This window comes from Ammospiza caudacuta, chromosome 2, assembly GCF_027887145.1.
Source record: "Ammospiza caudacuta isolate bAmmCau1 chromosome 2, bAmmCau1.pri, whole genome shotgun sequence".
Lineage (NCBI taxonomy): Eukaryota > Metazoa > Chordata > Aves > Passeriformes > Passerellidae > Ammospiza > Ammospiza caudacuta.
Window position 1 is genome coordinate 52,867,320 of NC_080594.1, and position 215,852 is coordinate 53,083,171.

The 215,852-nt window shown below is 38.4% G+C and overlaps 4 protein-coding genes across 6 annotated transcripts; 2 read left to right on the forward strand and 2 right to left on the reverse strand.

The window, feature by feature from the left end:
* The first annotated feature begins 282 nt into the window (after nt 1–282).
* FRY (FRY microtubule binding protein) lies at nt 283–157,693 on the forward strand. 3 transcript variants are annotated; one of them, XM_058800482.1, is made up of 62 exons: nt 283–390; nt 29,617–29,816; nt 45,018–45,071; nt 52,462–52,601; nt 54,518–54,608; nt 54,976–55,055; nt 55,172–55,252; nt 56,809–56,977; nt 59,290–59,382; nt 59,478–59,576; nt 62,017–62,118; nt 64,775–64,878; nt 65,329–65,437; nt 66,369–66,455; nt 68,235–68,406; nt 69,376–69,508; nt 73,673–73,780; nt 77,863–78,118; nt 79,209–79,391; nt 80,279–80,365; nt 81,897–82,156; nt 82,504–82,693; nt 83,462–83,586; nt 83,778–83,835; nt 86,426–86,517; nt 86,719–86,891; nt 87,968–88,128; nt 88,965–89,075; nt 90,282–90,436; nt 92,495–92,594; nt 92,896–93,067; nt 94,790–95,046; nt 95,424–95,570; nt 98,922–99,090; nt 99,848–99,938; nt 102,232–102,314; nt 105,519–105,669; nt 106,231–106,334; nt 109,535–109,720; nt 111,675–111,873; nt 112,463–112,584; nt 113,416–113,603; nt 114,539–114,633; nt 116,304–116,905; nt 118,483–118,580; nt 118,673–118,843; nt 124,019–124,159; nt 124,913–125,092; nt 125,773–125,934; nt 126,738–126,812; nt 127,873–128,043; nt 133,842–134,042; nt 134,552–134,713; nt 138,130–138,293; nt 139,055–139,244; nt 143,454–143,603; nt 145,122–145,220; nt 145,665–145,748; nt 150,572–150,589; nt 153,634–153,744; nt 155,169–155,362; nt 155,917–157,693. In XM_058800482.1, exons 1-62 carry the CDS (start codon nt 321–323, stop codon nt 156,173–156,175), a joined length of 9,039 nt encoding a protein of 3,012 aa, XP_058656465.1. In that variant the 5' UTR covers nt 283–320; the 3' UTR covers nt 156,176–157,693. The 3 variants fall into 3 exon arrangements, with proteins under 3 accessions (XP_058656465.1, XP_058656466.1, XP_058656467.1); XM_058800483.1 differs by lacking the exon at nt 150,572–150,589; XM_058800484.1 differs by lacking the exons at nt 133,842–134,042; nt 134,552–134,713; nt 138,130–138,293; ... (6 more) ...; nt 155,169–155,362; nt 155,917–157,693 and adding an exon at nt 130,170–130,368.
* On the reverse strand, nt 156,942–160,034 carry ZAR1L (zygote arrest 1 like). The gene is made up of 4 exons (XM_058800485.1): nt 159,433–160,034; nt 158,933–159,025; nt 158,718–158,792; nt 156,942–158,345 (listed from the first exon to the last, which is right to left on the reverse strand). The coding sequence occupies exons 1-4, from the start codon at nt 160,027–160,029 to the stop codon at nt 158,202–158,204; spliced, it is 909 nt and encodes a 302-aa protein (XP_058656468.1). The 5' UTR covers nt 160,030–160,034; the 3' UTR covers nt 156,942–158,201.
* Nucleotides 160,035–162,542: 2,508 nt separating this feature from the next.
* Nucleotides 162,543–196,010, forward strand: BRCA2 (BRCA2 DNA repair associated). The gene is made up of 27 exons (XM_058823455.1): nt 162,543–162,682; nt 163,019–163,122; nt 163,733–163,981; nt 165,881–165,986; nt 166,775–166,827; nt 166,933–166,973; nt 167,072–167,183; nt 168,757–168,812; nt 169,730–169,844; nt 172,526–173,704; nt 174,354–179,135; nt 179,863–179,955; nt 180,872–180,941; nt 181,274–181,695; nt 182,690–182,880; nt 183,454–183,641; nt 183,991–184,161; nt 184,472–184,823; nt 185,513–185,668; nt 187,661–187,805; nt 190,558–190,679; nt 191,725–191,926; nt 192,153–192,319; nt 192,403–192,538; nt 193,174–193,430; nt 193,894–194,037; nt 195,332–196,010. Coding segments are annotated over exons 1-27 (10,161 nt in total). The 5' UTR covers nt 162,543–162,680; the 3' UTR covers nt 195,878–196,010.
* On the reverse strand, nt 196,010–207,997 carry N4BP2L1 (NEDD4 binding protein 2 like 1; the record flags this gene model as incomplete). Its single annotated transcript, XM_058825581.1, has 5 exons — nt 196,010–197,516; nt 199,271–199,347; nt 199,747–199,835; nt 200,570–200,694; nt 207,864–207,997. Coding segments are annotated over 5 exons (651 nt in total), but the record flags the coding sequence as incomplete, so codon positions are not given.
* Nucleotides 207,998–215,852: the final 7,855 nt, after the last annotated feature.

Consider the following 215,852-nt stretch of genomic DNA (forward strand, 5'->3'; position numbering starts at 1 on the left):
TTGTGGAATGGAATAAATGAAAATACTGAGTGCTGAGGGGGCGAGGGAATTAAATACTCTTCAGCTAGAATTAAGAACAAGCCCCGAAGGAAGAGCAAAGGACAAAAATCTCATGGTGTGTTGTTGTCGTTGTTGAGGCTTTTTTTATTTTTTTTTAATGAGCTTACCTACCATGAACGGAAGAAGTGGATCTGCGGAGACTTCATTTCCTCCTCTGACCCCTCGTTTACATCACTGACTGGTGACAGTCACATCTACATACATAGTACCTGCCACTTCAGCTGCTCAGAATTATAGAAGCCTCTTTGTATGCAGCAGACATGGCTAGCCAGCAGGATTCAGGCTTCTTTGAAATCAGTATCAAATATTTACTGAAATCCTGGAGCAATAGTGAGTAGCAGAAGAGTAATCTTTTCATATTATGCGTTGCTTGGTAAATAGCTAGGGCAACCTGAAGGATAGAATTTTACCTTTCTGTATGTTTGTGTTGTGTAAACCAAGTAATTCTTGCTTTTTTCAGCTCTAAAAATCAAAATGTCAGAGATTTAAGTAGGTTTCATTAACTGTAAGGGCTGTAATGAGATTATACTAGATTTTACTTGATTGAATTCTGAAGTTAGGCTGCTTTCTGGGTCTAACAGTACATTGCAGGGAGTGCATTCCAAACAACATTTCCTGCCTACATGTTTGTTTTATTTGTTCAGACTTTATCTAAATATTTTTTTAAATGATGTTTAATCACAAGGGTGTGGCATTGCTCAGAAGTTGGTTTTTATTAATTGTGCACTGAGGACAAAATATAATTATTCTACTTCAGGTCTGAAAGTCATTTTGATGTGACAGGAAGCAAAACATCAATTGCTTATAGCTGCACTTCCCACCCTCTATGCTTAATTTGAGAATCTTATGCAATATTTCTAGCCAGAAAGAATCCATCTGTTTATCTGATCCAGGCTGGGTTTTGCAGAATGTAAACAAATAGCATTTTAGTCTGCCTTAGTCTTTTTAGTACTGCTGTTCCTGATTTCCATTGCTTTTTTAATCAATTACTCTATAGATGATTTGGCAATATTATGTAATGAAGATGTCTGAATAAAATTTAGTGCTTGCAAATATATTCAGATGAGGTAAGGTGATGAGATAACACTGGCAGAAATTTGCTTTTTAAGTTAAAGTACATGAACAGTATATTCCTCCTCTATATACGCTTTTATTAACAGTGCTAAATCTCCATATTTAACTGGTTTTAAAAGATAGAACACAATGTCTCTGGAAAAATCCAGCTTGGCTACGTGTGAAATAAGGTTCTGATCATCCTGCTATCTATAATTTAAAAATGTCTGCATAAAAGTCTAGCATTTAAAAATTCTGTGGTATAAAAGAATTGCAAGATCTGCTCAATACAAGGAGAGTACCTTATACCTGCAAAGAAATAAACAAAACACTATGTTAGATGTGTGACATGCAAGTCTTGTATTCATTAAATTACATCCATAGAAACTGTATTTTTCCAGGTCATTTGTAACCTCAGTAACACTGTAGTGCTTGTTTGAATCTGTTTTTCTACCACAAGTGTGAAGCCACCAGGGAATAATAGTATTACCTAAACAGCATTGCTTATCTGCCCTCCTACAAAAATATTTAGTGCATATTCATTCAAATGAGTGATCCCACAAGGACTAGGAGAGAATTTTATGATTCAGTTACCTTGGACTAATATTAATCTAATACTGAGAACATAAGTGTGTATTGTGACAGCACATATTTTATAACAAGCTAGGCACAGCTTATGACAGAAGAAAAACAAGGCGTTTTATGGTGCAGAAATCAAATCAGTTATGGCATTAATTTTGTAATAGCCTACTGTAACTTGAAGTAAAACCAGCACTTAAGAATATAAAACCAACTACATTATAGGATTAAAGTGCTGCTTTTTTCTTTTTCCTTTTTCTTGAAGTACACACTAAGTATTTCAATATAGAAAAGGTATTTCTAGTCTGAAATTAGAAGTCCCGAAGTTCTAGTTTAGGGAAATGGAAACAGTATATGAATAACAGATATTTCTGACATTCTTTTAGTGAATAAACACCCTTTCTACTGTATCTGAAGAAACAGTAGGAGGAAATAGGGTAAATGAACCCAGGTTGCCTTAAACTTGTTGTCAATTGGAGGTTTTTGCTTTTGTACTGGAAGGGTATGTTCATAAATCTGGTATGTTCATGAATCTGAATGTGTGTTTTCTAGCTGAAAAACAAACTATTTGATAAGAAGACAGTAGGGAGTTAAAAAAAAAAACAACCTAGGGCTTTCTTCAGCTCTGCTATGTGATGGGTGGAGCAGAGGAAAACACTTCCCTTGCTTGAGAAACTGCTGGGAAGCCTGCACATGCATGCATGGGAGCATGTTTTTCTGAGAATAGGTGCTGTGTCTGCACACCCAAGAGCAGAAGTAAGCCATGAATTATGATGTGCCATTTACATAGCAGCCAGAGGTCAAACATACAGTTTAAAAAAAAAAAAACTTTGGTTCCTACAGTATATATTTTGCTGCAGTGTTAACAGTGCAGAGGTGTTGTCCATGTATGTTTCTGCAAACTGGCACTTCGAAACATCAGTTTAAACAGCATTTATCCTTCCCAGGCTTTTTAGTCCCACCAAAACCAGATCTTTCCATTGATTTGTGTTTTGGCTTACACAGAACATTAGCATTTTCTAGCAGATTGCCATCCATGTCTGTTGCCCATACCATGAAATATACTCAGTTATTCTACTTGGAATGACACTTTCCCCTGATTTTGCTATCTAAGGAGTTTAACAAACTAGCCTTCTTGACATGCCAGGCAGGATTTCAGTTCAGTGTCACACAGCACTTGCTGAGGTGTTCACCAAGCATGCTGCTTGCATTTGCATGTTCATCACCCAGCTGAGGAGGCAGGTAATTTATGGACCGTGGGGTTAATTCACTTTAACTGTTGCAGTCAGGATAGCACAGTGTGATACAGTCTCTGGGGTGTTCTCAGAGAGCCTGCACCCTTCTTCCTGGGGGATAAAAAAAGCTAAGTCACAGTCTGGCCTTCAAACCATCCCATCAAACTGAGAGATCTCAAAATACTCCTTTGTGCAGTTCCCAAGACAGACTTTTGCTCTGCATGTGTCCATAAGGTACTGTGCATGTCGTGCTGTCTGGAAAATATTCCTGCATTGTGTTGGAGATGGAATCAGAATGGGGGGGTTCTCTGGTTGGAAAATAAGAATAATCTAAGGGGCCTTTTTACCCATCTCATGTGTTCTTATATTTTCTTAAATATTTGAGCATTTTTCATCAGTGCTGCATTAGTCAACAACTGCATTAATCATTTGCATTACTTCTTTTTTGAAAGTACTGCTAAAATAGCTATGTCAGCACAAGATGAGTGGTACTTACTTGGCCCATTGAGGTCAATAAGCTGACAAGAATAAAATAGGACTTACCAAAACTAGAACAATCAAGAGTCTTCCTCAGATTTGTTGTGGAAATAGTGCAAAATGCATTTTATAAATAAACATTTGTAATTTATTCAAAGCATAATACATTAATACAAATGTTAAGAATTTGAAGCCTGATCTTTCCTTTATTTTTTTTTACTTTTTTGAATGAACAAGGTAGATTTATTCTGTATTTAATTTCCAAATGTCTTTTGCAAAGTCACAGTTCAAAAAAAAAATTTGAACAGAAATTTTGAAATCTAGCTACAAGAACTTAAAGTACCATCATTATAAACTGCAGAAGAGTCTATAATAAATCCTGCCTTTTGCAGTTCCTAGATCTGATCAGCAATTAAGTGTATTGGAGGAAAGGATTCTGTAGAAGGATCTAAATGGCACAGGTAGATGGCTCACTCGTGCTCTCACAAACCAGCTCCTGTGTGGGCTTGTAGAAGCTGCATTTCTTTGTCTCACAGTTACTAGAGATAGGTTTTAAGGTTTCTTTCTGTGTAACAAAGTGAAATTGCATATTCTACATAGGGAATATTATATTTGGCACTTCTTATAGAACAGGGCCTGATTTTGAGGATTGCAATGCTTGTTTATCTGCCTTTGAATAGAAAGGGGGTTTTCTGCAGACTTGTGTTCAATGCAGACTCAGCATAAGGACTCTTCTAATATCAGGACTTCAGGTCTCTTTTCCACGGCCAGACTTCTTTGCCTTCTTCCACAGTAGCCAACATCCACATCAAAATCCTCACGCCATCATCCTCTTCCCCTCTGTGCTGTCCAAAGCCCTCTGCTCAGTCCTCCTGCTGCACCGTGTGCTCCTTCTGTGTGCCCTGTGTGCCCAGTCCTGTGGCAGTTGTCAAAAGCTCCTTCTTCTTTACAAGTGCTGGTGACATCAGGGACAGCCCAGGCCTGGGACCACCCAGACACCCACATCAGCTCACATCCCACAGTGCTCCCAGCAGGATCTCTGGCTCCTCCACAGCTTGCTGGTCACACACCGAGCTGAACACAGGGCTGGCATCCAAACAGGTTCTGTGGTCAAAAGAGCATCAGGCAGCAGAGACTTCCCAGTGGATGATGTGAAACCTGGGGGGTTGCTAACTGCCACATGGTGAGGCATGTTCTGTCCTTCTCTTAAGATATGTTCCTACCATGTCAGGAAAAGAAATTAGTAAGGAACATTTCATTAAATGAATGTAATGCGCAAGGCTGATGAAAGTCAGCCTTTTTTACAGGAATGTTCATGAAGTCCTGTGTCGATGAGCAAGAGAAAAGGGAAAGGCACAGACACTTTCTTAACTGAAAGTCTTTGTTATGTCCAAGTCTGTGATGCATTTCTTTGATCTTCTAGTAAGATTTTAATGTGCATAAGTGTGATAACAACTATTTTGGTAGGTTCCCTTTTCTACCGTCAAACACAGCCTGTTTAAGGCTGAATACTCTGAGCACACCATGCTATCAGACTTGGAGATTTATAGCAAGATACCAATCAAGGGAAGAGGCTCCTTCCTGTTTCCTACTGCCCACTTAGGCAAACACATTCACTGAACAAGGAGAACCTTCCCCCCTCTCTTGCTCTGGCATCCATACTCTTGCAGGCCCAAATAACCTGATTCCAGAAGCTGATGTGCTGCAAGCTCACCCTGCATGGAGAGGAGCAGTTCTTGCCTGAAGCAGCTGGGGAAGGGACTGGGCCAGTGGCTGCAGTGAGCAGATGGAGAAGCTGGGACCCGTGTGTCCTGCTGGCTCCAGAGGTGTCACCCTGACTCACCTGCAGAGAGCTGGCCCTTGCACTGCCGCTGCCTCTGGGGAGCCCTGGGCACGAAGGTGTAGCATCTGCTGTGTCTTGGCAGCTGAGTCTGCCTGGAACAAGGCATGCCACTAATTCAAGCTGTTGTGCTAGGTGAAGGGGATTGATTGCTCTGTCCATTGAGCCTGAAGGGAGGGTACATAGTGGATTCTTCAGCTCTAAGTAGTCTGTGACTGTCAGCAGTAAAGTGTCTTGCTTGATAATGGTGACTGTTATCGCCCAGGAACTCTCTTTGTATTTGGTTTGATCCAAAGGGAAAGGTAGCAAACCACAATGTTTAGGCTCTTCATGTTCTGACCCATTTTAGAACTTGCATTTTGACATGGTTCTTCTCAGAAGTAAGGGAAAGTGAAAGTTTTACTACCTTGGAAACATGAGAACTCTTTTAAAATTTTTTTTTTTTTTAATTTTGATGTTTGCTACTCTATTGAGGACATTCCAGAAGCGTTTCTACCATACTTGGAGGGAAAAAAGGATGAGAAAATCATAAATGCTTTATTGCAAGATTCAATTGATTTGTAGAATGAGTTTCCTTGTCATTAAAAAGTTTGAATTGCTGCAGTAAAAATCTACAAATGCTTTGACTGCAATATAGTGCATAAGTTTTTCTGGTCAAACTTCAAAACACCAAAATATTAGATGACCTGGAAACTAGGCTTTGTTAGTTACTGGTAGATATTCCATGAAGGCTCTAATTATTTTACTTGTGGTGAAAACAAAACTATTCTGTTATACTATATGTATTCACTATGAGTGATTAATTTGTGATATCCTTGTTATCAAAATACCAGCATCTTGGTTTTTTCTAGTATTGCTAGTTGTTATTCAAAAGGATCAGGAAAAGAACTAACAATTCTTATGTTTCCTCTATTCATATAACATACCACTGAATAAGCTGTGGTACCTTTTATTTTTATATGTCTATATAAATATAAAAACTATAATTATGAAAAATGGAGTATATATAGGTATAAGGAAAGTGATAAACAGGATACCTTAGGAGTATAAAATGTACAATAGTGTTTCAAATGTAATACTGGTGAATATAAGTTGTTATATTAATATGTTATATTAAATTGCTACTTAACAATGCTTTTCTATTTTCTCCGCTTTTGATACACTCATTGCATTAGTAGCTTAACTCTTTTCTGTGTATTGACTTGGAGTCAGTAGGAAGCAGGCTCTAGACCTACAGTGGAGAACTACAGTGGCACGTGCTTCTCCAACTTTATTTTCTGTTTTCATTCCTAAGTTTCTAAACAGTCAGAAACTACAGACCCTTGCTGTGAGTTGGTAGCCCTAGAGACTGAATTCCTGAGGGTGTTGGAACCATGAATGGCACATATGGCATTGCAGTAGCTGTGACTGGGAGGGACAGTCTCACCCCAGTGTCTTACTCCTCTCGCCATTCTCCTACCCCTTCTCTGCCACCCTCATTACCCACAGAGTTAGTATCCTGAAAGCTAAACTTTCTAAAATGGTGTGGATGCTGGTGTCAGCATGAGAAAGGGGATGAGGGTACACTACTAGGAGTGGGAGGCAGTTTTGGCTGATTCCTGCTATTAGGCTGCTGGAACTGTGTGGTAAATCATCTTTACTTTAATGGTGACTCCTGTACCTATGCCTGCTTATAAATAATAGTTCTTTCTCCAGGAGGGAGACAAATCTAGCTTTTGCATCCCTCTTTTCAGAGCATCAGCAGTGAAGTTGTTGCCATTGTTTCCGTGATAAATTTGGAGTGCAGAATAATTTCACAGAGATAAGTAGCTGAGTTATTTGTAAGTCAGTAATTTTTCAGTCACTGCAGTTACCTAAACTAGATTAGAATCAATTGTTCACAGAAATAAAATTGCTTCTCCTCAAATTTTCTTTCTTCTGAATCCTTTGTCTATTGCATCTAGCTAAAAGGAATAGTAAACATAATGTTCAAACTTGGCAATAGCTCTATCAGGAAGATATTTTAAGTTCTTGAATGGTTTATATTTTTAAGAATGCAAATAGAAGGATATTCACTAGTTTGACAAAGCAGTAGAAAACATCTGCTGACTGGCTCATCATCCTGCTGACAGCTGGAAACTACAGGTGCCAGTGGAGGGGGATTATGACCCATAGTTCAGTTAGGTGACAGTGAACAGGAGTGGAAAGCAAAGGATGTAGGGCAAAGGGAATAAGAGAAACATATTAAACTGTAGAACAGGGTGGAGAGACAGTCTTTTATATGTTGTATGCATACATTAAATGTATGTATACAAATTCATGCATTCTGGAAAACACTAAGGAGGAAGCCAAGTGCTACATGCAGTCACAAGTTACAATGTCACACCAGCAGCAAGCTGGGCGCTAACAGCTCACTCTGTTGGAATGCCGTGATGGATGGATCCTTAGAAGCTCTTGAGGACCTGCACGGAAATAGGGAGTGGAAGTTGCTGCCTTTGTGAAGGAACTCCTTACGGATCTGGAGCTCTTCTGGGGGATGGAAGTGTGCTGGATGTGTGACAGTGTGCTGGAGAGTTTGTGGGTCAGGAAAAGAACAGATGACTTGGAGTGTTACAGGGTGATGGTGGGAATATGTTACAGGGCATTGATCAGGGTGAGGAAGTGTAGAAACAACTTTGAACAACTTGAGGAAGTTCATGAATTGTTGTTGTTGGTTCACATGAGAGACTTGAACTTCCTGATGTCTGCTGCAAGTGCAAAATAGTAGGTTGCAAGCAGTCAAGATTTCTTGAAAATGTTGGAAGTAACTTCTTGAATTGCAATATACCAAATTGGTGAAGTGCAACTGGGTCTGTTACCCATTAACATGGAAGACATGACTGAAGATCCAAATCCTGAGGAGAGTAGGGAAAGGGTGGCTGTGTAGAGACCCTGGACTTAAGGAGAGTAGATTTCAGTTTTTGAGATTTCAGAAACTATAGTGGGGATCTCATGAAGGACAGCTCTAAAAGGCAAAGAAACTTAGGAAAGCTGACAGGTCTTTGAGGTCAGCATCTTCCAAGAACAAGAATGGATGAGAAAGGAAGCAAGCAGGAGTATGAGGCGACTGGCTTGGCTTATCAGGGACCTCTTGGCTGAGCTCCACTCTGAAAAAGGTGATATATCTGAGGCAGAATTGTGATTTGGCTGCAAAGAAGGAATTTATAGCCATTGCCTGAGCATGCAGGGACAGTGTTTGGAAATTCAAAATGCAACTGGAGGTGGGCCTTGCAAGGAATATCAAAGTCAAGAAGGAGAGTTACTCTTGCTTCCTTAGTGGTAAAAGACTGAACAAGGGCAATGTGGACCCATCACTGAATGCGGCAGGGAATTTAGTGATAGTGGATCGAAGTACTGAGCGGCACTTCTGCCTCTTTCTTGAAGAGCAAGATGGTCTCTCTGGCCTCTGTCTGCCAGGTTCTGGAGTTCCCCTTGATATGGCACGTCTCAAAGGGAGGAATGTGGACCTTCAAGGTCAGAGTTCAGAAGCGCAGACTCTCTTCTTCACAGGAACTACAGAGAAGCCTGGCAATTCCTTACATATTTATGGTCTTCTATATATTGCCAATTATAGTCACATTCAAAACTGAGGGATCGAGAGTTTTTCTTTTCACAGCAGACAGCAGAGCTTGCTAAAACAAGCCACTGAATCAAACACATCTGAGAAACACTGACTTCCTAATTTGCTCGCAGCCAAGTAGCAGTAGTTTCACTTAGTTGCTGAATCCACTTGCTGCCTTATCTGTGTGAATGAGAGATCACAAATATAGAGACGCTCCCCAAAATATTGATGTTTGTGCATAATATAAGATCTGACACAACTGGTATTAGAGGTGCCTAAGAGATTCATCTTTGTCATGTCTCAGAAGAGAGAATTTGGGGCTTTTTTCAGGACATTGGTTTGAAGAGAAATCTGAGTGCTGTTTTGTAAATACTGTGGGATCACTATGGTGACAGTATCATGTTTCTCTAGGGGAATACATTGCTGATAAAGAGCTTAATTAGGTGATTGGAGCCTTAGGAGAGAAGTTTCACACATTAAAAAAAAAGGGAGGCCCTTTTGAGAGACATGCTGTACAGTCTTTATCCTGGATACTTTCTATTCTTTCAGAAATTTGCAGTCATCACATGTAGTGCTAATGCCTACGAGTTGAGAGACTGCTGTGGTTTTTCACTAGTCAGTGAGGGGGTGAGAAATCACAGTTTGTGTACGGCCAAAATGTGAAGACGTTAGATGGATTAGTATCAGACAAGAGATGATCGAGAGAATGCATCAGATTTTGATTTTATTTATAATCATGAAGTTGCAGGTGGTTTTAGTTCTATTTTGAAAAGCTTGACTTTGGGAGACTAATGAATTCCCTTGAATTCTTAACTAGTACGTGGCTCATCTGTCAGACTCACAGAAGTCTGACAGATCCTGGTTCGAAGGAATTCTCCCATAATGGAGAGATTATGGTCATTATGGTAACAGTTTTTCCTGATCTCAGTCTATCTCTTCTCTCTCTGTAACTTTGAAGAGTCTCAAATTAAACTTCGAAGGATGTCAATTTCTAAATCGGTTTGTTTTGATACTGTTTTCCTTGAACAAGTTTTGTTGAATACAATATACAGAATTACCTTTCTTACTGCATTTCTGATTATTATTTATGAATGCTTTTAAATGCATGGAGTAATTTGGATTTTTAGTCAGAAGGCTACCTGGGTAGAGTTCTTGTCGAAGTTCTCCCTTGAGAAGTTTGCAGGGCGGGTTTCTACATATACTTACAGCAATGCATTGTTGTGTGTTTTCATAATGAGGTTTATTCTTTGCACATTACTGAGATACCAAGTGCTGAAAGTAGTCATTCCCTGGTAACTGGAATTGTTTTAGATAGCTTTCCTGTGGAAGCAAAACTATTCAGTCTGTCTGCCTGCCTGCCTTTTTTTGGACAGGTTAACCACATTCAGAACAATTCAGAGCAGGGTATAATTCTTAAAGATGCTTATGTTTCTATTAATTTGCAAATTGAGGCTGCTTGACAGTGAAGAGGGAATCTCAGATGTTGAAAAATGGCTGCATGAGCCTCCTGCCTTCTTAGATGCTGGGAAATCCTTTCTCTGGCAGCCTTCATAAATACCCCAGCTGTGAAACCAGCTTCAGTCACACCTCTGAGAGGATTGCACACAAAACTCCTTGTTGCCTATTTTAAACTACATTCACCAGATGCAAATTGACATTCATTAATTCAGGGAAAGTGCAGGGAAACCACTGCAAATAACTTGGTTGCAATGGTCTCCATTATAATAATATTCATACAGTGCTTCCCATCTGGAAGCTTTACAGATTGGAAATTTTCCAGCATTATTACCTGAATATGAAGGATTGCTTTATTGCTATTCCTGGGCAAATCAAAACAGAGAAATTAACTGAGAAACACGTGTCCTGTGTTAGATCTGGAAATGAAGCCCTGTCTTCTATTTTTGTACTGGAAGAACCTTTTTTCCTTCACTCTCTTGGTAGCCAAGTGACATGTAAATCATGACTTAGCCAGTTAATATATATAAGGAGATTTTTAATTGACAGTAAGTATTAATTTTCATATGGAAATGTCATTGGATTGTTTTAAAATTCCACAGCATGCATATTTATTGCTACTGATGTCTTAAATGAGGAGAAAATTACTTAGATGTATTTTTTTTCTATAAAGGCAGATGTTTGAAACAAATAAGCTCACCCCACCCTTTATCTGTGTGCCATCTGATCCAAAGCTAGGTGGTTATTTTGATTTTTGTTCTATTGTTCATAGGCAGGAAAATGGGACAGAACAGTGTATGTATTCTTTACTGGGATGAGAGTTTGATCAAGAGAATTTCTGATTTTCTGGGAATCAGAAGTTGAAATGTATCACTTTTTGAAATACAGAAGTCATCAGGGTTTGTAGTAAATTAAGCAAAGTCTCAGTGTGTCCCTGGTGAATCTTTAAGAAATATGTAATGGAAGATTAAAATATTTTCAAAGGGAATGTGAAGTTAAAAATGTTGATTGTTTTTACTCATTTGTCTGTCACATATTCAAGCAGTAAGGGATAGGACAGGTAGAAGTGAGTGTTACAGGAACCTGCAGACCTCCACAGCAACTGAAATGACTGAAATAATTTGAATTATTGTTTTCATGAACTTTTAAAAACTGATAACATAAAGAGGTTGGAATATTATTTTTTAAAAATTAAACAAAATTAGTGATTGTGTTTATATTGCTCTGCCTACTTTTTTAATGTAAATCCCCTCTTTTCCTGAGCTCTGCAGTTTGGGCTGAAGCACTTCTAAACTTAATGTCCCTGAAGGTGAATTTTAGAATTTTCTGCTGAAATGGTTCTACCTGCTCTAATAATGAGAAAATGCCAAATAAACCCTGTTGTTTGTACATGTTAAAAATTATCTTGTTGGGAATGGGTGGGGGACAGAGACCTTACAGCCAACTGCCTCTGTACAGTGACTGCACAAAGAAAGTGAGGACACAAGGGGGTGAATCTGCAATAAAAGCCCAGCAAAGAGCCTGTGGGAATGAAAGGAGAAGGGGCAGGGGGGTCATGGGGCAGGAATCAGAAGTAGAGGAACTGATAATTCCTAGATGGTGGGAGTGGAAATTGAGAGTGCCTGGTATGAGATGGAACCAAGGGGATGCTGGAGTGGGGTGGGTGAAGGGATAGGGATGGGAGGAGGAATAGGATGGAGTTAAGAGGGCTGGAAGGGTGAGATGAGCAATGTTTAGATGGGAGAACAGTTCATGGGAGTCCGGAACTGGAATAGGGAGCCTGAAGTGAGGAAGACGCAGCCATGAGGAGACAGCAGATTGTAGGGATGGAGTAAGAAGGGAGCAGCTGGGGAGATGGGGAGGTGATAGACAGAGAAATCCCCTCCCAAGAGCAGAATGCAGTGCATGAGAACTGATTTCCATCCTACATCCTTGCTTTATAGCACATCATTCCAGCATACAGGGTATACCATGCTTTACCTTAGTGCTCAGGTGGAAAGTGTTAAATGCTATCAGGTGAGGAGAACAGCAAGTGCCTAGTGCATGCTGTTAAGGTAACTGGGTCAACAGTTGGTTCATTTGGCATCAGATTAATCATACATCCTCTCTATTACCTAACTTCTGAAAGCCTGGGTCCAGTGAGGTAATGCAGCACAGTGGAAAGCACACAGATGTACAAAGAAATGTCCTCTCAGCTTATTATTCCATTTATTATTTCTTGTAATACAGTAGCAGGTAACTTCCTAATGGACTTCTCCAGTACAGGAGGTAATGTCTAACCTTATAATAAAAACTAGTCTGTAGTAGCATCTCCCAGGGGAGGGTGTCAGACAGATCTGGGCACTTTTGACAATTCTCAGCTGAATGAAGAAACAAACTATATGTTTGGGCATTAGGGAATGTTTGAGTGTCACTCAGCATACATTCAAGCATAATAGTCTTAAAAGCAATGTGTTAAAAACTGGCATGAGGCACTGTAGATATTAAAAGTATCCTTGTGGATGGTTTATTATCACATTAGATTGAGCTACACAGTTGTGTAGGGATGGACTCTCGGCTTTACTTTATCTCATCAGGGCTTTGAAAGAAGATAAATAGCATGTTGTGACATTTAGGTATATGTACACACATTGAAGTATATAAGTATTAGTAATGAGAAAGAGAAAAAAAATTCAAGTGAAATAAGGGATTATTTAGAGTAAAAATCTGGAAACTTCTTTACCATGTGAATCTGCAAATGTCTTTTAAGATAAACTTTGTTTTTAAAACATGAAAAAACAAGACCAGCTACATCCTTAAACTGCAGTGTGAGGGCCAGCTCTTCACTGGAAGGGGAGAAACAGGATTTCTCACTGCAGCTGCAGTGACAGAAGGTCCATGTATATGCATAGCTGCTCCTGGGCTAATTCCCAGCTCTGTTTTGCCCAAAGTGAGAATTTCAGGTGACTTACTGCTACAGTGGAGCTCTGAGAATGGCATTTACAAGTAAGCGTTTTTCATTTATTTGAGGACAAGCAGTAGTCCTTTAAGGAGTAAAATGGAAGCATCACACTGCTGTCAAGTTAGATATTTATTTGAATTAATAATGTGCTTTGATATTAATAGATACTTAGAAGGACTATCTGCCTAATATTAATACCATTGTTTCTAGATCACCATAAATTCTGTTACTAATTTCAGCAGTAATTTCCTAGTTGCATAAAAGAATCTATCCCTGCAAGGTAATGAGCAAGTTTTTTCAAACTTGCTACCACTGACTTTAATCAAGCATTTTTCTCAATTAAGTACAAAGAGGCGCATAATTTTCAGAACCTCTTGCACAAGTAGCACACTTACTTTACAAATTTCAACCAAATTGGTAAACTTCCCTAAAGCCTGAGATGTCATGCATTTTAAAAATTCCATTTGTATTATGACAATATCCTTGGGGCGTGACTTTTTGTTAAAATTTTTTCATTTTTATAATATTAAATCCAGAAAAGACATGTCAAGTTGGTATTGTTTACATTTATTGGGTTGGATGTGTTTGTCTGCTTTATAATGAGCAGAGCTTTAAACATGTGGCTAGAAGGTTCAAATCTCTACATTACTGTGTATGTGTAAATATAAATAACAAATTGTGTCTTTCTCATTAATACAGAAAATGGTCTTCAGTCATTAAACTTCCTAAACACAAGTGACCAGTGAACATTAAATGTCATCATACACAAGTGATCAGTGTGCTCAATGGCAATCTTTTTCAGTTTCTTTTTTCTGTTTTGAATCATGCAGTCATATGCATTTTGGATTCAAATGATAGCTATGATTTTCTGTAAACTGTAGAAGAACTGGCATGGTGTCCTGAAAATGTAATAAGTATCTGCACTCATAATTTAAGTAAGATATACTGAATAGCATTTTTAGAAAGCTGAATATTGTCCTAAGGGCTTCATGGGAAACTAGAGAGTATTTAATTTTTTACATCAGTGGAATTGGAACTAGATTGAGTTCAATAAAACAAAACAAAACAAAACCACCCCAAACGTAATTTTAAAATTACTGTATTAGTTATTCTAGATGAAGTTATTTTAAAGGTCAAAGGTGATATTTCAAAACCTTGAAGTTTAATTAAGCATTTAACCCCAAACTATCACATTCGGGGTGAATTTTTTAGCCATTAAGCTGTTACATAAGCAATTACAGCCAAACTGAAAGGGAGAGGAGCTGTTTCTCTGTTCTGCTTTGAACATTCGAAGTGGCCCAACAATGTGAGAGGCTGCTGTGGGGATATATCTAAGGCAGTGTTGGCTGTTGTGGATCCTGTTCTGAGATCATGCTTTACCCAGTAAATTGACCAGCAAATTTTACCCAGATTTATTCAAGTGATTTATCATTTGGGTAAGTTTTTATGGTTTCTGTTCCACAGGCTGATTTTAAGCATTCAGCTTCCTAATTGGTAAGCCCTTAGCAGAAGTGTCCTGGAAGTGCCATGTCCCCACAAAGGCAATGATTGGCTGACAACATGGGGAAAATTCCTTTGTAAATACGGAAAGAAATGTCAATGCTGGTGTTTAAATTCTTAATATGTTACCAGCCTTCTGTACCATTTCAGGTGCCTGAGGTTCATGCTTTGTATAGTTTTGTACATGCTTTCTTCCTGACAAAGGCATTCATTATCATTGGGTTGCCATGGAGTACTGATCACATGGATCTGGGAATAATAACCCATTATGCTAATATAGCTTGTCATTGTTTTTGATGTAAGGCTGTGTCCCCTAACAACATCTTGTTGTTGTAACTAATGGAATTTATGGTAAGATCACAGGTCATGGAAGAGTGTTGGCAAAATTGCCTGTACTCTTCACTTTGAGCTCTCTGATTACATACCTATAGCAAAACCATTTGGGCATCTTGAGGTCAGTATTCTTCTGGTTTTAATGTCTTTCTGCAGTGAGAATCAGAGGTTTCTAACAGAGCAGTTCAGGCCTGTTTGCTTAGTGCTAGAAATGTGTGTTTTTCTTCTGAGCTCTTATGCCCCTTTAGGAGCCACAACTTTGATACTCTGATTATACGATTGCTATTTGTACCTGGATGTACAAAGAGAAATCAAGTACTGATACTTGATATCAAGTACTAATAGGAATTCAGACTTCTGCTTCTTGGTATTATCATGATTAGAGATATTGTTGTAAGAATCCTTCTTACAACATCTGTATCCTAGCTTTGCCAATGAGAGATTGTTCTCAGAACTATGTTTTCTACTAATATATTCAACAAGTCATAAATTATACAACCAGAAAAAACATTGTGTCATCCAATCTGTGCTGCACATAGAACAGGCTTTATGGCTTCTCTGAATTAATTTCTGTTTGAGACAAAGCACATCTTGAAAAAAAAATCTTAATTTAAAATTCCCAGAAATGGAATAATCAGCACCAGACTTAATAGCATTCTGACAGTTAATTTTCCTTCCTTTATGTTTAACTTCTTTAATGCATTTGTCTACTCGAAAATTCTAGACATTGGATGTTGCTGGACAAAAATCTGTCTCTTAGCAAATTTGTATTCCTGATATTCCTGCTTAATGGGCATGGAAGTTATCTCACTCAACTTTCAGGCATCCTTAGCAAGGCATATTTTACATCTTACACAATCAAGCCTGATTTTCCTGATAACCAGTGAAGAGGTACAGGGGTACAGTTAAGATGAGCTGCTTTAGACATGTTTATTGTAATGAATCACATTTTGGATTTGCCTGAGTGCCTGGGCTGTCTAAAAAAGGTGTTTGGGGATAAGAGGTTCCAGGGAATACCTTTTGCAAGCAGGTGCCATTGAAGAAGCAATAAGTGCAAATTTCTGCCATTAGATATGATGGTATAACTTTTTCATGATCAAATTAAACTGAACTTCAAGGCAACTTTTGCAGTCATGGGTTATTTCTCACCTTTCCCAAATGTTCCCTAGTTCTCCAGTGTCTTTTCTCAAGCTGCAGATACCAGAACCGGACTGAGCATCCAGCAGTGGCTGCAGAGCCACTGACAATGAAGCAGTAGGGCTTCCTGCTTTTGCTTTTTTACATACCGCTTGAAAAGGCTCTCCATAGCTCTTCAGGTCACAAGAATAGCAGCCTGTTTCCAGCACATTAGTCATCCTGGTCTCAGGCCTTTTTTCATCATCAGTGTTTCCCAGGAAGAGAAAGCTGCCTTCTGTCTGTGTGGCCTGGTTTCTGGCTATGCAATCTCCCATAGGTTAGAATTAGTATCTCATGTATTATTTGCTTGCATTAATGTTTCAAATGCTATTCAAACAGAGTAGAAGGGCCTTTTTCTGCTATTTTTTCTGTCACCCTTAATTGGTTTTTTGCCTGTAAACTTTGTAGAAAAGTTTTTCTTTCATGTCATTACCAGTAATGATAAATAGTACAGAACCAAGAACTGGTCTCTGTACCTCCACTAGAAGTACATTCATTACAGTATGATTCTTCTTTAATTCATAGATGTTACCTATCTTTTAATCTATATTGGTTGTGAATGTAGATTTTACAGTTTGGTAAAATACCAGTCCAATTGCCAAGCAAAAATGCAAGACTACACTTTCAGCCTTGCTAACCAAATTTATAATCTCATAAAAAGATGTGGTTAATTTAATAAAATTTGCTTTCCATGAACCTATGATTATGGCATTGTATTATCATACTTTGCTTCTTTATTAATCAAATGCCGCCACTCCAGGATGAATATCAGGCCAGCTCTGCCGTGGTTGCCTGGATTGCCCTTGCTGACACTTGAGAAAATCTGATACAACATTAGTTTTATCCCAACCCTCAGGAATACTGAATTTCCCTTTGAATATACTATAAAAAGCATATTTTTATTATTTTCAGATTTGATTAGGCTCTTTGGTTTTTCTAATGAGTTGCTCTGTTTTTGCAGGGTTTAAGCTGTTTATTTGAAACATCCATTGTGAACCCTAGGATTCTTTCTTTATTTTCATAATTAAATTACACAGAGTTCATTTCTGTAGGTGCCTGTTCCTCTCCAAATTTAGCAACATATTTCTGGCATTCCAACACATTTAGATATTTCAATGCATGGAAAGATTTTTCTGTCATGGCCCACTGACCAGCATGAGAGCAATGTCCTGTCCATGTTGTATTGGGTATTTGCAGCTGACTGGTCATGCAGAAGGTCCCTTGGACAGCAGCTAAATTCCATGCACTCCACTTACCTGTTCAAGTGAAAGTTTCTCAGTGGGCAGCTGCACTCAAGCCAAACTTTCAGAAACCTTCACTGAGCTCATGTAGATGGTAAAATACATTATCTTGTATTTCAGACACCACAAAAAGTATTTATATCCTGGAGCCACAGCCTACCAAAGCAGCAAACATTTGCATTTAGGTTAGTGGCTGAGAAGCAAATGAACCCACTTTCAAAGAATTGTTAATGTAACGTAATAAAGGGTTAGTAGGTACAATAGCATCATAATGGTCTGTGGCTAAGAAAAGATGTCTGTAAGCAGAGGCCAGAAAGCATTGAATATGGAAGATAGACAATGTTATGAGTGTGCTGCTGCTGCTGTCAGTATTAAGTAATGACATTAGTGATTCAATCAGACATAGTGTAGGGGATTGATAATGAATATTAATCCAGATTTTGGCTGCAAAATTTTTTCCTTCATTTTTCTTTGTGTAGATGTTACTTTGTGTGTTCCACTGTAGAGGAAACATGAATTGATGTCTTTCTCATGTTAGTCTTTATTCAGAGAAATCCCTCCTGTGGTGTCATCACAGAAAGCTTTACAGAATTTCGTGAAAGTCTTCTTGGTTTGTGATAGTTTCACTTGCCAGTCCACAGATCCAGCTTGTGGCTTGGTTTACTGCTGGTGTTGAGCCATTTTCCACCCACATAAGCAAGGCCAAGAATTTGAGCCAGCAGCAGCTAAAATGCACCACAGTGCAGTTTAATCCATACAAGGTGCTCTTGAAGAGTCTACAGATTTAAGAGTGAGAGTCATCACTAATAAGTTTGGGTATCTTTGTTGTCAGTTCTCTTTCAGTAATCACTGAATGAGTTATAGGCACCTCTAGAAAGTGATTTATTCTATCTTAAGATAAGAATCTAAGAAGGATTTGATGGATCACCTAGAAATGTCGGTCTCAATTTTCCCAGAGCCTGGATAGCTAGATTAAGTTTGATATTTGGATGGTAGGTGGCTAAATTTATAACTTTCCCTAAAAGGCACCCATATAGTAGATCAAGTGCACCAGAAAGCAAGAAAGCAAGTACAGTTTTAAAGATTTTCCTTTGTAGTACCACACTTTGAAACATAACTAGACATGACATCTATAATATGGCATGAAATAAACAAAGCTGTACAAAACCAACTCTTAGTTGGTTGAACAGTGTTATGTCAGGAGAACTAGAAGCTGTTTCTTTTTATACATTGGTAATAAAGTATTGCTTGTTTGTGCAAGTGCATCACAACACACTCAGGTTTTCATACATATGTGTACATTGCACAGAAGACACATCATCCACATCATCCAGCAATATGCTGTTTCCATTCCAGTGAAAGGAGGTTTTAACAGCATGATCCAACATGTCAATAGTTTGGAAGAGCAAGTGTGAACAAACAGACAGCAAAAATTCAGGGACAGTTCCAGTTCTGACATCTGAGGTAGCTGTTGAAATTGGAATAGGACTGAGATGCAAGCATTTAATGTCTCTCTCTGGTAAAAAATAAGCAGTTTAAATATATGTTCAAAATTCCATCTTATCCAGACTTACAGTTGTATTGCAGAACATTTAAGTAGAAAAGAAAAAGTATATTGTCCCAAAGAGAAAATGTATAGATGTCATGGTTTAAACCCAGCTGCAACTAAGCACCACAAGGCCACTTGCTCACTCCTGTGTGCAGGCAGGTAGGTGTTCAGCCGTCCCCAGGAAAGCTGGCTCTCCATTACAGCTTACAGTAGCTTCGGAATAAAGATACTGTAACTCTTAATAAACCCACTTCCTCCTTTTCCCCCAGATTTATACACTGAGCATGGCACCACATGGTCTGGGATGTCCCCTTGGTGATCTGGGGTCAGCTGTCCCCACCGTGTCCCTTCCCAGCTCCATGTGCACCCCAGACCACTTGCTGGTCTGAGAAGCAGTGAAGCCCTTTGGCTCTGTGTAAGCCCTGCTCAGCAGTAACTGGAAAATCCCTGGGTTATCAATGCTGTTTCCAGCACAAATCCATAACACAGCCCCACACCAACTACTGTGGAGAAAATTAACTCTACCCCATCCAAAATCAGCGCATTAGGGAAGGAAGATATCAGTCACATCCTCCCTGCTTACTAGTCAGTCCCTCTTCTGGAAGTAACCATTCCTTCTCTTTTGGACTCTTTTAGCCTTGTACTTCCTCGGCCCCTTTCCAAATTCCCTAAAAATAATTCTTCTGCTAACACCCATGAACCACAAAATTACAGGAATATTTTCATCTCCCTGTCTCTGAAAAGGAAAGCAAATGCAACAAAATGTCTGTCTAAAAATCTTATAGGAACCTATTTTCTGATCCAACAAAACCAAAGAGGAGCTTAGCCTTTTTGCCCTAGTACCTGAAAAAAGTGTAAAAGAAGAGTATGAATGTCTTTATTCAAAATCAAATTATTTTTAAGCTCTATTTGAGCCCAAAAAAATCCTGATATCATTTCAGAAATAAACCTTGTCTCTGCTTTAATTTTTTTAGGAAAAAACCCAACAATTACTCTTCTGAAAATATCTTTTCATCCTTTTTTGGAGTTTTTTCTTTTGGAATAACTGGAAAGGTAAAAAAAAAACCTTGTGAAGTTATGCAGAAAAGATGCTAAGATTTTGAAATCTTTTGGAAGTATATTGTTAATCTCAAGTTAGCCTTCAAAGAGGCAGCATGTCATTACCATATAAAACACAGAAACTGAGAAGTATTTTGGTTTGATTTGGAACGCATCAGAGGCAACAAAGATAATTCCTTTAGTGAGAAGTCACTCCTAAATAAAACACTCCAATGTGAAAATTGTAGATTTTCCACAAGATTTTCCGTCGTTTAGCACTTTCAGTCTTTAATCTCATAAAAAACCAAGCAATTTCTAGAATTGGTGCAATTAAAATCTTTATGTTATGTGCATATATTCCCACTTATCTTCAGCACAGTGGTATATGTAAACAAGAAAGTAATGATTTAGAGGAAAAGGAGCAGAAAAATAGGTAAGTGAGCAAAGAGAATGAGAGGGAAGGAGAATTGCTTTCCTGCCTCACTCACATGTCTTGCAAGGATCTGAGATAAGAACCTAGGGAACACTTGTATGCTGCTCAACCCCTGACCTGCCAGTTAGGAGAAAGAGAGAGGGAAAGTCTGTCTTACAGGATGCTTAGCCAAGTCCGTGAAAAGGCCCTTAAAAAGTCAATGGACACATATGACAGGATTTCCTGTTTGTTTATTTGTTTTGGCAGTTATCATTCTTGAATCCTCTGCATATGCAAGGGGAGAAAATATGTTCCACTCACTGCTTTCATCTACAGGCTCTCACATCAATTACCCCTCTCTTGCAGAGAATTGCAGTACTCCTCTGAGGATAACAAAGCTTAACACTTTTCTACCATCAGCTGGGATGTGAGGGCCAGAAGATTGCTAGTTGGCTAATAAAGCCAAACAAACAGTTTTATTCTTTCCAGGGCTCAAGGTTAAACAAGAACCTTTGGCTTCGAAGTTAACAGGCATTTCACCACATCAATCTCAAATAAGACCTATCTATATGTTACAGTCATGTAAGGGCTGTTCTAATGTTTCCCTGAGTTAGAGCAAAGATACTTGTATTAAACTGATTGTTTTCTGGTGGGGTGCATCACAGAAAATGGCTGCTTCATAGACATCTCTGAGTGGAATGAACATATGAACTCTTTGTAGATGTGCAGAGAAGAGCATTCCCCACAAGTGCTGTTTCAGCATCCATAAGGCCTACTGAGTGACCATATATTTATTTCTAGGTTTTGTTTCTATCCTGCAGAGGATTGGATCTGATTGTTACAAAAATACCTATGTTCTTAGGCTCTGTTCTGCTAATCATTGGCCACCCTTGGGTTAAGGGGAGGGCTGAATGAGTTTGTAGCAAGAAATTAGCCTTATGTCCCTGAATCCTCAGTCTCACTAAGAATACCACATGGTCTGTTTTAGGCTTGTTTTTTTATAAGATGCTGAAAATAAATTCAAGAATTGAAAGTATGTGCATACACATGCACACACAGAATGTTCAAGCCTCCTTTTCTTTGGGTAAAGTAGTTGGGTTGGCCAAAGCTTACACTTTATTGGCAATTCTGCCACTACTTAGTGAATGTACTAGTTAATTTGTCTCCTGTTTTCTGTCCTTGCTGTTCCTTGAGTTCGCATGAAATTTGTATTTTCCTATTATGGTAAAATGAATAGGAAGTTTGGACGAGATTTGCCAAACCAAGTCTACAGGATTTGGAACTGTCTTTTGTAGCTCCACAAGTACTGTGAAAAGAGTGGAATAAATTTATCTAAACCTGGCAACAACATTTTTTCACTAAGTATTCAGACAGAAATAATTTAAAATATTGGTCTTATCTTGGGTAAATTGGTAACTAAGTCCTGGAGTGCCTTTATCATGGAAGATATCTTCTTCCTTTCTCTTCCCCATGCCAATTTACACAACTTAATCTCCCGAGACATGTCTCTTTAAAGAAAGTAAGGAATCTGAAATGTATAAATTAGCCTTTTCTCCCTTTTAGTTTCCGAATAATCAGAATAATCAAATATTTGAAGATACCCATTTTGGAGAGCTGAGGTCATCTCAGCACTTTATTGGATATCCTCCCAAATCTGTTCCCTTTAGACTTGTTTTCTAAATGAACTGCTTTGCTCCAGAATCTTGAACTTCTGTTGTACTTTTGCCCACTGACCCTACTGTCTCTTCTCTATTTTATCTTCTAGACTAGATAGTATTTCCTCTGGCATAAGGATTTCCAGACTTTTGTTTTGCATGTAATTGTTTAAGTTTATCTTTGGTGCATTGCAGGCCATCTATCTAATTGGTCAACCAAAGAAGCTTTTCCTAAAGAATCCTGTATTTGGATTAAATAGTCTTTTGAAAGTCAGGATGAGTTGGGATAGTTTTATGTCATGTTCTTGTGTCAAGACAGCTGCACAAAATGACTGATTGTCTTCTCCAATAGTTGCCTGAACAGTTTTAGGCAGTCTTTAGAGTCTGGAGTTTTCAAATACATGTTTACTGAGATTTCACAGGGTCACAGAATTAACTAGGTTGGAAAAGACCTTTAAGATCATCTAATCCAACCTGTGATCCAACACCTCCTCATCAGCTAAACCATGGCACTAAATGCCACGTCCAGTCCTTTTTTAAACACCTCTGGGGACGGTGACTCCAGCACCTCCCTGGGCCAACAATTCCATTGCCCAGTCACTCTTTCAGTGAAGAATTTCTTTCTAACATCCAACCTATATTCCCCTTGGTGCAGCTTCAGACTGTGTCCTCTTGTTCTCTAAGTTGTTGTCTGGGAGAATAGGTACAACCTCCACCTGACTACGGCCACCTTTCAGGTAGCTCTAGAGTGATACAGTCACCTCTGAGTCTCCTTTTCTCCAGGCTAAACACCCCCGGCTCCTTCAGCAGGGCTTGTATTCCAAGTTCACCAGCCTTGTTGTCCTCCTGTGGACACGTTCAAGAATCTCAATGTCCTTCCTAAACTGAGGGGCCCAGAACTGAATGCATGCAAATTAATTATGAAAATAATGCTTACATTAAAATCGTGCTATTTGTGCTATTAGTACATCTTACTAATAGACTGGAACAACATTTTCCTTGGGAATCTTACAGTTTATTTCACCAAGTTAAAAATGGATCTGGTAGACCTTTAATTTGTTTCTTTCAGCAAAAGTTTCCTTTTTTTAATTCTCTGTCTATCAAGCTTGAATTAATTGGGAACATTCTCCTTCAAAAGCTGAAAAAGCTACCTTTTGTGGCACGTTGACCATATCCTTATAAATTAAATTCTTCATGCTTTATTAAATAATGTGTTTTCTTTTTAATATTATAATTGCCATTCTAAAACAAAGCAAATTTTCTCAAGAGTTACTGCAGCAGATGTACCATTATTCTTAAGGATATGTGGTTTCTCACTGATTCTTGGCATGGGAAAAGAAGAGATACTGGGTTGGCTTTATTGAAAGGAATTTAGACTGTATGTACTTTTGGCCAAAAGACTTTAGTTACAAAACAAAACCCACCCTGTGTTGTCACTGTGCTTTGCATTTCTATACTAATTGCTTTCAGCTTGGATTGTATGATAATACATGTGTTTGATATGTGTGGTTTGTTTTTGTCGAACTCCATTATCCTGCCTCATGTTCTTGGAGTGCCTGAAGTAGTTTCACTAATCTGTCAGCATAGTATGTACTCGTGGATAAATATAGACGCGCAGCCACTCTGTGAGTGGTCATCATCATATGCTGAAGCTAAAAATTACCCCTTTGGTTATGGAAAGGCTGAGCTGATCTGCAGGCCTGCTCTAGCTCAGACATTGCAGGTCTTCAGCATTTATCTATTGAGAAACAATAACAAGAAACCGAAGGAAATGTCTTCCTCACAAGCAGTGAGGAAGTGTGAAACAGGATTATGAAACAACTAATTTATTTTTCTATTTTAGTTAGAAAAGGATTCTAACTTTTCTAACTGAAGGAGTGGAACATTTCAGGTATTCACAGGCTCATGGATATTACAGTAGCATGTTGGAGAAAATCCAGCGTGATCGGCTTTATAAAGGGGCTCGGTAGGTATGAAAATACTGCAAGTTGATGTTTGCGTTTGTCTTACTAGTTTGTTCATTGCTGCTAAAGTGTAAATTTGACACAGTTTACTAAAAAAATGCAACCTCTGCTTTTCTGCTTAAAGATACTGAAAATTCAGTAACTGTAAGGCTGAAGTTATATCCAGTGTAGCACAGATTCTTGCTTGTGTATTATGATCGTTCAGTTGTTTTGATTCCTCTTACAGCTCTAAGAAAAATAGTGCAGATCACAGCAGGGACTCTCTTATGATAATTTCATTTGGTACTTATCCCCAGTATCAGCTTTTGACAGTTGCACTAAAACAACTGTGCTTTTTTACAGCTGTTTTTCTGATCAGGGAATTGATCAATGCATGGAAAAATCTAGCAGTGATTTTATGTCAGGAGGCCTTTCTGTTGCAATAGTATATGGTTGTGATGACAACCATGTGTGATATTACACTAATATTGCCATATTTATTCCTTGTCTTTCATTTTATAAAAATACATAAAATTGAGAAAATTATGTGCTTATAGCCTGCAGTAAATGAAAATGCTCTGTAGGATAAGAGTACAATTTGAAATACATCTTATTGCACATTTACTAGAAAAATAAGAGACTGTGTTGGAAATAAGAAAAGGTGCTTCAGACAGAATTACACCTACAAATAGTACAGGCATTTTATAGTTGATCGAGCATGGTTAAACTTCATTACAGATTTTCGTAGGATAGGAGCTTTAAATATGTATACAACTTTCTAAACTTGATGTGTACATTCTCTGCTATTGCAGAGTCCTTGGGCATCAGGGTTACCATGGTATCCTCCATGTACATCACCATTCATTCTCCTGGGGGATGAACTACTTTCCTCTAAGTCAAGGGTTTAGCTTAATGCAGTACTTATGTGGTGACCAATACCCTGCAATATGTAGACATTCAAACTAAATGCTTCTGTGATCTGTTCTGGTACTTCTCTTCGTATAAAATTTATTATTTTGAAATCAGGCAGTAAAAACTAAATTTGTCAAGGAAATTAGTACCTCAAATTAAGTATAACTCCTTCCTTCCACCCACCTCCTTTTATGTATCTTCAGCATGCACCCACACAAACTCTACATGGTGATTTCTCATGTTAAAATTATGCATTTTATTTAATGGGGCAGTGTTTCATTGGGGTAGATGGCGAAACTGAGCCCATCCCTTTTACTGCTACTTCTAAGGCTCACATTATAATGTGTCAACATAAAGGAACCAACCAGTAATTCAGCTACTTCTTTGAGTCCTTGATTTCTAATTTGATGTCTCAGAGGCTACTTTTTTTAAGTGAGTTTTATAGGGCTCTCGGTCTAGGCACAAAAGCTATATTCTGTTAAAGCTCATACATTATCAGTATAGATATCAGTGATAGTCTTGTCACTGGGCCAGATTTTTTCAATGCAAATAGCAAGCATATGCAAATACTGGAGATAATGAAGCTGAAAAGATGCCTTAGAAAGCCAGACCTATATATATAATAGTTCATGACCAACTCATGATCAACTCCAGACCCTCAGAGTGTTGGCAATGTTAGCTTTCATACTAAAGATGCTTAAATGAAGTTAACAGCTACAAAATGGTCTTTTAAAAACTTGAACTAAATCAATGTCATATGTCACTCATTTCTCTAAACTGCTGTAATTGCTGTAGTAATGGTAGATGTTAGCCCCCAGGACGTGTTTTTTCAGTATTTGGGGAAAAGTTGTGAAGTTATTTATTTCTGAGAAGAACTAGAATAAAAATTCTTGGTGCATGGCAAATCTCACAAATAATTGCATTCCTCTATTAGAGTGTGCAAATAAGTGATTTTTTGGTTAGATGTCTGGGGAAAAAAATGAAATCCTCCTGTGTCACAAACCTAACTGAATCATTGTTAAAAGGTTTTGTGAAAAACGCCAATCACTTGTGTTTTAAATTTTAAAAGTTTAATAGTAGTAAAATAGTTATTAAAATAGTAATAAAATTAGAGTAATAATAATTTGAATAATTTGAATTAGGACAATATGAGACATAGAGACAAAGAGTTACAGGCTTCAGGGTGCCTTTTTCTGGGCAGCAAGGGCTGAAAAAGGACACCTGTTAACAGAGGATTAACCCTTAAAAACAATAGCCTGTTGCATATTCACTTCATACATGATGCATAAATTCCATTCAAACACAGGATTCTGTCTGGTCATCGTCAGCTTCTTCCTCTGAATCCTAACAGCGCCTTCGAGGCGGGAAGAAGTTCGTTTCTTCTGATAAGAGGGCAATAAATTCTTTTTCTCTGAAAGATTCAGGTGTCCTGTGGCTGCTATCTCGCTGCAAGTCCTTTCTTTAAAAATGTATCTTACATAGCATAGTTTCTGTTTTAACATTTTTTTATAACCTAAAACTATATTTAACACACTACTTGAGAGAATTCATACAGCATTACTTTCTAACACAACACATATAATATTCATTTTAATATTTACAAAAAGCCAATCATAAAATAGGCATTTTTCACAAGCTTCCTACTAACAGTGACTCTGTGGATTTAAATTCCAGTCTCAGAACCCTGGCTGAATGCTCCGATGATGGAAGATTAGGGCGGCAGCTCCCAGGTAGCATGGCTAAGGTTTGGCCGCGATGTGCAGCGTGCCTGCTCTCACACAATGCCTTCCTGCCTGCCTTGAGTCCCCCCCAATGTCCTGAGCTTAGCGGCCAGGTTTGCAGCAGAATTGCCGAGGAACAGAAGGCGGGTTTGTGTTCGATCCGATTGCTCCGAGAGGCAGCCCGGGCCGGCTGCCGGGCCCAGCGCGGGGTGTTGTGCTTGGCAGGGCCGTGCTGGCGAGCGGCCTGCCCGGGCCGGGCACGGCGCTGGGAGCGGCGCGGGCAGCCCGGCCTGCCCGCCCTGCCAGGCACGGGGCCTGCGCCGCGCTAGGGACTCGCATCCCTGAGAAAATTGGTTTCATGGCTCACCAAAGAATTCTCCTGACCCAGCACTTGGAGATCGAGCTGATTTTCATGGGTAGATGTGAGCCGCTCGAAACCACACATTTGGCAAATAAATTCCTGATTGTAAAAATGTTGTGTGACTCCATCCTGAAGCTATCTGTGGAGAAATTTCCATTGCCTAGTGTATTTGATAGTCCATAAAAATTTGCATCTGATCCTTTGCATCCCACTGTCTTCAGGCTCAAGAGAGCCTTCTGCCTTTGCGTCCCACTGTCTTCAGGTTTAAGTTTTAAGAGAACTTAGGTGATTACAGAGGAACAGTAGCACTTACCCTCTTCTCTGGTGGCCCTGCATTTTATTCAGTACTTTGAAGTAGATTATTATTGAAAACAACAGTGTATTTTTAGAACAAGTCCCGTGTAGTATAAATGTAGGAGTTTTATGCGCTTCGTTTTTTGCCAAGAGTCATAATGCCAGGAAGATTCTATGATAATGCTTTTGCCTTCAAAAGTCAAGTGAAACTTTGCAGGAAACAAATCTAGCAGGAAACATCTGTCACAGTGGGAGAAGTGCTGCTGCTGTGCTGAAGAGTGATGCTGTACCTCGTCAGTGAGGGGTTATTTTCAGTGAAGAAAATAAAAGTATAGATGTGTTACACTTGCAGAATAATAGCTACATGAAGAGAAACATTTCTGTCTTCTATTATAGCCATATAGAAACTTCTAAACTGATTTTTCTAAAGGAAGACATGTTCTCTTTTCTCTAGGGGATGCTTTTTTATTTTTCAGTGTAATTTTGGGTTTTATTTTAAAACTCTGAAACTAAAAAGTTTCTTCTTTTAATTTTTTTTTTTCATTTTTGTTCAACAATGGAATGTTCAAATTCATAGGAAAGATCAAAAATCTAATTTATTGTTAAAACAATCATATGTCCCTAATAATTACAATTAATTTCAGTAACACTTATAATTCTGTACCTCAGAGCAAAAGTGATACTAAAGGTATTAGATGTGAGGCAACCATCATTGTAGTTCATTCTTCTTTCTCTCTTTCTTTGCAACTTGGATGCAAATGTAACCCTCTGGATGCAGTGCTGTGGGGAAGTGCTGTAATGGTTTTAGTTCACAATATTTCCATGGTTTGTATTGCATTAAAGCATCTCTGTCCCAATCACCAGTAGAGCTCGTGGGCATTGTGACACTTTTATTACGGTCAGAGTGGATAATGGCTGGTCTTGCCAGTGTTACTTAATTTGCTACTTTAAAAGTCTGGCAAAACAGAGAGAGAGTGCTCCCAGTATCTGCCTGCGCACCAAACATGACTTTTATTGCCAATAAGAGCTGACCCCTGAGGATTTTGGGTTGTAAATTTTATGTGTAGGATGGTAACAGTGCTTCTTTTTATTTTTCCTTCATTCACAGGAGAACAGCAAGTAGAGCTCAGTCTAGTATACAATATCTTGATACTCATAATGGGGAATTCAGTCACAGGATAATTTAGATTGGAAGGTGTCCCTCGTGGATGATAACCTAGGGAAGGTTTCTCAGGATCTTGTCTGGTCAACTTTCAAGTGTCTCCAAAAAGTGAAGTTTCTGCTGTATCTCTTGGCAACATGTAACAGTGTTTGATCACCTCCTCACAGTGGAAATTATTTCCATTCATCTAATAGAAATTTATCACATTCAAACTAGTGTCTGTTGCCTCTTGTCCTGTCGTTCTCAGCTCAAAGCAGACTCTAGTTCCTTGGCATCTTTGCTATACTTCATTAGGTAGCTAAAGAGTCCACTAAGATTCTCTTCTCAAGGTTAAATTAAAGGTCCAGCACTCTCAGCCTTTACTAACCTAGCAAGCCCCTGAACATCTTTGTAGTCCTCTCTTGGCCTTGCTTCAGAATGGCAATGTCATTTTTGTATGGGAGAGCACAAATCTGAGCAAAATACACCAGGTGTAATCTCAAAAGTGCCAGATGGAACTGTAGGGTTTGGTGCTTTCAGGAAAGCTAATGCATAATTAATACTTTTTGACCATGGAAAACATTCCATCTCTGACTCTTCATAAGATTTATACTGGTAACATGTATGTTGTTTTTTGAGTCATTCTTACTGACCTCAGTATAGATTACAGGAGAATAAGATCCTTTACAACTCACCATAGTCAAAAGACCAGACTCAAGGCTAAACCAGTTTGAATAGCAATAAAGAATAAATTTTTGTTAGTTGACAACTGAGTTACAGGTCTGACTTGAATGCAAAAGATAAAAAAATGAGAATGTTTTTCAGATAGGTATCAGCAAGTCTGACCATGGGAAAAAAAAAAGAGGACTGAGTATGCGCTGCATAATAAACACCACTCAATTTTTACATAAAATATTTCATCTTTGATTTCTTCTTCCAGTTAGATAATGTGTATTTCACCTATGGCACCATGGAAGTTTTATTGATGCGTTGTGTATTTCTTTGGTTAGCAGCTAGTCTCCAGTTTTGCTTTGACTGTGTAGTGAGCTGTTGAGGTGCTCTGTGACAGTTAAACCATGTTGAATTACCCTGAAGTAAATGTGTCTTTTCTACATTTCAGCTTCTCCAGTTGGTAACGGATATATCAAGCCACCTGTCCCTCCTGTTTCTGGTACACAGAGAGAAAGAGGGCCCCCAGCCATGCTGCCCATCAGCATTGACCCGGACAGCAAACCTGGGGAATATGTCCTGAAGAGCTTGTTTGTTAACTTCACTACCCTGGCCGAACGCAAGATTCGCATCATCATGGCAGAACCTCTTGTGAGTAAAAAGAAACTCCATGTATATATGTATATATATATATATATATATATAATTTTTTTTTTTTTTTTTTTTTGTGCTTTGAATTTGTTTTAAAAGCAGGCTTGCTTGCTGTGCAATGAAGAATATTTTGCTTGCAATCTGCGTTGGAGTTTGATAGTGTTTCCCAAACTGTGAGATCTGCTGCTACGGCAGTTAGAATGTTGTGGGAGAGGGTAGAGGTATGCAAGATATGCCATAGGGGTGACATGAAAAGGAATTGATATTTAGTTTCTGTTTGCTGTGTGGGCATACGCTGATGGGATTGAGAGGCAGAAGGGGTGTCAGCCAGCATAGATTTCACAGCTGGGAGAGCAGTCACTTGAGTCAAAATAGATTAGAAAAGGCTGAAATATGATAAAAGCAGTATTTCTGAACATCACAGGTTTTCAGCTAAAACATGAAAATGGCTACCACTTTTAGTTCTGACAGTAGTAGATAACACAATCTAGCAGAGGACTATAGCACCTATTTTCCAGATATGAAAAAGCATGCAGCACTTGAGAAAGGCATTACAATACAAGGTCTTGCACAGTGAGAGAGCCATTGTTATTTGTATTTTTAGGCAAATTTAACACGCGAGTATGTCTGTTACAATTTGTCTTATGTAACTGAACTTCTGCTCATTTAACTTGAGATTACATTTTATATACATTCTTGTTATTTTGATTAAGGAAGAATATTTCTGTAATTTATATTTTAGTTCTGATGAGGTAAAAAAAGCCAGGACCTAAAAATAACCAGAAATCTCTACTTCTGTACTAAAAGGGAATTTTAATTAAGTCTTAGAATGTTTTTGTTATAAAGTCCAATGTAGAATACTTAGCTCAGTTCCCCATTTTCAGGATATTTTGAAGGGCAAAATTAAAATTTTCTTTATTCTGATGGCATCTGTTTAGCTTTGATTTAGATTCAGAAGCATTTGATGCTTGGAAGGTTTTAGCAGGCTTTCTTCTGAAACATTAGCTAGATGCAAGATGACAGAACTATCTTATGTAATTTGGAAATAACACCAAAAAAAACTTAAAGTAAAGAATATTATGAAAAAAATCAATTTTTTCTTCTTTGATGTGTTCCCTCCAAATCACGAGAAGTAGAATAAACTGACAGTCATAGTGTAGGTCCTTCTAAAAAATAAAATACCAGCAGCTATTTATTACCATCCAGTCTTCATGTAATGGCCAGAGAACATCTTTAAAATTTTAAAACAAAATGTCTGTAAAATTATTTGACAAGATCAGGAAAACAGCAAGAAGACCAGTACTGAGGACATAATTTCCTTGCAGCACCTTTGTTACTCTTAAACATGAACCTCTGCATTTTCATGTAAGATTTCAGGCATGGATTTATTCCCATTTCACCTTGTGTTAAGATGGTTTTGAGTTGATGTGTGGTAATATGTTGTTTTTTTCACTTTGAGAAACTATTATTATCTGAATGTTGATCTTATTCTAGAGGTTATTCAATGGAATTTTATTTGGTAAATTCAGTGTAGAATGTAGAAATATTACAAGAGACTGGAATGTCACCTTCCTGTCATCATTTTCAGAATGTATTTTTTACAGGAATCTGACCATGAGACACTAACAATAATTCAATTACATACTCACATCTCATTAGTACTAATAAAACTTACAAGCCATGGCATGCTGCTGTTTGAGGTTGGCTGTGACCAATGAGTAAACAGGATTCTGTAGGCATTCAGTCAAAATGATCTTGAAGTAATTAGGTTGTAACGAAAGAAGTGACAAGGGAAAATGGCAAAAATTATTCTCAAATAATAGCTAAGAATATAAGTCTGCCCTTTTGGCGAGGTAGCTGTTGGATGTTTAGCAGCTTTGTTCCCACATTTTAATCTACTGATTAGAATTGTGACCAGGAGGTCCCAGGGGTTTGGGAGACGAAGTTTATAAATTGATGGTGAAAAGCTACCTTTTGGCCTTTTTTCACAATAGGTAGTCAGATGCTGAACTCTTTGAAGTTTATGTTCTAATTAAACTCAAGTGTACTTCAAAGGAAGTCAAACATGCACAGTGCTCAACGCTGAGATATTTCTAATTTGATTTCTCCAAGTCATTACAAGATATGACAGTTTAATTTTATGAGTGATGAATACTTAGGATATCTTCTAGAGAAGATAAAATGATCTGTTTATAATATTGTTGCCATTGCAACTCTTTTATCACCAAGTCTAACTCACATTAAAGCTCTGAAGTTACTATGGTTAAATTAAATATTTATTGATACCTTTTTTACCTCGATCATTCTTTTGATACACATATTCTGCCTGTTTATACTTTCTGATTATCATTACTGTTGTTTTTATGAATTTTTCTTGCAGTTTCTTTGGGTTCTATATGCCCATGTGATATATCAAGCTCTTTCTTTTGTTGTGCACACAGAGATGAAGTGTAAATTGCGGTGTTCTGACAGCTGTGTTGGAAAACCATGTTTGTGTCACACCATGAGTTGCAGATGCTAGAAAGGCACTAGAAAGCTTTGTTATTTTTTAGGGCATCAGTGAAGGGCACAGCAAATCCCACCTCTTCCTGCAGCCCCATGAAGTCTCATTTGGAATAGCAATATTCCAATGGGAAAGAAAACAGAGAGCAATGTCACCCACTCATCCTGCTGCCCTCGCTGGCAAGCAAGTATCATTTGACATTTTGGTAACTGGATCTGGCAGTGATCATCATAAAAAACACACTCCCCAGTTAATCTATTTTCTAGACACGAATATAATGTCAACTATCCACTGCTAAGTTAAAATGGAAAATTTTTGTTTCTAGATTTGACATTTTTTAACTTTGTCTGCAGAATATTTTATTCAGAATTTCAGGTCTATTTTTCCCCTTTTTACGATCTTTAATATATAAAAAAACAATTCAGTAATTAAAAGTTCACAGTCATGTGGCTAATTTTTAATGGTTTACTGCTGTACCCAGATTGTCAAGTTATATTATTTCAAATTAAAAGTGTTTGGCATCAGACTTGATTAAAGTGGATTGTCCAGTTTAAAAAATAAAATTCCCATAAATTAAATGTAAATAATATTTTCTTGATAATCTTTAATAATTTCCTGGTTCTTTTCTGTAGGTAATTATTTTTAACAAATACTAAGATTTTATTCTGCAGACATTTTTTCACAGTTGATTTAATTAATATTTATTTTTTATCAATTTTTATTCTAAATCTTCTCTGCTTTGCTTCACTTATGAACACAATCTGATATTTTATTGCTGCTGATTTTTTCTTTTTTCAAGCAGTGGTGACCTTGAAATGACGCTAGAAAGAGGAAGCCAGGAAAACATTCTTGCCGGTTCAAATGAAAGAATATGTATCATAGCTCTGTAAGGAGAAAACCCAGAAAACAGTTTCCTTTTTAGGACTGTTGATTATCACTTTGGGTAATAATTCATCCTGTGCATACAGAGCAGGCTAATCTTTAAATACGGCTTTCAGCAGTACTTACACACAGCTGTAGACATTGATAAAACATAGGGAGCTACAGGCATTGACAGTTGTTAATGGTTAATTTGGCTGTTGGTAAACTTTCATTATGCTTTTCTCCTGCAAGCATCTTCTTTTACTGAGCTTGTCTAAATTCAGGATCTCTCTGAATACAGAACTCAGGAACAGAATTTACTCATTATAGGATTGGAACTATAAGCATATTCATGTATTCTGCGTGTAACTTAGGCAGGTTTCATCTCACCATTAGGAAAAACCCTGAAAGGAGTGATGTGGTTGATACTAGTGTCTTTTTTACTCCCATTTCCTTAGGATCTTGAAGACATTAAAATAGAGATCTATTTTAAGACAGGCCTAGTGATAATAACCTAGCAGATGGTTCAGAAGACTTTGAAAAAAATGAAAGAATAATGCAAATTGCGGAGACTGACCAACCAATATGTATAATGGGACTCATTTCTGATTAGCTTCCGTCTAGGCTTCACTTTCTCTAGGCGGAGAATAGGCTAAGAACAGACTTGGGAGAAAAAGAAATAGGTTTTTGTTTTCTGAGGACTGGGCTGTGATAACTAGGAACCTTTATGTAGGCTATGACAATACCAAGCAGTTTTATCCCACAGCTGTAATGTAGAATTTTCTGGTTTGCATGGACTAAAACTCCAGCTGCATCACACCAGGTGACAACTCCCTGGTTGTCACCTGTAATGAGACATATTACTGGTACACACATTTTACATTTGAAGTCCTCATTAATAGTTTGGCATGTACAAGGACTTTGACCCCCTGTTTGTTCACAGGGAATAGATAGTAGTTACTGTAAGGAACAAGTAATTTCCTGGAAAAGAGGAAAGGCAAGCTGCCTTGCTCTGTTCTAGCTATTCACTCAGGATATGTATGCCCAGACAAACTGACAATTGTACAACTTTATTTGAATACCTTTATGCAAATACATATTGAAAATTTTGTTCTCTTTTCTCATACAAAACCTATCTAGGGCCTTTCCTCTATAAATGCTACGAGCATGCTGCCTTCCCATTGTCATATGTCCCTCTCCACCTCTGTGTCACTGAGGGATTAGGCCACTGATCATTAATCTAATTATTTTATTCCATGACTGTTTGTGCTAGTCAAAACTTTGTAGCAGTCAATCCCAGCTCTAAGGACCTCAAAATTCGTAATACCATACCTCAGTATCTAATGTCTCATCATTCTTTATTTCTACTGTATTATTTATTTAGCATTTAAATTATATCAATAAATATTATTATAGTAGCTTCTTTAGACCTAGTTGCAACAAATAATGTAGAGATAATTAAGAATAATTATTCTTAATTATTCTTTAAAGAATTGTCTCTGAAGTACTTAAGATGCTTCTTTATGAAATTCTGCCTCACTTTATTATACTGTGCTGGGGACTGTTCTTTCGCCTCCCCATAAGAAAGTGAAAGCATCTGCACAGCATATTACTTTAGGTACTCAATATGTAACCTGAACATGTATGATCTTTCCATTGCATGGAGCCCCACAGATCTATTACAGTGGATGTGGTAACTGAATGTGCAAATCTGTCTCAGTCAGTCATAGGACAGCCTGGAGGACCAAGAACAGTCATTCCCCTCAGGAGAGGGTCTGTCTCCTAGTCCTTCCAGAAAGTGTCAGCTCAGCAGAGTTCCTTTCCTGCAAGTCATTGACTGGATCCTGGGTCAAGTTTTTAGACTAGTAGTTGGTCTCAGGATTTTATTCAACTTGTAGCCATACCTAAGGATTTCTCATCGCCCAGAGGAGCTTTAAGTGCCCAATCCCTGGAAGTATTCAAGACCAGAATAGAGCAATCTATCTAGTGGGAGTTGTCCCTGCCCATGCCAGTAGGGTTGGAGTTTGATGATCTTTAAGGTCCTTCTAACCCAAACTACTCCATGATTCTATGATTCTGAGTTTAATTTCTGTGTGGACTGTCTCTACAGTTCTGTTTCCTTTCACTCAGACTTTCCAGCAGCTAACTGCTCTGTTTCAAGAAATCAATTAAACCAAACAATGGTTCAGTCATCACTCTTCCCTCCTTCACTAATCAGTTTTCCTTGGGAGCTCACTGGCTTTCCAAATATATTCCAGTCCGCTGGTGATAAAGAAGCCCAAGCTGGGCCAGATCAGTGTGCTCTTTTCTCCAGCAGAAGGAAAGGCAGCTAAGCCTGGGAGATCTCTTCCATGAAATAAGCAGACTCTACTCAAGAACTCAAAGGATGTGAAGGCAGAAAATAATGGGAAAGATTGGCCTTTTGTACAAAAGGTCGAGAGCAATCAAATATAACAAAGACAAGTCCAATGGCATAAAGATCTTTCACTTCCCCTTCCACTTACCACCTCAGATATAGTATCTCTCTCCAGTTATCTCAGTCTGTATCTCAGGTTGAGATCTGTAGCAGAAGCCAGGCACTGAACAGCATAGAGCTAGGGTAGGTAATTGTCTTCTAGGACAAGGTGGGTAATTATCTCAGGACAGTTATCTTCCAGAATAATTCTTTTCCAATTATCTTCCAGAAAGATCTAGAAAGGGTTGCATGAGTGAAGCAATGATCATAGATCAGCTATCTTCTGTGTAGTTCAGGGGGACACACTGCAGCATTGAAACATAGAAGTTGAGGAAGAAGAGTATGAAGGATGCAGCTGGGGAAAAAAGAGATAGAGGAAGAGACAAATGCAGGGTTTCAGAAATAATCGCGGGGAGTGCAGGAGAACACAGAGAGCATCCAGTATGGTCTGATTCCAACACCCATATAAGACTGAGGGGAAAACGTTATGCCATTTAGCTAGTCAAGACTGAAACAGACACGCTTTTGCATAGACATTGGCATTGTCATTTGCACTTCAATACAGGTCTATAAAACTTTCACACATTTCAGAGTCAGATGGTGTCAATGGGCACTTTCTCAGTGCTCTCAGGGTTTCCATGGCTGAGTGAGCATGCAGAATGCTGCTTGGGACATGAGCAGAGCTCATTCCAATGGTCAGGCTCTGCAGGAAGCTCGCTGTCCCTCGGCCTCATTACTGCATGGATACAGTTGGAGGATAGTGAATGGTTCAAATCGCTACGGGAATTTAACATTGCAAGTCAGATTCAATCCAAGGTCACTGAGGCAGTCACACTGCATCACATGTTGGCCAATGCTTGCAAATATAGCAGAGAACCTACCACATGCCCTTAATCACATTATGGTGTCATTTAAGGAGATGGCTATTGCCACTCTCCAGAAAATGGAAGTCTTACTACAGTAATTTCAGGCCAATCTTATCACTGAAGCCATCATGAAGGACAGAAAAAAATCAAGTGTACACTTCAGTAGCATTGTTGGCAGATAAGCAGCAATTCATTAAAGAGGTATCTTCCCATAGCTTCACAACTGCTTCATCCTTTGCATGCTTTCAGTCACATTTCAAGTCATTGAGGTATTACTTAATTTATGTGGTCTTTTCTGGGCCTGAATCTGGCATGGCACAGTTTATACATCAGACAGCTTGAATTGTACCATATTTGACCCTGCAAATGTGGTGGCATAACAAATATGAGAAAACTTGAAATACTTCATGTAGCTACCTTCCCAAATTGGAGGCTCACCCAATAAGGTCTTGTTTCACTAGCTGAGCATGCAACAAGTGTGGAAGCTACAGCTTTTAGGGCCAACAGACTTGTAGCAAAAGAACAGTGAAGGCTTACATTAGCTCTGCAAAGGCATCTGGCATCCTCCTTGAAAGTCTGTCAAATCAGTACCAGTAACCAGAAGGAGAAGGCTTCAGATCAAATCATCTTGGGACACCTCTGATGTGGTACATTTACAGCCTTTGAAATAAACACATAACCAATACAGGTCCAAGTAACAGAATTTTAAAGAAAACTACTGGCAGTAATTCTCAAGTTCACTTTAGAAATACACTTTCCTCATCTCTTTTTCTGTTCTGTGAAAACAGGTGCACGGTTGGTGACAATAAGTATCTGATCTTAAAGCAGTAATGGACATCAGACAGCAGACCATGGCCAGGGTCATTTGCTGTCCTTTATTGCCCCTGGCTGTCTGGGTCTTGAGAGAATGTGATTCCTGTTTGCAGAGATCCCTGCTGTGCTTGGAGCAGCCCTGCAATTACAAGCCTAAATTTATTCAAATCAAGTGATAAGGGCTTCCTATAGGCTTTATTAAATTAGGTCACATTATTCTGAGTGGGTAACCAGTGGTCAGGGCCCTCAGGCACTAATAAGCCTTAATGGCCTCCTCTGAGTCTCTCCCACACCTGCCCACAGGCCAGGACCCATTCCCAGGTTTGGGAGCCATTAGTCCCTGCTGCAACAGCCACAGCAGTCTCCTGCTCCCACAGCCCTGCCCCCTCCCTGTCAGGGGCCTTGCTGAGCCAGGTCACATAGCTGAAAACCCTTAATAAACCATAATAAACAGTTGAAACAGTGTCTTGAATAGCAGTTTCATGAAAAGGTCTTAATGTAGACTTGGAAATTTTGATCTCCATCGTCATTATTGTTCTTTTTGCTACATGGAAATCACTTATCAAACATTTTTTTAGAGCATCATGCTTATTCCAGTCCAACAGGCTGATAAAGATCTTGGGCTCTCATACTGCACCCTATGACACCACAGTCAACCACTGTTGACTGAGGCCTTATACATTCCCTACCCTAGTAAATTAGATTTCAATCAACAAAATTTTATCTTCTATATTGGAATTTTTAGGTTAGAATCACACAAGGCTGTGATGGAACTGTGCTGTCAACAATAAATGCCCACACTTTGTCTCCAGATGATCTTTTTAAATTTATCATACTTACATATTGTAAAATCTACCTCTTTCTGTACACTGTAGTATTGCAATAAATAAAATCAGAGAAAGCCAAGGGAAAATGTTGTAATGCTAACCAGGAGGATCCTTATAGACATAGGATTTTGATGTGTTCATTAAGTTACAATTTTGAAAAGGCATTCCTAGTAAAACAAACTCTGAAAACAAACAGCCCTGAAAATTTCCTTTCTCACTTGTGCTAGAGTGTACCAGCAATCTCAGTAAAGTTATCATTAGTACTCTTTTCAACTTACAGGTTTCACAAAAGCGTGTATTGAAATATTTCTTTAAGGTTTCACAAAAGCATGTCTTTAAAATATTTCTTTCAGAGCTGGTCCACTAGTAGTTATCTGCTTTTTTGGGGCTTAAAATATTGTAGTAAAAGAAATGTTTTACTTCCTGTGTACAATAAAGCATCTTACTTTGCAATGGAAAATAGAAATGCTGAGAGTAGTAGGTTTGTTGTTTGGATTTGTTGGGGTTTTTTTGGGGGTTTTTTTTGTTGGTTTTTGTTTTGTGTTGGGAGTTTTTTTTTACGTTCTGTGTCATGTTGGGAAAGTAGCAGTAATTTTTGTACTTTGCATTGAATAGCAATCTATAGTTCAGTGGGTTTGCTTCTTTATTCAGGATGCCTGAAATTTACCTTTGTAGAGTAGCACTTCTGAAAATCAATTTGGTGGATTTTTGGCCTGTATGGCCATTTTTTTTCTGACATATCAGTTACTTTAGACTAAACATTCACATGACCAAAATTTATGTGTCCATGTTTTAGTTTTCTTGGTAGACAGTCTAGGTAAAAGATGCCTTTTGCAGAAAATGTGGTAATTAAACCAAATTAGCCTGCAATACCTGATGTGATGACATAGTCTGTCATTGAATCAGAACAGTGCATGATGATGCCAAAGAGTCAAAGCCAGGGAGTGAGAACCTGTATTTGAAGCTGAACTGATGTTTTCCTGAATTTTTATATTCAGCAGTACAGGCACATCCTTTTCCACATGAACAAAACAGAAGAGCTGTTACAAAAAAAAAAACCCAAAGCAATTACATGGAGAAAGAATAGACTCAGTAATACTGAGTTTGTCTTTTAAACATTCACCTTTCATTATTTTTGTGCATTAACTGTAATGACGAGTAGGTTTTTGACTTGAGCTTGTTAAATAATATTTTTTTTAAATGTAGCACATTTTTACATATATTTCATGGCCACTTGAACTATGCTTATTTAAACCACATGAAGTACCATGCACAATTAGTATTGCTTTTTTACTCAATTTTCAACAGTTAAATGATATCCATCACAGTTTTTGTTAATATTTTGTGCATCTGTAATTTTGTCTTATGCAAAGTTCTGATGTTTCCTTGAAGCTGTATTATCTTATCTTTTTTATTATGTTTTCCTTTAGAATTTCCAGATGCTGTATCCTTAGGATTTCAAAGGTTAATGAGGGAAATCTCCTTTATTTTACTCTCTGTGTACCGTGTCACTGACACAGTTTCTTAAAAGAAGTGTCTAGCAGCTAACTGATGCTAAGAGAAGTCAAAGATTGTGTTGTCATCCACTGAACAGGCAGTTTAGATGTTTATGCATGAGGACCTGCTGACTTGCGAAGAATGGTTAATGAAAACAGGACACTAATTTGCCTGTTTCATTGAATTTGCAGGTGGGAGACAGTTGGGAGGCTATCAGAGTAAACAGATCATCCTTTTCAGTCAAAAAGCTTGGCTCTCTTAATTGCTTAGGTATAAATTGATTAAACTCTTTGGGGTGGTGGTGGGAATTTCCAAATAGTAAAAAGGTATATAAATGAAAAAATTACTTCCTGAGAAGTTCAGAGCTATTTTCTGTACTAGAGCTTTTTGTGTGTGACCACAGACTGTTCCATATCCAATTTTGAAAGGGCCAAGCAGAAGTAAATACTCACAAGTCCAGCTTCATGGACCTGCTCAGTGCAGGATCAGCACAGATCCATTCTGGGAGGGGGAAGGCAGGAGCACACAGCTGGAGTGCAGGACATGGGTTACCCATCACATGAGTACGGGACTGACAGTGATGCTTTTTCCTGGTTTTGTATGCACAAAATAATCAATGCAAAAAAAACTTTGCATGTTTGAGAGCAGACCTTTTCCTACAAACAACAATTCTCTTTCCTGCTGAAAGGTGTATAAGACAGAGATGTTCATTTGGGGAAGAGGGGGCCAATGGGGTGATTCATCATGAGAAGAAAGAATCACACTTGGGGATTTTTGGGCTCTTAAGATTGTTCTTACATGCATTTTACATATGTTGTAGCTGTAGTAGTTGAATGTGTTAAGTGTCTACTCCATTTTGTGTGAAAAGGTCCATTCTTCTTTCTATTTGGTGTGTCTTCCACCCCAGAAGAGCTCTCAGTAGAGTATGTCTGTCTGCTTTTTAGTGTGCAGTGCAGAAGTTAAAATTAGTGTAAAAATATCCTTTCACCATGCTTTTAGGCAGAAAAAAAAAAGAGGTTTTATCTCAATCTGTAACACAGTAGCCTATCATATTTCAGTAGGAAAAACAGGCCTAATGGTTGCTGAGATTAGAAATAGCTTTAAGGGGCGTTATATGTCATTATAACATGGTGACATAGTGAAGCTTAATAGGCACTACAACATCCTTTTGTTTTTATGTTTCCCTGAACACTCAGTTCTGTGACAGGTGGCTATTCCTGTGTAAATTAACCCAATTATATTTGTGTAGCAGCCCTGAAAAAGCCTTAATATATTAACCATTAAAAGTCACTGACAGTCTTTGGAGAAATGTTTTTGTGTGTCTGTGTGAATGGAGGGTTTGAATGATATGTTGTTTTTTAGGTAATTTGTAAATATTATATTTAGTTGATGCATGCAAATATGATAATATATATATTTCCCATTGTATAGTTAACATATTCTGTTTTATTATATTCTATTTGTGTTTTCCCAAGAGCAATGAGAGAGAGGAAGGAAGTTAAGTTTTAGTTGAGCATTTTGTTTTGTAGGCATAAGCGACACAAACCATTTAGATGTTTTTATTGAGAAACAATGGTTTCAAATATTAAATTCCTTTGCTATTTATCTCTAACATGTTTATATCATGGGAGTTACCAGCATATTCATATTTTGTTGTTGCAGGCTTTGGCTCCAAATTCAGCCAAACTATTCATCTAAGATTGGGAAGACATTTTTCTAGAATGTGTATCAACAGAGACTCAAATAAGTCAACTTATATTTTAAAAAAGCCCCTTTGCCATTCCTGGGTTGGGTGGGCAAGAAAATCATTTGAAGTAAAATTGTACCATGAGGGTAGAAAACAGTTTTAGGATTTTTTGAAAACTAATTAAGTGTACCTCCAGGTTAAATAGACCTGTGGAATCTATTGCCTAGAGACAGTTTCATATTATTACTCATTTTAACCTTTCTTGGCAAGTCCCGAACCTGTGGTATGCAGTAAAAACACCTACCATGAGTATAAATGTATTTTGTGTAGTATCTGCCATAGCAACACTATTGAAAAAAAATACTGCATAAAACGAAAAGGTGAGATTTGTAAGGATATTTGAACTAAGCAAATAGAATAGGCAAGTGGTTTACAGTAGATGAAAAGAAATTTTCTGTTGCATAAAGGAAAATTGCTGTTTTCAAAGGACACTTGAAGTACCTGCATATAATAGAGTTGCCTTTGAATTTACTCAGTAATGTCTCCCTGACATGGTCAGTTGTTACCCTTATCATGAATGTATTCGTACTTTTATATTTTAGGACTGCTTAGACAACAAAACCCCAAGCACATTTCTATCTAGCCCTTCGTCTTTATTCAGTTTTTTATCTATTCAGCACTCAGGATTAGTAATAAGTAGTAATAAGTTCTACGCTGAGTTCTCTCAAACCTCCAAACCCCACATGCAATCTGATATGGCTGTTGCCATTCACTGCAGGGAGACGACGACGGCCTCTGGTGTGGGCACCCCGCTCCCAGAAGTGGGAAGGTGTGTGCAAACACTCTTTTCTCCATGGGTCAGGTTGGGTCCTGCAGTGGCTGCAGGGAGCACCGGTGGCAGAACTGTCCAGGGAAGGAGTCAAGGGAGAAGCAGCAGCAGCAATCCAAACAGGGGCATGAAGAGGCAGAGACAGCTGCAGCAGCAGCTGCTGCCTGGCAAAAGTGTGAGGGGAAGGGAGCAGCAGAAGCAGCAGTAGGTGCAGGATGGGATGAAGGGAGGAAAAAGGCCTCAACTGAAGCCCTAAACCAGAGACATTGAGAAGTTAGGGCAGCAGAAGGCTTCCTGGCTTTTGGCAGTTCTCCATGCCATCTGCCTTCTGCTGCAACCAAGGCTGCTGCATGGCCTAGGAATGGTTTCTTTGGGCCAGTGCACCAAGCCCTGGTGTAGCACCTGTAGGAGGGCACATGATGGCTTGTATTGCATTGTCAAATGGAGGAGTCTTCTTCAACCCAGGCCTGCATCCCCTAGGGAGTGTCATCATCAGAAACTCAGCTATCTGGGAGGTGTATGTGCTTCCCCAGATAGGTTACAAGTGATGAGGACATTTTCAGGATTGCAGTTCCTATCTCAGGTTTCCAGAGCATGGTTTGTCTTATTTAATTGTGTCCCCCTTAGAGACAGCATGTGATGAGGAATCCCACACCTCATTTCTCCCTGAAACTCTGCTCTCTGAAAGCCAAGTACTGCAGTGTTGGCCATGGAATCACAAAGCTTCTGCATGCTGAAGCACTTTTTGTTGAAATAGATGTTTATCTATGGTAACACAAGTCTTCTGAACAGGATCAGAAATTTCTTGATTAAAAAGACAAAAAAAGAGGGTGTTGATTTTTTTTTTTCCCCCCAAACAGCAGTAAATTCTTAGTATGCTGAATTGTCCAGGACCCATGAAAACAAGAATCCTTTTCCTTTCAAATAAGTTGAACACTACTTTTGAAAGTTTATCTGCTGTCCTTTTCAGTGAAAAGCAATAGACAAAAGAAGCATTGTCCTCCTGTGAGACACAATTAGGCAGGGTAGAACCGACTTACTGATTGAGGAGGAGGAGGGCTGTGGGTGGGGTGGTATCCTGTGTTTTCTCAGGGTTACAAGGTTTTTTAATGCAGATGTTCATCACCAATAATCTGTCATAAAGTTGTAATTAATAGCTGTTGTGCCCATAATGTAACCTGGAGGATTCACTTGAGATACTGGATAAAACTATGAAAAATATTGATGGCTGTTCTGGGTAAATCAGTGACTCAGTAGAAAACATTTTGTTGATTTTTGTATTTGCTAGGTAGTCAGGGGATACTGCAGTCACCCCACAGCTGGCCTCCTTGCCAGCTGGCATTACAAGTGGATCAGCATAATTAATTTCAAAATCAGTCAGCAGATTATACCAGGCAACATTTGGTTCTGAAAGAAACATGAAATAATAGAAATCTTTGGTCCAACTCAAGACTCTCCATTTCCTTATCTCATCAGCTTTACAGATTTCTTTATTTTATATCTATTATCCCCTGGCAGGGATGGTATTTTGCCTGGTACATTAACAGAAGCTGATGAGTGTAATAGTTTGTTGAAAGCTGAACACAAAATCTCATTCTGAGCTGGTGGGAGAGTCCCAGTCTTGCAGCTGTAGGAGAAGAAAGAGTCATGATTTATAGAAGAATAAGGCACTGGCACATTGCAGACACCAGAAACAGTAGTGTAATTCACAGCAGAATTGTGATGATGACAAGTGATGTGTTTTTCAGAATGTCATCTGTCCTCATGTGTTGTTTATTTTCACTGTGGTGTAGGAGATTCATGTTTTGTGTACTGTTGCATGCATCTAGAATATTGGCCTGTGTACTTCTCCATGTCTCAGTAGTTCAGCGTGCTTGACAAAGAAGCCATGCAGGTGAATGGATGTTCACACATGGTTTCTCTGAGTTGGACAGTTCTCCTTGGCTTTTCCAGTTACTCTGAGAATATGACCTGAAAATTTGCTTCCATTCTGAAAATACCTTTTTAAATTCTTTTAGTGATAATTTTCCCCACTACTGTCTTCCTTTAAAAATTAACTCTATGGTCTTTGATTCTTCTAAGACCCCTTTTCTTTCAGTATGCCCTGCATGATACATTATATCTTTGGTCATGTTTGCATTGCCTGGAAGTTTTATAACAAGAAGGGACATCATGTAACAGAATCACAGAATCACAAGGTTGGAAGAGATCTTCAAAATCATCAAGTCCAACCCATGTCCTAACACCTCAACTAAACCACGGCACTGAGTGCCACATCCAGTCTTTTTTTAAACACATCCAGGGATGGTGACTCCACCACCTCCCTGGGCAGACCATTCCGGTACTTCATCATCTTTCCATAAAAACCTTTTTCCTGATGTCCAACCTATATTTCCCTTGGCACAGCTTGAGGCTGTATCCTCTGGTTCTGTCATCTGCTGCCTGGTGAAAGAGATCAACCCCCACCTGACTACAGCCACCTTTCAGGGAGATGTGGAGAGTGATAAGGTCGCCTCTGAGTCTCCTTGTCTCCTAAATAGAGCCCCTTGGTTATGTATTAGAGGAAACAGTAGGTGATTTTTAGGATGTTGCAAGAATTTATCACTGATGTGAACACAAGCTCAGATGCAATGAATGGCCAATCCTTCTCTTTCATGAAAAGACATTAAATCACTCAAGACAGTCCATCAGTATTGGCTGATACATATGCAGAGGCCTCCTTTGCATATGCAGCAATTGTCCTGGTATCTTCAGGATCAGATCAGGAGGCACATTATGTGAGTAAAAAATCTAACAGAAAAATAATAGTAAAATATGATAGCATTGATCTTAAGTAATGCATATTTAATATATTTTCTTTCAGGAGAAGCCACTGACCAAATCTCTGCAACGAGGAGAAGATCCCCAGTTTGATCAAGTAAGACACTTGAAATTACATTATTTCCATTCCTCAGGCTAAAAGAGGAGTGCATTGGGAGGCATTCTAGAGTCCTTTCACTGTTGTTGCATACTGCAGAAGTAAAATTTCTTTATGTTCTTTGGGTAGATAAATGATAAATACTTGCCTAACCATTCTTGGATATAAATTGGAAGAATTTTTCCTCTGTTTCCAAGGTCAATATTTTTCTGCCATAGAACTTGTTCCTTTTATAGTGTATTAGGCACATACATTGTTTCTTGTCTGTTTCTCCTGATGGGGATCTTGAAGCCAAATTTGTATCTTTTCAAATCATGTAGTTTTTGAAACAGGCGTGTGGCTCCCAATCTTTCTTTTATGAGGGTTCTTTTATAGTTAATAAGAGGGCCTGTAGAATCATGGCTGTTGAAATCAGTCTCATCAGTCTGAGTAGCTGTGACTCAGCATGACTTATGTGTGTGCTGCCCTTCAAATAGGCTGAGCCAACCTGTTGTGTTTAAAATTACATATAAGTTCAATTGTCAGAATTAATTTTATATACATATTATTTTCCTTCCTGTGGGAAGAATGTTACACTCAAATGGGAAGTAAAACAAATTAAGCCATCCAGATGCAAACCTTGTGATACTGTTCCTGCAGTACATTAAACAAACTCATAATGGGTGACGGTGATTTGATTAAATATTTATGGTTTAGCAAATTTTGGCCCTTTAAAATGAAGAATTGGAAGACTGATACTTCTCCTAGTAATTGGTAAATAGAAAGAAAATTGAGTAATTAAGTCAAGATCATTTAATGAGAACAGCAAAAGCTTCCTGGAGTGAAACAACTGTGTGTTTACTGCTGTAGCAATTTACTCTGAATTCAGGGAGGAAAAAAACCAAAACAGATGCGGATCAAACACCAAGGTTAATTTTATTATATATGACATTCATATATCTTTCTATCCACATATCTGAAGTCCTACCTATATGCAGAGTTGGTAGAAAAGCATAGTGGTGAGATTGACTTAGATATCTTGTCAGAAAGCCTGCTTTCAGGTGCTTGAAATTTTTAAAACTAACTATTTAAGCTGAAATTTTCAGAGTTTGTCAGCCTCAGGCCAGGTTGATGGCAACGTTTCTCTTTGCAGCTTTCACATTGTTTTCTACTTAAATAGTATTTTCATTTTGAGATGTTCTGGTGCTTGTGGAATTGATGCAGGCCTGTGATCAGTAGGTGGGACCTGAACTTGGCTTATGAGCCCATTTTCAAGAACATGGTTCATATTTACTAAAATGATTTTAGTTCAGCTAAATGCATACAGTCAAAGAATGGTTTTAATTGTATTCAGAGAGTTTGCATTCAAAATTTTGTAGTGCACAATATAGATTTGGTAAAACTGAGCTAGAGTAGAGACAGGAAGACAGAGCAAAAAGTCTTTTTTTACCTGGCATGTTTCACCCACTAGATTATGTGAGTACATTGTATTATAAGCTATTTTTCAAATGATAATGTGTCGGTATTATAAAGTTGTCATGAAAGTATGGATAATAAAATGAAGGTGTGGTCTGCCTGGGAAGCTCTTGCTATGATGTGGTACCACAACCCAAGTAAGAAGGCATGTGCTTTTAAGTGAAACCACTCAAGTTTTATTTTTGAAGTTAACTCAAGTATTTAAAGCATTTATAGGATGAGGAAAGACCAGGTTGGTAATCCCTTACTTCCCTTTTCCAGTTAAGGTGCAGAAAGCTTTGGTGTTTATTTCAGAAACCCAGTCATCCAGCAAAAACAAAAAATGCCAGCCATGACATTCCTGATATTTTTACTACAGAAATTAAGAGGGAGAAGAGGGACAATCTCTATGAACAAACTTCTTCAAGGAGTGTCTAATAATTTTTACTTTCAGTTTTAGGGCATTTAAGTGACAGACAGTCAAAGGAATCTAATTTTATTTCTTTTGACGTTATCAAAACTATCTCTATTCAATTAAGGTGAAATTGATAAGTAATGCTGAAGTGAGTAGGTCACTAGCTACGTTAAAATGTCTGAGCTCAGTCTTCTAAGGATAAATTAAAAAACAACAAAAATAAGGCATGACCTGATTTAAAACTTGTTTTTTTGCAAGCCAGCTTCAGAGGTAGGAAAAAAAAAAGCCCAAAAATTAACTTAACAATGAGCAAAATGGCACTTTGGCTCCTCAAAGTAACCAGCATCAAGTTTAACACTGAAACCCCCAAACCATTTGAGATGGCTATGAAACATTCCCTACTACCCCTGAATAGTTCTGTCTCTGTCTCCCTGAGAACCAGCAATTTTTTCCTGCCCATCCTTAGGCACTGTTTTAGGAACACTGGTTTTGATGGTGGTGATGGATCCAACGTCTGGAAACCTGACTGGGCCAGGGCTGTGTCTCTCCACACAGGTGTAGTCAGTGTGTCCTGTTAGGCAGACAGCATGTTTAGCTGCCAATTGCATCACCCTCCTCAAAAGAATAATAGGATCTTGAGCAATGTATGAAGTGATGATACTTATCCCAACTTGCTGAATGCCTCACCATTGGCCAGCAGACTGCATTCCTTACACTGACTGTGTTTTCCTTTCTAGGTGTGCATGTGTATAAAGAAAATATATACAGGAAATTATGTAGGTTTTTTTCATATGGTTTTAAATAGTTTCATAGTATATTTAAAGTCATGTTTTGAAAGTCCTTGATTAGGCAACTCTAGCTGCCTATTGGCAAAGAGCATTACAGCTCCAGCATTAGCATGCTCTGTGCCCCCAGTTACAGAGATGTTATTAAACATTGTACTAGTGAACTATGACTTAAACTTCCTATTACAGGAAACCATAAAGTTGCAGTACATGAAAAGATCAAAAGCCAGCAAAGACCGATAATTCTCCAAGAGGGTGATCCTCACCTAAGGAAACATTTTTATTACTCTTTTCTCAGCCTCTACTAATGTATCATTTGTTCTTACCACGGTGTATAAATGTTCCATGAACTGACAACACTGGAGGCAGAAGAAGGGCACTGTGTAATCTTGGACTGAGCTACAAACTGCTTTCCATATAAAAACACAAAATGAATGTAATGTTTTGGCCATGAAAGTAAACTTTAACAGGAGGGCTTAGTTTTCATATGAGGCTATCTGTCGGAGCAGCCTGTTGCAGAAGTTTCAGCGTAAACTGCACAAAAGCTTATTCTTGTTACAGTTTTACTGCTCTCTTCTTTGAAGTGCACTTCTTGGTGACTACAAATTGCAAAGCAAAAACATTTTAGGAGAGGAAACAAAAAAAAAAATCAGCCTTGGTAAAGAAAGGAAGGAAACGAAAATAAATAACAATAATAAAAAAGTGGAAAATGCAATAAATAGATAAGGCACTAAGCAGCATACTATGATAAAGTGTCCTTTTTCATAACAACCTAAACATGATTGATGATGCGCTGATAATGATTCTTATCCAATATTGTTTTTAGATGTAGTTAGTGAACACTGATATCATTGTCATTGCAGCAGCACTGCAATTGGCTGCTTTTGTGTTTTCCCTTTCCCTGAGTTTTACACATTGTCCTTCATCACCAGAAAAAGGCACAGGGTAGTGAAAGTATGAGAAATGATAGTCATGGGATCATAAAATAACCTTTGGCTCCTGGTCAGAAATTTGGGTTCAAGCAGTGTGTAAAGAAGTACATCTGAAGGCAAAATTGAAGGAAACACCTTCAGAACCAAACTTGCTGTCTACTAAAAGTAAATGGGTTTTCATGTAAACTGTTAAAGGCAAAATTGAAGGTAACACCTTCAGAACCAAACTTGCTGTCTACTAAAAGTAAATGGGTTTTCATGTAAACTGTTATGCTGGCAGTAAAATAGCCATAAACATTGGTAGTGTATAAGCATGCTAGCTGAAATTACCCATCCATAAAATTATGATAATAAAAAGTCCTTGTTTCTTTTTTTGCCTCACAAAGCCAAGGCCATTAATGAAAACGACTGAGTGCAGCTTGAATAGTTATCAGTTTTAACCATTTTCAGGTTAAAACTTCATAACATGGTCCAAAAAAAAGCTGAGAACAAAGATGTGAATGAAGGAAGATCTCCACAATCACAAATGCATTCAGCAGTGTTGATAGAAAGTGTAAAACCTTACTTGTGCTTGTCCATCATTTAGAATCTGCACAACAGCAATTTGAAGATAAAATGTGCAGACACTCTGGGAAAAATAGTCAAAAGAAATAAACCAAGACTGTGCAAAAATGAAGTATTGCAATTCTGCATTATTTAAATGGCAATAAGATGCCCATTCAACATATATATTGATTGATATATGTGGTATAGAAAAAGAATGCCAAAAAAATTAATGATACTGCTGGGAACTAGGTGCAGTTTTGAATATATTTGGTGTTAAAGCACATAAAAATTCATTAGTGAAATGAAAAAAGTAATCATATCAATTTGCTGTTAGTGGAAACCTTTTGTGTATTTGAATTTTGATGATATATTAAGACTTTTATGAAAGTATATAAATTGTAGTGAGCTGTCTGAGCAGAATTTCATTAAATTTACTCTTGCATTTTAATCCAAAATAAATATTAATCATTTACATAAAGTATATTTAATGCTCTGTGAACACGGGTTTCAAACAGCTCCCTGCTTGTGCAGCTTTCTTATCCTTAAGCTGTACAGTAGGTAGTTCATTTATGACGGAAGAATATGATCACTTGTCCAACAAGGACATATTTGTACATCTGTGCACTCCCTTTCAGGAGCAGCACAGAGCTAGAATTCATCTCACTCCTGGACTTACTTCCAGTAAATGAAAGGGTTGAGTAACCGGCATGCTGGCTAGACTTCCCTCCCTTCCTGTTCCCTGAGAGCCAGGTCTTTTCCCAGTCCACCCTTCCTTCCTGTCTTAAAAGTGCAATGACAGAAAGATTAAAAAAAAAAAAAAAAAGGAAGGAAAAAATAAAAAGCTATATTGACCTTTTATCCCAAATGAAGACAGACACTGTAAATTCAACAGAGAAAGTATGGCATGAGAAGATTTAACAGGAATCACTTTGACTTTTTCTGGTGACATTTTTTAGGTGGGATTTAGAGATCAACTGTGATAAGTATGTCAGTGAACATGCAGGAAGATCTGATTGAAACAACTTTTCATTTATAGTTAGCTACTGTGATTTCTGAAAAGATATTTAGGTCTGTTTGAGGACAGACTTTTTAATAGGGGCAGTGGACATAGGACAAAGACTAAGGGTTTTAAGTTAAAAGAGGGTAATTTTTTACTAACTAGAAGGAGGATATTTTTTACTGTGAGGCTGAAGCAGCTTGTTTGGAGAAGGTGTAGATGCCCCATCCCTGGAAGTGTTCAAAGCCAGGTTGGCTGGGCTTTGATCACCCTTGTCTAGTGGAAGGTGTCCCAGCCAATATTAGGGAGGTTGGAACTAGATGACCTTTGAGGTCTCTTCCAACCCAAACTATTCTGTGAGTCCATGATTTTATGGTTCTTTTCTAGTCTTCCCTAGGAAATCCATTTTCATTGTATTTTGTCATTAACAAGCAGTGTTGTGCTAACTTCATAAAAAGTTTTGTAAAACCAGTAGAGAAGTTAGTCGGTAGTGTATAGTTTACCTCGACACCAGGTGACTGATTTTTTCTGAGTATTTATCTGAAGGCTTAACACTAGAAGGCTTTGGTATATTTGAGCCTGAAGTCCTATAGTAATTCTTTATGAAAGGCCTCCTGTCACTGCTGCAAGCATTTGCTTCATTATGTCTTCCACAGCAATATGTTTCATATTTCAGGTAAAAAAATCTATTGCAGACTAGATGAAAGTTTTCCAATAATATTACTTTTATGGAAACTTTTAATTTAGCAGGGGCAGTTATTATATCTTTCTAATGCAGCATGTTTAATTTTAGGCCATAATACCTGAATAATAATATTTCATCCTCAAAGTGTCTCATTGACTTTAATCCGCAATGTCATTGAGAATTAGTTAAATTAGTTGAGGCTGAAAAACTACAAAAGAGATTCAGAGCTATTCATCAAGACTAAGTGTCATCCACAAAAGTTCTCAGTTAAGGTTATAGTAGTATTTGGGAATGCTTGCTCTGCCAGTTTTGTTCTGGTCTTATTCACACAGCACTCACACAAGTTTGGTGTTACATGAGACATTAAACTCTATTGTTTTTCCACAAGAATTTGGTTTAAGTTTAAGCAGGTAGGTGAACCTGACAGTTAATTACATAATCAGTGTACTTAGCATGTAGTGCACACTTCAGCTCTTCACTCCTGATACTCAGTTCTTTGCAAGATCAAGGCCTGCATGATGTGTCAAAGGTGTCAAAAATCTCCAGATCACTAATTTCTTCCCTATTTTAAACAGTTGTTTCTTATTTTCTTAGACTGTGCACAAATACTGTAGCTGTGAACGTTCAGTTGCAATACATGTATTATCCTCTTGTATAATAAGGCTGGGGGGAGGGTTCACCCTGCTTGTTGATCTTTTCATGTTTTGTAGCTTTATGGTTTCTTGTAGTAGAATGTTTAAGTCACAGTTCAGGCCAAGATGCTCAGTTACATTTTTGTAATTGGTGACACAGTTAATACTGAGTGAGCAGTAATCTTCTTATCCAGTATGCCACTAGAGCTGTTTAATCAGCGACCTTTAAGGAATAATTCTAAACTATGTTTTGTTTATTTGTGCCCACATTGACGCAAGAAACTCTAAAACTTTTTCTATATATAGAAGAGTAGTTTTCAGGTTTTTTCTTAAGTTTTCAGATGTGGGAGCCTATGAGTAAGATACATCCATCTGCATGGTCAGTTGATTAAAATGATTGCAGAACTTCTGGTGTTTCCTGATATATTTGGAGTTTCAATGGGGGCATCCAGCCGTTGTATATAACCCCTGGAGACAGTACCTCTAATTCATTACTTTTTCTTTTCTTACAATCAGTTTGAACTCAAATCAACATTGTGTAACAAATCAAAATAACCTGCTTGAAGAACTAGATGATTTTCTGGTAGGTTGAAAGATGTTAAACACAATTTTAATGCATTTTAATATCATCAATATAAAGACTTTATCAACATGCACTCTGGTGTTGCATTTTTGTTTATGTTTTATAGAATCACAGATTCATTTAGGTTGGAAAATACTTTTGATATCATCAAGTTCAACCACAAACCCAACACTGTCAAGTCTAAACACTAAACCATGTTCCTACATGCCATGTCTACACTTCTTTTAAAGATAGGAAATGCAGAACATTAAGCCACTGCTTGTACCATAGTTCTCAAAAATGGATGAAAATAAGAATGAACCATTGAATTAGTACTCTTTTTAAGGAGGAGAGAAAACCTGGACAGCATTTTACTTGTTATTTATTGTGTTTTCCTGATAGGTTATAAGCTCAATGAGCTCACTTTCAGAATATTGTCTGCCCTCTATCCTGCGCACTTTGTTTGATTGGTATAAAAGGCAGAACGGTATAGAAGATGAATCTCATGAGTACAGACCAAGAACAAGCACTAAATCCAAAAGGTATGTTTTTGAACATGTGTAATTGATAAATTCCAAGGTTAAGTGTGTTACAGTTCACCCATCAACTTTTGTGAGGTAACAGTTGCTTGATAATTGTGTTGTTTTTCTGCTTGTTCCTGGAAATCTTCTCTCAGCTTCTTGATGGATGGAATAATTGTGTCTTTCACCTTATGCTCCTCATAGTTCAAACATAACTGTTACATGCTGTTGTAATTGCCTTACAGATATTTTGGATGCTTTCATATTTAAATACCAGTTTGTATAAACTGTATTTACTCAAGTGATCGAGCAATAATTCTGTGCCACTTGGAAGAATTTTTCTTATATAGCTTTCTGTTTACACATAAAAAAATACACATATACCTACCCTCAATCTGAAAACCTGAGAATCAGTCAGGGAGATTTAGCAGCATACCTCTTAAAAGTAACAAGCATGCAAAAATAATGATGTCCATAGTTCCTCAGTGATAAGGCAGCAAAGTAGTCTTAGTTATATTGAGGTCTGGCAATGTGGTTCAATACTCTTCAAACTTTAAGTTTTTCTGAATACTTCAGTACTACTTTTACATGCTTCAATGAAACAGCAGGAGAATGAACTGTCAAAGCTGGTGTTCAGAAATGTTAAGGAATTCTTCACATTGGGATTATATTATAACCCAGTAACTACAAAAGGCGGTGGTTGCTGGAGCAAGGAGTTGGTGGCTAGGTTTAGATACCAAGGTAAAAATGAACCTGAATTAGACTCTTTATGTCAATAGAAGTGGGCAGTATGAAGACACAGTTCATTAATTAGATGTCTGCTTTTGGGTGAGATGAATCCTTGCCTTGAATTGCTTCTTTCTCCCAACTTGTTCCACGACTACCTGCTCATAAATATCTGTCTTCAGGAACTCCACCCAAAATTTCGTTGAAGGTCAGTTTAGCAGTGAAACAAGACCACTCTGTCAATGGGTGGTGTTACAGAAGGAATGTATAACGAGTTATACAGTTATTTCTCCAGTTAATGTAAAACCAAAGGAAACCAAAATGCAAATAACTTGCTTCAACACTCATCAAGTTGTACTCTCAAATGCCTGTTTTATTACAAACACATAAGTACAATTGAAATCACTAAAACTGTCAATGTTAATAAGAATCGTGCCAAATTTAAACAAAAATCTCACTGGAATCATGTTAAATGCTTCAAGTGGACTGCAGAACTGTTTCTTTAATGTTTATTTTACAAAAAAAATACTGTATATTTCATGTTATCTTTTCAGTACACTTTGAAACTTTAATCAGTTGATTGAAATGGGTATTTTTTGGTATTTCTATTGGAAGCTGTTCACCTCAGACTTTTATTCCTCTGTGTTGTTCTGTACAAAAAATGTGTTAAAAGTTTGACAAGTGTTGCCAAAGCTAAAAAGTTAACACTGGAACTTTTTTTAAGAGATAATACAATTTGATTGTGAATTCTCCACTGGTACTTTTAAGGAATTTGCCAAAATTCATAACAAGTCTAAATATGAATTTGATAGCACAGTTACATTTGCTTCTAAAATGTAATTAAGAATGGTCTAAATGGTGTCATCAGCAATAAATTTAAATTAAATTGATTTGTTAGAATATAGAATCCACAAGTCGCCTTGGTTTTGGGGGTTTTTTAAATTGTTTTGGATCTTTAACTGTTAGAAAAAGAAGGAGGAAATGGATAGGTGATATATAAGCAATTGAAAGAACATCACAGTAACAAATTAGATTTGGTCTGCTTATCTCAGATTTTAAGAGCATAATATTACATTACTTACTGAAATGCTAGACTGCAGTTTAAAAGGTAGAACACAATTCCCTGTTATCTGTATTTATGCAATTGAAGAAGGCATATAATATGAATTATGACACCTCCAAATACTGTGTTTCTTGGTTTGATTTTGCAGTGATGAACAGCAGAGGGACTATTTAATGGAGAGAAGAGATCTGGCTATTGATTTTATTTTTTCTTTAGTATTAATAGAAGTTTTGAAACAGGTAGGAGTTCTCAAATTGTCCATTAACTAATAAATTATGGAAATTAGCAATGCAAGTGAATTTTGGGATTCTTCTTTCTGTTTGCATCTTTAAAATAAATTCATGAAATATATCCTGCATGCTTCTTCATTGCTGTCTTTCTTGCACCTGTATGATACATAGCATTCTGTGCTCATACTGACCTTAATTTGCCAAGTCTTTGGAGCTAAAGTATTCATCTTCAAAACTAAATAAACATAGAATGACTGTCTCATTTTAGCTATTTTGTTAGCTACATGCTATTTTAACTGATATATTTCTGAATGGATGATATCCCTCAGTAATACTAGCATATGTGTACTTGTTATATTTTATTTTATGTTTCCAGATTCCACTTCATCCTGTAATAGACAGTTTGGTAAATGATGTTATTAACTTGGCTTTCAAGCACTTTAAGTACAAAGAAGGGTAAGGCTATTTTTCATGCAAAAATTCTATGAAAAAGATACTTTCTTATTTTTGTAACAGTTGTGGTTTTAAAAGTATGTTTTCTCAGCTGAGAATTCTTTCTTGTGTCTTGCTAGGTACCTTGGTCCTAACACTGGGAATATGCACATTGTTGCGGATTTGTATGCAGAAGTAATAGGTGTTCTAGCTCAAGCAAAGTAAGAAAAATTCAATATATTATTTCCTTCATAAATATGACAAAATCTGCTTGCTTAGCATGTGAATATTCTGATTTTCTCACTTTCTTTAATTATTCTGTAGGAATAAGTTATTTCAGTTCATTGGCCTTCTATTTATCCAGATGTTCTAGAACATAGGCCTCTAGGGAATCACAGGCTTTCTGCATCTAGTCCAGTGATACTGAATAAATTCAACTCAACTGCAGCAGCATTATTTTTCCTATCTCAGCAATGACGTCTGTAGAAAGCCCAAAGGGCTGAAGAGAGCTATTTTAACTAGCTTTTTTGTAGATGCTATTTTTTCTTTAGCTGGGCAAACCTATAAATGGCTATCCTCCTGCATAGCAATAATGTTAAGGCTCTCTGCAGCAATTTCAGCTCAGAACTTAATGCATCTGCTTCTGAACCCTTCGTCCTTCTTAGAACAGATGACATAAAACATTTTGTGGGTCAGATCTTAAATTTTGAATTTGTAAACAGTCAAACTCAGGATCTCATGTAGCCAATATAGCTTTTTATTGTTCACTTAAACCACAAACTAGGTAGAGATGAATTTTACTGCCCTGATGTAATGCTATTTGTCTCCTGACACTTCGGTGTTGCTGAGGCTGAGTCTCAGCTCTACAAAGCAAGTCAGTTTGGCTTGATGTGGCTAAAACAGTTTGAAATTCTGGAAATCATATAAATTCAGCTAAGGTCTTACCTGGGCCTCTGAATTGGCTGGGTCAAATGCAAAGGGAGAAGTTGCATCTGGATCCAAAGCTTCACGTTGACTGTCAACGTTCTGAAGGGCCTTGTTAAGATGTTTCTGTAACTGAAGGGCTTCTTCCTGCTAACCTATTTCTTTCAATTCACATGGGTTGTCTATCAAAGCGGATAACAAGAGGTTGTTACATGGTACACCCACCAAGACAATTACAGTCTTTCCATTTTGTCTCAGAAAGGGCAGGAGGTCCTGTTGGATGCCCTTTCCATATGTAATTTTTATGGACAATATGTCTCCAAAGACATAGATCTGTGGGGGAGAACAAAAATGATCACAGAGCCCTCTACCGCAAGTTATTGTAGTTTGTTAATGCTTAAGTGTTACTGTAATGGCTATTAGGGGAAAAAACTGAAGGGGCAAACTGCCTATATGAATATTTTTCAGGGTTATAGTATAAACATTTTCTTTTGAAAATATTACACGTACTTGCAAGATAGCTATGCTTCATCATGGGTTTTTGAAAAATGTTTGAAGGGGTTATTTAAATGATATTGTTAGCTCTTATGTAAAAGAGGTGCATGGTAATAAAATAATTTCAAATATGTGGTTATCTAAAGGGACTAAGATCAGGCTGTATGCTTCCTTTTCTCAGTTTATTACAAGTGAAAGAAAGCTAAACAAAAAAAAATCTATTAAAGTACTGAGTGAAATGGTACTTTTATACAACCTAAGTTTTATCTTCTTTAGGTTTTTCCCAATCTGTATACCTTCCAGTACATTTCAAATATTGATTTTGAACTTTTTGAAACTAACCAATCTGAATTCATAGATTTCCTGCTGTAAAGAAGAAATTTATGGCAGAGCTAAAAGAGTTGCGGCATAAAGAACAAAGCCCGTATGTAGTTCAAAGCATCATCAGCCTTATAATGGGAATGAAATTCTTTCGCATTAAGATGTATCCTGTGGAGGACTTTGAAGCTTCTCTTCAGTTTATGCAGGTAAAATTCTTAAGGACATAGCTGTGGTTTCCCAGACCTTTCTGAATGGACTAGCCTTCACTTTCCATGTAATATTCTAGGAGATTTTCCATATGTCATTTCCACATAAACCTACATGCAGCTAAAGCTTTCTGCTTGTTCTGAACCCCATACCAGCTTTTCATCAGTTATATACCTCTAGTCCCTAGAGCTCGCCCTTCAGCTAGAAGAGGTTTTGTTCTGTAGCCCCCAGCCCTTCCACCCCACTATCCCACAGCTGTCCCTTGCCCTGTGTCTGTGCCTAGCTGTGTCTCCCTAGCTGTTCACTGCCTCCAAAGTGAATCTTCTAGTACTCACACAGTTGCCAGAAAAGAGAGGAATTTCTAATGGAGGAAGACACTGAGGAAGAGACAGAGAATTGAGGCAAAAGCTGGATGGACTTTCCTTTGCACGTGTTGTCTCCTTCTACCACACCTTCCCCCTGCTTGCTGTAGAGTGCATTCTGTACACTCCTGGTTTAAAAGTCACTAGTACACAACATAGTTCTACTACAATGAATGCTTTAAATTAATAGATTACATAATTTTGTAAAAGGCAAGCAATTACTTAATGTTTCAGAGTTCTTGCTGATAATGTTCAATTGGTTTTGTTCCCACCAGCCGGTTTCTTTAGCTTAATCTTTCTATTGCCCTTTTTTTTCTTGGGCTCATCCACATGGTTACATGCTTTGCACCCACTCATCCAGTTAAACAAATATTTTATATAAACCTCCATGTAAAGTTTAGTGTATCAATGGTGTAAATGGAGGAAAAAAAAATCAATGTTAGATGCCCACAAGTAAGGGTTTGGCATTGGAATACAAATATACATGCATACAGACACAGTGAGCTTTTTCTTTTAAGTCCTGAACAGGAAGCACATTCTATTTCAGCTTTACAATATCATCTAAACCATATTTAATTGCATATTTAAGACATTTAACAGCACAGAAAGAGGTAATTTTTTTCCTACCTTACTCTTAATTGTGTAGACACATACTAGCATGTGTCAACTTAGTTTAAGTTATCAAGAGCTGGCAAAATACCAAAGTAATATGTGTTCACTTGACTTGATGAGTGAATGAGGTTATGGCTCAGCTTTATCCAGTGTTCACTACTATTAAAATCTGTGGTAAAAATCCTTCCAGTAAAAGTGAAATTTGGATCTCTGCCTTCCCCTGCTACAATCTCTAAGTACTAAATGAATTCTTACATTTACTACTCTGCATTATAAGATGCACTTGTGCATGTGGGGAAACCTTGTTTTCTCAGTTTGGTGAAGTACATTTCAACTCTTAGGGCAGTTTGTCTGTTTGAGTATCTCCATGCAGTGTTTCACCTAAAACCTCTGTCACATAGTGCTGCTGTAGTAGAGAGAGATGCTTTCCAAGGGTCAGCTGATTTCAGGAGTGAGCTCCAGAAGAGCCTATCTTGCCCCAAAGAGTGCAGAAGCACCTCAGGAAGGCTGGCTGGACTGACTGAAGCCATGTGTTGTATAATCCTGTTAGCACACAGGCAAAAAGTATGCATGATCTGAGATTTAAACTGCTCTGCATGACTGTGAAGGAAAAATGGTCAGTGGGGACCTTCCTCCTACATTCAGGGGCTGTTTGGGCCTTGAACCCAGAGAAAAAGTAACTGGGGCAATAGGATTTGTCATCCTCAGAGAAGTTGTACACACAAGTGGGTGGATGCTTATCTCCCCTCCCTCACTTCCTGAGCAACACAGCTGTCTGGAGAGTAGTTCACTGCATGTTTTGGACAAAGTCTGTTTTTATTTTTTTCTTAATCCCCAGATGCAGGCTGGAAATTGTCCTCACATAGCACAATTCCATATTGACCCACAATATGCAACGAATCCTAGCAATGAAATTCATCCAAAAATATTTACAATAAGATTGTTCATTGCCCTGTGTGTTTTAACCAGAGGATTACATTCCTTTTCTGGCTTCTCAAAGCATTGTGTGAAGCACTCCATGTTGACTATTAGTTTTGCTCCTGAAGATACACACAGGGCATGAGGTCAACTCAATTTCCAGTCCAAAACACCACCAGGCACAGCTGGAGTCAGTGGAGACTTTCTGGATTAGAGCAACAGCTCCTTGATCTTGACTTATGTCCTGCTTTCTGCTTGCTGCAAAATGCAGATTTGGAAGTTAAGAGGCAAATGTTTTCAGTGGGATTTGCAGGATAAAATTAGTCACTGGCACGTGATTCACATTCAGCAAACATTCAGGGGTCTTTATTCCAGCTGATATGCAATTTATGTTTCTTGTATTTTTTTTTTTACTTTAGGAATGTGCACATTATTTCCTTGAAGTTAAAGACAAAGATATCAAGCATGCACTGGCAGGACTGTTTGTTGAAATTCTTGTCCCCGTAGCTGCTGTAAGTTTATTTTTGATGTTGTTTGCATAATATTTTAAATTTAGATAAAACAGTTTTTGAAATAGTTTTTTTACTGACATGAAATTTTATTTCAGGCTGTTAAAAATGAAGTGAATGTCCCCTGTCTGAGGAACTTTGTTGAAAGCCTGTATGATACAACGCTTGAACTTTCATCACGAAAGAAACACTCATTGGTTAGTAACTCTAAGAAGCAGAGGTTAAAATTTATTGTCACAAATATTTCTGAGCAAGACCCTTGGAAAATTGCAAAATGTTTTATTTGCATTTGGCTATAACCAATACATTTCTATTTGCAGGGAAGATTACTGTGTTTCCAGAAAATAACTATAATTATTTTACTCATAATATAAGCTAAATTAGTCTGAATCAAATATGTTTTCAGCTTCTGGTTTTGTGATTATTAAATGGTTATGTTTTCTCGTAGTTGTTATGTGTAAACATTAGGAGAAGAGGAGAAAGAATAGAGTTCACTTCTTGTCAAGCGAGAACAAATGAGGCATGTGGGAGCATCTCTTTAACGGGGCTTAAATAATACATTGTAGGAAGGAAAAAAATTATAACACATGCCCTTTTAAATCCATAACTTGGCAACTATGTAGCTCCCTATTTCATTTTTTTTCATGTGAGATGAAGAGTGGCACTGCAGTGTATTTTTGGAATCATGAGTTGATCTGAATTAAATGAGGATCTGAGTCAGTTTGATGCTGGCTGCCTTAAGCAGTCTGTCTCTCCAACTGGGTCAGCGCCTGTCAGCAGTGTGGCATTAGCTAATCCATTTTGAAGTCTTGGGCCTTTTAAGTAAAGAAAGTTTGTCATTTGTCCTCCCTCATTCTAGGGGAAAGTCAAAAAGACTTCCCTGTTTCCAGTTCTTTCGGCAAATGCTGGTCACTGGCGCTAGCGAAACTGCTGGGAGGACTGCAGGAGTGTGCTGGAGCTCTCTGCCTGTTACAGCATTCCCAGGGGACATTCAGAGCATCCTCTGGGCTGCAGTCCTGATCCAGTTTGAATTAGTGGGAGGCTTGAGATGGATTTCTGATTTCACTCTGTTTGTGTTTGTGTGGCTCTGTTCCACTCTATTGAGTTAATAAAACATTGTTGGAACTGCAGCAGGGTAGAGCTTTTTTGTACAGTTTTTACATTAAATAGAACTTCCTAAACTGTGGCTATACTTGCCAAAGTCAATACTACATTCTTGAGAAAGGATTGCACAGCTGGGCCTTTGCATTTGATTGCTTGTCTACACATACCACACTGGAGGCTACATAGTTAAAAATGACAAAGTAGAATAGATTCTTGTGAGGGTGTGATTAGAAATACAAACATTGCGAGGAGGAGGAGGGGAAAGGCAAACAGTTGACAGAAATAGCTGCAGTGCATATTTCCAGACTTCCAGGAAGAAAGCACACTCCTTAAAGTCTGAACTGGACCAAGATCAGTGTTAGGTGAATCCATGCACTCACTGTACAGACAGGATGGGGGAACTCATCTTGCTTCATTTTCTATCTAAAATTACCTCGTATGAGCTAGTCATTAAGGTTCCTTGGTAGTGAATGGAGAGAATTAGGAAATTCCAGGAGAAGGTTTATCTTCCCTCCTAGGGATCTTCCTTAGGATGGGCTGTAACACTCTTGGAATGTTACTAAACTCTGTGATCCAGTCAAGTACTCAATTGTATAGTAAGAAAGTCTTCTGTGAGAAGATTTCAGGTATCCTGTCCCATATGTATTTTGGACATGATTGTAAAAATTAAAATTAATGTACATTTGCTCAAGAAATTAGCCTAGATATGGACAGTTTATGTTATGTCTTAGTGGAACAGAAACTGAGATTTAGAATGTGCTTATACTTTGAGCTGTGACTGAAGTTAGAATTTAGAGATAATTTTTAAAATAATTCATCTTAAAGTGAATGTTACCTTGTTTTTTACTAACACCTTTTGTGTCCTGACTGGATTTATTAACATTACAACTGAAACCTTAGTCTTCTTGAAATAGCTGAGTCAGTTTCCAAATCATTAGGTGCATTTTAGCTTATTTTTTAGTGTATTGTTTACAAGTGTTAAAGTAAGTGTTGACAAAGAGACTGGGTTACAGTATTTCAACTTCTGTGTTCTTTGCTTCCTTTTTTTTTCACTTCACAAGCTGTAACTCCCAGCAAATCCAGGCATTCCCTGTGTTTTAACACAATTCTTTGTCGTGTCTCGTGGTAAATATTGTGACTGCAGATTTTGAGGAGTAATAGCCATCTGATTCACAAGTTCCAACAATCTCTGTGGGTCCTGTTGTTATAATAATAAAGTTTAGTTATTTCCATGCTTTTATTTCTCAATAAACTGGCAGAACTTAGCCCTGGGAATCTGTAAAATTGTGCCCTGTCTTACACTCCTATGAGTACACACGTGGTTGGTTTTAGTTCATCCTTGAAATGTATTTGTAACAGCTTTAGAGAAGGCTCCTTTTAAATACTAATGCTTACTAATGTGTTTGTGTTGGCTAACTTGTATTGCACAAAATGGAGGGATTAGAACTTCAAGTTTACAGTAGCTCTATTAAATTAGTTTTGTGTGCTGTAGACATGCAAATAACACTTTATTGACATCCATTTCCTGTTTAGGCTTTGTACCCCTTGGTAACATGCCTGCTTTGTGTCAGTCAGAAGCAGTTCTTTTTAAACAGATGGCATGTTTTCCTCAACAACTGCCTTTCCAATCTCAAGGTTAGTATCTCTTGGTTTTAATATTGTATTCAGAGTTCAGTATGCACTGTAGATGTGTTGCATAGCCTTTTTAGGTAAATGCGCTGAGTTATTGCTATCATCTGATTCCATACATAACTTTATTCCTGACAGTACAGGTTCTTTAGCTGTGCAGGTTTTTTCAATGGCAAAAAAATATTCTTAGGTCTAGTTTGAATTTCTACTGTTCCTCTAACTCAAAGCAAGACTGAGTCAAACACCTGTGAAACAGAAAAAAATGCTGATGGAAGTTAATAAGTTGAGTGACATACCGAAACTAGTAGTAACTTGAGCTAGTAGTAACTTGCTATTTTCACATAAGCATTGGAAACAAAGAACTTGTTACTGCTTTTTCAAAATGGAACTACTTGTAGGACACTGATTCCATTGCTTATTTCACTCATGTTAACTGTTTGCATTACAAAAACCTTAAACTGTTTCAAGTTTTTTCCTCCATGTCTCCCTTCTTATTCCCTTACCATATGTTAGATCTTTGAGGTTTAAGGTTAGTTTTCCCCTGCAGTCTGCTGTGGTTCCCAGGCTGCACGTAGTGTTCAATGCACATGTGCTAGTTATCATTGCTGCTCCTCCACGTGCCTTTTACTTTTGCAATAACTCATGTCCCATGCCATGCTAAAACTGCAGCCCTGTGAAAGGATGCTCCTGTGCCCACCTGAAAAGGGCAATATAAGAAATACGGTGAAGTGATTAGAGCAAATGAAGGGCCTCCCTACTGTGTCTTGATGAACCAGTGGTTTGGAGGCTTCTGCTAACAGCACGCTTCAAACTTCACACAAACTTCACATTTCAGCCACTTTCTCAGCTAAGAGGCAAATATCTGCTCCCCAAAAGTTGAGTTCTCAAGCTTATAAAAAAGGTACATATTACATCCTTTTTTATGGTTGCTTTCTGGCCATATTTCCTCTCTGTCTCAGTGAAACAATTTGTATTGGCTCTCTTCATATGGATCCAACTATTAGAATGGCTCTTCAGAATGTTCAGTCTGCCTAAAGATTTCTTTCTGCCAGTACTTGAATACCTAACCTTCAGTGAAGATGCATTAGAATCTTACTTGCAAAGAGATTCAGAAAACCTTGTTGTTATTGAATCTAATTTTATGGGTTTTTATGCAATTCTACAAGCTTCAGAAAAGGCAAAGCCAGATGCAGCTTACTGATCTGACAAAAAACTGGTCTACTATTTTTTGAAAACTCCAATGATACTGGTCTCAGCTCTTTTCTCCTCCCTCTTTCTCAATGGCTCTCACAGCTAAGTACCTCACCACTGGGCTATTTGGACATTTGCTGACAGATAGCTTCCTCCTCTGCTACACAGCCTCTTGTTACCTTAACTCAGCCACAGCCTGCTGTTTTCCTGAAAGCTTTGGAATAAGAATAAATTTTGATAAACATACTTCATCACTTGTTGAAGAAATAAAATTCTCAGGTCTGAATTGTACAAGGACTGACATGATTATACCTGATGAAAAATAGATTGCAAGTAAACAGGTTAATAAACAAATTGATTGTAATTGATTTTATTATTTTAAAATCCTGCAGAGATTAATATGCCAAGTAAACTTTGGCATTCCTTTTACTACTTATTCCAAATATGTGTGACAACCATTGTATGCTGCTATAATAAATAAGAAAATTTTATTCAGTTTTCCGTCCATATAAAATTTTATTGCATAAAATGTGTTGTCAAGGAGTTTAATGGAAATTGGGGCCCAAAACCAGTGTTTCCATTCCTAAGCTTGTGGTAGATGCCACATTGAAAGTTGAAGTCATCTCCCATATCAAATTGTCTGCCCTCATTTTGCAGGACCCAGACCCGTACACATTCAGGAATTTCTGATGGCATCAGTTGCAGTTCCTTTGATCAAACCGCAGTCTTTGATCTGTGGCTCAACATTTGTCTGCCAAAAATATCTCAGATTTTTGCCATGGCGATTTGCCCTGTGGGCCAGGCAAACCTTATCTCAGGTCAACGTGTACTGGACTCCTGCAAAGTTCAACCCAGCAGATGGCTCAACATGTGGGAGACCATCTGATTGGACTGCACTTACTTGTTTCTTACAACTGCCACAGAAACAGAAAACTGCATATGACTGAGCAGACCCAAAGGCAATCCTGCACTAGTTTCTAAAAATAAACAGCAATCCAGACAGATAAACCAATTCAGTCCAGCTGATCACAGATGCCATGTTAATTAGGCCTGCCTAAACATCCACTGATTTTTGTCCTTTCACTTTTGAGTATGTGTGGTACATTCTTTTACCTGTTCTTAGTACCAAGCCTCCACCATAGTGCAACAACTTTTAAATTCATGTAATCCACTGAATAGGAGTTTTTATTTTCATAGTCAAATTGTGGGGGTTTTCAAACAGAGATTTTAAATTTTAACATGTATCTTATTTAACTAACTTGATACTTGGGTTTTTCAACAACTTTAGTAGTAACAGAAGCAGGTTGGATGCACGAGCATCCTACAGCTACAGAAATGGAGCTTTGAGCAGTGATGAGGCTCTTTTTTTTGTAGCTTCATCATCAAAATGCTGAATGTTGGCATCCTTTAAGTATAAAACTTCCTTGCTAATTTGTACCTGAAGTTTTTCCTATGTGATATGTCTCTCTAGAATAAGGACCCAAAAATGGCTCGAGTTGCACTGGAATCTCTGTACAGACTACTGTGGGTTTACATGATCAGAATTAAATGTGAAAGCAACACAGCTACCCAAAGGTAAAGTGTATTTATTCGTAATGAAAATCCTTTGTAGAGTGGATGTTTCAAGTGAAGAGGTTTTATAGTTCTCCTGAATTCCTTGAAACTGTACCTATTTTTGTTGCAAAATAAGAAATGCGACTGTACACAACAAAATATTCCCTCTTGTGGCACTGTCCATTACAGAATGAAAATTGTTGTATAAACTGTTTCTGCTTTTGGAAAAATTAGAAGCAACTCCTTGTTCAGTGTAAGTTAAAAATACATTCATAGTGGCTATTGACTGGTTAATTTACTTGTAATGTAGTAATGAAATAAAATAATTACACTGAATTTGTAGCAATGGATCAGAAAAAGACACCCCATTACATTTTCACTTCAAAAGAAGTTTTTTCTGGTCTTTCTAGATGGAGTGTCATGAAGATCTGCAAGGTCCAAAAATGTCTAATGTTCATTTTTCTTTTGCAGTCGACTTATTACTATTGTCACAACCCTTTTCCCAAAAGGGTCCCGTGGTGTTGTGCCAAGAGATATGCCTCTAAACATCTTTGTGAAGATAATACAGTTTATTGCACAGGTATGGGAGAGCCATGAGTAAATCTTTCCATAGAATGAACAACTTATTTTCCCAATAACAAATTAACAAATACGTAAACTTCTAATGACTGAATTTTTTACCACCCTGCTGACATTATCTTTCATCCAGGGAATTATGAAAATATATACACTGAGCTGGGGCAAACGTGTTTTGAACAACAGGTTTTGATTAACCTCATTCCATTGAAAATAGATTAAAATGTGTTCACTCACAAGTAATTTTTGTCAGTTTTTAAAATTTCCAGCAAGTCAAAAAATGCATTTGTTGACACACTCTGACTGTCAATAATGTTCAAAATAATAGGCCATGTTTCATCCTGATACTGATTCATCCCTGGTGTATAGGACAGTAAGTTGCGCTGCTTTTAAAGTAAGTCAGATGTCAACCAAGTTCAGCATGGAGCTGACACATGTTGTTTTCATCAGTTCAAATGGGAACTGCTAAAATAGACTAACCTGCAGTACTGGAAGTTTCATCTCTTTTATGACTTAAATTCAGAAAATTTTCCCATTGAGCTAAGCACTTAAGCACGTACTTAAAATCTCTGAATAGGAATGAAGCAAGCAGATGCTTAAAATCTTCCCTTAACTGTGCCATCTGTGAACAAGCTCTTTTTATGTAAAATACTGTGTTAGTGCCATAATTACTGCAGTTTAAATGAAATAATTAAAAGCTTTATTTCCAAAATGGATCATTTTCTATTTAAATGCTATACAGTTTGGATTTTGTCAACATAAAGCATTGTTAAAAGCTTACATCTGATAACATGTTCTACATACTTCTGAAAATCTGTTTTTCCATATATTTAAATAAACCCTGATTAAACTGGTGTTCAGCATTCTGTAGCCTTAATGAAAATAACTAACAGAAGTGAGCAGCTTACTGATTTGCAGTATTTTTGCTATTTTAGGAACGTTTAGATTTTGCAATGAAAGAAATTATCTTTGACTTCCTTTGTGTTGGAAAACCTGCAAAAGCTTTCAGTCTCAACCCTGAGGTATGATGTACATCTGTGCTTTTTTACTTCTCTTTTTTCTTTTTTTTTTCTTTTTTTTTTGCATTGTGCTACATTTACTTCCTGGTTACATTCTAAGCACGCTTTCACCTTTGTCCTGTTTTCAGGCAAAATCTTGATTCTGATTTATTAGTAAAATACATCTGTGAATTTCTAACTGTAAAATGTCACATTGTTCATGCCTTTCTGATGTTTTCTCAGTGAATAATATCAAATGTGAACTTGTGCAAATTTATAAAACAAAAAGAAAAATATAAATAAAACTATTGGTAGCAGTCTGTTCTTAGCAGCAGTATGTCTGCTGTTCTTACATGCAATGCCTTAAACTTTATTTTAATAAAACAATAATTTTTCTGTAACAATGTCAATGTTTTTCAAAATAGTTTTGCTGAGTACATAATGCAAGAAAGCTAGAAAAAGAAAACACTCTAATAAAATTATACCACTCTGACCAGCAAAACTCCACTGGTGTTGGTGTCATGAATCAGCTTCCTAGTGCTTTACCTAGAGAAAACAATCAGAAATTTGAAAAACTTTAAATAAATCAAAATATAAATAAGTATTAAGAGAATAAAAAAATTCTTTTAAGAATATACAATTCATTAAAATTTTGAAAATATTTTCCTTTGCAAATTAAAAAAAATTCTAAAAAATTACTGATCTCTCATAAAACAGGTCTGTATTGATCTTGCAGAATTAAACAGTTGTATCTATTCACTAAGATGTTAAAATAGAGTGATTGCCTTTCACAAATTATATTTGCTAGAAAAATGTGAAAAAGTAGATTAAACTTTCTAAAACTTTCTACTGTCAAAAGCAGGGAAAATGAAAGGCAAGCTTTACTTTGAACACAGCTTTCATCTTTCTGTAGCAGAGTAAAAAAGAATGAAACAGTATTTTTGAGCGGGCAGTCCTCACCATGCTCTGGGTCAGCCACCTGCAGCATTGACTGAGAAAGGTCCTACAAAGGACATTTTGTGTTAGCCCAGCCGAGAGGGGGTGGACATAGTCCTTAGCTTCTTGTTGAATCAGCATCTGAAGTTTTACTGTTTCTCAACAGCATTGTAAGTCTGAAAAGAAGGACATTATAGTGCCACTTTTTTATGTACGTGGACTTTAGCATTCTGAAAAAAAGAATCCCTATAATCTGTGTAAATGCATCTCTGGGAGACTGTCAGTCGGACAGCCTCTTAGTTTTTGGAACACATTCCAGAGAAATTGAAAACATTCTAGTCTTTCAATCACTGCAATGACAATCCTGCAAATTTTCCTCTGGTGCATTCCCAGAAGGCATTCAGATCACTTAGATTCAGCTTCCTGATATTTTCACATTGTAGTTTTGGCATTGAACATCATTCCAGAATTTTCTCTCAGTATGATTAACCCTGGGGCTTTTCAAGACAGTTATTGATCTTTTTTTTCATAACAGATGTAGGTCATTTATGTTTAGCTAAAGGTCCATTTAAGATGCATTGCTACGCTACGGATCATATCCAGGTGTTTTATCCTGAAGATAAAAAGATAATGTGCTAATGCAAATACTTAAAATTCTGAGAGGGGAGAGCACTGCTCACAGTGGAGATAAGAATTCACTATTTATTTCATGGGTAGTTTTTGTGAAATATATCAGACTAGTTAATCTAGTGAAGATGCAGAAAAAAATGCCAGCAAGTGCATTCTCACCATTTCAAAGCGAATGAAGAATATGAGTAGAATATGATTATTTGATTATGGAACTCATCCGTCTTCTAAACTTCACAGAGAATGAATATTGGCCTGAGAGCTTTCTTGGTAATTGCTGATAGCTTGCAGCAAAAAGATGGTGAACCACCAATGCCTGTGACTGGAGCTGTCCTTCCCTCGGGAAACACTCTCAGAGTGAAGAAAACGTATTTGAGCAAAACTCTTACAGAGGAGGAAGCTAAAATGATAGGTCAGTAAGAGAATGGACAATACAGAAACTTGTGTGAGAATGGCTGTTTTCAGCACTTGATCAGAAGAAAAGTTTATTATTGTTAAGTATTTGATTTATTTTTGTATTGTAAGTATTTAATTTATTGTGTGTTCTAATGAAATTTGTGGTTCAGTTTGACAAATGCCACTTTTTGTAGATTATTCTGAAAAGTCCTCAGTCGTGCTTCACAAGAGGTAGCAACCCTGTAATCTGGGAGAGGTTAAAGGCACAGGTAATCCTTAATCTTTCAGTGCTGATAGCTGTGTTTATCAAAGATGCCATAGATAGTCTCATTTTAATAGCAATATCTTCAACTTTCAAAATGGTAAAACTTTTAAATGTAAAATAATGTTGTACTGAAGTGCCTAAGTTAACAGCACTGCTGTCTTGGGCTTCAGTGTAGAGCAAGAATCCTGTGCTGTTGAAGAGCCTCTCTATCATGCCCTGAAGGTGCCTGGTTTTGTTGGCAAAAAAAAAAAAAAAAAAAAAAATTTGATTGCTCCTCTTCACACTTCAGTAAGTCCCTAAAGTTGTGTGAATTAAATGAAGTCTAGTGGCAAAGACCTGTGTTGTACTCTGCTAGATCATTGTAGTAATATCAAGAAAATAAGCAGTGTAAGACCCACTGCTGTTGAAGTATTTGAAGTATTTGGAGATAGTATTCAATAACAAATGTTTGCACTATTAAATTCTTGCATTAGCCATTTCATTGTGATTTTATGATCCAGTATTCCAGTTTCCCTGTATAATATATAAGTGTTCCTTTTGGAGCAGGCAACATATTCTGGTTTTGGATCGGGATATCATTAGTAGTGGAATATACTATCTCATGAGGAAAGCATTTTTCTTACTTCATGCACCACAGCATGAGTAAGAAACTTTCTTTTTCAGAATATATATATATATATATAAATATCCCCAATTATACAAAACCACATATTTTTGCAGGTATGTCATTATATTATTCTCAAGTAAGGAAAGCTGTGGACAACATACTCAGACACCTGGACAAGGAAGTGGGTCGGTGCATGATGCTTACCAACATACAGATGCTTAACAAAGAACCTGAAGACATGATTACGTGAGTGCTAAACACTAATTCCCATGAAACATGCAGATGTAATTTTGGAACTTTTTCTCTATTTCTGTCTATCATGAGTCATCAGAGAAACAGCCAGAAACAGGAACATTTAGCTTAATTAGTGTATACTTAGAAAAAATGTTTCTGACAAGTTGATTGTGCTTCTTTGAATGCTGCAGTGTTTGAGTGTTTGGAACTGAAGATGTTCTTTATGTAGGTAAAGTCATGTGTGAATCCTGTGGTTTAGATGGTAGAAGTAGAATGCTAAAGTAGAAAACCTGGCAGCCTGTGCTCAGAACCGTATCTCAGGGTATATTTGCATCACTAAACTTCAAAATGAATGCAGTGAATTCTGTAAATCCCTATTAATAATAATATTCAAAAATTCCCTTCGGTTTTCTTGCCTGTAATCAAAATCAAATCTTAATTAAAAACCCAAGTAATCTTTTGATAAGGTTTGGATTTAAGCAGTATCCCACTGGAACAGAATCAAACCAGTGTGCTTCAAGCTGTGTTGAACAGCATCATTTTTCACTTTCATCCAGAATTATTAGTGAGGGATGTTTTGTGGAAAGAGAGAGCTGGTGAGGTGAACATCAAGTAGAGGTTAGAGACACAGACATCATCTTATACATGCAGAGCACAGATTGTAGAGATCTCAGCTGTAAGGAGACCTTGCATATCTTTCCTGTTAGAGCAGTAGACATGGTCATTATTCTAGAAAAAAAACAACCCCTGGAAAAAAGTTTGAGATGTAATGAAAAGGACACTGCTCTCTTTGAGATTTTTTTTATTACTGCCCAAAAAAAGTCAGCTTGCTGGGACTACTGTGAGTGATAGACTGACTACCTGGTACAACTGATACAATCTTCATGTTTAGTTCCTCTGGCCTTATTTGTTGCAGTGCCTCTAGGTGAGACTGTAAGCTGTGTCACCAGCATTGTCTTACTTTTTTTATATTCATAGCTATTATTACTATCCAATAATATATTTTTCTTGTAGTCTTACCCCACATCCTGTTCAGTTCTCACCCCCAGTTTTCATAACCATTTTGGGTATTCAGGCTTTTGCGGTAAGGAAAGCAAGTTTTAAAACTCACGTTTTGTTCCCAGAGATAATTGCACAGTGAAACCTTGGGCACTAAGATTAAAAGTGTACTTAATCTTTGCTGTGAATATCCTTTGGATGGTTTTTCAGCATCACTAAAATTTTGTGTATTTTTAGAGTCAGTGAACAAATAGACTCAAAAGAGTTTTAAGTTTCAGGATGTCTTAAGATTTGGTAGTAATTTTTGTTATAAACATGAAGATTGGAATATTTAGACATGTAAGTTACTGCCCTTTGTCTTGTATTTTATATCCAGATGATCTCTAATTTAATATATACACTTGAAAGGCCAACAACATTATAACACATTTTAACTTGTTCTTTCAAGGGAAAAATATCTGGGATGCTTAATTATCAGTTGATCTAAAATCATGTGAACTCACAATGTGAACATCAGTAGCTGTTACTATCAGGATTGAAAATGAACCTTTCAAAAAGTGCATTGTGGATATCTGGAAAAACCAACATTGTTTTTATGCAATTGCTTCCCTTTTGTTTACAGAACTCTATGCTTCACTGGAGTTACATATTTATTTTGAATTCTTATGGGCTTTTATTGGTAGATATCACACTGTATTTATGTACATTTTGAAGTTATTGCTTTTGTCATAGTTACATAAAGTTTATGTGTAAACTGTATAAAATTAATACCACAGTGGTATTTTTATTAACAAATAAAATAAGAATCTGAGAGAAGTACCTAGGCAGTGAGCAGACATAACATTGCAGATTCTGGAATTTTCTTTGGCAGTACTGGCTTCTAGACAATATTTAATTACTGGTCCTTTAAGCATTTATTGTTGAAGTAATAATTGCCAGTATGGAGAATCTTATTAAAATCCTGAGTAAGAAGCATCCTTTGCATCCTGCACTGGGATATGAATTTCAATACTGGCTATAATTACTTTCCAACATTTGGTTAGAAGACAGCATGCATTTTTCTAAAATACAAACCTGTCCTTGCAAGTACTTCAAAGGCTCCCCTTGCCTCCCTCGCGTGCTGCGCCTGGTAGCTCAGATGTTAAGTTGGGAACTTGAGCCTGAGGTTTGGATCTTCTCCTGCTACTCTTCTGACCAGCTGATAAGCCACAGAACACCCACAGATTTTATATTTATAAATAATTACTCATTTGGCTTCAGAAGAGTTTCCTCTCAAACTATTAATTTACAAGTCTCCATTTGAAATGCACAAACTTTGCCCTTGCTAGGGTCTGAGCATAAGGAAACTCTGCAAAGTTCCTTTTCCGTTTCAAGTCATGAAAGAAGACTTGGTTTGCCTGCACATGAAATTCCCAATGGCACTTTAATGTTTACAACTATAAAAATATAGATTTTGCACTAGTTATTAATTCAGCTACTATTATTTGCTTTAGTGATAATAGGTGAAAGGGGTTTGTTTATAATTCTCAGTGAGTTGTTGCATTTTTCTCCTTTTCCATTCAGTTGCTGACACCTTTCAAGTTCTATCTGTTAGAATACAGCCGTAGTGAGACAGAGGTAATTAATCATGAATATAGTTTCTCCTAACTGTACCCTTAAGACAGTTAATTAGAAAGACGTCAACATTTTATTCATGTAATATATATCCAAGCTGATAAGGAGGGTGTTAAGAGACAGTATGGTAGTCACTACAAAACTGTCTTTAATCTTAGAATTAAATAAGTCTAATATCAGTTTATGCCTTTTCTGTATGCACTGAACCCTTCTCAGTGTTACTCTCTGAAATAATGAGTACAGAATATCTTCTTTCAGCCTGCATTGCATCCAGGCTTTCTCTGTGACTGAGCACAAAAGTAAGATACCCAAATGCAATGTCCTCTGTTGCGTGGAAAGACAGAGTAATGTTGTAACCAGGGCAATGGACCAGGGTGCAGGAAAACTAAGTTCATTTTTTGTTTTGTCACTCCATTTCAGTGTGGTGTTACATAGCTTACAATGTCTCTTTTTCCCCCCCTCATTCTTTTCTAGTTCTATTGGAAGCATATTAAAAGACGAACAATTTTTCTCTGCATGTTTATAATATCTAAATAGGACTTTACTTTTTTGATCCTTCTAAAATATATTCCAGGCTAATAATTAATAATATTGTGGGAAAGACTGCACAGTTTGAAATGCTGTTATGCTTTGGTAATTTCCCCTACGCTCCATCGTCAGATAATAGATGATTGAGATAAAAATGAGCAAATAAAAAAAAACCCCACACTTTGGAGTCTATCTGAAGGACTTATTTAATCTGCAGACTTATCAAAAATGTTGAAAACAAGTCAGAAAACAACTGCATCTGTTTTGAAAATAATCAACAGCTGAAACTTGAGCTACTTTTAGAAGATTCATGGACTTCCAACCTACTGTTTGGTTCATGCTGAACTTTGTGCTTAATGATTTTCACAGGCTGTTAGGGAACAGTTGTGCCATTCCACAGATTAGAACAGCCTTAGGGCTGCTAAAACATGTTCTAGCTGATAAGAGTTGCCAAAATGCTGTTATCTCCAACAGTGATCAACAGAAACTCTCTGACCATACCTACCTCTAAATTGCACACTTTTTTCAGTATTAAAATGTATCATGATGGTTTTCCATAGGCTTGTCCTCTGTTGGGGACAAATCTCTGTATCTTCAGTCGTGTTATTTGCACTTGTTACCCATCTGCTATTTTCTTTTTACAACTGGTGAAATATAGCTGCACCATGATGGAGAACACCCCAACTCTTTCCTCACTGCCTCGTCCAAAACTTACATCATATAAATGCTGATTTTGATGGAGGAATCCTCCTACATTTTCCCTCCTTTTTTATGTATATGCCAGTTCCTCTCAGAGAGAAGCAAATGAATCATTAATAACTGATTTTCCTAGTAATGTATAGATATGATGCATGAAAAATCTCAAAATCAATACCATTTATTCAATGGAAAAATGTATTCATGTTTCCTTCTTACTTTATTATAGTGCCTAGCTGTCCCTCCTGATGTTTTCAGTAGGCCCCTGGCACTTTAGAGGTGGATCATTTAACACAGTTCCTTCTTAAGTTTAGTCAAAATTTTCTTCTAATTTTTCAGTGGTGAAAGAAAACCAAAAATTGATCTGTTCAGAACATGTGTTGCTGCTATTCCTCGATTACTTCCTGATGGAATGTCAAAACTTGAGTTGATCGACTTGCTGGCAAGGTAAGTTGTACAAACATTGACTGCTCCAGGAGAACAGTGTGAAAAGCTGAGCCACAGAATTAGATAGAGATGTCCTAGCCCCTTTTTACAGTTTCTATGGTTTTATTATGGTTCATAATTTTGTTAAAAAGTTGGTATGTCCTCCAGAACTCATTCCCATCAGTATGTAGGTTACATAATATTCACTGTTGTTCAAGAAAGTCACAACATGTTACTTTTCTAACCATCACAGCAGTCTGGTTAACAGGAGAAAACATCTTTTCTGTGTAGTGAAAAAACAAGGAGATACCGGTTTAGTTTTGATTTATGATTCCCATATGTCTCTTTGTTAAAACAGAATGTGCTAGATGTGGTATATTATAAAATCCTTTTTACATTATTATTAGCATAAAATTTAAAAAATATCAGTTTAAAAAATATTATATCCCTCAATTTAATTTGTCTGAGTAGACTTCACTCAACAAGGTAGTCTGCCACATGGCTTCTACACCACTTAGGTTTCAGGACTTGTGGCAAATAATTGTGATAACAGGTGCCGGTCAATATAGACAAGTCTGTTATATTTCAGTTCCACTATCCAAGACCAAGGTTCCAGCTTGTGTTCTTTATGTAAGTGGATTATGGTATTAAATTGAACCAAGAAGGCTTTGCAGTATATTGCTCTCAGGTAACTGTGGCAAAGCCACCCTGTTCTTGCTTCTCAAACATCACAAATGTGAGAATGGCAGATGTGGGAGCCAGAAGGCAAGATACATAACCAGTTTTTTCTGCTCCATGAACAACTAACTCCCAGTGATGTGCTGAAACAATTGATTCTGGTAGTAGTGGAGAGTGCAGACAGCCAAACAAGACAGATTATCAGCCAGCAGTAGGTGTGCTGTAGTGCATGGCCAGCTTGATTTCTTTGGCGCACGTTGTCTGCTATAAATCTCTTGTAGGTTGTTTTAAATCATTGCATTATTAAATTATACAGATACCTTATTAAACAGTTGCATCAGTTCTGCTTAAGGGAAATTTAAAAGGACATGTTTTCCTTTAATCCAATATTTTAACTAGAGTTCTATCCTGATTAATGGCCTTAACTGAACTGGTATAAAGCACGTATCTATTCAGGTCACAGCTCTTCAGTCACAGGATTGTCCAGGTCAGATCTGTCACTACTTTTGAGAAAATTTGAACACCAGTGTGAATTTCTTTATAGATTAATGCTATCCTCCTTAAGTCTCACAACTGTCAATATAACCACTGGTCTATCTTTATTCTATCATCAAACTTCATTCAGAAAAGGTCAGCTGTGATTCTAAATGTCTCTTGGGTAATTGCCCTGCTGGGACAATGCAGCTGTAAGTTTGCTGAGTTATCTGACTCTGACTTTGCAAAGAAGTGAGATGTCAAGAGGAGCTGGGGGAAGCTTCTCTAGAGCAATTTCAGAAGCAATTACATGCTCAGGCTTTCTCCAAGAAGGGAAACTTTGGAAATCTGTTCTCCTCTCCTCCGTGTTCTCATGCTACAGTATCTTTTAGGCATTGGCAATGTTTTAAGTCATATTCCTAAGTATGAGCAAGGGAATCACAAATTAGGTAAAATAGGTAGGTACATCATAGGTTGGAAAGTGATTAACAAACAGTTTATGGTTCAGAAGACTGGTGCTGAAACAACTGGATAGGGTCTCAGTATTGCAAAGCAGGATCACAAACTGAACAGATACAAAGAAGTGATGTTCCTATGAAAAGACCAACCTTATTCACATGTATAGGTCTAGAAGGTTTTCAAAAATTTCTTCTGGTCTAATCAATATCAAGGATGCCTGATTTGGAGAACAGCATGAAAGCTGGAGCACTGTAGTTGAAGAAGAAACTGATCAGAGAACAAGGGGGGGAAATGATAAGTGAATTGAAAAAATTAGGTCTGTTTAGCCTAGGACAGCATGAACTGAAAACTGTCTTCAAAAATATACCCTCAGGGAAGAAAGTAATAAACTGTTTAAATAATTAATACCTGGCCAAGACTTCATGTAAATCACCAGAATGCCTCAGCACCAGAGCTGTTTCTACATTCTGTATGCTGTCCCATAAAAATACTGTTTATTTGAGACCAGGCTGACTACTTCTCCCAGTTTTGAAAGTGTAAGCCCAGAAGGTAAGCATCTGCAGTTCTAGAGAACACTGCATTACAATATTGTGTGTTCTGCATCAGAAACTAGACTCAATACAGGGATAAGAAACTAAGAGGTGAGATTTCAGTTTTTCCCTGTTTTTTAAAAGAGCCCTAGAAGGTGTTCTGCCAGGGATTTCTGGGAGCCTGTGCTGTTGAGATGGAAAGCTGTTAAATATTTTCTTTTCACAAGAGATAAAGCTACATCTTTGAGTTAATTGGTTCTTGTATTCACAGTTTGGTTAGAGTTTTTCATGCTCAAAACAGATCTGTCTTTTGGTGGTTTTCAGAAGCAGTCTGTAAGTCAGCAGCTAGACTTTTTTTTCAGGACAGCTGCATTCAAATTATAAACCATGAAGCAGATGTCAAGTGTATACTGTACCTTTTGGCCTTTCTCTGCCCACTGCAACCATTCATTACAAATTCCCGAGCAGGTCTTAAATTTAACTGACTCAAGTGCAAACAAACTTGTACTTGCTTCTTGCACTGCCTGTCATAGAGTGGTAGTACATAGATGCATTCTTAAGCTCAATTTGAATTTCATTTTGTTAGATAGTGCCACTGGGCAGTAACTTGGGCTTAGGAGATGGCTTTTGTATCCTCTTCTCTGTTATTGCTTTGTGTCATTGTGAATGTCATTTCATGGGTGACTTAATTGTGGTCTCAAAAGGTTTTGCTTGTTTATCTGGTTTTGGCATTCCGAAAGGGAGACAAAAATTATTATTTCTTATCCCAACAAAATACTGTGTTTCTAAATAAATATAGAAGGTCACATGCTTATTAAAGCATAACAGTTATTTTTGGAGTCATACTCACCAGGGGTGAATTTTCATGGCAGTTGTTTTCTTTTCACTTAAATAAAATGTCCCCTGCCTCCAAATTAGGCAGCTATAATGAACCAGATTTTTTATGAACTACATCTCATCATACGCTTCCAACTGAATGGACTTTGGTTCCACTCCATTTGCTATTTTGGGTTTTTTTCTCCTAGCTTTCTGTCCATTTCATTATAATGAGTCCTCCTTTTCAACTGTGTAGATTAAATGTAGATAAAATACTTTGAAAATGAGTTCTAACACACTACAGAAAATTACAGTCTCATGGGTAATTAAAACAAAATACATCATAAAGGCAATGAACCAAAAATTGCAGAACACACTAATCTGAATTTACTTTATTCTGCCAACTTCTAACACAGAAGTGGTTTGATGATTTCTGAGTCAAAAGAAAGTATAATTTTTTTTTTTATGTTGAGAAGGACTTCAACATGATGCAAATAAAGAAGAAAATAAAATTTGAAAATGGGATCTGAAATGTCACTGTCTTTCAGAAGGACTTTGAGGGTGTTCAATGTGTTTCTAAAAGTATAGAAAGTCCTGAGGCTGTTTTCTGCATTTCCTCATCCTAAGTTATTTAAAACATAAAGCAGTTTTTAATTCAAATGCCTAATTCTAATTCTTTTGAAGATTTGCTTTCATTAATTGTGAGTTGATCTTGGCTAAAGATTTGTTTTAACTGTTAGCTGACCTGTTGTGACTCTTTTATTTTTATATTTTATGTTAAAAAATAAATACATGAATTCTGAAATTATGTATTTATTTCTAAGCCTTTTATTATCATACCTACATGGAAGTTAGTGAGTTATGAATAAATAAAATATATATTTAGTTTGAGAAAAGTTGCCAAATTATGTACTTTAGAGATACCCTGTTTTAGGAGGGGAGCACACTTCTTTTTGATCCATGAATATCTTCTGCTGTGTCAAGAATTACAATATAGAAAACAGGTCAAGGATGTTTATTTAGGTCAGCAATAATGAAACCACGATAGCCTCGTCCACCATTGTGAGTGGGAATTTTCCATCACTTTCATGTAGTGACAAACATTCCTCATATCTTTTATTATCTGACATTTACTTTTACTTGCAGGCTGTCCATCCATATGGATGATGAACTTCGACACATTGCACAGAATTCTCTCCAGGGCCTACTTGTTGACTTTGTTGACTGGCGGGAGGATGTACTCTTTGGTTTCACTAATTTTCTGCTACGTGAAGTGAATGATATGCATCATACCCTTCTTGATACTTCACTGAAGTTGCTGCTACAATTGCTTACACAATGGAAGCTTGTCATACACACTCCAGGAAAAGCTTCTGAGCAGGCTAAAACCAGATCTGCAGAGGTATGCAATCAAGAGATGTGTGTCCTAACATTTTTGCTAATTGAAGGCAGAAATTATGTTCCTTGATAATGCTGTGGTTTGTGTGTTTTGTATTTACTCACCTGAGAAGTATTCACTGTGCAAAATTTTTTTTAGGTAATTAGTTCACGTGTCTTTTGAGGACAGCCATGTCCTTGTGTAATACAGCAGATGTTGTTGTTGAGCAACATAAGAGAATGCATGTCAAACTGAAATATGCACATCAACAAAAGCATATAAAGGGAAGTATGTGTATGTAGATGTGGCAGAAGGACATTTTCCCAGGGCTGAAACAGATTGATAATGCTAGTGGGAACGCTGTGAAGAGTGAAGTGGATCTTCTTTTCCCTTGGTTGATTCAGAAACATCAAAGAACCTGATTGTTACCTTAGCTTGCTGTCTCCATGTGTTACAAACATATCTGGGAACTGAACAGCTTTTCTCCTGCTTCTCCCATCTGCACTGTCCCACAGATATTTTCATTATAAGAACTGATTTTTAGGCTTCTTATCTTGTCAACTAATCACACGGAGTATGTTTTCCTTTGGGCAAACAAGATGTGTGTTTTATATCACAGAGGAACATTAATTAATAGGTAATAACAGGAGTACATACAAATGTAGAAAAGAGAATTCTCACATACTTTTTGTTACATATATTGTTATACTTTACTAGTGGGGTTGGGTTCTAGAGGCCACCTACCTAAGGTGTTGGCTGCTGCAGGACCAAAGGAGGACCTGAGGACATGCTATCTGGAGTAGAAAAAGTGTGGTGTTCACCATCTGACTGATTCATTCATTCATTTTTTAGTGGAGGGTGGAAAAAAGTGGGTAGATTAATTGAAAATTAGAGGAAAGGATTTGTCCAAAGGACTCTGCTCATACATTACTTTTGTGGAACCAAAAAGCTACGAAATTTGATTGTTTGAGAGAATATGTCAAGTTTCCCCATCTGGCATCCTCATGGCCTCTGCATTTTGAATCTTTATATGTCCTAGTTAATAGAATATTTCTTGGAGACCTGGTTTGCAAACACCACTTCTCCATTTCCCCCCCCTTGAACTGTTCTACAGTTGATACCAAACGGATCCAGCCACAGGATGCAGTCTGAAAGGAGCCCCTATTCCAATGTCCTGCATGCAGTTGAAGGATTCGCTCTGGTTCTGCTGTGCAGTTTCCAGGTGGCGACACGGAAATTGGCTGTTCTAATCCTCCGAGAAATCCGTTCCTTATTCTTGGCCCTTGGCCAGGCAGAGGTAGGATTTTTCTCTTCTGGAGCTTTGAGTTGAAATTTCCTGAAGATAAAGCTCAGAACTGCTATTACCGTTGCTTTTAGTGTAATTGCTGCAGTGTAGCAGGTATGCGCTCAGTTTATAGAAACGCATTTGATCTCAGCTTACTGTTTCTATTTGCCTTAACTCTGCAAACCTTTCTGTGGACTCAACAAGGTAACATGAATGGCAAATGCCTTGTATAAGAATATGAAGGGAAATGTACAGCAGCTTCTATTTTCTCTTGGAATTATGTGAATGTAAAATACACTGTAAAACCTTTTCTATAGCATGGGCCTTTTTTGTATTGTCAAGATTATAAATTTATATTGGAAATGAAACCCATTCCTGTGCCATCCCTTTGTGAGTGAAAAAACCCACAGCATAAGACACCTTTCAGATCATTCACATATATTTTCCTTCTATAGTAAAGACCTCTAAGTCTTTTTTATGGGTACAGAAATATGGAGAGTCACGTTGTGTACTGGCGGTCACAGCTCAGTGAGCCATCTAAATGCCTAAGAACACAAATATGTGTTTTCATGGCAAAGGAATGCTTCAATAAACAGTAAGCTAATTTTTCAGTCTTTTGATACTAGCTATCCAAAGTCATTTGGGATTTTCTGATATGTGCTTTTGTTCTCTAAGCAGTGAGCTATAGCCACAAATTAACTTCATTTCAAACCACAGCTTGGATCTGGTTCTGAGATTAATTTGGAAAAGACAAAATGTACCCATCGTTAACAATGAACATTTTTAGCTACTTCAGAATCATGTCATAATTTTTAGATGTTTCTGTTGCATATCCCAGAAACATAAGAAGGGAAATAATTTGGTCAGAAGAGTAAACTTGTATTCTCTGTGTTATTCAGGATGATGACAGACCTATGATTGATGTCATGGATCAGTTGAGTTCTTCTATTCTTGAAAGCTTTATTCATGTGGCTGTTTCAGACTCAGTAAGTACTACTTTACTGTTACTGCTTATGTTTGCATAACAAATATTAGACATGAAATACTAAAAATTATACTACTAAAAAAATCAAAGAAATCATAGAACTTTACTGCTCCAGCCATCTACCCAAGAGCTCCAAGGCTCCACAATGTCCCAGACAATCTGTTCCATGAAAGTAATGATACTATGGATATGGAAGATACTGCATACAGAAAAAAGAACAGTTGGGAAAGTCATATTGCTAGCACCACCTAATGCTGGAGGCAGTCATTGCTATCATCTGTTTGAGAAGGGAATCAGCTTCAGCCCCCTTGTGTCCTCAGGAAGTGGCCCTGCCTGCACACCTGAGCATAAGCTCCAGAGTAATTCACAGCAGGGGTGAAGCTCTCCTTTTGCTCTCTCATGGGTCTGATGTGTCTGACATGCATCAGAGGAAGCAGAGATTGAGCATTTTAAATAAAAAAGTGTCAGTAGAAGAACTGATACATAAGACGACTCATTTTGCATGCCGTCCTAGAGATTAGTGAAAAGCCCATTTCCAGAGGGCAGGAACAATCAGTTTGGGGCACTTTTCAGCCTGATTGAGTTTAAAGCAACAAATGATCCTGTCCACATTGAGTGCCCTTTCCAGGGCACTTTTGGATTTGTGGATTTGAGCCACATGTTTTGTACTCAAAAAAGTAACTCCAGCCAACAGCTAAGCCTCACACAACTGCTCACTCACTTCCCCCAGTGGGATTGGGGAGACAATCAGAAGGGTCAAAGCTGGAGAACTCCTGGGTTGATATGCAGACAGTTTAACTGGGAAAGCAAAAGCCATGCACACAAGCAAAGCAAAACAAGCAATTAATTCACCCGTTCCCATGGGCAGGCAGGTGTTCAGCCATCTCCAGGAGAGCAGGGCCCCATCACATATATCGGTGTCTCGGGAAGGCAAATGTCTTCACTCCAAACGTCCCTCTTCCTTCTTCTTCCCCCACTTTATACACTGAGCATGATGTCATATGGTATGGAATCTCCCTTTGGTCAGGTGGGGTCACCTGTCCTGGCTGTGTCTCCCCCCAGCCTCCCAAGCACCCCCAGCATCCTCACCAGCATGGCAGTACAAGAAGCAGAAAAGGCCTTGGCTCTGTGCAAGTCCTGCTCAGCAACAACAAAAACATCTCTGTATTATCAACCATGTGTTCAGCACAAATCAAAACACAGCCCCATACCAGTCACTGTGAAGAAAATAAACTACCCCAGCCAAAACCAGCAGAGAAGGGGACATTAAACTGGTGGGGAGTTGGGTCCCTGTGCATCTGGGAACAGAAACTGAACAAGAAAGAGACATTCTGACTTCATAATACAGGAATAAGGAAATTTGTCTGAAAGAACAGAACCTGGGTTTGGGTGTTGCAGTTTTTGGAGGCCAAGGTTTGAATTTTGTGCTTTCATTCTGTTCATTAATAATAAAGCAAAGCAAATGTGTTGCCTCTGTGCCTGGTTTCTGAGTAGCACAGCAAGGAGTGTTAATTTATCTTTTCTCTCCACAGACAACAATTCCATTAACACACAGCGTGGATTTGCAGTGGCTGGTGGAGTGGAATGCTGTCCTAGTGAATAGCCATTATGATGTGAAAAGTCCTTCCCATGTCTGGATTTTTGCACAGTCCGTTAAAGACCCATGGGTTCTCTGCCTTTTCAGTTTTCTGAGGCAGGAGAATCTCCCAAAGCATTGTCCTACAGCACTCAGCTATGCTTGGCCATACGCCTTCACGAGGCTACAGCTGATAATGCCTCTTGTGGATCCAAAGTAAGTGGCAATCTGAATTTCACTTTCTTTTGTATGGGCTGTGTGATTTTAATGTAAACTTTTCTTTGGTCTTGTGTTTGAGTATCAGTCCACTCATCCTGCAAGGTGTCACACAGAAATTGGTGCTACACAGGTTTGAGTTTTGTAATTGTAGCTTGTATGGTGGAAAGCTCCCATTTTCTACCTTTGTTTCCTGTGTCTTATGTCATGTTGAATTGCAGCTGATAGATACATAGCATGATTTATTCCCTCTTAAAATGTTTTAAAATATTTTAATTAAGACTTTGGTACTTGTAATTAAGACTGGAAAATTGTTTTAAGAATTATAATTAATTTTTAAATTCTAGTATTCCTGTTAATGCAAAGAAAACAAGCACAGCAAGCAGTGGAGACAACTATGTTACTTTGTGGAGGAACTACCTTATTCTGTGTTTTGGAGTAGCAAAGCCCAGTATTATGAGCCCAGGACACCTGCGTGCTTCAACACCCGAGATCATGGCTACCACTCCTGATGGAACCATGAACTACGATAACAAGGTGATGCAACCTGCTACAAGTAAACTATTCCTTTAGGAGAATTTAAAGCTGCATCTGCATGCAAAACCCTATCCTGATGAAAGTATTTCAGTTAGGGAATGTTTTGATATATGCAAACTACATAACAAATATAATTAACAACTAAAACATCTGTATGATATGATGTGTTGATAAATATTTGGCAAGAGTCATGGTGCTTTCAATATTTTTTTTTTTTTTTTTGCATTCTGGGTGATGTGCATTCAAAATATAGAAGGTCTGAACATGTGTTTTGAAGTTAACTTTCATTTGTCATCTCCTTTCTTTCTTTCTTTGTAGAGCACTCCAATTCGTAAATTTAAAACATTAGGAAATAAAGCAGATTTCAAATGCAAATTGTATTCCTGTTGGATGTATGCCTGTCAGAAGCAATAATATATAAAATATACTTCCAAGTAGTAGCAACCTGAGAGGAGCAGTAGCTTCACAAATGCAATTACTGGAATATTTAATGAAGCAACAAATAAAATAAAAAACAAATAAAATAAATTGCAATAATTTGTACTAAAGCAAAGAGATTTCCCAGATGTATTTACTTGTTAGATATTATTGAGATGATTGTCAGGTAGCAGACATCCAGTTAGACTGGTCGATTGATATCTGTAATTGTAAAATCATTCCAGCATGTTTTAAAAATATGTATTGATTCTCAGACAATGTTTGTAAAAAAAATGTGTTTACTTTATATTGATATCCTGAGAAATTCAACAATATTTTAATATATTTTAGGCTATTGGAACTCCATCTGTTGGAGTCTTACTAAAACAGCTAGTTCCTTTGATGAGACTTGAAAGCATAGAAATAACAGAATCACTTGTATTAGGATTTGGAAGAACAAATTCGCTTGTTTTCAGGTACTTCTCCACTTACCATATTCTCAGTTATTTACCTATAATACAAGTGTTTTATTTTTGTTGTAACTTAAATATATATTTAAAATTTTATTTGCACTTTAGAGCTTCATTTTTATATGTTGGTTAAAATATTTATGCTTTTCAAAGGACATTAGATTTTTTTAATAAGTATTTATGGTTTTTTGATTTAGGGAATTAGTGGAAGAGCTCCACCCACTAATGAAGGAAGCCCTAGAAAGAAGACCAGAGGTTAGTTGCAAAAATCAAATGTACTAGTTTTTTTAAATGAAAAATTATTTTTAAAATAGTAATTCTGTCTGTTTGAAATACAAATATATTCTTTTGTACTAACTGGAAAATTAATTCTGTTTCCAACAAGAATTTTATTAATTGCATAATTTAAAATAATTCCATTAAAACCTAGTTTAATTTAAATTCTCTCAGTGATCTGAAATGTAGAATATAGAATTCCATTCTGAGGAAAAATTTCCCATCCAATATGGAACCTCCTGATACAGAAATTGCATATATTGGAAATTCACTTAAAGTATCTGAAAAAAAAAAAAAAAGCTTTAACACAGCTGGGCTACAAGCACATTTTGTAGCAGCTTTTAGATGTGCTTTTATTTTCAGGGCAGGCAGGGTTACCTATTTCAACTTCATGGAATCACAGAATCACAGCATGGCTGGAAAGGACCAAACCTCCCTGCTCAGGCAGGGTCATCCTGGATCACATGGCGCAGGATTCATTCCAAATACGTTCAGTTAACTGACAAATTCCATCAGTTTTCATTATAGTGCTCTCTTTAGGTACAAGAGAAGGTAGTGCTGGAAGGGTTCCCAACAGATCTTCCAACCCACACAAGAGAGAATTCTATGTTCTTAAAAACCTCTGGTGGTAAAATCTGTAGCCTCAGTAAGCAGTTTTGTTGCAGGATGTTGTCTTTGCAGCTAAACAGAAAAGCCATACGGAGAGCTTCAGTACTGGACTCAAATTCTGCTCAGTTTTCCCTCCTTGACTCAGTTTTGAACCATTCCATCTGGCTCCAAGATAGAAATCTGAGATGGCTCATGGACAATTCTTAATAATTCTGTGTCTGGTAAACATCCACAATCGTTTCCATTCTGCATTGCTTCACACCTCAATTCTATTGTGTGGCTTCCATCCCTATGAAGTCGCTGATTTGAAGGTCACCTGTTTTGATACTGGGCAGAAGTGAAGTAATACATCTTTGTGCAGCCAATTGCCTCTGCATTTTCAATGTGCACCATTTAAGACAACTTAGACTTGAAAATCCTTTTCTGGGGACATACATATCCAGTGTACCCTCAGGAAAGGAATTGAAAGAATTCAGAAGTTTACTGTATGCAGCAAGAACAAATTCAGCACATGGAATTGTCACTAGAGGAATATGAGAACAAGAGACTGTGATTTTAATTCCTGTATTTTCCCTGATATGAATAAATGGGACACCTTCCTGCAAAGCAGTGCCACCTGGAAACCCAGCAGTGACTGTATGGGCTGTGTGGCTGTAGGGCTCATGGCAAGCCTCCATGTCAGCAGGCAGGTGTCCAACACACCAGAAACAACGTCCTTGAACATATGCTGTGACTAGGAGGAGAATTCCCAGTATGGCCAAGAGCTGCAGGGATAAACCAAAATGGACATTACACAAGATCCGCCCTGTGGGTGCTGGCACAGAGCTTTGCCAGATCACCTCTGACACTGCTGCAGGAGGCAGCTGTGTCTGGTAAATACTGTATTAAAGCTGCTTTTTTCTCAACATGTGCTTCCTGGAGCCTTAAAGGTGTAACAGGAGAAAAACAGGGCTCAAGTCAAATGGCATAATAACTGGAATAAAACCTTTGGCTGGGATGCTGCAATTCTGCCAATTCTGGGTCAGAATACCAGACAAAGCATCATTTTGTTCTCCCACACATCTACTGCTGGCCATGGACAGAGCCAGAGTTCTAGAAGAGATAAGCCTTTGATTTTAGTCTTGCTCAGTTTTGAAGAGCAAAATCTGCATTTTCTCTGAGCTTTTCTTGTTTCTTTGAGTGCAACGCAGCTTTTTTACCTTCTCATGTGTTTTTTGCTTAGGATTGATGCAGAATACAAACAAGTAAATTTAGCCTTTCAGCAAAGAGCAGGCCTTGTTTCATTCACGTCCTTCCAGGAAAGACAGAAGACAGAAAGGACAGCTTTCTAGAAGACAGAGAGATACAATGAGCCAGTTAACAGCCATGCAGTCCTGTTCTGTGGGAGGGATTCATTACTGTGGGCAAAACCCCTGCAGTCAACACACCCAGTACTGGACTGGAGTGGTGTCTGCAGGGAGCTCACTTGAATGTGAGTGATGGTGTGCTGCAGCATTGCCAAGTTCAGGAATGGCTAATCACTAAGGTACCTTCCTTAGGTCTGGATGTACATTCTCTACTCTAAATGCCTCCAGCACCCAAACTAGATGACATTAAACTAACATGAATATCCCTGTTACCTGAAGATAGCATGGGTTTTTGCTACAGGAACCTTGAATATTAGTTATTTTTGTCCAGTATTTCATTATTTAATTTCCACATTTTCAATAAGTACTAAGGCAGTTGTTAATATTTTTTCCAAGAATATTTACAAAGACAAAAAATTTATCATATTCAGTTCCTTGTTGATGTATAAGCGCAATGATATAGCGCAATATCCAAAAGTACTTGGGTTCCTTTGTGAAGAAAATTCTTGAACTGGAATTCTTAAATCTCACTGTGATACTGGCATTTCTAAAGCTACTAGTTTTTTATGTGTACACCTATGCATATAAACATGGTTGTTATTTTAAATTCCAAGAACAAGAAACGTCGAGAACGGCGAGATCTACTAAGACTGCAGCTACTGCGAATTTTTGAACTTCTTGCTGATGCTGGTGTTATAAGTGACAGGTAGGACTATCACTCTTCATAAATACTGGATTTTTACATGAAACAATTTTCAGTGTTTGCCACACTGAGATTATGTCAGTATGTTCTTTGAGGAATTGTGTCGTCTATCAGATATGGAGAGATTTGCATGCGTTTCTGCAGAAAACTGTAGCATAACTACTCTGTTATTCTATATTAATGTGCAATTTTCCTTTATGCTAGTACAAATGGAGCCTTAGAAAGAGATACATTAGCCCTTGGAGCCTTGTTCTTAGAGTATGTTGATCTGACTCGCATGCTTTTGGAGGCTGAAAATGATAAAGAAGTTGAGATCCTTAAGGATATGAGAGCACATTTCAGTGCAATGATTGCCAACTTGATACAGTGTGTTCCAGGTATGGAGCTAAATTATGCATTTAATATAAGTATTGGAAAAGTAATTTTTTTGTTTCTTTTTTTTTTGTCTGTGCTTTTTTCCCTGCTTTTGAATTTTCATATAATGAATGTAAAGTGGAATGTAGAAAAAGAAAATGCTCAGAAGTCCACTAAGACTGAAATAAAAATACCAATAAAGCTTGATGAAGCTTCTAATAGTCATGTCTTAGAATCACCTCTTTAAAAGCCTAGCAAAGAAATTGTCTGTGACCTCCAGGGGCTCCAGTTTTCTTCTTATTATTTTCTTCCATCTGACTTGATTGCCAGACTCTTCATAAACTCAGACAGACCTTAAAAAATACAAGTACATGCAGACAATGTGTAATATTAAATGCAGTGAAAACCTTGCCCAAGGTGTTGAGACATTATCCCATGTTACCTGACTCAACTGTATCACAAAGATTTATCCAGTTGATTTCATGCTTTTTATATATTGCAATATCACTTCAGAAATATAACATAATTACATTAGCAAAAAACAAAAGAAAAAGCCTCTGCTTTAAAGGCCTGAATGTAATTAATGGAAGATGAGGTCTGAGGCTTTTTTTTCATTTGCTCAGGTAATTCAGCTGTTCAGAATATATACCACATATTTGTCATAAACAAAGAGCAACCAAGTTTCTTTTATTTATTGCCCCTACCTTTTACTGTATTAGAGTGAGACACATGTATTGTTTAGGCTCACATTTAAAGAATCAGAAAAACCAAGTAAATATTTGCCATGAAAGGAGTGCAGGAGGCAGGGAAAAATGCTGATTTTATAATTAGATCCTTAAGTGCTTTTTTTCTATAGTCAGATGTACATGTTTATATGACTATACATTAATTCAAAACTGAAGTTTCTTAGAAATAAGATGCACCTTACTCACTTGGTTAGATTTTTTTAAGGAGCTTAGATACTTTGGAGTAAGTTTATGCTGAACATATAAAATCCCCTCTCTTGTTGTAGAAATTTGAAAATCATGTCATCATTGTGCCACATGAATGTGTATTTAATATTAACAAATCACAACTATTTCTATTTCTGTTCACTTAGTTCACCACAGGAGATTCCTCTTCCCTCAGCAGAGCTTGAGGCATCACCTGTTCATCTTATTCAGTCAGTGGGCAGGACCTTTCAGTATTATGTTCACACCACTGGACCGTTACAGTGACAGAAATCACCAGATTACAAGATATCAGTATTGTGCATTAAAGGTACTAAAATTTCACTATACAAAGCAGTAACAGCAGTTTTTTCAGTGAAAATACAAGTTGTTGTGGAGTCTATTTCCTTTTACTTCAAAGAAATTTGAATTTGCATACTTGATGCAAACTTGTATGCTCATATGCAAATGTACAGTGGTATCATAGAATATAGCACTGAAGTTAATTTTTTTTTCTTTGTTGACACTTTTCAAGGCTAATTATTTTAATAACCAGAGTGCATTTTGAAATTGTACTTAGCTGTTCATTAATGGGTTAGCAGATTCAGCAAGGAGCTCTTAGGCTCTGAAATTAGGTGTAGTTCAGATGCAGTACCTCAGGATACTGAATCTGTACCAATGTACAACTCAGGAATGCCTCCCACGCTTGCCTGGAGACATGCTCAGCAATAATGTACTTCTGTGGCAAAACTAGTTGCAACTCCCCTGCATGAGTAAGCTGGGAAAGCAATAGCTTACGTACTTATATAAGCTGCACCACTTGCTGTAAAACAGTTTTAACTTTTGTAGTAACATGCTATTGAAACATCTGAGTGTATTTTAATTGTTTTTGCAGCTTGATTTTGTGAATACTGGGTAAAATGATAAAATAGATCTTGAAGATAGTACTCTTCCCAAAATGCATTGAGCATGATCTGGAATCCACTAAAATCTGTAGGAAAATAATTATTGAATTCTACCAGTCAGTCAGCTGTTACTGATCTCACCATAGTTCCCTCCAAGCATTTCTGCAAGTGGCAAGTGGCAGTCCTGTTAGCCTGGACTGAAATCATTCTGAAAGGTTTGTTGTGCCACTGTTTGTGTGACTGAAGTTCCATGTGTTTCCAGGCCATGTCGGCTGTGCTCTGCTGTGGACCTGTGTTTGATAATGTGGGTCTTTCCCCCGATGGATATCTTTACAAATGGCTGGATAACATTCTGGCTTGTCAAGACTTACGTGTAAGTACTGACCAAAATGCCACACTGATGAGCAGTCACTCACTGTACTGAGTGAGTAAAGAGTTTGTAAAGTGTTTTCTTTCTTCTTAAAGAACATTAAATGGATTAATCTTGCCATTTTCCATTTCTGGGAAGATGGACTTGACTTTGTACCTACATAGTCATAGTTCTGTGTTTGTAGCTGACTCAACTGCCTCTGATTGAGGAGGAGTAGACTGGTGATTTATATCAAGTGGCGAGAGTGAGACAACTCTCACTTTCCCTTTTGGTATCTTGCACTTTGTCCTGCTGTTCTCCCTAAAACTCTCATACCAGCCCACATAACTCTGCTAAGGAAAGGCAAATAGCAGAATGTAAATAAATACATGTGATGCAGCTAGAGGTTAGAGGCTGTGTGAATGGTAATTGATTAGGAAAAAAAAAAGGTTGAACAATTTATAGAAAGGATGAATAGCTGCAGAGAAAATCCTTCAGAAATTACATGGGATTTTGGAATGTTGCTAGGGACCGAGCCATAAAGATATATGCAAGTTATAGGCAGTCTCTACAAGCAGTCACCTACACTTAGTGACAGAATATTAATAGGCATTGGTGTTTGCTGTGCCAGCACTACCCTGTACTGAAAGAACAAGAAGTCTAAGCCTTAGTTGTGATGTGTTTGTAGCAGTGGTGGTACCAGCATTAAGAGATTCACAGTCTGTAGGGAGAGTTGTTAGATTGATTGATTTAGTTGGATTAAACATACACGTTTTCAGTCTTGTAAAAGGTATTTTTCTTTGTCTGCCTTGCTTCTGTGTTAGTCCAAAGAAGAATAAACGTGAAAGTTTGTTGCTCCGTGAAATTCACATGAAGTAGGAAATAGTTAACAAGTCCGTTAATTGATATAAAAGGAAGTTGCCCAAGAACACTTACCAAGTATCTTAGATTTTCCAAAAATTCTGCTTTTTTTTTTGTCATTGTGCCCAATTTTGGAACATTTATTTCATTCATGTAGTCTTTGTACATACCATTTTTTCAAGTGATGAGTATTGAAACCTGAGTCACATTCCAACTCTGCTGTCCCTAAAATAAATCAATTACAAATGTTCTGATTTCTACTTCCATACTTGAATTTTCCATTTCTGCCCTGTTTTGCCTGTGTCACTCTGAGAATTTTAGAGAATGAACGTATCTGACCGCACCAATCATGTTTTGACATTTGTTCAGGTTCACCAGCTTGGCTGTGAAGTTGTAGTCCTGTTGCTAGAGCTGAATCCTGATCAAATCAATCTCTTCAACTGGGCAATAGATCGATGTTACACAGGATCATACCAGCTTGCCTCTGGGTGTTTCAAAGCCATTGCAACTGTGTGTGGAAGCAGGTATTAATTGATTTATTAATCTACACTTTCAAATGTAAAGAAAACTGGAGGTTCTGCTCACTGTGTTGTTAGGAGCTGTTGGTTACACACATATATTCTCAAACAGTTTTTGGGACTGTATCGCTTGATTTTCATGATTCCGAAAACAAAGGGATGTGCTTGGTAGAAGATGTTCTTACTATAGGTGCATTTGAAATCTGGGGAATTTTGATGCTATTTTGCTCAGAAAGATACAAACAAAACTACAACAGTTTTATTTAAATGTAGGTCATAAATCTGTTTTCAAGAGATTTGGCATGGTTTTTAATTTAATTTATAAAAGGAAAAATGTTTTCAATGTCAATAGCTTGAAAGTCATTATTTTGACTTGTCATTATCTTGAAAGTCATGTTCTTTTTCTAAACTGGCTTTCATTTGATTTATTTAGTTCCTTTCCTGTGAACTGGTATCATCATTACTGCTAATGCTGAGCAAGCACAAAGCTACATGAGGAAATTAGTACAAATATTGCTTTTGTATCAGGCCTTCATAAAACTCTATCCCCTTTTTTCATTTTCAAAGACAAAATTTATAGAGAAATTAGATAATTCAACAAGTTGCATTTTATTAAAATAAATGTGAAAATTTACTCTTCAAAAACATAATTTGGCAAGATGTCTGATCAGCATAGAGAAATACTCAGTAGAGAAATAATTGGGATTTGGAAAATCAAAATAAGTCACAAATTTCATCGTTTTCCTGCAAAACGGTTTTGTTCTTGCAGGAACAACTAGACTAGAGGCTGCATTAAATGGAGGTTTTTAGAAATATGAATGGAATTTGGTGTTTGCAAATTCAGTGATGTTAACAGGGTTTTTATTTTAATGAACACAGAAACATTGCAGTTTCAGTCAGTCTTTTTTCCTCAAATTATGTTACCTGTGCCGCTGTGATCTAAAAATTATTCTTTTCCATTCTTACAGTAAAAATTGAGAGTATGATCTTTGTGATGTATTTTGAATGGAAAGTCCTCTTTCTAGCAAGCTGGGAATTTTTATTAATATTTAAAAGCTGTTAATAGTTTTTCCTCTATCATCTATCAAAATGTATCAGGAAACCACTGCTTAAACTGCCTGTAAAATGAGCAGCAATTGATGGTGTCCATCCAACTTTCTACAAAGCCACTTCCCTTCATTTCTTTTCTTTTTGTATTTGTTTTTTAAGCAGTGGAAGGGCAAAGAGCCAGTTACAGAGCTTGGCTTGCAGTCAGTATATGGAATGACCAAGAATGTCCCATGCCACACATGTATCTGCCATATTAAAAAGTCCAAATGGGCTTCCTGCAGCCCATCCAGGAGCACTGTAGCTGACATCTAGGGTGATAAATTGATGGTTCACAATTCAATCAATGCATTTACAAATCGTCAGGAGAAAACAGAAACCTGTTTAGTGCAAATCCAAATATTGTGATGTGGGATTTACTCCTCTAACAATGTTCTCATTAAGTTAATACTTTGATATGTTTAACCTTAAAATTGACATTGACTTTATAGATAGCAGACTTTGTGAAGCATTTCTTAGTGTTTACTCCTTGAAAGCAAAAACTTTTCATAGAATTGTCTAATACCTTAGAATGCTCATATCAGAGATAGTGTCCTTTGTCCAAAGGGACTATTTTAATTGCATCTTTGCTTAAGAAATTCTTTATCCCTGGAAATTTTCGTGCTCCCCATTTTCTTTCATGGGTGTCAGGCTGTCCTATAAACAGTTTATGCTGTAAATTAAAATGAATCGACAGTCATAGACACAGGTATTCCATTTCTCATTGTGAGTAACTCAGTGCATTCCTAAGCATTGGTCCAAGGTAATTATAAATAATCCTTTCTTTCTTCCCATTCACCAGATGGTCCTTTGATCATCCAGTGTGTATTCATAAGAGCTCCCTTTCCCATATTCTGATGGTCGAAGAGAAAAAAGAAAGATGACATTCTCTTTAGACCATATTACAGAGTAAATCAGAGTGAATATAATCTGCATTCCTCACCAGCATTCACAAAAATGTTCTCTTTATTCCTCTAGGAACTATCCTTTTGATATCGTGACGCTTTTAAATTTGGTGCTGTTCAAGGCATCTGACACCAACAGAGAGATTTATGAAATTTCCATGCAACTTATGCAGGCACGTATCAGCTAATTTTTTTCCTCCTGCCCTTGGAGACTTTTTTGGTGAACTTCTTATGAAGTACTGTTATTTGTACATTAGTTTTGTTTTGAAAAGAAACAATCAGTTTTGTCTTGGCTATAAAAACTTACAAGAATATTTATGTAAAAATGAATGTTATCATGTCTTTCATATTTGGAGCATATACTCTGAAACATATAGAGCTTTCTCTGATAGCTAAACTTCAAATGCTGATATTTCCTGATTTAATACATTTTTATTGTCACATTCCTTCTTTTTTTTCTTTTGTCTTTTATAGATCCTTGAATCAAAGCTTTTTGTTTATTCAAAAAAGGTAGCTGAGCAAAGACCAGGCAGTATCTTGTATGGGACACATGGTCCATTGCCACCTCTTTATAGTGTCTCACTTGCCCTTCTTTCATATGAACTAGCAAGGATGTATCCTGAACTTACCCTTCCACTTTTTTCAGGTACCTGTATTTGTTTGACTTATTATCCCCTTTACATTTTTTACAAGTGTTAGACTGCTACCATTTTGAACCACAGTTCTGTTTATAAATTTAGCTTGACCTGTTTTTATTCTGGTTCAGGTCAAATCAGATTTAGGAATCCAATATATATTTCCTAGAGGTATTCACACAAAGTACAGAAACCCTCTTTGGGGACTCTGTGCCACTCTGTGTGACCTTGGGGTAACTTTGAATTTACAAATGTCCTGAGTGAGTTAAAACTACATTGGCAAACTCTACTATGATGGGTTCTCATGTGATTCTTCTTACACGTGGATTTACAAAGATCATCATTGTGAGGATGTATTTCTTCATTGTATATAAACATGACTTTAACTTTGGGCAGATTGATTGCCTATGTCCAGTTCTACCAATGATTCAAATTACTCTGAGTGATCTCTACCTTTTGTTATTAGCCACATCTGCATGTCTCAGCACTTTTTTTTAATTTTACCAGAAATATTTTTTTTTTCAAAATTACTGAAAAAAATGTTAATGCAGGAGCACCAATCAGAATTGAGGCCATTCCTGGGAACAATGATGTTTTGAGACACATCTATCTGGTTTAATCAATCTTTGTGTTGCTCTAGTTTTTAAATAGCAGAATGCAAATGTCTGTAATCGTGGGAATTTTTACTGGCTCTTAAAATCCCTTTATGTTGTTTTACTCAGTCCGTAGGGGCTGGAGGGAGGGTAAAGGAACAATACATCACCCTTACATTTCTCAGTGCCCAAGATACCATGAGTTATAAATAACTGGTGTAGGGAAATTCTGATGGCTTATTTGTCATTAAGCAAATGCTGTTCATTATCTCTGTTACTCATGTTGCTGTAATGACTGTGTCATTTTAAAAAATTTCAGATATACCAGATATTACAGTCCAAGTGAGACATCCTTTCTACACATCTAGAATCATAAGGAGGAGAGAACAGTGTGTGTCTTCACAATTTTTAAAAACCAGGGAGTGAGTTAAAAAGGGAAATGTTTGCTGTACTGATTTTACAGAAGAGTTCTGGTACAGAGAGATAATGTGGTTCACTTTGGCAGGAAGCTGTATTTCTTATCCCAGATTTTCCAAATCCCTTTGCCTTATACTGCCAGGGATTTTTTTTTTGTAAACTATATATAGTGCTGTATGCAAGCATTCCTGAACTGACAGCCAGCTATGAATTTCATAGACATTTCCACAGGAAGTAGGATCCCAATATATGCAAGATTTTTTTTTGTAAACTCAGTATAATAAGTGCCTTAGTATTTAAAGTATAGCTTAGAAACCTGGAGGCCAGTGAGGCATTTGTAATCTGCAGAACAGTTCTGTATATTCTCCAGAAGCTCTTGGAATTCTAGAGTAACCACCAGTAACTGAATGATCCTTTTTCCTCTTTACTGACACCCACCTTACTTAATATGCATCATGGCACAGTAACAAGGGTTGACTTTCTGTTTCTAAGCCCAGACTGAGTTAGTTATTTTAGACAGAAGATATGACCAATTGCTTGCTATTATGAAAGTAATTCCATGTTTCTCTTCAGGAAATTCAAGAATATGTTTTTTATGCTTGTAGTGTGCAAAGTAAAAACCATCAGGTAGTTTAAGAAATGTCAGAAACATGATTTAAACAGTGTATTTAGGGTTTAGATCATAAATTAATATGCTGTCCTTTTCAACTCTTACTGTTTTAGAGGTAAGCCAGCGATTTCCAACAACACATCCAAATGGAAGACAGATCATGCTTACCTATCTACTACCTTGGCTTCATAATATTGAACTGGTAGACAACAGACTGCTCCTCCCTGGCTCGAGCCCTACCACTCCAGAAGATGAACTGAAGGACAAGGAGGGGGAAATAGCAGTCACAAGTGGACTAAAAGGCAATGGCTGGGGCTCGCCTGAGGCCACCTCCCTGGTTCTTAATAATCTCATGTATATGACAGCCAAGGTAAAAAAAAACAAATCAAACAAAGAAACTAACCTGTAAAATTTTTGTTTTTTCCCTCCAGTACCAGAAATTTTACACTGGAACAGCCTGTACCAATCAAATAAAACCCGCTTAATTTTAGGAATACTTTCTAAATTTATAGTCCTCAAGAATTTATGTTCTCTTATGATTTAAGTCCTTCTGTGGATCAGAACCTAAATAGTTTTAAGTATACTTAATGCTCTGAAATCTGTCAGGTAGCTATTTAAAATACTGTTTTGTAAATTTTTACAGCATTTCACTGGGGGGTTTTTTGCGTGAGAAAATGTTCTAAAAGAACATGCTTTGGTTTGGAAGTCTGCATATTTCAAGGAATGTATGCCTATGATTCTTTGCAGTATGGAGATGAAATTCCTGGACCAGAGATGGAAAATGTCTGGAATGCTTTGGCCAACAATGAAAAATGGAGTAATAACCTTAGGATAACTCTGCAGTTCCTCATTAGTTTGTGTGGTGTTAGCAGTGATACCATCCTTTTACCCTATGTAAGTCTTTGCACTTTATTTTATTTACTGCTTTACACAGGTTTATTTACTTTATTTACTTTATTTACACAGGTTGTAGTGAAGGAAATGGCTATTACCTGCAGAAAATTAATTTCAGTATCAAAACCAAGAAATGCCAACACACTGTACAAAATTAAATAAGTACCAGGAAACTGAAATTCAAAGAAAAAATAAATGGTGTAGTTTGAATCTTGGCCTGCAGCAGCAGAGCACACCCCATTGCAAGTGAGAGGTGGGTTTCTCTCAAGCAAAGAGAAACCTTGCATGTCTGTGAATGGGGACAGTAACAGAGACTGGCCTTAAATTGCCAGAAAATGCTACATCCTTTTCTTTAGCAGACTAGAGCTTTCCATGGGACATCTCAAAAGATGAAAGATAGTTAACCTTTTTAAGCTTACTATATCAGCTTCTGCCTCTACATGACTGTCATAAATTATCTAACAGTTGCTGCAATGTGCAACTCAAACTGTGCTGGATATTGTTATTATTCAAGTTAAAATAAAATCAGTGCTGTCTGAGAAAAACAGGCTACTTCCATTCCCATGTTCCTTATTGCTCAGTTGCTGAGTGAAACAGAATTTAGTGAATTTTCCAGCCAAATTACAATATGGTTTTTTTAATAGTTAGCCTCTTTCCATTTATTTCCCTGAAATAAAACTGAAATTTATCTAAAAAGCCTCATAAACACACTTCATTTACAGATGCTGAAATAACCGTTTGCCCAAAGTGTTTATAGTGTCTGCTATGCATACTAGAATAAAGAAAATATAGAAGCCTGTAAAAATCCTCAAAATGTTGTTGTTGTATCATAGGCATCATGTTTGTTTCCTTTCATTTGTAGGGTTTCCTGCTCTATATTCTCAAATCAATGTATATATATGCCTAGCTAGTCAAAAGCAGAAAAATTTGAAAGTGGAATTGGTGTAAGAAAAAGCTTAATGTTTATATGAGAGGAAAGCAAAGGGGTTGATCTGAAATGAAATCTTTCCCTCATTTGTTACAGAGGCTTTCCATTCAGTGTTGACCATGCTTTAAGCAGGAGGTTAGATGAGGGACTTCCCAGCTTCTTTCCAACCTGCCTCATCCTACAGTCTATGACAGATTTGGGATTAAGGTGGTCTCCATCTATGTTGGCAGAGAGCAAGTGGAAATCACCTGCTAGAGATAAGGCAGAAATTGAGGACTGTTTTGCCCTCATTTCTGACAGCTTACAAAAGGGACAGGGGCAGTTTTCTGAGAGGAAGGAGTAGTAGTCCTGTGCTGACTCCAAATGTAGCCTGACTGGAAAAGCCTGATAACCTGATAACCCCGTCACCTCTTGCCCAGGAGCCCCTTGCACACCTTATCCCCCATCCAGATACTTGCCAAGCCAAAGCTTTCAGCACCTCCTTTTTCCATAACTGTTGCCATGCCACAGCTCTGAGCAGCTTTTCCTCAAACCCCCTCCATTCAGTGCACTTCTTTATTAAATTCTTTTTTTTTTTTGCCTCAAAGCCTTGGCTTTCTCAGTCCTGTCCTCCTCCAGGACAGCACAGTCCTCTTACTTCACAAAGAGAGCAGTCTGTTCTGACATCTCCAGCTTCATCTGCTCAGCTTCTCCTATTTTGCCTGTGGCACTTTTCTGGTCTCCCACCCAGGCTTCTCGCGGCTGGTGGCAGCAGCAGCTGACAAGGCTCCCCTGTGTTTTACCACCCAGTTAGTCTGTGTTCTGTAATGTTGAGTTAAAAGTCTGATTCTCAGATTTTGCAAAATCTGAAAAAGTTTTTAGCTTCTGTAGGAAGCCTGACTGTGCTTATGAGTCACTTCTTTGCTGATAGCTTTGTCTGGAGTAGGGAAATACACTGCTCTTATCACATGCATCTGCTCAGTGTTTTGCTAATGCCCTGGAGTTTAGAGATAAGAAATCCTACCTAACTCTGCTAACTACACAAGACTGCTGATACCATAAACATGTGTCTTCCATTATTATGCAGATAACAGATACATGTTAGCAAATAAAGATCATTTGGACAGTTTATCAGCAGTGTTCCAGGTCACCTGGGCTTAAAAGAGCACAGAGCTGCAAAATTGCCAGTTTACCCATCTCCTTTAAGAGCCCCCTGTGCCCCGAGGCAGTCACCAGCTGCTTTGTGCCTTGGCCATCTGTTGTCCCTGTGTGGGTCCAAGCCAAAAGCATGCCTGACTCACATTTTAAAAATATTTTTTATCATCTAAATTAATTGCTTTGTCTCTTATGTTTCCTTTAAGCATTTTTTCCCAGTGCCCCAGTACAAATTGCTGAGCTGTCCATTCTTTCACTTTATGTAGTGAAAGATTTCTTAGAGTATTTACAGTTCAGAAACCTCTTCAGCAAAAACTCATGTTGGGAATCTGACCCCTGCAGTGGTGAGAGAAACTAAAAATGGCACTGTGAGCCCAACCAGAAATGAGCCTCAGGAAGGAGATGGATTTGTCTCTGGAAAGTCCCTGGGAAATTTTTAGCACAGTAGAGTAAAAGAGACTTTGCATATGTGCATTTTCTCTAAGGAAAAGAAAAATAAAAGGAAAGAGAAGCAGTAAGGAAGTTATTTTAATGGAAGTATTTAAGAGTATAAGAGCAGCAATACTTGGTGAGGTCAAAAGGCTGTTCAGTCTAATATATTAGCTCCCCTATATGAACTTGTTTAGAGACATCTTTAAAAAAGCAGGCAAGCACAGAGAGATATTCCCCATATTGTCTCCCAGCTCCACCAGTTTATGAATCAAGTGGTTTTGAACTGGAGGGAGTTTCTGCCTTTAATAGTGATCAGGGTTTTTTCCCTCCAGAACACAGCTGAATTTGGTCTCAGTATCTCAAGAGTCCTCGTTGCTGCAGTGCAGGTTTGAGATCTCATTCAAAGATTTGTAGAAATTTCCAGAGTGTCTATAAATTATACTCTCAGATTTTTTCAAATCAGGATACATGAAGTTTGTATACATAATTGCTCTGCCTTACTTCCATTAGCTATTACTTTGCTTACAGATGTGAGTAGCAATTCAAAGCCTGGCTTACTTTGTGGCCACAGCCACAGTTTTGTAGATGTGCATGTTACATAGTTATATACATAAACAATTCATTGTGAATGGTAAGCAAAAACTTTGAAGTAATTAAATCATAGAGTCAGTCTGCTGTGGAAATGATCTTGATGTCAAAGTGAGAAGTTTTATTTCTGTATCAACTGTATGTGGTTGTGGTATCTGTCCAGGAACAACACTTGCATTCAAGATAATTTTAGTGGCAGTGTAACACTCATTGATTCCTTTGGAAATTCACTTTGGTCAGAGTTTAACAACAGTTACTTTGTTCAACAGATAAAGAAGGTTGCAATATATCTGTGTCGCAATAACACTATTCAGACAATGGAAGAACTCCTTTTTGAGCTGCAGCAAACCGACCCAGTGAACCCCATCGTCCAACATTGTGATAATCCTCCATTTTACCGTTTTGCTGCCAGTAACAAAGCCTCAGCTGCAGCTTCTGGTATGACCTGAATGTGTTTCCTTTATGCTCTCCCTCTTTTGAGTCTTCATCTCTTTGCAAAAAACAATCTCCTACTTTTGCATCCCTTCAGACTTGTGTACATAAAGTACAAGTATCAGGGCCTTGTTGCATGTCTAAATTACAGTTCTTTTTCATTCCTAATGATGTATATGCTTTGTTAACATATGCTTAATTATCTTAACTATTTTAATAGCATATTACTAATACTTGAGGCTGTTCAGAATTCTGTCACTTTTCAGAAAACTCCACTCTCTAGTAGCTGTTTTACTCAGAACAAGAAATCGTCACCAATGCAGTGAGCACAGCAGATGTATCAAGCAGAGTTTCCTGAAAACTGAGAGCCTTAAGGGTGTGGCAGTTCTGTTTTGAAAGGCCTTTTCCAAGCTGCAGTAGTCAAATATGCTTAAGAACCAACCCCACATTTAACCTTGTAAATGTTTTGCCTGATCCTTGAAAAATAATAGATTATGTCTTGAGCATGAGCTTAATGTAAGGAGTAGAAGACCATCATTCTGTTCATCTACTTCTCAGAGCATGTGAACTTAACACCATCCAGCCATGCAAGCAGGTCCTGTCTGTAGGAGTAACAGTGTTCATTCATTCATGTGTGCAAGTACTTGCAGGATGGTCACTTGGACTGTAGCTGCTAAATCCCCTGTGAGTTATAGGCTTTTATTGCTTTGCAGGTGCTGTCTGCTGCATCTAACTGGTGCTCTTATTCACATCTCATTTACAGGAACCACCTCCAGCAGTAACACTGTTGTAGCTGGCCAAGATAGTTTTCCTGATGCAGAGGAGAACAGAGTGGTGAAAGAGAATGATGAAAGGTTTGTGACTTGGGTTTTTTCCCTCCAAAATGTATGTGTTTTCCTAGGCTGAGGGTGAGATGTTGAAAAAAGTTCTGCTTTGTTCTGTGAGGAGCTCTGGTGCTCAGATTGAGCCTAAGTGGCATTATTGCAGTATGCATAATTTTTTTTTTAAGCTATTCTCATGATTCTAGTTCCTGACTCTTGTTTAATGGTAAAAGAAGAACTGTTAAATCTACATTCAATGAATTGTGCTAAGGAGATCATAGTTTTGTAGGAATTATCCTACTAAAATCTTTATGAAAAATCAGATTTGATCACACCATTTGATTTCATGGACAGTGAGTAAAATTTAGTTTGCAGATTTATATCATTGATTTCAAGGACACCTCCTTTGTCTAGGTGTAATGTTTTATAGAGGACAGCTGTGGAAAATAACTTGCTTATAAATTATATATTCAGTTTAGACTTCTGCTACTTATGGTACATACTGACAAATAACAAATGAGTAAATGCAAAGCCTAAGGGCCATCAGATCCTAGACCACAGACATATAGATTGTTTCTCTCATAGACAAGCTCTTAGTTTTGCAAGAGAACTTTGGACAATTTATAATAGCATTTGTTAGTTAGTGTATTAGTATTTCATTAGTCACTGATAGTCACCAGTATCACTTCAGTATTCCAATGCTCCTTCCCTAAGGTTCAGGGCTTAGATGTGCTGAGATAATTATGAGAGTAAACCTTTCTGTACTTCAAAACTTTTTGATTACTTACTCTCTCCCATTACAAACTAGAGTAGCATTTTGTCAGGTTAGGTAGATGTGTCTGCTAATTTAAATGCAAGTAGAAAATGGCACTCAATGCTGTTTCAAATTGATAGTAAAACAGATTTGACTCTAAGTGTTGTTCTTTAACATTTGCACTAGAAATGTACTTAAAAGGATAATAAAACCATTTTCTCCTCTGAATTTTTTATTATTCCTTACATGAATGTTTATGGCTGCATAGCTTTAAGATAAATTTTTATTCAGTTGATTTACAGCCAAGTTGAGCAAATGTCTCTTACAGTAGTTCAAGTCAGGATTTCTTATCTTATGTAAGTTTTAAATGTGACTCAAAAAAGTTTTTAGAATGCAGATCTGCCAGAGACTTTATGATAAAAATGAAAGGAAAGTTACGATGTCCTGATACTGGTATTCAGGATCCTGCTGAAAGACACCTCAGAAGAAAATGGGAAATAATTTGCCTGAACTCATTGCTGGCATTTATGTTACTGAAGCTGGCTGTAAGTTGCATCTGCACTTCAAAACCAGTGTGTCAATCTTAGAATGTCCATTAATATGGACTTCATATGCCAGGACATATGAAATAATGAGGGTCATAGATAGAAAAACATGTATTGGAGGGCTGACAATGTATTTTTGTCAACTGCACAAGGAATTTATTGCATGCTTATGAGATACATGCTTTGGAAACAATGTAATATGTTGATGTATAGTGAAATACCCTGCACTAAGGTATGTGAACATTAGTAAGAAATTGAATTGAATTTTGTCTAGAAAACCTTCAATATTGTCTTGTTTGATCCATGGTTATTTGTAATTAGTTTTCTGCTGGAATGGTGATGTTTTTAGATCATCACTAGTGTGTGAGCTGTCAGTATGGCTCCTCTCATTCCACTTCAGGCCTGATTACCCTGGGAACACAAGGGGGAGGAAGTTGAAGGAGATCACCAGGAAGAGTCAGCTTAGCATGAATCTAAGATCTGAGGACAGCTGTGAGCAGTTTGCTGTGGCTCTCATATCCCTTAACTTTTCTGTTAGGTCTGCTCTGGCATTTGCTGGATTCTCCTCTTGAAGGGTGATCTGCTGTAGTTTTCCCTGCTTGGTACCTGTGCAGGCTTGGCTTTGGACTTTCCACTCAGTCACAGAATCACAAAATATTCTGAGCTGGAAGTGACCCACAAGGATCATGGAGTCCAGCTCTGAAGTGAATGGTCCATATGGGGACTGAGCCCACAACCTTGGCATTTTTAGCACCATGCTAAAAAAAAAAATCACACAATTGTAGCATGAGAGTTTCCTTTTGCTAAATTTTAACGGCTTGTGACACAGGAGCACACTGTTAGACTTCTCAGAAACTGGCTGCAAAAATGTTTTGTGGAAAGAATCAGCATTACATTCATTTGCTGTCTACTCCTGTGTAAAAGTGAATGCTTAAGGAAGTGCCTTTTTTTTTTTCTAAACATAAAGTCCAGATGTTTCATGTCACTCTAATGTTTTTAATGAAGATTTTTTTTCTTATATTTGAAGGTTCAGTAATGTCATCAGAGCACATACCCGACTAGAATCGAGGTACAGTAATAGCTCTGGAGGATCTTATGATGATGACAAAAGTAAGTTATATTCAATTTGATGAAATTTCTGGTGTTTTGGTTGGAGAGTAGAACATTCTAATGACCAGCAGAGCCTCTCTGTTTAAGTTCTGTATAAACAGTAATGTAGCATTATCATGCAGGGAGTGTCCTTATTTCCCCTCCATATCTCATTTAATTAATTTACTTCATTTAATCTGGGTTGAGTCAAACCCATCTGAAGGCCAGAGAACTTCACAGAAAGCAGCAGCAGAGAATCCTCCAGGGAGTAACACATTGGGCCTTTCATACATGGCAAGGCAAAAGACTTGTAAGAGCATTAGAACAAGCTCTAATGCTTTTTCTAACTTTGAGTTGTGCCATTTGGCAGCATATCCCTCCAAATCAAGTGCTGTTATATGAGCATGAAAAGAGGCTCAGGAGTTTCTAAATATGAAGTCTTATCTCCTCATTAGCTTTTATATGCTCTCTGCAACCAGTCTTGGGCTGCACTGTGCAAACATGTGATAGAGGGGAGATGGGGCTCCTGAGCATGCTTCTTGTTCTTTATGTATTTCTGCTAAATGGGCTGTAAATGGACACTGGTGCTCAGCAGAGATTCCAAAGAAAACCAGTTCACTATTGTACAATAGTGCAAAACTGAAAAGCTGGATGGTTTGACTTCCTTTCTGGAGTGAATTCAATTTACAGATTTTGGCTAGGCATTAAGCAAATGTTAAAAAGTCAAGATCTTGTTATTGACTTAGATCACTGGCGTATTAAAGTCAGGCCAAGTTCTATATCAGCCATCATGTCTTGGGTTGGTATTGTAGACATCATTTTGGAATAGCATTTTGATATGAAAAGTAAAGATTTTATATATATTTTTAATCCAAGTAATTTTTTGTTGATACTCTTCTGCAAAATATGCAAAGACTGTAAAACACAATAGAATAGGATAATTTAATGTACACCAACAACTATTATTCATAGTTATGAAGCACAGTATTGACAAAATATTGTGTATGTACAAACTCCAGTGTTTAAATACATAAAGTGTGCAACATCTTAAACTCACTGGGGCTTAGTACACTTGTCTTGAATTTTTTATGGCTTTCTAGTTCTGCAGCTACTTAAAATGCTTCACCAGATGTTAATTGAAGCACTGGTGCTAATCTCATCTGCATGAACAATCTTTCAAGACAGAACAGCATTTATATTATCAGAACAGTCTTTACAAATACCTGGTTTTGACAAGAGCTTAGAGTGATAAAAATTTTAAAAATACTGAAATTTTCTTTGCTCTTTTGGAATGTCTCCTCCAGCCAGTGCCTGAATATTTTTTCCTGCCTATACCTGCAAGTTTTATACTACTGTGAATATTTATGCAAAGTGTGCTTCTCACAGGGGTTCCTTTAGCAAGTATGTGAATACTTAGAAGGAAAATAAAATGTGTTTTACTTAGCTATTGACATTTATATAGAATTCTAATAAGAGAAAGGAATTTTTATATCTCTTGTCATTCTACAAGAAACATAATGCAACTGCCAACTTACTTGCTCAGACAGGCTGTCCAGGCTGCAAAGGATTTGGTGGTATGGCTTCTTCCCTCTCTCCAATCTACTTTAATATTCATGTATTACTGAGGATATAAATACAGAACAACACTCTGCAGCACACAAATTTTTTTGTTCAGACAAGGATTGTATGTTTACCTTCAAGGTGCTTCTTTTTTTTTCTTAATCTGCATATAAACCTGTGAGAACAGGAGTAAGGATCTAGGTCTTGGTGTGACCTTCATGAAGCACTTTTCTGTGAAACACTTAAATTGGTAGAAATAAGTAGATCCTGTGCAGTGCTTTTTCTGTGAAAAGCATTTGACAAACATTATCTGGTTAATTCTGGTTAAGAATATGTGAAAATGCCATACTTTTCTGTGTTATTAAGTCATTTTATTCTTCTTTATCTGTAACTGATCTGTCATCCTCCAGAGAATCTAAATAGTAACCTTAAAATATAAAGTGTTTCTTAAAAGACCAAGACTTAAAAAGGGGATTTATAAAGTTGGCATTTTAGAAATAATTGGAGAACCAGCTACTGAATTGAAAGTCTCCTGAAGATCTGGAAATCTGAAGAAGTTTTTCTAAAACTAAGAAGTGATGCACATTAGAAAAATCCAGCTCTGATACTTTTGTAGGCATCAAAACAGTTTTGTTTCCTGTGGGAAAGCTGACAAGCATCAGATACATGCTGTTAAAAAAAAAAAAAAAAGAAAATGCTGAGTTTTAAGCTTACCTAAAATACAAAAGCGTAACAAAACAAAACCAAATCAAAATAAACAAGCAAACAAACAAATTAAAACACAAAAAGAAGGAACAGAACAAAAAATAACACTAATTAAAAATTCATAAAAGGCAGTGTTTAAATGTATGTCAAAAACAGACCAAGGAAGGATACTTTCCATGGCAGTGTATCACAGACTGCCAGACCTCAAAAATAAAAACTGAACAGTGAGAAAATCGAGAGGAATGAGAGGAAACAAAATACAGAAGAGATGAACAAAACTGTGCAGCTGAGACAAGACAGAAAGTGGTGGAAATAACTTACTTGACCACATCATTGCAGATAAACAGGGGGGAGACAAAACCCCAACACTCATTAACAAACAGCAGCTGTCACAATAAAGCAAAATAAAATACATCTTTGAGAAATTCAAGATATAATTCATCCCTGTTGAAAGAAAATTACCCTGAAGGTGTTTTTAGCACTCCTTATGCCTCCTTGCTAATTCAGGACATTTAACTTCTTCCTTTGTAGCGTCATTCAGCAGGGCAGTGGTGAGGAGTTGCAAGAATGTGTCACTGGTACTCTGCTCCTTGCAGCAGATGGCTTCTGACAGCAGCTTTGTTGGCTGAACTTTTCCCTCATTTCTGAAGAGAGAGTCTGTTGCTTGGTGCTTTGTGATCTGAATCCAGCACCACTAAGTGACAGCAGGGATTCAGCTGCTGCTCCTACCACTCAGTGCTGTCTGCCTGGAATCTCTTTAATTTCCAGCAGCATGAAAGAGGGATTAAAAATGCATCACTTGTTATTGAACACAGGAATTTGCAAACCTCATGGCATCTTATCACATTGTTCCAAACAGCTGAACTCATATGTTAGCATAAAATCTCCTATAGTATTTTGCAAAAAAAAAGGTAATCAGACTTGAGTTTTATGCACTTTTTTGAATGCTTTTTCATGCAGATGATCCTGTTTCTCCATATACAAGCTGGTTATTGAATATTGTTGAAACCAAACAGCCACATCCCCTGCCCATGCCTTACAATGGAGGATGTTGGGCACCCCTCGTGGACTATCTCCCTGAAACCATCACACCTCGGGGACCCCTTCATAGGTGAGCAGTTTCTCATTCTGACATTTCAGACAGTGAGATGCTTCCTCTTAGTAGTTGACCAACACTAATCCAACTGTCCCACCATTCAGAACACCTGAAAATCATACAGTCAATTTCTGCTGATTTCCAGTGCAAAAATCCACATGCAGTGAAAGCTCACAATTCTACCAGATTTCTACCAGAAAGCCTGTTTACAATGTAGGACATCACTGATAAGAATAAGACTGATGAAACAACTGAAACAGAAAAAGAAATTTTCTTTTTTCCCAGGCCTCTGTGCCTATTATTCATAGCACTTTGATCTTTTATTCTAAATAGGCCATGCATATTCTGAAGTTCCTATTTTACATAATTTGTATTGACAATAATAGGGTGTTTTTTCAGTAATGGGTACTTGTTTGCTTGATACTGTAAATAAAGTGCTTCAGCATTAATTGTACTGAGAAGAAATGCCACAAATCTGATAATTTATAGATTGTGTATTTCTTCAGAAATAAGCATCCTGTTTGTGCTTTCCCGTTTCCAAGAGGTTCGAAACTGATGTTGTGATTCAACTTCCAGGTGCAATATTGCTGTTATCTTCATGACTGAGATGGTAGTGGACCACAGTGTGAGAGAAGATTGGGCTCTTCACCTCCCTTTATTGCTACATGCTCTCTTTTTAGGTAAGACCAACAGAACAAGAAAGAAAGTATAAGTGTACTCCCTCCTTTTACTTTAGTTTTGCTGAAGCTATGGTACTGTGTTTCTTACATGTTTTATGATTTCCTCTCTCCACCCTAAAAGAAAAATCCCAAGGCAGCTGCAGTTTGTCAATTAGTCTCAAAACTTCAAAGTTTTTAATATTTTGGCCAATTTCAGCCAAGTTTGTGAGGTGTGTAGAAATTTGAAGATTAATGACTTCCTAAAATATCTCTATAAAAATGTGTGGCACGGTGCCTGCAAGGAAAGGAGGTGAAACTCATGCCTTTGTCCAGCTTGGTTAGTGATGACAGTCTGCACATACCTTGAACCTGAAAACTACACCTGTGCTGTCTCTTGCCTTTGAAAAATAGTCTGTAAGAGAGCCAGGACTGCAGAGCTAGGGGAGGTAGGACACAGACCACTGGAAAGCAAAGCTTCATTAATTTCACTGCTGATGGAATGCTTTATCATCAGTGTGTTCCCTTATGTACCTGGGCACTGAGGCATTGCTTTTTCCCCACTGCTCTGTCTGTTCCTGACTGTAGCACAGTTCATCTGGAGGCTGTTACCTTCCTTGTCCTGCCTTTCAACATTACCAAAAGTGAGTGGCCTAATTTTTTAGCACACAAGGGTGTTCAGCATTATAAAGCCATTCCCTGACTTCCATGGTTGATAAATAATAGTGTTCACAAATAAACACAGGCAGTTGTGAAATAATTTATTATAGCTGAGATCACAGTTCACTTCTCATTCAGTCACCATAGTTACTATTAAGTATTCACAGTCAGCCTGGGAAGTGTCTGCTGATCAGCAGGCAAAAAGAGATTAAATTGGGATGGTGTTACAGCACAGTGGTAAAATGAAGTATATGTTGAAGAAGATGCTTGTTCTCCTTTACTGCTACTCTGTTACCAACTGTTCTGCTTAAAAATTTTTGGTGAAATAGGGTTTTGTATATCAGTACATTGATTTCACAAATCAAATAACCATTAACTGAACAAACAACATCTTTACTAAGATTTGTAACAAGTGTGGGAAAACTGGTACTTCCACTTAGAAATTGTGACAAGAATAAATGAAGAACTTAAGAAGAATACAGGGCAATGTGACCTTTGCAGTTAAGATGGCTTTAAGGAGCCATCAGGGAGCCATGCAAATAAACATATGAAGAAACAGAGTTATGATACTTGTAATCAATTTGAAAAATGTCATTAGTTATTTTTGCAATAAGGTTTCAACATTACAGATTTTTAATAAGGAATAAATAGAAATTTAGTAATACCACGTGAGACAATTCCTTGGCTAAAAACTATCAATTCTGAAATGTGAAATTAAAATTAAATGTAGCTGGTAACTAAATGTAATTGATTTAGTAGTAACTAAAGTGAGATCACAGCTTTCAGGCTTCAAGGTCAGTTCCTCTAGAGTTGTTATACCTCCTGTGGAAAATTTTTCTATTCTGCAGTAGAGCTCTTGTGATGTTTCAAGGAAGCTATGCCACACATTAGCCAAAGGTATGAAGGTAATTAAAAGTTAAGTATTGCTATCCTGTTGGAATAGGATAGCAATAGCTCACGCAGGCGGATGCATCTGATTGAAAAGCAGACTGGAAACTAGTATGTTGGCTAGCTGGAGAGCTGGTGTCCTTTAATTTATTGGAAGAAGTGAGAAAATATTAAAATGAAAGAATTTTGCAATGTCTGTGTGTTTAATAGGTTATCGAATGGTTTGAAGTACTGTGGATGAAGCAGGCAGGCAGACTGCTGGTTTGAACTTGCCTATCTCTGGTGCATGAAAATCACTGCTGTTTAAAATCTCTTTTGCAACCAGTGTGAAATTACTTGAACACTAGACTCCTTTCCCATGGAAATCTGTCCCTGTCACAGAAGCTTACCCTCCTTGGAACTCTTACAGGTTAAAGAAGTGACCAGCCCTGGCCAAGCACAAAGACTGAGCTGTCCTTCTCACTTCCCAGTTGGCAGATCTATGCCAATACTTTTATGCAACTTAGGGTTTAATAGGATTTCAGCTACCACTGTTGCCAATGTAGAATTTATTTTCAACTAAAAAACCTTTTTATATCCTTTGAAATGTATGTTAAAACCAGATGGGATGGGTTCATTATCTCCTGGCAGGTGGAAGTAGATGGAGAAATGTGAATAGGAGCAGAAACCTTAAGAAGCTGAAATAGAGGTGGGCAGGATGGCCACAGTTCTTTTGGAGGAGGCTATTGCAAGATGAGTAAGACCAAGGGTCATGGGACCTTCAGAGAATTGCCCTTAGGAGCCAAAGGCTCAGTGTTGAGACTGTGGCAGTATGAGCAGCTTCATTATTGCAGGCCAAACAAGAACCAGCATGACTAGAGTATATTAGAAAATGCCTAACTTGAAAGATCTGTTGGCTGCTGCCACACAGAGTAATGAAGTAGCTGCTTTTTTGAAGAGGGACATATCCTGAGAAGAGAGGAGTTGAGGAAGAAAAAAGTTAACTTTTTCAGCACTGAAACTACTCTTAAACAGAAGAGAAAGTATGTTCAAATATACTGCAGGGTACTGAAAGAGAATCGAAATGAGATATACTAAAACAGAGTGCAGAAATATCTGTTTCCGTTGTATTTGTAATTTGTGAACTATTCTGGCTGTTTTAAAATCTTACAGTAAACCAAATCAGAGTCTTTCAGTGCTAGACCTTCAGTTTGAGTTCTGCATCCTGAGTTAGGGGCTAATGTCTCATGCAGCTCACTGGTAGTTGAAGTTCTTTTTCAAATGATTTGTCTGTCAGTTCCTTTTTTAATAAATCAGTATCCACCTCTTACAGTTTGCAGTAATTCTAAAATTGTGCTAAAAAGTCAGATACTGTGGTAAGCAATGTAATTACAACCACCATGAAGAATACCTCATCTTTAAAGGTTTTTCAGACCTGTCAAATTAACTGTAGTGAGACAATGTGTAAAGCTGTATTGCCACTCTTTTGTTGTACCTCATGTGTGGGACTTCAGCCTGGAAACTAAATATACACATACATTTAAGTGACAGCGCTGGTAACTATGTCTGGAAATACTACATCTTTTGTTTATTTGCACTGTTATCATGAACTGCCTTGGAATTTTTGCTATTTCTGGAATGTGAACTTGTTTATTATTACTTCATATTCAGAGATTGCTGTAACCTTTTCTTTTTAGGTCTTGACCATTACCGCCCGGAGGTCTTTGAACACAGTAAAAAGTTACTGCTTCACCTTTTGATTGTATTATCTTGCAATAACAACTATCAAGCCATTGCATCTGTGCTTCTGCAGACCAGAGAGATGAATGAGACCAAGACTCTGACAGTACAACCAGCATACTTGCCTGAATATCTTTACACAGGTAATGAAGACAAGGAGAGCACTGTATCATACTGTCAGGTTTTGATAAGTCAAAGTAATAAAGTGGCAAATATGAACAGTTCCCATTAATACTAATTCCACGTGAACTACCCTAGGGATGCATGGAATTTATTATTAGACAAATTTTCATGATATTGAAAAAGTTATCTAATGTAAGGTAAAAATATGTAATGCAGTATTTTAAAATTAATAGGGCTAATAACTTCCTGATTCCCCCCTCAGGGATCCAGCTCTACTTTAAATGAGGACAATCATTCCTCACCCTTAAAAGAAATGCATAAATAATTCCGACACAGGAAGAGCAGCAAGAATGTGCAGCTCAGATTTTCCATTATTAAATTAAGTTTCACATGATACACACCCTCCTTTATATCACTGATACATTGCATTTCTGTCCTGAAATCTCTTTCTACATTAGGAGTCTTACTTCAGACCTCTGCTGAGGTCAGTGTTCTATTACTTTTAGCAATTTACCGGTTTTTAAGGAGTTGGTTGGAACCAATTTGTAGAAAGCTGCTAGTTAGATTTACTGCTGTCATACAATATTATTAAAAGCAGGTGTTCTGTTCCATTTTGGAGGAATCACAGAACCAATAAAGAGTTGTGAGTGTAAGATTGGTTGTCAGTAAGAGGGTGAGGAACTTTACCATACAGTAAAAAACTGAAAAGTAAAGGTTCTCATATCAGTGGCATTTCCATGGTTATTTAGGAAGTAATAGGTAATTTGGTTTTATAAAAAATATTACATGATAACTTATTACTATTTTTTTCTGAGACACAGCAAAATTATTTTAAATTAATGAGCAGAAGGGATAGGTATTCTAGATTGATGAACTATTTTGGCCAAAGATACTTCATTCTGAATAACTTCTGTGAAAAGTTATCTCACAATAATTTCCTGTCTGGAGTTGGGTGGGTTTCTTTCCCAGTGCACATCTATTAATTATTAAATACAGAATAAAATTTTTCCATTAAAATTATATTACTGCTTTTCTGCCAAAATGAAAAACTGTTTTCATTCTTGTCTAAAAATGTAATTGGTACCCTGATTCTGGCCCTCTGGAGTTCCAGAAGTTATCAAGACTTGGTATTTTGGTCTGGTTTTTGAGAAGCTAATAAAAAGAGTGAGAGTGTAGGTGAGTAGCTATAGCAAAGAATCCTAACTGAAAATGCTTCAGCACAGGTTTGTTCCATGTAATGTCAGGCAACTAAATTAAGAGTCTTCTCATTTGCAGTGGATTTTGTCCTTCTCCCGTTTTTCTCAGAAGGCAGTTTTTTTCTGTTGTAGGTACAGCCTAAACATGACTAGAAGTTTAACCTTAAGAAAACAGGTCTTGGTTTCTAATCTTAGCTCTGAAACTGTGGCAAGCTTTTGATCTAGCAGAGCTCTTACTCAGGTGTTTCATCCTAATGCTGAAAATATTTTGTATGACGAGTCCAGTGGGTAAAGTTACTAAAGCTGTTCAAAGAAGCCACACTTGTGACTTGATTTCCATTACATTTGTAAAATTAGGACAGCATAATCGTTCTAAAAATTCCACCCAGCAGTTTTTTTCCATATCAGACTAGGCCAGAGAAGTGAACTTTGCATGCACTTTGCCAGCTTCTAAATTCACTTTTAAAAAGTCCTACTTCTGAATGTAAAGAATATTCCTGGAATATTTGTTTTCCAAGTACTGTTGTCCTTGTGCAGTAAAAACAGAAATCTTGACTTGGGTAGTTTTCATTTTATTCTGGTTTCTACACGTTTAGAAACAAAGTACCATTTTCACTCCCATCAGTATTTGAGGGTTGTGTTCTGCAGGTTTTCCCCGTGTTTCCCAGTGGAAGGTTTCTGCTGCTGACTCTGGAAAGAGCTGCTTGGCAGACACTTCCATCTGCAGAGCTGGCCCAACAGTGCGTTCCACCTTTATCTCCTCCCCTTTGGCTGGCAGGTGGCTTTGACTTTCTGCGGGAACACCAGTCCTCTCCAGTGCCAGACTCCGGCTTGAGCTCCAGCTCCACCTCCTCCAGCATCAGCCTGGGAGGCAGCAGTGGAAATCTCCCTCAGATTACACAAGAAGTTGAGGACGTGGACACTGCTGCTGAATCAGATGAGAAAGCAAACAAATTAATTGAGTTTCTGACAACCAGGTAATGCAGATAAGCAGAGGATACGTTTGTACTCAAAATGCACACTTTCATGAAGCAACTTAAAGGAAAATGACTGAGCTCTAATAGTAATTACAGACCCCATTCCTCTTTTATTGATACTTACAGTAGTGGATAGGTACTGAAAAGCACTACAGAGTCAGAAAAAAAATAGAAAAAAAATCTTACCTGACAGAAATAAAATGTTTAATTGACTGATAGTTTTATGTACAGAAATGAACTAATAGAAGAAGCCAGTTTCATGGCTACATTATAAAATTAGATGTAAAGTGCATAGCGAAACTAATATTAACTACCAGCTACAGCCAGCAGATTCTAGACACGATGTTAAATTGAAAAAATTGAAAAACAGGGATTTGTTTATGCTGCTCTCTACACAGCACAGCTTATATTTTAAAATACAACATAGGAATATTTATTTACTTTTATTTAAAATTATGTTTGGTTGCATGTTTCCCAGGTCATGGACCTCTAAACATCAAAGTACCTGTGTAGATTATATATTTTAACTGATTACATTTATTTCAGATAACTCAAAAAAATTTTGCACTTTGTTATGTATTTCTTTAAGGGCATTTGGTCCACTTTGGTGCCATGAAGATATCACTCCCAAAAATCAGAACACCAAGAGTGCTGAACAGCTCACTAATTTTCTGCGCCATGTTGTATCTGTATTTAAAGACTCCAAGTCAGGTAGTAAATATTTTCTTTTCATAACTAAAAAAATATTCCCTCATGGTCACACTTAATGTTTGTCCTGTGACTTAGTACATCTGCTTATGCAGAAGCACAGTAAATATGTCTTAACAAGGATGTATGACATATGAAAGAATTGCTTTAAAACAATCATGTTAGATTAAACTGTTCCTGAGTGTTGAATATTTCTTCAAAGCTGTTGGTAGAAAGCCTTTTGATTGATTCTGCCAGATAAAATCTCCTCTGTGTCCTGTTAGTAAAATACATCACAACTTCTAAGTAAATATACTTTGTTAAATTTCTTCCAGCAATAAAAGTTTATTTTTCATTTATTATGGTTTTTAGAACATAGGGAATGTGCTGATTGCATGTTGAAAACCAGCACAGTCACTAATTAAATAATTTCCAAGATCAAAGCAGAATGCAGCATCAGTATTTATATTAAAGATCTTATCCAAAGCCTTCTGAAGCTGACGGAAAGACTCCTAATTCAGTTTGACTTCAGGTTTGGGAGTTTTCAGAAGTTACTGTTGCTGCCAGCAAGAATACTGGATGGCTTGAAAGTTTGTCCAGGAATTTAAAAAAAATAAGTCAGATTATCAATTTCATACTCCAATTTTTTTTCAGTTAATTTTCTTGCATTCTGTGCAAAACAAATGTAGAATTCTCCAAAGCACAGATGTTTCTGCACCTCCATTTCTCAGTGTCTGCAACACACACTAACGAGCATATCCTCCTCACAGAGTAGGTTCAGCCTGCTTATGACCCACAGTAAAGTCTGTAACAAAAAAGGGGGGGGGGAAATTGACATTCTGTTCTTTTGCTTAGGTTTTCATTTGGAGCAGCATCTGAGTGAAGTTGCTTTACAAACAGCTCTTTCAAGCTCTTCCAGACATTATGCTGGTCGCTCTTTCCAGATATTCAGGGCCCTAAAGCAGCCCCTTTCTGCACATGCATTGTCTGACCTCCTGTCAAGATTGGTGGAAGTTATTGGAGAGCATGGAGATGAGATTCAGGTATGCATGTGTAAACAGTGCTTCTTAGAGCTGTTGATTCTGTGCTTACTTAATTTAAAATTACCATTTTACAAGGTGTACTGGAGTCATGTGATGAAGAGTAGAATGTGGCCTCAGAAAAGGTGACTTCTGAGTTTGCTGAAATCATATGTTCCTTAGCTAAGCCTTCATCAAGCTGTGACAATCTTACAATAGCTCTAAAGAGAACAACTAGAAGATTTTAGTAATTGTCACTCAAAATGAAATATTTGTGATGAACATTTTTACCTTTATAACTTCATTAATTTGGGTTGAAGGAATCCATCATCTGTCTGGTGATGTAATCTCACAGCATGAAGTAGACACTGTCTCATTCCTCAGAAGTTAGCATGTTTAGGAGTAAGGAAATCTGCACCATCCATAATAATACAAAGCTTACATTGACTTAATTTGATACAGACCTTTCACAGCACTATGATGTTCACTCTGTTTAGCTAAACAGACTGAAATTTTACAATCAGAGACTATTTATAGCAAGATTCAAGACTTAATAAAGAGAAATACTGGCTCTCAGTAAGAAATAGACTGACATCTCCTCCATATTTTATTTAGGTAATGAAACTGCCACAAGATGACAGTAATACTCTGTCAAACTGCTTGTGTAGAATTTAAATCAGTGACCTGCAAGTCAGAGGTTCAGTGTGTCATTACCAATCCCTTGATGAGATATGTGCCCTTCTTGCATATCTTCATACATCATTCAGAGCCAGAAAAGAAAACATACTTGTAGGGACATTTTAATGTTCAGGGCAGTGGCTTTGATATGAATGTTGGGCCTTTTTTTCAGGAGAAATTATGGGTTTCAGTAGGAGCCTCTTCCTTTTATGAACTGAAGATTTTTAAATGTTACTTTTTGGAATGTCTTTGTTAAAATGCTTAACCTCCTGCATTGGTAGGGGTATGTAATGGAGGCACTACTTACTTTGGAAGCTGCAGTGGACAATCTCTCTGACTGTTTGAAGAACAGTGATCTTTTGACGGTGTTATCACGGTAAGAATCTGTTCTTCTAACTGTATTCTTTTCAATATTTTATGACATTAAGTGTGCAGTTCTGCAGTCTAACAGCAAAAAATAATTTTGATAAGACTGACCTCATTTGTAATCTTCTGAGAATCAGACTATGAGCACATTTCTGCCAAATTTTGCCATAGTTGAAATAATGAAACTTTACAATGTGTTGTAAATTCTACCTTGCTGCCACTTGGCTATAGTCTACTTTAGCATCCTTTAAAAATATTGTATATTTGCACCTTTGTGTCATAAACCTGAAAATGTATCTGGGAAGGAGCACGGGTTCTGTAGTACTGGTTTCATGCAGCATGTCATTCTCAGGTCAAGTATTCCCCAGGAATAAATTATCACGGCTTCTTCTCAGTAAAACTAGAGAGGATTTTTGTGTAGACATGGATTTTGTTTGATGTGCTGACCATCTTTATTAAACCCTTGGCCTGAAAGTGGACCTTTGCACATGGTGAGAAGTCACAGGCTCCCTCTGTAACGTGGCTGTTCATAGTACTGAGGGACATGAATGTCTATTTGACTCCTAATAGTAGCAACAGAACAGGTAAATAATTTTTTAAAATATCCATAAGTTACCATGCTTTACGTGCAGCACAAAAATACCAGGGCTGTCATTTCTGAAGCTGTAGGCAGGATGCTGTGCCATGGCAGAGCCCAAGGAGTGCCTTGGAACAGAATATAGAGGAATAAGTACACTTCTACTTCCTAAACTAAGAGCTGTTTATCTTTCTTTAGTGCACATTTCAGCAAAGAGCAAGATGGAACAAAGAGTAGGAAACACTCCAGAAAGCAGTGGGATGCAATATACTTTACCCTGACACTTGGTTCCAAGATAAGATTCTCTTCAAGTACTATAGACAGTAGAGACTCATAGTTTATGAGGTAGGAATGGGATCAGAGTCAGGAATTAGCTGTTCTCCAGAGCAAACTTCGCTTGTGTGTATCAACACAGCAAGTTCCTCTGTGCAGATAATTGATGGGTATTGTCTGGATCATCATGGGGTAGTGCATGAGGAGGCATTAGTCATTGAAATTGAAACACCTACACTTTCTGTAAACATCTTGAAGAGATCTTAGGATACAGGCAGGATAGGATGCAATGACAACAAATTTTCAGAAGGACCTGTATTGGCAAGTGCCTGTGCAACCACATGACAGGTTTCTTGAGGATAATGGGGTATATTTCTGGTTCTGATAAAGATTCTTCTGCCCACAGTTACCCAGCAAACAATTGTGAATTTGCCTGCCAGCTGTGCCAAGTTCAGAGCTTGCTCCATTGATGAGGGCATTTTAAAGAACAAAGTTGTTTTCAGTTCTGCCACTGTCCCATTGGGAATTGCCATAGGTCATTTCACAGCTCTGTATTTCTTATCCCCATGTCATTCTTGCCTATGTAGACTGTAGGCTATCCTGCTCTGGTTTGGTGCAGTGCCATGTGAATCTCATCTCTGTCAGGTCTGTGGGCCTGAGTCTGTCTTCTGGAAAAAAAGAAGGCAGGCTGCAATAGATGCTTTGGTGTTCTATTTCTCCCATTTAAATATTTATTTACAGTCTGAAAAATACTTAGCTTGCATGTAATATGCACCCTTTCAAGCTGTGCATTCACACAGTGTAATGGATGTTTTAAATCTTGGTTTCAGTTCATCTTCACCAGATTTATCATCGAACACCAAACTGACCGCAAACCGGAAGAGCACGGGGCAGCTGAATATGAATCCTGCAGGTGGCAACACAGCCACTGCTGAGCGGAGTAGACACCAGAGGAGCTTCTCTGTACCCAAAAAGTTTGGAGATGTGGACAAATCCTCAGACCCACCACGCAGTGCCACACTAGACAGAATTCAGGCATGCACCCAGCAAGGCCTGTCCTCTAAAACCAGGAGTTCATCCTCTCTAAAGGACAGTCTCACTGATCCATCCCATATTAACAATCCAACCAACCTACTGGCCACCATCTTCTGGGTTGCTGTGGCTTTGATGGAATCAGATTTTGAGTTTGAGTACCTCATGGCACTGCGGTTGCTGAATAAACTTCTGGCTCATTTGCCACTAGATAAAGCTGAAAACCGGGAGAAGCTAGAGAAGCTGCAAGGGCAGCTGAAATGGGCAGACTTCTCAGGACTTCAGCAGCTGCTCCTGAAAGGATTCACTTCCCTTACTACCACTGACCTCACACTCCAGCTCTTTAGTTTGCTGACACCAGTGTCTCGAATATCCATGGTGGATTCCTCTCAAGCTATAGGTAAAACCATTATGGTCTCCTCTCTTTCAATTTCTGTTGCATTGACATTTGGTCACAGACCTCATTCAGCTATCTGAACAAAACCAAAAATAGCAATTTTTCTTTCTCTTTGAATATAGCATAATGCACTTTTGCTTTGAGCTGGGTGAGCTTTTTTTTGAATTTCGTAGAAGTAATGACCTGTTTCTAGAAAGTTAATCCATTGCACAACAAGGTTTTGGAGGAGAGAAATCATGTATTATTTAGCATTTAATTTCTAGGTCTTAAGCATCAAATAAGGTTTCTGATTGGTGACAAAGTAAACACGTAAGGAGATACTGTCAAAACTTCTATTACGTACTTTGGTCAGTTTTTCTGTTCAATTGTTTTTAAACTATGTCAAACTGCTTGATTTTAAATTAGTGTTTAATGGTATTTTCTCTAAAAATATAAATATCGAAAACTCTTGTACACTTCAGATAAACTACAGTAGCACAATAGTGAGTGAGAAGAGAGGCCTGGGTTATAGGGAAATAAGACAGCATTTTGAAATTCCCCATTATTTAGCTGAAGTTGTGGCCACTTCTTAATTATATTTCTTGAGGAGAGTTTTTGCATTGTTCCAGATTTTTACTCCTCTCTTTTGGTCTGAAACACAGATACTAAGACAAATGTCCAGGCTTGACAATTAAGTCATAGCAAGCCTAGACACAGAGTAGAGGAATGAATGCCATGAGCAGCCTGCCCATCTCTAGGCACCTGTGTGGTGCCTGTGTTCCAGGCTTTGGTTGGGCAATTCACACATTGAATTGCTGTGACAGTACCATCTGGAGGCATCCTTCCTTTTCCCTGAATACAAAGGAAGAGTAGGGAAACCATGATGCTAATTTCAGCAATTTGTTTAATTGTGTAGAATGAGAGGGAATGAACAAATTTCATAGAACAAATTCTTTCTTTTCAAAAAGCAGATTGTATCCAAATACAATTAGTCGACTTCTGGGCTCCCACCTGAACTAGAGAGCTTTTGTTATAGCTCTCTGTTACAGCTGCTGCAGGTATTTCATCAACCACTTTGAGCTATGAGTTGGTGCAGAAGATCTGAATCCCAGTTCCAGACAGCACTTAAGCTAATTACAGCACTTGGAACTTGGTGCATTTTTATTACCTTGAACAGTGTAAAACAGTGGAAGCTGTGCCTGGCAGCTGACCAGAACAGTTGTTTATTAATCAATGCTCACTGAATTTCTTTTTGTGTTTTAGCAGCTGTAGTGAAAATGCCACTGGTTAAGACTGTCAATAAGCCAGTTAAGTGGAAAAGAAAAAAATTATCTCTAAGACAAATGGGCAGTAGTGTTCGCAGAAATAAGCTCATGCTTTACAAGAGTATTGTTGCCTAAATGACATACTGGATTTTCAAATTAAGGCCCCTTTAAGACAAATGTGGCTTGGCCAGTGGTATAACCAACTAGACAGGGTCTGTGTGAGTTTATGGTAAATGTTATATTGAAGCTGTGACCTTCCATGAAACACCAATTTAAAGATCACTGTGGCTCGTGCTGTCCAGAATATGTATTTTATTCTGTATTTTCTTGTTCTAGGATTTCCACTGAATGTTTTGTGTCTCCTGCCCCATTTAATTCAGCATTTTGACAGCCCAAACCAGTTTTGTAAAGATATAGCCGAAAGGATTGCTCAGGTATCAAAATCATTTGCTGTTTTGTACATCCTCAGACCCTGTAAATGCAGTTGCCTTGTTCTTGAAATGTTTTGATGTTTATATTTAATTAGGTTTGTTTGGAGGAGAAGAATCCCAAGCTATCAAATCTTGCACATGTCATGACCCTTTATAAAACACACAGCTATACAAGGGACTGTGCTACCTGGGTAAATGTGGTTTGCCGTTACCTTCATGAAGCATTTGCTGATATTACTTTGAGTATGGTTACATATCTGGCTGAGGTAAGTTTTCAAAAACTTTTCACTGTTCTAACTCTTCTGTTGCCCAGCAGCCCAAAGAGATGAAATGTGCCAGCAAATTACTGGGAGCTCTGCATCTGTTATTTATAATTAAAAAATAAAAGCAGAATTTGGCAGAAAAAAACAGAATTACTTTAAAAAACAATATTTAACACTAAAACAATAGCTGATACGTCTTAAAGCAGATTCCTTCATCAGCCAGTTGGATTTTCCACTGTGAAAGTGAGAAGAAACTGGACATTTATTTAGATCCTATTGAGGAAAATCAGAAGACTAACTCCACAATGGATTTTCCAGCATAGTAAGATACCATCTGATATAAGGATCTGGTTCTTGATACAAATTTGTATGCGTTCCGCTAACACTAAATGAGATCATCTTGCTGCAAAGGTTTTCCCATGTTCATTTTCACCTGTGGCGTTTAGTGCTAATGCAGTGTTGTTACTGGGGCTCCAAGGTTCAGTTCTGCTCTTTAGCACAAAGCTGCTTGATATTGCCCCCCTTGTTGTCAGATCACTTTCAGGACAGCATTTTATTACAGGGTTCTCAGATTTATCTCTTCCCTGCTGAGTTGCCTTCAGTCTCCCCTCTCATCCAGGGAGAAGACAGTTCTGCAATCACAGAATCACAAAATCATTTTTAGGCTAGAAAAAACCTTTGAGATCATCAAAGGTCACCAAATCTAACTCTGCCAAGTCCACCGCTCAACCATTTCCCTCACTGCCACATTTACACATATTTTAAATATCTCCAGGGATGATGAGTCCACCCTTTTCCTGGGCAGCCTGTTCCAATGCTGGGAAACTGTTTTCATGAAGGAATTTTTCTGAGCAGTTAATCTAAACCTTCCCTGGCCTGAGACCATTTCCTCTTATACTATCAGTTGGTACTCTGGAGAAGGGGTTGACACCCACCTCTCTACATAAATTAACTAGCATCTGCCAAAGGATCTGTAAAAACCCCTCAGGCATCTCTGATACTGGCTAGTCACAAATTTGCAAGAGCCTGAAAAGCCAGGTGCTGCTCCCATGCTCACTTAGGCTCCAGAATAAACTAGGCCCTGCTATGTCAAGCTGCTTCCTCACCTTACTTGCTCATGGAGGCTCTAAGCAATCATTCATGTGATCTTTAGTGATGGTGAAAGCCATTTAAGGTTCCTGTAGGAACCTTAAACAGGACCTTGAGGTTTTTCATTCTCTTTTCAAGTCCAAATGCTCTAGAGAGCTATTAGAGCTCTTGATGACATTGAACCCTCCAGAGTCAAGTGTCTTCTTCACAGTGGAAACTTGTATTCCTAATAAAAATATGCTATTAAAACTATATTTGTAATAAAGAAATGCTGTAAAAAATGGAAATGTTCAAATTCTTTCTCTGCTTTCCCAGCCTTCAGAAAGCAGTTGCCCCTCTGTTACCCTCAGTGCTCTCTGTACGGTCACTAGTGCTGCACCACCTCCACAAAGGCCATTGCTCCTGATCCTGCTCCCCTTGAAATGGGTTGAGACATGCATGTGGAGACTCTTTTCTGCACGGCTTCCCCTTGCTGTAGGTTGGCACCACCTACTGTATCCACAGCAAGCCAGGCAGGCTTTTTACTGTAGTTAAGACACATTCCTCACATAGCACCAGCAGCAGCAGGATGACAGAGTTGTAAGCACTGACTTCCTTTCTCTGTATTTACATTGAGTACAGCTCTGTTGAGTCATGTCTGGAGAATATTTATATGGGCATAGAGTAGCTGCCAGTCTGGTGGTGTAGCAAAAGACAAGAAACCATCTTATTCAGACTGCTGTGGCCTTGAATATTTTTTTCCCAACCTTCAGAATGTTTGCTCTTTTCTTCTTAGTTAATCCCCAGGTCAGGATAAACAATGTGCCCCTGTTTCCTCTAAACCAGCTGTGGGATATACTGTCAATTGGTGAAGCCTAATAGGTTAACAGCCTCACTGGGCACCCTGCACTTGAATGTTAAAGCCACACACAGCCTCAAGCTTTAACATTCCTGGTTCAGTCCCCAACCCTTGGGACAGAGGGATATTGTGAGACAGGCAGTGCTTAAGAATAACAAAGGAAATTGTATTGCAACAGTGACCCTTTCAAACACAGGTGTAGCTTCAGAAGGAGACGCTGTACTTAATTTAAGTACTTAAATTAAGACTATGAAAACAAATGCTCTCAGCACAGTAAAAGTAAAAGTTTCAATTATTGCCACTCAGATAAAATTTTGCATTTAACCTGTTCAATGGGAAGTCATTACTTGTCATCAAGGAGTATGATTCCAGCACAAAGTAAAATATTTGAGCTCTGTTATTATGCAAATCTCACAGTGACAAGTAATGCTCCTTAATTAGTTTTACATATTCTACATTCATGAAAAATTTTAATTTCTCCTAGAAAACAACTGGGAAGTTTCAATCTACAGATGAGGAAAAATCACTATTCAGTAGTGCAATAGAACTCTCAACCTTCAAAACCAAAATCAGATCAGCATACAAACATATTACTGAAACCTTACTTTGGTTTTATGCTAGATTTTTTCAGATTAGTTTTTGAAATTTAAACTTTAATCATTGCAGCATACTTATTCTTGGCATATCTCAATTGGCATGTTAAACTGGTGACTCATTAAGTCCAGGATCATGTTCAAACTTAAGTAGCTAATGTTATTAATAGATAAGAAAGGACAAGAATCCATAGTGCATAGTAATATGCTTATGGTAGATTTTTCCACCTCCTCCTTGTTAGATGGTGGTAAAAACATAAGCATTTATAACCTGTTCAAAACCAAAAGATCAGTAGAAACTAAACTATCTGTATTGCAAAGGGAAGCATGCCCTAGATAAGCATTAATTTGAGAAATGGTTTGTCTCTCAGACATGGCTTTTGAAATGCCCTCTTTATTTCCTCTAAACGTTTGTTTGACTGCATGGCATTGCCTCAGAGCTGGGTATCTCTTCACAGTCCCTGTCAGGCTGGGAGGGACAAAGGGAACTGTCTCCTGTGGTAGCAGCCCAGCAGCCCTTGAAGGACAAGGCTCTCTTCTCCACTTAGTTCTGGGGTGGTTGTTGCTTCAGGAAGATGGCAAATGTTCTAATGCAGTGTGGACTGCTGAGCCCAGATAAGACCCCAATAGTTATGACACAGAACAAGAGAGGAATCCACAATTGTTCAAAATAGGTCATATGTACAAGAGTCCAAAAAAAATTCTGAGAACAGTTGTATTTCTTTCTACAAATACAGTGGAAACTCTTTGTCCTGGAATTCTCTTATCCAAGTGATGTGTTTGTTACCAGTACTCCATCTTGCTGCTATTTTTGTTACTTCAGAATTCATATTGCACCAAAGGCATGTTAAGGCTGCTGAAGAGCAGCCTTTTCTGTTTTTCTAAACAGAAATACTCTTTCTTATTACAAATTCATTATGTATGTAAGGACACACTTGGACTGCCAACCACCACATATAATATCTGAGCAAGTGAGAACTGACACAGTCCCCAAATATGTCAGGTTTAAGGGCCAAGAGCTGTTTCAGTCAACAAATACTTTTGACAACAAATTTGAAAAACTGTAGTGGAAATTACAAACTTTCAGAGATAAGATTCTTATAACAGCTTTCTAAATACCATTTGAGACAAAATTCCCATTATTTCCCCAGAATTCCTTTTCCTATCCCAAAAGAGATTGTCTGATGCAGCAGCCTCTGTCAGAGAACAAAAAAAATTCTTTCTGTCATCCAGATACTTTCTTCTAATCCTGCACTGAAATGGCTGATGTGCCGCATGCATCACATAAACTAATTGCAAACAAGGAATCAAACTTTCCATTGCAAGATCCTAATAGAAGGCATAAAAACCCCTTGGTAACCCTGTTTTGAAAAAGAATTGCTAAGCACATTTTCAGTAAAGGTGTTTGAGGGGCTGACAGTGTCTAAGAGCTGAAGCAGGTTGCCAAGCCTTTAATTTAAAAATTCTTCCTGTCTATTTGTAGAGGAATAGATAAGTATAATGAGTTTCCTTTACTGTGCTGTTAATGGAATTTGCTCGCTTTGATTTATGAATCACTAATTGCTACCTACTTTTGCTGATGAAAGAAATCAGAAGATATTTAGTGGGATAAAATAGGTTCCATTTGCACTGGCATGAAACATTGTCATTCAGAAAAAACAAGAACCTGATCCTTCTATATCCTTAGAAGGATATATAACAATTACTATAGTCCACTTGGATAAGAATTGAAATTTTTCTCTAATGGAAGGCAGGAGGCAGCTTAGAGTTTTTATAAGCAATTTTTTTTCTAGAATCCAATAACTCAAATAGCCAGTGTTAGAACTTTTTTGTCAGCCTGAATTGAGAGGATGGTGTCTAGTATTGAGGCTCTGATAACCTCCAGCAAAATCGTTCGATTGCCTCTGCAATTTGTGGGGTGGGACAATGCCTGTCACCAGTGAAAGAACACGCTGCCTGCCAGGAAATTCTCAGCTGAGATATTTCACTCATATACAAACAATTCATGGCTGTCTGTATGCCTCTGGAATTACTGTAACACGTATGTATGAGCATTTTCAGGGTTCATTGTGGTATTCCAAGATCTACACTCAGGTGTCTGAAAATTCCAGGATTTAGATCAAGCCCTTGTTTGTATTACTCTCTACAGTAATAGGGGCCAGGGACTCCACCTCCTCCTAAACAGAAAATGTTTCTTTGGCACTTAGAGCCAGTGAGCACTGGCAGTGAAATATATTTGATAAATATTTATTGATGTCTGAATAGTAGTAGTTTTGTTTCTTCAGCAAGTTTTCTTTTTTCTCACTGACTTCCAGCAAATGTAGACATAAAAAATCCTCCCCTGTTTTTATTGGATGTGCTTACCCAATTACAGTATAAATTTTACCTACCAGTTTACTCAACTGCTGAATGTGTTTTCTGGATAAGTTAGGGCAGGCATATATAAAATGTAACAGGCTGGTATTTGTCTCCCAACCTAACCTCTTTTTTGCTTCATGCCTGTATACCATCATCAGTTGTGAAATTATTGTAAAATGGCATTGTAGAATCAGTGAGTGAAGGGAGATGAAGAGTACAATTGCTATTTGTGAAACTAGTAGCTTTCTGCTTAAGAAGAAATGTCTCAAAATTTTGTAATATTCACTTTTCTTTTAAAAGCTGCTAGAAAAGGGCCTTCCTAGTATGCAACAGTCCCTCTTACAGATGATCTACAGTCTTCTTAGTTATATGGACCTGTCAGCTATTCCTGTGAAGCAGTTTAACATGGAAGTGCTAAAAACCATTGAAAAATACGTACAGGTAAATACCATATTGTCTCTATATTACTATAGGAACTTAGCAGCATTTGCTCTCCTAAGTTGATTTTCTGTGTAAGAATTTAAGACTAGATTAGCAGGGGAGGGCTGCAAGTGTCTGGTGTGGTACAAAGCTTGTAAACATCCTGATGTCTCATGGCCTGTGCATCCCCAGAGAAGATTCCTGGCTGTGTTTTCACTGTGTGGGAAGGTTGGGCTTCAGCCTTGGAGTACCTCAGAGCAACCTTAATACCACTCAGAGCCTGAGTGACCATTCTTTAATTACTAGCACAAGGGAGGTGTGGCATAAGCACTTCTCTTCAGAGACCTCTGAACCTAATTCTTGACGAGTGAAAAATACATGGGAGTACTAGGAATTCACAGAGGTAAAAACCCATGTCAAGTCACCTTTTTTGTTAAATGGGGATTCTGCTATGGCCCTTATATTTATTCATACTGATTAAGACATTCAGGTAGGAGATTTAAAATCCTCTGCCAAGTTGGCTTTATCCGGAGGTCTACCAGCTTGTGGGCCAGTTCCCTAATAGTGACACCTTAGGCAAGTCTTGGTCTCTGATGTTGAAATTATTCTACAATTACACAGACACCTTGTCACTGGCCAAGAGAGACAAAGAATATGGATGTTCTGATTTTACATTTTAATTATGTGGCAAAAAAATACAATTGTGAAATTTAAATAATCTTGAATGTGTGTGAATCTCACTTTCTGTTTGCTGAGTAAATATATTATTTCTAGAGCATTCACTGGAGAGAAGCCTTGAATATCCTGAAATTGGTAGTTTCTCGTTCTGCCAGTTTAGTTCTACCTTCCTATCAACATAGTGATCTTTCAAAAATGGAAATACATCGAGTGTGGAACAGTGCCTCCAAGGAGCTACCAGGGAAGACTTTGGAGTTTCATTTTGATATTTCAGAGGTATTTTTGTAGTTTTGTTTCTTATCACCTTATTTATGTCTTCTCACTGGACTCTCTTACAGCAGTCTTTATCCTGCAAACACTTGTAACTTTATAGAAGTAAATGGTCCTAGTGATTTTAATGGGTCCTAGTAACTTTATTGTTAAGAAGCTGCAGAACTGTTTGCAGGATTATAGATTATTTGATACAGATAATAGTGAGCTGTTGAGTTTAAAAGGAAATGCAAGCATAAAAAGGCATATGGTACTATTTGCTTTCCTGTCAATATAGTTCTGAAAAATGCTGAGTATTCTATTGTCAATCCAAGAAAGCATTTCAATACCTGTTGGAAAAGGGCCAAAGTGTTCAGCACTCTTAGGGAAAAAAAATTTAAAATATGCAAGAAGTGCAGATTTGAAATAAACTTTATAAGCTTTCTTATATCAGGAACTTGTGTGGCAATTGCTTTGAGTATTATCGATCCATGAATATAAGCTCTGTTTACTAAGTATGGCAATTGCTACTCAGACATCCACAGTGGAAAATAAGAAACCTACCAAGTGATGTGAAATTTGCTGTACTCCTTGTTTGATCCCTGTCTATGATCTTCAAAATAATCTTTTCCTCCAACTGAAGCAATATGGCTCTTCTAAATTCATCCTGAAGCAGGGTGCTACTGAATAATTCCTCTCTGTTTAAGACTCCAATTATTGGGAGGCGCTATGATGAGCTGCAGAGCTCTTCTGGGCGAGATGGCAAACCCAGGGCAATGGCTGTCACCCGAAGCACTTCTTCAACCTCATCAGGATCTAACTCCAATGTCCTTGTTCCTGTGAGCTGGAAGAGACCCCAGTACTCTCAGGTAGGTAGCCCACTATTCATTAGCAAGTTGCAGTCAGAGCAGCTGAATTAGCACATGCTTGGGTCCTTAAACACTTGTGCCCTCTGTGCCCTGTGCAGCCTGGGGGCAGTGGCAGCACAACATCTGACGTGTGTGCTGTCTTTCTTGGACTCAAAAATGGACTGAGTTATGTCCACCTTCTATCCCAAAGCTGTTTTTCTTTCAGCTTGCAGGAAATGCATCTCTTTCAGACCTCTTCAGTCTAGGTCAGATTTAAGTAAACACAACACGTGAGTTCAGATTTTAGCAAGGGTAGATAGTTTGTGCAACTTTTAAAGTTTTCTTGGGAAATTCAATTAAAAGAATAATTTTCTTAGAAGTGATATTTGATTACCTTAATGATTTTGTTTATCTGCCAGTTAAAATTAAGCCATGCAGAGTAAACTTAATTTTTGCTGTTTTCTCTTTTTTAATATATTAGGTTATACAAGCAGTGACTCAGGCCCAATTCTGAAAAAAAAATTATACATGTGCCTAATTTTAGGTTTCTGAACTTTCTTTTTGAAGTGATGCATATGAGCCAATGTTTTCTTAATATATTCAATGGAATTTGTAGACTAATTTAAATATAATAAACAGCAAAATCATTAACAGCTATTTTTATGTTTCTTTGATGCATAGTTGCTCTGAAAGCAATCCTTTGAGCATTTAATGACTAATTCTTTGTTTAGTTCCTCCTAATTAAAAATTGCTAATGTATGTTACTAGCCACAGGGAGAATGCGTGGTTAAAAATGCTCACTTGAGAAACATCTTGTTTTCTAGAAAAGGACAAAGGAAAAGCTGGTGCATGTCCTTTCCCTGTGTGGTCAGGAAGTTGGGCTGAGTAAAAACCCTTCAGTAAGTAGCCTTGTAATGACCAGTTTTTGTTTCATTGTGTCCTGAGCGTTGAAAGTGAAGAACTGTGTTTCCCAGGGTTGCTGACCAGATTTGCGTAGGTTTGAAGCCGCTGCTGTCACTGTCCTTTGTACTGGCCCAGGCTGTGTTTCTCAGCAAATGGACCAGGGACTGGATGGCTTTCACCAATTAAATCCAAAGATTTACTTTGGGGGCTATGTGTGGTTTTCCTGTGAGAATCTCTGATGCTGTAGATTTTACTTTTGCCATCTCAGTGGGTAGAGAGTAACGACCTCTGTATTAACAATCCAGAGCCTTTATAAAGTAAAAAATTGTATTACAGAAATAAAATGGGAGGGGAAAGGGTGTGTGTGTCTGATTGTTCCATTAGACACTAGTTCTGATGTTACTCTTTAAAAATTAGTGTTATCTGGTGCCAGGAAAAGGGTGATTGATCACCCAGGGTGAGAAACTCTTAAAATATTTATTAAATATTTTCTACAGAAAAAAAGAAAATCTTCTGAATGATTTTGAACATGGTATATGTCACTTCTATAATGGAGAACAGGTCCTTTGTTTCTGCAAGACAGGAACTGTTTAATTTGTGCAACTAAATTGCAGATACAAGTATACTCAGTAGGAAAGAAAAAAATTTGGCTTGTTGTATTTTCTAATCTTGACATATTTTTTAACAACTTGTTAACTGGAGGGTTTTTTTTAAATGAACTTATTGTATCATCCCCTTGACAGTATTTTCTCTGCTAAGTTCTCTGAATTTTGTTCCTATATATGTATACAAACATCCAGGCAACATCAATCTGCAGCCTTTAGGAGGTAGCTGTAATATTCTTGGATGTGTTCCCACAGTATGAAGTTGTTTCTTTGTACAAGTTTAATCTGAAGGCACCTGTCCAACATAAATAATAAAGAGTGTTCTAAAAATACTCAGTGAAGGAATTAGGTGTGTACTGGAAATACAGTCTTCTGAATAACCAATTACAGCTTTTAGGAAGAAACAACCAGAGGGAACAGTTTGTAACAAAAGAAATCCTTTGAATTGTAGGTGATTTTTTCTTCCTGTGGTGATTTGGATCTGATTGAGCACCAGACGAGCTTGGTCTCTTCAGAAGACGGAGCAAGGGAGCAGGAGAACATGGATGATTCAAACAGTGAACAGCAATTCAGAGTCTTTAGGGACTTTGATTTCCTAGATGTTGAGCTGGAAGATGGGGAGGTACAGTATATTTTCTCTGAAACGGCTTTTTTATTAAAACACTTTTATACTCCTTCTGCTAAACACTTCTCTTCTTGTAACATAAAACTTTAACTGCATAGCTATAAATGTACTTTTAGGTTCAGATTATTTATGATCTTGACTTAGTGTTTATTTCAGTAGCGTAACAGTAAAAAGACTACCACACCCTTCCTTTCTGAATCTACTTTAGGAAACACTGCAAAACTGGTAGTGGAAAATAAAGCCTCTGTTCTAGTACCTTTTTGGTGAACTTACTTTTAAGTGAACTTATTTTAAATACAATTTGTAAAAAAATTAAATTGTTAAGAAAATATATATATTTCCTGATTAAAAACATATAAAATGAAATTGTTCCAAAACTGTTGGTTCATAAGGAACCCTCTGAGACATTAATTCAGGCCTTCAGGCTGCTGTTATTGCTGCAACTGCCGATGAAATCACTTAGAGCTGTACCTTCCACTCTGCTGAGGTGTCTGTGATTTCATCATTTCATGCAGGAGCTAAACAAAATCCTCAGCACCCAGATCAAGTCTTGACAGGTGAAGGCTGTCAGCTCACCTTGAGCTGAAACCGCTGAAGGGAAAAACTGATAAATTTTGGGGGGGCTACACCCTTTAACCTTGCTAATATGAAACTTGGGGCATTTCTTTCTATTTGATCAGGAAAAACCAAAAATTAATATCTGTTGCCAAACAAGTCTAACAATTTTGTTGCTGTTGAAAAATTCAGAAATTGTTAGTTGTTTTGAAGGACTTCAGACTCAGATGTCTTAATTGTGGACTTGTTTTTAACATGAATTCTCTCAGTCATCACTCTTAGCCCTGAGAAGAACATGTGTACAGAAAGAAATATTCATTTTTCTACCTATTTGTATTACAGTAGTAAAATAATTTTAGGTAAACCGAACACTCAGATGTGAACACATGTACATCTGAATTTTTTTTCCAATGAAGATAAAGGATGAAGGAATGGGGAAAAAAATGTCCCAAAGTCCTTATTTTCCCAAAGCAGGAATTTCTGTATCAAAATTAGTAGTCTTGGCTCACAGATGTCCATGACTTTGCTAAGGGAAAAAAACAACCCAAAAAAAACCCCAAAGCCCACAAAAAAAAAAAAAAAAAGAGAGAGAGAGAAGGAAAAAAAAAAACCTGAAAGGCTAGTTGGCAGCAATGGTTAAAAATACATTAGAGAAATATTGAAGGAGCTTCAAGGTTCCAAACAAGGATAAATGATAAAACAATAATGCCATGTTGTCTGGCAAAAATACACTGGCTGCAGTAATTTCTGTGTCTTAAAAGCTTTCAAGGTATTACAAGGATGTAGGACTGCAATTTTGACTGAAGATCACTTGATAATTTTTTGTCCACTGAAATGCAGTAATTTCTTCATTCTCTTCACCACTTAAAATTATATAGAGAGTATAAAATAATTGTGCACAAAAAATCCTTTTAAAATAAATTTCCTTTCATGGCCTGTGACTCTGCAAAGATTTTTTTTTATACATGGGGCCAGCTTCAAGACTGAGGCCTAAATTAATTCATATCTTTGCAGACTTAAGTTGGTCATGAAACAGACACCAAGCTTCTCTAGTTTTATGTGAAGTAAAATTAGAAATGTTGAGTTTCACATAGTGGTTTTTTAATTGCCACGGATTGCATTCCAAAGTTTAGTTCAGATTTGGTTTACTACTGTTTTAAAAATGAACTTAGACCTAGTGTAAAAGGCTACTTCTCTAATGACTGAGTTGAAACTGTAACATTTACGTCATATCTGAGTGTGGTACATTCATAAAAATGAAAAAACAGTGTTAGAAAACTAAAGCTAGCAAGAGCAACATCAGTCCTTCAAAAAAGTGCAAATGATTTTAACAGGCCAGTGATGCTTGGATCATCCCCAGACAACAAGGTATATTTATTTGAAATTTCCTAAAGATGTGAAAGCAAAAAAAAAAAAAAGCTATTTTCCGACTTTAAAGGAAGAGTTGAAGTTTCTGTGATAATATTTGTTAAAATTGTAGGCAAATGTTTGTCTATGATGTCTTTGATGCAGTGATTTTACATAGATTCTTTCTATTTGTTTTTCTATCTGTTATATCTGCTACCCAGGAACTTCAGGTAAGAATGCTACTTGAACTCAGATGTGCCAGCATATGTTATGCCTTCTTGCAAATTTATATTGTAGAATAACATCATAGTTTTGCTGTTGCCTCCCCCCTTCAGTGTGTGTGTAGGTGAGTGTGTGTGTGTACTTGCAATTCTGACAGGTGCTTCATTTTTTGTCTTGTATTAGAAATACTTTGGAGGTCATTTTCAAACATTCTGCTTCATTTTAAGTTTGTTTTTGACATGTTCGACAGTCTTCACAAATTTTAAAAGATCTTAATTCTAGTATCAGTGTTTTTCAAACTGAGCTCTTTTCCTTGTGATATCTTTGTGCATGATGAATGTGTAGAAACTTGATTATCTATAGAGTTTGGGCCATTTGTTATTAGGGGCTAATTATATATCATTTCTACCTTTTCTGTTGTGGCATATTGTCTCTTGTTAGCATCTTCCTAAAGCTGATGTCTGGGACCTCTTAAGACAGTTTGCATTATTGCTATGAGACTCAATTTAATTGAATAAATAAATTAATTAATTTCTACAACCTAAATTAATACAGCTGTATGGTCCTACCAACTTTGCTGGACTCATTTACCCTGTGAGGAAAACTGAAAAGACACATCAGTCATTGCCGGTTTGGGACCTAAATTTTGAGTTTGTCAATGCATAGAGAGAACTGAAACAATAGAGAATGTCATGAATTGTACAAATAATACAGAAATCAGCAACCACAGAATTTTGCATATCTGTTTCTGATAGTTTGTATATCAGTTAATATGCAAACACAACCCCCAAAAATCTTTGTCTCAAAATGCCTGTGCTGTAAGAGATACATCCATATTGAAATAGTGCCTTGCTAGGTACTTCCACAAGGCTTCTGCCTATGCCCTACAATATTTGAGTGTTTCCACTAACTTTGCATACTTTGTCAACACAGTAAGGATGAAAATTTGTGTGAAAGAGGTTTTGCATGATTCTTACTGCCTCTGTGGAGGAGCTTTACTGCTCTCCCCCACACAGGACTACTTTCCTTTCTGTCTCTCCTTTCCCCTGGGCTTGGAGTAGTAAGTTTGAAGTAGCTGCAAGGGCACATCTGCTCCTTCACCAGAGGGTGGTGACTTTAGGAAGTTCTGTGTGGTACCTGCTCCCTGCTGGCCAGACACACTTAGAATGTGATTGTTTTCCTCGGACTTGATGTGCACCACTGGTGACTTTTCAGTAATGGCTTTGCTCCTGCTGTAGATAAAAATGAACAGCCTCTCAAATATATTTTTGCTCTTTCTGTTAACTGTGGAAGAAAGATTGCTAAATAGACTACAAAAACATCTCCATCTTGATAGACATGTGCTGACCTCTTGTTTAAATTCAGTATGGTTCTGGGTGCCCCTGTAGCAAAATTACACTAATCCAAATGCTATGGGCATTTGCGTTGTAGCGTTTCATCCCTTTCACCCTCTTCCCTCACTTTTAATTCACTACCCCCTCTAACTGCATGCCCTGGAAGTGTCCCTTTTATTTTTCTTCTTTTTGATGGCTTCCTTCTTTAAGGAATTGCAAAATAAAACTGCAACAGGAAATATTCCCATAGACATGGGCTGCTAAATTTACTGATGGCTTTACAAGGCATCTTGAGGATAAGGGTGTGATGACAGTCATCTTTGCTTGCTTGCTTATTTATGTCATTTTGTCATTTGTTAGTTCAGTAATTGATGTGTTTGTGGAGGATGTCTAATTGCTGCATGTGGCCTCCAGCATTTGAGGGGGAGGATGGACAACCAAAGAATTTGTTAAAATAAATAGCTTGGAACTGAACAGTCATTTTTATGATTTAAAGAGTCTGACTCCTTAAGTCAGATGTGTTCTGTTCTTTTTCCACATAAAACTACCATGTAATACCAGTCCCAGGATGAAAACACAGGGTTCTTCCAATAATGTGTCAGGCTTTGTAACAATTTCATCTTAATTTTCTCTTCATTATAATTTATTATATTATAATAATTCCTTATAATAAGGAATTATTATAATAATTCCTTAATTCCTTAAGTTTTAAATGTTCTTGTGAATTGCAAGGGTTGTCTTTTTCCTTAAAAATATTTGTTTCTATTTTCATCATATTTGTTCATGAAACAGTGAGCTTAATGTCCTGAAACCGAACTTTCCCTCCTATTCAAATTCCACAGTCCATTGCATTAAATGGTAATGATGCAAAATAAGATCAATTTGTGCAAGTGTTTTGATTGTTAAGGAGGTAAGATTGCAATTTAATTCATTGCAGATTATGCAGTTTGGTCCCCATTCAGTAAACGTCTGAGTAGTCGCAAAGGAGCATCACTCAAGTGTTTAAAATCACAACTCTACTTAAGGGGCCTTACTGAACTGAGACCTCTTTCTCAATCACTGCACTGATCATAATTTTGATCCAAATGAAGCCAGGAAATAATCATAATCAGTTATTCGACAATAATATTGTTTCTTAGACAGAACTATATTTTTTTTCAAATTAATATTTAAGTATCACTGTCAACTCGAATTTTCACCAATTGACTTGCTTGTTTAAGAGCATTGCAACTTACAGAGTCTTGTTTAAAACAGGCAGCCCTGAACCTTAAAAGGAAACATTTTTCTCTATAAATTTCCTTCCCATGCTGCTGCAGAATTGAGGGCTTTCACCTAGGCAAAGTACCCAAAACTGCCTCTGAATACTTCTGGGGAAACCTTTCTTGCTGTGTAAGGCCCCTTTTGCCTCTGGAGGTCCCTGGCAGGAGCTGCTGTGGATGTGGTCCTGCATTTGCCAGAGAGGAGCCGGGCTAGACTTGGAAGGGAGCGAGAGATTATTGCAATCAGGGGAAGGCATACAGTCCACTGGAAAATATATACAGCAAATAAATGGAAAAGGGGTGGAAAACTAATGGTCATTTTTATATATGAAAGAAATCAAGGGATCTTTTTATCCGTTCAGCAGCCTAACCATTAAGCAAATGGTTACACTATTTGCTTAATGCACTCAGCTTTATGTAACTGTGTGTGGGATCAGAACTGGAAGTCTGATAAATATAAAATGTTTGGTCCATTTGACTGTGTCCTTTTTAAAATGTGAGATCACAGGCAATGCTTATCAGGCTATTCCTGAAATATAGTTTCAAATAATTCAAGTAGATTCAATAATAAACAATATGGGCCTAGAATAAAAGTTTAAAAGGTGTGCTGCTTAAAGTGTTACATTTTTTGTGTAAAGCAAGGGTTTGTTCAAATCTACTCACCCATTATGATTATATATATAAAGCAAAGAATCTAAAATCTTTAACATAAGTTTTGCAATTGAACCATTGGTATGATCTGTGCTTCTAATACTTTCAAACATTAAAAAATCCTTTAAAATAGCTTTCAAACTTTTCCTTTGCAATCACTGCTCTACTGGTATCGAGGAGTGTGTATATGTGGACTTAACAAAACAAATTCCTAAATTAGCAAATGCATGAAAAATATCTAATACTGAAAGGACTGAGTGTTCATTTAACTGCCATTTCCATGCTTCTGCTCTTATCTCCAGGTGAACAAGCAAGATAATGCTTATTTCCAGTTTTTACTATATTTTTACATAAAAATATTTCTGGAGCTAACTTTAGCATATGATAAGTTTTATACCAAGCAAGCTGACCCTCTGTCTGATTTCAGGGTGAGAGCATGGACAACTTCAACTGGGGAGTGCGCAGACGCTCCCTGGACAGCCTGGACAAGTGTGACATGCAGCTGATGGAAGAGAACCAGCTCTCAGGGAGCACACCCAGCCTGAACAAAATGAACCATGAGGACTCAGATGAGTCATCAGAGGAGGAGGATCTGACCACCAGCCAAATCTTGGAGAACTCAGACCTAGTAAGTTGCAGACTTGAAATTTAGGAAAAGATAGGGTGATGGGTTTAAATAAGCTGGGCTTTTCGTTTCCTCTGCCCAGGTGCAATCTATTGAGCTGAAATAGGTGCATGCATTTTCCCTTATTTGCAAAGGTAAATAAACAGGAATTCTAACACAAGGTTTGAAACACAGGAATCATCAGATCTTATTATTTGCCCTTTTTTTACTATGGGACAATTTTTGACAGTTGGCCAATAGTAAATATTTCTGATGTATTTAATGTTTAAAGAAATAGAACAAGACTCGAGGTTTAGAAAATCTAAACAGTTTCAGATTTTCATTGCTCACTTCTGTGATGCTTTTAATAAAAATGTTATGACAGAAATATTGAAAGGATTCTGTCTATATACAAACTGAGAGCCACTGTCACTGCACTGTAAGACACTCTGCTTTGCAGGTTCATGAAAGCAGCATGTGTTAGGGTAAGCTGTATACTCAGTTCTTTTGTGTTTTTGTTGTCTTTTAAATAGATTATAAATCTTTCCCCGTCTGAGGATGCAAATCATATTGACTCACTTTCTACATCATGTGAAACAAACTCAGCAGACCCTCATCATTTTACCATGGGAACATCCAGCTTTGATGTGTCGTTACCTGGTATGAATAATCTCCAGGTGTCTGAAGGACCCAAGGTGAATACATTTTTTTCTTTCTTTTCCAGCTGTATTTTATGTAACACTGTTACGATTTCTTTTGCTTACAGTTCATAAAGAGTTTGATCTGTGAAATCAAGTACATTCTGGCTTCATCTGCCTAGTGGCATACTACAATTCATTCATGCACTACTTCACTTGCTACCATTTCCTTTCTACTTATACTTTCTTCATTAAGAGATTTTATTTATTGGTTCTTAAAGATGTTGCACTACATATGCACCAAAACTGTACAAACTCATCAGAAGACAAGTTCATGAACTGGCTACAAGCTGCAATTTCAAGGAAATATTCTTTTGTTCTTCATGCTAAATTAAAGAACAATGTGCCAGCTCATGTGGTGGGTGTATGGGTGTATTCTCTGAAATATTCTTGTATGTGGGGCCCTATTGTACAGTTGTGTGCCCTGGATTCAGTACTTGCCTTTGGCAGACATGCAGAAATTTTAAATTCATGACCACAATATTAAACCATCCTGGGGGTGGGGAGGCAGGATTTGCAAGGATACAACAACCATATTCAGCAGATTGTATTTCAGAGAACTGTATCAGAAGAAGAAGACAAAGCAAGGTTGGTAAATCATTATCAGTATGGGGATGGTTTCTTTCATTTTCTGTTCAATGGTACTTGCTCATGAAAGATGAGGTGAACCTACTCCTTTCAGTGTCTCTCCAGAAATATAATCTGGTTTTGGGGAGGGGGGGTGGTATGTGAATTAGTGGCTTGATGATACTGTTGGCTTCTGCCAGTAAAGCTTCTCTGTCATGTCTAAATTGAGTGACTTCTGCAGAAAGAGCAGTTATGAGACTGGGGCAGAGGAAGAATATATCTTCTCTAATCGTTGCCTTTCCTTCTTGCCCTTGCCCCCTCCAAATGCAGCCACACAAAAATTTGATACTGCTAGCACTGCATGTTTCAGAAGGAATGGAAACTCCTACAGAAGAGGTCACAGAAGAGGAGGTTGGAATTGGGCTGAATATTGAACAAATTGTTTGTGTCAGAAACCACTGCAGTAGGAAGAAAGGACAGGAGGAGGGAAGTGTTTGTAAGGATAGGAAAGGAGGAGAACCTCTCCAAACAGTGGCTGTGGAGAAGGTAAACTCATTATCATTTGTCAAAACAACTGTTGGTAGACAAGTAACCACATAACAACCATAAATGGCAGAAGCTGGCAGAATTTCAGCTCAGGAAGCAGCAGTCAGAACAGACACATTTGCAGGTGGGAACTGCAGCTGATCTCATGCATCCAGCTGCAGTAGCTGTTGGTGTGTACTGAAAGAAAGAACTGAAAATCACAGCTTAGGAGTTCAGTGTATGTCTGGGAGTTTGGAATCTTGACTTTCATAATCTCTTTAATGTCCCAGGTGCCAATATTCATCAAAAATGAAAAGCTTTGAAATAAGTAAGTGAAGAATGTAAAATCAGAGCAATTTATTGTGGAATTGACAGGCAAATTCAGCTAGTCCTGGTAGAAATTTGTTATTGGTGTAAAATACAGCCCAGATTACAATTCAGTCACAAAAATGATTGAATCAGTCAGCACAGAATGCCCTATGGGTGGGGTTTTTGCCTCAAAGGTATTTCCTCCTAGTGTGCATACTTCTGTATTTTTACTCAAAATAATTTGAAGTCAATGTAAAGAAGAAGTTATCCAGTTTTTAGTCAGAAAACTTGAAACTTACAGCTAAATACTTTTTACTTAATTTCATAACACAAAATCTGAGCTCTTTACTGTTTCTCTTTTCCTCTGAATTCTTCTTTTGAGAGAGAGCTGAGAGGTGTCATCAATGCAAAGGAAATTTTTTTTTTACTTCTTCAGTGATTTACAAAATGTTTAGTTGTTGCATCATAAGCAAAAACAAAAATATCTCAACCTTTAAATAGATACAGCAATTGAGAGAAACAGACTGATTATGTAGCCTCTTCCTAGATGTTTCAATGCCAAAATCCACATATTATTGTTAACAGCACTTAATTAGTTAAACTAACTTTCTATTAAAGATAGTGGGATAATTTTATGAGAGTTACAAAAATACACTATATTATGTGTTTTTCCAGTTACCTAAACTCACATATTTCTGGAAGTGTACTACAATCCTCCATTAATATCCAAAGTTCACTTTTCTATTTTGCTTTTGGGGCATAATTTTAGACTCCAGTGGATGGGAGGTGTTTGCTCCCTCTTCCTTCCTCCCTTGCTCTATCCCATCAAAATGTGTTTTCCTCCTACAGACTCTGTCATTGCAGTGAAGAAAATGCAGTGGTTCTTTCAAGCTAATATTTAATATATGAAATTGGTTACTACTAATTATTTCTTGAATAAGCATGAAATTTTAACACTTTTTACCAGGTACTTTGGTTCCTAGTCTGATAATTCAGCCATATAGCTTGCATTTCTCTTTTCAAGATGGTTCAGGCTCTGATCCATTTTATTCACCCCAAACTCAGGAATATTCCTACCTCTTTTACTTAGAAAACAAAGAAAACCAAAAGATTATTCCACTTAATTTCTGATCCTGTCCCCTCTCTTACATGTCTCGTTTAATTTTTACAAACACAAATCCCCATAATTAATCTGTAGGATCCAAACAGACTTGATAAACTGCAGAGGGCCACTTTTCTCATTTAATTCCACTTGCCACAGATTTCCCTCCCTATTCATTCCCAGCACATGTATGTGCATGCACATGGGCATATGTACACAAAGGTTTGAGCAACCCACTGCAGTCATCCCTGCAGGAAGTGCTTTGGATGCTTTGGATGAAACAGACAAAAGCCAAAAGATTAAAGCTGAAACAAAACTTGTTCAGACTAAAAATGCAAGAGGAATTGGAACGTTTCAAAAAGAAATCATGACCTTTAGGTGCTGATAGATGAAAAAGGAAGGAAATTTAGCATAATCCTTTAAATGGCCTGTTAGAATGCTTGGATTCCTCTTGAATGTAAATGACATGCTAAAATTAATTCCCAGTTCTAAACATGCATAGAGTCTGCCAGACAGTAATTGTTTCCAATATATTCTGAGAGGCTTTAATACAGTCTTGGACACTATAAAGTGTTAAGAGACAAGGACAGATTGACAGTAACAACAAGCCTATTGTTTTTCTGAAAAATTACTTCCTTACTCTGTTGCCACATGCATTGGAATCTGAAATTCTTTGCTAGACAAGTTGAAAAAATGCATAAAATAATATGTATCCAAGACAGAAAGTTGAGCAAATACAGTATTTTTGAAGAATTGTAAGTTGATTAATGTCATTTATAATCTGTGGCTTTATATCTGTGCAGTTTAACATGTTGTCAGGTGGGTTTTTTTCATTAAATGCTTTCTATTTATTAGAGGAATTAACTTACTAATTTGCTGTTTTCTAAGACATCATCCTTCACTCCCCTAGGCTGAAGCTGTACCTGAAGAACAAGATATAGCAGTCCATGAGGATGACCTTTCAGGATCTACAAATGAACTCCCTGGAGCATTTGAATGCAGTGATAGCCTTAGTCTGGATATGACAGAAACTGAAGAGAAAGCTGACAGGCTGGAACAATTTGCTCTTGCTAGGTATTTTGATGCACTATTATTTAAAAAGTTCTTTTACAATGTACAACAAAATGATTGCAAGGTAGTAGTTAATGGAATCATTTTTTTAGCCACAAGAGTTATAAAATTCTCATGAGTTTGGAGCAGTGAGAAGACAATGCCCTAAATACCTGCATAATTATCACACAACTGAAAAAAAAAAGCAAAACAAAACCAAGCTTTTAATTCTAGGAAAAATAAGATACAATATTAACATACATCTATGCAGCTAGGAATTATGTACATAATATGCTTAATTAAAATAAAAAGGAGGATTTTAAAAGATTTGCAGATATTACTTAGGTAACTGTTCAACAGATCAGATGTGTATTCATCCTTATGATTTCACATGAAAGAAAGTCTCAGTATTGTTAGAAATCCCAGCTATATACTCTTAAGGCTGCTTGTGAGTGTGGCTGGACCCCAGTATTTTGTTATAAAAAGGCTTTAAGATATTTTTTTTTTACATGCCATCTGGAGCTCTCTCAGATTTTGGATGCTGAGTTAGACTGCAGTTAGCCTGGGGAGGTGGAAGGAGAGAGAGCTTTATTCTCCTGTGAAGTTTCAGCCTTCTTCTGTGAAATGGTTGTACAAGAAAACAATTCAAGTGTTCTGGGATGGAGGAAGATAGATGATAACAGCCTGAAGACAGGGAATCTGATTTGGAGGTTTTTCTCATTGTATTTTATCTGCCACCTTCTTGGTATTCTCCTTTCATCACCTTTTTCTGTTTCCTCCTTCAGTTTTGGAGATGTTGATCGAAATGCCTCCCCTCCTCCCTCGCCATTTTTTTCCGCCATCCTTGCTGCATTTCAGCCAGCAGCATGTGATGATGCAGAAGAAGCCTGGCGCAGTCATATCAACCAGCTCATGTGTGACTCTGATGGCTCCTGTGCAGTTTATACATTTCATGTGTTCTCTTCCCTGTTTAAGGTGAGAAAATAAGTTTAAGACGCAAAATCGTAATTTTTGTGGGTGGCAATTAGTGTTTCTTGATAGCAGCCCCAGTACTGAACTACTAGATATATAACCCTTGTCATTTTGCATACTGCAGAATTACTGCTGTACTACATTTTCGTTTTCAGTATTGTCTTCTGTGACCATTTTGTCATGAAAATACCATCATACTTGCAGGTTTGGAGATCATATTGCAAAATTCAGATCCACTTTATAGAGTGTTCTCTTCAGTACTTTACAAACTGCAGGAACAGTGACTGCAAGAGACACGGAAATAACCTTTTAAATCTTAAACTATTGTTAATCTATTCTTTTATCTCAAACTCTTGAAATCTGAGCATGTCCATGTAAATGACAGCATAAGTCAATGGTTTGTACCTACTCATCTGAATAGAAATACCCAGCTGCCATCGTGTAATATAAATTCCAGAGATTGAAGACTAGAAATACGTTTCTCCTTTCTAAAATTGTATGCTTGCAAAGATAAGAATCTTGCAAAAAGATAAGAAAGAGTCACATGTACAAGTTGTTCTAAGAAATTATTGCCTGGTGTTACCTGTAATTAGTTTTAAAGCCTTTTTTAATTGTTTCTCCTGCAGCTGCAGGATGTTTAGCATGCTCCAGCATAAACAGCTCCAGTGAAAGCAGTAGCCAGGTAACTTTCTGCAGGGTTTAAGTATCTGTGATCTCAGAGTACACAATGTTTTATTATCAGGGGTACCCTGCTAATAAACACACAGTTTCAAGATCTTTCAGCGCATCTAAGACTAACCTAATATGAAAGAAGCAATCTATAGTAAGAATCTCTTCATCATGCTTCCCCTGTGCTCCACTGGAGTTGAATGTCTTATCTACCTGCACATTGTCCTCCATTAAACATTATCCCACTCTAAATATGGGTGTCTTATAGACATTCTTTTAAACACTGATAAATAACAATTTGGAAGAAAAAAACACAAACCCCAGTGCTGACTTGAGTGTTAACCCTGTGTTTATTCATGATGTCAGCTTTTCTGTCTTAACCTCAGTCCTAGATGTTAATAGCTCTGTCTGAGTGCTTAGAGACTTATTTGTCCTTGATTCTCCTCTTTGAAGAGGTGAAAAGGAACAGGTGCCATGGTCCGGAAGATTAAATAAATAATGCAGTGTAATGAAAGACCTAAACAATACTTGTAAAATGCCTGTTTGAGTCCAAATCCTAGTAATTTACATGTTTCATTTGCTGTTGTGCATGCCTTGTATTCCGAAGATACCCTACTCATTTTCTTCAGGTGATACTGGAGGAGAAAGAAAAAGGTGTTAATAATATCAACAAGTCACAATTCTTAGCTCGAGTTACTGCCATATTTTTAGTGTATGAAAATAACTTTGTTCTTCTTTTCAGTGTTAAAACATAGGAGTATTATTTCCCCTTATTTTTTCGTAAGATCCCAGCTTGTCTGGAATTGTATTTTGTTTGCATTATTAAACTTCAGTATTCATCTGCCAACTTTGACTTTTGACCCTCATTAACAGGAAATTTCAGAAACAAGTCCTGTATGTGCTAAGCTTGCAATACAAAGTACTGCCAAAATACTTGACTGTGAAACAAAATCCTTGTTTGGAGGAGCTTGTCAACTTGCTGAAGTGAAAGAAGTGCATTTTCCAGGGCACCTACATTTCAGTCCAGTGTCAAGTTAATGGTATCTTGGATGTTTGCCCACAACACACTAAACTTGTTTAAAATTCCTGACATTATAGAAGTACTTTTCCTGTAAATGAGTCTGAAGTCAGAGATCTCTGGATTATCTTTACTGCTGCCTCTTTGTATTCCCTCAAATTAAATGTCTTTCAGCAGACCACACAGCTGCAAAACAAGTAGATTTCAGATCTAGCAAGTACCTTCCACAATCAAGCCCTTTTGTTATGTAAAGTCCTCTTCCCAGGAGAGGAAATCTGAGGTTAAGAAGAAAACTTTCTGAGAATATTTTTTAATATTTACATGGACACAAAGCACAGTGACTATATGCAGTTATATATTTATTCACAATATGCTGACAGCTGCCATTACTATTCACAGTAATCCCATTTTATAAAATATATACTGCATTCAGGCCTTGCTTGATAGATTTCAGCCCCTGTAGTCTGTACCCAGAAGGACATAGCTGAGATGAGAATTTCTTATAGAACTGTTAGTCCATGTAATCATAAAATAAATATATTTAGTGAAGTATTATACATAGCAAAGTACAGTCTCTCACTGTTTCACTCTTAATAATTTAAAACACTCTTTGAGACCATTATCATCTTAGCTTTAGATTGATTGTTGCTTTTATGGATAGCTGAAAAGGAAAGGAGTAGAGGAAGAATATCTGTTACTTTTTCTATAATCTGTCTCCTTCACTGTCTCAGATTTACAAACTCAGTTGTTGTTCCCCAGGAGGGCATTGCAACAACTAAACAGGTTACCCAAAGCCTCAAGAAAGCTCTGACCTTGGAGATTTTAAGACTCAGCTAGTTAAAAGCAAGTCTGACACAATCTGGGGTCAGCAATAGTCCCACTTGGAGTTAAAGGTTTTATCAGATGTTCTCCAGAGGTCCTTTTCAACCAGTGTATCTTGGATTCTCTTTCATAATCTGTCATTTTAAATTTCCTTCCACTTCTTTGTTCTCAGCTAGGTCTTTTCTGTTGTTTAAGATGAAATCTAGATCTCTTTGCTTTGCCAAGAGAGTTACTAGCAACAGTTTCACGAAGACTTGGCTGAATCTTTCTTTCCAGAAGACATCACAGTAGTAAATCTCCAGTTTTTGCCAACCCCTATGACTCAGATAATTCTGTTAGTTGCTTATAAAAACAGTAATTTATCTGGTTTGGTGGTAATTAGTGATAACCCTTGCCTCTAAAAGACTCAGTGCAGCAGAGAATCTGTGCCATGTTCTGGGCGAGGTGTGTAGCACTTTGTTTCTGTGTGGAAGCAAGATGGTGGAAACAGCAAGACCAGTATCAGTCTGCCTGGTTCTAACTGTGCTCAGGTGGGCAGTTGGGATGCTTTGGAGAGAGATTCACAAATAAGTAGTTATGAAATTGATTGGTACAGGAACTCTGTCCATTTTAGAAATCATTGGTAGTGTATAGCCTACAGTGTGAGGGCCTATTTAGCAGCTAAAGAAAATCATTCAATCCAACAACTTCCATTATTAATAAAGTCTGAATTCAACTCACCTGATTCTAGGTACTTAACTCCCATGCATCAGTGCAGCAGCAGTAACAGGCAATACTTGTATGTCTATCATCCACACTGGCATTTGGGAAGTGCTTCTCTCCAGTAAGGCATACTTATGGTGCAGGTCCTAACCTACATTCCTCAGAGAAATGCCTTAGGTAACTTGGAATTAATCGTATAAAAATGTTGCAAACATTTATTTTTAAAAATATTCTCATGTTGTTCCTAACTGCTGAGCACTAGGCCTTAGTGAGATATGTTTGGGCAGTGAAAACTGATGGGTAGTTATCAAAATCATTGCTTCAGTCAATGCAAGTTTATTATATTATTTTTATTCATTATTCACTTTATATATTAATAACTGAAAAGCACTAGAATGTTTCTGGAAGACTAGACTGGGTTAGAACTCAAAACATTAAAAAAATCTGCTGAGAAGAATAATTCCCGGATGCAGTGCAATATTTCTGGAATCTTCCCAAGCAGCAGTAAAGTTTTAGTAAAAAGGTTCTTCCCACAGGGGAAAACAAAAGGTTTTTTCTGATTTTTCCATGCTGCTGTTTGGCCTTAGTATGTCCATTGTATTATGTGATTAGCCACTTGACAGGAATATTAACAAAACAATGCCCGGAATGGGCAGAAAAAGTAATGTGCTGATCAGCTCTGTTAACCCTATAGAGACAAGAAAAAAAAGCTACCTGTGGTTAAAAGGCTTATAAAGATTGATTTGTCTTTACAGGAAAGAATGTATTTCAGTAGTAGGTTATGATGAACTTTGTAATTAGTTTCACAGCTGCCCAGCTGTACACTGTCTCCAGCACAATAACTCTTAGTCAATATCCTGGAGCAGACATTCAGCTCTCCACGGGGAGATAGTCTCCTTTGCACTTTGTTATGCAAAGAGAAACAACCATCCCATTTGTTTACAAAGGAAAGAAGCTCGTATTTGAGGAAATAATGTAATAAACTGTATTTTGCTTTCCAGAATATTCAGAAAAGATTCTGCTTCCTAACCTGTGATGCAGCTAGTTACTTGGGAGACAACTTGAGAGGAATAGGCTCCAAGTTTGTGAGGTCTTCTCAGATGTTAACATCATGTTCAGAATGTCCCACCCTCTTTGTAGATGCAGAAACAGTGAGTATATTCCTTTCAAAAGGCACATATTTCATTGCTGTGTGTTATTTTACTGGCTGTTTAACTTTTGAGCAACTCCTGAACACATATGCCAAAAAGGAATTGTCCTCCTATCTTACATTTCTCTTGTTGGGAACCATATTTCCATTCATTTTCTGTATTATTTTATTAAGTAAGTAGTGACAGATGGGCAATATAAAATCATAGATAGACCCATGGAGTAGTTATGATGTGTTGAACCTGTGTGCCAAACCCCAACATAAAACAGATGCCTGCTGGACCTAGTTGGCTCCATAAATGAAAAAGAAGCAGCTATTTTTTACATAGTTCAGCATGAAAGATGGTAATACGTGTAATGATTTCATTTGAGTCAACTGTGATATGAGGATGATGCTGGCTGAACATAAGCCTGCTGTGCCCAGGTGGTCAAGAAGGCCAATGGCATCCTGGCTTGTGTCAGCAGTAGTGGGGCCAGCAGGAGCAGGGCAGGCATTGTGCCCTCTACTCGGCACTGGTGAGGCCATGCCTCAAATTCTGTGCTCAGTTCTGGGCCCCTCACTGCAAGAAGGACATTGAGGAGCTGGAGTGTGACCAGAGAAGGGCAACGGAGCTGGGGAAGGGTCTGGAGCACAAGTCCTGTGAGGAGAAGCTGAGGGAGATGGGGGTGTTTTGCCTGGAGAAAAGGAGGCTCAGAGGAGACCTTATTGCTCCCTACAATTGCCTGAAAGGAGGGTGTAGCCAGGGTGGTGGGCGGCCTTTTCTCCCTGGCAACCAGCAACCAGACAAGAGGGAATGACATCAGGTTGTGCCAGAGGAGGTTCAGGTTAGGTGTTAGGAAAAGTTCCTTTACTGAAACAGTATTAAGTTTTGGAACAGGATGCCCAGGGAAGCAGTAGAGTCATTGTCCCTGGAAGTGTTTAAAAACAAGATGATGTGGTACTTTTTGATATGGTTTAGTTGGCATGATGGTATTTGTCAAAGGTTCTGAGACTTGATCTTGGAAGTATTTTTCAACCTCAATTATTCTATAATTCTATAAAAATATGTATTAGGGAATTAATGAGATGGCCCTTCCCATTGTCTTCATTCTGGCTCATGTTTATCCAGCAGCATCAGGACAGTGTGACATCCCACAGTGAAGTCTAGAGGTAGAAACTGGCCAAGTGTAGTCTTGAGCCCACTGCTGTGACCATGGAAGAGCTGTGCCTTACATCATCAGAGAGCTGTGGAGAGAAACTGGTTAAGCTTTATGTATTGTTCCGTTTTAGAGGAGTACTCTGCTAAGTCATTAAACACAGAACACACTTTCAATTCCACGTTATCATAAGTGCAACTTTTGCTGTTTGACTTTTCAGTATAGTATCCTCATTATGTAGATTTTTGCATAAATGTAAATATTTTTCAGTATTAGTATATGTAAATCTAGGTATTCTTTTGCAATATCTTTCCTATACTGTCTACCAGTATTTCCATTCTTTTATAGTGACATTTACAGACCCTTTGATTTCATTTCTCCAGCTGCTCTCTTGTGGCCTTCTTGAAAAGCTGAAGTTCAGTGTTCTAGAGCTGCAGGAGTACCTGGACACATACAACAACAGGAAAGAGGCAACACTTTCGGTATGCTCAATTATGCTCTTGGCTTGTCTGTATATTTAGGCTATGTCAGGAAACTCACATCTGTTTAAACTAACATTCAGTAGAAAAACATGTTTCAGATACTGGATTCATTGAATGTTTCTTACTGAACATATGAACCAGAACTAAAAAGTAGCTATTTTATCCCTCAATATTAGAAACAACAGTATCTTTAATATCCCTGGTCTCTCTCCTATTTATTCATTAATAATTTTCTTAGTTCATGCCATTGAAATACTAGTAGAAATCAAGACTACACTTTTTAAATTACAGTCAAAGCAAATTGTCATAGTCTGTGATAATAAAAAAATGCAATTGCAAATTCTTATTTACATGATGTGCTGTGAAACTAAAATACAACTTGTCTTTCTTTGAATCAAACCATAGATCTTATTAATATTTTCTTTCATTTCTTTCTGAAAATAGTGGCTTGCAAACTGCAAAGCAACGTTTGCTGGGGGCTCACGAGATGGAGTTATTACTTGCCAGCCAGGGGACTCCGAAGAGAAGGTAATGAATGGCCAGTATTATTTCTCTCCCATAAAGTGAAATATGTGTGATATGCCTTGTTCTTAAACCCACAAGAGCCTGCTCTACTTCCTCCTTGATTCTCTGCTGGGCTTGGGCATGATCCAGTTTTCACACTTTAGGCTTGAAGCAATTGTTGCTGCCTCAGTCCTGGCCACAGGAAATGGGAAGTATTCACAGGAGGTACTTCTGCTGCCCTACTCTAGACAAGGAACCAGAGCTGACCCTAACCCTGTGCTCTCCCTTTTAGAAAGACATTGCAGCAGCAGTTTTCCACAGTGTCTCTGAAAATCATTCCTGCTGTACTCTCCTTCAATGTTACTCCCATTTTATCTTCATCTGTTACATTGTCCTTCTGCCCAACAGCAAAAATTGCCTGGTTGAAATACACTTAGATCAGTAGTTACAAAACAATGACTGTAAAATGGCCAGCAAAATTATTTATGCTGCAGATAAGTATTTAGAGCTAAGGAAAGATATCTCTTTATCAATTTTTAACAAAAATTTCAAACCCAATGTACATGTATATTGATTTGTTGTTTATGTTTCTTTATTCCAGTTAAGGAATCATATTTTCAGATATCAATACCATCAGCAGTTAATACTGTTATTTGATATACTAAGTATAGGAAACAGATGATATCTTGGTGATATATAATGAGCTAAGGAGTGTTGTTTTATTGGGCTGTTTCCTTTTGGAAGAAAGACAGTGGAGGGATGGGAAGAAGAGGGGGCTGGACTGAATTAGCCAAAATTGGGAAGCAAGCAAACAGCATATAGAAAAAAAAGTGATGTTTCCTCTTCCCATGTATTTTCATTTATAAAAGATAATTGTTACATATTCAGAACACAGCCTGTTGTAACTATTTTTTCACATACCTTTTTTTAATCTTAAGTTGGTTTCAGTTTGTCTGTCTTCTCCTCCAGGTCATTTTATTTTCTTCTGTCTTTATCTTAACCTCTCTTTCCCATCTCTGTGTATTTGTCTTCTTGTCTTTGAACTCCCTTGATTTTTGTTTTTATGTCTTTTTCCAAGAGTCCCAAATCCTTGCCATCCCTGCATTTTAGCTTCCTTGACCTTATTAGCAAATCTGATTTTCGAATAAATGCTCTGGCTGCAATCACAGGCGGTGGGAAAATTGTTCAATCTTCCCCCACCTAGCACTGGCACACGCAAAAGTTAGTCGCTTTCCAGTGCATTTAAATGAGATATTGTCTCTTCTGTAATTGTGATGGTCTGCAAGGAGCTATCCTGAAGTCACAAAAAGACACCTGTAACACAGACCTCTGCCTCTCCTACAAGAGGGAGGTGGAGTATACTGATCTACTGGGATGTGTGTCGGCATTCCGTTCCCTCTGATGTACAGACACCCTGAACAGTGACTTCAGACTGTGGTGTTACATACTTTGCTGTAGGCAGCTTAATTTTTCCTCTTCATGTCTCTTTTGGAAATGCATAGAATGGGATGGAGAATGACACATCTTGCTGATCAACTGCATTGTTTCTTTTTTGAAAAAGTAAAGAAATGATGCTAAGGAGAAGGAATAACCTGAACTCATATCTGCTGGCCTAAACACATCTAAAAGTCAGTAGATACCATGTTAGACCTGTGTGGGTTTTTCTAACTAGGTGTTCTCTGTTTTGGAATTAAATGTGTGTTTTGTGAAGCCAGGGTTGGTATTTATACTCCTTATCAGACAGACTGAAAAGAAGGTTTCTTATCGTCCCTGGTTTCTCCCCAGCATTATTCATTCAGGCCAAAATGCATTACTCCTTGGAAGTTGACAGGATGAACATGCATATTTCTTTTCTTCCCCTACTCATTCACCTCAATTGAAGCAGCTTTTCCCAAAGGAACAATCTGCTTATGCAATGAAAGTTTAATGGGAGGAAAAGGCCAGGGAAACTGAGGAAATGCAATTAGGAAGGGACAAGGAAAAATTACTCCTAGACTGGCAAGTATTTGTTTTCTTATCTTTCCTCTCCACTTCTCCGTCAACATGAAAGGCTAAAGAACCTAATAATTGTAGGAGGGAAAGTCTGTCTTACAGTGGTAGTCACAAGGGAACCTGCCCAGACTCAAACTCGTTGAGGTTTAGTCTAGGGCCTGAAATCCTACTGAAAACTTCTGTCAAAAAAAAAATTGTTTAGCCAAGCCCAAAACCAGGCTACTCCTGGAAAAGGTTCACAATTAATGGTAAGGAGGAAAAAGCAACAGCTTGCTCTACAAAAGGCAGAGATCTTAGATTCTTAGGACTCCTTACCCGGTAAAAAGCTTGAGGAGAAAACAAACCCCTTTACAGATGAGACAGATGTGAGACCAAATTCAGCCTTGTTACAAATACTTGCATCACAAATGCCTCCCGATGCTGGTAACTAATTTGGCACAGTTTCTCTAATCAGATCTTATTTCAAAATAATTACACATAATTTGTTAACTATTGTTACTATTACTGAAAATGGGCGAAGGCAAAAATTGCTTCTTCTGACATCAAAGAGGCCTGAAATAGAAATTGTCTAGGTCAGGTGCTAGAGCTAGCAACTTTTCTGAAATTGGGTAAAAGCTTCATGTGCCAGAATATCTTTGCCCTGCCTTATCATTGCAACAAATTACATTATTTGGATGTGATTTCTAAGCTTTGATGCTACTTTGAGCAACAGAGTCTCAATGAGCAACAGAGTCTCAATGACATAGGAGGCAATTTATAGACAAAAGATAACTGCACATGCCATTGTGTCCTTCTTAGATGCTACATTTACTGGCTGCTTTAAAAATTTGGCAAATGTTGCAAGTACTCTAAACATTTGGAATTTTCAGCTGCCAAAACCACTGATTGTGTAGTGTCTATCCACTAATCTAAAACACTTCCCTTACTCTAAGAATTAAACAAGAAATTGGAAATGTGAAGGCTATGATTGTTCCACTTGGGGCCTTGCTGCTGCAGAAAAAAAGAAATATCACTTAAGCCAGTAAATAATCTCTTTTCAACTTCCAAGGAATCTTTCATTTTATGGTGAAAGAGGGAGGAAGTTACAATCATGATATTGGAGAGCAATATGGAGCTGAGCATCAGTAGCTCAGAGAAATCCAGTATCCAGTATATTTTCTTCCAGTGAAGAAGGAAGTTTTTCATGTAATGTGAAACCCCTTCCTCACCCCCTTTTTTTTGGCTTGCTCTAGCTTTGGAAGCAGTACAGAGGAGACACTGTTTTCTGGCAAAAAAGACCATGGAATTCACTTATTTGCTGCTTCCGCCTCCCTCTTCCCCCCTTCTTTAAAGTAAATTCCATGGCAAATTAGAAATTATATATGGATTCCAGTATTTTTGAAAGTCTAAGTGAAACTTGGTGGCATGCTAAACTTCAGAGTAGCCTAAGAGAGACAACAAGATTTGAAAAAACACAAGCCAGCACAGCTGTGAGTTTACTGGAACACAATGATCTGTCCGCTCTTGTCTTCTTCTTATCTTGAATTTAGCTTTATAAAGCTTCATTTATATGAACTGCATGGAAGCCAAGCTATAAAGGTTTTTTATTTGAAGAGTACTAAATACAAGAAGAAACTCTTTAAGTAATGTTAAAGGAAAAAAAAATTAAACATCACAAGAACTTAAAGCTTAATTTGTCACGGTTTTATAGAAAAGCAGTGCAGGGTTTGGAGCAACACTTTTCATATATATATCTTAATTGTAAAGCCACTGTCAAGAAAACAGACTGAAATGCTCTGTTAGGCTCCTCAAAGTTAATATTATTTCACATTTCTGTGTTTATGCCTTTGTATTGATGGCCAGGTAAATAATCTTAATAAGAATTCCATATGCTTATTAACACTGTGTGCATATGCACTGACATCAGGCTGTAACTGGGCAGATGTGGTTGTGTTTGTAACTTACAGCATTTACATGATGACTCTCTCCATGTAAAATGTAATGAGATTGTAATATTTGTAAAATAAGAAAAGCTGCATTAAGTGAACACAGAGTGCAAATGTTCTTAGCAAAGAAAAGAGGAACACTTCTGTTTCAAAGAGAGCACTTAGTCCCCTAATCTTTGAAATGCTAATGTAAGTCAATTAGAATTTTTATTGTTATTGGAACAGGACTTGCACTGACATTTTAATAGCTTCAGAATTATAAACCAGTGAATCATTAGTGGTGAGAGGAAGGGATACAAGGCTCAACTTGTGGCATTGCCATGTAGTTAAACAAAATTGGCATTTTCCACACATTTTTTTTCTTTGTGGTAGTCATAACTTGAAAGTTATATGCAAAACATTTCCATTGTAATGTGCCAAGTAATAAGCCCAGCAGCCATAAAACTTATCCTGCCAATTTCATTAGATCTATTTGTAAAAAAATAGAAGTATTTTAGACAAGAAAATATTTAGAAATAGCAAAGTTCAGATCACTGGAAAATCATTCCTAATTTTTTTAGTACTTTGCAATATGAGCTTTTCTTAATAAGAAAAAGACAAATTTAAATAAAAGTATTATTTAAGAGTTTTCTAACACTATTTTGTAAGTTATTGAGCTGCTGCGTAGGATAAATCTAAACTAATAAATCTGAAGCTCTAACTGAGGATATTTAGACTGGAATTTATCATTAGAATTAAAGTTTGGTTTTATTAAGAATGCTGTGCATGTTGAATGTGATATTCCAACCAATTATCAGGTTGAGGCAAGCATTGCTAATACTGCTGATAAGTTATGCTATTACAGATGGGCTATGCTTCCTATTGCATGCATTACACTGACACTATACTTTCTTTCCTTTCCTTTTCTCCTGTGCCATGCTTGCTGTGTAGCAAATGGAATCTCTTGCAGTAAGTTGAAGTTCTTTGATATTTTTTGTCCATCTGTGGATGGACTAATACACCCCAAGTCTACTGTTTTACTTCTAAGCATGTTTTCTTTTTTTGTTATAATTTTCCTATACAAGACATGGTTCTAAATCCGGTGACTAAAATAATTTGCTAACATGTTTTGTGAAATTAAAAAATACTGTGCCAAAATTTTGACACTTTCATATGCTGTTTCAAATGGTCATTTACATACATTTTTACAAATCAAGCTTTTGAATGGATGTAATATGCTGGGTCAGGAAACATTTTTTGTTATTTTAAAATTAATAATTTTCCACTTTTCCTAGTGAAAAACTACAATTTATAGTTGGAAGTTACATTTCAAATGGCTTTTGTGTATGTGTTGATGAACAGTTTCACCACTATTGGTTTCTAATACTTACTCAGGAAGAACAAAAATTGAGTTTCTTGATACAGTAACTAAATACTGAGCCAAGCTAGAACCATTAGTTTGACCTTAGGTTTTTTTCATTCAGGTTAACAGCCACAAGGGTGAAACTAAATTATTGTTCTTCAAAGACTAAAAAAAATCCAGTGTTAAAAGCTATCATGTTTTTTTTTAATGATGCTATGTTTGTTTTCAATTAATTATTAACTCCCTGACAGCTCCAACTATATGTGTATGTAACTGCTATGTAGTGTTGCTGGGTCTCCAAAATTTGAATAGAGTGAATTTGATCCCTGCTGGGCAAGCTCAGGCTGTGTCCCTGCTTGGGAGCTGAACAGGACCAGGGAGGAAGCGAGTGTCCCTGGGCTGGCACTTGCTCGGGTGAGCAGTCAGCACCTTCCCTGAGTGGCCACCAGCCAGCCCCTGACAGGCCTGAGCATGGTTTGAGAGAAGACAGAGCCAAAGGCATCTCCAGGAGGCTGTATCTAAACAATCTGTCTTTATTTTGGGAAGGGAATGGTTAGCCACACGATGGCAGATTTGGCAGTGCTCTGTGCCCTTGGTTACAGAGAACAGCCCCTGGGCAGGTTTATTTCATTGGCAGTGTTCCTCATGCCCTGCCTCTTTGTTCTGATAGGCTTTGTACCTGTCCACAAGTCAGTTCTGCCCCAGCACATCTGCTCCTTACCACAGATATGCAGAGCCTTCTTTCTGCATTTGTGGGTCTTTGCTGTCATATCCAGTCTGGTAGGATCACAGAATGGTTTGAGTTGGAAAACACCTTAAAGATCATATAGTTCCAATCCCTCTGCCATAGGCAGGGACAGCTTTCACTAGACCAGGTTGCTGACAACCTCATTCAGCCTGGTCTTGAACACTTACAGGGGTAGGGCATCCACAACTTCTCTAGAAAACCTGTTCCAGTGCCTTCCTACCCTCCATATAAAGAAATTCTTCCTAACATCTAATCCAAATCTCTCCTCTTTTTATTTAAAGCTATTGCCCCTTGTCCTACCATGATCTGCCTTTGTAAAAAGTTGCTCTCCCTGTTTTTTATATGCTCTCTCAGTACTGGAAGCCTTCTCTTCTCCAGGCTAAACCCTCTCATCCTGTCTTCACAGTAGAGGTGCTCCTGATGCTGCCCAGGATGTGGTTTGCCATCTGGGCTCTGAGCACACACACTGCTAGCTCATGTTCAGCTCTTCATCCAGGAGAACTCCACAGGGCTGTTTGTTCTGATGGATAGTTGGTGTTCACCTCACCCTGATGAAAAAAGATGAAATTTGCTTTTGACCTTTGCCCCTCAGGCTTGTGAGGCTGGTACAGAAATCTGGGGAACTGCAACACTAACTGTGGTTCTAATTTTGGCTTATTATTAAAAAATGTGGCACTTAAAAGTTGAACCATATGTAAATAAAACACTTCAGTCAAATTAACATTTATAATGTACTTAAAGTACTTTCTATTAGTGTTTGTGCTGACATTTGCACAGTCCCAAATTCAGCAAAGAGCTGCAGCATGTGCTGGTAACTAAGCATGTACGAAGTGCTTTAAAGAAGCAAACATGAACAGCTTCTTCTTTTCTGCCAATTTTGGCATGAAACTCTGCTTAAGTTCCTCCAAACAGATGGAAATATCACTGAGCCCACCCTTGGTCACGGTGTCTGATACCGTAGGCAAATGAATACGGTTGGAAGTCTGTAAGGCTTTCCTGCCAAAGGGTCAGTACAAGGTCAGCACTTGTACTTGCAGGATTTTCACTTTTTATATAACCAACTGAATATTAAATGATCCTCCCTTTTTCACCATGATCCAGCTGTGGAACTACAAGACTGCCCTCCTGTTAGACACAAGAATACCAGGAACTATAAGCATATTAACTTGACCTCTCTGGCAGCTGTGCCCATCGCCCATGATTTCAATGTGTCTGACATCTTTTATGTCATGCTGCACTTTACACTGGAAGAAACAAGTGAATATTCATAGAGCAGTATCTACTTAATCTGGGACAATACTTCATAGAAGCCAAATACCCTCCTACACCTTAAACTCCATCCATCTGTTGTATAGTTTCTTTAAGATGGTGGAAAATCCATGAAAAGTGTTTTAACTTCCAGGGCTGGCATTTCCTCCTTCTCACTCCTAGATGAATTTATCACCTCTGTTTCTCTCTCCTCAGAGGAGCAGGCAGGAGCTTTGACCATCTATTTCATGCATGGCTTCTGTCTTAGATATCCATCCCTTAGAAGAGGTCTTTGACTTTATCTGAAATTCAGGAGTTTGATGTTCTATGCAGGGAAGTCACTTCCCCTGTATTCTGTTTCTGCTTTCCAGCTGCAAACTGGAGACAGTGAAGCTAACAAAAACAGAATATTTTGAGGCTGCTGCTGACATGTGCTACATGAGACCTAGCTGTCATAATTTTATTTTCAATGTCATATATGACTTAGCTGCAAAAGAAAAATCATTACTTATTTTCTGAAATAGTATATGATCATACTTCAGTAAAATAATGTTTTTGACAACAAACATCTCACTGTGTTTTGTTAGTTATCAAAAATTATCTTAACTCACTAATATTTTTTAATTATTTCTTCTCCTACAAATCTTTCCTTAGCAATTGGAACTCTGTCAGAGATTATATAAACTGCACTTCCAGCTGCTGTTGCTTTTTCAGTCCTACTGTAAACTTATTGGACAAGTGCATGAAGTGAGTTCCATGCCAGAGGTATGTAACAAAGTCCTATACTGAAAATTCCACTTTATTTTCATGTTCTTATTTTTCCTTTCTCTGGACTTAACAATAAGAATCCCACTATTTCACACTGACTATAAATCTGCAGGCATACATAATCAACTAAATACCTTAATGTCCTGTTTTTTTAATTCTGTAATGTTAACAAACCTTTTTCTTTAAATATTTTGACATGGCACACTCTCACTTTTGACCCAAACATCTTTTTGTTTTTAGATATATCTATGAATCTTACTTTAAAAAAAATCACAAGAACAGTACTGTTAGTTAAGCTTATTTTCAGCTGTTGCTTAAAATATGTAATACTTTGAAATATCTTTGAGGTTATCACTTTAAGCTGAATGATTATCATTTAACTTACCATTCAATGGGTATTTTTCTCCTGGTAAGGAGAAAAATGAATATATTTTAAACTATTGGGTAGGAGAAGTTGTTGTACTCTGCTTTGTAAAATAAAATTTGAAGCGATTACATGTATTTTATAATATATTCTAGTAGTTTAAATGTGGCCTGTAAACAGGAATTGTTTTATCAGATGTGCTGTCGGAGTAAAAAGAGTTTGAATATTTATAATATCTTAAGGATATGTTGTATGTTGTGAAGGCTGGCTCACATTATGACTAGGCTGTTCACTTTTAAGACAGGACAATAGGCATCTACAACTGCTAGAGCAGTATAGTAAGTTTTAAAAATAAGTTGTAAAATATTTTGTATTCCTTATAATTGATTTCTGTAAGTGTATTTCACAGTTAAGACTTTGTTAAATTGTTATAAATAATGCAGCCCATGGAACTGGGAAACAATTGTACAAAGAATAGCTATTTCACTATGACATTTGCATATTTTGCTGGATCCACAAGCTATCACTTGAAGGAAATTCCATTGTCAGTTCATGTCACAGTGATTATTTTTAGCATGTAGGTGCATGAAAAAGTAGATCCTTGGAAATTATTAACTAACTAAGTATTTATGAATCTTATGCCATTTTAATTTTCAGCCTGAGAAAGGGTTATACATTTCTTGTCCATCTGTTAATCATGTCAGATGCTGCATGTGTTTTGTAAATAAATATCAACACCTTGCTAGGAGAAGTACATGCTTTCTTCAGTTCTTCCACTAGGATGTGAAAAAAGTAGCAAGGGTGAAAAATAAAAGCTTGTTTAGATATGCTCCTGCATTTTAGCAAGCCAAAACTACAGCATAATGTTAAAGGATGCACAAAGGTAAAAAAAAAACCCTGTAGTTTGCTTTTTCTCTATATTGTGCAGAGATCAAGAAATGTCCTTTTCATAATGTGTACATCCAAAGTAGTAGTAAGGACAAACTTGAAGTACCTACTCCATGTGGGGCTTATGAAGAATGAAAATAGCCATCTCTCCTTTTTCTCCTTGGAACAGCTGTTAAATATGTCAAGAGAACTGAGTGAGCTGAAGAAAAATCTGAAGGATGCTACTGCTGCAATTGCAGCTGAGCCTCTGACAACAGAATCTGAGCCCACATTCAACTCTACTGAAGCAGCTATTCAGTCCATGCTGGAGTGTTTGAAAAACAATGAACTTGTTAAAGCCGTCAGACAAATAAGAGAATGCAGGCAAGTTTTGCTACATGGTTCATATTAGACTTTCATGTTATAGAAAAGTATGCATCCATTATCTTCCTAACAAAATGAAATGCCCAGGATCAGCATCATTAATTACTGTTTCAACAAGGAACACAGGGGCATTGATACTGGCTTTTGGAGAGGTGTGCCACAAGTAACTATCAAACAAATGCTTGCAATAATTAAGATGTTTAATTATATTCTGTAGATCAAAAGTCCTGTGAGGCTCTTAAGAATCTGTATTGAGTTAATTCCTTACAGGTGCATGTCATTGGTATGAGCTAACATTCAGCTCAGTTTCACTTACATCTATTTGAATGAGTTTTCTTAACCATTTTTTTAGATAATGGAAATTGCACTTTTATGTGTACTCAGTGCCTGATACCAGAATACAAGTAACATATGAGTGGTGTAAAACAGTGAGTTGCTTTAGGCTTATAAGCACGTGCAAGTTCATTCTTCTTTTAGAGATCTCTGTGACATAGCTCCTCTCTCTGCTAATAAACCCCTAATGAAATGCCTGCTCTTTTCCTGTTTCATTGCAGGATTTTGTGGCCCAATGATATCTTTGGAAGCACCTCTGATGATGAAGTCCAGACACTACTGAATATTTACTTCCGCCACCAAACCCTGGGTCAGACGGGCACCTATGCACTGGTGGGCTCCAACCAGAGCCTGACTGAAATCTGCACCAAGTTAATGGAGCTGAACATCGAGATCCGCGACATGATCCGCAGAGCTCAGAGCTACCGGGTCATCAATACTTTTCTTCCAGACTCCAGCGTTTCCGGCACAAGTCTCTGACAGGACCCTTGGGCCCCCTTTCAAGCTGGGAGTGCTGTCCTGTGGGAGTGAGGTGGCTCGATGTCTTCTCAGCCTTACAAAGGTTTGGTCAAACTGTACTCACTCTTGTTACATTTAGGATTTCCTCTAAAAAGCGATGGGCTGAACTTCAAACACATAGCAATACTGTAAGGACAGAGGTAGCATAAAGCACCTGGGACAACATCCTTTGTTCTGTGTTGCACAAAAACCAGTTAGCATTTCACTGAGCAACTGCAACTCACTACTGAAGAAGTGACTTTCATTGCGTACCAAAGCCTACTACACTGAACAATACTTCCTTTATAGCAAATTAATTTTTGGTTGGCAAAAGTGCAATGTTTCCTTCACAAAATAGTATTTTTTGTTAAAAAACAAACCTTGTACATTTTTTCCTTTTTTTTCTTATTTAGTTGAGTGAAAGATGGGCAGAATGAAGCTGGCCACGGAATCTCACAAACTTGGTCAAAAGCTGAGAGCCTGTGTATATGAAACAAACTGTAAACAGACTACAATTTAATGTACACTGTAATTTGAATATGATTACTGTATCTTAAAACAATGAGCTGCTATGAAGTACATTTCCTAATGTTACTAGGCTACTGTCTCTGAAGGTACTGGATCATATTGTAGAGGTCTGTTCTTAGGCCCCCCCATGGATCATGAAAGGTCTTGATAGATTTTCTTTTTTTTTTTTTTTTTTATTAAGGACCTTGGCTGCTTTTTACTAGAGGTTTGCTTTTATGAATATATTTATACTATTAAAGGATGGTTGACCTAATTTAACTTGCCATTTTGTAGGACAAAGTCCCATCTTTTGAACTGTTAAGCATGCATATTTTTATTTAATATAAATTTTGAGTATAAAAAGTAAAAATATTAACGTGAAATGCAAGTTCTCATGTTAAGTTTCTTCAAAGAGAGATCTTATTTTATTTGTAATGTATATATACCAAGTCATGACTATATGGGTTTTTTCTTACATTTAACTGCTGTCCAGTGTTAAATGTATGCATGTAAATCTGTTGCACATCTGAGACACTTTTATTCTGTCAACTATGTAACTTATTCACACTGTAAATACACTTAACTGTTTTTGTGAAGTAACTTTGAATCAGTACATCCATTTAACTAAAGTATAAAAGTCGCATATAGTCACAACACAGTACGTGCTTGTTGTGAAAATTGTGTTCTTATCTGAATCAGTACTGTTGTACATGGTATCCATGATCAGCAGCCCCCCAAAAAACACCCAGCTCCTGGTTTATGCTGAAACCATTCATAGAAAAGAGTGAGAAATGTAACTACAGCCTGACAAAAAATCCTCACAATTCAGCATGGAAGACTACTACAGCAAAAATAGTTTCATTGGTCTTCTGCTGACTGTGAAAGCCTCTGAACTTCCTTCTACCCTAAAGCTTGCTTTTTACACTGGCACAGATACTGCCATCAAAAGGTTTTTTTCTCCTCCTCATTGTGAACATGGGCAGCTTACACCCTTTCCCCACCTACTTTACAGCTATAGTCCTGTTCTGGCAGATAGTCTTTGATTACCAAGCAGCTGTGGTTTTTATATATACATTTGACAGAGGCAGGGGGAAGACACATTTGCATTTACACCAGACTTTATGCTCCAGAACATTTGCATCTTCTACCCTAGTTCAGTTTGAGTGACTGAAGGAAAAACTTGCTATTGTAGCCTGAATCTTAGCATTCCCTGAAGACTTCAAAACAAAGTCTACTATCTTTAGGAAACCAAATGGGTTGCTTCCTTACAGATATACTTTCCTCTTTCAACCAAGGAGGCTGAAACTAAGGGATATCAAACTAGTGCAAACTTTTTAACTTTATTTACAGCAATTATTCAGTGAAATTACATACTTTAAGTTACTATATTTTACAATAATACTGAAGTCTTCATCCATTACCCAATGCCAGGTCAAAAGCCTTAAGTCAAAACATTACAAAAGACAAAGTGCAAAGCACAAAACAGAAGAGGGCACTTGGATCAGACAACGTATTTGAAGCTGTAAGTGCTATCACAGGACAGCCTTTTGCCTTTGCAGCGGCCACAGAGCTCTTGGCGATGAGGTCTCTTGAGATCAATATGTCTCTTCCTCTGAGGGCAAGAGCAACGAGTCTTGGAACAGATCTTAAGAAACAAAGACATGTTAGTAGTAGTAGATCAGAGAGGATGCACTTCATGATAGTCTAACATTTGGTTTTCCTTAATATCAGCAACACATTGGGGCTGATATACTTAAGAACTTAAAAACTCTTGTAAAAACCCTGTGGATTTAAGGTGTAAAAGCTTTCTCACTTAGAAACACCATAAATGTAGCAAGCCATAATGCTATATGAAAACTGTTTGGATAAGCCATCCATGAGAGGAGGGGGCCTACCCCAATACCCATTTCCTAGTAATTTGATGAAGTCAAGTTTCTTCCAGATAAAGTCAACATCAGACTTAATAGAATTAGTGTATTTAACATCTGACAGTCTTAATGGAGTACAGTTAACTTACCTGGCACTGGATTGTTTCCACTCGATAGGGATTGAAGCCTTTCTGGCATTTGCGGCAGAGCTGCTTGAAGTACACCTGAAAAAAATGCAAGTTCTGTTAGTAGAGAGACTTATTCAAGGTGTTGTATACAGGTACCCAAGTTTGTGCCAAAACATCTGATTTGTCAGAGATTTTATGCCATTCTTACAAGTCTCAGGAGAAAAGAGATTAACTACCTTGTTGCTTCCAGAAATGCACCACACGTAAGCACTCTCCCATCTGATCTTGCAGTCTTTGCAGTGGAAATAGCCATACTTCTGCTCCAAGAACTGCAGAGACAGAGTTCACTGAGCATCTTCCAGCAGCCCAAGAGCACCCAGCCCAGCTCCCTCAATGCTACTCCCCAAGGATGGTGAGACACTGAAAAATACTGTCCAGGAAGCCATATGGGAAATATCTGAAGCTGTACTGACTGGGGCTCTGAGCAACAGGGTCTAGTGGGTGGCATCCCTGCCCGTGGAAGGGAGGTTGCAACCGGATGACCTTAAAGCTCCCTTCCAACCCAAACCACTCCGCCATGCTTTGATCTACACTTGTGGGTTTTCACAGGCAGGGGGCTCTTCTGCTCTAGGTGCGGCAGAGCCAGCCCGGGGCAGGACAGGGCCCACCGCGCTGCTCATGAGGTGGTTTCTGGCCTCCCTGCTCGAGGTTCGCCCCCCGCCCCACCCCGGCGCACCTGGAATGCAACTCTCTGCTTGGGAGCCGCGGTCTCCTCCCGCCGCGTCCCCACCGGCTCCTGGCGCGGCGGCAGCGCGGCCCCCGCCGGGCCCTCCTGCTGCTCCTCGCCGCCGTCCGCCCTCGGGGTCTCCTTTGCCGGCGCTGCCTTCGCCGGGAGCGGGGCGGCGTCGGGCGGCGCGAAGAGGCGGCGGTCGGGCGCGGGTGAGTAGAGGGCGAGGCGGCCCGGGGCGCGCAGGCCGGCGGGGCTGAAGGCGCGGGCGGGCGGCAGCGTGCGCGGCCCCAGCGAGCACTGCACGGCCACGTCGGCCCGCAGGCTCACCTGCACCGCCGCCTCCTTCGTGCTGGCCCAGCGCGGCCGCGGCGCCAGCGCGGGGCCCACCTGCGACAGCAGCGCCTGAAGCTGCGCCCGCCGGTAGCTGTCCAGGTAGTCGGAGGGCAGCGGCGAGAAGGGGCCCCCGAGGAAAGGGCTGATGCTGCCGCTCTTGCTCTGCTTCCAGCTGGGCTGCTTGGCCGCAGTGTCCCAGCCCCGGCCGAGCGCGGGGCGGCTCCTCAGGTTCTGGTAGGGGCTGATGGGAGAACAGACGAAGCTGTCCATGGTTATCGCCCCTAAAGGGTTGGCCCTGCCTGTGTCCCTGCCCTGCTTTTATCTGACCTGGGGAGCTGATGATTGCTAGTTGATGGGGAAAGTGGCGGCAGCTGAGGGAGGGAGGGGAGCTGATGGCCAGGGAAGGCCGGCCTGCCTTCCTTCTCTGCCAGACTCTAATGATGGAAAGATGTCATTCAGCCACAGGTGGGAAAACCAAGGCCTGCATAGCGAGGAGAAGCCTGCTTGCTCACAGTTCCTTCTGCTCATGGTCTTTAAAGAAGGAAAAGGGGCTTTGGGAAACTAACAAAGTCCTGATAAACTGGGTGTTCCCCGGAGAGCTGAGCAAAGAATTCAGGCCATTACATCTCTGAAAAGAAGTTTTTAGCCGTATTAAAAGGTCAGAGCATCCCCATTCTTCCATTACTTGGGGATTATCTACCTGGAACTTTTTCTATCAACTGAACCGCTTTAGGAAAATATGGAATATACTCCTGTATACAAACTGAAGTAAGGGAAAGCAGTGGCTTAGTATCTGTATATGAAATAAGTGTTAATAATACAACCAAGTAATAAAAGCATGTGCATATTAGTCTAATCTTCTTCCTTCTTTCATAATTACATCTCTTTAGTCCAATTTTAAGGCAATACATTTAGAATAATGTGATTAAATCATCCAAACTGTGTATGTAACCCTTAAATCCCTGGAACTGCAGTGATGTGAAATCCTTTCTTTGTATGACTCCTTACCATCATTATAAATGTGTTGCTTTATAAAATTCACCAGGCCAGCAAGAGAGACACTGGAGAAGACCTGATAGGGATGATGTCTTTAAACCTTCACAGTGTATCTGACACTTTCAAGGGTCTGAGATAAATGAGTAAGAAACAGCATTTTTACAGGGCACAAAGAGATTAAGATGCAGGAAACACATTCATCATAATTAAAAGAAAAATGTCTCAAGACTCCATATGTTGCTTGGGTTTTCAAAGCCCTGTCGGTATCAAAGCAAAAATAGGGTATTGATATAGCCAAGTTAAAACTTAATGATTGCAGTGCAGCTGCAAAAAAAGGAAGTTTTTAAGGTGCTTTAGGAATGGGGATAGAAATCAAATTGGAAACTACATGCCGTCATTTAAATCAGCAGTTTGAGTTCCTCTAAAACGCTTTGGGAAGAAAGTTACTGCAGCTTCCCAGAACACTGCAGGGTTAGAAGTTTAAGTTCCTTCAAAGGACAAGGTATATGGAAAATTATTGTAGGACAAGAAACTGATGAAAGTGGCAGATGACTAAGCAGGTGATGTGATAAAACTGCAACATAAGGACTGCTGTGGAGAGGTAGCAAGAAACCCCTTTATGGCACAGGAATAGATGAACATCCCACTACAATGAAGACTGTAAACTCAAAGTTGGTGGTGGAGAGAGTGTTCCACACATCTTGGAAGTTGTTCCATCGCCAAAGCCAAGAATTTAATGAAGAGACAAAGCGGGAATGGACATGTATGTGGAGGATAGTAACATTCTCTTTATTGGAATGTCCACAACCATTTCATGTGTCAAGGCCTACAAAGCCCCCTGAGAAGGAGAGTCTGGGGCTTGCACAGTTCGCTTGCCCACGGCGCTGCCGCTGGGAGCCTTCCAGAGCCTTTTCCCGAGGGGTGGGTGTTGGCTGCTGTTGCCCAGCAACGCGGGCCATGCCAGCCGTGGATGCGGTACCTCCTCCCCTCGCCCCTACACGCCACGCTGCTGGCGGCCATCCCGCCTCAGGGCACGCACCCTTTCTGCTCTGTGCGGCGCCAGCCATGGCGGGACAGCCCTTACGGCGGGCACCATGTGTCGCCGGCCGCAATGCCGGGTCCCGAGCGGGGCAGGCCGAGGCGGGGCCGCTCCGCCGCCTCCTTGCCGGGAGGTGGCAGCGGCGGAGGGCGGGAGCGGCGGATGCGCTCGCTGCGCAGGCGCGGCGCTGCGTTGGCGCCAAGCTTCGAACGGGGCGGCCGGGCTGGGGGTCTGCGCTGCCCCCTCATCCCCCGCCGCCTTCCGTGCCCGCCCTGCCCGCCCCGCTCCCCTGCGTGAGGCGATGCTGCGGCCGCCGCCCCGCCCGAGGCGCCGCCGGCAGGTAACGGCCCCGCGTGTGCCTCGGCCCTGCCCCAGGACTGCGCTGTGTTTTGGGGGTGTCACTGCCGCCCCTCGGGCCTCCCTCCCTCTCCTCACAGCCCGCCGGGGTCCGCAGTCACCGGGTGTGACTCGGTGAGGGGAAGGGGGGTTGGGCCCGTCCCCGGTGACCCCGCGGTGACCCGGCGGGGCTGCACAGGCCGCGCTCCGTGCACGGTCATTGCCCGGGAGGAGCTTCCCCTCACGGAGAGCAGCGCGGGCTGGTCAAACCGCACTTTTTAAAATGTACTTCTGAGGCAGTGTTAAGTTCCTCGGTGTTCTTTCTTAATGCAGCCCGTACCCTCTTTTAAAGCGCCCGTTTCCCCACGGTTTTGGTAAGGCAGCGTGTGTAACACGGCCATCATGTGGGAAACGGGGTTTACTGTGGAAGGCATAGATGTGTTGGACGGTGAAGTCTCACTATGGGCTTATTATACATGTTTTTTAAATGGAACTGTGAAGCTGGCGGTGTCTGCTCCACCTGAAAGCAACTTTGAATCAAATTCTTGACATGTAAGTTATAATGGTTGTAGGAGTATATATGTGATAGTACATATTCCATCCTAATATAGTGTAGTGAGTGTGGAGTTTTGATTTGTGTTTAAAATACCTCAGAAATGTTCTGCCTATTCCATCGTGTCGTGTGTTTGCTGAGTGTTTTCATTATCTCTGGTACAATTCCCTGTGCTCTTGTCTGTTGTTTTCCCACCATATTCATCACTGTGGTGTGTGAATGCTCACATCACAGTCAAAGCAAAACAAGCTGGGCTGTGGCACACCACAAAATGCAGGAAAGCCAGCCTGAGACATTCAAACAGCAGTGTATGAAAGTGTTTTATTTCTTCTCAGGCTTTTCAACTGTTCCTGTAATTTAATGGATAAGAAAATGGCTTGCAAACCTGTGGAAAGACTAACTTTCTTTGAAATATTTAAGACACACTGCAGTGAATCAGGTACAGCTTATCTAAAGTAATTCTTATTAAGATTTCTTTCTGGGCACCAATATTTTGTACATATTTGCTGTACGTTTCACAGGAAAGCTTTATGCAAGTTGTTAGCTGCTGTTCTTGCCCCAAACCTATTTCCTAGATTTCTTCAAATTTTTGTTTGTAGTTTTTTTTCATGATATATGCTTATATAGTTACTTTTGTACTTGCTTTTTTAGAGTTGTTACCTCTATACATACCCACATGTAGACCAGGCTTAGTGTTTTGCAGGAGACACCTGTGGTAGTTAGTGATTTTAAAAGGAACTTGTTTAGCTTGCCACTCTGAGCAAAATGAGAAACTAAAAGCCAGAGTATACTTGTGATTTTAAACAAACTGGATATTTTTCTGGTCCTTTGGTTATTTTGTTAATGATCTAAGAATTTGGGCAGAAATCTCTTTATATTTTGTCGTTATCAGAGTCCAAAACCATCTAGAAACAAGCATACCAAGAGTATGGCAGTGGAAGGAGCGCTGTGTTTGGCTGTTAGCATTTAAATGCCTGGCATGTTTTCACATCCTTCATAGAGGAACCTTTTTCCTTTTCATGTGGTTTTCTGTATGTTTTCCCTCGCAGATTTAGGGCCCATCAGTCTTAATTGGTTTGAAGAACTCAGCACAGAAGCACCCCCATATGAGCCCAGATCCTTTGGAGAGCTTGATGGGCCCTCTGGCTGGCTTGATCAAACAGCTTTTAAAACCCCAAGGACAAAACCCTCTGCATACAGTCAGCTGGCATCAACCCCACTGCTCTTTAAAGAACAAAATGCAGTATTGCCACCTTCTTCTCCTGAAAAAGAGCCTGATCAGAAAAAAGTAGGAGCAAGTGAGTAACTTTTTTTTTTAACCTTCTGTTGCAGCTGATGATCATTAATGTAATAGATAATGCTACTGCAGGAACTGTGGGACTAAAAAACTTATTTTAGTAGTCTTCTGAAGATCATCTATAAAAATGCAGAATTAATATTCTAGTGGATTCAGGTTGTGATAAACTGGTAATATATAAGCAAAATTCCCTGTATAAGTGATACTGTTGTGGTCCAAACATTCTAAGTACTGTTAATATGAGGGGATACAAACTCAGTATAACCTGTTGACTGCAAATCAAAGTGAATTTTTTTAGCAGTCTAATTTTTTTATGCAGAAGTTTTGAAGCTTTTAAAGGGAAAGCTTCATTTGAAGCTTTCCTTATCATTCTTATCACGATGAAGTGTGAGGCAATCTGTAGGGCACTCCTTAACTTTTCTTGGAAAGTTTTAGAAACACCATCTCTTTGAGTTACTAAGATTGTAAATTATAGAAAAAACTACATTTTTCCATTTGGAGAAAAAAGGAATTTTGTGAGGTTCTTCTCATATATTATTTCCAAATCCCAAGTACATCATGGAAGTTCATGACAGTGTGCTCCTTTCTGATGTACCCACCCTCCTTGCACAGCAAGACCTTTTCTATGGAGAACATATGCAACATTGTCTGTAAGAATCTCTTCTTTGGAAGAGTATTTAACCCTATTCTTGAAGTATGTGATTGGTACATCTGCTGTGTCTGTGTCCTTCTGATAAGCTTTTCTAACCAGGTTACAGACAAACACAAGACTCCCTTTTATTACCAGAATTGTTCTTAGATCCTGTGCAAATTCTGTGAAGGGTTAGAGCTATGCTGCAGTTCAAGTGTACTTTATAACACTGCTTCCCTGGCATATTGTAACTCTCTTTGTTTCTGCTCAACTGCTGCTGAGAACATGTTTCTTCTAAATGTGTAGCTATTTGTATTTTACAGTGGAAAGCCCCTAGGGAATTCTTGATTTCAGGAGTTTCATTTGGCAGTTTCATAAATGGCAAAGGAAGGAACCTTATGATTGTTTATTTCAAAATGGTCCATTTTGGTCTGCATATGTTCAAAGTTCACGTGTGACTGCCTGAAATATTCTATTTTCTTGGCTAGAGCCCAGTGGCTCTTGTGAAAACAGGAGCCTGGATGGGAGCTGATGGATTTCATCCCTTGGTATGGTACTGGAATGCACCTGTGCTGTGCATGTGAACTCAGGAACTCAGAAGCAGAGAGAAATGCACATACTAAAGTGTAATTTCTGATACTAAGATTGTTTGGAAACTTCAGAGTAGAAATTCCTGTTAGTAGTTGATTGTCCATGTAAGGGTTTCCCTGTTCATAGGATTCTACTGCTTTAGTGGGAACATTGTCTTTTGCCTGGAGATGCTTTGCAAATAAATGCTGCTGACAGTGGCAGCGAGTCCAACAACAGTTCTGGAAATAATTTTTGCTTTTTGTTGCTTATTTGAATCAATAAGTGTATGACTTAGTAAATTTGAAGGGAAGCTGCACAAACCTGTGTTTGCACATGTTGTATTTTTGCTAAGAATAAGTTGTGCAATGACAAGAAAGGCACAATGCAGTACATTAAAACTGAAATGGAACGGAATATATGACTTGATTAATACCAAGTCAATAAAGTGACATAATAAGGGGTCTTCTTGGCTGTGCATTTGAAAAATGTGTAGCAATGGTTGGATATAAAATTTGAACATATTTAAAATACTGGAATAGAAATTAGGATTAGGTTGTGGGGTTTTGTTTTGGTGTTTTTTGTTGTTGTTTTGATTAGGTTTTTTTGGGGGTTGTTGAAAGCTTAGCTTTAAACTTCAAAATTGAAACTGTTACCTGCAGTTCTGCAAAGTTGTGCTGATTATTGTATTCTGTGTTGTAGATAGAGAGAATTTGATAAGCCCAAGTAACACAAGAAGAAAAATAGACCAAGAAAATGAAATGCTTACTTCACCTCCTGGTAACTTCCACAACTGCCTAACTGCTAGGTATGCTAAATTTGTCAACACAAATAGAAAATAGTCTGGGCCTTAAGCAAAAAGCAACACTTAACCCACCAGACTGTTGAACTTTAGGAGCACTGAATAATCTTGTATGTCTGATATGTTTATGATACTTGTAGGTTGCTAAGTGAGTTGTAAATAAAACACTGGCTAAATTCAAAGATGTCCTTGCTTTCAGGTGATCATTCTTCCTATTTTTCTACTCTTTCACAGCTGGAATACAAAAATTTTTAACATTATTTCAGCTTTCCAAGTCCAAACATCCAAAGAAAGAGTAGTAGTGATACATCATGTGCTTCTCAAGTAGTAAAGCTATTTGTAATATTTACTGAGATTTTTTTTAATAATAGCCTTGATTTTTACAGACTTAATGTCTGTATTTCAGATAAATTTTATCAAAGTATTTGTGTTGATTGTAAGAAGAGTTAAACTTATTATTTCATTGCAGTCAGTTAAGCCAATTTCCCTAGTTTCGTACAGCCTATTATAAAATGCATGGTTACAATGGAATTTATTACTTGTAAGACAAATCATTACTGAAAATTAAATTATTTCCTGAAAGAAATATTTTACAGTTTATAGTAGACTTATGGTAACGTTTAAAATATTGACTGATGGTTAGGAGGAATCTGTGTTTTATCTAGTCAGGGAAGTAACCATGGTGAAAGAAAAGAAATAATGGAAATGGTAATATATGTAATGTTTGAAATATTCAATTATTTTAAGAAACTGAGACATGAAATTAATATTATGGCTTTAATTTTCTTTTGCAGTCCAACTATTTTAAGGAATACTTACAGAACACCTCAGAGAAATAATGTCCCTGGTTTGTATCTTCACTTTTTGGTTCTACAAAATATTCTACATCTCTAGATAAAAATCCATATTTTTTAGTTACTGTTTAATGTCCTTTTTACATCATGTTTTGCAGGTCCATATGGAAGCTTGTTTCACACACCAAAACTTTTGGAGGTACAGATTTTATTCATGCATTTTATTTCCTTTTCCTGAGTTGTACATTTAGAATTTGGCATAGAAATTATATATATGATTGTTAAATGTATTTCTAGGTCAGAACTCCAAAATGTATTTCTGAAAGTCTGGGAGCAGAAGTGGATCCAGATATGTCCTGGTCAAGTTCTTTAGCCACACCTCCTACCCTTGGTGAAACTGTGATAATAGGTATTTCTTAAAATGAGCAATTGCTAATGCTAAGGGTTTTATACTTCCAGTTTTGATGCTGGAAGTTCACTCAGTATGAACTGTTTGGTTTTTTAACTAAAAAAAGACAAAATTCTTACAGTGATTATTAGTGGGTGCCTATAGATAATGCAGCCCTACGCAGAAAACTTTTCGGAAGTTTTCTTCCTTTGTCTGAGGGGTTAGGGCATATAAATTTGGAAATAACATAGCAAAGCATAGAAGGAGGATTAGATATGTTTGCTTTGCCCTATCACATAACTAGGAACTGCTGGGCTAAGTTAAATGGGCTTGTTTATGAAGTGTAAGAAGGTGGCCTGCTGAGTCAACTTCCCAGCAGCAGTGTTGAGTTCAGCATTTTAACCACTCTCACTGTGCCTGCCATCAGAATCAGTGAGATGGACTGGGATACTCATCCAATTTAAGACCCGAGCTCCTGGGTTCATATTTCCTGGGTTATTTGGATGGGGCAATTCCTGGAGCTCATTTACTGCACAGCTGCACAAACAGCTGTGTCAGCAGAGCTGTGAATGAGAATGAGTAGGTGATAATTGCTTCAGTAGTAACTAACAGTGATGATAAACATCAAGCCTCAACCTAAGGTGTTGGTGAAAGTGAGATTTCATTAGCATATGATAAGCAAAATGAAGTTTCACTGTATGATTTGTTGATGAAAATTCATGAGAAAATGGGAAGACCTGGATGTGTTTCCTTAGCTTCTGACACTGCTCTTTTTCATGTTGTTAAATTACCACTGTGTAGTGCATATAGGGCAAATTAAGAATGAACCTTAGGATTGGGAATTACTTTTGGGATGTAAGGGGTGGTACTATTCACAAGGCTATTGAGTTGTGCCATTTTGGGTGTTCTTTGGTCCAGAAAGGTGTGAACTGAAAAGAAGGGCTGGGGGAAGTATCCATACCTTAATGATGATGTTCTGGGAGATGAGCTGTGGTTTGAGCTCTCATTCTTACATGTCTAATAAGCTTAATATTTTATAATAGTGATATTATACTCTCTGCCTTCTGACACCTGTGAAAAGAAAGAGCTGCTACACAGAACCTAGATGTTGTGTCTATGAAATATTTTAGTATATGCTCTTCAGGCATTTTAAAAAGAGGGTTCACTTTCTCCTTTTGTAACAAAAGTGAAGGTAGTACTGCTGTTTTGGGAGGAAATGGGAAAAAAACCCAAATTCCTGAAAGGCTTGAAGATCTCATCCAGATCTTTGGACAGAAGAAAATGGGGAGGAATGCCATGAATAACTCTTTGAAAGGGGAATGGCAGTGCTGTTTCAAGGTGGTAACAGGAAACATAGCAGAAACCATAACCTGTGATTTGTGGTGGTTTGTGCTGGTTCAAAACTGCCTTTGTACACTGTCCTTCCACTGTATGACTTTTTAATTGGAACTTTTAGTTTTTATTAGTTTATTTACAGATTTGAGGGGAATTTAAAATAATCCAATGAAAATCTTCCCAAAACACAGCTGTATTTGAACACACTCAGCAGATTACTCAGGAGAAAATAAATTGACTTGTCTGTCTCCTTCCAAAGCTAGAGAGAATGATTCTGTTTCTGAAGCAAAGCGACAGGATGGAAGGGCTGATACAGTAAGTAGTTTTAAGAGCTGTGTTGTTTTTCAGTTTCAGTTAAGCTATTCCATTACATGTTTATATTCCTGAGCCAAGAATAAAAAATTCTGTCATTTTCATTTCAAGCTCTCCTATCTGACTCTTTTTTAAAAAGTTACTGCTCACAAGACTGAATTTGAAATACATGGTTGCAGAATGTGTTCTCACGAATAACCCTCTCTGAGGAATATTTTTTGCTGTGCTTATTAAAAAAAAAAAACAAAGCAACCCCAACCCCCCAAACCACTTGGCTTCAGCAGCAGTCAATATTATTTTGAGAGGAATCAAACCTAGGAATTATGGTACTTATCTGAAGATCTCTTTGTCTGTTTTTTCCCACTTCCATCAGATTTTTGGAAGTTATTCTTTAGGAATAACTTGTTGCTCTCAACCTCTACAATCAAGAGTTGAAATTGAGTATTAATTTCAGTCCTTTGATAGCGGTAGGGAAAGTTCTTGCATAATTGGAATTTGACAATGTGTATATGAAACCTGAATGACTGTTGAGACTGAAAACCAAGGGTGACACTAAAAGGATTCAGTTACAAATTTAAGTTTGATCCTTAATGACCTGAAACTTCACATTTAACAAACAGTTGCAAGTGAAAATAGGCAAAATGTCTTTGTCCTTCCTCCTATCTCCTTTGTTCCCTTTTTGAGAGGATCACAGTAAACTGCTGAACCCTTTCACTGCCCTGAAGGTGACTTTAAAATGGAACCTGATTTGCATTAAAAATAGGGATTTTCTGCTTGTTTGTTTTTCACGTGTACCTGTGAAAATGCTACCTTTCATTTTGAGAGATGGAGTCAAGTACTGCAGTAAATGTTTAAAGTTCTGTCCCGTAAAGTGATGCTAACTGGTACATAATATAACAACTTTTGTCTTTGGTTTACAGATTTTGCACAACTGTTTTTCCAAGCATGATAAATGTCCTGAGATTAGTGATGCAAGTATGCTGTCTGTACCAGAGACAGTAAAGCTAAATGCTGAAGATGACATCAAAGATTTGGGTATGCTTTGATGCTTTACCTAATAAGTATTCAATGAAGCAAGACTGGGGATAAAAGTACATTCTGTGTTTTGGGCTGTTCTGTGGCTGGTTTGTTCTGCCAGCTGTGTACTCTGAGTCCCTAAATTTATTCTAATTTGTAAAATTAATCTAGCCTTATAAAGGGGAGTGTCTGTTGAGTCAGTGAATTAAATCAGTGTCCTGGTTAAGCCATGAAAGTCAGGTTATGGTGCCACTGGACAACAACCAGATTAGTACTGTGAAGTGTGCTCACTGCAGCTGGAGAGGTGAGACTGTGGGAGAGCTGAGACAGAAAAATGGTACAGGCTCAAGGGGGAGCAAGACTACTGCTTCTAGTTATTGAACAGGCTTAACTTTTATCATGAAGTTTCATCCCAGCACTCACTGTTCTGTGGTTTTTTGTTCTTGCTGTATCCTTTTTTCATTTGCTTCACCTGTTCAAAATAGGTAGTTCAAAATGTGACAAATCCTTTTGGAGAAAAAGTGTTTCTGATTTCTTTAACTGAATGCAGAAAATACAGAATACATGTGAGGAATACCTTCATTCCGTGTTTTTAGATCACATCAGTGGACAAGTGAAAGTGTAAATTTCAGTGGGAGGTTTTTTGATTTTAGTTGAGAAATGATGGCAGAAGGGGAGATTATTACCAGAAATTGGTGCAGCATGCATGGGTGTAAAAGGGTGCTGTAGGAATTCATGCTGGCTAGACAGGACATTATATCCTTAGGATTTTTTGTCTCCTTATCTGAATCGAATGACCTGCCCTAAAAATAAGGTTTAGTGGTACATGTAAGAATTTTAAAAGAATCAGTTTAGAATTTGATGAGGAGAGCTGAGAATGCTGGCATCAGGAAACATTGTTGCTTACAGAGTGGTATAGGCCTGCTGTTTTTATACTGTAGGTCCAAATGTGCTGAAAAGAATGTGTTTGGTAGTAAATGTATTTAAATAGTCTGTAATTAGCAAAATACTTTTAGAAATTAAGCACAAATTAATTGGTCTTGGTCTGTGTTCCAGTAGGTCCTATTACATTGCATACTGCAGTAGACAAGAGAAGTTAATGTATGAGAAAAATAAGAGGGAGAAGAAGACCATTTGTTTTAGAGTTGAAAATAACTTGCAAGTGTTTCCCTTTTCTTACATCTTCCCTTTTTGATAATTTGGCATTTGAAGATGCCATGTATAAAAAAGACAGGTCCACATTTGTAGCTTTTGTTTTCTCTGGAATAGTCTCATAAAGTACAATAAGTTTTATTAAGTATTATTTTGTTTCAGTTAAAGAAAATAAGATCATAATATATCAAATCATCAAATAATATCACCCTCCAGTAAGTTTAGAAGTCAGAATTAATTTCCCTGATTTTTGTTTTTCCCTGGCATGAGATTATTCAGTGTACCGACAGTATCTGTACAGTCTTTCAGTTAGTCCTTGTTTTCTTTCATCCTAAAAAAGTAACGTCTCTTGTTTAAGTAAAAACAAATAAGCTGTGTCTGTGTAGAAAGCTGTACTGACAACCTATCACAGGATGAAGGGATATGGTCACAGAAGTTGCTTCAGAGGAACCTGCTTTAGTGAAGGAAGATGACCTACCTGCACACTCAATCAGTAGTGTTACAGTTTATTCTTTTTGACATCTCATTTGCCACTCAGGCAAAAAATAGAAAGTAAAGAGAATGAGTAACTTTCTATGCCTACAACATCAGCAGGAACCTGTAGTAGATGTATTGCAAATAATTTGGTGTGTGTGACCAAGTACTGGGAAATCTTCTATGGACTTCCAAATGGAAAAACTTTTGGATATTACACTATTTAAAAGTTCTAGTAGGGAAAGTTATAGAGTCGTAAGTTAAAAAATTATACCTAAAAAAAGCTAATGGAAAACATTAGGCTGTTGGTTATGGGCATAAGGAAATCAGAGGACTGTTTTCTAGGTACTTTATTTTGATTTCTGTGATATGAAAAAGCCTTAAAAAGCAGTCTGTAAATGAAACCTGGTTTTGAATGTGGAATGTTCTGATAAGTGAGTCTCATTTAATACATTTGAGAAGGTAATATTTTTATTTGGCATATATAAGTTCTACATAGTAGAGTTTGGGTTATTTTTCCCCCATTGCATGTTATTTCTAAACACAAAAAATTCTCATTATTTTTCTAATATTTATGCCAATCATGGAACTACTTAAAAGCTTTCTATCAGTTAAAAGACTGAGACTATTTCTAAATCTTTCTAGATACTGTACTATTTTATATCATAGTAGAAGACAGTTTAATAATTAATCTTTATATAACAGTAAATCGACAGCTTCTTAACCTGCCTGGTACCTATCATCAGGTATAAATTTTGGAAGGAAAATATCAATATATTTCTCTTGTCAAATTTACTACTCATTCTCTGTCTGTAGGAGGGAAAAAATATTCTCTTGAGGCAGCCAGGTTTCATCTTGGCAGCCTTAGCCACTGCAGAGCTCAGGAGGCCAGGGCATTTACATGTATTTCCTTTGCCTCCTGTTTCCTCTAACGTTTTTCTTTACCAACTCACTCCTGGGTAAAGGTAATGACTATAAAATTGAAAGCTCTATTTACCAATACTGTTCCCAAGTTATTTCCTAAAGCTGATTTTCTTACTTCTTTTCCTCTTTCCATCTTCTCTAAACTCTAGAGTCAGAGGTGTTAGATGGCTTACTGGGTGAGATGGATAGCTTTGAGGACACACTCAATATGCCAGCTGAATCCAGTGGAACTCTTCTGCTGATGCCACATGCTCTGGATGCAGTAGAGAAATATGAGATAAATCCAGATAAAACACAAGAAAAGGGGAATGTTCCCTCTCAGCAGCCTAATGGAAGAAAGAATAGCATTTCACAGGAAGTCAAAACAAATAGCTGGACTGAAAACAGCCACTGTCCTCGAGTGAACTGTACTTTACTCCAAAACACCAGTGAAGATGCGGGAGATGATAAAGATGGCTGTTTAATAGGATATGGAAAAGAACTGGAGTCTCTTAGGAACTCAGGAGATGTGCATGATTATAGAGCACACAAGTCCTTGGAGAATGAGAGGCCTGTGAAGGAAGGTGAGCACTCTCCATCAAGCCAGTGGTCTCAACTGAACTTGTCTGGTCTTGACGAAACTCACCTGGAGATGTCTGTATGTAGCTCTCCATCCTCCAACTTACATAGGGAGGAAAATTTAGAAGAAAAGTCATTACTAATGGCCAAGAATGATGCTGTGGAAACATCTTTACTGAACTCTTCAGGCTTGTTAAAAACACAAAAGCTGTTGAGTGTGGATTTGTCAGAAAAATGCTGTGAAATTAAAAACACTGAAAACAACCCAACATTGGAAATAACTCCAGTAAAATCTGTGTCATTGACTGTTCAAGATCCAGAGTTAGTAAAAGGATGTGCAGCTGAGGCTTCCAAAATGAGCTGCTTAAACTGTAATTCTTTTTTAATTGGACATGCAAACATCACAGAGTGTTCTGTAGTCCACCATGGCAAGCTTTCCACACATTTAAAAGCAGCTTCCAAATCTGTCATAACTGATGTTCACCCACTTACGTGTAGTGCCAAATCTCCAGATAACTGTGATGACCTACATTTAATAAATAGTGAAAATACTCTTACAAAGTCCGGTGTTAAAAACCTGAAGATAATTCCCAGTCTGAGAAAGAGATCCAAGAAATTTATTTATAGACTAAATAATACTTTACTGTATCAAGAAGAAAAAATACAACAAGAAGTAACCTCTGAATCCCCCATTCACACTGCATTGCCACATTTGGAATCTGATGCATACGAATTTAGAGGCTGTCTGGTGGCCAGTGATGTTGAACAAGGTACCTTATTAAGCTTTTCATCATTTGTGGAGGATTCATTATTTATTATGAGCCTTTCATGTAAATGTTTTAGATAAAATCACGTAAAATCTTGTGGTTTTGGAAAAGTAGCTGGGCAATTGGGAATCAACCTATGGGATTGTTCTGTTATACAGTGATAAGGACACGATCATTTTCAAGTAATCTTGTGATAACTTTTTTCATAACAGGTTAGTTTCTGGAATAGAAACTTCCACCCTGAGCCATTATTGTAATTGACAAGCTCAGTTATCTTTTTCAGTTCTGTTTTTACTAGGAGAATTACTTTATGTTAGGAGTTGAAGTACTTTAAATTTTAAACAAATCCTTATGTTGAGACACAAGGAGTTGAAGCCCATCTTTTGATTCATTACAAGTAAAAATTTATTTATTGTTTTTTTTACCTGGTACTATTAGCTGCAGCCAAATCTCTTGGTTTTGGCTGTTAGAATATAGGTTAAACAGACCTCCAGCCTTGTCAGGGAATTTGCATTTGAGAACAAAAGTGATACATTGGGTTCTGCTGTTAAGCTTGTACAGAAATTATCTAATCTGCCTAAATTTTATGAAAATCTGAATCTACATTTGTTTGAATAAATTTATTCAAATTTTTCTCTGTAATGTCTTGTAGACCACTTTCTTCCTGCTGAGAGAAAGCATTTGGAATCAAATATGAGGACAAAGAACTTCAGCACTTCTACTTTAAAAATGGATATAATGGATAACTTATCTGATAATTCCTTCAGTGATAGGCTGAAACAACAAGACCTGAGAGACTTGGGGGAGAATGCAAGAGAGGATCAAGCTGCTGCATCAATAAAATGCTTAGAAGGATCTAATACAGTGGAAGAAGATACAAATAATTCTTCAAATAATCAGAGTCTTTCAAATATAAAACGTAAAGTTCTGACTTCAGCATGCTTAATGGCAAGAAAACGTTCCAGATTTCTCCCTAAAAGCTGTGCTTTAGGGAGAGGTGAAGAAGATAAGGACATGAGTACTAAGATGAACGATGGAGCTGCTGTACCTCAGAGCCTGAAAGAGCTTGGGTCTTCTCCTAGTGGCAAGGAACTCTTGGCTGATATTCACAGTGACTCTACATCCCTGACAAACAGCAGTTCCCATAATACATTGTGTCAGATCAACTTTGGCATAACTGGAGTCAGTAGTGACTGTTGCAATAAATTACCACCCAGTAAAAAGCATTCTACAGACCAGAGATCAGGAGTTGACTGTAGAGAGGTACACAGACCCTTGGGAATACAGTGCTCAGAAAATGACAGTACTGTATTAAAACAAGGGGAGAAAACAGATGCAGCTGCCTTTTCAGAGGATGTAGCCAGCAATAAAGACCCAAAGCCAGCTGAAAACAGCAAAAGCCCTCAAGCCGCTGCATTCAGTAATGTAGCTGTAGACATTTCTAAAGAATTATTAGATTGTGTAGATAATAATTCTTTAAATGAAGTCACTTCTGCAGAAGATAAACAAGTAGCACCTATGTATTCCAGCAAAATGCCAAACAAGAACCTAAAGTGTAAAGCGGAATCATCAGTGACTCTTAATGCATGCAGTTTGAATCTGGGCTTCAGTGGCTTTCAGACTGCTTCTAATAAGCAGATTAGATTCTCTGAAGCCAGTATAGCAAAAGGCAGAATGCTGTTCAAGGATATTGAAAATGAATGCTTTGAAGGTTCTTCCATGGAAAGAGTCAGAAACATTTCACATCAAGTTAAAAAGGAAAATGCGTTTTTCTCAGGTTCAAAAAGCAAGCTGGGCAGTAATTTATCTGATTCTTCAGATTCACAGGCAAGTTTTCTTGAGCCCAGGTATACAAAGTTTACTCCACATAAAGTTGGCTTGTGTAAAAGCTTTCCTAGAACTCCACAAGCCTTGCAAGAAGCAAATCAAACCTTGACAGCAAGCCAGGAAGCTGAAATTGCTGAACTTTCCAGTATCTTAGAAGAAACAGGTAGTCAGTTTGAATTTACACAGTTTAGAAAGCAAAGCAACACAATACAAAGTCACAGCTTGCAACAATTAGGAACTGTAGAAACAAATGGAACAAAGTATGTAGAAAATATTTCTGAAAGAAGCAAAGATGTGGGGGTTTATAGCACTTTTAAATCGGAAAATCAAGTGAAAAATGACAAGTATTGTACTCAGGAGGAAGACACAAATGAAGACACTGAATTGGTGAAAAATGAAAAAGAAAATGCAGTGTTTTTCCATGAAAATTATAAAAAGGTTACTTTTACTAACTTAGACATAAATGAAAGTAGATCTGATGAGAGCTTTCCCATAGCTAAGCAGGACAGCTTTTCTAATTTCATAGGCTTTACTTCAGCTGGAGGTAAAAAAATAAATATTTCAAAAGCAGCTTTGAGTAGGTCTGCAGAGCTCTTCAGAGACTTGGATGATGATAACTATTTGTTCAAATCTTCTGAAACTGGTACTAGATGTCACAATTCAAAAGGATCTATGTCTTCTAACAGTCATTTTCCCAGATGCCTGACAAAAGGAAGCAAAGAAAGAACTGTTCGTGTTTCAGATTTCAAAAGCATTAATGCTGTTTCCCACACAGGTTCTGTTTCCTACCATGCACAGAATAAAAATGAGGAAAATCCTTGTACAGCATTCAAGGAAAATATGGAAAACAAGGCAAAAATATCAGCAAATAATACTGAAAATGTTACCTTCAGTAGTATTAACAATGTCAACAGCCTGTTGTCCACTAAAAATCATAAGCAGAATTATGAAACTTCCAAACAAATTTTAAATCGAGGAGATGATGAAGGCAATTTGCAAGACCACTCATTACATGTAACATGTCTGGAAGATGCTGTTATGATTGCAGAAGAACACAGTTTAAATACGTCATACGAAATGGAAAACCCATCTCCTAAGCAGGTAGGAAAAGACAGAAAGGAAGATGAATGTTTGTCACCAAAACCTCAGGCTCCTGGTGGTGATACATCCATTCCTGATGCAGCTTTGGATCATTCTCTGCCCTTGTTCAGTGTGCAGTGCGGAGAAGGAGATGTAAATGTTTTGGAGAGCTCTGATAAAGAAAAAGCAAATTGTAAAAATATGGCAGAAGACACCACTCATGATAAGGACCTGCTAGTGAATGAAAGCAGAATAAAAATAGGTTCTTACCATCGTTGTCAAATACCTCTTGAACAAGAAGTAAACATGGGGAAAAATGAAGTGGAAGGAAGTTATCTGACTGGTTTTCATACTGCTAGCGGCAAGAAAATAGTCATTGCTGATGGATTTTTGGCTAAAGCAGAACAGTTTTTTGCAGATGTTGATATAGGAAAGGAACATAATGACAGTTTTGAGAGTCTCATCAGGAAAAGGAAATGTGGCAATAACTGTGTTAAAGACTGCGATTTATGTACTGAAAACATTGCTCAGTGTGACTCAGAAAAACTCAATTTTAATGAGAAGCTTGTTGCTGAAGAGCTTGGAGACCAGTTAAATCAGGCAATAGAGAGCAGTCCTATTAAACATGCTGCAGTTCTTGATCCTGCTAAAGTAGATACATTTGTTGACCTAGGTGAAGCTTTTGAAGGGAGTTTGGCAACTTCATATGTGCATAAGAAAGCTGATGTCAGACCTGGAAAGTCAGAATTGGAATCCCTTAAAGGACAGAAGAGTGATGCTGTAAGTAGAGCTCATTTGTCTGAAGATGGAAAATTCCTTGCAGAGAAAAAGTTGGACTGCTCACTAAGAAAGAGGGATGATTCAGGAAATATAGATGATTTTCCTGTGCACTCTGCTGCATCTCTGCATTTAATAAAGGTACCACATGACCTTGAAGACAACCGTGTGCCTAGAGATACAAAAAATAGTTTATTTGTTGAGGAGAGCAACAATAAAGCTGATCAGTCACTCCTTTTAGATGCAAAAAGTAGCTGCTCTTACATGAATGGTGACAGTAAAGAATTCAACTTAGAACATTTAAATGAACCTGCTGCTGATAAAAATTGCTTCACAGACAGCCTAGCCAGTGCTAGCCAAAACCAGACACTAGTCAGTCTTCCTGAAGAGGAAACTAATTTTAAGAGGTTAAAAGAAACAACACTTGAGGCTGAAAAGCAAAGGGGTGATCTGAAAGAAACCGTGTTTAGCACAGCAAAAGGGAAAGCTGTGTCTGTTTCAGAAAGTGCATTAGCAAGTGTCCGACAAATGTTTCAAGACTGCAGTGAAGCTGTAAAATATGAAATTGAGCCTAACTCAAGAAGGAATCAAACAGAAATTGCTAGAAATTCATCTGTAGTCCTTTACACTGAGTGTCCTAATTCTGCTATTTTTTTTAATGCTACAACAAGTGAAGAGGTTAATTCATCCCAGTTTATTGAAGTAAATGCAAGTACTGATGAAGACAGTCACAAAGAAGGAAACACATCTGCAGGTGCAAAGTCTGCTTCAAATTATCAGAAGCAATCATTTGGGCAGAATATTAAGCTTTTAGGGCACTTTGTTCCAGATAAGCAGATAAAGCCATCAGATGCTTCTACAAGCAACTTTGGATTGTTTAGTACAGCAAGTGGAAAGCCTGTAGAGCTTTCAGAAGAGTCACTCAGGAAAGCTAGACAGCTCTTTTCTGAAATGGAAGGTAATCATTCACCACATGTACAAGAAGCATTTTTAGTTGAGGAAGATGTTGAAAAGTCTAAAATGCACACTGAAGTACTTCCTAAGAAAATGCAGATAGTGTCATCAAAAGGGCAAGAAGATACCAGCCCTGAATTGATTTCAGATTCTGCTTTTGGCTTCAGCACTGCTAGTGGAAAGCAGGTAAAAGTTTCTAAAGATGCCTACCAAAAAGCAAAGGCAATTTTAGAAGAATCTGATTACTTTTTGAGTAGTGGGCTTTGTACTACAGATCAGCTTAGTTCAGTTAAAGACAGTGGTCAACGTGTGAAATCTTTAACAGGTAAGGTGATCTCAGAATTCAAAACTGAAAAAAGCTGCAATCAAGACTCTGACTTACAAAACATCTGCCCTCAGGAAATAAAGTATTTTCCAAGCACTCATCATGTCAAAATGCCTGAGCACTCACCATACAATCAGCAAAACAAGCAGTTAGCATCATTTAAAAATAACCTTCAGCAAGAGAAAACTGAGTCTTTTGGAAAAGGGCAGCTGAATCTGTGGTCAAAACCAGAGTCTGAAGCAATTTCATGCAGTGCTACTGCTAAAGCAGAAACTAATACTAATCTTCTCCAAAGTCCAAAAAATTACTTGGAAGTAGAGGCTATAGAAAGTGCAAGAGCTTTTATGGAAGACACTTTTTCCAGTTCTGGAGTACAAATTAATGCTGCGCAGACCTTCAGTGGCAGACTAGATAAAAACTTCCAAATGAAGACCTTTGGGAAGAGGCACTTTGAAGAAAACAACTCACTTGGTAGGTGTTTTATCTTATGTATGTTCAACTCCATATTTCTGCACAGTGCATTTGTTTAGGTTTTGGGGGGCTGGTTTGCATGTCATGTTGATTTTTTAGCTCACAGAAACATTCAAGTTCTTTCTCTAGATGTCAGTGACAAAAACTCTTCTTGCTGCACGGTGGTTCATCCACTCTTTCCAGGCTTAAATATGCACAGTAGAAGCTAAATTTGTGATAAGTAATTTTGAAGGTGTCCAGATTTGCTGTTTTACTGTAAGCTTACAGAAGAAATCTGCTGCTCCTTTTCTCTCTGAGCAGACTTTTTTTTCCTCTGTGTATATATCTAGTGTTTTTTCATTGAAAAATGAGTAGCAGTATTTTCATTTTCACCTTTTTGTGCATTGTAGATGAGGACAATGTTTTGCTTGTATCGAGATTGCTAGTCTGATTCAAAAAATAATCGTTGGTCTAAGAGAGTTTCTTGCCTTCTGAAAGTGATCTGTCTAGCGCTGAAGTGTTGGTACTGATGCTTGCACAGACACCCAGACCAGTTCAGGGACCTGGGCTAGCTGAAAACTCCTTGTGGAAGGGGAGATGAAAACCTGAAAACTAACCTGAGAACTTGCGCATTCTGCTTGCTCTGACTTTGGTGTTTTATTTCGAAATTACAGTTATGTTGTCCTGATTGATAAGAAACTGAACTTGAAAGGAGCATCACTTTTAAAACTCTGTGGTTTTATTCTAGGTGAACCTCCAATTAAGAGGCAGCTTCTGCTTGAATTTAACAGAACCAAGAATTCCCCCAGGTCTTTGAAAGCTTCAAAAAGCACCCCTGATGGTAATTTTAGTCATCTTGTGTTCTAAGAAATAATCCAGTGTCAGTTGTTATCTTGAGAATTCTTCAATTTCCAATAACCTAACATATAATAAGTTTGCTTAGCTACTGCATTTATTAATGTAGTCATGGAAATTCAGGAAAGCTGCTGTGATAATTTCTCTGCTGACTTTAAATTATGTGATTAATGATTTGCCTTATTGCATAGACTCTAAATATATTCCTTCTGCAAGAACTCTGGTTTAATTTCCAGTTCAGGAGGAATTTGCCTGCTCTCTCACAATCCTAAGTCTCACAAATTCTAGTCTCAATAGGAAGAATGCATTTTATTGGTTAATCTACAGAATATATTTTGTTGATTAACTTTGTGTAGATACTTACTGGTAATATACTTACTATATAATTACTTCTCATATGAAACTTCCTCTTTGCAGCCTAAGGGCATAGCACAAGTGGGTTTACATTCCAGGCATATATGATTTAGTTACATTGATAATTCCAAGATAAGCATGTCCTTCAGTAATGGAAGGAAGAGTTTGTGCAAATGTGCTTTTTTGTTGTAATGTCAAATAAAAGAGTAAAAGTTGTTGAAAGAGTTCTAAATGGAATGGTGAGCCTACCTGGAGTTAATATGATAAACATTTCCTTTTCAGGAGCCTAAAAATATCTTGCTGGCTCACAGACACAAACTCTTGAGAGCTCAGTATTGTGAGCACTTATCCCTCTATGGGAAGATGTTTAAAAAACATTTTTGGGGGCAGGAAAGAATAAAGCTATTTAAATCCACTCTGAAGACTTTTCTATTAATTAATTATTTCTGTTAATTTTCATTAATATAGATAAAGCATGTGGCTATAAATTTCTATCTATCTATGTAATGTGCCATTTCAAACATTTATTTTTTTAAATTATATTACAGGCATTTTCAAAGACAGAAGAAAGTTCATGTACCATGTCCCTTTAAAACCCATAACTTGTCAGCCTTTTGGGTGAGAAATTTTAGAGTTCTTCTTTGTAACTGTCTAAAATATATAGTATTAATTTACTACCCAACTTTATAAAAAGCCGATCATATTATGACTAAATACTAAGTTACCGTACATTACTACATGCTGCTGCAGTAGATCAGTGATATGCTAACCCTATTACACTGTGTCTTTTCTCAATAGATAGAAGTTAAGTATTCTGTTTTTTAAATACCAAAGACTGATATTTTGTCTTTTTATTGATACTGAATTGAATTACTATATTAAGAATACAAAACTCCTGATTTTTGTCAGGAAGATGAAACCTGTATGCTTAAGTGTTTGCATTTCTGTAGGTCAACTAAAGAACGACACGAAGTCAAGAATCCTACCCTTACCCTGCCAGATCAAGACTTCAGAGGATTCCAGTCTAAACCTGCCATTTTTCAGCACTGTGCTCTCAGGCACTCTTCAGACAGTGCTGCAGGGCTTTCCACTCCCTGTAAAGCCTCGGCAAAAGAGAGCGAGGAAACGAGAAGTTTGTACAAATCTGGCAAAGCTGCTAAAACTTTTATTCCACCCTTCAAAACCAAGCTGGCGTTTTCTACGTGCGAACAAGGCAGCAGCAGCAGCAGGTGTGACTCACCCATCAGCAAAATTATGACCAAAGAGATGGAACTAAATCAGCTCAGAGCTGAACAAAATACTGCTGACCCTCAAGATGAGCAGCCTTGTATCCAGCATGCAGCAGACACTGACCTAGAAAATGGCAATTTAGGTATTTTCAGATTTTACTCTACTTAACTATTGTGAATACTAACTATCAGAGCTGATTCTTTAAGGGGTTTTTGCATAATTTGCAGACTTTTTTTTAATAAAAAGAAGCTTCTTTTTAAGTTGTTTTTTTTTTTTCAGGAAAATTAGGAAATTGCTACTTTCCTAATATTTTATATTGCACTCCTAAAAGAGCATATCCTGTTTATCTCCAAAGTTAATTGAGAAGAAGGAAAATATTTCACACAGTACTTAGAAACAAGATAACTTATGTTTCAGTTGATATTAGATTTTTCTTATATACCTCATAGATAAAATAATCTAGGAACCTTGGATTAGCATTGCTATACTTCATTGACTTTTACAGAAGCTTGTTTTCCTTCTGTCCTCTAATTAAAATATAGACTTAGCCATATAAATGGTTGATTGTGTCGTTTTCAAAAAATGAGGCAGATTTTGAATGCTCAACTGTTCCACTTAAGAATGGGCTTATGCCATCTAAGCTCTCTTGAATGCTCTGGTTCATCTGGTTACTTCTGTAATTCACAGTCAAATAATCTGGATTTTTTTCAGAAGGACTTGTATATATTTGAACAGGTATATGAACATTTGCAGAATCAGATCCAGCAGTAACAGGCCAAAATTTCAGGATTATGGATTCTGTAGTCATCAACTAATTTCTTTCCAGCTGGAGTTTTCTATGAAGATTGAGTTCAGTTTCATATGAGAAGAGTATGTGGATGGAAGTTGAGTGCAGTGATTTATATAACATTAATATGGATATGTAATTTGTTTTATATAAATATTCTAATGCCTTCAGTAATCACTGCCTTCTAAATGCATTAAACTTTTAATATTTAGACTTGCAATTTCTAAAAATCTGCAGAGTGGCATAGAAAAAATGTTGCTCTGAATCTGCTAGAGTGTGACTGTGTATCTTTACTTGATAATGCTTTTAAAAGGTTTTGATGTTTTGGTTTGTTTTTTTTAATTTGCAGCTATGGCCAGGATGGTGACAAATCTCCGCTGTGCCAGAGACCTGCAGGAAATGAGAATTAAAAAGAAATGTAGGCAAAATATTCATTCACAGCCGGGCACTCTTTATGTCATTAAAACATCTGCAAGCAGTAGAATCCCTCTGAAAGCTGCAGTGGAAGAGAAATCACCTCGCTTTTATTCTACAGAAGAGGTATATTGATATCTTTTTATTTTCTGTCTCACATCTCTTTCTCAAGACTAGCAAATAAAAACTCAGTAGCTTTTGAATAGATACATTCTTCAGTTTTTAGATAAGTATTTACAGTAGCTGTTACACCAGTTGCTACAGTACTTAAGTAGCATATATCCAGTTTTTAAAACTATTCCAAATAATAAAGGTCATAAATCTCTAGTGTTATAATCAAACAGGAAAAAAAAATCCACCAATTAAAATGCCTATGAAGAGATGGTTGAAAAGAACAGTTAAAATTTAAGCTTAGGTAAATCTATATGAAAATGCTTTTGCTTTTGGTGCTGTGAAAGTACCAAACCTATTGAATGGTTTTAAACACTTTCAAAGTACACTGTGAAGCTGTTCTTCTAAAATAGTTGTTGGGAATCCTCCATTCTCCATGGTTTACATATGAAATGGCAAGATCAGACAAAAGCTGTCTCAACCTTAAAGAAATATTTAATCTGAAATTATAAGACTGGATATTTAAACTGTCTTTTGAATTCTTACTGTATTGTCATTATTTTGTCTTTTCCATCTGATTTTTTTCAGCTATACACATACGGTGTTTCAAAACAGTGCGTACAAGTTAACAGCACAAATGCAGAATCTTTCCAGTTTCTCATCAAAGACTTTTTCAGTAAGGAGTATTTGTTAGCTGGAAATGGAATGCAGCTTGCTGATGGAGGATGGCTAATACCTACTGATGAGGGAAAAGCTGGGAAAAAGGAGTTTTACAGGTACTGTTGCTTATGAACTTGGGACAGCTATGCTATTTATTAGATAGCAGTTCTCTTGTCTCCTAGAATAAATCCAACACAGTGGTGTTTTAAAGCCTCTGAAATTTTTACTGTTTTTTTACTGTGCATTTTTAGTACACATCTGTTGCTATAAATAAAGATATTATAGGATTGTAAATTTGCTATGTAGATTAATGTTGCTAGTGATTGATCCTCACTGACCATTAAAGAAAGCAAAGTCAATTTGGAAAATTTCTAGAATTTCTTCAAAGGTATAAATAGTCTAAGTAATAGGGAAGTTAAAATTTGCAGTGGATTTCAGGTTAATTTATTAACAATTTATCTGCAGAGCCCTCTGTGACACTCCTGGCGTGGATCCCAACCTAATCACAGAGGCCTGGGTTTACAATCACTACAGATGGATTGTATGGAAATTGGCAGCCATGGAAGTGTCATTCCCACATGAATTTGCTAACAGATGTTTGACACCAGAAATGGTCCTGTTGCAGTTGAAATATAGGTATGTGTATAGCAATGTATTGGGAGCTGTAATTTGTGTTACTGTGTGTTTTCTGGTTCATCAGGATTACAAAATAAGTACATCTGCCTTGCATTCACTGCGTAGCAGAATGCTTGTATTGTTAAACTTACACACAGCAGCATTAAAAACATAGTGTGTGTTACCTGCAAAAATGCAGAAAACATTTGCTTTGCTACAGTGGTGCTTCATCAGGTAGATGAATAACCAACACTTTTCTACAAGTGTGTTTAAATAAAAACAATGTGATGGATTTTGTTTGCTGTAACTAAGCACAAATTCTTTTTTGTAGGTATGATTTGGAAGTGGATAAAAGTAAACGATCGGCAATCAAAAAAATAATGGAAAGAGATGATGCAGCATGTAAAACACTTGTACTGTGCATTTCCAAAATCATATCACTGAACACAATTGTATCTCCTAGCAGTAGCAATAAGAACATGGAAAGTAAAAAAGCAGCAGCTTTAATTGAAGTTACTGATGGCTGGTATGGGATCAGAGCTCTTCTGGATCCACCTCTCAAAGCTTTCTTAGATAGAAGAAGGCTGACTGTTGGTCAGAAGATCATAGTGCATGGAGCAGAACTTGTTGGTCCTCAAAATGGATGTCCACCACTGGAAGCCCCAGATTCCCTTATGTTAAAGGTAAATAAAATATTAGTTCAGCTTGATTGGATGTGACTGAGAGAGGTGATAAATGCTACTTAGTTGAGCCATATTTTGTAAACAGAAGTTATTGGAGCTTTACAAACAGATGGAGCTTTGCTGAAGTTTAATAACCAGATTTGTAAGACATCCTTCAAGGGTGTTATTCAATACGGTTGGAAGAGAAGTTTGTAGTATAAAATTCTGCCAGGTTTTGCTATGTGTTTTGGCAGTTCCAGCTCCTTACTTTGGTTAAACACCAAGTTGCAAAAAAGTATTTATCCATCTCAGACAATATGGAAGTTGGAAGAATAGGGGGAGGGGAGAAACCAATGAGAGGGTGAACTGGTGGGGGAAGGCATTGGCTTATTTGAGGTTAGTTAAAGAGCTTTAACTTTAAAGAGCATAATACTGAAATTGCTACTCTGGTACAAAGCAATGGTTTGTCTCATACATTCTCATTTCCCAGAGAATTTTAACTTTTCCGATTTTTAGATTCTGTTGAAAATACATTCGTCAGTGTGAAAGGAATTAAAATGTGATCTGCTCAGGTGCAAAAGTGATATATTCTTAGTGAGGTCAGTGTGAAAATAGATATAAAAATATTTAGATATTCCTGTAGTTAAAATGTGTTGCTATAACTCTGACTTAGCAGTGCCAGTTTCTCATTCACCGTTTCCCTTGCTCAGATCTCAGCGAACAGCACTCGCCGTGTGCGATGGCACACCAAGCTGGGATTCCATCGGGATCCCAGACCTTTCCCGGTGCCTCTGTCATCGCTTTACAGTGAGGGCGGTGCAGTGGGCTGTATTGATGTGGTAGTTCAAAGAACTTACCCTATTCAGGTATGGTGTAAGTATTTTATTCATCTAACAGGGTTCTGTGAGATCTCAATTATATTAATGAATTGCTATATCATTTTTCAAATCAGACACAATATAGAAAGCTAAATTTTTTTTTTAAGATACCATTATGTGTAAACTAATGAAGAGTGGTTCTTGCATTGTGCATGTGTTTAGTATTTCAGGATTGGTATATCCTGCTATAAGAAGAATTTTATTTTGTGTTCAGTATCTTTCAGTTGGCTTTGCTTTGAGCTTCAAAAAGCCAGAAATAATTGAATTTCAGTTCTGTACTCTACTGCATTTGTTTTATTATAAACATATTAACAAAAAAGTCACATATTTCTAAGCATTTGTAGGATTACTTTTTCTTACATGTAGCTGACTGTATTGTGTACGTTCTGTATTAGTGAAAGTACAGTGTGTAGTTGTGGTGTAAAATAGATTTAAAATCTTTTAAATACCACTTGATATCCAGACATTTAAATACTGCAGTCAGACTTCACTGCAACTACTTGGTTTTATAACAATACCAGACACAAAAAGAAACAATATTTCTGTTAGTAATCAATCTTTTTAATGTAAGCAGTTTAACCAGGACACAACTTTCATATTTTATTAGCTTTCCTCAGAGCAGGTTATACTTGGCATGTATATCTAAGACTGTTTTTTCATTGTCTTCTTTCTAAGGTATTATTTTATTGTTGGTTGATGTAGAATGAATTCTGCAAAGGTACTTGGTTTGGATCATTAGTTTGCTATTTAGATCATTACTTTAATGGAGGAAATTGCAGCACTTATTATGTGAGCTGCCTGGTAGAACAAACCTTTATTTAAGTCTCAGAAAGAGGACTGTAATCTGTAACTGCATCACAATAAATGGTTTCCAGGCTGGGGAGGCAAATGCTTCTTCATATCTGGCTATGTCAAGAGATTGATGTACATTTTTCTGCTTTAAACACTGAGACTCTTGCTCAAACATACCAAAATTGTAGGAAGATTTGGGCTGTCTCCTTTTACGTCAAGAGCCAAGGAGTGTAGGAATCACAGTAGCCTTAATTAAAGGTGTCAAACTGTGAATAATGCAGGAGATACATGGTGTGCAATTAATGAGGTAGGCAGAGCCTATTTCAACAATTCAGTGCCTCATAAGTATTGGTCCTGCAACCTCTCCTTACCTTGCTTTCACTATACACCCCTGCTGCTTCTCTGTTCTGAACCTGGAGCTCACCTGGTCCTGTTACTTGAGCAGCTTAATTCATTAAACTAGGAAAAAGTAAGTAATAATAATATTAAGAACAGACAATGAACTGCTGTCTATTGAATTACCAAACTGATACAGTCTGCTGAGGTCAGATATGTGCTAGAGCCAGTGCAAGGGAGAAGACAGAACTGTGCAGAAAATGGAATTGGAAGGAAAGGGACCACTTTCAGCAGCCATGGATCTCCTTGTTTAGCTCTTCAAATCAGGCAAGCCAGTTCTGGCAGAGTTCTGGACAAGCCTCTAGTCCTATGGCACCATCTCAGCAGAAAAGGTTTAGGAGCGTCTGCAGAACAACATCATAGTTCTTTTACAGCATCTAACCCAGGGTGTTAAAACAGACCATACAGCTGATGTGGAAAGACAGATTGGGTAGAATGCAGTCTAGTGTATTTTTTAGGATTGAGTTTGATGGTTTGTATCTTAATGTATCTGCCAGTGGGATCCATTCATCATCTAAATTACAACATTGATACCCACTACTTGAAGCTATGTTTTCTTCAGCTGTTAAATAATCTGGGTTTGGATACTGCTCCATTCTGCTTGTTTTTGACAAGTTACCAACCCGTGCTGTGGGGTTTTGCCTTTTATCTGTTACAGTGGAAGAACTTAGGGTCTGCTGCCTGTTCATTTTTAAAGCATTTTTGTTTAACAGTGAGTATGAAAGAGAAGCTAGATAACGTTAAAAATAATCTTTTTAAAGTCTGGGTTTAGTTTTAATCTTTTTATTTCAGTGGATGGAAAAGACGTCAGCCGGGTCCTACGTTTTTCGTAACAGCCGAGCTGAAGAAAGGGAAGCTGCCAAGCATGCAGAGAATCAGCAAAAGAAACTGGAAGCTCTGTTTGCAAAAATCCAAGCAGAATATGAAAAACATGAAGGTAAAGCTTTCATTCTTTCAGAACATGTGTAAAGAACAGGAAAACATTTTGATATTTCCAGAAAAGTTAAAAGAAATTGCCAAAAATCTTCTCTGGTGATAGAGAAGCAGAGATGAGATTTTGGGTTGTTTTCTGTGTTGTTGTTGTTGGTTTGGTTTTGTGTTGTTTTTTTGCTTCCTGTGTGTCAAGACCTTTTGGTACAAAATGGTTATGTGCTTATTTGCAAGGCTTTGCAGCTATCTAGGGAACCCTTTTGAACATATTCATAGGCAGGCCACTAAAAAATTATCCTTGAGGTGATTCTCAGGGAAATGCTACAAAATTGTAGAAATCATAATTTAATTCCCTTCAGGGACATGACACTGTAAGATTTCACCCAGAGGTGGGCACTGCTAGGATGTATCTCAGTAGGCCTGGACACCAAGACTGAGCATCTTTCCTCATGAATAATTGCGTGACTGTGTAGATGCTGAGGTCAGTGGAGCTGCTCAGTGGGACAGGGACTCTGGTGACACAGGCCATGGAGCATGCTGAGTCACCAAATGCCCTTGGTTGGCAATCCCAGGCCACAGAGACCAGGGGAAATTCTGAAGCAAGGAAGACATACCCTTGGCGGAAGAGGATCAAGTTAGAGAGCACTCAGGCAAACTGGACATATGTAAGTCCATAGCTGATGATAGGATTAACTCAGAAGTGCTGAGCAGCTGACTGGTGTCTGTGGGGCTGCTTTTGATCCTCTTTGAATGATCATTAGTTCATTGGTAGAGGTGCCTGGAGAGTGGAAGAAAGCAAATGTGTCTGCTGTATTCAGAAAAGATAGGAAGGAGCACCCAGAAACCTACAGGCCAGTCAGCCTTACCCTGATCCCTGAGAAGGTGATGATGGGAGAAATAATCCTGGAAGCTGTTAACAGGCACAAAAGGGAACAAAATATGATCTTGGAGTATTCAGCAAAGATTCACTCAGGGGAAGCCATGTTTGACCAACCTGACAATGTTCTGTGATGAAATCACTGGCTTGGGCAGTTGAGGCGAGAGCAGTGCATTGTCTGCCTGGACTTCAGAAAGGCTTTTGACACTGTGTCCCTTAGGATCCACAGAGAGAAGCTGATGGGCTGGATGAGCAGGCAGGTGGATAGAAAACTCTCTGAACAGTAGGGCCCAGAAGGTGGTGATCAGTGGCACAAAGTCTCTTTGGAGGCCAGTAACTCATGGTGTACGCCAGCGATGAGTACAGGGTCTAGTCCTGTTTTAACAAGTTCATTTATGATCTGGAGAATGGGGGGATGTACTTACAGCAGGTTTGATGCTTAAAATTAGGACAAGTGATGAATACACTGGAGGATTATGCTGCCATCCAGAGGGATTTTGGCAGCTGGAGAAACGGGCTGACAAGAACCTCATGAAGTTCAACAAAGCAAGTTGCAAATCTTGCACCTGGGGAGGAGCAGGGCCATGCACCAATACATGCTGGGGGTCACCCATCTGGAATGCAGCTTGGCAGAAGGAGCCCTGGGTGTCCTGGTGGACAAGTTGAGGATTTTTGAGAAGGTCTTGGTGATCCTTCCCTTCTGTTTAGCACTGGTAAGGCCACATGTAGAATGCCATGTCCAGTTCTGGACTCCTCACCACAAAAGGGACGTGGACGCACTGGAGATATTCCAACCAAGGGCCATGAATGTGTTTTAAGGAATTGGAGCATCTGACCTAGGAAAAACTGAGAGCTGGGACCATTGAGCTTGGGGAAGGCTCAGAGGGACATCTGATCGATGTACTTAAATACCTGAAAGGACAGTGCAGAGAAGATGGAGCTAGGCTTGTGTCAGTGGTGTCCAGTGACAAGTCCAGAGCCAAATGAGCACAAACTGGAACACAGGACATCAGGAAACTTTTTCACTATGATGGTTGACTGACAGTGTTGCCTGGAGAAGCTGTGAAATCTCCATCCTTGGAGATAATAAAAAGCTCACTGGACAGCCTTGGTCAGCCTTCTGTAGGGTGCTCCAGACCTCCAAAGGTCCCTTCCACTTCAATATATTCTAATTCTGTAATGGCTGACACTGTCCACCTCTGGCAGAGGTGTTTTCCAACAGTGGTTCTAGCATGGAATTCTTAGCTGAAATCAGAGATGGCCTTGTAATTCTTAACGTCACTGCTATGAGACCTCATGTGTTGTTTTATGTTTGGTAAAGTTGTGTACACAAGAGTCTGCTGTGCTGAAGGAATTCATCAAAATTCTGGCAGCAAAGGGACTTACATAAGGAGAGGGTAATATAAGTTAACTTGGCATTTAGCTGATGTCCTGAGGAGGCTTTGTGTGAAGGCCTGTGCTGTCCCACATCTTGGTGTCCTTAAGACTTTTCTGCTGCATGAGAGGAAGACCAAGTGATGGACATAAAGGAAATGTAGTCATGTGTCTACGAAGGTTCTTGGCAGCCCATCAAATCTCCCACCCTCTGCAAAGAGATAACTAGCCAGTGATACTAGTTACTAACCTCCTAGCCACTGACACTGGCTACCCCAAAGTTTGGATAATATCCTATCTATGTTGGATTTGAATGAGTAAGATTTTTTTTCTGTATTTCCTGGGTATGCATATATATATGCATGCACATACACATCAATTCCTATACATGTGTTTTGTATTTTTATTCTGTCAAGGCCTAAATACTGCTGTGCTTCATACATAATTATTTCTTCCTTCATTTTAAAATGTATTGGTTGTGCTCCACATAAAGGCTTTTTCTCAACAGAGAGAACCAGTAGAAGAACACCAAGATCACGGATCGTCACAAGACAGCAAATCCATAATTTGCAAGATGGTGCAGAACTATATGAAGCAATTCAGAATGCATCTGATCCTGGTTATATGGAGGTAACTGTAGATACTACTGGGTTAATTTTGAAAAGCTTTTGGAGTAAATTAAAATTTAATAACTTCTGCTGAAATTGACCATTAAATTACTCTTTTGTTTTGCTGCCTTTTAATATTTTCTACAGCATGCTTATTGCTAAATAAATTAATATTAAAATTTGGAAAAAAAAGTAATGAAGGCTTGTTGTAATTGATTAATATTATCTTGGATGGCAATTTTCTCTTGGCATAAAAATCCAGGATATAGCACAATTAAAAATTAATGCTACTTGTAATTTTATTACTTTGCTTTGTCTTGCATATACAAAAACTTAATGCATCTCATCAATCTAGAGTTTCATACACATACTCTTGCATGCTGTTCATTGAATTGTTTGGATAATTATATTGTCTTCATTGTCTTCATTCCCTGTTCCCAGTTAAATCACAACTTTTAAGTGTTTATGCCTTTACTAATAAAGACAGAGGTGATTAGTCCCTGCAAGTTATTAAAAAATTAAATACATGCCTTGCCTTTTGCAAGTGAGGATCCTTGTCTGTCATATTTGATGAAATGGTAGCTATGTCTCTGGAGCTGCATGTACAGAAATCTGGGTCTTGAAGTATTGGTTAGTAAAGTGATGTGTTTGATGCATTTTAGTGTAGATCACTGTGTCAGCTCAAAGACAGCAGCCTGAGGAGAAGCGCAACTCTTCCTTTATTCTTCCAGAAATTTTTCCTAATATGTCTTCATATGAAACAGGCAAGCCTACCTGTCATATTAAATATTCCTCTTACTTATACACTGTCGAGCAGGCTTCTCACTAGTCAGGTAGGAACAATGTGTAGTGTAATCTCTGCACAGACCAGAGAGCACCAACTGAGTACCAGCAGTACCTCTGCTGCCTCCTGTTGTTTTAATATACCTCATTTCAAGTCCTAGTAGTGCATCAGCTGGAAATAAATTGCTTCTAACAGATGAATACTCAAGAAAGAGGCTATCTAAAAATCTTGTGGTTTTTTGATTAAGAAAAAAGGTACTGAGTTCCACTTCTCTTGGTTGCAGGGATATCTAAGTGATGACCAATTAAAAGCCTTGAAGGCTTACAGACAGCTGATGAATGACAAAAAACAAACTCAGATGCAGGAACAATTCAAGAAGGCTTTAGAGTCAGCAGAACAAGAAGAAAATGGTTGTTACAAAAGGGATGTGTCTGCAGTATGGAGATTACATGTGGTAGACTACAGAAAGCAAGAAAAACATAAAGGTCAGTGCTTGAAAAATTATAAATAACTTTTAACTAAATGTGGTAACTGGCCAGCACAGGTAGATTTGAAGAGTTTCCCAACAGTATTTTAGCTTACATGTCAATATTTCCGGTTTGATTCTTGGTTTAAGGCTTTTGGATAGGAGGGAGTGCTGTAGATTTATTTTGTTTAAAAGCCTTCAGAGGGTGACTGAGCAGGTGACTGAGCTTACCGTGCTGTTGTCAGGAGCAGTGCTGAGCATCTGGCGCCCGCTGCCCGACGTGTGTTCCTTGCTGAAGGAAGGCGCTCGCTACAGGATCTTCCAGCTGTCAGCATCCCAGCCCAGGGGCAGGGCAGACTCCACCAACGTCCAGCTAACAGCCACCAAGAAAACTCAGTACCTACAGCTAGCAGTAAGTGCTTTAGGTGCATACAGGTGCATCATTAAAATTTACCCTCTAAGTGTGGTAAATACTGAAGTTTTGTGTTTCATCAGGTATCACAGGAGATGCTGGTACAGATTTTCTTTCCAAGAAAGGCTCTAGAATTCACCAGTTTGTTGGATCCTTCTTTTCAGCCACCACGTGCTGAAGTGGATTTAGTTGGAGTTGTCATTTCTGTTAGCAGAACAGGTATGTTGTGGACCACATTCATGTCCTCCCACTGAATTAGCACTGAATTCTTGATTTCAAAAGTCAGAGTTATCTTGGTGTTGTACCTGCATCTCAGGCCTGTGAAAACCTCCTAAATACTGGCCATGTCACTTTGCCAGTGACATGCTGGCAGATAAATTTGTATTTCTGAAGAAAAACTCTCTGTGCTTATTAGCTCAGGAAGTTAGTAAGGCAGGATCTAAGCTCAAAAGCAGCTTATATTTAAATGATTTTTATTTATTTATTTTCTATAAATGGTGAGCCTAAGTTCTCACATCTGTGTTCAGCATCTGCAGAAACACCATCATGCATGTACATGAACTCCCTCTTTGGTGTATAGTGTCATGGAATGAGTGGAATTCAGGCACTGGAGCGGGAGAGGTGGATAATCTTCTAGGTGAAAAGAAAAATTCCATAGTATTGTTTTTAAAGACACAGACTTTGAGTTGTTTCCTCTAATCAGTAGGGAGCTGGTGTAGAATGTGAAAGAAGTATGAGATACCTGTCATCATGCAGATGGGCTGCCATGTAGCTCTTTCAAGATGCGTGTGAATTTTTTTAGTATCACTTAAAGAGATGTAAAGATTTAATTCAGACTTTTTTCCTGCTTTTAGGTTTCACTACTGTGGTATACTTGTCTGATGAAAGCTATAATTTAGTGGCAGTAAAGATCTGGACAGATCTCAGACACTTGGCTATTGAAGATGTAGTTGTCCGCTGCTCACTCATTTCTGCAAGCAACCTTCAGTGGCAGTCTGAGTTCAGATCAGAAATTCCCGTGCTGTTGGCTGGAGATCTTTCTTTATTCTCAGCCAGTCCAAAGGAATGCTATTTTCAAGAGAAGGTTAATGAACTGAGAAGTGTGATAGAGGTAAGTAAACCTGTAGAAGTGTCATTTGATGGATTTGATGGTTACTTTTAGCTACTGCTATGTTACATCCTTCAGCAAAAAGTCTGTTAGTATTGATAAACCTTTAAAACAAGTAATGCACACAATGCTGAATTTGAGGGGAATTTTCTGGGTGACAAAGTAAGATGTTAATGCAATTTGCCTGAGGAATTGAATGTCTTGATTTTATTTTTTTTTTAATTTTCCAACTCATCCAGCAGATGAGTCATGATGTGCCACAGAATCTCTGAGTGGCAAAAGATCTTGTACCTGTCAATAGGGAATCTGCCATGGACAGAAAGTGCAGGAATGTTGTTGATTTGATATAAAATAAAATTCCGGTGGGATAATGATGAAAAAAGAAAGTCTTAAATGTAGTGTACATAGTCCTTAAATAGTTTGAAGGCCAACTATTCTGCGTTGCAAACTCTGTTCTCCCTTACAGAATGTGCCCTCCTTTTGCTCTGATGCAGAAAGTAAACTGATGAATTTGCTAGGAAGAAATCTCTTGCTGACACCCAGTTTACCTAAAAGATGTGGTTTGGAAAGCCCCTCTGCTTCCTGCAGCCATGCAGAGGATAGAAGTTTGGTAAGCTTCTGGTAATTAATGCTGTGTTTATACTGGCAGTACATGCAGTAAGGATTTAAGCAAGTGGTGAATGGTCTCACTTCTGTGTCCATTTCATCCAGTCTTTTTAGGGCAATGCAAGCTGATTAGAAGCTTTCTCTTTGTGTGGGGGTTTAGGATTATTCCCCAGAGGAGCCATGAGATAGATTATCCTTCCTCCAAACACTGTGTGAAAATTTCCCCTTGTGGCCTGTGTTTCCACAACATACTCTAAGTATTTTGAATTGATGTGAGTAAAATGAATCATCTTTCTTTATAGATGATTTAGTGCTTCTTTGGTCCCACTGTGAAGATTATCCAATGTGAATGTCACAGAAGGGAAAAATCTTGATCTGTACATTCATTTTTATTTCAAGGCATTCTGCAGTTCCCACCTTTGTTGAGAGAATTTACTTCCACTGTCTTTTTATAGACAGTGTTTACTATTTCTAGGATTTAATAGGGATGTCACTGGGAAAATGTATTTTAGCAGTCTTGACAAAAATTGATTTAAATAGTACTCAAATTTCCCATGAAAGCTGCTGGTGGTGAGTTGCTTCTGACACGGAATACTGAGCACAGTCAGAACAAAAATTTTTCCTGCCATGAGTTGCAAGGGAGGTGGAAACACCCTGGTATGGTATCAGTTCCTGGGGACTAAGTTTAAACTTGTAAGGCATCTTTTTCTATTTCAAAGGGAGGGCTAATATTTCATTCTAAAGGTTTAGTTTATATATTTTATAGACTAACTAGTTAATATTTCTATAGTTTATTAAATACATTAATCATCTTTTAAAAAGGAGAATCAAGTGTATTCTCAGGCCTGTGCTTGAAAGATTTGCTATGCAGCATCTCTCTTGTGTGTATTATCTTCAGATTTTGTGGTCTGTGTTCTATCCCGATTTTTCTTAAAAATTTTTTTCTTTTTACTTATTTAACCACCAAGTATGTGTGGAGAGCATGGCCAAGGCAGTAGAAGACTTATGAGTGCTTTGATTTCTTACCATCTGGCATAGAAAAATTCCCATACATTTTGCTTAGCTCTTAGAAACAAAATGTAAATGTACAGGTAAAGAGTGACTTATCAGTCATCAGCACTTGAAGGAATTAATATTAATCACCATCAGGAGATACCAAACTTAACTTGAATGAGATATGAATGATGATGTAGTGTTTTTATATTGGGAGGGGTGGAGGAGTTCCCCCATTTTTTGGAAGTTTTTGAGGAAGTTCATGAGAACATTCTATTCAACATAAAACTTCTCTTTTTACCCAGATCTCTTCTAGAATTGAAATGAAGCATCCAAGCCCTTTGTCAACTAGCACACCAAATATGCAACTTGCCACACCAGGGTCAGCAAAAACACCTTCACCTGCTACAGTTAATGAAAACTATCTCAAAACCAGCAAAAAGAGAAAAGCTATGGACTTCCTCAGTTGCATACCTGCCCCTCCACCACTGACACCAATATGTTCGGTAATTTCTCCATCTGTTAAAAGAGCATTTCAGCCTCCACGAAGTTTGGGGTTACAGCACAGCAAGTCACCCAAGGGGACAGATCAGAATATTGGTCTTGTCAGCCCTTGCAGAAAAGTGAGAGAAACTGTCCATCTTCCTGAGAATGACCTGGTTGCTGATGAAGAACTGGCAATGATTAATACACAAGCACTCATGAATAATTTACCAGAAGAAAAGAAGATGGATTATGTAAATGAAAACAGAAAAGCTACAGCTACTACTTTATCTGATGATCTGTCATCCAGAAATAGTTCCAGGTCTACTGGGGAAGCAAATAACTCATCAAAAGCAGTTCTGCAGTAGCTGAGGCTCTTCAGAAGAACACAAATGAACCTGAGGACTCATTACCGACCCACAGAATGCTACAAAGACCAAAATCCCAAAAATGCTGCTAATGCACATGTACAGAATTGTATATATTTCAAATTCAAATTATTTTTACACTTTGTACATTAAAACTTGATTGTATTTAATAAAGTTCTATTACAAAAACAGACTCATTAAATAACACTTCATTTGCAAAATAGTTTGAAGTTTAGTATGTAAACACTTCTCACAAAGATGTATTGTACAATAACATCAGTGTGGCTGAGGGTTTGACGACATTTTGTAAGCCATTGATTCTGTGTTCTTACATTACAGCAGGATCTTTGTTTCAGTCTAAAGCCATCAGTTTTGTTACCCCCTGCAACATTAGAATAGTTGTTTGGCTGTCCAAAGTGGCACAGGACATAATAAAGAGTTCTCTTATTTTCAGCAAACACAACACTTTAATTCTGAAATGTTGCTCTGCTATTCTGGCACAGTTCGTGTACTTTTCTCCTCAGACTTTCCATATAGCACAAAGGGAGGTTTAAAGAACAGCTCTGATTATTTGATTCACAGCAAAATGCCATGCAGAGTTATTATTAAATAGCTCCTTGGTCTGTGTTTTTGCTTCAGCTGTTCAGAGCTGCTCCTGTAGCCCTGTTCCCATTGAGGAGTTAACCAGCACAAGCCTAACACTAATGTTTCATTTCAGGAGCCTCTCCATCTTGGGATCAGTGAACTCCTATGTCTTGGCAAGATGAAGAGCTAAGTTTGCTTTGTTGAAGTGTTTTGCTTGCAGGCTGGAGAAGCTGTTTGTGTTTAAGCTAAGAGCAGCATGAGTCCAGTCAGTGGAGAGAGGGAACAGCATCAGAACTTGCTAAAATCTGTTGAGCTACTTTTGCCATCATTCACTTTGCTTCTGAAAGTTACAATAATGCTATAGGCATTAATAGTAGATACAAAAAGTTTATACAGTCAGATATAAAGCATTAAAATGGCAAGAAATACCAATTGTGTGGGGAAAGACACACAATTGGCCACAATGGCTTTAAGACAGAAATAAGTTAGGAATGTTTACTGCTAGTGTCAGACTGTGATGCAGAAAAAAACACCCAAAATGTGGCATGTGGTAGAGCCCAGTACATTTCACATATGCCTGGATGGATTTTCATGGAGGAAGAGGGATGAGACAGAGTTGTACTTGTACAGTTTGTACTTGTTCTTCAGTGCTCTTACAGTGGTCATGTAGAGCTGTGAGAGCATGGTCCAATCCCATTTAAAGATTTGTAAGAAATAAAATTTAGGGATTTAGTAGAAAAACACAAAAATAAAAAACAGTTTAGAAAAAAATGTAAAACTAAGAGACTCTTGTACCCTGATAGTTAAAACACCAAGGAATGCACATCTTCAGTTAAATGTCACGTTGGTACGTGCCATGCCCGGTCTCCTCCTTGGGAAGGCAGGAAGGTGGGTGGAATGGGGACCTGTCCCATAAGCTGCATTTGCTCCACTGTAGCTTCCCTCATCCCTGCTTGGTTTTTCAGACCGGAGAACACTGTGGAAGGTGACATTGTGCTCATATTGTTCTTTCATCCGTTGTATCTTTTCCCGAGGGACATGATGAATATTTCTTCTATAGAGTCAAAAGTAACAGAAAACAAGTATTTAGCTGCCTGGGTATGAGGGCTTCAGTTTGCTGAAGTCCCTGACAGGTTCAGCATAATGGTTCAGGTCTCCACTGATCTCTTTCTGGCCTCTTTTTACAAATTACTCTTCACTTCCACCTACTTCTTAGGAATATTATTGTGACTGCTGAAAAACATAACACCATTATTTTTGGGAGGCAGATTTGACAAGTGTCCAAAATAAGAGTTGTGTAGAAGACCTGTGTGGTATTTTATACAAGTGTTGCTGTGTTTCAGCACTACCAGCTTGTTGGCCTCAGTGAGCTTCTGTGCAGCTGCAGATAGGCAGCCAGGGGCTGCAGCCAGCCCAGACACCGAGCAGCAGCAAGGACAGGGGTCACAAACGCTGTGCTTTGAGAGCAAGCAGGGAAACATCACACGTGATGTGGCTCAGGCTCCAAGGCAGACTCATAAATGACAAGTTTGAGAGGGAAGGGAACAATGCCCAGACATGCAGGGCTTTCTGGATAGAGTAGCCACAGTAGCACCAGCCATGATCCCTCCACAAGTTAGCAGGAATTGTCTTCCAAAGACCGCCAGGAATTTCTGTTTGTGAGTTTGCAAATCCCAAGTATCTTTGGGGTTGCCATTTAGTGCTGTTAAGGCGCAGCTTGTGCCCCACTGAGTGTATGTGAATTATATTTACAATGCTGCTGTGAAAAGTCAATGTGGGTCAAATATGCAATAAAACAAGCTGCAGGTTACTGAGTAGCTCTGTCTACAACAAATGATCAGACTGTGTCCCTGCAGTGCTCCTGTACCAATGGCTGGTGCTGCTGAGGCCAGAGCTGGCTGACAGCTCGCTGGTGGTGTCCTCACCTGTCCCCAGGCCTGAGCCTTCATCTGCCATGTCCTGCCTCCCCTGCAGCCACGAGCACTCTGGGCCTTGGCCCTCTGCCATTTGTGTCCATCACACACAGACAGGAGCAGCATTAACTTTTGACTAGAGCTCCTGGCTGGTAGAAAACAAATCCTTCCGTTGCAATGAAGTGCCCATGCCTTGTTATCTTGCAATAAGTTAGCATATGTTATCTTCTGGATTTGGTAGCTGGGAGAGCACTGCTCCCTGTAACTCACAGCAGGCTGGCTAAAGGCTACGAAGTCAGCCTGCACTAAATTTTTCAGTGACTACAGCCATTAACCCTGCAGTCATTGGTCAACATAACATTCTCAGCGCCACATTCAGCTGCCTCTACATCCTACCACACTGTGCAGAGTGTTTTTATCCTTTTTGTGTGTGTGTTAAGATCTTTACAAAGATCCTCTAGAACCCCATTTCTTACCCATACCTGATACACCATCCCTCCATGCTGCAGCAGGACAGCATCTGTTATGGTTAGATTCTTAAGGACAGAAGCCTCAATAATGGCTATAGTGCTTACATTCGAGTTTGTGCCGAAACAGAAGAGACTGCTGCTCAAAATACAGAATGAAAATCAGAGCTCCTGCCCCCTCAAACTTACAGCACAAAAACATGCTTCAGGGCTTGTTGCCTTTTCTACTGCCTGACTCACTTCAGGCTCTTTCAGGGCTGAATTCACTACAGACCAGGTACTCAGTAATGGAAATTTCCCACAACAATCCTTCTGTTGGCATTTACCAGGCTGCATTCTTCCTTATATGAAGAGGAAGAAGGCTGACCTGAGAGCATGTCAACAAAATGAGAGAAGCTGTCTGTTCCAGCAAAGAGAAAACTATGTACCTTGTCAGCTCTTGAACATTGAACTTCCAGGGTGTATCTGGTTCTTGGAATGTAACTTCGTATCTATTTTCATGTGCCTAAAGGACACAAAGATGACATAATGAAACTGCACTAAAAGAATTGACACCTCCGCCAGTATTCCTGACAAGAGACACCAGTGCCTTTTCAAAGACTCTGTATGGTGTGTATTTCACAAGTAATGAACTACAATTATAAATCATATCTTGATATATTTGTCAACAAATAGCTTGGGAACTGTTCAATTAATGTGATGACTGGGGAAGGGTATGATGGCCTACATAACTACATTGCATCTCTGCCCCTACTGCATCACACTATCCATCCTTAACTGTAATTAGAGAACTATGAGAAAACTGAAGTAATATTTTTAGCCATGTAATGAACCTTTTCAGTCAGATCAACCTGTAAATGTCATAGCTAGGCACATAAAAGCAATAAATCAGAGCTTTCCCTACCATCATCACATACGGCTTCATTTCCCAAGCGTGGATGTTGGTGTTATCAATAATGACCGGGCTTTTCCCTTTCTTCATTGCTTTGTGTGCTGCAATGTAACACATTAAGTAAAGCTAAAATACATTAAATAACAGAGCCAGGCCTTACTAACCCCAAAGTGCTTTTTCTCTGCCCACTCTCACACTTGGTTCCCCACCAGACCTGGGTTTGCAGCCACCACCCAAAGGGGAGCCAAGGACAGCGCCCAGAAGAGATGGTGCAGCCTCTGCCTGATCTGAAGCTCTTTTAGAACATACTTAAAACAGCAAAAAATTACTGTCATTTGCAGGAGATCCCTGTTACATCATCTCAAAGTATGAGATCTCATCACCATCCCTACAATTCCTTCAGAGCACAGCCACAAAAGCATGATACATTGAGTAAAGTCCTGGGTTGTTTAATTCTCAAACTTAAACTCAGCCTGCAAGTTTTCTTCCTGTCTATCATTATATTCTCACCCCCTTCCAGGTCAGGACAGACACCTAAGAAGTTAGAGGAGAAGGCTGCAGTGCCTATACTGCAGGGAGCAGCTGCTGGGCTGGTGTCTGAAAGGCATCAAGATTCAGCAGTGCCTCATCTAAAATAATATTAACCAACCTCCAAAATGTTTTCATTTACAAATTTCCCTTTTATAAGACAGAAGAAATCAAATCAGAAGTGGTAAATGCCCCATGAACTACAGTGTATGACACCACTTTGAGGTATTTTAATCTGGGGGCTAAGTTTAAAGACAGTCTGAAATGCAAAAATATTTTGCACAGCCCTTGGATGAGGTTCAGTCACCTCTTTTCTGGTTCCACTTGTGTGCATCCTCTAGGAAGTCAGGCTCAAAGACATAGACACCATTTTCAATAAAGAAGTCATCAGTACTAAGGACTACAGCAGTGGGGTTGTCACGTTTCAGCTGTCTGCAAGGAAAAATAAAAGATGAAAGAAGAATTAGTACCTGCTAACACCCTTTACCAGAGACCAGTCAGCCATGAGCTATTTGAGTGCTCTGCAAATACACACAGTGCTTCATCTGAAAAACCCCAATTTAAAGGATCTGGAAGTACTACAATCAGTAGAGGGACACGTTGGAAGAAAGGAATGGAGCTTGAAGGTGTGGCTCTTTATTTCAGCAGAGAAATCTACACTGGACTACCAACATCTGAGTCTTTCATCTTATTTATGTATTCAGCTTTCCTTCTGAGTTACCTGAGAAAGCAGGACTGTAAAGAGAAGGGGAAAAAAACCCAAAAACAGTAGTCCAAACCTCCTTATCCAGGCACAGAAGTTGGTGTCACAAGAAAATTTGATGATGGGAATTTTGTTATCTTCAGGGATTTCTGAAGATAACCAGGAGGAAGGATTTGTTATTTAGTAAAGATGGTCCAGAGAACCGTGAGTTTGGTTTGAGGGGTTTTTTTGGCTGTAAAGCAGATAGTACTTATTTAGAATTTTAATTTGCAAACAAGTATTTGAATGATAAGTCAATATTTTGTGTTAATTTATATAATTTTATGGTTCTTATCACTTGTCCCTGTTCCACTTAAACCTCCTCTTGTAGAGTTGAGTAATTTTTATCTCTTCAGCTTTTAAGCTAATTTTCTAAACAAATCTGAGTTTATAAAAAATATTTTATAGACAAATTCGCAGATCCATAAAGCAGACTGCTGTGGTGAGTGGCACTGGGCAACCCCACTTCCCTTCACACGGGTGTGTGTCCCCCAGCAGTGCTCCTGCAGGCTGGGGATGCCATGGGGAGCAAATATGTGTCCTGCTGGACACTGACCAGCTGCCTCACAGGCAGCTATTGGCTCTTGGAGGTGAAGAAAGTGCTGCCTTGTGTGGAGGTTTAAATATGAAGCATCCCTCTGCCAGTCCTTAGAGACCACAAAAAACAAAAAAACAAAAAACAAAAAACAAAACAAAAAAAAAAAAAAAAAAACAAAAAAAAAAACAACAAAGCAAAAAAAAAAAACTCTTAATGTATGATTGTGTTCCCATTTGTGTCTAACCCAGAATTTTTGTGTCCATAGATATAGAATTGTCCTTTTTTTTAATCAATCAGAGAAGAGTTGGGGGAGGAGAGAGTCTCTGCAAGAAGTCAGGGAGAGCCCATGGCATCATCCCTCTATTTCCTGTCTCCCCAAGGCCCAGAATGTCTTGGGAAAAGAAAGAAAGGTCAGTCAAGAAACCCTGTATCTTTCAGACATGAATGCTGCTGCCCTGCTGTCTCACACCACACATGGTCTCCAGCCCCTGTGACTCATTTCAGCTTTCCTAATAAACACTTCTCCCTCCATCCGCACAAGTTGCAAAATAACCATTTCTCAGTGTCTTATCTACATGGGCAAGAGCAAGGCAAAAGGTGTCTTCAGGTTATCAGCAGCAGAACAGGCACACAGACAGAAAAACCTTGATTCTGTCACCCTGCTCTGTTTCAGCCATTTATTTACCAGTTGTTCCCTAATCTGCCTGCAAGCAGCAGCTCTTCCCTAGGACTGCAGGGTGCATTTAGCTGAATAAAGGTCAGGTTCTGACTCTGCTCTGTCTCCACTGTAATTTCTACCATCTGCTGATTAATTAATGTGATTTTGTGGTGGGCTCCACCCCAGCCAGCAGTGACTCAGCGCTGATGGAGCCAAGACTGGGCTGTACCCCCTGTAATGCATCATTCCAGCACCTACCTGTCCTTGTCTTCTAGCCCCAGAGGGATGTTTTATTCACAAAATTACTGCTGGGAAAATGATTTAAGAAAAATCATGTTTTAAACACTGTTAGCAAACAGTAAAATTTTGTTGCTTTAATTTTGGCCTCAGGCAAAAAATCCTTATTATGAAAAGTGAAGCAACATCTAATGCTTCCCTGGCTACTGCAGTGGAGTGCTTGATATATTCAGGTCTCCCTGTGATTCAGCACCTCACCTTTCCCACTGCTTTACTCATTGCAATTTCTTCTCTAAAAAACTGACTGCTAAACTATGTGTTTTTCCTTTAGCTACTAATAGGCACATAAAATGTGCACATTAATAAAAGATCTCAAGACTAATTTTTTTTCTTGCTCAGTGTTTCTTTTTAAAATGTTCTTAACCAGTGCAAATTTTAAAATCCATTCTCTTGGCAAATACCTTACTGAATTTTCAGCCCTGAGGGCTTTGATATTAACTCTTAAGCAATATAAACTGTAGGTGAATATCAGTAAGTCTATGGTCCTCGCATCAATAATTAAAGTAGATAAAACTTGTGTTTCAAAGGAGGAAAAATTTGGGACAAAATGGGCTGAGAGCTATGAATTACTGTAACATTTGCTATATTCATACCAAATGAGCTCCTTTTAACAGCAACATAAGAAAACATGAGGTGTGAAAAAGATGGTTTACCTTCTGTTTATTTTGCTGGTTTTAACTTTTAGCTTTCCAAAACAACCAAACTGTTGCTGAAGTTGGCAGCTCTTTTCTTTAATCCCTTCCATATTGCCCACAAAGCTGACAAAACTCCTATTTCTTCTCTCCCTTCTCATTCCAGAGAGCACCAAGAACTCTTTCATGTGGTCCTTACTAAATGAGCCTTCCACAATCTTCACAGGACCTCAGGTTAGTTTAGAAGAAAGGTCCTGCACAATCACATCATGCTCTTAATCACTGGAAGCAATTAAAATGCCTGTATTTTAGAAAAATACAAACCAGCTATGCAAAATGGGAGGGCTTGTGACCACGGTTATGTGTGAATAAATCTTGAACTGCCCTGTAAAAAGAAAACTACCCACTGCTGATAGATAAGCACACTTACACAGTAAGCAAAAGCTTACTAAGGAGGAAAAGAAAAATGCAATCTCTTTGCAAGATCAAAGGACACATAGGAGCTATGTTTGCATTTTTTAAAGAAGCCACTGCATTGTGACAGGCAGCACCTGTGAAAAGTTCAGTATTTGATTTGTTTTGGACACATAATTGCACAGTACTACCTCTTCATCTTGCAGTGGATATTGTACCTCCTTTACCTTGTAGAGGGGTGAGGAGAAAAGGGTTTAAGGAGATTTATATTAAGCAGAGGAAACATCCCTCCTTGTCTTCTTACTTTCTTATCCTCTGTAGTTTCTGAAACAGCAGCAAACATTTCCTTAGCAAAGGGTAGAGCATAATACATTTTGTATCCATAGATTATCATACTTTTCCATCAGAAAAACTGAAAATAAATCAATTTCTGATAGCAGATTGGAATAAACATTTTCAGCCACAGAATGGAATATCAGAGACCAGAACATGTACGTACTGGCACCATATGCAACCACCTCCTCTGGACACTCTTCCAAACGTTAAGGGTCCTGTGGCATTTCAAAGGTGTCTAAAAGCCTTTTGCTCCAGCAGGAAAGCAGGACTGTGAGATCTGGAGGGGCAATGCCCAGCACTTGCCACTGTCTATTGCGTTTGAACAACCCAGGTGCCCCGAGGGCTTTGCCTGGCCGAGCTGCCAGGCCCTGCAGGCAGAGCCCAGCCGAGCCCTTGTGTCTCACCCGGGAGGGTCCAACCACGGCTCTGTCTCCCAAAGCCCCAGGCTCGAGTCCTGTCTGATCAAGGCACTCAGGAGGCTCACCTGAAGTGGTTTCAGGAAAAGGTAAATGTTTACAGAGCAATGCTGAGTGGAGGAGGAGCTGCATGAGCTGAAGTCCATGAACCCGTCAGAGCTGCAATGCTGCAGTGGGGTCAGGTGCTGGGAACGCTGGGAACAGCTGGCCCGGGGCTGGAGGTGCTGGGATAAACCAGGCAACAACAGCAGAGAAAACTGGAGAAGACACAGATTGTGCCAAGCAGTGATGTCTCGGTGGCAGGGCATTTTTCCTTCTCCTGTTCCGAAAGATTACTCGCTCTGTGCTTCACAAGGGAGTACAAGAACAAGCTCATTTCAAGAAATAAATTAACAGCTGTGGCTGAAAAGTTACAAGTTTGATCATGCCCAGTCTATGGAGCTTGAGTAAAACTGTTGGATAAAGGGTCAGGTGTAAGTTGAGCTGTGCAGCACAGCGATGTGCTGCCAAAGAGCTGGAAATGCAGCTACTGTGCAATGCAGAGTTTGCTGGGGAAGCAGGTATGAGCTTGTATGTGGCTCGCTTAAATTCTGGAGGCATTTTCGGAAGTACAGCTGCCACTGCACCTCAGATAACCTTTTTCTTAGCAGCTGCCTCCGTGTGATCACAAACCTGCACTGTGAAGCCAAGGACAATGTGTTCAGGAAGAGCACACTGAAGGAGGCTGATGGAGATGTGACTCCCAGCTGTGACTCTCCTTCACATTTCCATGACATTTGGTGAAAGGTTAAAGGCAGGTAGCTGGGGCCACCTAAAATATGTGGCTCAGGGAACCTCATCCTTAACAGTGAAGCTGCTGGAAAGGTGTGAAGCTTGGTGGTGAGCAGACCAACTCCTCATCCTGGCTTGACTACTCAGTAGTCACATGTGGGTCCTCTGCTGTCTTTGCCAGAAACCAAAAACCAGACCTGAACTGATCCATGCAGATCCATGCAGCCCATCAGGGCTGCTCTGAGCTGGGAGCAACCAGGATGAGAAAATAATTTTAACAAAGCTGCCATAACTAAAGCTTACAAAGCTGTATCCAAACTCTGCTGAGTGACATTGAAAGGTCAGGGAAACAAGCCATGGATCCAAGGTTGTTCCTAGGACTGTGTGATGGGGCCTTTTGACTGGAGTTATCACTGGGTTGCTGTATCACCAGTGATAACATTCATGGTTTGTGACTCGTGGGCACCCTAAAGATGTAGAGTTTGTGATAGAAACACAGAAATACTGGCTGATCTGCAGAAAGAATTAATGTAGATATGTGTGAAAGCACCAGAAGAAAGAACAGAGCAAAGGTTAAAACAATGGTACCCACTGACAGCCAAGATCATTAATAGCAATAAAACTGGGATAGGTTCTGATTACAGCCCCCAAGGCCAGCACTGAGCTGAGGCCCAGCACTGGTGACCTGCCACAGGAAAACCCTTGCTCTGAGAGCAGGAGGATGGCCAGTAGGTCACACCAGCCTCTCCACACCTGCTTCCTTCCCCTTGTCCCAAGAGGGGCAGATAATGAAGACATGGGAAAATGAATATAATGGGAAAAAACCCACCTAAGATTCATAAAGCACCAAGTAAGCAGAATTCACAGGGTAAAAAAATGGCGTTATTGGAGCTGTTGGCTGGAGATGGCACAGCAGACCTGGCCAAAACCTACCCTGCCACCACCAACTGAGAGCACCCCAGCAGAGAAAGCGAGGATGGGACAGCTTATGGTCCTTGTCTGTTCTGATTTTGGGCAGACCACCTGAGCACATTCATCTTGATGCTTGCAAGAATTAAACTGTGATATTGTGAGTGAATAAAATCTGAGAAAATAAACTTGAATTTATAAAATGAGTTTACAGAGTACTTTTGCAAATAACCACCTTCCTCCTCCAGGGGGATCTTGCACTGAGATCTGTTGCAGTAATTTTTTGCAAACTTGCCCTTGTGCAGCACATAGCATTTACCAATACCAAAAGCTAGGCAGTGTGAGAACAGCAAAAGAATTTTCTTGGTACAATCCTTCACAAGCTGGACAGGGTTAAGGAGAAGTACTAAATGCTGCATTTTGATCTGTGTGTTGCTGAACAGCTAAACACAATTATTTGATTAAGAGGGGCTAGAAACAGTAAGATACTCAAACCTCCATCTCACAGAGGACTACTACAAAAACACTTAAAACTGATTTTGTAAATGTGTCATTAACAATTAACCCTGTGTTTTGAGCTAAAGAGTACAGGTAAGTACAGTTACTTGCACTGCCTGAGAACATGCCCCCAAACCTTCACGTTCTTACTGTGCTATGAGAAGACCCAAATCCCCCTGAAGGAGCAGGCCCACACTTACACGTCCTCTGAAGGGAGGGGTGTGGGTTTTGGGTGTGAGCAAAACGCAGCACTTGGCAATTCATAAAAGAACTTTGTTTGCCAAAGTGCAGTGAGGCAGAAGGCCCAGTGGGACAGGGAAGTGCTCTACTGAGGAGAGGACACTGTGGATGAGCTCAGTGTATCACACACCTCTGACAGCAGAGCCCTTCCTGTGGCAGCCCATGATCCCAGCACAGGTTCCTCAGCCCAAGAGAGTAAGACTGGGAACGTTCCTCTTTTGATAGGGAGTGGGTGGCACTGGGAGCTGTGTGATACCAGACTGTGAAATTTTGATACCAAACTGTAGCTGCACCGTCACACCGACTGCAGGGCTGCTTCCCAGCACTCCCCACTGTGTCTTTCCACCTATTTACAACCAGCCTTTGAGATGTTGGGGCATGGAGTGGTCTCCTCTACACATTTTGTACACTGCTAAAGCTCTGACCAGGAGTGCAGGACATTTCAAAAACAGAAGTCAGAGCTGCCAATTTTCAGCCAGAGAGAGGAAGTTTGTTGCCATGTTCGTGATTAAACACAAAAACAACCCAAATCACCAAAAAAAACCCAAACCAACCCAACAAAACCAATCACCAAAAAAAAAAACCAAAAAACCAAAACAAAAAAAAAATAACAAAAACAAAAAAAACCCCACCAAAACTTGAAAAAAGAAAGCCACCACCAATCTGACACTTTTGAGAAAATGAGCAAGTACCGCCCAGGTCGGGGTGATTAGTCCATCTCACATCTCAGCAGAAACATCCCTGTAGGTACCGCTGGCTCGGAACTGCAGCTCGCACAGTCCCACGGGCAGGACGCCCAGACACAGCCACAGGTGCCGGGGAGAGCGCAGCCTGGAGCGGGCCTGGAGCCGGGGGGCTCCGGGCGGCTGCGATCAGCCGGGGCTCCCTCGGGGCTCCCCCCGACCCCAGCCCTGCCCTTTTTCCCGGCGGGTCCGCAGCGAGCGCCGGGCGGGCACAGCCGCTCCCGCAGCGCTGCCCCGCTTGCCCCGGAGCCGAGGCGCGGGTCCCGCTTACCTGGCCAGGGTGCTCTGGTGCGGGTCCCGCTTACCTGGCCAGGGTGCTCTGGTGCGGTTCCCGCTTACCTGGCCAGGGTGCTCTGGTGCGGGTCCCGCTTACCTGGCCAGGGTGCTCTGGTGCGGGTCCTGCTTACCTGGCCAGGGTGCTCTTGCCGGCGCCCGGCAGCCCCCGCAGCAGCACCAGCCTCCCTCCGTCCCGCGGGGGCCGCAGGCTCAGCGCCCCCAGGGCCCGCAGCAGCCGCTCCTCCGCGGGGCCGGGCCCGTCGGGGCCGGGCGCCGGGGCCGGGCCGGGATCGGGGGCCCGCGGCAGCCGCTCCGCAGCTCGGCCCCGGCCCCGGGCCCCGCCGCGACCCCGGCCCCGCCGCCCTCGGCCCCCGCGGGCGGGGCCGGGCGCGATCCCGCGTCCCTCCATGTCGCCCGGCCCAGACTTTGTCCCGCGAAAGCGAAAGCGGCCGGGAGCGGAGACTCGGGCAAGGACGGGCGTGTGCGGCTGCATAGCCAAAGCCTCAGCTACCGCACCCGCCGCAGACTCGGAACTTTGGCCCGAGATACCATCTCCAGTTATTTACAGTCAGGATTATTCCCCAGTTTCTCAAAGGCAGCAGCCTGACAGCGTTCCAGTCCCAGGTGCTGCCTCTCTGTATTGCGAACTACAGGGCAGGGCCTAAAGGGAAGCAATCATCAAAGCCCCAAAGAGAAGTGGGGCTGGTTACAGGACACCAGCTATGCACGGACACTTCGCCGCCCGTCCCCTTCCTAGCAACGAGCTACCGGAGTCCTCTTCAACCACAGAAGCAACAAGGATGCCAAGGGGATGTAGCTAAAGAACTGCCGAGCACTGAACGAATGATCCCATGCATCACGCTCACTACACCATCCTAATTATCTTTTTCAAACATATTATCATAAGAGAAAGTAAAGGAAGTTTTAAAGATTTCTCTCCTCTAAAGAAAACCTGATTTCCATTAACTTGCTCACCAAGGAAGCCAAAGAAATTACAGTTTGCAATAAAACCAAAAAGAGTTGGAGTGGTATCACACCCTCCCTTCTCAGAGCTACACACAGCATCCCACCCAGCTTGGTTAGGAGCCAGCTCCAGGTATGCCCCAGGCACATACCACCACCAAACCAACCTCAATGCTGGAGTTTTAGGTTCTGAGGTTCCAAATAGTGCTAAAGAGAGTGTTCACACACAGGGAGAAAGCCTAGCTTCCCAGGGACATGTCACACCAACACTAACTGAAGTGGGGAAAATGTGGCAGGAAAGAAGAGACAGAAAATTTTAAACTCACAGATAGGGGGTTAAAGTAAACTTAAACTGGCAACACTCTACTAAGAGATTAAACATGACTTGCCCATACAAGAGTACGGTGAGATTTTGAAAACTATTTTTATTTCAAGCATTCTGTAAGGCCAGGATTCAGTAACAGAAAACAGAGACATTCAGATTTCTCGCTCAATAAATAGAAGTAGGAAGACAGTGTTGAGTGACATTTTCCTGAAATCAAACTAACTTGTCTGCTGCCACTAGTACAACACAGAACTCTGAAGCTGTGGTTATAAGGGGTATGAACTAACTTTCTCCTCTCCCTTACATTTCATATATTGTCCTGCTGGTAGGAGAGTAGGACATTTCTAGACAAGGAAGACATGTCCATGGGAGATGCATTCAAACAATGCAGCCAGAAAATTTTGCAAGTGGAACAACATTAATTTAGAAATACATACAGTGTTAACTGCTTTCACGTAGATGCAGTATTTAAGCAGAAAGTGGAGACGCATCAGCAAATTTGACCATGGTGGAGCTTCAGCCTGAGTTCAGTCAAGTCCTGGCTCTTCAGCTGGTGTATAAACAAATGCAGGGAAAGGTGAGGAAGAGGAGATCAAAGAATAAATGGAGAAATATTCTGGATCTGCAAGCTACAGAAGTGGGAAATATTATTTCTGAAAAGTAGACACAACCAAGTTTCCTGCTTCTCCTTAATCTTTTCTCACACTTTTATTGTTAAATGAGGTGACAGCTGTCACTCCCTCTCCCTACAAGGAAGTGTCCAGCCTTATGCATGCCTCATAATTGACAGAGGTTGCTCTTTATAATTAATTATGATTTATCTCTACATTCATAAATATTTCCAACACCACTAACAGAAACATCAAATCACTGGTTACCAGTGCTAGTTATACATCTTCTCAGTCTACCACAAACCATACACACCCTTCCTTCAGCATGTTTGAATCAGTTCCATAGTGAAATATTCTTGTTGCTGTAGTGCCAAATTCCCAAATGAGTCTAGCTGAGGGGAAGCATAAAGGCTGGTTTCAGGAGAAAAGAATGGAAGTTGTGCACCACTGTTTGAGTGAATAGGAAGGACAGATGAAGATGTTTACCATCTGAGGTTGTAAATGTGCAATTATGTAAGGGTGCAGTTATGATAGAGCGTGAAGGCAGAAGGAGGCAGCTAAGACACAAAACAAGCACCATTTCCTGCAGGTGAGCATCACTGCCTGCTTCTGTGCCAATGTCCTGGATCCTGATACAAGTGAATGAAATACCACAGCCTGAAGCTCACACCCCATAGTGACAGATGCCTCTGGTCTCCACTCTCAATCTCTTTATACCACACTTGAGGATGTACTGAAATAGTGTAAATCCCAAAAGGCTTCAGAAAGTGACCTTTTGCCATACACAAAGTTATCTCAATTTTGATCATTATTACGTGGTCAGAGAGTTTGATACTGGGGGGCAGTGTTGGGGGGAGGTGGCCAAAGATGTATACCAAAAAAATCTACAGTGGTTTCTCTCTTCCAGGTTATCCCTCACTCTTAAAATCCTTGGTGGCCAACTGAAGTCCTTCCATGGTGGAATTAAAGCGAGAAGTTTCTGAAATAAAAAAAAAAGAAGAGGATCTGCTGAAGTTCCACAACAGCACAGGCAGCCGAAAGACTTAACAGATAACCCAGCCCTCAGACTGAGAAGAGTCTGTCCAATGTTTTTTAAAGTTTCTAATACTCAGCTGTTGGTTATTTTTTTTAAATGTTAAAAAGAAAGGAGAGGAAGCAGTCAATGGAAAGCAAAGGAAAATTAAAAGAATGCAAGGAGAGTGGAAAAGGAAGAAGATAAGAACTTGGATGTCAAAACTAGAGGCAGTAAGGACCTTACCACTTCAAAGCTGAAAAATAAGGAGTAGAGTAACACAGTGGATATTTTTTCCTCTACACATCACAAACACTATGTAATGAACAGCTGTTCAGCCAATACCACCATTGTACAACTACATCTCAATTTTTTGTTACAATGTGAATTGTTTCCCCTGTTACATGCACTCAGGATCTCACAGGCTTTCATGTTACAGAGTTAGTGTGAGGCACCTGCACAACCCAATTGTTGCTCTTTCTTGAGAGCTCCAAAAACCCACCTGTGGGCAGCACTTATTCTCCCAAGCAAATAGACTCTCTGCTTGAATGATTTTTTGAGCCAGATTTTCCTGGTTAGCACCGTAAAATGCAGGTGAGGTTTTCTGGTCATAATTCTGTGCACTTTTTCATGCTTCATTTTGTTTAATGTTAGTGGTTAAATATCAAAGGACAAGTAAGTTTTTCACTATTATCTGTGTATCAAAGTAGCAACTGGAAGAAATTTGACAATAGGATGATATTTTCTGTAGCAATACTGGAAAACTGCTTTAGTCTGCTTGGTATTCTTCAGATTAATTTTTTTTCATTTTAGCCAAAAATCAGGCCTGCCTCTCCCAGCTATACACTCCTGCTTTTTTGCCCACGTCCTCCTGATCTCATGGCCTCCAGAGCAATTTGTTTCAGACCAAAAACTTTTTGGATGTCTTCATTAGATGTTAGAGCTAAACTGCCTCACTCAGAAGCATCACAGCCATGAAAGGGAAGTGCTTGGAATTGCACAGCCAGGGAAAGGAGGATAACACTGGGGTATCAAGAGGTTTGTCTCACCAAAACCACAGCCTTCAAGGCTCTTGTGGAAGAAGTATTCCTGCAGGGAGTTACTGACTGCTGTACTTCAAAAAGAAACATGTCAGCTTCTGCCTTGCAGTAGTCCTGCAGACAAATGCTTGAACAGACACATTTGTATTGCACTGGCATCTGTGAGTCCTGGTCTAAGGAGAACTTCTAGGCACCAAAATAATGCTGTTTTCACTGATCTCAACATTTCTCAAACTGAGAACTCTTGCTTAATCTCCAGAACAAATACTGATGTGCTGCCAATGCTGCAATAAGGAGCTCTCACAAAAGCTTGAGATTAACCCTGTGTTTTCACAGAGGAACACTCTTCACTCTCCCATTGGGATACAAACATCCTTACACAATATGAATACAGCAGCATGTTCATCTGGCTAACAGATTAAGTTGCACTTGGCCAGTAATGCTCAGTTTGCTTTCCAATCTAAAGGGACCAAAATGATCATATTAACTCTCCCTTGATTTCCTATGATTTTAAAATCTTTCTGTTAGGAATGTCTCAATTTTCCTAATTTTTTATTTCCCCCCTGACATTTGAAGGAATGAAATCCATTTCAACATTTACAGTTGTTCACTCGAGCAGTTTCACAACCACTCTGGGACATCATTCTTGGCAAGTCAGCTTTAATCAGGAACCAGAGGGGAATTATTTTGTGGTGAGGTAAGACAACCTTATCCCTCAAAGCCAGGGGCACCATTGATCAGGAAAACTCACCTGTCTTTTACAATGCCTGCATGCAAACATTGTGGAAGCACTGGAATACTCACGTGGGGTCTGCGTTACCCCATAGCCTGTGCCTGACAGTGAGCATGAGCTGACTGAAAACCCCAAGACATGCTTCTTCCTTTCCACATACTTTTCTTGGTTTAATTCTTTTAACATCCTACTTTTGTAAAAGCTTAAAAGAGTCCTCTACCTGAAGGTTTGGTTGCAGAATACATGGCCCCTGATATCAGAGCTGACTGCTGCCCAGACAGGACACCCTGCACGTCCCCTCCTCCTATCTGCAGCAGCACGACCTCATCTGCTCCCTTGCCCCAGCCTTGGCACTGAGCTGGACCTTACAGCAGCTTATCTCAGTGCCTCAGTCCAGCAGGAAAGTATTGATTTGTTTGCTGTGGGCTTAGCGAATTAATGATAGCCTTCGTGTCAGCCAGCAGTTGCTGGAGCTGCTATCTGGAGCAAGGCTGGGAGGAAGGGCACTTCACACTTTGGGCAGCAGTTACCCTTTGCATCAGCCTGCTCTGAGATGGCAGATCCCAACTCCAGAGTAGCCTAAACCCATCTGACCTCTGGTGTCTCATCCTCTTCCTCCAACAGCCTTCAGGACCTTCCCTGACTCATTTCAAATGCTGAACCTAAACAAAGCAAAGCAAAAAACCCCAACATAAAACTCCAGCTGTATCTCCCCATTCCACCATAGATATCAATGGCCAAGCCCTGCAGAGACAGTGCATGGGCATTTTTGTAAGCCAAACACTGATGGGGAGTCTTCTTTTGTGGCAAAGTCTGCATTTCTCTCATTCTATATTCCAGAGAACTAACACAAGCTGACACAGTAGAGTGTTAGACTGCAAGACAGCATAACAAACTGGGGTTTCCTGGCAGCACACAGTGGCTGGGTGACAAACACGCAGGGCTCTGGGTCATTTCTGCTGTGCTCATGACAAGCAGGAGAGGAAGACTGAAACAATTTTGGGAGTAGCAGAGCAGACAGACAAAGTTACAGACAATAAGGCAGGATAATCTGCTAGCATGTATCTTTCCTTTCTTGAAGCACAAAAGGAAGAAGTTTCATATTTCAACATTTTCTCCCAGGAAGTGAACATAGCTCTTCACACCTGTTTCTTTAGCATATAAATATTTAATCAATAGCCTGGACATTTCTGGATAATAGCTTAGGACACAAGCCCACACAGACATCCAGTCAGGATTGTAAGCCAAAATCCTGCCTCTAGAGTGTTTGTATTGCAATATTATAAATAAGTAGCTTCTAAAAATTGGTAACAGGTGTAGACCTAAGTATTTTGTGCAAATATTTTTTATTTGCTTGCCCAATATTGTAGTATCTGATTATTTAAGAGGAAAATACTGCTACCAGATGTTGTTGATGTTATTAATGATCTGTGCTGAGAGCATCCTGCAAGACCAGTGCTTTCTGGGCCACATGGTACACAGAAATCTCCTTTATCTTCCTGCATTGGTAGCTGGTACCAGCTAATCAGCCTGCAATGTCATTTTTGTCATCAATGACATTTAGTCAAATTAAACCCCATCCAAGAGGTTTGAATTCCAACCCAAAGTATTCAACTACTTCCCCTGTGACATGAACATCCACTGTGAAAACTTCTGTGTTTATAACAGCTGCAACACAGTGCACACCCACCTCCTTGACCCGTTCCTGCCATCGACTGGAGGCATGGTCAGGTCAGACACAGGGCACCAGGTGACAAAGACCCCCTGACCACACCCCATGTGGATGATATTCCAGCAGTCCTGAGATGTCTAGATGTGAACAATTTAAGCCTCAGGATGTGGAATCTTTTAATGGCTCAGTTTGCTCATGGTGCAGGTTACTCTATTCCCATGTACCTCAGTTTATTTGTTTAAAAACTACAGATTAATCCATTTTCCATTTTGGAAAGAACAACTGATGGCAAACGATAGAGAAGTTAAGCTAGCATTTTCGTGCTGGAGCCCACAATCCTTCCTTTTTATCTCAATCTTCCCAGAATATCTCTCATAAACAAACGAAAGAAACTTTGCCAAGTTACCAAAGGGTTCAAAAATTCATGAGACAAGCAAGAACACAATAGCACACTTTGTCACACCAAATGAAAACATTAATGAAAATTTAACACTTCAATATACCAAGTCTTAGTGTGACCTCTTCCTACTGTTTCTCCACTGAAAAGCAGAACTGCCACTTCTTCATAATTTGGTGAAATACTTTTTTATTATTCATAGAGTTTTTTTCATAATAAGACCCTTAATGGAGCCAACACTACTCTCCATGCTGAAAAGACAAGGAAAGCGGGACTGTGATGACTCACAACAGATTGCCACAGCAACCAAAACGGGAATAAATTCCGCCTCCTAGGCATCCTACCCTGCTGCTTTCACTTCACCACACATGCTTTAGATTTCAGAGGAAAAAATGAAATCATATGGCTTTAATAACAAAACACTGCCTTCTCTTTTCCCCATCCAGGCCTGAAAGAAACAAAATCTGAACAACCCTCAACCCTAACTTGGTTAAAACCCAAGTAAATTGGAGGATACTAAATGCACCTTAAAAATTATAACAAACAATATTCTTTAGATGTTTGGTCAAATATAATAAAAAGATACTTGGTAAAGATAAAAGAGTAAAATATTCACAAGGTGACTGATTACCTGTTTGTTCATGCAGAATTTAAGACAGTCACTCATGACTGATGAAATGCAGCATCCAGACAGCCAGGGCAGGTTATGGTGTTCTCCTCTATCACATTCTGATATAACTCCATGCCTGATAGTGTTTCAGAAGAGTCTTTATTCTCTTGGGGATTTTTATTTAGATCTTCAAGATTAATAATATCATCTAAAAAATAAAGAAATTATAAACTGCAGGCAAAATCACCTGAAATTACCTTATATAGTCTCTCATTTCTGTTGTGTCAAGATAGAGTATTTCTAGAACAAGCTTTTATTTTACCAGAATCCTCATGATTTTTGCATCCTAAATGCCTTATAAAATAAATGAAATCTTTCTGTTTTGTCTCTCATAGGGGGTGGGGAGTGAGAGAAAACACCCATGCGTGTGTGTGTCTATTCCCACTCTTACACTGCTTCTCCAGAAACAGCCTTTCTCCTAAAATAGAGAAACTTCTCTCCTCTTTTAGACAGCAAATTCTACCAGCTTTCAGGGAACTACTGTTGTGTATTTTTAAACCTGTTAGAGAACCTGTGAAATTGTAGTGCATTAATATGGAAATCATGGAAAAAGACAACGAGCAACCTTATCCCATAACTTCCACACTGCAGGAATTAATGTGTGTGGAAGTCCAGAGCTTCATTTGAACCCTGATATCTCTTCCTGCCGAGGTGTGTGACCTCAAGTGCTGTTTGACAGCAGCTGACCATGAGCCAG

Excerpts from the sequence above, each read along its gene's own strand:
- FRY (XM_058800482.1), top strand. The coding sequence starts at position 321 with ATGGCTAGCCAGCAGGATTCAGGCTTCTTTGAAATCAGTATCAAATAT. Across the intron at positions 45,072-52,461 it reads AAGATCCCCAGTTTGATCAA|GTTATAAGCTCAATGAGCTC; the intron begins GTAAGACACTTG and ends TTTTCCTGATAG. Across the intron at positions 54,609-54,975 it reads TAATAGAAGTTTTGAAACAG|ATTCCACTTCATCCTGTAAT; the intron begins GTAGGAGTTCTC and ends TTATGTTTCCAG.
- ZAR1L (XM_058800485.1), bottom strand. The coding sequence starts at position 160,029 with ATGGACAGCTTCGTCTGTTCTCCCATCAGCCCCTACCAGAACCTGAGG. Across the intron at positions 159,026-159,432 it reads AGCAGAGAGTTGCATTCCAG|TTCTTGGAGCAGAAGTATGG; the intron begins GTGCGCCGGGGT and ends CTGTCTCTGCAG. Across the intron at positions 158,793-158,932 it reads GCATTTCTGGAAGCAACAAG|GTGTACTTCAAGCAGCTCTG; the intron begins GTAGTTAATCTC and ends CATTTTTTTCAG.
- BRCA2 (XM_058823455.1), top strand. Across the intron at positions 166,828-166,932 it reads TCAGAGAAATAATGTCCCTG|GTCCATATGGAAGCTTGTTT; the intron begins GTTTGTATCTTC and ends CATGTTTTGCAG. Across the intron at positions 166,974-167,071 it reads ACACACCAAAACTTTTGGAG|GTCAGAACTCCAAAATGTAT; the intron begins GTACAGATTTTA and ends ATGTATTTCTAG.